Source organism: Megalobrama amblycephala, linkage group LG2 (assembly GCF_018812025.1).
Source record: "Megalobrama amblycephala isolate DHTTF-2021 linkage group LG2, ASM1881202v1, whole genome shotgun sequence".
Classification (NCBI taxonomy): Eukaryota; Metazoa; Chordata; class Actinopteri; order Cypriniformes; family Xenocyprididae; genus Megalobrama; species Megalobrama amblycephala.
The window spans coordinates 31,643,395-31,931,752 of NC_063045.1; the positions used below are offsets into that span (position 1 = coordinate 31,643,395).

A 288,358-nucleotide genomic window follows, 5' to 3' on the forward strand; every position below is an offset into this window, starting at 1 on the left:
AATATTTCCAGACTTTTTTGTTTTCATTTTGATGATTACAGCTTGCTGCTCATCAAAATCAAAAAATCAGTATCTCAAATTATTAGAATATTTAATTTCAAGTTCTATTAAATTACTATTCTCAGGGTATAAATTCTGGGTTTAGGTCAGTAATCCCAACAGCAGTCATGGGGAAGTCTGCTGACTTGACAGTTGTCCAGAAGACGATCATCAAGACCCTCTACAATGAGGGTAAGCCACAGAGGGTCATTGCTGAAAGAGCTGGCTGTTCGCAGAGTGCTGTGCCAAAGCATATTCATGGAAAGTTGACTGGAAGGAAAAAGTGTGTAGGAAAAGGTGTACAAGTGAAAGGAATGACCACAGGCTTGAGAAGATTGTCAGGCAAAGCCGATTTAAGAACTTAAGAGAGCTTCAAAAGGAGTGGACTGAAGCTGGAGTCAGTGCATCAAGAGCCACTGCACACAGACGTCTTCAGGAAATGGGCTACAACTTTCACATTCCACATACCAAGCCACTTCTGAACTAAAGACAACTTCAGAAGCATTTTACCTGGACTAAGGAGAAAAAGAACTGGACTGTTGCTCAGTGGTCCAAAGTCCTCTTTTCAGATGAAAGTAAATTTTGCATTTCATTTGGAAATCAAGGTCCCAGAGTCTGGAGGAAGAGTGGCACAGAAACCATGTTGCTTGAAGTCCAGTGTTAAGTTTCCACAGTCAGTGATGATTTGGGCTGCCATGTCATCTGCTGGTGTTGGTCCACTGCCCAGCCAGCAATGACATGTGGGGCCCAGATGAGGGCTTCATGGGCGGCAAATGTGGGCCCCATTATGGGCTTGCACCCGGGATCCACATTGGGGCAAGCCGTGGAAGCCCAGACGTACTAAAAGTGGGACCTGTAAGGGTACTGCATGGGTCTTAATTGGGCAATTCATGTCAGACCCATTTGGGCCCCACCTGCCCAAAGGGGTCCAAAATGGGCTTTGCAACATTGCTACACAGATGGGCTTTAAATGGGATCTGTAAGAGTCTTATGTGGGTCCTAACTGGGCAATTCATGCCAAACCCATTTGGGCCCCACCTGCCCAAAGGGGTTTAAAGTGGGTTTGCAACCGGGATCCACATGGGGGCCAGCCGTGGATGCCCAGGTGGGTTTTAAGTGGGATCTGTAAGGGTCTTATGTGGGCCTTAACCGGGCAATTCATGACAGACCCGTTTGGGCCCACCTGCCCAAAGGGGTTTAAAGTGGGCTTGCACCAGGATTCAACCGTGAATGCCCATATGGGCTTAAAGTGGGCTCTGTAAGGATCTTATGTTGGTCCTAACTGGGCAATTCATGCAAGGTAAGCCCAACCATTCATTTAAGGAAACAATCTAAGAAAAATTAAAAACGAAGAATGAATGTAAGTACAAGATAAATACAAGACACTTGATGCTTTGAACTGCAAGAAATATATTAAATTGAACAACAAAAATTATCTTTAAAAAACAATGTCACAACATACGGTAAACTAAAAAATATATTTAAAAAAAATCTCTGAAAAAAACCCTCCAAAAATACAATACAAAATACACTCATTATATAATACATTGAACAACAAACATAATCTTTAACAATTTAAATTAAAGCCTTATCCCAGGAACATCACGGTTGATGCTCATGATGCCAAACCACTCAGATGTTCCTGGGAGTCATAAGGCTGATATTAATTCAGCTCCATCAAATTGGCTGTGCTTGTTTTACTTTCATATACTTAAAATGTAGGTAATTATATTATTATTATACAATTATCATTTATTTAGCTCCTTTGTCAGAATATTTTAAGAGTTTTAATAATTCTTATATTTTTATAATAAGATATCTGCAGCTATATTTGCTCTTTGGGTTATGCAAGCAAACAAAATTCAACCTTAGTCAATATTTATCCTTCATTTTGTATTAGCTGCTAGTGCAGTTGTAACTGCAACACTACAACTAACGATAGAAGCCAGCAAGATGCACAGGGAGACCGGGGAGACCGACATTATGATGTTTACAATCCCAAAACATTTGAGACTGTTTGCTTACACATTTAGTTTGATTTGATTTGTTCCAATTTATTCTTAGAGCAAAAGGTGGGGACAGTGCAATATGTTGAAGTATGTGTTATGCAATATGTGCAATATGTTTCTATGTTTAAAGCATGAGGAAGGGTTCGGGACGGAACCAAACTCTGAATCTGATATTGACTCAGATGAATTTGAAGTGAAATAATGATGAATATATTTTATATCATATCACCGTTATTGAATAAAAGTATATTGTGATATATTGATACTGAATTATTGTCCAGCCCTATAGCTAAACCAAACCCGCTGTTTTTCCTTTTGGTTAGATTCTACATCAGATTAAACAGCACAAACCAAAAATACAGACTACTGTACAATCTGCAGTGTTATTTTTATGGCAACATAATATTTCAACTTACCTTAATTTTATGGAAATTCGGCGTTGGACGGAAGAAATATGCACTTCACCTCCAAGTCACAGCCAGCTTGCTTTCCGATTCCGAATGGGCTGTTAACGTTTTGAGCGTGAAACACGGCCTTTGCATACAGGCCCCAGAGATGTCCGAACTGCCTGACCAAATAACAATTTAATACAGTAAAATTCGTAAATTAAAGGATATGTGAGAGAATTAATAAACGACTTAACTGCTTCGCTGGCTTCATTATGAATGAGCCTAATTAGGTGTTGTTGTGCATAACAGGCAGTGGTGGAGAGTACTGAAAATCTGTAGTCAAGTACAATTAAGCGCATTGCTAAAATATTACTCAATTACGAGTAAAAGTACCGGTATTAGAGAAATACTCAAGTAAAAGTACAGCTTGTAAAAAAAATAAAAAAAAATAAATAAAAAATTAAAAAATTAAAAAGAAAATATTTAGAGTATTAGTTACTTTTAACCACTGATGTCACCATCACTTCTCCAGACTAGGGCTGGAAATTGTGTGTTTTTCTTTACCAGAAGTTAACATGCCAACAATCTATTAATCATTAATAATTGATAAGATGCAAAACAAGTGTTTTTCCCTCATTTTGTTCTCATTTAAGTTTTTATTTCCTTATTAAGCAAATGTCTCCGGCAGAGAAAAAACTAAATTACATGAGGAGCCACGACTATTGATTAAATATCCATGAATACATTTTTAACTGGTTAAATTCTTCATTCAGAATCAATGAAAGATCAATCATTAACGTCCTTTTTTTGTTTTGTTTTGTTTTCCGTCCTCATGACCCGGTTTTCATCGGCTTGTTTGCTATCAAATCACCTTACTGGCTACAAAAATGCAGATAAAAGGTTTGGATATGAATTAAAATTGTACTCAGTACTCAACTATGATTTTAAAAGTAACTTAGTAGATTACATGGATTAATGAATATTACAAGTAAAAGTACAGGCTTGAAAATCTACTCATAAAAGTACAAGTACCCCAAAAAACTACTTAATTACAGTAATCTGAGTATTTCTGATACCACCTCTGATACCAGAAACCACTCCCCAATCGGGTCTTGAATCTGGGTATCCAGCGTGGTAGATGGATGTGCAAACTGACCAAAAGCCAATTGGGTAGCAAAATGGGTCCTATGAGGCATCAGGGAGGGATTTACCCAACATTCTACAGGCAACTATATGTTATAAGCAACTTATGTTAAGTTAGCAAAATATTCATACAATATAAATATTGTAAATATTCAAATGCCAGCAGTAGCAATGCTGTCTCCTTTACACTTATACCCATAAATCTGTCCCAATCTGGGTCACTGCACCAATGAAAGTGTTTATGTGAATGCTCCATGCACTGTCAGCTTTATTCTTTTACTTAAATTGAAAGGGCCTCTGTCCTTACAGGCCTACTTCTTTAACTACCTCAGCCCCTCCCTTTACCGTCTTAAACCATAAACCATGTATATGTCAATGCATCCTGAAGATCTTCTATTTTATTTTATTTTTGATGCTTGTTTGTAGATGAGCATTACATAATATTGCTGGACCTGAACCAATCACCCAAACCCATGGCCACTTGGCCCATAAATATGCCATTCAAGACCCATATATGTGTTCCCAGATCAAACCCATGCCCACTTGGCCCATAAATATGTCATGCAAGACCCATATATGTGTTCCCAGTTCAAACCCATGCCCACTTGGCCCATAAAAATTCTATGCAGGACCCATATGTGCATTCCCAGTTCAAACCCATGCCCACTTGGCCCATAAATATGCCATGCAAGACCCATATATGTGTTCCCAGTTCAAACCCATGCCCACTTGGCCCATAAAAATTCTATGCAGGACCCATATGTGCATTCCCAGTTCAAACCCATGTCCACTTGGCCCATAAATATGCCATTCAAGACCCATATATGTGTTCCCAGATCAAACCCATGCCCACTTGGCCCATAAATATGTCATGCAAGACCCATATATGTGTTCCCAGTTCAAACCCATGCCCACTTGGCCCATAAAAATTCTATGCAGGACCCATATGTGCATTCCCAGTTCAAACCCATGCCCACTTGGCCCATAAATAGGTCATGCAAGACCCATATATGTGTTCCCAGTTCAAACCCATGCCCACTTGGCCCATAAAAATTCTATGCAGGACCCATATGTGCATTCCCAGTTCAAACCCATGTCCACTTGGCCCATAAATATGCCATTCAAGACCCATATATGTGTTCCCAGATCAAACCCATGCCCACTTGGCCCATAAATATGTCATGCAAGACCCATATGTGCATTCCCAGTTCAAACCCATGTCCACTTGGCCCATAAATATGCCATTCAAGACCCATATATGTGTTCCCAGATCAAACCCATGCCCACTTGGCCCATAAATATGTCATGCAAGACCCATATATGTGTTCCCAGTTCAAACCCATGCCCACTTGGCCCATAAAAATTCTATGCAGGACCCATATGTGCATTCCCAGTTCAAACCCATGTCCACTTGGCCCATAAATATGCCATGCAAGACCCATATATGTGTTCCCAGTGCAAACCCATGCCCACTTGACCCATAAAAATTCTATGCAGGACCCATATGTGCATTCCCAGTTCAAACCCATGTCCACTTGGCCCATAAATATGTCATGCAAGACCCATATATGTGTTCCCAGTTCAAACCCATGCCCACTTGGCCCATAAAAATTCTATGCAGGACCCATATGTGCATTCCCAGTTCAAACCCATGTCCACTTGGCCCATAAATATGCCATGCAAGACCCATATATGTGTTCCCAGATCAAACCCATGCCCACTTGGCCCATGCCTGTCCCTTATGGGGCCCATGTAATCAGCTCATATGGGCTTCCTATGTGGGACTCGTACTACAAAACCTACATGGGACCCGCTGATTTCACCCAGCCAAAGCCCATGCCCGCACAGTACCCATGGAACCCGTAGTTAACCCATCTGGGCCCCACGTGTCATTGCTGGCTGGGTGTGTTTCCTGAAGTCCACAGTCAACGCAGCCATCTACCAGGAAATTTTAGAGCACTACATGCTTCCTTCTGCTGACAGCTTTATGCTGATTTCATTTTCCAGCAGGATTTGGCAGCTGCCCACACTGCCAAAGGTACCAAAAGCTGGTTTAATGACTATGGTGTTACTGTGCTTGATTGGCCAGCAAACTCGCCTGACCTGAACCCCATAGAAAATCTATGGGGTATAGTCAAGAGCAAGATGAGAGGTGAAAAATTTTGGAAACAGCAGTGGGGGGATAATGTTTTATATTCTCATGGTACCAATTATTCGGCAGGTGTTATGATACTTTGTAACAGGTTTACAGGAAAAGTAATTATTCACGTAGGAGATAAAGATGGCCACTGGCTGATTGCAGCTATTGAAATATGTGACCAAAAAATTATTGTGCTTTCAATTTACAGATATAACAACAAGGCGAACAATAGAAGTATGTTAGAGAAACTAGGCTAGTGAATGAGTGGAAAGCTGTTCATATGACAGATAAAGTTGTTATGGGAGGTGATTTTAACATTGCTCCAAATTCTTGGTTGGATAGGCTACCTCCTAGAGGACAACAACCTGAAAACAATGAAGTACTACACAATTTTTGTATTGAAACTAATACTTTTGACTATTGGAGATTGAATAACCCTACGAATTTGGAATATACATGGATTAGTGCTTCAAACGGGAACCAACGGTCAAGGTTAGATTACTGGCTAATCTCACATTCAATAAGTAATAATGTTCAGAAATGTGATATCCCAGCCAACATGTCCATGTGGGCCCCACATGGGTTTTATCTGGGCTATACGGGCATCATCTGGGCATGGGTTCAGAGTGGGCACACTGATGGGCTGAATGTGGGCCCCATTTTGAATACATTTTGGGGCCCAGTTAGGTTGCCCACATTGTTAATTTGAGGGTCCCATATGGGCCACATTTGGGCTTTATTTACAATTGTAAAATTTTTTGTTTTTTACAGTTGTTTTTGTACAATTATGGGTAACAGCTTAACCCTAACAACTGGTTACATTTATTCAATTTTTAGTATTTCATGTTTTATAGCCTATATATATATATATATATATATATATTTTTTTTTTTTCTTATAATCTAAAATCTACCCAGCCAACATGCATGTGGGCCCCATGTGGCTTTTTGATGGGTTTAGAGCCCACTATGGACCCATCATGTGCCCCTATGGGCTAACACACTTGGGCCCTGCATGGGCAACCCAAGTGGGGCCCAAAGAATTTTGTCCATCGGCTCCACAAAGGCCCCATGTGTGTTAGCCCATAGGGGCTCATGATGGGTCCATAGTGGGCTCTAACTGGGGCTCATTTGTGTGTTCATTATATGGGCCCACATGGGTCACATATGGGTTCTAATAAATGGGGCCAATGTTTGCCACATACAGAACCCTTATGGGACCCAGAAGGGTGGTAACACTGGACCCACAAATGGCCCCTCTATGGGGTTTTTGTGGGACCACAGTGGGTGAGAACTGGGCCCCATTTATATTTCTTTTTTATTCCTGTAGGTGAAATTAATGTGCTTTAATGTGCTCATTTGCAAAAAAAACTTATGTTTTAGTAAACATGTACCTGACTTAATAATTTAAAGGTGCCCTCGAATCAAAAATTGAATTTTCCTTAGCATAGTTGAATAACAAGAGTTCAGTACATGGAAAAGACATGCACTGAGTTTCAAACCCCATTGTTTCCTCCTTCTTATATAAACCTCATTTGTTTAAAATACATCCGGAGAACAGGCGAATCTCAACATAACACCGACTGTTACGTAACAGTCGGGGACTCCGCCCCCAATATTTGCATATGCTCATGATCCAGGCCAGGCGGAACCGCCCAGCGGAATCATCGGAAGTTCTGCAAGCAGAGTGAAGAAACAAGCCAAGCGAGGATAACAGCGAAAATGGCAGATCATGGAAATAAATGTTATGTTCCAGGCTGTGAAGGGGATGTGAAAACTTTTCATAGTCTTCCTCCAGAAAAAAACTGTCAAAAGGCATGGCTGATGTTTATCTATAACCGGATACCGGAACAATTTAACTCAAAGTTGTTAGTTTGCTCTGCCCATTTCACCACGGACAGCTTTTCTAACCTGGGACAATATCAAGCAGGCTTCGCTCAGCGTTTGACACTGAAGAAAGGGGTAATTCCAACTATATTCCCGCAAGCAGTAAGTAGTGCTTTTATCCACATCTTGGCTGTAGAAACTATTTCTGATTAAATGTAAAGTTTCTTAGTGAGCTAACAACATTAACGACCATGTACCCAGTGTTGTCTAGATCTAATGCAAGATGCTAGTACAGTAACAAATAGCAAAGTTTACGTAACTACTATTAACGGTGAGGTTAAAATTTATTACTGTCTTTGTTATATAAATCTATAACATAACCGTAGATACATATGCCAATTCTCTTTTGTCGGATATAATTATAATTTGACCTATATTTAACCAACAACACATTACACCGAAGCTAACTATGTTAGTTTATTTGCTTACAGATAGCTACAGATACTCGATCCTTCTAGCTAACTTTCTACACCGTTCAAACTGAAACGATAGTCATTTGACAAGACATTTAGTCACTTTTTTTCAAATATTTTTATTTTTGAGAACTTGTATGACTTGTATGCGTACACCTGTGGAAAAAGATATTTATAGACGATGTAAGTTTTTGTTACTAATAGCTAAATCGTAATCACACTACGGCAGCTGAGTAGTAAACATGACACTGCTTTTTTGGAATGTCTTCTATGCTTTACTTTGGTTGGCTAAATAAATCAAATTTAAAATCATATCGGTGATGTCAATATATTAGAAACAAATTTTCGTTCGTTGTTTAGAGTTGTTATTGCAAAGTGAAGAAGCTATCATTGTAAGACCATACAGCGACACATTATTACAATTATTTTTTTTTTACAATGCTAAAAACAAAGTTGCAAATACTGACGTTATGAGTTATAGTGTAAAGTTAACGCTATATGCTAGTTCCATTGACGTAACAGTTACGTTTTGCAGGTGCATACTGAAAATAAAGACTAACTTACCACTCAGAAACGTCTATGGCCAATCGCAACAAAATTGGTTGTTCCTCTACATCTGCATCTTCGTCAGAAACAGGCTCAAACATATAAGGTTGAATACCAAAACTCTCCATCGTTCACGCCGTACAGTACAGATTTGTTCGCTATCAGTGTGAGCTACTGGAAGGAGCCGAACAGTGAAACAGCCAATCAGAGCGGAGCACCATATTACTATTCATGAGCCTTCCAAATAAGGCAAAAACAGACCTTTTCATTCTAGGGGCTATTTGTGGGGTTATAAATGGAGCTGTAAAACCATATCTGGACAATTTTCGGCCATAAAAAAGCCACATACCCTCTATGTAGATATCAGGGAACAATTTAAAATGTTTTTTCAAATCACTCAAGGGCACCTTTAAATTACATGAGAAAATATTTGTATTGTGAAGAAAATGACTTTCAACTCAGAATTTGTAAACGACCTTTTTATTGATCATAAGAAGAAAAATAAAAGTACAATAAAACAGGATAAGAGCATTGAAAATTCTTCAGTCCATCACTCCAGGGTTAGGACAGACCCATCAACTTCATATCTAAAGAACAATAATGAGAGAAAAATAGAAAAGGCAATTATTTTAAAATACTATCAAATCATTAACAGGAGCACTCTCTTAAAAAGCATGCATGATTATGATCAAGCCATGCCAGTGCTTTATATTTCTGTCCAAATGGTTAAAGTAACAAAGGTGTACCTTGAAACCGATAACGATGTTTATTTTGATATGTGATGATAATGGCGCTCGGAAGCACCTGCAGTCATGCGTCATTGCGTCATGCGATGATTGACGTCGTGCCTTCCCGCCTTCTCATTTAAAAAAAAAACAAAAAAGCCACTAGCAAGCCAGCATCCACTTCAAAACGTCCTACTCTCTCGAAAATCTCAAGGTAAGATATGCATATTTCATTTTATATTAACCGGTAATGTTGTTTTTATATAATTGTATAATTTTTTATAGTTTTTTTTTTTTTTGTAAGAGTCAAATTTTAACAAACTTAGCGAAGCTAAATGCAATTAAACTACAGAGACAGATCTTTTGCACCAAGTTACGTGCTAGGTGTGCAATATGGACAAAATAATAATAATAGGGTGACCAGACCCGGTTTTTGGTGTTCTGTCCCCGACTGGAGCTGCCCCCGAAAATGTCCCCGTTTTATAGCTCGTTCAAAACAACCCGCATTGCTAAAAAGCCCGACCAGCATAAAGCGGACTGCTGGTTTATCTGAGTAATTGTGTAGTGATCATGTTCACCAACAGAGGGGGACGTGCAGCTACCGGCAGCTACACTTGGTCGCGCGCGCGTCTTTAGTTCATGAAGAACACCTGGATCTGGACCAGATCAGAGCGCCATTATCATCACATATCAAAATAAACATCGTTATCGGTTTCAAGGTAGTAACATTCTAACTATTCATGTTAAATTAAAGCAATAATGTTTGTATGTTTTATAACAGGGCCTCAGCAGGGTGCGAGATGGTTTAGCACAATTTTAAACGTCCACAAAAGTTCCACAGTCATAACGCAGCAATTTCCACACACACGTGGTACAAGATATGAATACATAAAAAGATAATAATAATACACGTGCACATTACTTTGTATTCAAAAATAGTTAAAAGTTAACAGTTGTAATGTATAATAAAAACAGCTTTTGAAAGTTAAATTCAATAATGTTAAAAAAGTTGTTAAATGCCGCTTTATCATGTTATATTTATGTTGTGTTATTTTTTTGTAATGTAATGTAATGTGCTTTTGTAAAGTCATACTTCTGTTATATCAGGCACATCGTTTTGAACTTTAACTTGTTCATATTCCTAGTAGAAATCTCCCTTTGTTACTTTAACCATTTGGACAGAAATATAAAGTACTGGCATGGCTTGATCATAATCATGCATGCTTTTTAAGAGAGTGCTCTTGTTAATGATTTGATAGTATTTTAAAAGAATTGCCTTTTCTGTTTTTTCTTCTCTCATTATTGTTCTTTAGATATGAAGCTGATGGGTCTGCCCCAACCCAGGAGTGATGGACTGAAGAATTTCCAATGTCCTGTTTTATTGTACTTTTATTTTTCTTCTTATGATCAATAAAAAAGTTGTTTCACAAATTCTGAGTTGAAAGTCATTTTCTTCACAGTACAAATATTTTATCATGTAATTTTAATTAAAGTCAGGTACAGGTTTACTAAAACATACGTTTCTTCTGCAAATGAGCACATTAAAGCACATTAATTTCACCTACAGGAATAAAAAAGAAATAAAAATGGGGCCCAGTTCTCACCCACTGTGGTCCCACAAAAATCCCATAGAGGGGCCATTTGTGGGTCCAGTGTTATCACCCTTCTGGGTCCCATAAGGGTTCTGTATGTGGCCCACATTGGCCCCATTTATTTCAACCCATATGTGACCCATGTGGGTCCCTATAATGAACACACAAATGAGCCCCACTTAGAGCCCACTGTGGACCCATTATGAGCCCCTATGGGATAACACACATGGGGCCTGTGTGGAGCCGATGGACAAAATTGTATGGGCCCCACTTGGGTTGCCCATGCAGGGCCCAAGTGACAGCCCATCAAAAACCCACATGGGGACACCTGGACATGTTGGCTGGGATTACTGCATCTCCACTCACCGACCACTGTTTAATAAGCTTATCCTTGTTAGTAACCAAACAACCACGCTCTTCTGGTAAATATGGAAACTAAATAATAGACTTTTTATCAAATGATTTTTTTTGCAAACAAATAAAATCCCTCTGTCTAAAAGTAAAAGGAATGGATATGTCAAATAAAGGGAAGTGGGAATGGTTTAAATTTGAAACAAAGAGGTTGGCAATTGAAATGGGGAAAAGCATGTCAAAAACAAGTAAACTAAAACAGAAAGAAATACTGAAAAGGATTAACATACTCTGTGGTAACACTGTTTCGGAGGAAGAACTGAGTTGAACTCCCTCCAAAAACAGTTTGATGAAATTTATTTAGAAAAAGCAAGTGGAGCCTTTGTACGATCCAGGGCTAGATGGATCGAAGAAGGTGAGAAGAACACAACATATTTCTATGGCTTAGAAAAATCTAGACAATTTAAAAAAAGAATTTGCAAATTAAAAATAAATGATATAGTCATAGAAGACCCTTGCCAAATAAATGAGGAAGTTCAACTCTTTTACTCTGACTTGTATAGCTCAAATTTCCACAAAGAGGACTGTGAATCCTTTTTTACTCAGATTAAGAGTAATATTAAAAGGATTGGGGAGAATGACAAAATAAGGTTAGAAGAAGACAAAATAAATTTGCAAGAAATAGAAAATGCCCTGAAAAAAATGAAAAATGGGAAGTCACCTGGAATTGATGGCTTGACCTCTGAATTTTTAAAGTTTTTTTGGGAAGATATCAAAGAATTGTTATTGAATGTATTTATAGAATGTATAAATGAAGGATGTCTTACTCCAACAATGAAAACTGATATAATAACTCTACTCCCCAAAACAAAAAAAGATATAACAAATTTAGACAATTGGAGACCTATTACGTTGCTCTGCAACGATTATAAGTTATTAGCGTTAATATATGCAGAGAGATTGAAAATAGTAATTGATAAAATAGTAGATGAAACTCAGTCTGCGTTTATAAAAGGTAGAAGTATACATAATAATGTGATATTAATATTGGACATGCTGGACTATCGGTCTTTTTTGGAATTGGAAAGCCTGATTTTATTTATAGACTATTTCAAAGCTTTCGATTCTATAGAACACGATTTTTTATTTTCTACATTAGAAAATTATGGATTCGGAAAACATTTTTGTTCAGTGATCAAAATGTTCTATACTGATATCTACAGTTATGTCTCCTTAAACCCAGGACTAACACCTAGAATAAATATATCTTGCAGAATAAGACAAGGATGTCCAATTAGTCCCAAGTTGTTCATTTTATGTACACAGCTACTAGCATATCTGATATTAAATCATCCAAATTTTCAGGGTATAAATTTTTTTGATTACGAATTTCGACTCAGTCAGTTTGCAGACGACACTGTCTTCTTCCTTAGGGATAAATCTATGGTTAGCAATGCATTGCAAATAATTTCAATTTTTTCCAAAGCTTCAGGTCTTCGTTTAAATATGAAAAAGTGTGAACTACTTGCATTATATGACTGTATAGATACAGAATTAATGTCAATCCCTGTTAAAAAAGAAGTTAAATATCTTGGAGTTAAGATGGTTAAAGATGAAAAACAAAGAGAGGAAATTAATATGAAAGAAAAAATTGATCAAGTACAAGTATCCTTAAACCACTGGCTTAGTAGAGATCTTTCTATTTTTGGGCGTAACTTATTGTCCAAGGCTGAGGGTATATCCAAACTGGTTTATCCATGTCAATCTCTTTACATTGCTCCAAAGAACGTGAGGAAAATTAACTCTATTATATATAAATTTATCTGGAGAAATAAGACCTACTATGTTAAAAAATCTCAGTTGGTTAAGGAGTATAATAGGGGGGGTATCAAAACAGTGGATTTTGAGGCAATGTTAGGAACATTTAAAATAAAGTGGTTGAAAGAGTTTCTATTGAAGCCGGATTCAATATGGTTTCACATTCCAAAAAGTATTTTCAAGAGATTCGGTGGGTTAAACTTTCTTTTGAAATGTGATTTTGAAATTTCTAAAATACCTTTTAAATTATCTGAGTTTCATAAACAAGTTTTGCATCATTGGAAGATGGTATTTACCCATAACTTTACCCCTCACTGTGCCACCTTGTGGAATAATAGAGTAATTGTATCAAACAAAAAGTCTTTGTTCAACCAGCTTTGGTTTGACCAAGGCATTATCTTCATTCATGACATTCTAGATGTAAACGGTGAAATCTTACAGTTAAAAGATTTTAAAAACAAATTTAATAATATTCAATGTTCTCTTAAGAAAATCTGTAAATCTATCCCAGTGAATTTGATACAGCTGATAAAAAACACAATTTGTTTTTCTAATCTCCAAATTAAACTTCCAAACTCAACGATAGGAGAATTAAACATTACGGACAAAAAATGTGACAACAAATATTTAAATAAAGCTTTCAAAGGATATATATATCATGATTATGATAGGAAGATAAAACTTAAAATATTAGATAATCCAACGATTGCAGAAAAACATTGGAAATTTATAAAATGGCCAATTGCACCCAAAGTAAAAGAAATGCAATTTAAAATTCTTAATAACTACTATCCATCTGCGGAGACACTGAGGGGTAGATTTGGTTTTGAAGTTGACCCTTGCGACTTTTGTCATGAAAACCCAGAACGAACAGAGCATTTATTCTTCCTTTGCTCAGTTAGTAGGAAGTTTTGGGGAGATGTCCAAAGTTAAATAATAAAATTAGCAAACTTGAACAATTTACAATAGAAGATATTCTTATTTATAATTCTAAACTGAAGAGGGATTTTTCACTTTTGATTAACCTTATCATCATTATGGGTAAATACCACATTCACACAAGTAAATGGAAAAAACAATTGCCAAATATAAACTGAATTTCGTATGTTATTATCCTCCTTGAACCTTGTAAAAAATTCTAAACAAACTGTAGAAGCTATTTGTTATGCTGCTGAAATGTCTTTGATCCTGTAACACATATTTTATTTTGTGAACAATGCCTTATTTTATTTATTTATTTTTATTTATTTATTTATTTTTATTTATTTTTTTTCATTGTCAAATCTGCATTTTGTTGATGCCTTGCCCAGTTTTCTTATGCTGTTGTCTCCACGAGAGTTTGTAATAAACATTATTAAATTTAAAAAAAAAAAAAAAAAAGAGCAAGATCCGAGACACCAGACCCAACAATACAGATGACCTGAAGGCCGCTATCAAAGAAACCTGGGCTTCCATTACACCTGAGCAGTGCCACAGGCTGATTGCCTCCATGCCACGCCGCATTGATGCAGTAATTCATGCAAAAGGAGGCCCAACCAAGTATTGAATGCATAGAAATGAACATAATTTTCAGAAGCCTGACATTTTTGTTTAAAATATCCTTTTTTTTATTGATCTTATGAAGTATTCTAATTTATTGAGATAGTGAATTGGTGGGTGTTTTGTTAAATGTGAGCCAAAATCATCACAATTAAAAGAACCAAAGACTTAAAGTACTTCAGTCTGTGTGCATTGAATTTATTTAATACACGAGTTCCACAATTTGAGTTGAATTACTGAAATAAATGAACTTTTCCATGACGATTAATGGATGTTTGATCAGGTCATTTGATTTCCTTTAATTTGTCTAAACATCATCATTATGAATCTTCATGCAGCAGCTTTCACAGTAACATTGCATGTGTGTTTGTGTGTGTGTGTGTGTGTGTGTGTGTGAGTGTTCAGTATGTACAGTTAGTACTTCTTAAGATAATCTTAAGACCATCTAAGTGTACTCAACTATTTTGAGACAGCATGAAATATGAATTAAAATTTGCTTTCATTATACTATCTCTGTATTTAAAAAATATATTTAGTTACCACTTGTAGTACACTATGGGTTCAAATGTACTATAAGTAGTATCTAAAAAAAAATTTTTAAATACAGAGATAGTATATTAAAAGTGCATTTAAGTTCATATTTCATGGTCTCTCAAGATAGCACAGTTGAGTACACTTAGATGTTCTTAAAATTATCTTAAGAAGTACTAAAGAAGAATTTTTAGTATATTAAGTGCAAAATTAGTGCACGAAAATAGAGCACTTTAAGTACATTACAGAAATGTACTTTTTTTCACCTGGGCAGACAGTGTGTAAAGCATTACACACTAAAAATTACATCCGCTGAAGTTTCAAAGGCAAGGCAGGTGCTGAATTCAGAACCGCATACTAGTATCATCACTTTCCTCCTGACTGCTCTCCTCACTATCTTCTTTGCTCTTGAACATGATAGATGATGATGTTTTGGTTTTATTTTATTAACACTAATGACACAGACAACAGCATATTAGGCTGCCGTCACTTTAAGACCGAATGCATGGACCGAATATAGTGACACACATCCGATTTCTTTCTCAACCATTCACTTATGACATAACCGAGAGAATGCTTGCCGAGACGAGTATTTTGAAATAATTTTGTGTGTATGTGTCCGTTCATGCGCAAGTAAACGTGAAGGAAGAATTAATTATGTGTTCGAGCACTGTCTGAAAGCCTCTCTCTCTCTCTCTCTCTCTCTCTCTCTCTGTCTGGATGTGGTTTTTTGACTCTTCTTCCACATTTAAAATAGTTTGAATGTGTAAATTGGGAAGACAAAACATGTCCAAATGATAAATGCATGCTGAACCGTGGGGCCTGGTCTGTACGGATCACGGATCAATCCATTGAAACCCTAATAATTAATGAACATACTTATCATCATGATTGCTATCTTACCAGAGATGGAAAAAAAATCCTACTCCTGTAAGTAAATGTGTCCCTGTCCCTAAAAATGTTGGTACTCAAAAGCACTTACCTCCAAGTTTTCTGGTACACATCATTTATTTTCACAACGCATGCGCACCTGCGCACCGGTTATGTGCACACATTTTAGCCTATAATAGCCTATAAACATGAAGTCATTTTAGGGGTGAAGCTGCAATATCATGACAAAATCGTTATGGTTGATTATTGCTCTTGAAATTGTAATGATGATTATGATGACAACAGCAGTGCGGTCTTAAGAATGAGCACACATTATTCAGATCAGGGATGGGCAGTATTTATGATACATGTATTTCAAATACGTATTTCAAAAACAAAATAGTAGTTTGTAATTTGTATTTGATAGGGTTGATGAAAATGGCTTTGTATTTTGTATCAAAATACTTTAGTATTTTATATTTTTGTATTTTTAAAATACTGTAAAATACTTTGTAAGAAGTCTACATGATGACATCATAAAATTGCAGCCTCTGATTGGTGCCTACTCTATAGTTTGCAGAGACTTGTTGCGATCAGAACAGAAAATTGATATGGAAGATGGTGGTCAAAAAACGTGCAGGCTGCCAGCTTTCCATCAATTTTTAGCATGAATTGTTATAATTTTTATCAGTTCATGTTAAGTTTTGGTGTTCATTTTGGGAGCCTAGGCTAAATATTAGGTTAGGTTAGGGTTAGGTTACTTTATTAATACCTGCAGGTAATTTTGTTTTGCAGTATGATGACATGATGAGTAAAAGGGCATCCATATCACAAAAACAAAAACAAAACAAACAAAAAACAAGAACAAAATAACAATTACATGATACATCAAGACTTATAGTATATGCATAAACCTGTGCATTCATATACAAATACACATCCATATACCCACATACATATACCCAGGGATGGGCAAAAATACATCAAAATGTTTTTTTAAAATAAAATACCAAATACCTTCATTTTAAATGTATCAAAATAAAATACAAAATACAGCAGCCACAACATGTATCAAAATAAACTACTGTATTTTTGTATTTTGAAAATACTACAAAATACTTTTACAAGGGAGCATGAAATTTCTTTACAAACCTTCCATCAGTTGGCCCATTTGATCCCTTCACCATTACTCTGACTCAGTTGATTTAAATGTGCCCTAGATTCAAAAATTGAATTTACCTTGGCATAGTTGAATAACAAAAGTTCAGTACATGGAAATGACATACAGTGAGTCTCAAACTCCATTGTTTCCTCCTTCTTATTTAAATCTCATTTGTTTAAACGACCTCCGAGGAACAGGGGAATCTCAACATAACACCGACTGTTACGTAATAGTCGGGGTGTATGCCCCCAATATTTGCATATGCCAGCCCATGTTCAATGCATTACACAAGGGCAGCCAGTATTAACGTCTGGATCTGTGCACAGCTGAATCATCAGACTAGGTAAGCAAGTAAGGACAATAGCGAAAAATGGCAGATGGAGCAATAATAACTGACATGATCCATGATATCATGATATTTTTAGTGATGTTTGTAAATTGTCTTTGTAAATGTTTCGTTAGCATGTTGCTAATGTACTGTTAAATGTGGTTAAAGTTACCATTGTTTCTTACTGTATTCATGGAGACAAGACTGTCATTATTTTCATTTTTTAAACACTTGCAGTCTGTATAATGCATAAACACAACTTCATTCTTTATAAATCTCTCCAACAGTGTAGCATTATCCGTTAGCCACGGAGCACAGCCTCAAACTCATTCAGAATCAAATGTAAACATCCAAATAAATACTATACTTACGCGATTAGACATGTTGCATGACGAACACTTTGTAAAGATCCATTTTGAGGGTTATATTAGCTGTGTAAACTTTGTTTATGGTGTTTAAGGCAAGCGCAAGCTCTTGGGGCGTGGAGCACGTGATTTAAAGGGGCCGCGTACCCTGAATTGGCGCATTTATAATGATAGGCAGTTAAAAAAAAAAAAAAAAAAAAAAATTATGAAGTATTTTGAGCTGAAACTTCACAGACACATTCAGGGGACACCTAAGACTTATATTACATCTTTTGAAAACATGTTCTTCGGCACCTTTAAGTACACGATGTTTGATAGCAACAGCTTTTCTTTGCCCGAGTCATGCAATAAATCTAACAAATGCAACCAGTTAAAGGCACAAATATGTAGGATTTTTAGATTAAAATATTCAAAAACCACTAAAACAATGTTATATTTTTTGTTGACTTGTGTACTTACATTATCCCAAATGTTTCCAAGAAATTCTAAATCCAGAGAAATAAGCAATTTTAACCATGACACACACTGTGTCCGTGTGTCACATATCAATGACATCATTACCCTCGATTTCCCGTTTTATTTTGTTGAAAAACCATGGAAACATCAAAGACACTTTAGTACTGTATATTATGAGTTTTATTAGACAGGGGAGCAACTGTTTGGATACATTAATCGACAGAAAACTCATCATGTTATATCGCTTAACACATTAAGGGCCAGATTTACTAAATAGGAAAAATTTGCGTGAAAGAGAATGTGAAAGAGAATTCCACAAATGTGTTGATGGGAGTGGCAAGTTTTGCACATGATCTGCTGACATGCAAATCAAAGAACACAGACACGGTCAAATCATTTACATAATAACTAACGCAATCTACCAAGAGCAGTGCAAATTAGCGTTGGGTCGCAAATAAACAGAGCTGAATCCTGATGCTGATGTTCTCATCAGGTGGGGGTCGACACAGGTGCAACTTAACATGTAATCTGACAAACACATACACATATACACACACACATGATCTCATATATAATATAGTTTGCCAAGTTATGTTGGCCTATAGATATAGGCAAACGATATGTTCGGATAAGGTCTTACTCTGGCATTTCAAAGAAATTAATAATCCTTCTACCACGCGCGTTCTCTGCGGTGTCTCCTCCTAACAGCAGCAATTGCAACCATGTCACAAAATGGGTTCAGACATGCTTTTTAGGGCGTTAAATAATGGTGTAAATACCAGTAAATTGACGAGCACAAACATTAGTAAATCACATTGTGTGATTCATTTAAATACTTTCCTCCCATAAATTTTTCATCTGAAAGGGAAACTCCTAAAAATGCATGTGCAATAGTCAGCCGCAAACACAACTCAGTCCACGCGTTTTCAGCGCTAATTTTATACTGCGTGTCTTTAGTAAATCCCGACAGTTGTTTTTTAATACCAAAAGAGGGTTTGTGTTGGCACAAGCTGTTAGTAAATCTGGCCCTAAGTCTTTTTGTTTGAATCTCGTTTTCTTGATTTATCGTAAGTACCATGTTTTAACATGACTAATATCGATCTATTTTACTGCAGTGTGCATCAAGTGTCTTATAGTAGCCGCTGAGCAAACGCACAGAGTAGCAGTATACCAACTTTCAACACTCAAATGTATCTAATATGATAAGCAGCACTGCTTTTCCCTACGTGCACATGACCGTAAGAAGCGGAAGCGGCGACTGTGGCACAATAATAAAAGATCCGCTGCTGTCGAGCTGTGTGTCGCACTCGTCTCTCATTAGTAATCGCTCCAGTGGGCTCGTTACTGCTCTCACAGCATTCAGTCCTGATCTGCTTATTGTAACGTTAATAATCTCATCTATGAACAATATTTCTGCCTGAGTCCCATCCGATTCTGTTCCACTGACTGTAGACGTGAAGACAATACATCCCATGATTCTGTGAAATCAAGGTGTCAACGAGCTACGCCTTTGTTTTGAATTAGCGATCTTTAGAGTCGAAAATTTACATATTGTGGCCTTAACAGATAAAATATTCACATATCCCTGTGATCTCCCAGATGAAGGTTAGTTTTAAAGTAACCAACAGTATAATGTTTGCAAATTACTCCTAATATATGTATTCTAATTTAATGTATCCTAATTTAGTTACTTGGTGTTTGGTAATGAAGGGCCTACTTTGCATCAGCAACACTGACTCAATGACAACAACTCTTTTATAAGAAGACAACTGTTGGCACCTGTATTCATAGCAACTAGTTTTTAACCAATTAATCATTTGATTGTTAATCATAAACATAGGGGGCTACTGCTCGGTATAATTGTTTTCAAGAACATTATGTAAATTGGTATACTATTTAGCCTAGGCTACCAAAACGAACACCAAAAATGAACATGAACTGTTAAAAATTATAGCAATTCATGCTAAAAATTGATGGAAAGCTGGCAGCCTGCACGTTTCTTGACCACCTTCTTCCATATGGATCAATTTTTTGTTCTGATCGCAAGTCTCTGCAAACTAGGCACCAATCAGAGGCCGCAATTTTACGATGTCATCATATAGACTTCTTACAAAGTATTTTACAGTATTTTAAAAATACAAAAATACAAAACACTAAAGTATTTTGATACAAAATACAAAGCCATTTTCATCAACCCTAGCAAATACAAATTACAAAATACTATTTTGTATTTGAAATACGTATTTGAAATACATGTATCAAAAATACTGCCCATCCCTGCATATACCCAGGGGTTAAATTGGGCCGGGGCCATCCGGGGCTGAGCCCCGGCACATACAGGTGCTGGTCATATAATTAGAATATCGTGAAAAAGTTCATTTTTTTATTGTAAATTATTTTAAAAAAAGAAACTTTCATTTATACTAGATTCCCTACATGTAAAGTAAAACATTTCAAAAGTTTTTTTTTTTTTTTTTAATTTGTTGATTAGAGCGTACAGCTCATGAAAGTCCAAAATCCAGTATCTCAAAATATTAGAATATTTACATTTGAGTTTCATTAAATGACCATCCCTACAGTATAAATTACGGGTATCTTTTGTTCTTTGAAACCACACTAATGGGGAAGACTGCTGACTTGGCAATGGTCCAGGAGACAATCATTGACACCCTCCACAAAGAGAGTAAGTCACAAATGGTCATTACTGAATGTGGTGGCTGTTTACAGAGTGATGTATCAAAGCATATTAAATGCAAAGTTGACTGGAAGGAAGAAATTGGGTAGGCAAAGGTGCACAAGCAACAGGGATGACCACAAGCTTGAGAATACTGTCAAGTAAAGCCGATTCAAACACTTGGGAGAGCTTCACAATGAGTCAAATGAAGCCGGAGTAAGCGCATCAAGAGTCATCACACTCAGACATCTTCAGGAAAAGGATTACCAAGCCACTTCTGAAACAGAAACAGCGTCAGAAGCATCTTACCTGGGTTAAGGAGAAAAAGAACTGGACAGTGAACAGTGGTCGAAAGTCCTCTTTTCAGATAAAAGTAAATTTTGTATTTCATGTTGAAATCATGGTCCCAGAGTCTGAAGGAAGACTGGAGAGGCATAGAATCCAAGCTGCTTGAAGTCTAGTGGGAGGTTTCTGAAGTTAGTAATGATTTGGGGGGCCGTAACATCTGCTGGTGTTGGTCCATTGTTTTTTATCGAGTGCAAAGTCAATGCAGCCATCTTCCAGGAGATTTTGGAGCACTTTATGCTTCCATCTGCTGACAAGCTTTATGGAGATGCTGATTTCCTTTTCCAGCAGGACTTTAGCACCTGCCCACAGTGCAAAAACCACTTCCAAGTGGTTTGCTGACCATGATATTACTGTGTTTTATTGGCCAGCCAACATGCCTGATAGAGCTGCACGATTAATCATATCGCAATCGCAATCGCGATGTCAAGCTTGTGCGATTATATGACGCAAAATGCTGCGATTTTATGAAATAAAATAATAATAAGTTAATAAAAAAATAAAAAAATACATGTGTGGACACAACAACCCATTATCTGAGAGCTGTTTGCCCATTTTATACACCGCTAATAAAAAGAAGACCAGTCAGTTTCAGTTTAGGCAGTGGCATGTGTGGCGCGCACGGTCATGACTTTTCCGGTGTGCAGCGCAGAGAACGGGTAAAGATTAGTGATGCGCGGGTCGTCTCATAACCCGCGGGTCGGGTTGGGGCGGGTAAAGAAATTGTCACTTTATTTGCGGGGCGGGTTGGGGCGGGTCATTAAAAACAAAATAAATAAAAAAATCCATGTATGTTGCGTGCAGTTCCCTATAGCCTATATTAAATATTTGGGAATATCTATTTTCATATTTTATTAGGTTCTTTGATAAGGTTACAATACGAAGGCCGTAGCAACGTAACTTGCGTGATGTCCCCAAACCTTTGGCGTCACGAAAGCGGCGCGCCAAGCAGCTCCCGGCGCCAGCCACGACAACAAAAACGGAGAAATAAAAGTGAAGATGGAAGACGAGGTGTGGGAGAAATTGAGGTCGGGAATTTACATAATTAAAAGAAAAAATTCATGCTGCTAAATCTAATGTTTGGGACTGGTACAGCAGGAGACAACAGCAGTAGGCTAACGGCTACGTGAAGTGCAACTCGTGCGAAAAAATATACAAACACGAGAGCCACAAAACGAGCACTTCCAGCATGTCAAGACATATTTTCCGTGTTTTAAATTAAACAAAAGTTCAGTGGTTGTAGCATAGGCTGTAAACTGTTGGCCAATACAAATCTGAAATAATAAAAAAAAATATTTAGCCTGTTAGATGAATACAGACGCTGCTTTGTAAATGTTGAAAATTTTTATCATTATCTTGTTATTAATATGATCTGATTTATGGTTCATATTCATAATCGTATGTTGTTGCCTGTTTACAGGGCGATGTTTCCAAGCACTTTCAGGCTGAAATAAAGGCTGTTTTCATTTATATTACAATGCCTAGTATGTAGGGTGACCACCTGGCTATTGATCTGTTGCAGGACAGTAGATGTGATTTTGCGGGACAATGCGAGACACGTGAGACAGATAAATTTGTAAATTAAAATGTAAATAGTGATTTACACTCGTTGGCAAACTTACGTGCCGATTAATGTTTCTGCCGGTGGGTGCCCACACTATATTGTTGCGCTTATGGCAACATTAAATCCTGGAGAGAAGAAAATTCTAGATTCACGGCTGCACATGCAGGAGGACAAAGTTTGAGCACGCAGATGTAATATCTGAGCGAGAGCGCGCGCGCGTCCAGTTAAACCGCCTGTGAGCGGAGAGATTGCTCGCGCATTTGATGCGCTCTCGTGAGACAATAATGCGCTCTCGACATTTTTCATTATAATAACGCCATAGAACCCGCATTAAATGAACTATAAACGTGAGAAGAAAGTCGTGTCTGAACGTCGCAATTTTGTATTTGTTAAAACAAATGGAGAATATCTCGTTTTTCCGTAGGTGCTCGATCATTTCCGTGTGTGGCGCTCGATCGCCGCCGTTCGTTGGAAATATTTGCCATCAGAACGGATGATTACATGCTTTAAATCATCGATTTAGGCAGCTTTGAGCAGCTCTTGAGGTTCTTATCTAGTATGTGAGATGAAATCCTTGCTGGTGTAGTTGTGTTTACTGACTTTGATGAGGCCCACACTTATCCATTTGTGCTGTCCGCTCAGTTGATGTCCACTCTCTCTATGATTGCGCTGGTTGGTTATTTTCACAGCTAGAATATGACGGCTGCACAAATAGATTTTTAAATGCCAGTCATAGTATTTATTACATTTCTTGCTGCTGTATTGTAATTTCAGGGATAAAAAAAAACAACTGACGTAAATGAAATGCGGGACGAGGAACAAAGCTCCCAATTTCGGGACTGTCCCGCGAAATGCGGGAGGGGTGGTAACCCTACTAGTATGTCTGTTTAATGGTTGCGGGTGCGGGGCGGGGCGGGTTGTAAAAATAGATACAGTAGTGCGGGGCGGGCTGGGGCGGGCCAAATAATTTCATAAAAGCGGGACCCGCGGGTTGGAAAAAAAGCCGACCCGCGCATCACTAGTAAAGATGGATGCGGAGCAAACGGTCACTGAACTGGTGGCAAGAAAAACGCTACCTCTGTTATATGGCGATATTTTGGCTATAAGATTATAAACCCAGATTAGCAGTGGTTGAAGAGGAAAGAGAATTTAATTCGGTATCGCACGCAGCGCTGTTATCGGTGCGCACATGACGCACATACATACAAGGCTCGCGCGCACAGAGAGAGAGAGAGGCGCGTTATAGCTCGCGAACTCCACATTGATTTCTCTAGCTGCGTTCCATTCGACAGGGTCCCTACGCAGTGTTCACTGCTCCCTACTCCCTGAGCACGTTGAAGTGAACTTCGCTGACAATAATCTTTAATTTGGAATGCCCTGCAAACGTCATCAAAGAAAGTCAACGACAGAGTCGCAGAGATTGATAACATAAATAAATACATAAATAGATATTTTAATTTACTTTCGAATTTAAAATGGACTCTTAACAGATTTGAAGCTGTAACTGTCATGCCATATGAAAATAAGTTCTCATTTGGTTAACTGTATAAATGTATTCTTAATCCATGGTCTCCTGCGCTTTCTTTTCCACGCGCAGCCGCATAAACACTCCTGAGGTAACGTTAAATAAAATAAAATAAAATAAATGATAGAGCCTTAGCTGCTTTTCAACACTTTTACTTTGTCATGCCTATTCATACAATAAAATATACAAATGTAACACTCATCGCCATAACCATTCATACTTTCGTTCGTATAAAATGTATGAATACTCAAAACCAGAGAGCCGTTAAACTCTTTAAACGGCTCTGCTTCATCGTAGTTCTGAATGGTGACGTGGTGCGCAATGACAGTTGGGTAATTTTACCTCTCTACTTCCTGTGAAGTGATGTATCGATGTTCCCTTATTCCCTATGCCGTTCGCAGTGCCCTTCGAACTGAACATGTTCGCTCCCTTCGGAATGGAATCTCACTTAAGATGGCGAAATACCCTGTGAAGTCCACTTCGCAGTCCACTTACGATCGAATGGAACGCACCTACTTTCGCATCCTCAGTGCACTTTGGATGGTCACATACACGCATTATGTCAGTCAAAATACCCCTCTCAGCAAGTATTCATGTAAACACATTCAGTTATGTCTTAATTGAACGAGGTGAGAATTCGGATGTATATCTGTCCGATGTGTGCGTGCAGGTCTTACTCTTAAAGTGACAGCAACCTATAAATACCTGCTGTTGTCTGTCATGTAAATCAAACAACAAAACACAGCTTTAACAAAGATTAATCTATATTAAATTTATACAATGAACAGTGTCATTTTACATTTAATTATTACATATCTGTGCATGAAAATTAATACTACAGTTAGACCTTATACCAGTGGTTCTCAACTCCAGTCCTCGGGACCCACTGCTCTGCACATTTTGTATGTCTCTCTTATATGACACACTAAATTCAGTTCATGCAGACTCTCCTAATGAGCTGATGATCTAAATCAGGTGTGTTAAATAAGGGATACATACAAAATGTGCAGAGCAGTGGGTCCCGAGGACTGGAGTTGAGAAACACTGCCTTATACTTTATTTGTAACTTTATGTAGTATTTATCTATGCTTGTTGTAATTGGTGTAGTCTACAGTATTTGTTCTTTTTACAGTCTGTTCACTTGCCTTTAATAATGTATTATTTAGACTAGTAGTGTATGCTATGGTATCAGAATAGTTTAAGTGGGCTAAGTAATAAATGCAAAGTTAAGTTACCCCTATCCAATTTTTTTTTTTTTTTGTGCTGATCTGAAAAATGATCTGATCCGTGACGTCATAACCGCGATGTGATCCGAACCGTGAGTTTTGTGATCCGTTGAACCACTACAGATTAGTAAAGAAACAAATATCTTAAATGGGATTATAACAAGTTTGCAGTAATACAAAGATGTTATTTAATTTCATTTTAATTTGAAAACGCTGTGCATTTGTTTGTTGTTGTTGCTAGTTTGAGTTGAGAAATACACATTTCAGCATTATCAGTAATCTGTGTGTGTATTTTCATTGAGAACCAAGCAAGATGACTCATGATACTATTTGTTTATTATATCGCTATCGCAAATCGCAATCGCAATATTGACCTCAATAATCGCAATATGACATTTTCCCCAAATCGTGCAGCCCTAATGCCTGACCCCTGAATCTATGGGATATTTTCAAGAGAAAGATGAGAAACAGTCGATCCAACAATATACAGATGATCTGAAGGCTCAATAGTGCCTCAGCAGTGCCACAGGCTGATCACTTCCATGCCACACTTCACAAATTACATTGTGCTAGGAGCAAGTCATTTGCTGTAATATGTGCTGCCGACCAAGTACTGAGTGTACAAATGAACATACTTTAAAGAACTTGAACTTTTCTGTTTTGAAAATCCATTTTTTGATTGATCTTAGGAAATATTCTAATATTTTGAGATACTGGATTTTGGACTTTCATGAGCTGTATGCTCTAATCATCAAAATTAAAAAAAAAAAACTTTTGAAATGTTTTACTTTACATGTAGGGAATCTAGAATATATGAAAGTTTCATTTAAAAAAATAATTTACAATAAAAAAATGAACTTTTTCACGATATTCTAATTATATGACCAGCACCTGTAGGTTTACCAGGGCTCGGCATATGATTGCCCGGGACTGCAGGACAAGTGGATTTTTTGATGCGAAAGAGAATTTTACTTGCCTGACCAGATAAGTAGCTTGATAAAAATGACAATAACAGTGGATAATATATGTAACTCATGTGCTAGTGGATAATATATGTAATGTAACCTCTCGAGGAGATGAGCTCTGCTCACACAAAGAAACTCAGTTAGCTATCATGTTGAAATAGAGATTCAATATGTGGGGGTTTTATAGCTTGCTATTTACGACATATGATAAGCATCACACGACCGAAAGTGTTGAATTCCTGAATATCACCTTGATTGAAATTGACAATAATTTCATACAACATTAATATTAATCATTTACATTTTATGTGCAATATTGCCTGTTTTTGTTCTATTGTAGCAGCGAAAATAGTCCCAAACAAAGCAGAACCCGCGCATCTCGCAGCTGCGCTCAGCCGTTTCGAATGATTCAGCGTTTTGAACGAATCGGTTGAGTGAAGATTCAATGGCCCAATCATAAACAACTGCTTCGTTCTTGATTCAGTCTTTTGAATGAGTGAATCGTTTGAATAAATGACTCAGTGGCTCACTCATTAAGACGGTCACTTGCCGCCATCTACTGGATCAGATTTAAATATATCACTGCTGATAAAATTGATGAGAATGTTGCTTGTTTCAGAATAAATTATATTTACAACACACAAAAAATCCTATTTTTTTTCCAGACAAGCTACTCTGACAAGTAAATGACCATTTTAGTTGTCCAAGGGACAAGCACAAAACAAGGCTTAATGTTGAGCGCTGTATTTTGTATTTATATTATCTCCTTTAATGGTAGCATCACTCTTATATTTGATACTGACACAAAGGAGAAGGCACAGGCCTACAGAAAGATTTTATTGTCATCAGATGTAGCTGTAAAGAGATGGACCACCGAAACAGAGCGGGCTTTACAAGCCTGTTTCGAATGGACTGATTGGAGTGTTTTTGAAGCTGCTGCCACCGATCTGGACGAGCTCACAGAGACTGTTACATCATATATCAGTTTCTGTGAGGATTTGTGCATTCCTACAAAGACTCATTTAACTTACAACAACGACAAACCCTGGTTCACTGCAAAACTCAGCCAGCTCCGTAAGGCCAAAGAAGATGCTCGCAGAAATGGGGAGAGAATCTTGTACAAACAGGCCAAATACACACTGGAAAAGGAGATTAGAGTGGCAAAGAGGAATTATTCTGATAAACTTCGGAATCAGTTCTCTTCTAATGACACAGCTTCAGTGTGGAAAGGTCTGACAGACATCACCAACTACAAGACACCATCCCCCGGCTCTGTGGAGAATCAACAACTGGCAGACGATCTGAACGAGTTTTATTGCAGGTTTGAAAAATCACCATTCACACCTCCAACAACCCCCTCTCCCCCACACCTGCAATTCAGTTCAGTGAAGATGATGTGCGCCAGGTCCTCAGAAAGAACAAGAGAAGAAAGTCACCAGGCCCAGACAGCATTTCACCAGCCTGTCTGAAAACCTGTGCTGACCAGCTGGCCCCCATCTTCACACAGATCTTCAACAGATCACTGGAGCTGTGCGAAGTCCCCTCATGCTTCAAATGCTCCACCATCATCCCCATCCCAAAGAAACCCCAAATTACTGGACTAAATGACTACAGACCTGTGGCTCTAACATCTGCGGCCATGAAGTCATTTGAAAGACTGGTTCTGGCTTATCTGAAGGACATCACTGGACCTTACTGGACCCCCTGCAGTTTGCTTACCGAGCAAACAGGTCTGTGGATGATGCAGTCAATATGGGACTGCATTATGTTCTCCAGCATCTGGACAGACCAGGGACTTATGTGAGGATCCTGTTTGTGGACTTCAGCTCTGCTTTTAACACCATCATCCCATCACTCCTCCAGCCCAAATTAACTCAGCTCTCTGTGCCCACCTCTGTTTGTCAGTGGATCACCAGCTTCCTGACAGACAGGCAGCAGCTAGTGAGGCTGGGAAAATTCTCATCCAGCACCCTCACCATCAGCACCGGCGCCCCTCAGGGCTGTGTTCTCTCCCCACTGCTCTTCTCCCTGTACACCAACGACTGCACCTCTAAAGACCCCTCTGTCAAGCTCCTGAAGTTTGCGGATGACACCACACTGATCGGCCTCATCCAGGACGGTGACGAGTCTGCTTACATACTGGAGGTTGAACAGCTGGCTGTCTGGTGCAGTCTTAACAACCTGGAGCTCAACACGCTCAAGACAGTGGAGATGATCGCGGACTTCAGGAGAAACCCCCCTGCTCTCCCCCCACTCACCATCATGAACAGCACTGTGACTGCAGTGGAGTCATTCAGGTTCCTGGGCACCACCATCTCTCAGGACCTGAAGTGGGACAACCACATTGAGTCCATTGTGAAAAAGGCCCAGCAGAGGTTGTACTTCCTTCACCAGCTGAGGAAGTTCAACCTGCCACAGGAGCTGCTGAAACAGTTTTACTCTGCCATCATTGAATCCATCCTCTGCACTTCAATTACCATCTGGTTCAGCTCAGCTACCAAATCTGATGTCAGAAGACTACAGAGGGTAGTCCGGTCATTGGCTCAACCCTCCCCACTCTCCAAGAACTGTACTTATCCAGAGTGAGAAAAAGGGCAAAGAAGAACACTCTGGACCCCTCCCATCCAGCACACTCCCTCTTTGAACTGTTGCCATCTGGTTGACGCTACAGAGCCGTGAGCACCAGAACGACCAGACACAGGAACAGTTTCTTCCCTCAAGCAATTCATCTCATGAACACTTGACAAACACGGAACACACAACACTATTACACATTATTTACTTAAAACACTTATTTATATCTCAAATTTGCACACATAACTGTACATACAAATTGTCTATATTATATATTGCATTTGCTTTTTTTGCACTTTGTCTATCTTGTAAATTTGTATTGTTGTGGCAAAAAATCAACTCCGACTCTACTGCATAAGAGACAAACATGTCCAATTGTCTTTAAAGCTTTTATTTCTTGCAAGAAAGGTCAGACAGGTCATACAGAAACACAAGTAGCTGCAGAGTGTAAGACCAAGAACGAAGGCTTCCCCTCACTTTTATATCTCTAGCCTCCAAGGCTGAAGCCTCTGTCCTTTTACCATATTTGGAACATCTCTTAACGGCTGTAACTTTCCACACATTGTTAGCACAGACATGTTTTTAACATACATCTTGCATGTCCCCATACCATATCTTGCTCTTGCTATTTCTAACATCTATGTTAAACATTACCAATGAAGCCAACATCATACCATGTTCCATAAGCATCATATTTCACAAGAATACAGGTAAAAAGCATATGAAAAATTAAAATTTCCACAACAGTATATTATTATTTTATTCTTTTTATTAAGTGTCTTGTCTTGTCGCTGTTACTCTGTTGCACTGTGGAGCTTCTGTCACTAAAACAAATTCCTAGTATGTGTAAACAACATACCTGGCAATAAAGCTCTTTCTGATTCTGATTCTGATTCTGATGTAGCTTTGCACATTACCAGCATCTATAGAATGATCTTGATCAGCATTTTAGTGTTCATAGCAGAGGACTCTCTTAACTTGTTATATTTTAGTTTGTCAATTGTTACGATTTTGTAGTCTTCGCATACACATGCACCCCTGAAACCACACAGTATAAAATTAGCGCTGAAAACACGTGGACCAAGTTGTGTTTGCGGCTGACCTTATTGCATATGCATTTTTAGGATTTTCCCTTTCAGATGCAAAATTAATTGGGAGGAGAGTATTTAAATGAATCACACAATGCGATTTACTAATGTTTACGCTCTTCAATTTACTGGTATTTACACCAGCATTATTTAACACCCTAAAAAAGCATGTCTGAACCCATTTTGTGACATGGCTGCAATTGTTACTGTTAGGAGGAGACACCGCTGAGAACAGAGAGCGCGTGGTAGAAGGATTATTAATTTCTTTGAAATGCCAGAGTAAGACTTTATCCGAACATATCGTTTGCCTATATCTATATCTATAGTCCAACATAGCTTGGCAAACTGTATTATACAGTAGGCCTATATGTGTATGTGTTTGTCAGATTACATTTTAAGTTGCGCCTGTGTCGACCCGCACCTGATGAGAACATCAGCATCAGGATTCAGCTCTGTTTATTTGCCACCCAACTCTAATTTGCACTGCTCTTGGTATATTGTGTTAGTCATTATGTAAATGATTTGACCGTGTCTGTGTTCTTTGATTTGCATGTCAGCAGATCACGTGCAAAACTTGCCACTCCCATCAACACATTTGTGGAATTGCGCTCTCACGCTAATTTGCCCCTTTAGTAAACCTGGCCATTAATGTGTTAAGCGATATAACATGATGAGTTTTCTGTCGATTAATGTATCCAAACAGTTGCTCCCCTGTCTAATAAAACACATAATATACAGTAAGTGTCTTTGATGTTTCCATGTTTTTTTGACAAAATAAAATGGGAAATCGAGGGTAATGATGTCATTGATAGGTGACACACAGACACGGTGTGTGTCCTGGTTAAAATTTATTTCTCTGGATTTAGAATTTCTTGGAAACATTTTGGATAATGTAAGTACACAAGTCAACAAAAAAAATAACATTGTTTTAGTGTTTTTTGAATATTTTAATCTAAAAATCCTACATATGTGTGCCTTTAACTGGTTGCATATGTCAGATTTATTGTATGACTCGGGTAGAGAAAAGCTGTTGCTATCAAACATTGTTAACTTAATCAAGTCAGTGTAATGGTGGAGGAATAGATCAATTGGACCAACTGATGGAAGGTTTGTGAAGAAATTTCATGCTCCCTTGTAAAAGTATTTTGTAGTATTTTCAAAATACAAAAATACAGTATTTTATTTTGATACATGGTGTGACTGCTGTATTTTGTAGTTTATTTTGATACTTTTAAAATTAAGGTATTTGGTATTTTATTTTAAAATACATTTTTATATACTCCGTCTTCTCCTTTTTACAACTTTATTCTTCTCAGTTCAATGTTGGAGTTCGTATTTACACGCAAGGATTTCTTTATACATAGCCTACACACACAACAGTGCACGTTCGCTCTCTCTCTCTCTCTTGTTTCTCTAGGACTCCGGTGGATGACGTCACTCCTCTGCTCATCTTTGACGCATCGGCAGCAAAACCAGTCAGCATAATTTAACACAATAGAACTAGAATGTAATTTTGACATAGTCCCCCTTTCAAAATTAAAATTCACATCCAATTAAAAAAAAAAAATATATTATAACACATTCCTAGCGTGCAACACCCTCCCCCACTAAAAAAAAATTTTGTCAAACATTTCCTACTTAATTAGATTTAACAATGTCAACAATCTAATTTTCGATGAAGGGTGAGTTAACAAATAAGTTTTACTTTTCCACACTATACATTGTAGAGTAATTGGGCTCTATTATTTCTCCGCATTTTTTTCTTTAGCATCAACATCACATAGCATCAACACACGACTAAGAGTCCATAGTCCATTGGTATTAAAGGGTGCATAATCCATAGAAGTGTTGGTGGGCCCCCCAAATCTTCACACAGGGACAAGGAAAATACCATTTACACCCATTTCTTGTATGTCTACATATTTTTAGCTATGAGTTTAACCCCTTTTATATGGTAAGTGCATACGTAACCATTATTACACTACTGTTTTTTCCAATATACTCAAATAATAGCCCATTTCTGTACTTATTATTTTCTAATAATTGCACAGATAACTTATTTTGTAACTTCTGCCATGAACTATAATTTGTGAAATGTTAAACTAAATTAGTTTTGAATTATGAACTAAAACTTATGAATTTGTAACTCTGTGTTCCTTTTCTTTTAACCGTTAGCAATGATAGAAAGGATACATAAATGATGAGCCAGCAGAGGGGTCACAGCTGGTTCCTGTAGACCACTTCACTCCGACAGGACAGATCGTCACCTGGTGAAACGTTGGCTCACCTAAATGGTCATAGGTATAGACACGTCGGGGCTTTCTAACTCTCTTGGGCCTGTTGTTTATTGTCCCAGCCTCACTCTGCTCATCTTCAGATTCAATGATCGGCGCTTCCATTTCTCTTTCAATGTTCTGTCCCTTCTCAATGTTCTCCTCTTCAAGGGGTTCTTCTGGTACCACCGTCTCCTTGGTCACATGTTCAGGTGTTTCCATTCTTGGGTGGAACTCCTCTGCTCCGACATTGAGGGGTAGATTGGCCCGTTTAGCCTTTGTCCACAGGGGGTACTCTTCTTCGCTGGAACTATCTGGATCTGACAGGTAAGTACCACGACTGTGTTTATTATTTGTTCTCGCTGTCCGTTCTACTTTACTTTCATTGCTTTTTTTCTTCAGATTGGGTTCATGAACGGTGGGTTCTTCAACCAGGTAAGGACATGGCAGTAATAAGTTACGATGTAACACACGCCTTCTTCCTGCTCCTTGGAAGGGTTCTACCACATACACAGGGCTCTCATCGCCTTTTCGTTCTTTGACCACATGAATTACGTCCTCCCAGTAGCTACGCAGTTTACCCGGACCGCCTCTGGGTGTGAGGTTTCTCACCAGGACGTGGTCACCTGGCTCAAGAGTGGAACTCCATGCCCGTCGATTGTAATTTTTCTGCCCTCTCCTTGCACTTTTCTTTAGATTTTGCATGGCGATAGCATAAGCCTCTTGCATGACATCCCTCCACTTTTCTGCATAGTCTGTGGGTGACTGGCTCCGTTTATTTCCTTTCTTAGGGAACATCAGATCCACAGGTAGAGTTGGCTCACGACCAAAAAGAAGGAAGAATGGGGAAAATCCCGTAGCTTCATGCACAGTTGAGTTATATGCATGTACTACTTTATTCAAGTGTTCTTTCCATCTTGACTTCTGAGATTCCCCCAATGTACGCAACATACCCAACAGCGTTCTGTTAAAGCGTTCTGCAGGATTGGCTTGTGGGTGATATGGGGAGGTGCGTGAATGGTGGATCCCACAGTAGTCTTCGAGCTTGTGGAAGAGGGTATTTTCAAACTCCTTCCCTTGATCGTGGTGGATCTTGGATGGGAAGCCAAAGCGCATAATAAAGTCATCAAAGAGCTTCCTGGCCGCCGTTTTCCTGGACTTATTTTTCGTCGCATATGCTTGTGCATATTTTGTAAAGTGATCCACGACCACTAGTATGTACTCTTCCCCTCCCTGACACTTGTCCAAGTGTAAGTAGTCAATAGAGACCATTTCAAGTGGTGCAGAGGTCTCAATACTTTGGATTGGAGTGCGGGTTATCCTATTAGGTTTTTTCCTTTTCATGCAGTGACACACCTGAGTAACATAGTGTTCCATCTCTTGTCTCATTTTAGGCCAGAAAAAGCGTTCCCTGGCAAGAGCAACCATCCTTTCTGCACCTAAATGCCCCATTTCCTCATGTAAGTGCTTATGGACAAGAGGCTTTAAGGATTCAGGAACAACAAACTGATTTCTTGTTGCTGTCTCCCTTCTGAGGATGCCATCTTCATCGATCTGCAGACGAGGCCACTCCCTGAGAAGCCGTCTAACAGCTCCATCCTCTGCCACTTTGTCTCTATGTTTCAGGTACCCACACGTTTTTTTCAGGGTCAGGACTCTACTAATGGCTACATCTGCATTTTGAGCGATCCTGATGTCTTCTGGTACAAGAGGCTGAATAGTTTCTGAGATGTTATACTCCTCTGGTAGTGCGTCTACATTACAGGTGAGGGCAGAGATCCAATTAACTTCTCCCTTGTGATTTTTCTCCAGAGCCTTCCCAATACATGCAATAGCTTCCTGTTGGCATTCCTCAGTGCATTCTTGCATGATCTCATCAATGGGCTTTGACCTTCGTGACAAGAAATCCGCATCTCGGTTTGCTGTCCCAGGTCTGTATTTTAGGGTGAATCGATAATCCGCTAACTCTGACACCCAGCGGTGTCCGGTAGCATTAAGCTTCGCTGACTTAGTGACATATGTCAGAGGATTATTGTCACTATATACTGTAAAGTGAGGTGCGTGAAACAGATAATCTCGGAAGCGTTCCGTTACGGCCCACTTTAGCGCCAGGAATTCTAATTTCCCCGAGTGTAGCTTATAGTTGCGCTCTGCTGCTGTCAATGTCCGCGACCCATAAGCTATCACCCTTAGAACACCTTTCTGACGCTGGTACAGAACTGCGCCAAGGCCCTCTTCCGATGCATCTACATGCAAGATGAATGGTTCCTCCAGGTCGGGGTATGCCATCACCGGGGGATTTGTCAACTGATCCACGATTTGGTTCACTATCTCCTGATGGATCACTGTCCACTGGATTGGGTGGGACGGCGGCAGCTGAACAGACTTTCTGCCAGCTCCCTTTTTCTTCCGGCTCTGTTTCAGTTCAGACTTGGGCTCAAGAGTTCATAAAGGGGTCTAGCCACCCTAGAGAAGTCTGGTATATAACCTATGTAATAACTGAGGAAACCCATCAGCTTTCTCACTCCTCGTACAGTGGTTGGAGCCTCTTGTTTCAATTTTTGGACCGCTTCCACCTCTTTGGGATTCATTTTGTATCCCTCTGCAGAGACTACCCGGCCAACATAGCAGACTTCACCCTTGAAGAAATCACATTTCTTTGGCCTTAGTTTTATTCCACACTGTTGTTGCCGTTGGAGAACTTGATGCACATCCTGAACATGCTGTTCAAAGCTGGGGCTAAACACCAGGACATCATCCAAATAAGGCACACAGATTTCATCTCGGAGATCTCCCAGGCATCCCTCCATGTAGCGTTGAAAAGACGCTGGGGCATTAGTCAGCCCAAACGGGATCCTCAACCATTCGTATAACCCCCAGGGTGTAATGAATGCGGTGCAGGGTCTGCTCTTCTCGCTCATGAAGCCCTGGTGGTAAGCCTTCCCCTGGTCCAGCACCGTGAACCAAGAGTTACCTCCTAAGTTTTCCAGGATCTCCTGTATCCTCGGGATTGGATGACGGTCAGACAGCGTCTTCCCATTTAACAGTCTATAGTCTATACATAGACGAAGACCCCCATCTCTCTTCCTGACACATACAACAGGTGAGGAATACGAGGAACAGGACTTCTGGATCCACCCACGGTTGAGCAGATCCTGAATGTGTGTCTTAACTCCTTGGTAGAGATGCCTAGGGATTGCATTGTATGTTTTCTGTACAGGTACATTGTCTTTTAACTGTATGTCCATCTCCAACTCTTTAATGCATCCTGTATCCCACTCATCCTTTGCAAAGACATCACATTCCTCTCTGAGCATCTGCCGTACCTTTTCTTGTTGTTCATCTTGCAAATGGCTCAGATCCACAGGTGGATCCCAGGGCTCAGCTGGTGGATCAGGACCGGGCTGCTGCACTGGTAAGGTGACATTGTCATCCAATACCCCTGAGCTCTGCTCCTCAGTAGGCTTTGTCTGCAGCGGGTAGACAACATCCACGTTGTGCAACCAGCCAAGTATAGTGCGACTGCCTAGTGTGATATCATTTTCCTTTACATTTTCCACAGATATCTCAATTTTACCCTCATCATCTGCAGGTAGATAGACCAACTGTTCTCTGATCACTATCCCTGTTGGCCAGGGTGCTTCATAGCTTGGCTCTAACACTGCAGGTGATGCACTTAACACTCTCTTATTCGGCCAACTGCAATGCACGGCCATCACTTTATTCTTGGGTATGGTCACTGGCCGTCTGCCTACTCTCACTGTATGGGGTTGAACTTTAGGCTTCTGTTTCTTTAAAACGGACAAAACAGCCCTTGCAGTTTTACGACCCACCTCCATTGCTGAGCACAGCCTCTTCACCATGTCACCCGATCGTGTGCCGTCTCCAGATGGATCATTCATCAGCGCTAATTCTTCAACCACATTGAATCCGATTATAGGTCGATCAATGTTAGTGCTAGCAACCAGGGTCGGAACCAGTACAGGTTTGTCACTCATTCCAGCTACTGTATCCTTACACAATGTGAATTCAATCTCCATCCACCCTTCATATGGAATATCTGTTCCATTCGCAGCTGAAAGTTCCAACACACCTTCTTCAAGCAACTCCTTCACCGGTCGCACCTCAATGTCTGGCAGGTACTTTTTCTTCCAGTTCGTTCCCACTATTGATACCTGTGAACCTGTGTCCCACAGTATTGTAGTGTCGACTCCTCCCAGAGAGGCTCTAACTAGACACCTTTTCCCTACCAGCTTGGCCGTCTGTCGCTGCTTGCCAGTGAGTGGAGTATTTGTACTAAACAGATCCGCTTTTTCCATGTCTTCTGTGTGATGAAGTCGAATATCAATTTTGTTTGTACTGACGGAGGCATTTTTCTTTCGACAACCCGAAGCCCAATGTTCGGTGCTACCGCACTTATAACAGTGATCACACCTTCCCTCCGCCTTAGACAGCTGACACATCTGACAATGTTTACTATTTGGGGTCTTTGGCTGTGGTCTGTACTTCCTGTCTGGCTGTTCACTCATCCTCACTGGTTGAAGACTAGGTGTTTGCTGAAGACTTGCTATTTGAGTGGTGAGATTTTGAATGGCCTCGCATATGGCTTTATTGCCCTGATCAACCTTCTCCATCAGCGTGTCACGTTTGTTCTTACTGTCTGCTTTGTGCGCTTGGAGTTCTTTATCCACCTTCTCATTTTCCTCAGCAATCACAGCAACTCTGATCATTTATGCCTTTGATGTAGATGATAACTTATTCTTTCTTTCTGTCTCAGGCTGTAGCCATCGTCACCTTCTCCAGAAGACCTCATCCTTGACTCCTGGATCTTGTAAGTATTGCTTCACATCAGCTCGGATGGTGTCGTCATGGAGACCAGTTAATACTGTTTGAAGAAACTGATTTTGAATTAGTTCTGCACTGTACTTCAATCCAGATTTAACTCGTTCTGAAGCGAGAACAATTTGTTGTCTCAGGTCCATAGCACGCACCACAAACTGTATGGGGGTTCTTTTGGCTCCTGAACAGCACGCGTGAGGGAGTGGTACAACTCAGTAGCATCCTTTTCAATGTAATGAGTTCGTAGTATCTGTCTGAGCCCTTGTAATGTTAAATCAACCCTGCTTTCCAGATAACTCTTCAGTTTTGTTCCTGGGGCTATGGCTTGAATCACAGCTTCAACTACTTCTCCTTCATCATATCCTTTTTTCAACGCCCTCTGAATTTGTCTTTCCAAACTAGTGTACGCTAATTTATCCTTTTGATTTGGTTCTCCAATTTGTCCTATTATTTTGAGGTCCCTTCTGTACATTGGATGAACAAAGGCTACGCTCTGATTCGCAACAGATGCGGCTTCTATTGCGTTTGCAGCAGCAACATTCTCTTTTTTTCCATTTAAGTTACTGGGCGTCATACTAATTTCATCCACGGGGGGGGCACTGTTGCTCTACTTGTTGAAGTGGGGCATCATCATCGTCATTTTTCTCTTTTAGTTCGTCAATTTTATCATTTAGTTGCAATAACACTGATAAACCCTCATCCTCTCGTGACGTGATGTCTTCTCCTTCCACATACTGAAGAATTCGTCTTCTCAGCTTACGTGGTAAGTCTTTTTCACTCCTCTCCACTTTTAAGCTTAGTGCTGCGCAAATATCATTCAGCTCCGATGCGGACAGTGTTAGTAACTTTTCTTCTATCTCCGTCACGACATTTTCCCACTCAGATGACATCGATGATGTTATAGACATGGCAGAAAGTTTTTGTACCTTCACAGCTTGTGTGTAGCGCTGCAGTGTTGACCCAGTCGGTCTCCCTCGCTAGCCGCCAGCTCTCGCTGCGTCACCGCCCGTAACCGACGCCACACCCGGCCTCCTTGCGGTCCAAACTCCAAAACCGAGCAGAAACACCAAGTTTATGTTGCACCCCTGAAAAGACAAGACTCCGTCTTCTCCTTTTTACAACTTTATTCTTCTCAGTTCAATGTTGGAGTTCGTATTTACACGCAAGGATTTCTTTATACATAGCCTACACACACAACAGTGCACGTTCGCTCTCTCTCTCTCTCTCTCTCTCTCTCTCTTGTTTCTCTAGGACTCCGGTGGATGACGTCACTCCTCTGCTCACCTCTGACGCATCGGCAGCAAAACCAGTCAGCATAATTGAACACAATAGAACTAGAATGTAATTTTGACATAGTCCCCCTTTCAAAATTAAAATTCACATCCAAAAAAAAATATATATATATATTATAACACATTCCTAGCGTGCAACATACGCCCCTGAGAAATTTTATGACTAGGTCATGTCTTGTCTGCCCACAGAGGAGTCATCTATTAGAGCATGATTCGCTGAGATGGCTGCTACATAGACTTTGAGCTTTGATGGGGTGAAACCAGCATCCAATCACTCTTGTAAGAATTTCAAAATTACTGCCACTGAACAGTTAACAGGGTTCTCATGTGCTTTGAGCACAATATGGCTTTCATATGCTGGGATAATTCGCATTCTTTGTGAGGAGGTTGTAAATTTGTAAATGCAACACAGGTGCTTTCTGAGGGGAAACCGGCAGAGGCTATAAAATAATTGAACGGGGCAGTCGTCGTGTGAACTGTAGTGTAAAGCTGAATCTTACTGTCTCACACACCCGTAAGGCCATGCCTTTATGTGAGGAGACAGCAGATATTATAGTTTGCTCACTGTGCGTGAATGATCAGCTCTCAAAAGCAGGGAGCAAATGAATTAAATGGGCTTTCTTAGGAGCTGACCTGAGCAGTATGGCTGGGTAATGCTGCAGGAATGGATTCGACAGGCCTGTGTCTGGGCCATGGGCATCATGGCTTTACTGTGAGCTCAGACGACTCCTGCCGAGGTGACACAGTGTTGAAAGGAAGTTTGGCCAGGCGCTGGCTCGAGAAAGCGCTAGAGCGGGGTGAGAGGCAGAACTTATGTGTTTGGGTAGTAAGTGGTTCATCGCTTGTTACTGCTTCTGTGCCATGATGAAAAGCTCTGCAAAACCTTCAGTGATGTCATTGAAGAGTCCAGTAAGAGAGATGGGAGTGTCCAGGAACATAGCTTTCTCCATATCTTACATCTCAGTCAGGTTGAGCCACAGGTGGCGGTCGAGGACCTCCAAGCTACCCATGACCTGTGCTACATTTAGCCCTGACCTCTTCAAAGAGCTCAAAGTCAGGGCTATGTTCATCCCTGAGTTTGAGGATTTTGGGCTGAAACACTTGCAAGACTGCCATTGTATGTTGCGGCGTCCCCGCCTGGCCAGCTGCCATGTAAGCTTTGCCCGCCAGGTTCGACGTAAAGTGACAAAGCTTGCAGGGCTGGGCGGGGTGGGGCTGTGTTTAAAGCCGAGGGAAGCCACGTGGCAGAGGTGCTGGATTCACTGGATTCTAGATTAATTTAGTCACTGAAACATGGCAGGGGATATAGCATCTCACCCTGCATTCACACAGGGCGTTGGTGCTTGATGGAGGGCGTGTCTGAAGCTTGGTGCTGATGCGACCGTCTCACTTTAGTTTCTGGTGTTGCATAAATGCAATTGGCTCGCGTCTGCGCTAGGGTATTTCCATAAGGTGATCCGATTGGCTGACGCCTGTGTTGAACTTCTGCCACAAGCAACTCCGGTGATGTGATGCAACGGAACCCACAATTCAGATCGGCAACGCATGACGTCACCCATTCAAAGTAAATGAGAGCGTTAATGTCGACTCCCCGTGTGAATGCACGTCACAGTGAAACCGCTGGTCAGAGAGCTGCTGCAAGGTGTAATATATGGAGAAGCAGAAGGGTGGGGTCAGGATGCGGGATCAAATGTAGACCTGAAGGAGAAAGATTCTGAAGAAATGGGTTTCCCACTGCCTTATAAAGGCAGCATTTGCCCCACACTAAGCAGGCGTGAACCCCGTTGGCCAGTTATATGTAAACACCTTGGGCGGGTTAGCCTAACCTTAACCCTAACCCTTTTTTTTAATAAAAAATTGGCCCAGAGTCAATTATTCCTTACATAATACCCACATATCAAGTTCACAATAGGTCCAATGTGGTAGAATAAGAAGATTACTTATAACGTGAACATCTCGCCCACTCTGACATCACCATTTTCCATCATGTCTGGATCACATTCAGAGGTTCCTCAAAAGTGTAAACACAAGGTTTGGCTGGTTATCATAGCATCACAAGCTTGCAACTGCACCATGTGATGCAAAGCGCATCTTCCTTTTTTGACAGCCATTCAAAATATCAGTAAGGGTTGCAGTAGCTAACATGAAATAACAATTAAAATTTGTATTTATTTCTAATTAAATGAGGTTTATTGGTTTATAGCAACCCCAGTCTTCATATTAATGATTGTTAATGACTTTTTAACCCTTATGTGCTGTTGGTTCTGGGGTGACCCTGAACTGACCTTTGCTAAAAATAAAATAAAATAAAATAAAATAAATGTTCCCTTCATCTAAATGGAATCAGACTTGATGACTTTATCAACACTTGATCTCTACAAAAAATAATAATAATAATAATTTATACAAAATTGGAATCATATCTAGTTGTATGTTAGTGTGACAAAAAAGTTGCACTCAGGATGTTCGGGGTCTCCTCAGACTCCACACTGAAATGAATTAGGAAATGATAAATCAAAACTTTTTTGAAAAAAAAAAAAAAAGTGTATCAAATAACATCATCATTACATCAGCCACAATGCAGAACACAAATACACAGAAATGAAGTGGTAACACTATAACATCCACAATATGGAAGACTCTTGCTCACACACACACAGTGCTCTCACTCCCCTGTCTACTGATCACCTTACACCTCTCACCAATCATTGCCACAGTCAAGGACTCAATATAACCTCACTCTACCTACCAGTCTTCATCTGGTGTCAACAAGGATTCATATGTTTGTTTGACAATCTTACCTCTGGTTTACCTGTTGTCTCCTTCATGATCTCCTTTGTTGTCTGCTTTATGAAGGCCCTTATCAAGTTCATATTTTGTTCTTTGTGTCCAAATTGTGGTATGTGATCCTTGCCCTTACCTGTTGCAACATTGTTAATAAATACCTGCTTTTGGGCTCAACACATCTCTCACTCAGTCCGATATTTCCTGACACCACCATTGTTAAATATTGCCATGACAACAGTATTTGAGATATCAAGAATCCTTTCACATGTGTACATCTGTCGTGACTTGACATTATTCTGATAAAGATTAAAGCAAATCAGGTAGAAATAAGAGGGTGATTTTAAAGCATTTTGACAGTGACACAGTTCCTGCTGCCAGTTGGTGGAGCTATGACTTTGACTCACAAAAGTCACTTCCATGTGATCGGCCTCCTACAATGAACACACAGCTGAAGTTTCATCAAAATCAGTCAATGCATGAAGAAGTTATAACACTTCCTGTTTCCTTTTTATCACCAAAAATGTTTCCTCACCCCGGCCAAACCGTTTGAGATAAAAAATCTGCTCACAATTTAGCATCCTCAATGTCTTGACTTCATCCTGACTAAGCTTGGTGAATCCCCTAGGAAAAGTATATAAGTATAAAAGTATAAAATACCAGAGCATACGTTTTTCAAACAACCCATAATAGCCAACTTCCGGTTGGGCTGGCATATGAATTAGAGTGCAAAAGTTTTTTGGTCAGATGAGATCTTCAACTGTATGAAGTTTGGTTACTGTAGGTGAAAAGGGGTGCGCTACAGAGCCCCTCAAATATATCCATATAAAAGGGTGCACCACAGAGCCCCCCACAACCGCCTCTTAGGGCTTGGTCCCTATTGATATTTCCTATAGGCACTGAAAATTCACCAAAAACACAACAGAACATGAGGCTTTACAAAAAGATTTTACTCATCTGCTGGTCAAAGGCACGTTTGTAAAATGGCATCAAACAAAATCATCCACAGTTGTTCTGGAGAAATATTACAAACATATAAAGACATTTTAAAGGCAGTTCTAGATTTTCCATCAACTCTTTCGGTCCATGACAGCTTTGGTTTTGACAGCAAACACACAGTATTGTTTTCATGTGCTACACATCAGCTGTCACTCAGAGGTCATTCTCAGGTCAGTATGTTTGTTTCCTGTGTCGCTCTGAGCAAACAATCCTGCTGCATATCATCGGTAACTGCAGTATTTCAGAGCACATTGATTTAAGATTGTTTTATGTAACAACATCTATAGTAACTGGTTTATTTATATATGCAGCAGAGCTAATGATCGGATTTCATCTAACCACAGTAAACACTGACATGAACTAAGCTGTGAAAGAAACAAATGTGCAGACAAACACAATATCATAACAATGTTTGAAGATGATGATTAGGATGAAAAGAAAACACTATACAATAAGATCCAAAACCGTAACATCAAAATTATATATTCACAATGTGGATATGAATTTCAATGGTTCAATTTAAAAACATCCAAGTCAAAATATTTGATTGTAAATGTAAACAAGCGTTATGAATCTGGTCGACAGAAACATCTTTTCCTTGGTGAGATTTAATCATTTTAAAAGAGTTGTGCAGTGTCGGTCCCTCTGTAGGACAACAAATGCATTCATGAAACATGACATGTGTTTTCATTTCCTTCTATTTCCATCGTACAGACTGGGACGCCGTCATTTATTTACATCAATCAAACTCAAATATAATCAAGGGCACGATATTCAATTCAATCAATAATTTAAAAGTGAGATATTAGTTATTCTGCCCTGTAACTGGTTTATTTCAGACCTAACACAGAAATGCAGCTGATCTAAAAGGTTCTATTTCTTTTGGTATTTTGAGTCGGCTCAGCCTTGTGATGGGACATGACCGAAAAACACAGGACACCTACAGATGAATGTGGATTCCTGTGCTATTCTGTTGTCCGTATGACGTGACGGCATATGATGATGTTCACACTGTCCTGGAAGGCAATCGCATTTTGTACATGCCAGCCAGAGCCTTGGCAGCAGAGTATATCATCTGTCGGCGGGATGTCCCAGTGAAGGCCAGGTGCCAGTCTGTGCGGCTGATGTTGGGCACATTTCTCTCCAGAACTTCCCCAACCGTCACTAGCAGACCGGACCAGCGCAGGTTATAGTCTGGAGGAGTCAGTGACTGCGCCTGCAGTAGAACAGCACACGCACAAACACACTGAGCTCTAAGAGTGTTTACAAACCTACAAAATCCGGCTGCTTTGACGCTTGTCTGGTGTGGGAGTGGCATAGGTTAGTGGTCTCAACGCATGACAAAGGTTGACATGGAGCAGCTAAATCTCCAACCTCCAGGGAATCACCCGTTTTAAACAAACGCCAAACAGAGGAGAGTCTGCTGGCAAAATGAGAACATGACAGAGCTTGTAATAAAATCAGAATCAACATTAGCTTGGCTTTAGGAGATTGCGAGAACTGAAGGATTTGAAATGTTGTAAAAGCAATGTGGAGATGATGGCATTTTATTGAGCAGATTAATTGCCATATGAAGCTCTCTAACTGAGTTGATTGTTAGGCTTTATCTATTGTGACATCAATGTGTCGTCACGAGCCACAGGGTTTAATTTGGATTTGTCTAAGCAAGTTTTATTTACTCTTATAAAAGAAGTTCCCATTGACCCACATTATACGGCTGACAGACGGCAACGGTTGGAGTTAAAAATCATCATTTGTGTTCTACTGAAGAAACAAAGTCACCTACATCTTGGATGCCCTGGGGGTAAGCAGATAAACATCAAATTTTCATTTTTGGGTGAACTATCCCTTTAAAGGTGCTAAAGAGGATGTTTTGTTTTATACATTTTTGCAATATTACTTCAAACTGTCTTTACTAACTGATAAAAGACTATTTATTAGGTGCACTGAAAGGAATAATATTAATATACATCATCTGTGCACGAGGTAGGGCCTTAAAAACATCAGCCAATCGTTTACGCAATCATCGCGTAAACGATTAGCCCTCTGGCTTGTCAATCACTGCCATGACGTTCCTTGTGAGAGACGAGCGCAGCTGCGCGCTCCAGTAACTTTCCACACTCCACAGGCGCCGCATGCGATGTTTTTGTCAGGAGACAGGAGTAACAACTGCAGATTATGAGTTACCTGCGGTGAGTCCGACATAATGAATCCACTAACACGACACAGTGAATGCCGGTGGTAAACACTCGTGTTCCAATACTCCTGCACGAGTTTTGGGAGGCGTTCCCTCGAAAGGAAGGGGGGGGGGGTTGTTCTTACGCATGCGCTCATTTCAAAAACTCAGTAACAGTCTTTGGTTTCTCAGTCGACCAAAAGATCCTCTTTATCACCTTTAAGCCCTGAAGGCATTTTCAGAGTTGTTTTTTCTGAGGGACATACAAAAAAAGTAAAGACTCTTAACTCCAAAACTATAGTGAGGAGAGTCAAAAAGTTGGTATCGTTTGAAAGAAAACTTTTAAAAAATTTTAATAATAAAAAAAAAATTTAAATTTGCTAACTGCTAATAAAAAGGCAAAAAAAAAAAAAAGTGTATTCAAGGGAAATTTTACATATCTTGCTAATTTGACATGCAATATCTTATGAAGAAAATAAGGTAGGGGGATAATACTTTTTTTGGTGATGTTCCGCTATATGTGAGCTGCATCTGATTGGTGGTACACTCCGGATTAGCAGGATGACTTAGCACTCATTAAGAGTTGAACAAAATGGTTGGATGCATTAAAAGCTGAGTTTCTAAGCTTTAAATACCTATTTTGTGTTATTCCTTTCAGTGGATGCTTAGTAATTTTACTATAATTTTTTTTTTTGCGTGGGGTAGTGCACTTCGGGCTTAAGGGGTCTTAACAGTCTGGTTCAGTGTTAGCTGTAAACTAGTCCTGTAGTGCTCTGAAACCCTCCACCTCCCCAAGCTCCACCTGTCTAGATCTGCTATAAAATTTATGTATGCCTACCCATGCAGCAGCAGCATATCTTAGATGCTCATAGCAGCGGGTCTGTTTATCTATTGGCAGCAGCAAGTTTATACTTGCTCTGCAGCAGCAGCAGTGTGCGTAGAAGATCTAGTCTGTCAAGACCAAATACATGACCATGTATATAATTTATCAATTAGAGCAGGAATCGAGGTTTTGTCATGATAAAATTCCTACAATGCACCGTCGAAGAGCAACCAGACAACATTTTAAGTTTATCAGGGGCTCTTTGGTTTTTTTAACTGCTGCTTTTTATGTAAAGCCTTTCCTTTTATGAATTATGATACAGCTTGGTTCATTGGTTGGTTGGGTTGCATTGCTTTCTCATTACAAATGAACTGCTCCAGAGTTCATTTTCAATCAGGCTAAGACCACCTCATTCAGGTGAGGACCAATTGTTTTGATGCGGATCCAAGCATGATTGCCCTGTTCATATATGGCTAAACAAACCAAGGGGTTTGACTAAGACTAAGGGAGAAAATGTGCCAAGCTCCGAAACAAACTCAAAATAAGTCAGGTGTGAAAACACCCTCAGACATCAGTGACGTGCATCACTCTGAACTAGGGCTGCACGATTTGGGGAAAATGTCATATTGCAATTATTGAGGTCAATATTGCGATTGCGATTTGCGATAGCAATATAATAAACAAATAGTATCATGAGTCATCTTGCTTGGTTCTCAATGAAAATACACACACAGATTACTGATAATGCTGAAATGTGTATTTCTCAACTCAAACTAGCAACAACAACAAACAAATGCACAGCGTTTTCAAATTAAAATGAAATTAAATAACATCTTTGTATTACTGCAAACTTGTTATAATCCCATTTAAGATATTTGTTTCTTTACTAATCTGTAGTGGTTCAACGGATCACAAAACTCACGGTTCGGATCACATCACGGTTATGACGTCACGGATCAGATCATTTTTCAGATCAGCACAAAAAAAAAAAAAAAATTGGATAGGGGTAACTTAACTTTGCATTTATTACTTAGCCCACTTAAACTATTCTGATACCATAGCATAAACTACTAGTCTAAATAATACATTATTAAAGGCAAGTGAACAGACTGTAAAAAGAACAAATACTGTAGACTACACCAATTACAACAAGCATAGATAAATACTACATAAAGTTACAAATAAAGTATAAGGCAGTGTTTCTCAACTCCAGTCCTCGGGACCCACTGCTCTGCACATTTTGTATGTATCCCTTATTTAACACACCTGATTTAGATCATCAGCTCATTAGGAGAGTCTGCATGAACTGAATTTAGTGTGTCATATAAGAGAGACATACAAAATGTGCAGAGCAGTGGGTCCCGAGGACTGGAGTTGAGAACCACTGGTATAAGGTCTAACTGTAGTATTAATTTTCATGCACAGATATGTAATAATTAAATGTAAAATGACACTGTTCATTGTATAAATTTAATATAGATTAATCTTTGTTAAAGCTGTGTTTTGTTGTTTGATTTACATGACAGACAACAGCAGGTATTTATAGGTTGCTGTCACTTTAAGAGTAAGACCTGCACGCACACATCGGACAGATATACATCCGAATTCTCACCTCGTTCAATTAAGACATAACTGAATGTGTTTACATGAATACTTGCTGAGAGGGGTATTTTGACTGACATAATGCGTGTATGTGACCATCCAAAGTGCACTGAGGATGCGAAAGTAGGTGCGTTCCATTCGATCGTAAGTGGACTGCGAAGTGGACTTCACAGGGTATTTCGCCATCTTAAGTGAGATTCCATTCCGAAGGGAGCGAACATGTTCAGTTCGAAGGGCACTGCGAACGGCATAGGGAATAAGGGAACATCGATACATCACTTCACAGGAAGTAGAGAGGTAAAATTACCCAACTGTCATTGCGCACCACGTCACCATTCAGAACTACGATGAAGCAGAGCCGTTTAAAGAGTTTAACGGCTCTCTGGTTTTGAGTATTCATACATTTTATACGAACGAAAGTATGAATGGTTATGGCGATGAGTGTTACATTTGTATATTTTATTGTATGAATAGGCATGACAAAGTAAAAGTGTTGAAAAGCAGCTAAGGCTCTATCATTTATTTTATTTTATTTTATTTTATTTTATTTAACGTTACCTCAGGAGTGTTTATGCGGCTGCGCGTGGAAAAGAAAGCGCAGGAGACCATGGATTAAGAATACATTTATACAGTTAACCAAATGAGAACTTATTTTCATATGGCATGACAGTTACAGCTTCAAATCTGTTAAGAGTCCATTTTAAATTCGAAAGTAAATTAAAATATCTATTTATGTATTTATTTATGTTATCAATCTCTGCGACTCTGTCGTTGACTTTCTTTGATGACGTTTGCAGGGCATTCCAAATTAAAGATTATTGTCAGCGAAGTTCACTTCAACGTGCTCAGGGAGTAGGGAGCAGTGAACACTGCGTAGGGACCCTGTCGAATGGAACGCAGCTAGAGAAATCAATTTGGAGTTCGCGAGCTATAACGCGCCTCTCTCTCTCTCTGTGCGCGCGAGCCTTGTATGTATGTGCGTCATGTGCGCACCGATAACAGCGCTGCGTGCGATACCGAATTAAATTCTCTTTCCTCTTCAACCACTACTAATCTGGGTTTATAATCTTATAGCCAAAATATCGCCATATAACAGAGGTAGCGTTTTTTCTTGCCACCAGTTCAGTGACCGTTTGCTCCGCATCCATCTTTACCCGTTCTCTGCGCTGCACACCGGAAAAGTCATGACCATGCCACTGCCTAAACTGAAACTGACTGGTCTTCTTTTTATTAGCGGTGTATAAAATGGGCAAACAGCTCTCAGATAATGGGTTGTTGTGTCCACACATGTATTTTTTTATTTTTTTATTAACTTATTATTATTTTATTTCATAAAATCGCAGCATTTTGCGTCATATAATCGCACAAGCTTGACATCGCGATTGCGATATGATTAATCGTGCAGCTCTACTCTGAACAGCTTCAAAGTAAGTGAGGGAGTGGCAGCAGAAATTACATTGTTTTACCTGTTGTACGTACTCCAGGGCCACAGGTGTAGCCTGAGTGAACGTCTCAATGTGAATCCCATTGCCTGGATCATCCAAGATCAGACAGCCGATGTCAAACCACCTAATGGAGAGTGACATGATACATGTGATAGATGAAAAGGAAGCAAAACTGTAATGTGAGCGTCTTCAGAGCTAAACATGAAGCTTTTCCAGGTACATTTGGAAATCATTTGGAAAACTGTCAGTAAAACTGGTCCAATCAACACGCTTCATTAGCAAAACAAGGCATCACAATATGAGGCAGTTACTGACAAGGCGCTCACTGACTGAATTCACAAGGAATTTTGTTATCATTAAAAAAGTGCAGATACAATGCAAGTAAAGGTGTGTTCACACTTATAGGTTGGTTCTCAAGGCTATTTGGTCTGGACCCGGGGTGTCAAACTCAACTCCTGAAGGGCCCCAGTAGAGTTTAGCTTCAACCATAATTAAATGCACTTGATCCAGCTAATGAAGTACTAGAGTTTGACACCCCTGGTCTGGACCAATATCATCTTGTCAATCATCTTGTAATTAATGTCAATTCAGTTTTACTTTCTGAGTATAAATTATCATATGCAGTCAAAGACAGAGCAATACACTTTGTTCCAAATTATTATGCAAATACAATTTCAAATTCAGGCTGCAAGCAGCGATGAAAGGGCACTTGCCCCCGGGCTCACCACTCATCAGTGACAGCAATCTCAGACAGGTTTGGTAATTAGTTTGCCAGGTGAGCCAAATTAAAGTGAAACTACTTCACATCATTAAAGGTGCCCTAGAATCAAAAATTGATTTTACCTTGGCATAGTTGAATAACAAGAGTTCAGGGACCCATTTCAATAAGGAGGTTCAACCAACTCTGAGTTAAAACTTGAACTCTGAGTCGACTTACCCTGAAATGGTAAACTCTAAGTTTTCAGTTTCAGAACAGCTGAATTGAGTTAGTTCAATCGACTCTGAGTAGGTTGACTCTGAGTTAAGCGTGGGCACCACGACTATGAAAAGCCATCATCAATGGAGCTCCGATATTACAATTCACCATGGCAACAGCACATGACAAAAGGATGTCCGCATACTTCTGAGTCAATGCAAGTTTAAAGGTGGTAAAGAGGATGTTTTGTTTTATACATTTTTGCAATATTACTTGAAACTGTGTTTACTAAGTGATAAAAGACTATTTATTAGGTGCACTGAAAGGAATATTATTAGTATACATCATCTGTGCACGAGGTAGGGCCTTAAAAACATCAGCCGATTGGCCCTCTGGCTTGTCAATCACTGCCATTGTGAGAGACGTGTGCGGATTGGCCCTCTGGCTTGTCAATCACTGCCATGACGTTCCTTGTGAGAGACGCACGGCTGCGCGCTCTAGTAACTTTCCACACTACATGCGCCGCATGCAATGTTTTTGTCAGGAGACAGGAGTAACAACTGCAGATTATGAGGTGAGTCCGACATAATGAATCCACTAAGTGTGTGCGCGGCTTAACGATTGTAAGGCCGATTATGAATGTAAATTGATACTTATGACTGATCGCGCTCAAACGCGTCCAGTCAGAGCCAGTTGCGTTCAGTCTGCGATTACAGTCGGTGTTCAAATTCCATGTGAAAGTATATAAATCTGCTTCAGGAGCAGGAAACTATCGCTGTATGTTGAGCACAGTCAGAATGTTTTAGCTAGTCGTAAAATGTGTATCATTTCAAACGCTCATTTCAAAAACTCAGTCGACAAAAACATCCTCTGTACCACCTTTAATTCTTATCACTGTTATAATATTAAAGGTGAAAACTGGTAGAATAGTAAGTTATTGAACTAATATTCATTTTCATGGTATCCCACACGCAAAAAAATAATAAGAAAAAAATAATAATTTAACAGGATACAATAATAAGAGTGTAAATGATTTTATCATTATTAAATACTCGTTAGGCAATTTACTTCCACATTTAGAACATTTTCTTAATTTTCTTGAAAATAAATGCCTTTCTGATGTGAAAAGGGAGAATAGAGAACTCGGCAGAAGGCGGATTCGAACCCAGGCAAACGCGTCACAAGTTACTTCATCGTGCTCAACACACTACTGCCTACACCACTGTAGCCATTCAGTGAACGAGTTGATTTTAACCTTGCGTGACATTGGTGGGCGAAGCTACTGTAAATTCACACTTAGTAATAGACACTACAAATAATCTTGTTTTCCATTTGCATAAAGATTATTTTTATTACCACACTAGCAGATATTGATAATTTTACTTGAGTAAAATGCACTTAATTTAGATCCCCCCCAGGAGACAAGACTAAATATCTTATATCATTTTCTTATACAAAATCCATCTTGATTTAAGAATTTTTAGATATTTGTACTTGAAATATGACAAAAAATACTCCGTAAGGAAAGCATTTTTGCAGCATGAATGAATGAGTGAACTATTTAAACATCACTTGCACTTTAAAAAGGGGGAGGAGACCGAAGGAAACTCTGGGTTTACTGAAGAAAACCTGCTCCTGACCAGGTTAGGTTCACAGAGTAACATACCATGGTAACTGACTCTGAGTAAGAGTTGACTTGACTTAACCTGCTTTCTCGGGTTTGACTTACCTCTCATTCTGAAACAGAAAACCCAGAGTTTCCCTCATTTCAGGGTTAACATACTCAGAGTTCTCATTTAACCTCCTTTCTGAAACGGGCCCCAGTACAGGAAAAGAAATACATTGATTTTCAAACTCCATTGCTTCCTCCTTCTTATGTAAATCTCATTTGTTTAAAAGACCTCTGAAAAACAGGCGAATCTCAACATAACACCGACTGTTACGTAACAGTCGGGATCATTAATATGTATGCCTCCAATATTTGCATATGCCAGCCCATGTTCAAGGCATTACACAAGCCAATATTAACGTCTGGAGCAGCACAGCCGAATCATCAGACTGTCTTTCTAAATGTGTCGTTAGCATGTTGCTAATGTACTGTTAAATGTGGTTAAAGTTACCATCATTTATTACTGTATTCACAGAGACAAGAGCCGTAGCTATTTTCATTTTTTTTCAACACTTGCAGTCTGTATAATGCATAAACACAACTTCATTCTTTATAAATCTCTCCAAAAGTGTGTAATGTTCGCTTTAGCCAAGGAGCACTATCAAACTCATTCAGAATCAAATGTAAACATCCAAATAAATACTATACTCGCATGATCCGAAGCATGCATGCAGCATGCATGACGAACATCTTGTAAAGATCCATTTGAGGGTTATATTAGCTGTGTGAACTTTGTTTATGCACTGTTTTATAGTCGAGAGCTCGGGGGGGCAGGGAGCGCGATATTTAAAGGGGCCGCAGCCTGAATCGTTGCATAGTTAATGATGCCCCAAAATAGGCAGTTAAAAAAATTAATAAAAAAAAAAAATCTATGGGGTATCATAGATACAGACACATTCAGGGGACACCTTAGACTTATATTACATCTTGTGAAAGAACGTTCTAGGGCACCTTTAAGCAAGTCACAGGTTTAATGCAATATGGGGAAAAAGAAAGATCTTTCTGCAGATGAAAAGCGCGAAATAGTGCAGTATCTTGCAAAAGGTATGAAAACACTGGATATTTCACAAAAAATTAAGAGAGATCATCGTACTGTGAAAAGATTTGTGTGCGATTTAGAACACAGATGGGTTCGTTCAGATAAAGGCGCATTAAGGAAAGTTTCTGTGAGGCAAATTCATTGTATTAAGAGAGCAGCTGTGAAAAATCCACTCATGAGTAGCAACCAGGTATTTGAAGCTGCTGGTGCCTCTGGAGTCCCAAGAACTTCTCGATGCAGGATCCTCCAGAGGATTGCTGCGGTGCGTAAAGCTGTATTTCGGCCACCCTTAATCAAATATATGAAGACTAATTTTCAAACTGATTTATTCACTGATGAATGCCGTGCTACATTGGATGGTCCAGATGGATGGAGTTCTGGATGGTTGGTGGATGGCCACCATGTCCCAACAAGGCTGCAACATCATGTGGTGGAGTGATGTTTTGGGCTGGAATCATAGGAAGTGAGTTGGTAGGCCCCTTTAAGGTGCCTGAAGGTGTCAAAATGACATCAGCAAAATATGTGGAGTTCCTAACTGCCCATTTCCTGCCATGGTATAAAAAGAAGAACCGTGCCTTCCGGAGTGAAATCATTTTCATGCAAGACAATGCACAATCCAATGCTGCAAAAAAATACCAGTGAGGCCATGGCTGCTATGGGCATAAAGGGAGAAAAAAATCATGGTGTGTCCACCATTATCCCCTGACCTCAACCCTATTGAGAACTTGTGGAGCATCCCTAAAAGGAAGCTCTATGAGGGTGGACGGCAGTTTACCTCTAAACAGCAGCTCTGGGAGGCAATTCTGGCATCCTCAAAAGAAATACAAGCAGAAACTATACACTGACTTACAAGTTCAATGGATGAGAGAGTTGTTTTTAAATATGTTTTTAGTACCTTTATGGATATTGAGAGAGGAAGTGTTCATTGCTCCCTATGGAGGCCTCACGGAGCCATCGGATTTCAACTGAAATATCTTAATTTGTGTTCTGAAGATTAACGAAGGTCTTACGGGTGTGGAACGGCATGAGGGTAAGTAATAAATGACAGAATTTTCATTTTTTGGTGAACTAACCCTTTAAGGTGATATCAAAGAATGGCTCCTATGTTAATATGTAACTTCATCTGTAAAGATGTTTTTTGATTGAAATAGCTTCGATTTGAGAAAAATAACCTCCTCATGCAAAAAAATGACAAAAGATTTCTGTTTTCAATCTTTTAGAAACTATTAAGTGTTTTGAAATACTGTTTTGCATAATTTGGAACATTGCATTTTAAGTTATTTTGCAAAAAGATGCCATTGTCATAATTGGTAATTTTGTTTAAAAAAAAAATCCAGATTACAATATAATTGTTGAGGAATGGCAAATCCTATTGACTGCCAATTATATAGACTTTTTAGGAAAAATTAACAAAAACAGCAATGCATAATAGTTTGGAACACAGTGTATAATGAAAGCACTGTAAAGGGTTTTGCCACAAACTCAACTGTGTCATGCTGATATCGCGAAACACCTTTTCACCTCAACGAGAAATATTGTCACGTTTTAATATTGTGAGATCTCGTGGCACGAAATCACATCACATCCTGTTTTTGGTTCATGTTGCGTTCATATTGAAGTCAAACAATCGAACCGCACCAGAGTTTGTTTGGAAGCAAACAGAGACCCCCTGAAAAGAGTTCACTTTAATGGAACCAAACCTGCTAAGTGTGAACACACCCTAAGAGATTAATTTCCAGTGTAGACACCAATTATAATGTGGGGTTTTGCCAGAGTGCATATTGCATAACTTGCGGTAGACTAAAGATGGGGAATGTTCTTTGCTTGCTTTCTGTATATAATTTATTCGCATTTTGAATAATTGTTTTTCATGCTGCTAAGCAACCAATATGAAGTCTTGATTTTCCAATTCATAAAAAGAAATAAACTAATTCATAAACGATTCTAAGCTTGTTTTGTCAGTGTAGCCAGAATATTACATGCAATTTTGTTGATGTTGATAAAATGTTATTGGTAACAGCCTATACTATTATGGTTGAAGTATTTGGTTAAATGTAAGTACTTGACATAAAAGACAACACAGAGGGTTTTCATGATTTTGTCTTTACAGGATGAACTGTTCTTACTTGTCTGGAAAGAGTTCAGCTATGAAGTTCTCCACCGAGACTACGGGCTGCTTCTCATGAATGACAGCTGCACGACGCAGACTGTCAATGCGCTCCTGGGCTCCCTAGACACACACACAACCTTCAGGTGAATTCATATGCTTTGAAGTCATAAGTCACCTGATTTTTTGTTTCCTGTAAAATCAAAGATCTGTGAAATCATCTATTTTCATGATTTTAACTCGACACATTCAGAGGCTGGCGGAAACATGAAGCATATGCGTGTTCACCTTGACCCCCGCAGCGTATCCCACCGGCTGCGGGGCGATGTTGGACTGACCCGCCTCTCCAGTCACCATGGCCAAACCAAACACCTCCTGAAATGCGTCACGCACCGCTGCCACCTTCACTTCCTTATCTGATGTCACAACGATGTCCACATCTCCTCCAGACTCTGAAACACACATACAAACCATTCAACAACGACAATCACATGAATTGCTTTTCCACAATCAGTCCGAGCAGTTCTGAGTACACCAAGTAATGGTTCCAATAAGATTTCCATTAGAATGCAGTTCGGTATACAAGCGCGGTAATGGAACAGTTTAAGTGATATGACTGACAACTACAATTACATATGAAATATGAAACCTATAGTTTCATATTGTTTGATGTGATGTGTGAGGTGTTATGATTTTGGGAAATGAGGATAAAATAAAAACACTGATCTGAACTGAAATAGTCAATTATTCTGAAACAAAAAAGTACTTACACATTAAAGACATGAAGAACTCAGGCACCCTTGATATTAGTGACACCGGTGGCTGTTAAGTGAACTGCAGCAGCAACTTATTGCTAGTGCTCACACTAGTGCACACGTAACGTACAAGAGACTGAACGTGATTCAAGGCTCTGATATACTCATGGTGAAGTTCTTTTTCGTTCTTCGCTTAGAAGTAAAAATAAGTTGGAAATACCTTAGCAGCAATATACTGTTTACGAACATCCCGATGCCGTCCATGCTGCTGAGAGCAACGTTTAGCTAAATATGTAAATATGTGCTGCGCACTTTCCTTTCAATAACAAAATAAACACAACAAAAATGACAGCAGTGAGAAAACAGCAGTTAAGAAAGCACCCGATCAAATCTACATGGATATGTTTGCACCGGCTCTGCGATTCACCGGCATCATGTCGACAAGATGAGGTCATTAAAATTACAGTGTTATGATAGCCAGATCTATACAGTCTATAGTCTCAAATTTACTTTATAATCAAACTATGAGAGACTATAGTTTGAATTAATCCCTTTTCTTTGCATGACATTACAGTACAGAATGGTCTTTCAACATTATCCTGAACATTGTATAAGCGTTAATTTATGTGTCATAGAACGGAAAAGAGGCTCACATGAGCACGCAAAAAATGTCACATTCTTTTGATTTTCCCGGCGAAAACATCCCGAGTCCTTCACATAAAACTTATATTGGTTTTCATAGACAACCTATGAAAGTCAGGAAGGTCTCTTTTTTTAAAAGTTTCGTTACAAACTGTTCACATATTGGCAATACAAAAAGCAATTAATACATGAAAATTCTTACATATAGTCCATTTAAAGAACTGAAATTAAGTAAAACTAAACAAAATACAAAGTATTGTTCTGTACTGCTGGACACAGTACTCACTGATGTAAGGTGCCATCCCAGGGTCTAACGTGGTTATCATGGACTCCACAGAGTGTTTGGTTTTATCCAGGACAGTCTTTACCATCGGGTTTCCAGCTACACCCTGAGATTATGATAAAACTGCATCAGGACGTACAGAGATAAAACAGCATGTCATTATGGCCTCACTGTGTGTCTAGTACCTTGATGAAGCCCCATATTCCACCAGGTGTGTTGCCATCCGGAGTCACTCTGGGATCTTCAGCATCCTCAGGAAACGTGATGGGCGAGCTGACATCTAACCCTCCAGACACCGGCTGCTGCATCATGGGATTGGTAACAATCCCTACAGAAACACAATGACATCACCACTATATGATCTGATATTTATTATGATATTTATTCCCAGTCATGACTGAACTAAAGTGACTAGAGCAGAGTCCAAAATCACCCATGATCCCCTTATTTAGTGCACTATTTTGTAGTGGTGGTAGAAACCATAGTAGAAATTATCTAGTGCACTTATTGAATCCTAAAATGCACCGTAATAAGAAGTCCACAAACCATGTACACTCAACAACTCGAGAATACCTGATTTTCCTTTTATCACTCAAATGCAGCCTGACCGGTTGTCAATGAAATAGTTTTTTCCACAGCTTTGTGCCAAATCATTAGGTCTCATTCACTAATAATTGTGTGGATTATACATATGCACAGCAACTTCTCATGAAAAAAAATCCACCTAATTACAAACATAATGCATACGCACATGAATTTGTTCGTAACTTATTGTTAATAAATTTCAAGTATTCTAAATGACTGACTACATACATGAGATTAGTCAATTGCATAAAACTCCTAAAATCTCAATATAAGTGCTTTCCGCACAACTTTTCCTTTACATCCATTTATTATTCTTATCAAACATATAACTCTCTCTGAAAACACGCTCTCGCATTATAGCAAGCGCAGCAAGATCCTCGAGCAATGCCAAGCGTGTCGTCCTCAAAACACATTTATAAGGACACCCTTATATGTATGTGATTTTTGTGTACTTGTGGTTCCACAAAAGTTACTAATACTGATTTTTTTTAAATTTCACATACAAATTCATGCGTACGCACTGAGACACACTGAACATGTGATCACACGAGACTCTAATAGCAGGTGTAAATGGAGATAGGCAAGCAGGTTCAGATTGTTGAGTGATACCTGGCATGGGTGAGGCACTGGAGAAACTGGGCATCAGCGGCGTCTGAGGGGTGCGGCCAGCGTGGCCACGAGTGATGTCATATCCTGCACTCACAGAGAAGCCAGTGGTGGGCGGGCCCATGGGAGGGGCAGAGAGGACAGGGCCCAGAGGGGCAGCAGTGCTGAGTGGAGGGCCAGCAGACGGAGAGGTGAACGGAGCGCTAGGGCCACCATACGGACCGCTCAGACCCAGAGGAGACGATACTGAGCCAAGAGAGAGAGATGGAACAGATGACTGGATAGGCTGCAGCGTGGAGGTAAAAGCCACTGGAGGAATAGGGCTGGAAAAACCTCCTGGGGCAAATGCAGAGATGCTGGAGGGGCTTGGGATGGTCAGAGGGCCGGAAACACCTGAACACAAGAAGAGCGACGGTCAATTGCATACATGAACCATTGATAGATGACGAAAAGTAGTATCAGTACATGGGAATATAAGACACGGATGCTGATTAGAGTCAACTGACATAATATTGCGGAATGATACACCTTAGTCCGGGTAGACAGCATATTTTTTGCGAATTTCCAAGATACGTGTTCAGTCCATTTTTGGGTTGTACTATCTTCTGTCAAGCTAGTTTTGCGTAACCAAGAATTGTTTTGGAAAGCGTATTTTGGTATGTTTACATGAACTAATTTTCGTCAATCAGAATAAATCCAATCGGATTTCAGATTCTGACATTTCTATTTATATGAATCCTAAATGTTGCAATTTGTTTACATGCATTACATGTATTCTGAAAAAAAAAAAAAAAAAAAACAGAGGAGATTGAGGCGTTTACATGAAGGCTTTTCAGCCTGAACCATCAATCAGATTATTAATGTATTATTTGGTCGCATGTAAACGTAACTAATGTTGCATCAGCTCAATGATCCACAGCAAAGTTAACAACATTAATGACCCAGACTGTACCTGGACTTGTTTTCATTCACACAAAAAAATTAACCCAGATAAAGGCCCAGGACACACTACGGCATCAAACTACAGTTCTGGGATTTGTCTCAGGTATAAATACAGTGGGTACGGAAAGTATTCAGACCCCCTTAAATTTTTCACTCTTTGTTATATTGCAGCCATTTGCTAAAATCATTTAAGTTCATTTTTTCCCCTCATTAATGTACACACAGCACCCCATATTGACAGAAAAACACAGAATTGTTGACATTTTTGCAGATTTATTAAAAAAGAACAACTGAAATATCACATGGTCCTAAGTATTCAGACCCTTTGCTGTGACACTCATATATTTAACTCAGGTGCTGTCCATTTCTTCTGATCATCCTTGAGATGGTTCTACACCTTCATTTGAGTCCAGCTGTGTTTGATTATACTGATTGGACTTGATTAGGAAAGCCACACACCTGTCTATATAAGACCTTACAGCTCATAGTGCATGTCAGAGCGAATGAGAATTATGAGGTCAAAGGAACTGCCTGAAGAGCTCAGAGACAGAATTGTGGCAAGGCACAGATCTGGCCAAGGTTACTAAAAAATTTCTGCTGCACTTAAGGTTCCTAAGAGCACAGTGGCCTCCATAATACTTAAATGGAAGACGTTTAGGATGACCAGAACCCTTCCTAGAGCTGGCCGTCCGGCCAAACTGAGCTATCGGGGGAGAAGAGCCTTGATGAGAGAGGTAACGAAGAACCCAAAGATCACTGTGGCTGAGCTCCAGAGATGCAGTCGGGAGATGGGAGAAAGTTGTAGAAAGTCAACCATCACTGCAGTCCTCCACCAGTCGGGGCTTTATGGCAGAGTGGCCCGACGGAAGCCTCTCCTCAGTGCAAGACACATGAAAGCCCGCATGGAGTTTGCCAAGATGGTGAGAAATAAGATTCTGTGGTCTGATGAGACCAAGATAGAACTTTTTGGCCTTAATTCTTAGCGGTATGTGTGGAGAAAACCAGGCACTGCTCATCACCTGTCCAATACAGTCCCAACAGTGAAGCATGGTGGTGGCAGAATCATGCTGTGGGGGTGTTTTTCAGCTGCAGGGACAGGACGACTGGTTGCAATCGAGGGAAAGATGAATGCGGCCAAGTACAGGGATATCCTGGACGAAAACCTTCTACAGAGTGCTCAGGACCTCAGACTGGGCCGAAGGTTTACCTTCCAACAAGACAATGACCCTAAGCACACAGCTAAATTAACGAAGGAGTGGCTTCACAACAACTCCGTGACTGTTCTTGAATGGCCCAGCCAGAGCCCTGACTTAAACCCAATTGAGCATCTCTGGAGAGACCTAAAAATGGCTGTCCACCAATGTTTACCATCCAACCTGACAGAACTGGAGAGGATCTGCAAGGAGGAATGGCAGAGGATCCCCAAATCCAGGTGTGAAAAACTTGTTCCATCTTGTATGCATGAACCATGTATTGGATCAAAAGGGTGCTTCTACTAAATACTGAGCAAAGGGTCTGAATACTTAGGACCATGTGATATTTCAGTTTTTCTTTTTTAATAAATCTGCAAAAATGTCAACAATTCTGTGTTTTTCTGTCAATATGGGGTGCTGTGTGTACATTAATGAGGAAAAAAAATGAACTTAAATGATTTTAGCAAATGGCTGCAATATAAAAAGAGTGAAATTTAAGGGGGTCTGAATACTTTCCATACACACTGTATCCTGTTGTTTCAGGAAAAGTCTCCACAAATGAATCACTGCATTGGAAGATAATGACAACACAGTGATATCATCAGTCCGCGTATCTAAGTGACGTTACCACTGGTGAGTGGTGGGGGGCTGGCGACCGCTGTAGAGGGGGGTGGGGGCGTGGCAGGCGGTGTGCTCTCTATGCCACTCTCTTCCATCATCTTCACTCTGTCCTGTACAGAACAAATGACATGCTGTAAAATCTTTGCTATTTAGTTTTAGACTTAGAAATGTGGTTTTAGTAAATATGAAAAGCAGAAAATGATCATAATTAATATAATGGCATAAGATACATGCTGACAGGCTAAAACCATCATTTGATTAACAGGAATAATTTGGACTGACTGCACTGCAAAAAATGATTTTCTTAATATTTTTGTCTGGTTCACCATTAAAAATATTGAAACTTAAGTTAAGATACATTTACTTATGAAGCCTTGTTTTTCAAATAGAGGTGCGTTTATGCATTAAACAAGAAAAAAATCTGCCAGTTCTGGGTAAGAAAAAATAAAAGGGAAAACAAGATTATTTTTACGACCCCACTGGCAGACATTTTTTTCTTGTTTTGAGGAAACAAGAAAAAAAGACTTTATATCTTGTCATTTTGCTTTTTAAGCAAAACGTTTTTTTGCAGTGTGAGCAACAGCCACATGAGCAATGGAATATCACATCACATTTGTAACAGGTCAGTCAGAAGTAGTCGAACACTGCACTGCAACTCATTCCTGCCTCTATCAGTGTAACAGTTACACGAGTTTCCTGCAGTCCTGTGAGGACATCCGGATCTGTACTTTCATAATAAATGACTGGGCATGCGACCATCATACTTAAATTAATATTATGAACAATGCTGAAATGTTAACATCCATAATATTAATAATATTATTAATAAAATTATGTTTTTTAGAACGTTGTACGTTAGTATGCTTAATGTTCTTTTGTGAGTGAATCTTTGTAATATCACGTTTAATATTTGTAACGTTAATGGACCAAACGGTATGATGGCACTGATCCTCAGGAGTTATGTGATGGGAAGTGATGTGACGAAAAGCTGATCACTGATTGATTCATACAGCAACATCGATTATTACTGTGAACACACATATTCACTCACACACCCCCGGAGAGCAAATTGCACTACACAAATCACCTCACGTTTTATTTCGATTACACTCATGACGTCACTGATTTATCATTCATTATGAAATATCAAAGATCTGATAGAGATTCGCACTAATATCTTGTCTCTGTGAATTTTGCTTTAGGCTAACAGCTTTTTCAGCGCTATTTAATTGTGCTTTTACACAATATTCACTGATGAATGAATCATGAATCACAATTCTTACCTTAAACAATTAAACGGAGTGTAAATTTTGAAAAGGGAGCCGATGAAGTGCGAGAAAACAACACTGTGGAACACGGCCGCGCGCTGATGACGTCGCACAGTGCCACGTCTGAAGCTGAGACGTGCGATTAAACAAAACAGTTTAGGCTGGTCACTTTTCATCAAATAATTTTGAAGTTATTTAGAAGTTGTAGAAATACACAAGACAAATAATAACAAGAAAATCAAAACCAAAACGATTACCTCGGAACCGCTCGGAACTGATGTGTTATTGTTCAAGCGTTGCGAAGAGTGACTCGTTTTAGCGAATCGGCTCTCTTGAATCATTCGTTTCAAGATGTTGCCGACCATGCACATAAGCAAAGGCGTTTCATAAGAATATTTTCGATTCATTAACGATTCTGTTTGCTACAGTACGCTTAATTGTTTGTGTTTCACGCATGTTGTACTGCACATTGCAAATGAGATAAGGTTAGTGTGATTAAAAAACTGTTTTATACAGTACGGCAACAGCAACATAAAACCATTTATCAGAACCCGAATAACGTCAATCGATGAGGAGCTCGTTACACATTTCAATATGATTCAGAATTACTTGTTTGCAAATCGGACTTGAGAACATGACGGGGAGAAAATACATTAATGCTGCCTTCACATGCTATAGGAAATTTAATAATTCCCACTTCTTAAATCGTGATTACGAGCTTATCGCATTCAAGTTTTGATGACTTGAGAAAATGAGATCCAGGCAGTCCAACAAAGATTATGTCAGAGATCAAATTTGAATAAGGAATAACAAATGTATAAATTAAAAATTATAGAGACAAACAAATTAATTAATTAATAGTTAATAATAAAATCTAGAGTATTGTATAGATGACGATGAAGAATAGAAAGAAGGAACAAAATTAAGACACTTGCAGAATGAAATGAGAGATAGAAGAGAAGCAGAAGCAGCCAGAAGTAGAAGACACAGAAGAGATGCGAGAAGCAAAAAGAGCAAAGCAAAGAAAAGCAAAAGAAAAGCTAAACTATCAAAGACCCAGTCCATTTTATACCATAAGCATAGGAAAACTTATCCCACTCAAACTTATGTTTTGGTCTAATAAGAAAAGGTCAAATGGACTTACCCATTATGTCATAGACTGGTCAAATGTCAAAAATAGATGAAAATAAATACAAAAGGGGTTGTTTTGACACCCTTAAGGGAATTTTGCTGATCTTGCATTATCACATGTCTGAAGAAATGGAAACAGACATATTTTGATATAAAGGTACAAGATCAAATGAGCAACTAATTCTGAAAACACCATCGCTTCTGCAGTACTTGGCAGGTGTCCAATATCTAACTACAAATGTGTCAACACGACCTGTCACATTGGAACACTTGAAGAACAATTGAATATAACAAGCATACATACTCTTAAAGATAAAAGAAGAATAACCATAAAGGAGTACATTAAAGAGTAAATACTTGAAAATATGAGGATAAGAATATGGAGTAGAAGTACATGAATATATGAAATCAAAAGTAATATTGATAAGTCATAAGCCATAACTGATTAACATGAAATATGAATAAAATGCATGAATATGAATATTGACCATTTTGGATCCACCAAGTTTCGACATGAGAGGGCGTTCATGTGCAATTTTTTACCTAGAGGGAACTCGTATTTACAATAATTCCGAGAGCACATTAAGGAAGCATCAGTAACACTTGTTAATCTACTCTAAAGACATTGACATTAGTTTAGTAAAAATGAGGCTATTTAATCATTCTTCAGTGATTAATTGAGAATATGCTTACTAAGATACCTACAGAAATGATAAAATCAATAACAAAGAAATTACTAACTAAAGCTTGCCTAAATATATCAACTTGGCAATTCATCATTTTATTTTTAATTTGCATATATACATGATATTTCAGCTAAAAAATGTATTAGGCTGCATTCAAAGTAGAAAGAAAAGGTTAGCAGAGAGGATATATTCTGGTGCTCTTTTGGGAAGGGAAATATTACACATTGTGTAACTTTTGTGCATTTATTTAAAAAATCATGAGAAAAGCAAAACAAAGATACAGTTTTAAGATACATACAGCACACACTCATACACACTCAGTTGTTTTTGGAATCAGTATTATTAATCATTTTTTTGTGTGTGGCATATTTAGTGAACTAAATTGCAAAAAAATAAAAATAAAAATAAAATAATAATAAATTGTATGGAAAACAGTATACCGAGGTCCAGTCAGTAAAGGATGAGACTTCACTGCTTGTCCTGTTCTGAACAATATTGGTCAAGTTATAAAGGAATTTAGGAATATGTTAATTTTTATAAATGCAATTAAAAGAACTGGTACTATGTACAGGTTTTTTTTTTTTACAATTAAAGTTCAGGCTCAGAGTGCTTTAAGACTCATAACACATATGAATGTATGTCCTAAATACTCCAAAAATGTATTCATATGAAACTGTCCCCATCACATCAACTTTAAGATTTGTCTTTCTTCGCAAAAGTCCAGCTTTAGCTTTAGCTTTAAAACTATAAAGTACTACACACTATAAAGTATTTGTCCTTCATTTCAGTGATCACGTTTTATAGAACTAAAATCAAAAGGCGCAAGCCAAAAAATGATGTTAATGTTGAAACTTGTGACTGTAAACTATATGGGCAGCTGTCAATATAAATACAATGTCAGTGCTTTAACAGGGCATGACAACCTTTGGTAAACCTGAAATATTTTCGGACAAAAAAAAACAAAACAAAAACAAAAATCCAACAGAAACATTGAGCCAACAGTCTAGTCTCAATAAACAGTACTAAATATACTAAATATCATAATGAAAGAAACAGAAAACTGTAATTGAGAATAATCTCACATATATCTTTTCAGAAACATTGAGGATTGTCTTGTATTTGTGTGATATGTGGTTATTAATGAATTGAATGAGTCATTTATGCTCACATGAATCAAGCTGAATATTGGGAATGTTTGGGAACTCTCACTCTCTTGTTCTTCACAGGACAAGTGCAACTAAGACAACTTTGAAAAATAGTTTTGACAAGAACTATTCAAAATTTGTAAGCCAGAAGTAATTAAGAATTTTTATAATGATAAATGACAACAATAACATCAATAAAATTGTTAATGGAGTGCTGTGGATGATCCGTTAATGAAGTCTGTGAGCATTTATTTGCTGTCTGTGTCTTCATGGGGCGAGGGGCTGCTGTCTCTCGTGGGCAGTAGGTCATAATGACATGGGATGTGGCTGTTCTTTGGTAGGTCATATGGATCTTGACAAAACGGCCCATTACAGCTGTTGTTAGAGAGCGTGTGAACAGAACTGATAGTCGGCTCTGGAAAGGGAAGAATACAGGTTCAAACAGTTAAGGTTACAAATTCAGTAACAATAGAACTAAATAGTAAAAAGTATTTTAGTCTTTAGAACTTAGTTTGCCATTTGTGTAATATTAAAATCCTATAGTGAACAGCTTCGTGCTGTGGTTTGAGTCAAATAACCTAAAAAAGTAGCATAAAAGAAGATTCATTAAACAATTTCTTTCTTCTTTGAAAACGTTAATATCTTACAGCGTTTTTTAAAATCTTATTAATATCTTACAGCGATTTCTTGTATTGTTGTCATAGATTTTTTTTTTTTTATCAAAACTGTTTAATTCATTTTTACAGTTTTTGTTTTAGTGTCATTGTTTTTGTCTAACACTGAAAGAGTGACTTCACAAGCATTTTATCATATAACAGCCAAAAACATTGGTAGTACCAATATGCTATGTTTGAAGTAAGCTAGTACAGATGCTGGAGCAGAAGAAAGAAAGCAGAACAAAAGTGCGCTGTATTTAGAATTGTGGTTCAAGTGCTGATGGAAGAGTTGTGTCTTCAGCTGCTTCTTGTGCGGTCAGTGGAAGATGAGAGTTACGAGAGAGACTGTAGTCAGACTGGAGCTGACTGATGTATAGCATTCAGTGTTTTGAGTTTAATGTGGTGAGAAGGTTTCCTAAGAGATCTGTGTCAGATTCTTCCATGATGAGCTAACAGTGCTTCTGCTCAAATCTTTCAGTTGGAAAGTGTCATTAGAAAACGGGTTTCCTCATCTCCAGTGAGGTTAATGCAAAGCCTTTGACAAATGGACCAGGGTGCGGGTTGACAGCCGCAACAGCCCCGATTATAATGTATGTGCACGTTCTGCAGCCAACATTACATGAACACAACAGCTGCTCTCAAGTGGAACAAGTTTCACTCAACACAGCAGAAGCACAGGAGTCATGATTACTCCTGCTAGCCAGGGGAAGTGATGCCTTCAGGACATACATTACACCTGTGAACAATTACTTGAAATTACAGAGTGGATTCCCGTCGTGTAAAGTCTGTTCTTCCATGGAGCAGCATTGTTTCAAGAACAAATAAAAATGGTTGACTACAACTTTTAAATATTGAAACATAGTTGAGAAGATATTAGTAGTTAAGTTAATTTCTATTACAGTAATTATGTCAGCATTGGATAACAAACAATGAGCAGGTCTCTGGTGTTGCTAGATTTATTATTCTCTTACCAACTTCGTAGACGTTTTTGTTGGCAGGGCTGGAGGCGTGTATCTCAGCATACGGTGAATCTCTGTGAGCAGGTGACTTCATCTCCACATAACCGCACTCAGAGCTCTTGGTCAGCAGCAGAGGAGGGTCTTTGATGGTGGCGTACGGGTTCTCTGAACTATTGAGAGAGCAGGAACTGGCATGATAGGGCACACTTTTCACAAGATCTACAGAGAGAGAGAGAGAGAGAGAGAGAGAGAAAGATCCATTCATATCATCATACTGTTTAAGTATGATCAATATTCTGTCATCATTTACTCACCCTCATGTTGTTCCAAACCTGTATGACTTGTATAGACCAAAAAAAGCCTGAGACATTTTTTAAAATATCATCTTTTGTTTGCTATACACTGTAAAAAAAATCCCAGTAAAATTTACGGTAAAAAAACGGCAGCTGTGGTTGCCAGAACTTTACCGTAAAAAATACAGTAGCAACATAAAAAAAATTTCTGTTAAATTTACGGTAAAATAACGTATTTCATTAACTGATATAATGTTAATTTACCAACCTAATGAAGTGCTAATATCTGTTTTGTACCTTTATAATACACTGACAGTCACCAAACACAGTGGTGATAAGAGTCACATGATGAATCAAAGTTCATCACAAGCAGATTTTCCACAAGCTGAGAAGGACAACACTAACATATAGAAGGTGCACAGTGTCATTCACACACATAATAAACACCATCATGGTAACATGCATGAAATTTTAAAAATGCAATAAACATTAATTTAACAACATTAGATGTAACATAAAACCCTAATGTACATAACTGATTAGAAAAAAATGAGAAAAACTAAGAAGAAACAGAGTTATTTCAACGAAAATATATCAAATGTGAAGTGTCACGCTGGGAATTGTGGGAATGTCAATTTACGGTTTTTCACTGTAAATTGTACAATGAATTGTTATTTTTCACTTCCAAAAACTGAATTTAACGGTATTTTACCGTAAAATTACATTAAATGTACCGTTAGATCTATTACAGTTATTCACCGTATATATTATGGAAACTTTCTGTAAACCAATTGACAGTTTTTCACCGCAGCATTTTTACAGTCTTTTACTGTTAAAATCACTGTCATTTTTTACAGTGTAGAAGAAAGAAATGCATACAGGTTTGGAACAACATGCTGATGAGTAAATGATGGCAGAATTTTTATCCCTTGCTTGCTAAATGATCTCTTACCTCGAAGTGATTTTCCCATGTAACGCCTGTCAACTCCATAAGCTCCTAATGAGAGAATCAGGTTAAGACAGAAGAAGTCAAAATGATGCAGTCCTCTAGTTGACAAAGCTCACAGCAGCTACAAATGGAGCTAAAGAAGCTGATGTGGTGTGTTAGAAGACGGTGAAATGACACATTAAAGCTGCTAGTGTTTGCACAGTGGTGGTCAGGAAAACTCATGTTGGACGAGTCATTGCAAAGCAGTTTGAAAATTAAAAAGTCCTGTAAGTTAATATGCTGGGCTACCAAACATTATTATGTCAGATGTTTTGCTGTTATGTTAGTTGTGATGATTGTTGTAGGAGAACACACCAAGCTCATTGAAGGATCCGCCCTGCTTCCAGTCGGCCGGCAGAGTTCCTGTGTGATCAAGCAGGGAAAGCCGTTTCCTTGGCTCAGCGTTCTTCAGGTTCACAAACAATTGGTTGTTCTTCGGCTGTCAGGAAGAAGAAAATCAACAATTATAGCAAGTGTCTTTCTACAACGTTCCACATAATTCTTCAATCCTAAATATCTAAAGCTGGTCAGTTTGTGCTCTAAAACCATAGGTTAGCTCAGGTATTTGCAATGGGTTTTTTTAGAAAGGCGGTTTTGGATTTATGAGTAAAATAAGTGCCTGTGATCAGGGTTGGGCAAAAATACATTAAAATGTATTTTAAAATAAAACACCAAATACCTTAATTTTAAGGGTATCAAAATAAACTACAAAATACAGCAGCCACACCATATATCAAAATAAACTACTGTATTTTTGTATTTTAAAAATTCTAAAAAATACTTTTACAAGGGAGCATGACATTTCTTCGCAAACCTTCCATCAATTGGCCTATTTGATCTATCCCTTCACCATTACACTGACTCAGTTGATTAAGTTAACAATGTTTGATAGCAACAGCTTTTCTCTGCCCGAGTCAATCAATAAATCTAACATATGCAACCAGTTAAAGGCACAATATGTACAGTAGGATTTCTGGATTAAAATATCCAAAAACCACTAGAACAATGTTATATATTTTGTTGACTAGTGTACTTACATTATCCCAAATGTTTCCAAGAATGTTTAAATCCACAGAAATATGCAATTTTAACTAGCACACGGAGCGTGTCTGTGCGTTGCCTATCAATTACATAATAGCCGCGTTACCCTCAATTTCGTTTTATTTCGTAGAATCCATTATAGAACAATAACGACGCATTATATTCCTCATGTTATATAGCTTCTTGTTTAAATTTCATTTTCTTGATTTACCGCGAGTACCATGTTTTACCATGACTAATATCGATCTAGCTCAGTGGTTCTCAAACCTGTCCTGGAGACCCCCCACCACACTGCACATTTTGCATGTCACCCTCATCTAACACATCTGATTCAAGTCATCAGCTAATTAGTAGAGACTGCAAGAGTTGAATTGGGTGTGTTAGATGAGGGTGACATGCAAAATGTGCAGTGGTGGGGGGTCCCCAGGACAGGTTTGAGAACCACTGATCTAGCTTACTGCAGTGTCTCATAGCAGCCGCCAAGCGAACACACAGAGTATCATCCTAACAACTTTCAACACACAAATGTATCTAATATGATAAACAGCGCTGCATTACCCCACATACGCTAGACCAAAAAAAGCACAAATGGCGACTGTGGCATATTAAAAGTTCCACTGCTCTCGAGACGTGTGTCGCGCTCATCTCTCATTATCAATCTCTCTAGCGGTTTTGTTCAGCTCCAACATCACCCGCCCTGCTCTGCTTCATACTACAGTAACATTAATAATCTCATCCATGGACATGATTTCTGCCCGAGTCCCATCCCGATTCTTTTCCACTGTCTGTAGACGTGAAAACAACACATCCCATGATTCCACAAAATCAAGGATAAATGACTGAATAAGTGACCTCTTGCAACGAAAATTTACATATTGTGGATTTAACAGATGAAGCAACCAACCAACAGTTTATAATTGTATCCTAATTTAGTTACTTGATGTTTGGTAATGAAGGGACTACTTTGCATCAGCAACACTGACTCAATGACAAACAAGTCATTCATTAGAAGACAACTGATGGCTCCTGTATTCAAAGCAACTAGTTTATAACTAATTAATCAATTGATTGTTAATCATAAATATAGGGGGCTGATGCTTGGTATAATAGTTTTCAAGAACATTATGTAAATTGGTAAACTATTTAGCCTAGGCTACTAAAACAAACACCAAAACTTAACATCTGTTCTGAACTCAACAAGTCTGGGCAAACCACTGAGTAGAACCAATCAGAGGCTGCATTTTTATGATGTCATCATGTAGACTTCTTACAAAGTATTTTACAGTATTTTAAAACTACAAAAATACAAAACACTAAAGTATTTTGATACAAAATACAAAGCCATTTTCATCAACCCTATCAAATACAAATTACAAAATACTATTTTGTATTTGAAATACGTATTTGAAATACATGTATCATAAATACTGCCCATCCCTGCCTGTGATCAACATTCCTTAAACAGAGTTTTTATGTTTCCTATACATTTTGTACAAAAAAATAATTTTTCTCATAAATCAAAAACTGATTCTAACAACACAAAGGCAAGGGAATCTGTGGTGAATTAGCATTCTGGGATGGCCCAAAAATTGATATCATAACTGAAAAGCTCTATTTAGCAACATTATGTTTTAAACAAGCATAAGCAGTATAAGCAGCACAAAATATTAGTCTTTTATTTCAAGAGCTGTTCAACAATTACAGAGTCAGTTAGTAGAGTAAACCAATGAGACTCTTAATAAGACCTTTCCATAGGGGAGGTTATTGATGTGAGGCGGGCTGCTGCACTGGGTCAGCGTGTGGTAGCTGGGGTTGGAGAAATAGTTACTGTTGGGAAGGACATCAGTCTGCGGGAGCGACTCTAGAAACAGGAAATACATCACAAACAGACATAGTTACCACCCTGTCAATGAACTACTTGCACAGCTACTTCTGCATTCTACCTTCTATGGCTCAGGCGTTTCCGGTGTTCTCTGTGTTAACATGAATTATATTGAACCTGCTGAAACGTTCCTAAAAATATATTTTCCTTTCCAAATGTGCTTTCTGAATAATAAATAAATATATTGCCTTATAACCTGCAGCAGTCCAATGCTCATCTCATTAACAGTGTTTTTCACTTACTCTTCATATTTACCGTTTATTAATGAATTTGACAGAACAGGATTTGCTTCTGTGTGTTGGTGCTCTTTTAAAAATCTCAATGAATGTGGTCCCTTAAAGAAATTTAACAATGTTAACCATATTTATTTAATCTTAAAAAGTACCACGTTGACAGAGCTACTACATTGAACGATAATTATGCATTTTGGCATAAACATATAAATTGCATACAGTTAAATGATTGTCAATGAACAACGACACAAAATAGTGATTAAAACTTTTGATATAAATAAATAAAGGTAAGTTCTGATGATCTCGCACACACTGCAGCTTTGCGTCAGGTGACTAGTTTAGCACACTGACACCCTGTGTGGAAATCTTTTCATATGATTACTAGCCACTGCTTTCTCAGATCAGCTTGGGTTGGATTAATTCTTCATGGTCTTTTGAGTTTGGAAAATTCTGTACACAGTGATCATCAGAATATCTCTTTTCCTGTCCTAGAATATGTCCAGATTTTTAAACTCATTTTAAGTGGCATTTAGTCAGTTAGGTGACAACAGCACTTTAAAAATATATATAATTGAAAACTAGCCAGCTATATTTGAAAGAGGTGCGTCACAAAGCTCAGTGTAAGCAGGCCATTCTGCCATAGTTTAGTCACCATGATAAGAATTATATAATAAATCATAAGAATGATTACCAATAGAATTATGACAGTTATTCATAATATGATGTGACAACTGTAAGACTTATTCAGAAAAAGCATCATTACAGTCATTGTGACACTGACCTGCGATGGCGTAATCGGTGTTGGCCCTGATGGTGGGTGTGTATGTGACCGCAGGCATTGTGGAATCTTTGCCTTTCTGTTTCTTGCGGTAAATGATGAAGAGGAGGAGGAGGATGAGCACAAGAAGTACCAGGACGATGATTCCTGCAATAGCACTAATCTGATACGAGTCCACAGGCACAGCGGCACTCGTCAAACTGTTGAGATTCCCTACAATGATCACGCCAGCTGAGAAAGACAGGGAACATAAGTGTCACACATGAGAATCTCACGCGTTCAGATGAAACCTCATTGTGTGGGTGATCACATGTGATGGAACCAGATGTCTCCCAGAATCATTGTAGCTGTGAAACCGTCTACTCTGGAGGCATCTGTATCTATTACTAATGCTGGAATTATTTTGCTATTCTAAAAAGTATGACATTTCCTGATTTCTAGTTAATTTTCTAAAGTGCAGACACAGTGTAACAAGCAGCGTTTATGAGTGCTAATGTAATGTTACCCTGGTCACAGCGTGTGCCTTTCCAGCCAGGATTACAGTAGCAGGTGCCAGTCATGTGATCACAGGTGGAGTTATTGAGACAATCACACACCTGCCGGCAGCCGTATCCGTACGTTCCCGCAGGACATTCTGGAATCGAATGGAGCAATGCTGGATCAGATGTAGTCTCGTGCATGTGCTTGAAAATATCAAAGTAATAGCTCCACTGTTTCCTGCTTTGAAACACTCTTTACTCACTCTGTTCACAGTGGCGTCCCATGAAGCCAGTGCGGCACGTGCAATGACCGGAGATATGATCACAGTCTGCGCCATTCTCACACTGGCACAACAGCACACAATCCTTACCGTAGAAGCCCAAGGGACAGCCTGCAGGACACAAAAGCACGATGACAGGAAATGTCACGACTGATCGTTACTGAACTGAGCATGACATGTGAGCACTCAGCACTGCTAGAAGTGTAGGTTCAGTTTCATATCGGACTTGGAGAGAGAAAGTTGTACTCACGTTGTGTACAGTACAGCCCCGTCCAGCCAGCCGTACACTTACACTCGCCATCATAAGCGCTGCAGAACGCCCCGTTGTGGCAGTTACAAGTGTGGATGCAGTCGGGACCCCACTGACCCGGAGGACACGCTATGGGTAAACACACATAAACACATCACACCTCTGCAGCTAGGGATGGGTATCATTTACATTTTATCGGTACCGATACTCAGGGTTGTGCAAAAATACATTAAAATGTATTTTAAAATAAAATACAGAATACCTTAATTTTAAGTGTATCAAAATAAACCACAAAATACAGCTGCCACACCATGTATCAAAATAAACTACTGTATTTTTGCATTTTAAAAATACTAAAAAATACTTTTACAAGGGAGCATGAAATTTCTTTGCAAACCTTCCATCAATTGGCCTATTTGATCTATCCCTTCACCATTACACTGACTCAGTTGATTAAGTTAACAATGTTTGATAGCAACAGCTTTTCTCTGCCCGAGTCAATCAATAAATCTAACATATGCAACCAGTTAAAGGCACAATATGTACAGTAGGATTTTTGGATTAAAATATCCAAAAACCACTAGAACAATGTTATATATTTTGTTGACTTGTGTACTTACATTATCCCAAATGTTTCCAAGAATGTTTAAATCCAGAGAATATGCAATTTTACATGTCCGTGCGTCGCCTATTAATTACATAATACCCGCGTTACCCTCGATTTAGTTTTATTTTGTAAAATCCATGAAAACACCAACAACGCATTATATTTATCATGTTATATAGCTTTTAATAAGTACATTGTACTTATTTTTTATGTTAGTACATAGTAAGGACACTTAATATAAAGTATGGCTGTGAATTGTGTTTGTGAGTGATTTTTTTTATGTTGACAAATGAAACCATGAGATGAGAAGAGCAGTTATCAGTACTGCATTTGATGTCAAGAAAACATTGACATGAATGTAAATGAAATGAAGAGCAACGTTCTGCCATTATAAATATTTTCTTGCGCTCCACATTTTGGGGAAATAAGCATGATTCCACATTATCAGTCAAAAGTTTGGCTGCATTTATTCAAAATTACATGAAAACAGTAGTATTGTGAAATATTATTATAATTTAAAATAACTGTTTTCTATGTGAATATATGTTGAGATGTTTAAGATTTTTTTTTCCTGTGATCAAAGCTGAATTTTCAGCATCATTACTTCAGTCTTCAGTGTCACATGATCCTTCAGAAATCATTCTAATATGTTGATTTGCTGCTTATTATCAATGTTGAAAACAGTTGTGCTGCTTCATATTTTTGTGGAAACCGTGGTGCACTACCATTCAAAAGCTTGGGGTAAGATTTAATAAAATAATAATATATTTAATAATTATATATATATATATATATATATATATATATATATATATATATATATATATACACACAGTGGGTACGGAAAGTATTCAGACCCCCTTAAATTTTTCACTCTTCGTTATATTGCAGCCATTTGCTAAAATCATTTAAGTTCAAAGAGAGTTTTTCTCTCTTTAATAATGTACACACAGCACCCCATATTGACAGAAAAACACAGAATTGTTGACATTTTTGCAGATTTATTAAAAAAGTAAAACTGATATATCACATGGTCCTAAGTATTCAGACTCTTTGCTGTGACACTGATATATTTAACCCTCATGTGGTGTTCAAAACCCTATAACGCTCGTGGTGTTCCTGGTCAAAAATGACCGGCCCATAAAAAAAAGCTTATAAATCACTCATTATACCATATTTTCACCCAATCTTGGATTCAGTCTTTTTGTCAACATGTTCTCTTTCAATTAGGACTGGTTTTATATTTTGATTTGCATCTGAATAATCATAGGCCTCATTTATCTGAGAGTAGGCATTTCATTTTTTGAGTAATTTTTTTTTAATTTTTGAATAATTTTGGAAATATTAAATAAAATCTGAAGAAAATTGGTATTGTTGATCACACTAGTCAACTTAAAATTTTCACCAGGAATTTTGTTTTTAAAAATTTTATTTTGTATAAAATGGTACATTGTCACACTTGTGGTGTTCCCGGTCAAAAATGACCGGCCCATTAAAAAAAGCTTATAAATCACTCATTATACCATATTTTCACCCAATCTTGGATTCAATCTTTTTGTCAACATGTTCTCTTTCAATTAGGACTGGTTTTATATTTCTGTTTGCATCTGATTAATCATGGGCCTCATTTATCTGAGAGTAGGCATCTCATTTTTTGAGTAATTTTTTTTAAATTTTTGAATAATTTTGGAAATATTAAATAAAATCTGAAGAAAATTGGTATTGTTGATCACACTAGTCTACTCTAATGTTTCACCAGGAATTTTGTTTTGAAACTTTTGTTTTGTAAAAAATATGGCACATAGTCACACTTGTGGTGTTCCCGGTCAAAAATGACCGGCCTATAAAAAATAGCTTATAAATCACTCATTATACCATATTTTCACCCAATCTTGGATTCAATCTTTTTGTCAACTTGTTCTCTTTCAATTAGGACTGGTTTTATATTTCTGTTTGCATCTGATTAATCATGGGCCTCATTTATCTGAGAGTAGGCATCTAATTTTTTGAGTAAAAAACAAATAATTTGTGAGTAAATTTGGAAATATGAAAAAAAAATATGAAAAAAATGGCTACTGTTGATCACACTAGTCTACTCTAATGTTTCACCAGGAATTTTGTTTTGAAACATTTTTGTAAAAAATATGGCACATAGTCACACTTGTGGTGTTCCCGGTCAAAAATGACCGGCCTATAAAAATAGCTTATAAATCACTCATTATACCATATTTTCACCCAATCTTGGATTCAATCTTTTTGTCAACTTGTTCTCTTTCAATTAGGACTGGTTTTATATTTCTGTTTGCATCTGATTAATCGTGGGCCTCATTTATCTGAGAGTAGGCATGGTCAAAAATGGTCACAATGGCCGACCATTGAAAGTGAATGGGAGAGACTGAAAATAACAGAACAATTTAGTTTTCAGGAGCATGTTCATTATTTTCATGTACACATATGAGCATATGTGCTTGCAAACATCGAGCCCTTGGACCTGTGCATGTATCGATACATTTATACACACGCTACCCAGACACACACACGTTAAAACACACAAACTTTTTTGAGTATTACACACATTCTTTTCCACAGAGAGAAATTTGATCCTACCCTAACCTGCATCTAATATACATTTATCCATCTGACATTACCACACACACACACACACACACACACACACACACACACACACACACACACACACACACACACACAAACACAAACTGGCCATGACTGCAGTGACCCGGCTTCAAATGAATGACAAGCAAGGTGCTGTGAGGCATTTATATATGCCTGTGCTATCGCATGATGTATATTTGTAAATATTGTCTAGTTCTGTGTGAGAACCTCACAGTTCCAAAACAAAATGTCATAATATTTTGTCTGGAAGCTGTGATGAAACAAGAACATGAAAGAAAGATTTTTTGAAGCCGGGTCACTGCAGTCACGGCCAGTTTGTGTTTGTGTGTGCGTGTGTGTGCGTGTGTGCGTGTGTGTGTGTGTGTCAGATGGATAAATGTATATTAGATGCAGGTTAGGGTAGGATCAAATTTCTCTCTGTGGAAAAGAATGTGTGTAATACTCAAAAAAGTTTGTGTGTTTTAATGTGTTTTAACAAGAACATGAAAGAAAGATTCTTTTGAAGCCGGGTCACTGCAGTCACGGCCAGTTTGTGTTTGTGTGTGTGTGTGTGTGTGTGTGTGTGTGTGTGTGTGTGTGTGTGTGTGTGTGTGTGTGTGTGTGTGTGTGTGTGTGTGTGTGTGTGGTAATGTCAGATGGATAAATGTATATTAGATGCAGGTTAGGGTAGGATCAAATTTCTCTCTGTGGAAAAGAATGTGTGTAATACTCAAAAAAGTTTGTGTGTTTTAACGTGTGTGTGTCTGGGTAGCGTGTGTATAAATGTATCGATACATGCACAGGTCCAAGGGCTCGATGTTTGCAAGCACATATGCTCATATGTGTACATGAAAATAATGAACATGCTCCTGAAAACTAAATTGTTCTGTTATTTTCAGTCTCTCCCATTCACTTTCAATGGTCGGCCATTGTGACCATTTTTGACCATGCCTACTCTCAGATAAATGAGGCCCACGATTAATCAGATGCAAACAGAAATATAAAACCAGTCCTAATTGAAAGAGAACAAGCTGACAAAAAGATTGAATCCAAGATTGGGTGAAAATATGGTATAATGAGTGATTTATAAGCTATTTTTTATAGGCCGGTCATTTTTGACCGGGAACACCACAAGTGTGACTATGTGCCATATTTTTTACAAAACAAAAATTTCAAAACAAAATTCCTGGTGAAACATTAGAGTAGACTAGTGTGATCAACAGTAGCCATTTTTTTTATATATTTTTTTTTAATATTTCCAAATTTACTCACAAATTATTTGTTTTTTACTCAATAAATGAGATGCCTACTCTCAGATAAATGAGGCCCACGATTAATCAGATGCAAACAGAAATATAAAACCAGTCCTAATTGAAAGAGAACAAGTTGACAAAAAGATTGAATCCAAGATTGGGTGAAAATATGGTATAATGAGTGATTTATAAGCTATTTTTTATAGGCCGGTCATTTTTGACCGGGAACACCACAAGTGTGACTATGTGCCATATTTTTTACAAAACAAGTTTCAAAACAAAATTCCTGGTGAAAACATTAGAGTAGACTAGTGTGATCAACAATACCAATTTTCTTCAGATTTTATTTAAGATTTCCAAAATTATTCAAAAATTAAAAAAAAATTACTCAAAAAAAATGAGATGCCTACTCTCAGATAAATGAGGCCCATGATTAATCAGATGCAAACAGAAATATAAAACCAGTCCTAATTGAAAGAGAACAAGTTGACAAAAAGATTGAATCCAAGATTGGGTGAAAATATGGTATAATGAGTGATTTATAAGCTATTTTTTATAGGCCGGTCATTTTTGACCGGGAACACCACGAGTGTAACAAGGTAACAAAACCCCCACAAAAAAAGTAAGAAAATTTCCAAAAAAATGTTAGTAAATTTAGTTATACCCTTTGGGAACAAAGTCACTAAGTTTCAGTCCAAAACGATAACATTAACTAGTATTTTCAGGAAAAAGAAAATCTTCTCCGGGTCAAATTGACCCGAACACCACATGAGCGTTAACAAAGGGGCTGTCCATTTCTTCTGATCATCCTTGAGATGGTTCTACACCTTCATTTGAGTTCAGCTGTGTTTGATTATACTGATTGGACTTGATTAGGAAAGCCACACACCTGTCTATATAAGACCTTACAGCTCACAGTGCATGTCAGAGTGAATGTGCCACGGTGCACACAAGAACAAGATGTTAGGATCCAGTTGCAGCATTTATTGGTAAATCCAGAAACGTAAATCCAAAGGCAGGCAAGGGTCAAAATCCATATAACAGTCCACAAACAGAAAACCAGAGGTAACAAAAGTGCACATAACAATTACAACAAACCACAACCAAGGACAGAAACAACTGAGACTAAATAGACAGACACTAATGAACAAACACAAAACAGCTGAGTGCAATGAACGAGGATAATGAGTCCAGGAGTGAATTATGGGAAATGCAGTTCAGACAGTGACAAAAGTCCATGTTGGAGTGCCCTCTGGTGGCTAAACGGGGCACTCCAACTCATGATCATGACAGTACCCCCTCCTTACGGAGCAGCTACCAGATGCTCCATGAAAAAAAACAAAAAACAAAAACACAACTCTCAGGAGGGAGGTGGACTGGAGGAGGACCAGGGGGAGGGACGGCGGGCCAGGACCAGAGCCCCCAACCGAAGGCCAGGGGGGAGCCGGAGGAACAGACCACAGGGGCTCTAAGAAGGTCGGGGTCCTGGCTGAATGCCAGGGCGGCACTGGAGGAACTGACCAGGCGGGTTCCCTAGGGTCTGGAGTCCTGGCTGATTGCCAGGGCGGCGCTGGAGGAACTGACCAGGCGGGTTCCAGCGGTTCAGATGGCCGGGACAGTGGCAGCAGGGCAGGCGGCCTGGGCGGCGGCGGCGGCGGCAGGGCTGGCCAAGGGTGCTCCGTGGCCGAATCAGGGAGAGCGGGCAGCTCGGTGACGGCCTCCGTGGCCGAATCAGGGTGAGCAGGCTGCTCGGGCTGCTCTGGGACGAGAGCAGGCTGCTCGGGCTGCTCTGGGACGAGAGCAGGCTGCTCGGGCTGCTCTGGGACGAGAGCAGGCTGCTCGGGCTGCTCTGGGACGAGAGCAGGCTGCTCGGGCTGCTCTGGGACGAGAGCAGGCTGCTCGGGCTGCTCTGGGACGAGAGCAGGCTGCTCGGGCTGCTCTGGGACGAGAGCAGGCTGCTCGGGCTGCTCTGGGACGAGAGCAGGCTGCTCGGGCTGCTCTGGGACGAGAGCAGGCTGCTCGGGCTGCTCTGGGACGAGAGCAGGCTGCTCGGGCTGCTCTGGGACGAGAGCAGGCTGCTCGGGCTGCTCTGGGACGACAGCAGGCTGCTCGGGCTGCTCTGGGACGACAGCAGGCTGCTCGGGCTGCTCTGGGACGACAGCAGGCTGCTCGGGCTGCTCTGGGACGACAGCAGGCTGCTCGGGCTGCTCTGGGACGACAGCAGGCTGCTCGGGCTGCTCTGGGACGACAGCAGGCTGCTCGGGCTGCTCTGGGACGACAGCAGGCTGCTCGGGCTGCTCTGGGACGACAGCAGGCTGCTCGGGCTGCTCTGGGACGACAGCAGGCTGCTCGGGCTGCTCTGGGACGACAGCAGGCTGCTCGGGCTGCTCTGGGACGACAGCAGGCTGCTCGGGCTGCTCTGGGACGACAGCAGGCTGCTCGGGCTGCTCTGGGACGACAGCAGGCTGCTCGGGCTGCTCTGGGACGACAGAGGCTGCTCGGGCTGCTCTGGGACGACAGCAGGCTGCTCGGGCTGCTCTGGGACGACAGCAGGCTGCTCGGGCTGCTCTGGGACGACAGCAGGCTGCTCCAAAGTCCATAGAGCTCGAGTTCATCCTCAGCGCACGCAGGACAGCCAAAACATAAAAAGTGAGCACAGCCCTCTGGGCCAAGACAGGACTGACCAGGAGAACAGGCTGCTCTGGAGCGGGCTCACTGGCTGGAGCGGGCTCACTGGCTGGAGCGGGCTCTGGAGTGGACTCACTGGCTGGAGCGGGCTCTGGAGTGGACTCACTGGCTGGAGCGGCCGCTGGAGTGGACTCACTGGCTGGAGCGGACTCACTGGCTGGAGCGGGCTCTGGAGTGGACTCACTGGCTGGAGCGGGCTCTGGAGTGGACTCACTGGCTGGAGCGGGCGCTGGAGTGGACTCACTGGCTGGAGCGGACTCACTGGCTGGAGCGGGCTCTGGAGTGGACTCACTGGCTGGAGCGGGCGCTGGAGTGGACTCACTGGCTGGAGCGGACTCACTGGCTGGAGCGGGCTCTGGAGCAGACTCACTGGCTGGAGTGGACTCACTGGCTGGAGTGGACTCACTGGCTGGAGTGGACTCACTGGCTGGAGTGGACTCACTGGCTGGAGTGGACTCACTGGCTGGAGTGGACTCACTGGCTGGAGTGGACTCACTGGCTGGAGTGGACTCACTGGCTGGAGTGGACTCACTGGCTGGAGTGGACTCACTGGCTGGAGTGGACTCACTGGCTGGAGTGGACTCACTGGCTGGAGTGGACTCACTGGCTGGAGTGGACTCACTGGCTGGAGCGGGCTCTGGGGAGGCCTCCGGGTCTTGAGGGATGGAAGCCTTCCTCCTCCTCTTCCTCTTTTTAGATGTGGGAAGCGGAGACTCAGTGCCCACCTCCTCTGAGGCCTCTGGAGCGGACTCACGGGCTGAAGCTGGCTTTGGAGCAGACTTGCTGGCTGGTGCGGGCTCACGGGCTGGAGAGGATTCCCAGACTTGAACGGATTGATGGACTGGAGGGGGTGCTGGAGGTAATCGAACCGGTCCAATCTTACGCAGATGCAGGTACTTAGAGAAATTCCAGAAACTTAGATCTCCCACAAACTCCATCTCCCATTGCAGCAGGGGTTCATCAAGACATAGGTTAAAAATGTCCCTGAGGACCAAATCAGGGAGATTAAATTTCTCCGCCTGTGACCAAAATCGTTGGGTGAATTTGCACACCTCCATACCCCTCTGCCGAAGCTCAGCCAAATCTTGGGGACTGCTCCCACTTCCCCTGTGTGCTGGACGGTGGCCGGACTCTCCTGCTGCTGGATCCTTGCATTGGTGGTTTGTTCTGCCACGGTGCACACAAGAACAAGATGTTAGGATCCAGTTGCAGCATTTATTGGTAAATCCAGAAATGTAAATCCAAAGGCAGGCAAGGGTCAAAATCCATATAACAGTCCACAAACAGAAAACCAGAGGTAACAAAAGTGCACATAACAATTACAACAAACCACAACCAAGGACAGAAACAACTGAGACTAAATAGACAGACACTAATGAACAAACACAAAACAGCTGAGTGCAATGAACGAGGATAATGAGTCCAGGAGTGAATTATGGGAAATGCAGTTCAGACAGTGACAAAAGTCCATGTTGGAGTGCCCTCTGGTGGCTAAACGGGGCACTCCAACTCATGATCATGACAGAATGAGAATCATGAGGTCAAAGGAACTGCCTGAAGAACTCAGAGACAGAATTGTGTCAAGGCACAGATCTGGCCAAGGTTACTAAAAAAATTCTGCTGCACTTAAGGTTCCTAAGAGCACAGTGGCCTCCATAATCCTTAAATGGAAGACGTTTGGGATGACCAGAACCCTTCCTAGAGCTGGCCGTCCGGCCAAACTGAGCTATAGGGGGAGAAGAGCCTTGATGAGAGAGGTAAAGAAGAACCCAAAGATCACTGTGGCTGAGCTCCAGAGATGCAGTCGGGAGATGGGAGAATGTTGTAGAAAGTCAACCATCACTGCAGCCCTCCACCAGTCGGGGCTTTATGGCAGAGTGGCCCGACGGAAGCCTCTCCTCAGTGCAAGACACATGAAAGCCCACCAGAACTCCAAGATGGTGAGAAGGACTCCAAGATGGTGAGAAGGACTCCAAGATGGTGAGAAATAAGATTCTCTGGTCTGATGAGACCAAGATAGAACTTTTTGGCCTTAATTCTGAGCAGTATGTGTGGAGAAAACCAGGCACTGCTCATCACCTGTCCAATACAGTCCCAACAGTGAAGCATGGTGGTGGCAGCATCATGCTGTGGGGGTGTTTTTCAGCTGCAGGGACAGGACGACTGGTTGCAATCGAGGGAGAGATGAATGCGGCCAAGTACAGGGATATCCTGGACGAAAACCTTCTCCAGAGTGCTCAGGACCTCAGACTGGGCCGAAGGTTTACCTTCCAACAAGACAATGACCCTAAGCACACAGCTAAAATAATGAAGGAGTGGCTTCACAACAACTCTGTGACTGTTCTTGAATGGCCCAGCCAGAGCCCTGACTTAAACCCAATTGAGCATCTCTGGAGAGACCTAAAAATGGCTGTCCACCAACGTTTACCATCCAACCTGACAGAAGTGGAGAGGATCTGCAAGGAGGAATGGCAGAGGATCCCCAAATCCAGGTGTGAAAAACTTGTTGCATCTTTCCCAAAAAGACTCATAGCTGTATTAGATCAAAAGGTTGCATCTACTAAATACTGAGCAAAGGGTCTGAATACTTAGGACCATGTGATATTTCAGTTTTTCTTTTTTAATAAATCTGCAAAAATGTCAACAATTCTGTGTTTTTCTGTCAATATGGGGTGCTGTGTGTACATTAATGAGGAAAAAAATGAACTTAAATGATTTTAGCAAATGGCTGCAATATAACAAAGAGTGAACAATTTAAGGGGGTCTGAATACTTTCCGTACCCAATGTATATATATATTTAGCAAATGCACGTTAAATTAATCAAAAGTGACAGTAGACTTGCTCCTGTCTGCCTCTCTGCCTCGCTGCCTTGAGTGAACTGCTGCCTGCTGCCTGACCTACGCTCGGAGCTTCGTGGAGTTTATCCTAAATCCCTCTCTTTATTCCTATTCACATAATATAACTTTCTTGTTTTTCACTAGATTACTTAACCTATTGCATAGTATTACTAAACGGAATGATTTATTACTAGTAATTTACCAGCGTAATCACCTAGTATCAGCCATAGCCCGCTAGCCTGCTAGCTACCGTCTATTTTTTCCTCTAAACTAACCTTCCTTGTCGATCTAATGGCGGATTTATCCGATGTATGTTATTCTGATCTGTCCTCGTCAGATCGGGAAGCTGTGGAGACTTTGCTGCCCGGCATTCATAGATCCACCGTGAGGTACAGCGTCCCGCACATCACCCTTGCCCCAGGCACCGGCAAGCGACTGAGACATCCAGCTAGCGAGTCCCGTGTGCGATGCAGTTTTTCGGACGGCGTGGGGAGTCAGACTACTCTACAAAAACATGGTCAGTCATGTCCGACGATTATCATGTGTATTAAATGCAACATGAATAGCTTAGCTCTTTCTGTCAGCAGTGAGACTTACACATGTGATAAATGCAGGGATATTGTCAGGCTGACAGAGAGAATCTCAGAATTAGAGACACGTGAGAATGAAAGGGCCTTAGATACTGCTTTGGATGTGACTAGCCTAGTAAACACTGCACATTCGGTTCCGGTTGTAGAAGCCACGCAGCAGGCTAACTGGGTGACTGTGAGGCGGCATAGTGGCAAGAACAAACACCACTCTTCCGTTCCGATTAGAACATCAAACAGGTTCTCCCCACTCAGTGACGCACCCACTGAGAATCCTGTTGAAAGTGCCCTAGTTATTGGCGATTCTATTACACGGAACGTGAAAATAGAGACACCAGCCACCATAGTCACATGTTTGCCGGGGGCCAGAGCACCTGACATCAAAGCAAATTTAAAAGTGCTGGCTAATGCTAAACGTAAATATTCTAAAATCATTATCCACGTCGGCACAAATGATGTTCGACTTCGCCAGTCGGAGATCACTAAAATTAACATTAAAGAGGTGTCATTGAACATCAAATTCAATGTCAGCAGAAGTAATTTGTTCTGGCCCTTTTCCTGTTCATTGGAGTGATGAGATAGTTAGCAGGTTATCATCACTCAATGGCTGGCTGTCTAAGTGGTGTCCGCAGAATAATATAGGTTTCATAGACAATTGGAAAAGCTTTTGGGGCAGACCTGATCTGTTGAAAAGAGATGGTATTCATCCCTCCCGGGATGGTGCTGCTCTTCTATCTAGAAATTAGAGCTGAAACATGACAAACCAGGGCCCAGATCAGGACGCAGACAAACTGGCTAAACCGACCGTCTGCTAGCCGCCTCACGTCACAGAACTCAGATAATTCACAGCACATAGAAACTCTTTCACCTAGATATTATCACATAGAGACTGTGTCTGTACCTCGAACTAGTAAATACAAAAAACTTCCGAAACCTTTTAAGGGTAAAAATTTAATTGATGTTCAAAAAATGAAAATCACAGATAAATCAGATAAACAAATGATAAAGCTTGGGTTACTGAATATTAGATCTATTTCTTCAAAAGCACTTATTGTAAATGAAATTATCACAGACAATAAACTAGACTTGCTGTGTTTGACAGAAACCTGGCTAAAACCGGACGATTACATTACTTTAAATGAGTCTAGTCCTCAAGGTTATGACTATCGACACAATCCTCGACAGAAAGGCAAAGGGGGAGGTGTTGCTGTAATTTATAGTAATATATTCAGAATCATTCAAAAGAATTTCAAATATAATTCCTTTGAAGTGATGTTGCTTTATGTAACATTATGTAAGTTGACATTTGTGCTGGCTACTGTATACAGGCCACCAGGGCACCATACTGACTTTATCAAAGAATTTGCTGATTTTCTATCAGAGTTAGTACTGGCTGCGGATAAAGTCCTTGTTGTTGGTGATTTTAATATCCATGTAGATAATAATAAAGACGCATTTGGATTGGCATTTGCAGACATTTTAAACTCTATTGGAGTTAGACAACACGTGTCAGGACCCACTCATTGTCGTAATCATACCTTAGATCTAATACTGTCGCATGGAATTGATATTGATGCTGTTGAAATTCTACAGCAGAGCGATGATATATCAGATCATTATTTAGTCTCGTGTATAATACAGTTAGCCAAGGCTACAAAACCACCACCCAGCCATAAATATGGTAGAACCATCACTTCTACCACTAAAGATTGCTTTATAAATAATCTCCCCGAGCAGTTTCATCGCCTTAGTATACCTGACAACTTAGAAGAACTCGATGCTGCAACAGAAACTATTGGCTCTCTCTTTTCCAGCACATTAGATGCAGTCGCTCCTTTACGTCTAAAGAAGATTAAGGAAACTAATCCAACGCCGTGGTATGATGAGCACACTCGGGCTCTAAAACGAGCTGTGAGAAAAGCTGAACGTAGTTGGAAGAAAACAAAACTAGAAGTTTTTCGCCTTTCGTGGAAAGAAAAAATGATTGAGTACAGAACGGCTATAAGAAATGCTAGATCTGCTTATTTTTCAAATCTCTTAATAGAAAACAAACATAATCCTAGGTATTTATTTGACACAGTGGCTAAATTAACTAGAAACAGAGATTCAACTGCTGACGTTTCCAAAGAGCACAGCAGTAATGACTTTATGAACTTCTTTACTTGCAAGATTGACAATATTAGAGAGAAAATTATAAACATGCAACCGTCTACAGTTTCGCTTCAGACAGTGCACTGTAGTGTCCCTGAGGTAAAACTAGAATCATTCGCCGCTATAGGAGAGGAAGAATTATCTAAACTTATCAAATCATCAAAATCAACAACATGTATGTTAGACCCAATGCTGACTAAACTACTGAAAGAAATGCTTCCAGAGGTCATAGGTCCACTTCTTGATATAATTAATTCATCTTTAACACTAGGATACGTGCCAAAAACTTTTAAGCAGGCTATTATTAAACCTCTTATTAAAAAACCTCAGTTAGATCCGAGAGATTTAGTAAATTACAGGCCAATCTCGAATCTACCTTTTCTGTCAAAGATACTAGAAAAGGCAGTTTCAACACAACTGTGCTCCTTTTTAGAAAGAAATGGAATCTGTGAGGATTTCCAGTCAGGATTTAGACCATACCATAGTACTGAGACTGCTCTCGTTAGAGTTACAAACGATCTACTCTTATCATCCGATCGTGGCTGTATTTCTCTATTAGTGTTATTAGATCTCAGTGCTGCTTTTGACACTATCGATCACAACATTCTTTTAAAAAGACTTGAAAACTATATTGGCATTAGTGGAATTGCTTTGGCATGGTTCAAATCTTACTTATCTGACCGTTATCAGTCTGTAGTAGTTAATGAAGAGATGTCGTATCGATCACAAGTTCAATACGGAGTACCACAAGGCTTAGTACTAGGACCGTTGCTTTTCACTCTGTACATGCTGCCCTTAGGAGAGATAATTAGGAAGCATGGTGTTAGTTTTCACTGCTACGCTGACGATACTCAGCTCTATATTTCCTCGCGCCCTGACGAAACCTACAAATTCACAAAACTAACAGAATGCATAGCTGACATTAAAAACTGGATGACAAGAAATTTCTTATTATTAAACTCAGAAAAAACTGATATCCTAATCTTTGGACCAAAAACTTCCTCACGAAAAAACCTTGAATACTCTCTAACACTTGACGGGTGCTCCATTAAATCTTCGTCCTCAGTTAGGAACCTGGGTGTGCTCTTTGATACCAATCTTTGATTTGAAAGTCATGTTTCTAGTATCTGTAAAACCGCCTTCTTCCATCTAAAAAATATATCTAAATTACGACATATGCTCTCAATGACAAATGCGGAACAGTTGGTTCATGCATTCATGACCTCAAGACTAGATTACTGTAACGCTCTACTGGGTGGTTGTTCTGCTCGGCTTTTAAACAGACTACAGTTGGTCCAAAATGCGGCAGCTAGAGTTCTTACTAGAACCAGAAAGTATGACCATATTAGCCCAGTTCTGTCAACATTACATTGGCTCCCTATTAAACATCGTATAGATTTTAAAATCTTGCTACTTACTTATAAAGCTCTAAATGGTTTAGCTCCCCAGTATCTAAGCGAGCTCTTGGTGCATTATAGTCCTTCACGTCTATTGCGATCTCAGAATTCAGGCCAGTTGATAATACCCAGAATATCAAAATCAACTGAAGGCGGCAGATCCTTTTCCTATTTAGCACCTAAACTCTGGAACAATCTTCCTAGCATTGTTCGGGAAGCAGACACACTCTGTCAGTTTAAATCTAGACTAAAAACACATCTCTTTGCTCTTGCATACACATAACACATTATCAATACATTAACATTTTTCAAATCCGTTAAAGGATTGTTACGCTGCAATAATTAGGTCGGCCGGAACCGAGAACATTTCCTATAACACTAGATATACCTGTACATCAGAATAAGAATGGCATCTACGCTAATATCAGTCTCTCTGCTTATCCTGAGGTTTGCCGGGTGCTGGATCCAGGCCGTATCCAGATCAGATGGAGAACCTGTGTCTGGACCTGACTACAACGTAGCCCAGGAGACAATGGGCCTACAGATCCAGTTCTGGCTGCATCTATAATTCAGATTTTTAATCTCCGTATCCGCTTACATATATTTATATATAATCTATTTTTAATCTCTATAATAAAAATGTATAATTCAGATTTTGATCTCCATATCCATTTACATATATTATATATATATCTTCCAAGGGGTTTTTTCCCTCCTAGGACTTTTTTCCCAGTGTTAGCATGCTGGGTTTTTCTCCTAGGGGTTTTTTTCCACCCCTGGGAGTCAGCTGACATTGGCTTAATGTAGCACCATCTTGTATATGTTACATATGACCACGCTTGCTTGTACAGCTTATTTTTAACCACTTCTCTTTTTTCTGTGCTTCTAATATGTAAAGCTGCTTTGAAACAATTACCAATTGTAAAAAGCGCTATATAAATAAATTTGACTTGACTTGACTTGACATTTATATTGTTACAAAAGATTTCCATTTTAAATGAATGAAGTTCATTGAACTTTCTTATCAAAGAATCCTGAATTTTTTTTATCAGGGTTTCCACAAAAATAGTAAGCAGCTGTTTTCAGAGTAATTAATAATAGAGCACCATTAATAATTGATTATAAATGAGCAGTAAATCAGCATATTAGAATGACCTCTGAAGGATCATGTGATGCTGAAGACTTGGAGTAATGATGCTGAAAATTCATTCACAAGAACAAATTACATTTTAAAATACATTAAAATAGAAAACAGTCACTGTATTTTGATCAAATAAATGTATCCTTGGTGAACATTTAAAAAATCTTAAATGGTCTAAACCTTTGACCAGTACTGTATATATACAGTAACATCAGCAGATCATGTGTATTTCATTAATGCTCCTCTTTATGATCAGCAGGGGGCGCAAGAGACCACAGACCCTCAATGAGGTCAAAGAGCAGAAGACACAAAGAGTCCCGTTTAAAACCTTTTTTTGTTTCTGATGCTCCTGAGTGATAAATTGGGCAACTTGGTGTCTAGTGTCACTGAGCAGTCTTTATATGGATGATCCACCTACAGGAGATGAGAGTTAAATGTTCAGCTACATCAGCTAAGCAAATTAAAGAGCTACATCAGCTATGTATCAGATCAGTGTTGGAGATCCAACAGCTGCTACAAATCCCAAATGAAGTTGTTTGAAGAGGGAAAACAACCCAGACATCAGGCTTTCCTACCAAACCCACCTGACTCCGAGATTCAAGCCTGACATCTGCAGAACTGTGGTTAAGTGTGCCTAGAGCCTTGAGTGTAAGAAAGGCGCAATACAAATAAAATGTATTATTATTATTATTATTGACATGAGAGAAAGTGCCTAGACAACCACAATCTCCTCAGACAACACCTTTTATTAAAGGCCGACATTAGGTTTCTGATCATCAGGTGACTTAAAGAAATTCTTTTGTAGCCTCATCAGTTGAGCTAAAGTTGTTGAAAATTATGCAAATCAAATATCCCAGCACTCACATCACATACCAGCATCACTATGCTGAACTCTGAAGAACCACGTTTAGTCGGTCAGGATGTATTTTGGAAGATTTCCTGAGAACACAGCAAAAACTATAAAGGGCGAGACACACCAAGCGGACGGTCGGTTATCGGCCAACATCGGGCTGTCGTTGACCATCTGACAGCTCAGTTTTTGCAGTGTTCCAGGTTGTATATCAGCAGTCATAGTGCCGGATTCCCATTTTGAATGATGAACATAGATTATTGCCACCTGCTGGTATTGAGAGTTATTTTCTCTCAAGCAGACGTTGACCGTACGTGCTAGTTGGCCATTGCCTCTAAGTCTTTACATTGTGTTTAAGTGCAAATTTTTAGCTCAGATGCACACAACATGAGGCGACAACACAGTTGACTTTCGTTGCCACTAGTTCTTTGGCGTGTCACGGCCTTAAAGAAGTGACTCTAAATTCTACATTGAGCCTGACATAAACCTCTGATAGAGCAAGAGCTTTATAAGTTGTTCACATTTGAAAGAGCATTGAGTGAGATAGTACAGAATACTGACGCTGTGAGCAGTCACTGCCGATCCAGCCGGGGTAACACTGACACGAGCCGTCGAAGGGTTTACATGTGCCGTTATTAGTGCAGGTGCAGCTCCACGCACAGTTCTTGCCAAACCTGCCACTGGGACACACTGCAGACAGACAAACAGACAGACCAGGACATCAATACCATGACTTAGGGAGAGAACTAGACAAACAGATACTGGAAAATGGTAAACAAAAATAACTGAAAGAATAAATGCCGTGCAGAAGACACACTTCCCAAATTATTAGAGGACCAATACTGCATGTAACGTTACTTGACAGTTGTACTGTAGTAGTGAATGAGAGGGGCTTTTCTTGCCTTCGTTGCAGAGAGCCCCTTTAAAACCAGGCTGACAGTCACACTGGCCGGTCACATGGTGACAGGGGCCACTGCTGTGGACGCAATGTGGACATGCCTGGCTACAGCGGTGGCCAAAGAAACCCGGAGAACAGACTGGGAGGGTAACGGGGAAACATCAGGAGAACAGAGCAGATGAGAAAACAGACATGTTGTCAAGGGACAGACACATGAAACAGACACACGTGGTGTGTTTGAGTACTCACTGCGCTGACAGGTGGTTCCTCTGAATCCAGGCGCGCACTCGCACGCACCCTCGTCGGGTGAGCACGACGCTCCATTCTTACAGTTACAGGACAGGGAGCAGTTCGGCCCCCAGCGACCCTCAGCACACATGCTGTCACAGTGAATGCCTGTGAGAAACACACACACACATGCTGACTAGATGTTCCCACAACACACTGAGATATGTTCATAATCATATGGACAATCACACACGTCACACATGGACGTTAGAATCACAGATGACCATCTCTTTGATATACTGATTCAGAAAACTTCACTCCTTTTACAGCATTCAAGGATTATGTCCTATATGATTTTGTACTAAGAACTATTAGATGTTTACAAGTTCACCTGCCCATCCAGTCTTAATGAAAGATGCTAAACATTTTGGCTTGCTGTCATGGGGCCTGTACCATGAAGCTGGATTAGTTTGGAGTTTCAGATTAGTTTGCACCAATCCTGGGTTTTAGGTACCATGAAAGTGACTTGGCTTTTAGCAATGTTCACCATAGTAACTTACGCTCCACGGCTAACCTGCTCCGGGGCAGGTTGTGTTCTGGTTCAGAGATCTCAAACCGAATTTGGGCTAATCAGATGTAAGATAAGTGAACTGACACATCCAACGCAATAAAGTCACTCCCCCAGTTTCTTGTCCTCCAAATTAAAGGTCACTATATAGCAAAAAAAAAAAAAAATTAACAATGAAATTGTCTGGCTTTAATGATAATTACTTAGAATTATTTTATGATTTATATATGATTTATATAATAATTCAATGATATATTATTATTAATTCATAACACAAGCGATTTTAGTTTAACAGTTATTATTAATTATTTAGTTTCAATGAATATTAATATAAAGAACATATGTAATATAAATAAGCTGTAAATAAACTTTCAATATGACTACACGTGACCTTACATGTTTGAGTCTCTATCGCTATATATTATCAACTAAATAAACTAACTTCACAAGTTTCACTTGCACTGACAGAGCAAGATAATTTCTTTTATTTTCATCAGTGTAAATGAATTTAAATTCATTTTCTTCAATCTCTTAATCTTCAGCAAAAGAGTTTTGAATCACGCTGGCTCTCTTGCAAGAAGTGAATCATAGTTTCTCTCTGTTGCAAGGCATGTGATTGGCTGTTCACCAATGATGTCACACATTCATGTGCACGTGCTCCACAAACTCAGGATCAAAGCCTGAGTTGACAGAGAAAGTTGATGATAAGCATCATGGTACCAACAAAGCCAACTGGAGTGGTTTGGTTTTGTCAACTCGAAACTAATCCTACAACCCTGAATTTGTTCAACTACCATCATGGTACAGGCCCCTGGTCTCGAGCTCTGAGCAAATTAAGCTCCCAGACTATGGGACTGGATAGAAAGAGGTAGCTTGGAATAGAGGAAGAGATGAGATGGTGGAGGCATGCCAGAAAAGCTGTCGCTGGCATGGCTCAATGACTACTGCTTATTTTATTTATTTTATTTAACATTTAATGTCACTGCACCTCTCTTTGGTTTTCTTTGGTCACCAGTGTAGCTAGCATTGCGTGTTTGTGAAGTGTTTGTGAAGTGTCACATGACTTCAGTCTAAAGGCCCATTCACACCAAGGATGACAACTATAAAGTTTTAATAATCATTTCTAATTTATGAAAGTAGAGAAGTCCACATCACAACTATAATTCCACAGAGGAACAATATTGTTGGAATGACTTTCAATTGAATTTTTCCTAATGAATGATAAAAACATTAATAGCCAATCAGAATCCATCCTGCATTAAAGAACTCAAGAATTTAAAACAGCAGACAACATAACTGCAGGGCGTGCTTATAATAAACAGAACGTTATTGTGCATTGGGGTGGATGGTAATATAGTTATTGTTGTAGTTATCTTTCTTGGTGTGAACGGGCCTTAACCCACTGACCGTCAGGCTGTGTTTAACAAGCTCTGCTGTCAAAGACAAATTATTAAACACATCTCTTCCTGTGTGTCTGTAGCTCAGTCAGTATGGTGCACAGTGGGTGAAGTAGCTCTGTGGGAGAGTGTCATGCCAAAACATGGACAAAAGCTCTTTTGAGAGTGAGTGTGTGTTGCTAGGCGATGGGAGAATGCTGGAGATCATTCTAGTACAGCAACCCTGAGGAAACGCTGCTGATAGCATCAGTATGCTGCCGGTGTCGACCACAACCCAGAGGAATGTGTGGGAGAGAGTATATTCTTCATGTGCATTCATCTCTGCTTGTTCATCAGTCTTCAGCCTTTCAATCAAATTGACCAAAGCCTGTCATTTTCTTCTTAAGAAAAAATTAAGATGAACTTAAAAAATTAAGATGTGATTGTGAAGAATTGCATTTAGGAACATTCTTATGAACTTCTTAGAATTTATCTTAAGAACTTTCCTAACTTCTTTCTTAAGAAGATTGTTGTGAATCCGGCCCCTGGGACTTTGGGCCAGAGGTGGGAATTACTTTTTAAAGCAGTAACCATTTAAAAAGAAAATGTAAAAAAAAATACAAGCTATCCTGAAACTCTTATCTCAAATGGCAGCAGACATTCAGCTTTAGGTTTTGTTTACCTGTCCAGCCGGCCAGACACCGGCAGTGTCCGGTTGAGGGGTGACACCCATCCGCATGACTGCAGTCACAGCGCTCACGACAGTCCAATCCATATGTCCCGTCCTGCACACACCATCATTCCATAAAGGTACACTTCTTTCAACAAAAATATTTATTTTGCACATGAATTTGACAATGAACATTTAAATGAATTGTACTTGAGAATGCACTATAAAATTTGCAATTTATCATTATACATTATCATTATTGGTTTGTGTTGTTCATCAGACTGAAGAAGTGATGCATTTGTGAGTGAAAGCCAAAAGTATGTCAAATAATTAGAGGTAATATATAATACTCTTTCAGTATTATTATAATTAATGTAGCAGAATATAAGGTAACACAAAAGGATTAACAGGCTTTGAACATGTGTAAATGAACTCTACATCATTTGATACTGTATTTCTTTGTGAATGAAGCTCTAATTGCAATGTTTATGATGTTACAGATGAACTGACCTGACAGTGTTGATCACATCTGTCTCCTCTCCAGCCTGGAGTACACGTGCACCTCCCATCCAGAGCGTCGCAAGCACCTCCATTACTGCACACACACGTCAAGTTACAGCCCAGACCCCAGGTGCCACTGGGGCAGTTAACTGAGCAGTCCACCCCATGCCACCCTAAAACAACAGCAACAATGACGAAGATATTGAAAAGCACTAAAAACACTTTAATGAAAAATTAATGATTACTCTATTTACAGTCTGAGCTGAAACATGACAATGTTGGGAGTAAAGAGTTACCATGTAATCAGATTACCTGAAAGTAATGAGTAAAGTAATGTGCTAAATTTTTTAATTTACACCATCATACTTGAGATATTTTCAAACAGGTAATGAATACTTTTACAGTGTTTCTTTGAAGAATACATTTGAAAATGTGGTCACATATGCCACATATGGCAGTGACAGAGGTGTAAAGAGTACCTGAAAACCATACTTGAGTAAAAGCACAGACACCTTAAGATGAAAATGACAAATTACAGGTCACCAATTCCAATACCACTTGAGTAAAAGTGGTCAGCATTCTACTTAGGAAGAAAGTGTAGTGCCTCTCGCAGTTCAAAAAGCTTATGCTACGTCCTACGCCTTCCGTATTCAGCATACAAAAAAGTGTAACTGACCTTGTGTCAGTTATGCTTTTTTCGCAAGTTGAATGTGGAAGGCGGTCTGGCGTAAGCTAGATATTTTAATTCATAACTTGTTAAATATAGATATTTTTTCTTACACAAACACATCGCTTCGCTTCAGAAGGCCTTTATTAACCCCTGGAGCTGTGTGGAGTATGTTTATGATGGATGGATGCACTTTCTTCAGCTTCATACTCGTTGGTCCCATTCACTGCCATTGTAAAGCTTGGATGCATCAGGATATTTATTAATATAACTCTGATTGTGTTCATCAGAAAGAAGAAAGTCATATACACCTAGGATGGCTTGAGGGTGAGTAAAGCTTGGGGTAATTTTCATTTTAAAGTGAACTAATCCTTTAATGTTATAAAGCAATGAGAATACTTTTTGTGCGCAAAAATAAAACAAAAATTGAGTGGCGTGATTTTGGGCGTGTTTGCGCCCAAATGCTGGCTTAGTATTGGCCGATGCTAAATACAGTGGGTACGGAAAACAAATGCTGGCTTAGTATTGGCCGACGCTAAATACAGTGGGTATGGAAAGTATTCAGACCCCCTTAAATTTTTCAATCTTTGTTATATTGCAGCCATTTGCTAAAATCATTTGTTCATTTTTTTCCTCATTAATGTACACACAGCACCCCATATTGACAGAAAAACACAGAATTGTTGACATTTTTGCAGATTTATTAAAAAAGAAAAACTGAAATATCACATGGTCCTAAGTATTCAGACCCTTTGCTCAGTATTTAGTAGAAGCACCCTTTTGATCTAATGCCATTTTGCTGTGAAGATGCAGTGTTAAATAAAATACACCTGCATTCCTGAGATTGTGACTCTGTGTGAGGCGTCAACATACCTTTTCAGGGTAGATAAGCAACTTCACATCAAACACAACTGAACAAGCTTAATAAGGTCTTCATAATTAATAGAAAGTTGCAGGTGAGTTTGATCAGGTTTCAAGCTAAACTCTGCAGGACAGTGAATATCCAAGGCCAAAGTTGACGAGCTCTGTAGAGAATTACCTGCTTGACAGGAACAGGATCCATCGATGGGTGAGCAAATGGCTCTGTTCTTACAGGAGCACAGAGAGGTGCAGTTGATGCCGTATGTGCCCGTGGGGCAGGCTGTGGAGCAATCTGAGCCCTGTAATCATGATTACACATCAGTGTTTGACTCCAGCACACACATACACACACACAGAAGACACACAGAAGTTTATGATGATGTACCTTATATCCTGGCGCACAGACACATTCCCCGCTCACGCTGTGGCAGTCAGCTCCATTCTGACAGTGACAGACCTCCTGACACGCCTCCCCATAGAAACCAGGAGTGCACGTCTCGTTACAGTACAACCCAGACCAGCCCGACAGGCATGAACATTCACCCGACATGGGGTGGCAGCTGAGAGAGAGATGTCACATCAAGTAACACATCAACAACCATCTATTGGTGTCCCCCAAATTGTAGTTTTGGGTCTGTGGTCTTATCCTAGTGCAATGATTCCCAAACTGTTTTGTCAGCCTAACCCTTTTGAAATCAAATAATCACCTCCTGAGACCTTAAGTTAATATTTCAGTAATTTAACGGCACATTCACATGTTCACTTATGTTGGTTAATGGTCACATGACCCCTCTAGTAAGTGTTTTTATTTTAAAATCATTTATTTACAGTATAGGGCTTGACAATTTAGTAAAAAATATATAGTCTTTTATTGCAATTGCAGTTTGAACTGCGACATGATAAACATTTAATCTCATATAAAAACATCTCATATTGCTGAAACAAAGAGGTCACACTCTGCTGCCACTAAAGTTATAGTTGCTTTTTGAGGATGTTTACATTTGGGTTCAATCTTTACTAGAACCAGATTTTCACAAGATCTTTACAAGATCAAATTGAACAGAGTAAAAACAAACAAACAAAATAATAAAAAAATTAAGACTATTGTAAAGAATTATATATGTAAAATATCACAGCATTTACTGTGAACCAAGCTGCTCCAAAACATGAGGAATAACGGCCTTCTGAAGTGAAGCGATGCATTTGTGTAGGAAAAATATCCAAATTTAACACTTTATAAAGTAAAATAACTAGCTTCTGACCAAATGGCCATACGGATTATACTTACGTCTAAAGCGTAACTTGTGCAACGTATAACATAGGATGTTGCGTAGTACATGTCATGGTGTCATGTAAGTTTTGCTTTATAACTCCAATTGTATTCATCTGAAAGAAGAATTTCAAATACACCTATGATGGCTTGAGGGTAAGTAAATCATGGGGTAATTTTAATTTTAAAGTGAACTAATCCTTTAATGTAATTTTGGCCTATGCAGGGTACCGTACAAAGGTAATGACACCGAGGTCACAGAATATGAGGAGTAGGCCTACATTACAGTACAGCAAACTCCTCTCATGGGTTCTGGTAAAATTGAAGGCTCAAGGCTTTAACCAGACATCTGCGTGAATGTGAAGCAATACAGTACAGTATTCTGAGTACACTGTAGTCTGTCAGTAAAGTAAAAGTCCATCATAATTATCCTCATGATTATTTTGACTCGCAATCATGACCGGATTTGCCTCTAGAGAATCTGATATGTTCATATCAAAATGTAGTGTGTTTAGTTTAATGCATTGAAACAATGCACATGCTGAAGACCAATAAACTTATTACGTCATCTAATTACTTACATTTAGCTATTAAGCCAGTTAAAATGTAATGGAAGTGAAGTGACTGCACACTTATACTGTGGTTTATGTACATTGTCTAAATAATATTGTCTAATATTATATCATATTGTTCCATTGACAGCCACTGATTTCTTTATATTTGAAATGATGTTGATTTGTCATTCTTGTAAGCTGACCACCATTGGTAAAATCAATCAACAGAGGCTGGTATTAATGACTATGAAGTCTCAGATGTAATGAGACTATATTGTCCATTACCTGTGGACAGAGCAGCTGTAAAGAGCCGTTTTGTCAGTTAGCATACAGCAGCTGCCGTCACATGTGACACATGCGGTTTCTCAGCTGTGCATGTCTGTCTGATCTAAACAATGAGCAACTGTGTGTGTGTCTATCTCTCTTTAAACACACAACCACTTCAAAAAATAACAACACAAGGTGGCTATTTTATTGGCTACCCAGTGGCAACCCTGGTAAGTTTAGTTTAGTTTAGTTTGTTTTTTTGGGTTCAAGATGGTGGATTGGTTTATAGCGGTGTTCATCACCATGGTAACTTATGCTACTCGTCTAACCTGCTCCAGAGCAAGTTTTATTCTGGATAAGTGATCTAGATCACAAACCAAAACTAGACCAATCAGCTCTGAGCAAAGTGACATATCTAATGCAATAAAGCCACTCCCCCTGTATAGCTTGCTCCAAATTAAAGCAGATTTCAGTGAAAGAATTTTAGAGAAAAACAGCTTTTGCTGCTAATTATTTATTATATTTATTTTATATTTTTTATAATTTATTTTATATTGCATTAATGTAGTTAGATATTTTCTTTCAGATGTCTTCTCAAACATTCATGGCAGCAGCAGAGTTTATCCCTGCCTCATAAATGCATTTAAATTTATGATATTTTTCATAACAGTCTTTTAATCTTCAGTAGACATGCGGACTGTGCATTAATTTGCTGCAGAGGTAACACTTTACTCATGTTCCAGACTTAATCATAAACTCCCTGAGTTGACAGAGAAAGTTTATAGTTGAGTGTTGTGAACCTGCAGAACCCTATTTCAACCAGGTTGGATTTGTTTGGTTTTGTCAGCTCTAAACCTACTCTGAAAAGTTTGTTCAACTAGCTTCAGAGTTTATTTCTGGAGCAGTTAATACATGTTTTCTCACTCGCATCCTGCTAAAAGTTTTGCTTGAGAACAGCATGACTATGCTGGTCCACCAACTAGCAGCATAAACCAGCCTGGACCAACATGAAATTCATGCTGGTTTCTGCTGGATTTTTCAGTAGGAAAGCAAACTTCATGATTCCTGTCAGCGAACACCAAATTCAGACCTGTGCCATGTAATCAATGAGAAGGTAAAATACATTTGTAGTGTTTGTCTTACCTGTGTGTGTTATTGGCATGACAAGGGCACTTCCTGTCACACTTGAGGCCGTACAGACCGTCCGGACAGATGCGTTCCTCGCAGCTTTCACCCGTGTATCCCGGCTCGCACAGACAGGCTCCACTCACGTGATAGCAATGGGCGCCGTTCACACAGCCACACGTCTGGCTGCAACCAATGCCATATGTGCCAACCGGGCACTGATCCTGACACCTGCCAACACACACACACTTCATTCACAGTAGCTCAACATAGTGGTCCTGAAGACTGACACAGACTGGCACAGTGTATACGGTCACAGTATTTAGTGGTTAATTACAGTATTTAGTGGTTAATTTCCACCAAGCTGCAATCTATGCCTGATCGAGCTTTGTCTGAAAATGTAAGCGAAGACGTGGTCGAAATTCAGCAAGGTCATCATTGAGGCGTCTGTTGAGACTCTAGGCTATACAACATGGAGACATTGTGATTAGTTTGATGAGAATAATGGCTCCATTTGCAAACTGTTTCAAGCTAAAAATGAGGTGAATGCAGCCCTACTTCATCAGCTGCGTCAACCCTGTTGACTGCTCCCTACTTGACAATTTACCGCAGCTAAACTAAGCTAAACTCGATGCCTGTCCATCTTTTCACAAGGTATGTGAAGCTGTGAAGGGACTAAAAAATAACAAGGCTTCTGGCCCCGATGGCATTCCTGCAGAAATCCTTAAGCATGGAGGCCCTCGTCTGCTGCATTGCTTGCACCACTTTATTATTAGTGCTTGGACAATACCACAGCAGTGGAAGGATGCTAGCATCATTACGATATACAAACAAAAAGGTCACAAAGGTGACTGCAGCAATAGCAGAGGTATCTCACTTCTCTCCACTGCTGGTAAAGTACTTGTTCGTGTAATGCTTAGCCGCCTTCTTTCAAACGTAGCAGACGTCATTCTTCCAGAATCTCAATGTGACTTGAGGCGCAATCCTGGCACTTTAGACATGATCTTCGTTGCAAAATTATTGCAAGAAAAATGTAGAGAGCAGCATAAGGAGCTGTACCTGGCATTCATTGACCCAACAAAATCCATGAGTTTTGAGAATCCATTAGGCATCTCCATGAGTTACAGTATCCAGTTTTATTACCGTCTTGAGTCAAAAGTCACTACATCGTCAGTGTTTGAACTCCAGAGTGCGGATGATGCTGCCTTGCTCAGCCACACTACCACCGGTTTGCACATCAGAGTTTGGTCTACAGAGTCATCTACATGTTCATTCTAAGACCTATCAATAGCAATGCATCATCCTCGTTGGAATCGACGGACTTCCAAAGAGATTTAGTGGTCAACAAATGTGTTTCTAAGTGAACATTCGAGTTTCACTACTAAAATGTGATTAGAGAAGTTAATCTTTGCATAAGCAATATTAAAACTATGCAAAGAATGTAACAGCTGTTATGTGTTGTTTGTCTTTATCGTATGGTCTTGTGCTCATAATGAAGCTTCTATCAGAGCAGAATCTATTGAACTCAACATGTCATCTCTTATCTCATGTCACGCTTATCTCAACCATTAGCAGAGAGGATGGATTCACACAATTTGAAAACAGCCTGTACCAGTAGCAGAGCATGAGCATCCCACAAATAACCCTCTTCATACAGAGACTCGCACTCTCTTTGACTCTTAACCACTTAGTAAACAGACGCACACACATACTGGTGGGCTCCTCCCTGTGGCTGTTAAGCAATTATTCTGCAGCCAGTAGGGTGTGGTGAAATCAGGGTAAACCGGAGGTAACAGTGACGTCTGGTGAAGCCAAAGCTCTTATTAAGTCATAAAAATGCACTTGCGTTTCTATTTCTGCAGTTTAAATACATCCTGCATGCTCACTCAAACTGTAATTACAGCTGCACATTCTGCTGCTGCCACTGGACAAAACGCCAGGAGAAATGGCTGCACTGACTTATTATACATCTACATGATTAACTGCTGTTCTGACATTGACTGCAGTGACTGCATAAGGGAAATCAACACTCTCTCCTGTGTCACTCTCTCCAGCATGCATCGTGTGATGTTTGTCCACTGTGACTAATAGTCCAGTGAAAAATGCCATTCTAATGTAATCTTTCACCCCTCACATGAGCTTTCACCTCTGAAAATGCATAATCACAACACTGGATCAGTAAGATGAACCTCCGAATTTTCATACCACAGCAAACAAATTTTTTTAAGTAAGTAAAATGTTCCTAAGCATCTATTGCAGTAAACAAGGAAACAATCTGTAATAAAGTAAGAAGAAGTAAATTATAAGCAATAGGACTGATAAACACAATAGATCAAAAAAACACAAATAAAAAAACTGCATAGACTTCACAGTATGAATATGCTACAAATGTTATTCACTTTTTTATTTATTATTATTGACCGACAGCAGCAGGTTTATTAGGCTGTTGTTACTTTAAGACACTGCATAGATCCAACACACGGACATAAATGTGATTTCCTCTCAATCAACTGTGTTTACATGAATACTCGCCAAGACAGTCATTTTGACACATAAATGTGTGCATTTGACCATTTAAGCACAATATTGCTCTAACTTGTCAATAACTTCAAGCGGTCCTGCACTGCATGGATACATTTACTGTACATACCATGATATAAACAATATAGCATAATCTCTATTGATTGACACTTGTCACCAGGATATATGGCCCTACTCAGCACCTCCCCTGATGTGTTTTTGCACCCCACAATTTACCCCATAATAATAATAATAATAATAATGAAAACATCAAAAATTTGCAGTGCTGGGGAGGATCCAGGAACGGTTTGATAACCCCTGGTGTCTTCAACCGTGCTCCTGGGGATCCACTGTCCTGCAAAGCTCACTTCCAACCTGCTTCAGCACACCTGCATGTGTATTTTCATACACATCTTAGCTGCTTCAGGTGTGTTTGATTAGGGTTTGAGCTAAACTCTGCAGGACAGTGGGTCCCCAGGAGCAGGACTGAAGACCTCTGGTATATATGATGCATCATTTGAGTCCAATAAAGCATGAGTCAAGGAGCTTTGTGGTTAGGGCCCTATCATACACCTGTGCAATGCGGTACCAGGCATGACACAGGTGTTTTTTCTAGTTTCAGCCTGACACAGTTATCATTTTAACGTCTTGTGCCACATTGTTTAAATAGCAAATGCATTTGCACACATTTGTGCGTCCATGGGTGTGCTGGTCTGAAAACGAGGTGTGCAACGAGGTGTGTTCAGGCGCATTGTTGGCGCGTTGCTATTTTGAGGCAAATGAAATAGACTGCGCCATTGGCTTTTAAAGGGAATGGGAAATGAGACTGTGATTGGTTTATTGCATGTTACGCCCAAACAGTGTTGGGGTAGTTACTCAAAAAATGTAATTAGTTACTAGTTACTAGTTACTTCTGTAAATTGTAATGAGATTACTTTACTAGTTACTGCATTTGAAAAGTAACTTCATTACTTATTACTTTACTTTACTTTTTCTTAATTTACCATGTAGATACATGGACAAACATCATAGCCCTATCATCACTTAACCTTTCTGTATAGAGTTTATTGTATAAATATTGAACCATATGAAAGAACAATAACCCAGTCTTCACAAAGAAATATGCCTCACCGTAAAATCCAGAAACAACAGGATAAAGAAGGCTATGGTGGAGTCATTTTAAAATGGTGTCAACACACAAGTTTCAAAACACAGGCTTTGAATCGGTAATTCAAAAGTGAAAGTATAATGCTCACGGCCGCATGGGCATTCATAGCAGCACCGCGCCAGTGGACACGCACGGTTATGAATGCCCGTGAATGCATTTTAATGATGGGTTCATTAATGATGAGTTTATTATTATTCTTAATAAAAAACCCAACAACAAAACAATACAATCAATGACAAACTCGCTTAAATAGGCGCTCAGTCAAAGGTGAGGCGAAATGGGCAAAGTGAGGTGCGACTCTCGTTCAGCCCACTTTGAATTGAGCAGACGCGTTCAGTTCTGTAAAACTGAATGGTTACATGCAAAATAAAGAAATAAAATATTAAGTTTTGTTGCCAAATTTAAATTTTTTTTTAAATTTGATTATTATTTAGTCTATTTGTTTGATTTGTAATTATCTCCGCTGATCGCCCAGAGTCACGTCACGTCCCCTCTGATCGCCCAGAGTCACGTCACGTCCCCTCTGATCGCCCAGAGTCACGTCACGTCTCCGCTGATCGCCCAGAGTCACGTCACGTCCCCTCTGATCGCCCAGAGTCACGTCACGTCTCCGCTGATCGCCCAGAGTCACGTCACGTCTTCGCTGATCGCCCAGAGTCACGTCACGTCTCCGCTGATTGCCCAGAGTCACGTCACGTCTCCGCTGATCGCCCAGAGTCACGTCACATCTCCGCTGAACGCCCAGAGTCACGTCATGTCTCTACGCACTCAAGCCTGCCGGTCGCTATGCACTCAAGCCTGTCGGTCGCTATGCACTCAAGCCTGCCGGTCGCAACGCACTCAAGTCCGCCAGTCGCAACGCAACCAAGTCCGCCGGTTGCAACGCACTCAAGTCCGCCAGTGTCTACGGACAAGATGGCCGCTCCGCCAGTGTCTACGGACAAGATGGCTGCTCCGCCAGTGTCTTTGGACAAGATGGCCGCTCCGCCAGTGTCTACGGACAAGATGGCCTCTCCGCCTGTGTCTACAGACAAGATGGTCGCTTCGCCCATAGACATTATAATAAACACTAGACGCCCCATTGGCCGCTGGACCGTACGTCAACGGCGCCGCCATGTTGTGCGGGGCAACGTTCCCATAACGCTCATAACTGGAATTGAGAAAAATGCCTGCTTAGTGTGCTGCTTGGGGCTGTACAAATCACTGCACAATTGAAAACTGGTCTCGGGGAATAACTTTTCACAGGTAAGACTGAACATTTGTTTCTGGTTGTATTTGGTCATTATATAATTGATAGTAGTTGGCCACCGGAGTCAGTCAGACTAAAATAGCTAGCGATGTCACTAGTTAGCTGTGAAAGTTGAGACATGAGTTTACATGATTTCTAATATAGTTTTAGCTTATGTTATTTTATAAACTAAAGTTTAAATATGCATCTCTATTTTATTAAAACCGACTTTTATGACAAGTACTCGTTACGGCTAGGTGACTGATATTTTGTTAATCTTAATCTAACCCTTACTGTAATGTTAGTTAGTTGGCTAGCTTTTCACACATTTAAGGTTTCACAAAGACAACGAGTTGAGGAGACAGTGGGAACTAGATAGAAGGGAACTTTCCCGACTCATCTACATTATTTAAAAGTTTGCCATTAAATGGCAGTTTGTTTATATTTTTATTTCTTTTTCAGCCCATTGCAACCAGGGCTACACAAGCCTCAAGGAAAGCTGAGGATTGCCTGTTAGTGGACTGTTCTCACCATTTCCAAGAGACTGGTGGAAAATATATAGCCTTTTGTTGTTATTATTATTATACCAATACTATATTATTATTGTACTAGTCACTATTTAATTTACTATTTTTATTATTGTCTATATTATTCTGCAATTGATATTACATTGTATTTGCGATTTATTATTATTATACCAATACTATTATTATCAATCTATTATAGTTATTATGTTATATTATTGTCTATATTCTGTAAATGATACTACATATTCTATTGCTATTATTATAGTATTATTATACTATATGCTATTATCAATATATTATTATGATATTATATTATTGTACTTATATTTTATAAATGTTCTATTCATTACTATTTTATTTGCTGTATACTGTTTGATTATTGACAATATTATATACTTTATTATTGACTATATTATTATATTATATACTACATAAACTATTTCTTATAGTGTATAACAAACTATTTACTATTCACAATTTCTTTATTTGCATTGTACTGTAGTTGTACCATATCATATGTATTACCATAAAGGATCCATCAGTTATCTTTGTTGTTGTATGTTTTTGGAGTATCTATCTGTAGGCTATCATTTTAGTGCTATAAAAATACAGAAAGCTGCCTGTGTGATTTGTATTTGATGATTTGTTTAATTGTATCAATGGTGGTCAATTCTAAGCTCAAGAAAAGCTAAAATTGCGTTAAAGACAGAAAATCTCTTTTTTACAATAAGAAAACTTTATTTAATTTAATGTGAAAATTAAATTATATCTCAGTTTTCACAATTCTTATGCAAGAATAAAGCAATCAAATACATGACAAGCCTGAGCTTTGCCTATTTCTTAATTAAAATAAATATTTTATATGTCTAACTATAGAAATCTTAAGTAACTAGAACTTTTTGTACACCACGTACATTATAAACCACTGAAATTGGTTGATAAATGTAAACGTTATTTTTGTTTTTATCCAGAAAAACCGCAGCTCGTCCGTTTACTTGTGTTTGTTAACAGCGCAGTCTTGCCCCGCACAATATGGCGGACTCGTTGACGTATCGCAGCAACAGTCCAAAGCGGCCAATAGGGCGTCTAGTGTTTATTATATGTCTATGGCTCCGCCTGTGTCTACGGACAAGATGGCTGCTCCAGTCTTTGCCGAGCCCGCTCCAGTCTTCGCCGAGCCCACTCCAGACTCTGCATCCAAGCCCGAGTCAGCTCCAGACTCCGCACCTGAGCTCCTTGCCTTGCCGGCGGCACCCGAGCTCCTTGCTCACGAACTCGCCACTGCCTCCGTTGAATTCCCCAAGAACTTTTTTGGGGGGGGCCATATATCTGAGGGTGGGGAGCTTGTGGGTGGGGACCTTGCACGACCACGGCCATCAACGGCCTCTGAACTGCTATGGCTGCCTTATGGACTCTAACTCACTATGGCCATCAGTGGACTCTGACCCGCCGTGGTCATCTACGGACTCTGTCCCGCCATGGCCACCCACGGCACCTGACCTGCCGTGGCTGCACGACTCTCCTGACCCGCCTTGGTGTCCCAAGGCTCTCGAACTGCTATGGTCGCCCACAGCCTCTGACCCGCCATGGCTGCCAGACACTCCTGACCCACCGTGGCTGGCCGACACTCCTGACCTGCCGTGGCTGCCTGTGGCACCTTACCCACCATGGCTGCCTGAGTTCCTGGACCTGCATTTGGAGATCTACCAATAGATCTCCAGTGCACCCACCCCTCCTCCCTGTCTATGCCATTTACATCACGAGGACGCGCCTTCAGGAAGGGGGGCGTTATGTCACGATTCCTGTCAGTTCCTGGACTACACTTCCCATAATCCTCCCTGCCAGTCACATGCACACTCCACACCAATCATCATTTGTCACATACAGCTGTAGCTTATTATCTGGACTATTTAAGACTCACTCACACACCACCTCATTGCAAAGTCTTGTTTAACCCATGTTACAATTCTGAGCATTATTATTCTGTCTGCCTGTCTGTTCCCGTTCCTGCCTGCTACCTGTTATCGACCCCTTGCTGCCTGCCTTTGACCCTTGCCTGGTATTCTGTTCTGTGAGTTATATCTGCCTGTCCTGATCCACTGCCTGTATTCTGACCACGATTCTGCCTGTCCCTTGCTGTTCCTGTTTGTTCCTGTTTGACCCTGCCTGTACAACCACGCTCACTTTCAATAAAGTTCGCAAATGGATCCCTGCCTGAGTCCCGTTTCATTACAATCATCAACATACATAGCGAATGTGGCAAGGGGGGCGTGGTTCAGCGAAGTCTGCAGCGGAAGAGAGAGGCAGGAGACGCGCGGTGAGTGATTGGGTTAAGCGCAAATAACAAACACCTGTCTCTTGTTTCAGTAATAAAACGCCAGGAGAAGCAGGAGCGAGTGAGAGAGAGAAGGACTAATGGCTGCCACCCTCCTGGATTCCTGCATACGTGGCTGGAGTAAATTTATCTTTGTTTGTGACTGTTTTTGTGCCTGTCTGCACACCTTTTTGTTTGAGAAAATAAATAAAGCAGCCAGTAGTCAAAGCCGACGCTGTCGTCTTCCTTCCTACAACACAAACTCTGTTACAGCGAATTACACAGAAACACTCATTACAACTAACAGTAAACAAATATATAAAGACCTTATGCCTTTTCGGGCGGTGCTTAATGAACTGGTAAACTTTATATCCGTAAATAAACTCTGATGAACTGTAATAAAGTGCTCTGACCATTAAGTGCACAACCTCTGTTTTGTATTGTCCCTTTGAATTGACATTCGTTCACAAAGCAGTCCGGTGTGAAATGATTCACGCAGACATAAACGAATTTTGGTAGAGTTGAGGGAGCATTTTCTTCAAAAACAAAATTCATCCACCTCGTCTTCAGTGGCACAGATTTAGGGAGTAAATGGAGAGAACTATGTGGATTAATCCATCCAGCTACAGAACACCTAAAACATTTGGGAGACATTCTCGTCAGTGCAGCAATGGCGGACTGTGTAAACTTGCTGTGAACTTGCTCAGGGTGGTTCTATGTTAAAACGGCAGTGCCTGTCAACATACATGGGCGGGGCCTGTGGCTATTGTGACGTCACACTGTCAGGGATCTGGAAATGGCTTGTTCTGAGACACTGCTTATGATTTATGGTGTAATGACTGACATAAATCAGACACAAATGTTTGTTATATTTAACAAATATTCTTAAAACCACGTGCAAACCAGGGTGTCTGCCCGAACCCCATAAGGTAATAAAACTAGTTGCCATGGTTTTACGAGCTGAAACTATGCAGGCCTCTGGTTAGTTCAGTCATTGTGAGTCAGGCTACAAAGACATGCACCCCAGCCATTGTGTGTATTATTATAACTGTTTTGTGCAGTCTTTTGTATGGCATTTTGTGATAAGAACCAATGGTTAAAGTAAACTAACCTATACCAAGTTTGGTGCCTATGGGTTCGTATCGTGGAGATTCAAATACTTGTGTATATGAGATGTTGATACCTATGCAACATATTAGGATGACAAGAATCTTTAATAGTTTCTTCAAAACAACTCAACCAGTTTTATATGCAGATTCCCTGCTAGAAACACAAAGACTCGTAAAAGCCCCCTTAGAGAAATTTTGCCGCTCGGAAATCCTACCCATCTCATTGGTCAGGTCAAACCCTGCCAATCCGACTCTAAATCACGATTTCAACATCCAGCTAGGCACATGCTCAATTACCCCATCAAATTCGGCCAGAAATCTTAGAGTAATCCTTGATGACCAACTGACCTTCAAAGACCACATTGCAAAGACAGCTCGGTCATGCAGATTTGCACTACACAACATCAGGAAAATCAGGCCCTTTCTAACAGAACATGCAACACAACTTCTGGTCCAGGCCCTGGTCATTTCTAGGCTTGATTACTGCAATGCACTTCTGGCTGGACTGTCATCATGCACAATCAAGCCTCTACAAATGATTCAGAATGCTGCAGCACGTCTCGTCTTCAACAAGCCCAAAAGAGCCCACGTCACGCCTCTCTTCATCTCTCTGCACTGGCTACCACTTGCTGCTCGCATCAAATTCAAGGCATTGACGCTTGCTTATAGATCTACCACAGGCTCAGCACCCTCCTACTTCCACTCACTCTTATGAGTCTACACTCCTACCAGAAGCCTACGCTCATTAAAGGAGTGAAGGCTTGTGGTACCATCACAGAGAGGCATGAAATCACTTTCCACAACATTCTCATTCACTGTCCCTTGCTGGTGGAATGATCTTCCTGCCTTCATCCAGAATGCTGAATCCCTGGCAATATTCAAAAGACAGCTGAAAACTCATCTCTTTCATGAACATCTTATTCTTATCCTTTCACTTCCTCTAATCCCTCTCTATTGTAGCTTTTGATACTCTGAGCACTGCCTATAACTTGTATTGTGAGCACTTATTGTCTATTTGCCTCGTCATGATGACTCGCTTGTTGTATTCCTCACTTGTAAGTCGCTTTGGATAAAAGCGTCTGCCATATGACTAAATGTAAACCTTAGGGGTGTAACTTCTCCCAGAGCTCAAAAGCCAGCGCACAATGCTCCTCCCTCTCTCTCTTGCCTACTCTGATGACACTGCAGCTGCGGGGTGCTGCCTGTGGGCCTGCTTAGGCCTGTAGGCCTGCTTAGGCCTGTAGGCCTAAGCCTGCTCCCCGGCCATGTGCTCATCTAGAGGAGAGAAAGAACTCTTTCCCAACACCAGAGTCAAGTTAACAGCTTAAGTTGTTTCATATTGCTTCACCCAATGCAGAAGATATTGATGACAACTTCGGACCGAACCATCAAGGAATTCTCCTCAGCCTGCAGATCCGATGCTCCTCAACAGCTAAAGGCATTTTGCAAGTATCGTACAATACATATTTGATTCTGACTCACTGTCTGCAATAAATTGCCTCTTAAATGATTTAGATTTTGCTACAGCTCTAAGTGCACTAAATGCTAAGAAAGAATTTTTTTTTCTATGGCCATGAAAAATACCCTTCTCTTAGAATTAATTAATGATCAATACTGAATGTTCAGAGAATGAAACTGATTGATTCATTGTAATTTTAAGGTTGCTACATCAAGTTAATCTGATTGAAGGAGTGGTTGGATTTTTATCATTATAGGGTGGTTGTGTACACACACTGCCAAAACACATTTATAGCCAACACCATGCAAAAGCGAATTTTGGATAATAGGTCCCTTTTAATTCCCAGCATCACAACAAGACTGGCCGTTCTTCTGTTCTCCACCTCCTGTCCATCAACAATTCAACCTACAACTGCAGAATTGTCTGAGAACTTTTGCATGACTTTGTGCTGTATTCAAAGTGTAGAAACAGTCCAAATCATGGGTCTCAGATTACAGAAACTTGCTTCTCCATGTTCTTGATAATATGAGAGGTCAGTTCTACTGGTCTACAACCAGACGTGATGTTTTCCAGAGCACTGAGACTGTCTCCAAAACTGAAGCTCAGCTGATCGGCACATGTCCTCAACACTCTGGGACCTATGCCATCAGCTCCAGCAGTTTCACCTCTTTAGTTTCCTCATAACCTGAGTCTAGTTATTATTCTTCAATGACAGCCCTTTTTGCATCATCTGAATACATGTTTCAGTTTCTCTGTTCCTCACTCAAAGCTATCATGTGACTTCAGAAGGCTTGAATATAGCGCACAAGTCATACAGACCTAAGTCAGGGTAGCACCATATTTCATTTTTGACAGTAATGAAATCAGGGCTGTTAGGGATAGGATTATAGTGTGTTCAGTGGATTGTACTGTTGTTTAACAACATGCCAAATGTTCAGCAAAACTTTTAAAAGTTGTGAAAATTGCATGTGATGCAATAGTGTCTTTGTATAGGCTGTAAGTTTATCCCTCTCAGCCTTGTTTTCATCCTAGTGGAATTCCATAATTTAAGGTCTGTTGGCTACTTTTACGGTGCTTGTATGTTCACAACATCTTGTTCACAACATCTTAGCTCAACATCTTGTTGTGCTCAGCATTGTGTTGTTATCCTTTACGGCAGTAAAGCCTGATGTCTTGCGGTGCATGTACTGACCTCTCTCCTGTGTATCCTGCGCTACACACACACTGTCCAGTGGATGGAGCACAGCTTCCTCCATTATGACACTGACACTCCTGCGAGCAGTTCTTACCAAAGCGTCCCGCCGGACACGGCTGTCCACACACTGCTCCCTGAAAACAACATCGACACATTACTGTCAGCACAGTGAGCCTTTTGATGCCAAGACAAACAATGTGTAACAATCAGTGTAGACAGGAATTTTTAAAACAAATTCAGGTAAATCTAGACGGTCAAAGTCCAAACATGGTGAATTACGAATATTTATCTTTATATATTTATCTTTACTTTTTCTTTTTCAGTTAATATTCAAAATTGTGGGCTACATGGCAGGGCAGTAAAACCCAGACATACCATCCAGCCAGCCGGGCAGGAACATTCTCCAGTCACATGATGACACACGCCACCGTTCTGACAGGGGCAGCGCTCCTCGCACTGCCGCCCATGTTTCCCTGGAGGGCACAAGTCCTCACAGCTGCACACAGACACCAAACACATTTTATCCAACATTTTTCAGTTCATGTATTCCCTGGGAATCTAACTCATGACCTTGGTGTTGCAAGTACCACAATCAACTGTTTGAGCTACAGGAATACAAACAAAGGCTTTAGCCGTGACACAGTCACATATTGCTGTTTCTGAGCATGTGCAACATGCAGGTAAACTTACAACGCTCCCGTGTATCCTGGGCTGCACACACACTCTCCTGTGATGTGATGGCATGTGGCGTTGTTCTGGCACAGACATTTCTGTTGGCAGTTGCTGCCATAGGTGGAATGCTCACATAGGTCCTCACAGCGCCAGCCGCGGTAGCCAGGTGCACAGATGCATGCTCCGGTGATGGGGTTACACAGTGCCTTGTTCTTACACTGACAGCGACTTCTGCAGTGCGGACCCCAGTGATCATGATCACATGCTGCACAAAGACAAAAAGCTGCTTTTAACTTCTGACACAGTAAAAAAACTAAATAAAGCGATCAGCCATGAGAGACAGTATTTTACTGTGATTTTATCAATAATATGCAATACATGCAGTTACTAAAGGAAACATAAGCAGCATAGTTTTGATGTCTTAGTTAAGTTTAGCATTTAGTCTTTGGTTCTGTGTGAATGAAATACTGCATCAGAGCTGCTTTAGTGTCTGTGTGTGAGTTCAGCACATGACACAACGCTGTATTTACACTGTAAAGCAGCTATAAATGCGTAAAGCAAGGAGGACAAGTTGAGCAATGCAACATGACATCAGTGTTCAGTAATTGCGTTCATTTTAATAGATGGAATAAGCTGTTCGTCGGTCAAGTAATGCAACTCATTGGTGTACAAACATGCATTCATCAGATGCAACTCATCCTGTCAGAATCTGGAGTCATCTATTTTATAAATGTTAAAGCTAATGCAATGTATGACACCAATATACAGCACAACGTCATGTATTTCTAATAACACATCCTCTGGATATTTGAACAAGAATGTCTTCATTGAATTTTTATGTAGAAATTTAGAAGATGTAGAAATACAAGTGTACTGTAATTGAAATTAAACTAAATTACTAAATTAAATACATTTTTAACAAATAATTTACTCGCAATAAATTTATTTATACAATTTCAAGCCCCATGAGGTACATAAGCTAACAAACATTTTAGCCATCTATCCCGACTAATGTTTATTATCCAAGCTAACAGGAAACATTCTCAGAACATTCTGGCAATGTTCTCTCAAAGTTATGAACAAACGTTGTTCTGAGTAATCTGGTCTTTAATAATGTTCTCTAAATTTTAGCATACAAATGTTATTTATACATTGTTCATGTTTTTAAATGTGTATTTTTTAAATGCTAGCTACTACGTTCAGATAACATTCAAAAGTGACATTCCCATAATGTTAGCATAACCAAAAAAATCCAAGTGCAAACAGCCCGCCTTGTTGGCAGAGGCTATTTACACTTACTCCGCCCACCACTGTCTGAGCCAGACATTTTACGAAAGAAACCCATCTCATAAAAGGCACAAGTTTGAATCCGCCTTTTTCCAAATCATTCTTCTTCCTTTTTCCCATTGCATATCAGCTTGGAGAGGCATTTATTTTAAGTACAAATGAAGAAAATATTCGAAAAGTGGAGATAAAGTGCCTAATGGATATTTGGGAATAAAGTCTTTATCGGGTATGTAATAGGCCTATAATTGAAATTGGATGTGTTGTCCTCGCACATTGACTGTGACTTAGTCCAGGATAAGTCATAGTGTCAGTGCATTGCAACAATGCATTTTAGTGGCTATAAATAATATCACCTCATGTCAAGGATGGCAATAGATACTAAAACTATTAACATTGATTACACCTAAAATTATAGCACAATATTAATCCAATTTTAATGTTCCACTTGGAAGAATCTGTAATGTGTTTTAATATGTCGGTAGGAAAACGTCTCAGGTTACTGGTGTAACCCTTGTTCCCTGAGTAAGGGAACGAGACACTACGTCAAATGACGTGATGGGAACCCTCTGTATGATTGCGTCATGAAGCATCTCTGTATCCAACCAATGATGAGACGAGACGTTAGAGGCGGGTGACGTCACGGACCAGGAAACTATAAAGCATACCCAGAGCAAAGAATGCTAGCTTCTGGATTATGGCTGAAGCAAGACGCTCACAGGTATGCTGGGGGTACGGCAACGTGACATAGCGTCTCGTTCCCTTACTCAGGGAACAAGGGTTACACCAGTAACCCGAGACGTTCCCTTTCGTGGGAACTATCGACGCTATGTCGAATGACGTGATGGGAACGCTGTCCCAACTACGCCGTATCACCGAGTACCTGTCTGTGATCTTGTGGACAGAACTGAGGAACCCGGAGTAGAGCTTACGTCTAGGTTATAAAACCTGATGAATGTGTGCTGGGATGACCATCCAGCTGCATCACATATATGATTGTGATGATATATCACATATATCACATATATCAATGACACTCCTGACATTAACGCCTTAGAAGCCGCCATACCCCTAGTGGAATGAGCACGGACAGCAAGTGGACATGGCTGTCCAGATGCTTCATAGGCAAGTGAGATGGCCTCGACCACCCACTTGCTCATCTTCTGCTTAGATGCTGGGCCCCCCTTCTTAGGGGACCCGTAACATACAAACAACTGGTCTGTTTTCCACTGGAATTTTTCTGATACCTCTTCTAGTGGTTCGAAGGGAGCCTCAGCTAGCCCTTCTAACACTATAGCCAAGTCCCAGGCCAGAGTTCTTGTACGCACTGCAGGCCTCAGCCTCAGTGTGCCACGAAGGAAGCGTATGACAAGGAGGGTCTAGACCCACCGAGGAACCCCCTACAGAAACATGATAAGCCGAAATGGCTGCTATATAAACCTTCAATGTTGAAGGAGATAACCCTTCCGAGAACTTCTCTTGGAGGAACTGAAGCACAAAGCTGATAGATGACTGGACAGGGTCCACATTCCGTTGACTACACCATGTAGAAAACAACTTCCATTTATATAGCTTCCTTGTGGAGGGAGCTCTGGACTGAAGGATGGTCTCCACAACCTCAGTTGGGAGACCGGAGTCTATGAGCCTTGCCCCCTCAGAGGCCAGGCCCACAGTTTCCATAGCTCTGGGCGGGGATGGAGTATCGTGCCGCCCGCTTGATACAGGAGATCCTGCCTGAGAGGAAGCTCCATTGGAGAGCCGTCTATTAGAGACACTAGGTCCGCAAACCATATCCTGGTCGGCCAGTACGGGGCCACCAGTATCAGGCTGACCCCTTCCTGGCGTACCTTGTCAGAACTCGGCCACGTCTGCAGCATAGCATCCAGACCCAGAGGTGCTGGGTGCGTTAAGGAGTACCACAGTGGACACTGGGTTGACTCTCCCGAAGCAAATAGGTCGACTTCCGCTTGACCGAAGTTTTTCCAGATGAGCTCCACCACCTCGACAGGGCGTCTGCTCCCACATTTAGATGCCCCGGAATATAAGCTGCTTTCAATGAAAGGAGCTTTCCCTGCGCCCACAGGAGGATCCGACGGGCCAAGTTGCAAAGTCAGCGAGACCGCAGACCCCCCTGGTGGTTGATATATGAGACCACCGTCGTGTTGTCCATGCGGACCAACACGTGATGGCCCCTCAGGTCTGGGAGGAAGTGTTTCAATGCAAGAAATACCGCCATCATCTCCAGCCGATTTATGTGCCAGGAGAGCTGATGGTCCTCCCATAGACCCTGAGCCAAGCGACCACTCATGATCGCCCCCCAGCCCGTGAGGGAAACATCTGTCATAAGCATTACACGATGACGAGAAGTCCCCAACACCGGTCCCTGGGACAGGAACCAAGGCTTTTTCCACATGACCAGAGCATGAAGGCATCGCCACTTGACTTTGATCATGCGAAAAGGATTTCCCCTCGGAGAAAACCCCTTGGTCTTGAGCCACCACTGTAAGGGTCTCATGTGCAGAAGGCCAAAAGTTATCACGTTGGACACAGCTGCCAAAAGACCTGTCAGTTTCTGACACTGTTTTACAGTGGCCTAACTTCACCCCATTCACGGCCCAGAGAATGGAACTCACACGAGCAGGGGATAAATATGCCTGCATCGTGGTGGAGTCCCAAACTACCCCTAAGTAGTTGGTAATTTGACTCGAAACAAGCACACTTTTCTTTGCATCGAGCTCAGCCCAAGCTTCTTCATGTGCGACAGAAGAACATCTCGATGTTGAACTGCCAACTGTTCTGTTTGAGCTAGTATGAACTAGTCATCGATATAGTTCAGTACGCGGATGCCCTGGAGTCTCAACGGAGCCAGAGCTGCATCCAAACCTTTGAAACCTCAGATCCGCCTTCCCTACGGAAGGTTTCGCCTGTGCTGACCGCCCCGGTCCCCAAGCTCTCTGCGCGGGAGCACGGGTGGCCACACTGGTCACACTTCTGTTGCGCTCTGTGCGCTGAGGAGCTTGCTATCGGCCGAGGCTGCTCCCGCCCAGCAGCCTTGGGGGGATGGACGCAGCGGGGAAGAAACCTCTGGAAGGCCGCTGATTGTTTGCATGTCTCCTGGAACCTATCGACGACAGTAGATACTGCGTCGCCAAATAGGCCCACAGGAGACAACTGCGCATCCATAAGGATATTTTTGTCTTTATCCTTCATGTCAGACAAATTAAGCCACAAGTGCCTCTACGTGGCCTGGAGAGCTAAATCTGTCGCTTTACGCAGCTCTTGAATGCACTCGAATGTCACTTCCCCACTCTCGTCTATTTCCCCCAGCAGGTCAGCCTGATATGCTTGTAAAATCGACATCGTATGAAGACGGGCTGCAGCCTGACCCGCTGCCGAATAAGCTTTGCCCACCAGCCCTGATGTAGTTTTTAATGGCTTGGTGGGCAATGTCGGGGTCTTAAGGGACGATGCAGACTCGGGCGAGAGATAGCTCGCAAGCCTCTCTTCAACCCGAGCCATCGCCCCATAGCCGTTGTGTTTCAGCCCCATAATATTGCTGTAGAGAGATATTTGGGGGCTGAAAACAATATTGCACTGGTCTGTTCCACGACCTCGACACCTCGGTGTGGAGGTCGGGAAAGAACAGCAGACCCCGACGCTGGGGTAGTGACCGTGCGGGGAGGATGCGCTCATCGAGTTTACTTTTTGGTTTATACTCGCTCCTCTCTGCGGGCCAGCCTATTTTCAGCTTATCGACTGCCCAAGTCACTACCTCCAGCAGCTCCTCTTAAGCTGGAGATGAGGATGGCGGTTCCTCATCACCAGCCTCGACGCTCTCCATATCAACCTCCTCAGAGGAAGATACGTTGAGCGTCTGTGTCTCTCTCCGGGGGAAAGAAACCGCAGCGCGTGCTTCCACCACCGGAGGAGAGACACTGGGTCTGGCAGGTAAGGGAAGAGATAAGGCAGAGCCCGTCTCAACCCCCTCTACCAGATCCATTTGTGATCCCCACGAATGCAGCCTTCGCTGTGTCTCTGCAGCAGTGGGACCAGATCCGCCGCGGCACTATCCTCGAAGAGTGCCCGCCGCGATCTCAGAACTCTGAGAGTGAGCCGCTCGCAGTGAACACAGACAGCTCCCTCGAGAGCTGCCTGTGCGTGCTCAACTCCCATGCAGATTACACACATCTCGTGTGTGTCCCCACCCGAGATGAATCGAGTGCAGGGAGGCACACTTTGTAAACTGCTGTTTGTCCTTCTTAGTGTCTTTTTCCGCCATTAAAATAGTCTATCTGATATATATATATATATATATATATATATATATATGTGTGTGTGTAAACAGTGCTTGCTGATTCTTGTCCTCAGACGAAGATATCAGAACGTGAGATAGACAAACAACACCAAATAAGACACACAAGATACAGAGAGCGCTTGCTGAAGACAACAGAAGCTAGCGTTCTTTGTTCTGGGTATGTTTTATAGTTTCCTGGTCCGTGACGTCACCCGCCTCTGACGTCTCGTCTCATCATTGGTTGGATACAGAGGTGCTTCACGATGCAATCATACAGAGGGTTCCCATCACGTCATTTGACGTAGCGTCGATAGTTCCCACGAAAGGGAACTTACATCACCATCACTGTTAGAAATGTGTAATGTATTCCGTCTGAACAAAAGCACGAATAAAACAAATTCCTTCCAGGGATGAAAAATGAATGGCCAGCAGGGGGATATCTCCCCAACCTCCACCAACAAAACGCACCCTGAATGTGGCCAATCATAAAATACTTTAAATCAGATCTAACACACAGCTCAAAGACATCACTCTGTATGATGATTTGACTGACAGTTTCAGTTCCATCATTAAACACTGAGACACGACAACTACACTATCATCTGCAGTCCAGTGGCCCTCCCACTCCAGCAACAGCATTAGGAAAATATGAAGCAGGAAGTTCATAATCCAACAACTGTGTATTAGTGCTCACATAAATGACTGTGTTCAAAAAAAAAAAAAACACAACCTACTGCAATTGAACCAATGCATATACACAAGAACGTGATGATGTGATGAGCCCAGTTGTGTGAGCTTCCACTGTTTACACATGTTTGAAAGTCCTTGTGTCAAATCTGCTATAAATCTAGTTCAAAAACCAAATTCACTGTCTGACACCTGAAAACTATCACTGATGAGACTGATTTTGTTCCCTGATTTTAAGCATCACACAGCTGTCCATCTCTGGATATATGAATGAATAATCTGACTGAGTTGCATGATTGGCTTTGGCAAATGTGTCAAAAAGACAAGAAAGATAATATCTATAATATTATTATTTTAGAATATGAGATGCTAGTCATTTGAGAAGTTACACTCAGAATAAAACACTGGTGTCTCTTTTTCTAAGATCTTTTTCTTGATGAAAAGTCACATTAGGCTCATTTGAGATTGTTTTTATACACATTGTGTCATGCATATGATGGTGTATTATCAGGGATCCACAAAGTACAGGACTTGTGTACTTCTTACATCACAGCTCTGAGAGCAGAAAGCTACAGTATACTATAACTTTTAAGACTGTATTCATCCACAGGCCTGGAAAAATCACTGTTACTTCCAGGCTTTCCATTAACGTGGGTACCCTGTGCCATTTATAGAATATTCTGGGGGTAGTCTGAGACATTTGTACTTTTTTAATTTATTGTGATCCAAGCTTAGGTGTCCCAAATTACCTTAATTCACCCCGCTTAAGTTCAAATCAGACTTTCACATGAAAATATCAGTGTTTTATCTTCTACATGTCAGGCCTGTGCTTCATGATGTCTTCCACATGACCTCATTGAAACCTCCATTATGTTTCTTCAGGCAAAATTTTAAAGAGTGCTTTAGTGAAGCGTGACCCAATTCAACATGACGGTTGTCCACATTGACTCTATTCAACATCCTCTGTGCTTCATCCATTACAAACTCAATGTCCAAGAGACATTCCTTTTATTTGCTCAAATGAAAAAACTTCAGTGCATGAACTGAACATGTCACGGTATCACAAACAAAGCTACACTCACAAAGTGTTTAAACCATGTGTTTAGGTGATGAGCACTGCTTTAACTAACTTTGCAATCTATATCTGGAAGCATAAAACTGTGTGTGTGTGTGTGTTTGTGTGTGTGTGTGTGTGTGTGTGTGTGTGTGTGTGTGTGTGTGTGTGTGTGTGTGTGTGTGTGTGTGTGTGTGTGTGTTCAGTATTCTCTCACACAGAGTCACACTCACTTTACAACACAGATCACTAAAGACATTCACACCATTGCACAAACATAATGCAGCACAGAATGAGCTGTGAGACTGTCCACAGCACAACACCTCCGTCAATGTTAACATATCACTGTCAGCTTCATCAGAGACTGAAACTCAAACCACTACAGCAGCTGCTCTGAGCACCAGCCTGAACACATGAATTCTCTGTGAACAAAGAAACTGGGTCAAATATATTTATATTTTAGCTCTTTTCTCAATACATTGTTTCAGTTGATGTGTATGATCAGTGCGGTCAGTATTTCTGCAACCGCACAGATAAACATTTTTTAAAGTAGTAGGGCTGGGTACAGACACAAATTTCAGGATTCTATGTGATTTTAGTTCACAAGCTCATTGTCACAGAGACAAACTCCGTGATTTCCTCCTCTGGCCATCGGAGGGAGCCCTCACCGGAATACTAACACACATACACACACGCACACACACACACACACACACAAACACTACATTTCCCACAAACCCCTGCCTCGGACTAATTACCCTGCCAGCTGATGCCCATAACCCGGACTATAAAAGACTCTCATTTCATCTCATGATCCGCGAAGTCTTGTATTGCCACGGTGTACGTTTCTGAGCATTAATATCCTGGCTGATTGCCTGTTGCTGAACCTGTTGTCTCCCGTTTACGAACCATCGCCGCCTGTCTTGAACCTTGCCTAGTCTGCCGATTTGTGAGTGATAGCTGCCTGAATTGACCATTGCCTGTATTCTGACCCTGATTCTGCCTGTCTCTGCTGTCCCTGTCTGCCCCTGTTTGACCCAGCCTGTCTGACCACGAGATTGTATTTATAAAGCATGCAAATGGATCCCAACTCTTGTGAGGAATCATTACAGAAGACTTCGCCAGCACAAGATCCAGCTGCTTTTCTGTGCGCCACTATGTCTGCCCAAGCCAGCCAACTAGCTGCCCATCAGCACCAGCTCAACCGTCTTACCTCTATTACTGAAGACCTGGTGAAAGTGCTGCAAGGGCTACAAACACCTGCCATTATCCACGCGGCAGAGACACCATCACTAAGCAACCCGCGTCTCTTCCTGCCTGATAAATACGACGGCGACCCCTCCAAATGCAAAGGCTTCATCCTACAATGCTCCCTGTATCTCAGTCAACAACCGGCAATGTACCCCAATGATACCGGTAAGATCGCTTTCGTTTGTTCATTACTCACCGGGAGAGCTCTTGAATGGATTACTGCTGTTTGGAGGGATGATGGGGCGGCTTTTCCTTCTTACGATTACTTCATGCAGAGATTCAGGGAGGTGTTCGATCATCCCAGCGATGGCAAGGGAGCTGGGGATCGTTTGTTGGAGTTGAACCAGGGATGTAAGACCGTGGCCGAGTATGCTCTGGCCTTTCGCACATTGGAACTGGACTAATGACTCCCTGAAGGTATGTTTTCGCAGAGGTTTAACACAAGGGTTACAATCGGAGCTCGCTTGCCATGACGAGGGCAGGAGTCTAGACCAATTCATTGAACTTGCCATTCAGATTGATAATCTCATGCGTGCTCATAAAACCAGTCAGCGACGCTCCTTTCACTCCACTCCTCCTGTGGTCACAAAACCACCCGAAGCCATGCAAATTAATTCCTATCATCTGTCTGAGGAGGAGAGAAGTCGCAGACTGACCCAGCGTCTGTGTTTGTATCGTGGTAATCCTGGTCACATGAGGAATAACTGCCCGATCCGTTCCCGTCCCGAGAAACCACGGTCGGTGAGTGATTCCAATCCTTACTGCAACTCTGAAATGTGTGTGTCTGTACCCATTACGCTGCAAATCAATGATCTACTACTCACCACGTCTGCTCTGCTGGACTCAGGGGCCGTGGAGAACTTCATGTCCCTGAGTTATGCTCAACAACATAACGTTCCTCTAATACAATGTTCCTCTTCTCTCACAGTGGAAGCAATAGATGGCCGACCTCTGGGTTCAGGACGCGTCAACTCCATCACTCAACCTATCACCATGCAAACTGGTCTGTTTCACACTGAGAAAATACAGTTCCATATCTTACCCACTTCCACTTCATCCATCATCCTAGGTCTCCCCTGCCTGCGTACACACAATCCACAAATCTGCTGGAGAGAGGGCCAGATCACACACTGGAACGAACAGTGTCAAGAGAAATGCCTGTCATGCCAATCACCTCTACCCATCAGGTCCATCCAGTCTTCTGAGACTACTGAAACCACTGAGATCCCGTCAAACCTCAACCTGCCCAGCGAATACCAGGATCTGGCCATAGCTTTCAGCAAGGTGCGTGCATCTAAATTACCTCCTCACCGCTCTTATGACTGTGCAATCGATCTGCTTCCAGGAACAACTCCACCCAAGCGCCGAATATTTCCTCTGTCACAACCCGAGTCCGAATCCATGAAGAAGTACATAGAGGAGGAACTGGCTAAGGGGTTCATTCGTCCTTCCACCTCTCCAGCCTCGGCAGGATTCTTCTTTGTCAGCAAGAAGGATGGTGGACTTTGTCCTTGCATCGATTATCGAGGTTTGAATGAAATAACTGTGAAATACAGATACCCACTACCATTAGTACCAGCAGCATTCGAACAACTTCGCACCGCCAAATTCTTTTCTAAGTTAAACCTCCGCAGTGCCTACAATCTCATCCGCATTAAGGAGGGGGACGAGTGGAAGACCACTTTCTCCACAGCCAATGGCCACTATGAATATCTTGTTAAATATCTTGTTATGCCCTTCGGGCTTGTCAATAGTCCGTCCGTCTTTCAAGCCTTCATAAATGATGTATTCAGAGATATGCTTAACAAGTTTGTGATTGTCTACATAGATGATATCTTGATCTACTCAGACACTGCAGCATCAGAATGGTCCTCAAATGACTGATCCAGTATCAACTTTACGCCAAGGCAAAGAAATGTGAGTTTCATCAGACTTCTACATCGTTCCTGGGATATATCATCAGCCCAGAGGGTGTAGCGATGGACGAAAAGAAGGTTGCCACAATCATCAACTGGCCGCATCCCAACACCCTCAAGGAGTTACAACGCTTCCTGGGTTTTGCAAACTTTTACCGTCGTTTCATCCGCAACTTCAGCACGATAGCCGCTCCCCTTACAAGCATGGTCAAGAAAGGAAGCACTTACCTACAATGGTCACCTCTTGCCGTCCAAGTCTTCCAGGTCCTAAAAGAACATTTCACAACAGCCCCCATATTACACCATCCTGATCCTTCAATCCCATTCGTTGTGGAAGTCGACGCATCCAGCACAGGTCTAGGGGCAATACTCTCAAAAAGGCAAGGTAATCCTCCGAAATTATATCCTTGTGCTTTTCATTCCAGAAAACTTTTGGCTGCAAAGAGGAACTATGTTGTCGGGGACTGAACTCTGTGATTCCCTCCTCTGGCCATTGGAGGGAGCCCTCACCGGACACACACACACACACACACACACACACACACACACACACACACACACACACACACACACACACACACACACACACACACACACACACACACACACACACACACACACACACACACACACCCACACACCCACACACCCACACACCCACACACCCACACACCCACACACCCACACACCCACACCCACACACCATTTCCCACAAACCCCTGCCTCGGACTAATTACCCCACCAGCTGATACCCGGACTCTCATTTCCTCTCATGCTCCGCGAAGTCTTGTATTGCCACGGTGTACATTTCTGAGCATTAATATCCTGTCTGATTGCCTGTTGCTGAACCTGTTGTCTCCCGTTTACGAACCATCGCCTCCTGTCTTGACCCTTGCCTAGTCTCCTATCCCAACTCTTATGAGGAATCATTACATTCATGATTTGATTGAACTCTGATCTCGATTCCATTCAGTGTTGATTTTTTTTTTTTTTTTTTTTTTTTTTTTAAATCAGTATCACCTACAGTACATTTTGTTTTTTCTTATGAAATATAATCTCTCTGAACTAATGCTATAAACTATAAGGAACTGACAGCTGGTACATTACTATAATATTAAAGTTCAAAATTAAAAAATGATTTGTATACAAACATTTAATGGCAGTTTTTAAAATAATAACTTTTTTCTTGACTGGTCCACTACTGACTGCTGTGACAGTGATACAGAACAATACATTGTCAACTAATTAGATTCAAAGTAAAAGTCAAATTCGAGTAAAAGTCAATGCTATATCTGACCCTGAGAGTAGGGCTAAGTCGATTAGATTCTATTAGATTTTGATTTCAATTCAATTCGATTCAATATTGATTAATTAGGGTATATATCAGGTACAGTATGTCAATTTTTCTAAAAGAAAAAAAAAACATTTAAATTGCACAGGTCGTTTTCATAATAATAACTTTATACTTTACTTTAACTTTATTTTTACCTTTTTAATGATATAATTATGTTTCTTCAATTTGTTTTCTGAATATTAACATTTAAGCTGTGGCTTTGTACATGACATTTTGAAGAACAGGTTAAGTAAAAATATGAGGAATTTGTAATATGTGCATATATTTAGCAAAATGATCCTTTCTAGAGTTACAAGCTGTTTATTGCATCTGTGTTAGGCCTTTCTTCAGTTGAAACACTGATTGAGCAATTACATGAGACATGATACAGATTCCTGCTGATGCTCATTCATGTTATTTTGGTGCTGTAACCAGTAGTAAAGCATAAGAGATGATCAGTTCATGTGTGCTTCGCTTGATCTGAGGTGCTACAGCGATCTGTCACATCACATTAAATAGTACCGTAATGGTTTCATATCAAAAGTAACAAAGCACAAAGCTTTTCGGGAATATTAAATGACAGGCACGCTACAAATGTTTAGTGTTTTGTTCACGCATCAACTGAAAACAGCATAAGACTAAACCATTTAAGAGTCTATATCAGTTCATCAAAATGAGAAACGATTCAAACCATTCAAAAAGTGCATTAGGTAATATATGAATTTTGACATTTGTATGTATCTAAATGTACATTAACAAATAAGGTTTCAAATCATTGTATAACATCTGTTAAAATCATTTGTAGAAGTGCATGATCATATGAACTGAAAGTTTAATGACATTTGTGAGCATTTCAATTTACATTAAATAATGAACTGTTAATCACTGTATAATGATCTAACTAATAACTAATGATCTGTTAAGCATTATATAATGTTGTTAATGATTTATTAATGAAAGCCGTTTTTTTAATCTGGATGAAGGATTTGAGGCAAATAACATCTATTTGAGTATGATGGGTTATTGTGCTGCCTCGGCCTACATCTGACATCACATGAGCTTAGCCCTGAGGTCATTTCCTGTGTTTCTGGCCAATCATTCCCTTCTCTTTGTTTTTCTCTTTGCTCTTAAAGAAAGGCCTTTTTTCCTTCAGCCTCAATTCAGTGCAGGGTGTTTTGTTGGCGTCTTGTGGCCCGGAAAGGCCAGATACAATGAGTCTTCAGAGGGAATTAAAGTCATATCACAGCTGACTGCAACCATGCTGCTAAATCCTTGTTCATGTGTCACTGTATTAAAGACTAGCAGTGGTTAACTAATCCAGCTGAGCATATTTAGGTCCTGAGGGACGCAGAGACCCAGACACAAAAATAAGAGTTGAAACTCAGGACTCCTGATGGTCTGTCTGCACATGACAACATACCCAAGGTCATTCTCCAGAAAAGTTGGGTGTGTCTCAATCAGCTCCATAGTTCAGTAGTCAGGGCACTGATCAGGGAGTCGATCATTTAAAGGGCTGTCTCAATCACAAAATCCTTCCAGTGAACTGAAATATTCACTCTCTCAAAAGTTCCACAATGTACCATGAAAACCAGGGAGCATCGATGCTCATTATGTTCCCTTAAAAATCAAAGTATTTATAATAATGTATTTTAATTAACATTAGAAAAATAAATGTCAGAAAAAAATAAGTTCTGCTGTTGTTCATAAATACCAGTAGTGATGTTATACAACAAGGATGTTGTCATGTCACCATCAGTGTCCCAATGTTTACTGAGTCTGGATTCTTTAATGTCCTTACCAGTGCCCCAATTCATGTACATGATATACTGATTTACGACCTAGGGTACTGATCGAGACACACCTGTTGCCACTCATTTTTTCATGACTTACTTCCGATGGAATTTAGGACTCCAGCATAGACATTTAATTACTGTTTTAACAATAAAAACAAAATGTAGCAGTGACAGTAAATTATGAATTTGCAACAGGAGTGCTCATCAGTCATGCAGAATCACACTGGGATTTATCATTATTTCACACATATGAGGACACAAGTACTTGTTTTTGTTTGTTGGTGATCACAAAGAACTCTACTAAGGCTTTTAGTCCAAAAGTGTGCACATTTAGAAAAAAATGCTGATATATTCTCATATGTGTAACGAAGTCCACTGGAGGTGAGCTTGACGAACCCAAGTGCAGTTTTATTAAAATAAAACATGAACTAAACTTAAACATGAACAAACTCACCAACAGAGGTTACACAGAACAAAGCTAGACAAGAGACAATGGGAACATGAGGGCTATATATATATATATATATATATATATATATATATATATATATATATATATATATATATATATATACACATGGACTAATGACCTAACAAGACACGCCTGTGAACAATAAAGACAATAATCCAATAAGAATGTGAAACATGACCCAAAACAACCAATCAGAATATGACAAAGACAAGAGGCTTGTTCCACTTGAAGCAGCGCTGCACACACTGAACTGTGTATGATGTCAAAGTACCGCGAGAGCGATTTTAAAAGTATATGGAGCCATCTGCTCTCTAGTCACTCCTGCGGTACTTTGATGTCATACACCGACCGGTCTGTGCAGCGCTGCTTCAAGTTGAACAAGCCTAAGGAAAGCAAATGGCAAGATGAGCTTCAGAGGAAGCTCATGAACAGAAAACTGGAATTAAGATGTAAAGCATTTTACATAAAGTATGGTTCCAACACAAATACATTTAATTATATTTGCATATATAGTAAAACTTACAATATTGATGTATTCCCTAGTGAAAAAATACATAAAATGTATCTGAAATTATTTTGTGCTAGGTATACCACAAATACATTTACATATTTATGTGCTAAATCAAAATACACTGCAATTGTACTTTTATTATACTAAACTGGTATACTTAAAGTCTGCTAAATTGGAACAACTAATTTTGTACTGTGATGGAATATTTTAATTAATCATAACTAACAATTCTTTTTCCTTGCAGGAATAACATTTATATGCTTTTGAAACCTAAATGTCCCCAAAACTTGGACCAAAGTCAGTGTGTGTCTGAATCATATCTGAATAACAAAAGGGGAAATTAAACTTAGGGACAACTAGACAACTATCTAAATATAATAGCCCCATGATATTGAGTAACCAAAGAACTAATAAACACGTGATTTGGGCAGATCTTGCTTTACCTAGTAACAGAAGTGTTTGACATATGAAAAACCAATCATATTGTAGAATGCTTTTCCATGCCCCTATCCTATATAAACTGTTGTATTCTTTTTGCTGGTGGGATTCACTGTGATCGATATGAGATCCTCTGGTCGTGATTAAAGCATATTCTAAGGCATAGTCTGGAGTCTGCCTGTTTTTTTGCTGTGCAGCAAGTTAGAGAACACTAAACACCTTATTCCCAAGTGATAGTGTTCAAAAGGGGACGAGACGTCGTTCAACTCAGAGTGAGGTGGGGTTCTGATTGCGGTAAGGTAACTATAATTCTTAGGCATCATATGCAGTCAGAGTGGTTACACTTAGGCGTCAACCTTTGTGGGCAGAATGGCATTCACCTGAGGATAATGTTGTGGGTGTCTGGGACACCAGGTTTAACTTAAAGGTGATACAGGGGATGTTTTCATCGACTGAGTTTTTGAAATGAGCGCATGCGGAAGAACAATCCCCCTCCTTCACAGCTCATTTCAAGTGAACGCCTCCCAAAACTCATGCACAAGTGTTTGTTTACCACCGGCATTCGCTGTGTTATTAAGCCGGGCACACATTTTACGACTAGCTAAAACATTCTGACTATGCTCAACAAACAGCGATAGTTTCCTGCTCCTGAAGCAGATTTATATACTTTCACATGGAATTTGAACACCGACTGTAATCGCAGACTAAACGCAACTGGCTCTGACTGGACACGTTTGAGCGCGATCAGTCATAAGTATCAATTTACATTCATAATCGGCCTTACAATCGTTAAGCCGCGCACACACTTAGTGGATTCATTATGTCGGACTCACCGCAGGTGACTCATAATCTGTAGTTGTTACTCCTGTCTCCCGACAAAAACATTGCATGCGGCGCCTGTAGAGTGTGGAAAGTTACTAGAGTGCGCAGCCACACGTCTCTCACAAGGAATGTCACAAAACATCCTCTTTACCACCTTTAAGTCAGGTGTGTAGGGGAAAATCTACCACAATTTGGCTAGCCAGCCAGGAGTCCTTGGAATCTCCCTTTTTCGGTGAAACGGGTAATGTAATGTAATTACCTTGATAAACTTTACATCATTAAAAAGATCTAAGACTCAAGCTTCAATTTTTGGCCTCTGTTTTACTCTCAAAATCTTATAGTGACCATAATTTTTTACCCAAAACATGCTGTTATCATCATTATGAGCGCTGGATACTCTGATGTACTTTGTTTTCAATTCACACTTGCAGCCTGAGGGTGCTCTATGAACATTTTATCCACAAATGGCACTTGTGAAGAACAGGCATACCATGTCACATTCCAGGAACAAACAGAGGCTTCCAGAGATCGCTATAACATGCAGATAGACACTTTTGAAAATAAATAAATACACAATTGTGACGATATATGGTTCATCTGTGTTCTTCATGCCATATCGGGTATTTTCATAATAATCATATTTATAATGCAATGCTAATCGAGATAGCTTTTCTAATTGTGCAGAATATCATAAAAGAATATATTTTCTGTCAGATTTTGTTTTTTTAAAACATGGTTTTAATCTCATAAATTGTCATGCTTTTTTGGTGTGCTAAGCTAACATGCTAGCTAGCCCATAGAGATGCACCTTTTCTGAGTGAATGTAAAGCAAATAAATAATTTTGAATTGTAAAACTCACTATATTTTTTTCTTTTTTCAAGAAGGGAATTTGATACAGTGTCAAAGAAGGTAACGTGAGAAGTTTGATGAAAGAAATTAAGGATTAAATCTGTGTGAATGGAAAGTTGTTAGTAATTATAATAGAAACAAAAGAAAAGTATAATTGGTGTGAATGTGTGCAGGAGAGACTGAAATGGATGCTTAGAAGATGAATAATAAACATCAGTTAGCATTTTAGAGTCTTCTCAAAATAAAATCACATGGTCTTGAAAACATTTAATAAAACTCAGAGTTTTAGACTTATCTTCAGATTTGAAATATAATGTGGTTAGGCATGTGGCTTTAGCTGCAGTGCATTTCTAGATTGCAACAAGGCCAACATCAATTTTATTTTCATAAAGATAATTCATAAAAAAATAAATTTCTAATAACTTTAAAAAATTTTGAAGGTATTTGTAGCTATTTTTTTATTATGACAATAATTAATTATGAGTTTATAATAAACTGCAAAGTGTCTGCTTTCAAATGAGACCATACCTATGCTTTTAGCGCAAAGGGTTCATGAACTGTATCTCTTTTAGTTTGGGTATGCCATTTCTTGGAATTTTTTCGAAAGCAGGGGCTAACAGGTTAAGTTAGGACAGACTCCATACCTGTCCATCAGGAGTAATGGTTGGAATAAAATAGCAGACTGACTGACCTGCATCAATAAGCTCTTGTTTTACCTGACAGATTTCATTCTTCAGACATATATGATATGCTGCTGACATATTTTATGCTCGCTTACATTTTAAGAGAGAGAACATTATGTGAAAAGATTACTTAGCCACTCTTCAACACGAACCCGTCCTAAACAGCGCGCTGTGTGCATCGGTCCCATTACTCCGTGATGTGCATGTCGAATAAAATCAGTCATAATCAATAAATGTCTCTTCTTATGTTTTTTTTGTATCAGTATTTATTTATTGATCCTTATTAATTTAGTTTCAAATACAGTTTCTGAATGTTATATACTATGTTAAAAACATATTCATGATTAAGTAGGCTATTGTATTTAATGGAAACTTATTTTTTACTGTTAGCTATGTGAGGCAAAATAAGTCAGAATGAAGGATAAACTAAAATTCATGACATTTCAACAACTTCTCCTCACGTATTTGAAGGACCACTGAGGGTAAACGTCATATTATGCGACTACGCATTACTTTACGGAGACCTTACGAGCTACTAGCTACATTCTGCCTTAAGAACAAATGGTGCAACCGAATAAAGTACAGAGTTAGTTACAAACTAGCTAGTAGTTACTAAGCCGCTAGTGTGGACTTTACATTACAACTTAAAGGTGCCCTAGAACCAGTTTTTACAAGATGTAATATAAGTCTAAGGTGTCCCCTGAATGTGTCTGTGAAGGTTCAGCTCAAAATACCCAATAGATTTTTTTTTATAAATTTTTTTAACTGCCTATTTTGGGGCATCATTAACTATGCACCGATTCAGTGCGCGGACCCTTTAAATCGCGAGCTCCCTGCCCCCACGAGCTCTGGACTATAATACAGTGCATTTACAAAGTTCACACAGCTAATATAACCCTCAAATGGATCTTTACAAGATGTTCGTCATGCATACTGCATGCATGCGTCGGATCATGTGAGTATAGTATTTATTTGGATGTTTACATTTGATTCTGAATGAGTTTGATAGTGCTCTGTGGCTAACAGGCTAACATTAAGCACTGTTGGAGAGAAGTTTTGTTTATGAATTATACAGACTGCAAGTGTTTAAAAAATGAAAATAGTGACAGCTCTTTTGTCTCCGTGAATACAGTAAGAAACGATGGTAACTTTAACCACATTTAACAGTACATTAGCAACATGCTAACGAAACATTTAGAAAGACAATTCACAAATATCACTAAAAATATCATGTAATCATGGATCATGTCAGTTATTATCACTCCATCTGCCATTTTTCGCTATTGTTCTTGCTTGCTTAGCTAGTCTGATGATTCAGCTGTGCACAGATCCAGACGTTAATACTGGCTGCCCTTGTCTAATGCCTTGAACATGGGCTGGCATATGCAAATATTGGGGGCATGCATATTAATGATCCTGACTGTTATGTAACAGTCGGTGTTATGTTGAGATTCGCCTGCTTTTCGGAGGTCTTTTAAACAAATGAGATTTACATAAGAAGGAGGAAGCAATGGAGTTTGAAACTCAATGTATGTCTTTTCCATGTACTGAACTCTTGTTATTCAACTATGCCAAGGTAAATTCAATTAGGGCACCTTTAAGAAAGAATTTACGATCAGCCGGTGCAACCCTACCAAGAAGAGGAAGAGGCTGATGGGCCTTCATCTCCCCTCCTGAAAGAGGAAGTTGACGCTTCTAGAGGGGTCAGCATGGAGAGGACTGATTCAGTGCAAGAGAAGGTGAAACTTTCAATTAAGACTTTTCCTATGGACAATTCTGCCATGCATTATACAATTTTGTGGTGAGGATGGTGAGATGGTGTTTGCTTGAGACACCAAATTAAATGAATAATTCCAATCAAAAGAGCTGTATCTAAAATTTATTAAATTTATCAAGTGCCCAATAAAAAAAAAAATATGCCCAATAAAATAATGGCCATGGATAAATTTGGCTTAATATCCTGGCCTGGGTTATTTTTGTGGCAGGAATAAAACAGTGCCACACCTGTGCAGCGCATAACTTGGGAAGGCAGAGAGAAAGCAAGCTTGCCCTGTCCACCCCACACTTAACTTTTTCCTTTTGCAGCATGATGTCATGATGGATTTCATCAAACTGATTCTGTTCCAAATGAATAAAATATTGTCTTGTTTCTGTTAACATGAGCAGAGTGGGTTGAGTGTTTTCCAGGTAGAAAGGCATATGCTACTGAGTGAGATGTGCTTTAGAAATTATATGAAGATAATATGTTTCAGTTTGTAAAACAAAGAGAAAACAGAGCTGAATTGGCTAATTTTTAAGAATACAATTGAAATTTATAGTGCCTATCGTCCACAAGGTGTATAAATAGTGAGAATGCAAATTAAACTATACAACCCAAAATTGTGCATGACAGAAAATAGGAAGTCATGGGTTCAAGCCTTGCTCATTGTATTGATAGCAATGAAAGTATGAAAGCTCAAAGGAAAAAAAAAAAAAGAGCCAGGACAGCCTTCAACCCACATGAAATTTGGACGACCAGCCAGATAAGCAGATGAGTTAATACATGTTGTCACTAACAAAGATACTTAAGGTTTGCATTCACAGGTGACAGCAACCTGGAAATGGTTCATTCTCCACCAGTAAGGACCAGTGGAGGTGCGATTGTGATCTTAGGGAAAGATCTCGCAATGATCAGCAAAATAGCTGAAGAGTGTGACACCTGGGTCCAAGCGTTTGAACTTAAACTACACCAACCAGTCACAGCAACCCCACAAAGCATAAAGTGAGGGATCAAAGGTGCGTGCTGGTAACGCCCTCCCTCGCCAACAAGAGAAAGCCCATTGCATCTGCTTGCAAAGAGTCACCCTGGTGAAGATGGAATGTCCATGGGGCGAATGAGATGATCATCACACCTGGAAGAAGATCAACTAATGGTTTAAGTTTAGCAGAAGAATCCATTTGTTAGGTGATGTTTTTGATGATTTTATTTGATTCAATCAAACTATAGGGCTGAGTATTGATATAGATCTCATGATTTGATACTGGTTCATTTGAAAATATTTCAGGTAAATGTAAATCAAAAAGATGAAACTTTCTTAATGCAGTAGACTATAGGGACTAGATACATTATTGTAAAAATAATAAATAACTTGAGGTTTTAAAATCTTAATGCAAACATTACAACCATAGATGCTACAATTTAAAATTTTTAATAGTTGCAACAGTTTTTCTCTAAGTAAGTGAGAATGTGTAATAAGTCACTTCGCCGGACTAGGTCAGAATATAGACCCTTTTTACATTTAAATTGAATATATTTTTGTGTTCCTATTTGCAGAAGGAGAAAAATGTCAATTTAATAAACATTTGAGCATAGCCACTGTATTAAAACACCCTCACAGCAGTGTTAATTAGCTTTTTTATAATTTGATGCAAAGGTAAAATAATAAGTATACCGTTAATGTGCATACATTAAAAAAAAAAATGGAAATAGTTAACCCAGAGATTTTTACAGAGATTTTGAAACAATGCAAAATTAGAGTTAACCCAGAGATTTTTACAGAGATTTTGAAACAATGCAAAATTAGACAAGATATTTGTGTTAATGGTAAAAATGATAATACTTAAAGACCCCCTGTGGTGAAAATGTCTCAGGTTATGTATGTAACCATAGTTCCCTGAGAACAGGGAACGAGACACTGTGTTTGAAAGCATATGGGGAACGTCATCACATGAACCGGCGTCTGAAAGCAATTATCAAATTTTACCAATCCTATTGGCCGGCAATCCTAACAAATCCTAATTGGCCAGTTAGGGAGCTAAATACTATGCAGAACAACACTCAAACGAGGGGAGTACTGGGCTCAACCTAACAGATAAACCATACTGTAGGCACAAAGTCATGGAGGCCCAGGAAAGGCCTGCAACATGACGTAATTCTACATTGTGTAGAATATATCACAGCAGCCTTGCAAATGCCAAACATGTGGAAACTACATGCTTAATCTGCTTAAAAGATACCCAAATGTGGGGGGAATAGCTTAAAGGCTGGCCTGTGAAGGCCACACACCTAAAGCAGCTCACTTGCTGATAAAGCAAGAGCCCACAAACATGGGAACTTGTTCTGATTGAAACCGAGTTAAACTAGCAGATAAGACTGTAGAGTGCCCACATAACAGTCTAACTCAACACATTCCAACAAGCAGTGTACTCAGTAAAAACACTTTTTACTCTTTCAGCAAGAGGAGTACAAACTTACACCATCATGTTCTTGAAGGAGGCCCAAAAAAGGGCCTGCGACTCCAGAAAGACATGGGCATCAGCTAAGCTGAGCTTAATTCTATTCAACACATTCCAACAGGCAATGTACTCAGTAAAACACTTTTTACTCTCTAAGCAAGAGGAGTACAAACTACACCACTCTGCACTGAAAGAGGCCCAAACAGGGCCTGCAACTCCAGAAAGACACATGGCATCAGCTAGTGGCAGTGTCTAAGCTGTAAGGGAGCCATACATGAGAACCAAACTATCCAGTGAGGTTAACTATTTAGCTCAACCTGAGCTGAATTCTTTTCAACACATTCCACCAGGCAATGTACTCAGTAAAAACACTTTTTACTCTTTAAGCAAGAGGAGTACAAATCAACGGCATCATGTTCTCGAAGGAGGCCCAAACAGGGCCTGCGACTCCAGAAAGACACGTGGCGTCAGCTAGTGGCAGTGTATAAGCTCTAAGGGAGCCATATATGAGAACAAAACTATCCAGTGAGGTTAACTATTTAGCTCAACCTGAGCTTAATTCTATTCAACACATTCCAACAGGCAATGTACTCTGAATAGTGAGGTTCAGTAAAAAAACTCAACCTGAGCTATGCATTCCAACAGGCCATATACTCAGTAAAAAACACTTTTTACCCTTATTAGCAAGTGGAGTACAAACTTATTCACCATGCTCTGAAGGAGGCCAGAACAAAGCCTACTACAGAAAACAGGTGCTAACCTGTGGCAGCAATAGAGTTATTGGGCTCACATTGTGTAGGCCAAAATAGAACTAGAACATTAACAACCCTGAGAAACAGGGGAATGCTTCACTTTTCATTCATACTACCCTGAAATTGTGAATTCCAAGGGTGGGCGCTTTTCACCAAAGACAGAGACACCTGTACTGAACCCTAGGGAACAGGAGCTTAAAGAAAGCTAACACTGTTTCACTCAAGCTTTGAATCTTCAGGGGAAAAGACTAAACAAAGTATAGAATGAAAAGCTCTAGAAAAGTAAGGCCATAGCAACACTAGCATTTTCTTATTCACATAGTGATAAGGGGCCTACCACCTGAGACAACGGCACAAGGGAGACTTAACAATAGTCTGCTACCTTAGCTGCTATTTATCTTGCACCTACACCAAAGGGGTAATGGGCCCTGGCCTGACAACTCTGATAAGAGGAGGCCAGAACTAGGAAAAACTACACTCTCCTGACAGGGGTAGTAAAAAGGGTGAAATGCTTCAGTATATCACCTAAACCCTAGTTCTAGCCTAGGCCAGCAATAGCTGTGGGCCTATAGGGCCACACATAAGCATAGATCTGCCTGGGGCTTAAACTCAGTCTCTAAAACTCTCAATAGAGAGGAGGCAACTCTGAAATAAACTCTATAAAACAAGAGCTCAGAGGAGCGATGCTCAACCCAAGCCAAACAATGTCAGGCGGCCCAGAAGGCCGACGCTTAACACAGATCTATCTGAAGTAAAGAGAGCCAATCTCTAATACAAACTCTAGCTATGACCAGAGGAGAAAAGCTACTCTACCATATGGTGGCTATAAAGGTGGCCATATAGCCAACACAAAGATAACCAACCTAATGGGAACTTCAGGGCCCTAATTTTCCCCTTCTATTTATTTATTTATTTATTTATTTTATTATTATTATTATTTTTTTACACACCCAGGAAAAAACTATATAGGAAAACTAAGGTCAATATATTTAAATATATAAATATAGACCTAGCCTACTCCTTGTGGCTCGAAGAACGGACACTTACCATCATAGAAGGATGGAATCTATGGTTCTTTCAAGCCTGATTTTTATCATTTTTATTAATTTTTATCATGGGCCCAGCCCTCGGCCTGATTGTAAGAAGCGCCTGGGTAAAAAATATAATTACTCAGGAGGTGGAAGAAGAAAGGAGAGAGGGTAGATGTAACTACCCTCATGGAGAGGAAATCAATCACTGAAGCTGCTGGCGTCCTAATTGATTACCTCCCTGAAATCTTTCTTCTTCCTAGAGTCCTGCCTTCTCTTGGACCTGCTCCGATGAGGCATCGTGTGTAAGGCAGCACCAGTCTGACCCGCTGCCGCGTATGCCCTGTCATTCAAGCGAGATGTCATCTTAAGGAGCTTCGAAGGCAGGACCGGAGCTTTCAATGTCTTTGCCCGCCCTGTGACGAGATAGTTAGCAAACATCTCATCAGCTCATTCCCTCAACATCAGCAAAATTAGCTCACTGATGTGGGTGAATATGAGCCGAGTACGGGTTCTTCCATGCCTTCTCTCATGGCAGCTGCAGCCTGCCAGAAGCGCGCTCCATAACCTTGAGCAGCTCCGCATACACGGGGCAGGGAGGCTTTGAAGTTTCAGAAGGCTCGCCTTCTTCCTCTTCAACAGTTCCTGCTCTCTTGGGCTTAAAGCCAGAAGAGCACTCGCTGCTGGATCAGATGATGTCAAAAGAAAGAACATCATTATCATTCAGCAGCTCACCCTCATCAGCCGCTGGGGGTTGCGAGAGATTTACACCTCTCTCAAACTCCTCAACAAGCTCCATCTGTGAGCCCCATGATTTCAGTCGCCACACCGCCTCAGCACGGGTGGGACCAGAACCACCGGGCACAGATGCCGGCCCCTCTCCCCCAAGAAGAGGGCCAAACGAGAGCGGAGCGTCTTAATAGGCAGACGCTCACAGTTTACACAGACAGCACCCTCAAGCACTGTCTGTGCATGCTCCTCTCCCAGACAGAAAACGCACAAAAACCTGGGACATGGATCCACACACTTCCTGAAACGTTTGTTAGACATAAATAAATTCCTTACCAGATTCGAAGAATCGCAATCAAACAAAACAGTCCCTGAAGATGATAAGATACTGACTGCTTCTTTAGGCGCTCCTTTTATACTTCCGGGTCGCGTCTATTATGACGTCATAGGCTGTCGCCGGCCAATAGGATTGGTGAGATTTGATAATTGCTTTCAGACACCGGTTCATGTGATGAAAATTCCCCATATGCGTTCAAACCCAGTGTAGAGTACCCTTTCTAAAGAGAATCAAGTTTTTAATGTTGTTTATATGTCTATATGTTGTTTTTAATATGCTTTCCGACAAGCCATGTGTAAATTCATGTCAACACATTAACCGAGTGGGTCTCTGAGCTGGTGTGAGTAGAGGCGGGGCTAATTTGCATATGGTTCCGTGTATACTAAACGAAGCAAGGTTGTACAGTCAAACTTTTTAAGGCATGAAGGAAAAACTGTTTAAATATGTCATTTTGGTGATCAAAGATGAGTATTAGAGTCCCCGTGAACTGGAAGTTGCAAATTACTTTTCTCCAGTGTTGTGACATAATTCCAAATGAAACGGAATATTGAATAGAGGGCAGGGTTTTACTTTAGCGCTCCTCCTCTCCATCTCTGGCTCACAGCAGACTAACGGTTGGAGGGGAGTGGCTTAAGCATTTTCAACCCAAGCCATCAAACTGACGTCATCAGGGAAGGAATGCCATTCCAGACCGGAAATAACTTTTCAGATTTTGATTAAAGATTACCACGACAAACTATTTTTTTCTGTGTTTTAACGGATTAATTGTTCAGTACAAGACTAGTAATATGCACTAACAAAGTAAATAGGGTCAATTTTGATTTCATGATGACTTTCAAGGGATAAAATTATTGACTACAGGGGGACTTTAATGATAATTAATGATATTAGAAATTCTAAAAGTTTTTCTGGTTAGATTTTATTACACAAGTCCTTAAATAGAGCTTACTAAGTAAAACCATCGCCTGCTTGCATTAAAAGCTAACAAATATGGTTAAGAAAATGGTTAAGAGCACAGAAAACACACAAAGCTGAATCTTCATTTTTCAAAATAAATTCATGGAAATGTCCCAAATGACATCTGATGTTGTAAATGTAATTTGTTGTTAGTGTATGAGTCCCATTCTTCTTGTCACTTATTTAATATGTAATACTAATTCATAGTAGGTCTGAGGGAAGGATTTGACATTCTGTACACAAATTGATAACTTTGCGGCAATATCTAAAGTTTTAACTAAAGTTAAAATGCAATGTACTATGGAATGTTTAGCTTTTTTACTAACATAAAATTAGATTGTTAAAAAAGATAGAATGTTCAGAAGATGGTATGTATAAGTGGTAAAACTGGGAACAAATGGTTGTATTTTCATTCCAGGTCGGGATACTGATGGGAGGAATATGAAAAACTAAAATTTTGAGGGATATTAAAGTACAATTTAGCAGTGACTTATAATGGGATGATTCAGTAAAAAGCATGTAAATAAAGTAAGCATGAAAAAATAGTTTTGATCATGTAAGAGACGATCAGAGGGGGGATACTGTGATGGATTTTTTTAAATTAATCATAACTAACATTTCTTTCTCCTTGCAGGAATACCATTTATATGCTTTTGAAACCTAAATGTCACCAAAACTTGGACCAAAGTCAGTGTGTGTCAGAAACATATCTGAATATAACAAAAGGGGAAATTAAACTTAGGGACACCTAGACAAATAGCCCCATGATACTGAGTAACCATTGAACTAATAAACACATGATTTGGGCAGATCTTGCTTAACCTAGTAACAGAAGGGTTTGACATATGAAGAGCCAATCATATTGTAGAATTCTTTGCCATGCCCCTGACCTATATAAACTGTTTTATTTATTTATTTTTTTTTTTTTTGCTGGTGGGATTCTCTGTGATTGATATGAGGTCCTCTGGTCATGATTAAAGCATAATTAAGGCATAGTCTGGAGTTTTTGTTTTGTTTTGTTTGTTTTTTTGCTGTGCAGCAAGTTAGGGAACACTAAAGACCTTATTCACAAGTAGTGTTCAAAAGGGGATGAGACGTCATTCAACTCAGAGTGAGACTCTTAGCCAACTAAAACTCTCCATAAATTCATTGAAACTCTCAACAGTGCAAAATTAATCTCTAAATTTATATTGTGTACATTAAATTGATGTGTTCAGCACTAGCTAGAATGCTTAATGTGGCAAAAACAGGTTGTGAAAATGAACCTTTTTATAGATGTGAATATGATAATGTAATCCACACTTTCCACGATTAGATAATCGCTGCCACAGACACGTCAGGCTCCACCTCCCGTCAATACCCACGCACCCAATCACCGGAATTCTAATCATCGCCACCTGCACATCATCAGCCACTTAATCACCAGCACTATTTAACCGCGCCGAGCACTCACTCCACCACAACCACCGTCACCAGCACCTGCCGACCGCTTCCCCAGTCACTTCTTCATTGCACTTTCCAACCCAGCACGCCAGTCCCATGGCCAGGCCGGCGCCCTACTCAGGATCGGCGGAGGATTGCAGCGGATTCCTCCTGCAATGTGAGCTGGTCCTGGAGATGCAATCGCAACTTTACCCCACTGACACCTCTAAAGTCGCATTTATCATCTCGCAGCTACAAGGTAAAGCTCTCCATTGGGCAGACGCACTCTGGATTCAAAAGAACCCCGTGGTGAAATCCTATTCAGCCTTCGTCTCTCACTTCCGCAAAGTCTTTGGAAAACCCCTTTCGGATTCATCTGTCGGTGAGAAACTCTATAAATTAAAGCAAGGATCTAACGCTGTGAGTGACTATGCTTTGCAGTTCCGTACCCTGGCTTCCAGTAGCGGATGGAATGAACAAGCCCTCATCACTTCCTTCTGCCAGGGGTTAGAACCAAAGTTGCGATTGCATCTCGCTGCATACGAGGACAACATCGGCCTCGAACGCTTCATCCAACTCGCCATCCGTGTGTGCACTCGTATGCAGTCGTGTCTTGAAGAGCACCAGGGCCAGCCACCTTTTCAACCTCTCCTCCGTCGGTCCGAACCCGTCAGCTCCCCAGAACCAGCCAGCGAACCTATGCAAGTTGAAAACTCCCGACTCACCCCTGCAGAACGACAATGCCGGCTGACCCTGAACTTATGCCTCTACTGCGCCTCTCCCGGGCATGTACTCTCCGCATGCCCAACACGCCCTCCAAGACCTCTGGTGAGTGCCATCCTTCCCTCTTTAATCCAGATGAAACCACTCACCACCGTTGTAACCCTTACTGCTGCCAATATGTCTGTTCCAGTTGTTGCGCTCCTCGATTCAGGGTCAGCCGGGAACTTCATCTCCGGGTCCCTCTGCCGTCAACTCAAGTTCAAAACCTCGCCTTCGCCTAGTATCTATCAAGCCCACTCCATTACCGGAAAACCCCTAGGCCGCAAAAAGATCACCCGATGTGCTGGTCCTCTGCAACTCCGCATAGGCCTCCTTCATGTCGAGGATATCCATCTGCTGGTTCTGGAGGAATCCACCGCTGACGTGGTTCTAGGGCGCCCGTGGCTCGAACTCCACAGCCCAACCATCTCCTGGCGCACGGGCGAGATCCTGAAGTGGGGCGAACACTGTTTCTCGACCTGCCTCTCCGGGTTTCCTGTTCCTCCATCTCCACGTTCCAAAGAAATCTCCATCTGTGCCACTTCCATTGAAAGCCCCATCGAGAAACGATCCATGGACATCCCAGCCTGTTACGCCCCCTTCAGCGATGTCTTTTGCCCACAACGAGCCTCCAAGTTACCTCCACACCGGCCATGGGACTGCGCCATAGATCTGCTACCGGGTGAACCAGTGCCACGGGGAAGGATCTACCCCCTATCTGTGCCGGAGGAGAAGGCCATGGAGGACTACATCGACGAGGCCCTCAAGCAAGGATACATCCGTCCGTCTACTTCCCCTGCTGCTTCCAGCTTCTTCTTCGTGGCCAAAAAGGACGGAGGCTTGCGGCCCTGTATTGATTACCGCTCACTCAACAAGATCACCATAAAGTTCCGTTACCCACTTCCCCTCGTCCCAGCGGCCCTGGAACATCTCCGTGGTGCCACTGTGTTCACTAAGCTGGACCTCCGCAGCGCGTACAACCTCATCCGGATACGCGAGGGGGACAAGTGGAAGACCGCCTTTGTCACACCCACTGGCCATTATGAATACCTGGTCATGCCCTATGGACTAGTCAACGCCCCCTCCGTATTCCAGGATTTCATTCATGAGGTGCTCCGGGAGTTTCTCCATAAGTTTGTGCTGGTGTACATCGATGATATCCTCATCTACTCCCGGAGCCTGGCCGAACATCGCCACCACGTTGCGGAGGTCCTCAAACGCTTACGGTAGTTCCAGCTGTTCCTCAAGGCGGAAAAATGCTCCTTCCACCAGTCGTCCGTCCACTTCCTTGGATACTACATTGACCACAGTGGCATCCGGATGGACGAGGGGAAGGTGGACGCCATCCGGTCCTGGCCCACTCCGACTACCATAAAAGAACTCCAACGCTTCTTAGGCTTCTCCAATTTCTACCGCCGTTTCATCAAGGGCTACAGTTCCATCGTCTACCCACTCACCAACCTTCTACGCCATCAGCCCAAGTCTCTGTCCTGGTCCGAAGAAGCCACACAAGCCTTTGAAGCCCTTAAGGAAGCCTTCACCACCGCTCCCCTCCTCGTCCACCCTGATCCCAACCGGCCATTCTTTGTAGAGGTAGACGCATCTACCACAGGAGTGGGAGCGGTACTTTCACAGCAGCAGGGGCAACCAAGTAGACTCCATCCATGCGCCTTCTTCTCCCGCAAGCTCAACCCGGCGGAGGTCAACTATGACATCGGTGACCGCGAACTCCTGGCCGTCAAGCTCGCGTTGGAGGAATGGAGGCATTGGCTGGAGGGAGCCAAACACCCCTTCCAAGTTCTAACCGACCATAAAAACCTGGAGTATCTTAAAGCTGCTAAAAGATTAAACCCCCGACAAGCCCGCTGGGCCATGTTCTTTTCAAGATTCGATTTCACCATCTCCTATCGTCCCGGCTCCAAGAACCTCAAGGCTGACGCCTTATCCCGTCTCCATGCTCCTGATGAGAAGTCTGAAGCTCCTGAAACCGTCCTCCCAGAAACCATCTTTGTGAGTCCCATCCAATAGTCTGAAGAGACTCTGCCCTCCTCCAATGCCTCCTCCAACACTCCGCCGGGTTGCCCTCAAGGTCTCCAGTACATCACCAGAGCACGACGCACTCAACTCATCCACGCAGCTCACTCATCACTTGGCACTGGTCACCCGGGGGTCAATGGAACCCTCTCGCTGCTTAAAGCACGCTTCTGGTGGCCCAACTTGGCCAGGGATGTCAGAAGGTACGTGCAGGGCTGCAGGGAGTGCGCCATCTCGAAGAGCTCTCGTAATCTGCCGGCCGGCAAGCTCCATCCTCTGCCCGTTCCTGAGCGACCATGGTCACACCTGGGAGTTGACTTTGTGACGGATCTCCCACCTTCTGATGGTCATACCTGCATACTCGTGGTAGTGGATAGATTCTCCAAGGCCTGCCGGCTGATCCCTCTCCAAGGTCTACCTACCGCTCTCACTACTGCTGAATTAATGTTCAACCACATCTTCCGCTACTATGGAATCCCCGAGGACATTGTATCTGACAGGGGCCCCCAGTTCATCTCCCGAGTCTGGAAGGCCTTTTTGTCGCTCCTGGGTGTGACCGTCAGCCTATCGTCGGGATACCACCCTCAGACGAACGGGCAGACGGAACGGAAAATCCAAGAGATCGGCCGCTTCCTGCGTACCTTCTGTCACGGCCACCAGGACTCCTGTAACCAGTACCTGGGTTGGGCCGAGTACGCCCAGAACTCTCTCCGTCAACCTTCCACCGGATTAACACCTTTTCAATGCGTACTCGGCTACCAACCCCCATTGTTCCCCTGGGACGGGGAACCCTCCAACGTTCCTGCCGTCGCCTACTGGTTCCGGGAGAGCGAGAGGGTGTGGGACTCAGCCCACCATCAGCTGCAGAGGGCCCTGCGCAGACGCAGGATGACAGCCGACCTTCGTCGCTCCAACGCTCCCAACTACCAACCTGGGCAGAAGGTCTGGCTGTCGACAAGGGACATCAGACTGCGTCTGCCATGCAAGAAGCTGAGTCCCCGCTTCATTGGCCCGTTCACTATCCTTCAGCAGATCAACCCCGTCACGTATCGTCTTCAGCTTCCTCCTGAATATAAGAATCATCCCACTTTCCACGTGTCTCTACTCAAACCTCACCACCCTTCTCTCTCTCCTTCCACAGAGCCTGACGTGACAGCCACAGAGCCCCCCCTTCCACTTCTTCTGGAGGATGGGACTGCTTACGAGGTTCGGGAAATTCTGGACTCCCGGCGCCTTGGTGGTCTCCTGGAATACCTCGTCGACTGGGAGGGCTACGGGCCAGAGGAGCAGTCGTGGGTCCCACAGAACGACATCCTTGATCCCAACCTGCTACAAGCCTTCCACTCCAGCCACCCGGACAGACCTGCCCCACGCCCTCGAGGTCGGCCACCACGACGTCAGGGTCCTCGGCCCTCAGGAGCGGGCCATGGGAGGGGGGGTACTGTCACAGACACGTCAGGCTCCACCTCCCGTCAATACCCACGCACCCAATCACCGGAATTCTAATCATCGCCACCTGCACATCATCAGCCACTTAATCACCAGCACTATTTAACCCACACTCACACACACACCAGTTGTCCGGTCTCGTTTGTAGTACAGACTCATGTATGCGAACCTCAAGGACTCAACCTGCTACTTACCTGCTACTTACCTGCTACCAGCGATCCCTATCGCTCCGTTGTCTCCAGTTCCCCTCCTGTGTTCCTCCTTCCGTGTGTGTGAGTGTTCCTCGTCAGCCATTCTCCATCTCCTCGACTTCTACCTCCATCTGCAATCACAAGGACAGTATCCAACCTCTATCATCTCATTTGAATTCTCCATCTTCCATTTACTCACCTGCTCATTGCTGTTTCTCAAATAAACCACCATACTTGCTTTTACCTCTGCCTCCGTGCCGTCTGTATCATAACAATCGCAGCAACTGTATTCATAATGGTGTTAATACTTATTTCATATGCAAATATTTTACCCACTCATAGCAAACACTGAAGTCTTAAAGGAGATAAGGCACTTAGAATGAAGTGTTCAAATCATTGGGTTAAAAACAGGTTAGATAATGGCCATTTATTTCGAAATTATGTCTACTTTTGATAAAAATAATCTTAACAACATTACTAATTGTGCAATGTGTAAAATTTGGGAGGATCTATTGACAGAAATGCAATATAATATACAATACATAACTTTGTTTTCAGTAGTACAAAAAGACCTTACATAATGAACCGTTATGTTTTTATTACCTTAGAATGAAACATTTCTATCTCATCTACCGCGGGTCCCCCCTCCATGTCAAGTCGCCATTATGCACCGGCATGTTTCTACAGCAGCCCTAAATGGACAAACACTCTACGGAGCGTGTTTCGTCACTATGTTGTTATTCTTCTAAATTGTTCATGTATTTAGAGGCAGCTTGCATCGTCACTATGCTGAATATGCATGAAGTAGTAGTAGTAGTAGTAGTCATCTAGTAGTCTATTAGAAGCAGAGACCATTCTTTGTTAGAAGTAAGAAGAAAGCTCATTGCTTCACACAAGCTACTCTCTGCTCTCTCAGACGACGACATGTCAGCCAGACGGCCACCATAGCTTCTCCGAAAGGGAGGGGTGCAAGGGGTGTGCGGCGTTAGTTGCAGTTCGCAACCTCACTGCTAGATGCTGCTAAAATGTACACACTGCACCTTTAAGTGGACCTCAGGGAACATTATTAAAAATAAAAACATGCAATGTATGACTCCTCATCAAAAATCTGTGATGAATGAATGTTTCAAACACAAGTGTCAACAAAATCAGAGACAGATAATCTTACTGAGACACTACGGGCCAGATTTACTAACAGCTTGCGCCAGTGCAAATTCTTTTTTGCTGTTAAAAAACTACTGTCAGGATTTACTAAAGACACAGTGAAAAATGTGCGCTCAAAAGCTGTGGACACAGTTATTTTTGTGGCAGACCTTATTCCATATGCATTTGTAGGAGTTTCCCTTTCAGAAGCAAAATTTATGGGAGGAGAGTATTTAAATGAATCATGCAAGGCAATTTACTAAGGTTTGCGCAAGTCAATTTACTGGTATTTGAGCCATTATTTACTGCCAAAAAAAAGCATGTCTTAAACCAGTCGCTAATTTGTGTTGCTCTTGGTAGATTGTGTTGGTCATTATGGAAATGATCCGTCTGCGTCTGTGTTCTTTAATTAGCATGTCGACAGTAGACTTTCCACTCCCATCTGCGCTTTTTTTGGAATTGCACTTTCACAATAATTTGCCCTGTTTAATAAATTTGGTCCTACATCTCAAAAATTCATAATCCATTAAAAAAAAAAAAAAATCATAGAGCTGATTTATTTAAAAACTAATTTCCAACCACTTAATCATTAATAGGCTGAGATTTGTTCATTTGTTCAAAGTGGAAAAAGTGTATAAAGATAATGTGTCGAGAGTGATTTTGTACACCAAGCAGCAAAAGCTCAAATAGCATTCTGAATGTTGTCTGTCATAGATTTGTTCTTGAAGACACTTTAAAATCCAGTTTATAGTAATGGACAAGAGACTGGAAGAGAGAATGTGTGAGAGAGAGAGAGACAGAGAGACAGACAGGCACAGCTGCAGAACTCACCGCTGGAGCAGTCGGCCCCTCCCCAGCCTGGCTCACACTGACAGGTGTTGGGGGCCACACAACGGCCATGCACACATTTCTCAGCACAGTGGGCTACAGCAAAAACAAGATAGAGTCAGATCGGGTTTCAGTCCTTCTATGAGCAAAGCAGCAAACAAACATGAGTAGTAACCACATAAAACCCCATCAGATACACAGACACAGACTGTGATCCTAGTCCACTGGGAAATTTCACTGGCCCCAAATCCTGCTCTTCAGGATTTGATATCAGAGACAACATGTGATTTCTGTCACTGTAAACACAAAAGACTCTTTCAGGACCAATAAAAGTCTGTCTGTCTGTCTGTCTGTCTGTCTATCTATCTATCTATCTATCTATCTATCTATCTATCTATCTATCTATCTATCTATCTATCTATCTATCTATCTATCTATCTATCTATCTAATCTTCTGATCAGCTGTGGTTTCAGAGTCTACAGTATTAAAAGTGCTTTAGACCTTCTACAGGTTAAAAGAGTAATACTCACGAACACATATATCTCTGCTTTCATAGAAGCCTGGGCAGCACTGAGACTTGCGGCGATGCATCGTCTTCTCTCCCCTGCGGTAGGCCGTCCTGTAGCTCACCCTAAAACAGAGAGGAAAAACTACAGAATGTCTCATATTAAGAATGCATTTATCTATAGGTCATTCAATATTTATATATTACCAAATTTGGTAACACTTTAAATAAGGTTCATTTGTTAACATTAGATAATGTATTAACTAACATGAACTAACCATCGGCAATACATTTGTTACTGTATTTGTCAATCTTTGTTGACGTTAGTTGATAAAAATACAGCTGTTCATAGTTTGTTCATTTTACTTCACAGTGCATTAACCAATGTTAACAAATTTAACTCTTCATTTTTATAATGTATTAGTAAATGTTAAAATTAACATTAACAAAGATTAATAAATGCTGTAGAAGTGCAGTTCATTATTAATGTTAACGAATGTAGTTAACTAATGTTATCTAATGAACCTTATTGTAAAGTGTTGAATCCTGAATTTGATACAAAATTTTTAAAAGGGTTCTACAAAACATTTATAAACTATGAAATCTAAGTGTTGTAAACCCCACACACCTGTGCTGAGTGCATTTGAACCAGTTGAGGATGTCTGCGCAGCTGGTGTAGTAAATCTGATCAAACGGGTGAGCGTACGACTCCTGCACGGTTACTGAGTAACTGAAGAAGACACACACACACACATACACATACAAATAAAGACCGTGTCTCTGATATAAGTGTGTGTGGTCCCATTACTCCAACACTAATGGGATATGAGAACAGCAGTTATGTGCAGTTATTTGTGTATGAAAATGAAGTTGCTGAAACTACGGAGTGTCACATGTTCAATGTGTGTGGGCTACTACTACTGCTACAAAATACATGTAGAAAACAAATCAGTAAAGCAAACTGTTTACTTTAAGCCAGCTCTTATCTAGTTCTCTAGACACTGTCTGTGGGTATTTGTGTGGCGTCTTTAAGATATTCATAACAGCACCAAAAATTCCTCCTTTGCTCCTCCAGTAAAACAGTTAATAGTGACAAAAGCTCCTTTGTTTCTTTTGGAACATTTCCTGTCGGCTGTGTCAAGTACAAAGAGCTTTACTTGTGTATAAATGAGGAATATAATTATAAATAGCAATAGCTATCTGTTCAATTAAAGTGTTCTTATTTGAATCTATTGTGAGTTGTACAGTATAATGAATGAACATACTTATAACGTATTTTACTCTCTGCAGCAGTATAAGTACAGTAAAACACCCAGGACTATGTGAATGTGCTGAGAAATCTTGCACACAAATTTTAGACACGTTTGGCCATACGGTCACACATTCTCTGGTTTAGGAAACTCTTCCACATTGCACAGCTGTTCCCACACATTACTGAGTGAAAGTAAATCTAGCTGGGAAAGAAAACTCCATCTTTGTTCTTTTCAATCTGCTTTAATGGATTTCCGAGCCATTCCTTAATTTGGCCACGGACATCTTCTGCCTGTTAACACTGAGTGTGTGTGTGTGTGTTTATATTTGTCTGTATTTGTATTGACTCCTCTGAGCTGAAGGAACTTGCCTATTAAAAAGAAGATCATCTAAAATAAGCAGTTATTTGTGCTTGTTACAAAATGCAGAAGAGAACACTGTAAGTGCAACAGTCCGACAGTCTTTATCAGTATTTATCGGTAGGAAGTGATCCCATTAAACCCACTCAAATTTATGTTTTACATGTTTTCTTAAACATATGTTAACAGAAAAAAGTGAGCATTGACCTCCAGATTCATCTCTTTTACTTTTACGGTAATGCAATAATTTAATTATTGTATTACTGTATTCAACTGCAAACAGGACTTAGCAACACTTAGTCATAATTAACTTAAGAACTAAACATTTGATCGCCTCCAAATAAAAAGTGCTAGACTAACTGGAACTAGTCACTGCACTTGCATAGTTTCCCTATTGTTGATTTGATTGCTTCTGTTGTCCTCTTCATTTGTAAGCTGCTTTGGATAAAAGTGTCTACTAAAAGATTAAATGTAAATGTAAAAGTAAAATGAATGTAACAAATGTGCATCTGCTGTAAAACAAATAATTTCTTTCATACATTCTGCCTGAAAACTGTGTTGGCTTATTAGGGTCACTTCCTCTATATTGGTCATGTCAGACTGAAGTTCAAACTCTGCTATGGAAAAAAAAGATCAATTTGATTTTTTTCTTTTTTTTTACAGAAAGCAAATAGCATGAGAACAATGACTGCAAGTAATGGGCTTCACTGGCAACAATTTTTTATATTTAGCAATATAACAAGCAGAGACTGTTTTACAAGATAACTACTACTTCTCTTACTACTAATGTCCACTACTAACTATCACTATCAAATGTCCATAACAAACAGGTAAGTTATTTTTCTGACAAAATAAGCTCAAAAAGTCTTGTTGTGCTCAGTTTGCACTTATATCAGCAAAACACCAGAATCTGATCCAACACAGTCTGACAACAGAGACAGAACTTCTGTAAGTTACTACAAAAGAGACAGAAGGTGTGTGTGTGTGTGTGTGTGTGTGTGTGTGTGTGTGTGTGTGTGTGTGTGTGTGTGTGTGTGTGTGTGTGTGTGTGTGTGTGTGTCTGTCTCACCTCTCCCAGTGACTGCAGACATTAGGGTCATCCAGGTTGAGTGATAATGTCAGAGCAATCAAACAGCATGACACAGCCAATAGAAGAGGACTACAGGATGACATCATTACTGGAAACACCTTCATACAAACACAAAACACACTAAATATAATTTTAATTCTCTCATCACATACACACATCACAAGAGATTCATTTTTAATTGTAATCATAATATTAATGACCTGTATCACTGAAACATTTCAAGAAAAGTAAAAACATTTGTCAAAATGCTACAGCACATTTCTGTAAGCGGAAGCTCAAGCATGTTTGCTTGACACATGCAAGAATCAAAGAGGTTCAATCTCATGTTACGCAGCACGTTTGAACTTCCGCAATAGGTTTGTTCTCGCGCATCAAGCAGGTTTGTTTGATCTTCTGTTTATGTTCGCTGATCAATGTTTATACGTGATTAAAAGCCTAAGTATCTGTTCATCATATAAAGCAATTAAGTCTCTTCAGAAAATCTGGACTAAACCACTCAATTCATATAGATTAGTTTTATGATCTCTTTATGAACTTTTTGAAGCATCAAAATGGTAGTCACGTAGCTGTCTATGGAGGGACAGAAAGTTCTCAGATTTTATCAAAAAGATCTTCATTTGTGTTCCGAACGAATGAGGGTGAGTAATTAATGACAGAATTTTAATTTTTTTTTTCAGTGAAATAACCCTTTAACCTCTGTGGGTCCACCATGTGGGAAATCGAATCCTGTCCAGATAGGACTGCTTGTGATTTTTTCTTTTCCTCATTATACTGACCTTTTTCAAATACTGTAACAAAAGCTGCATTTCTTGTCGTGCTGCTTAGTGCTCTATTACTATGAATTTAGAGATTTTTGCCAGGTCTTGTGTAAATCAAGCCTAGCGTTAGTTCTGGCAGGTCACATCAGTCAAGCTTGCATCAGCTGACTCTCAGCTGATCCATGTCTACCTAAAGGAATACACCTATCATAGCATCCATATAAAGTCCATCAGTATTATCAGCAGCTTAGGGCATTGCTCAGGAGCTAATTACCCTCCTCCATTCCCAGCTCCTCCTCTCATCCAGTCAGGACTTGGCCTTCTGATTCCCCTTCGAATTAGGCTAATTTATCAAATTATGTTGTACATTAAATTATTGAATATTAATGACATCTGCAATACATTAATGCAATACATTTATTGCTGCTCTCCCTGCTCTTATCCATGCTAGGCTGCATGGATGGGCAGGGAGTTCTTACCCAGAACAGAATACCGCCAATCCAAACTGTATGCTAATTGTCAATTATCTCTAATGATAGTGGTCCTGACAGAATTGGTAGTTTAAGTACTGCTGGCATCCTATCCAATGGAAAAGAAAATGAAATCATTAAGGAGCCACCATAGAAATGGCATCATATCCTCATCTTAATTTATCTTTATACAGTATTATATACATGCCTTTAATTAATTATGCACATATAGTATATGCATCGTAACACCGCAAGCAGCGAACTCTGTAGGACAGGGACCCTGAAATCCATCCATTTTCATGTAAAATTATACTTAAATTATGCCCTTAAGAAATCCTGCCTGGAAACACTTTATATGTTCATAACATTCACATGAAAAGATTTTCTGCGTAAGTCACATTAAACAATGCAAAACTTTTGAATGAAAACCCAACATGTTTCGTTGACTGCCAGTGATTTCAACACTCTCCTACTTAAATGTCTTGTGCTGAACCCTTCACAATATCCGTCTGAATGCTTTAAAGACACCAAAGTCATGCTGACTACATCATCAAATTGTGACTGATGGAGTGTTTGTCAACAGCAGTCGTATCACAGTATATGCTCACATACTTAATGCAAAAATATTGGATGAAATAAGTATAGGAAAAACTGCTTATAGCTACACACCATAGATGTTTACACTGAACTAGGAGATTTAGTTAATGGATTCAACAGTAATAAATGTCATTGTACTACAGAAAAAGCAATGATTGCACAGTTTGAGAAGAAATTTGTTGGTCAACAAGCGAGTTTAAGAACAAGTACTCTAGTAATAGTCAATTATTCATGCACAACCCAGTTCTTGCCTGTGGATGTACAGTATAGTTGCCAAATGCCATCCAGATGGGCATATTCCGCATTTTACAACAAATTCATGGTCCGTGAGAGATCTGGGAGAGGGAGCGCTCTGTTAGCACCCTGCAGAGACACAAAGTGGTGGCCAGTCATGTGCACAGAGACACTTCATCATGTCCTGTGGCAGGCCTGACAGAAAGCTGGTCCTCAAAAACTGGTCTGAGGATTGAGATGTGGTTGTTGATACTGTGGATGTAGTGTGAACCAAAAAAACAAAAAAAATGAATAAAAGACCTTTTTTTAAAAAGTCATACAGACTAGGTCACTCTGTCTCTAGACTCAAATATCTACACATTTCCATCTCTCATCTGCAGACTGATCAGACTCTCTAATGCACACTGACAAGAGTAGAAATGGAAAATAGGTGTGATGTGGACCTCATGTATTTGTTTGTTTGAGATGAGGGGGGTGTTTCATTTAGATGAGGGTGTGACGAGCAGGGCGGGCGAGAGCCGTGAGGGAACGGCGTGAGGCCGGTGACGCAAGTGATAATGAGCATCACCTGCGAGGCGCACCGGCCTTGAGTCTCTCACGGAGGAGCTCAGGGAGCATAAAAGGAGGAGCGACGACAGTGAAGGACGAGAGAGGACCAGGCCTGGACTTTATTTTATGTTTTACTTTCGTTTTGTTCTTTGTTTATTTTATTAAAGATTATTGTTTGAACGTTCGCCGGTTCCCGCCTCCTTCTTCCCGTACATACGAACTGTGTTACAGAGGGGTTGTGCTTGTTTTAGTGCTACTCAAACCATTCCTGAACCATTTTTCCTTTGTAGCAGGGCGCATTATCCTGCTGAAAGAGGCCACAGCCACCAGGGAATACCATTTCCATGAAAGGGTGTACATGGTCTGCAACAATGCTTAGGTAGGTGGTACATGTCAAAATAACATCCACATGGATGGCAGGACCCAAGGTTTCCCAACAGAACATTGCCAAAAGCATCACACTGCCTCAGCCGGCTTGCCTTCTTCCCATAGTGCATCCTGGTGCCATGTGTTCCCCAGGTAAGCGACACACACACACACTTGGCCATCCAACTGATGTAAAAGAAAACGTGATTCATCAGACCAGGCCACCTTATTCCATTGCTCTGTGGTCCAGTTCTGATGCTCTCATGCCCACTGTTGGCGCTTTTGGAGGTGGACAGGGGTCAGCATGGGCACCCTGACTGGTCTACGGATATGCAGCCCCATACGCAACAAACTGTGATGCACTGTGTATTCTGACACCTTTCTATCAGAACCAGCATTAACTTCTTGAGCAATTTGAGCTACAGTAGCTCGTCTGTTGGATCGGACCACATGGGCCAGCCTTCGCTCCCCACGTGCATCAATGAGCCCTGACCACCTTTGACCCTGTCGCCAGTTCACCACTGTTCCTTCCTTGGACCACTTTTGACAACTACAGGGGGGAACACCCCACAAGAGCTGTGGTTTTAGAGATGCTCTGACCCAGTCGTCTAGCCATCACAATTTGGCCCTTGTCAAACTTGCTCAAATCTTTATGCTTGCTCAAATCTTTGTGCAGGAATCATTTTTCCTGCTTCTAGTACATCAACTTTGAAGACAAAGGGTATGTCTCAATCAGCTCCCTAGTTCAGTAGTCAGGGCACTGATCAGGGAGTTGGCCATTTTAAGGGCTGTCTCAATTGCAGAATCCTTCCAGGGCACTGAACCGTTTGCTACCAAAAAAGTCCCACAATGCACTGTGAAAAACAGGGAGCATCGATGCTCACTATGCTCCCTTAACGGAAGTTCTGGAGCTTGAAACTTAAATCACGTGAGCCAACTCACTACACATAACGATGCATGATAGATGTTTTTAAAGATACAGACAATTATTTTATTATATTTCAGCATAAACACACATCGTTCGACAGGTAATGAACATAATCTAGCTAACATTTATAATTTACAAGCAAAAAATTTATCATAATGTACTGTAAATAACATTACAAGTAATGTCAGAAAGATATCAGCTCTGCTGTTGTTCATAAATACCAGTATTGATGTTGTACAATGAGGACGTTGTCACGTCACCAGAAATAGAGTCATAAGTGTCCCTGTCACAATTCAAGCCTCTGTGGCTCCCTCCGATCGCCGCCAGAGGTCCCCATCACCCGAGTACTGATTTCCCCACCAGACTCCATTTCCCATGATTCCCATGAGCCAATCCTGTGGACTATTTAACCAGCACACACTCACTGCGAAGTTTTGTTTTGCTACTGCTAACAACTCTGAACGCTTATTTCCTGTGTATGGTTTTCCTGTGTATGACCCTGGACTGTTTACCCTGTTGTCGATACATTGCCGCCTGTCCTGACCTTTGTGTTCTGTTTGCCAGAATTTTGTATTTACCGTTTGCCGCCCGCCCTGACCTATTGCCTGTTTTACGACTACATCTATGCTCAGCCCTGTCTGTATCTGACGCCGGTGATCGACCCCTGCCTGTGTACACAACGAGTTTTCTTTCAATAAAGCTGCAAATGGATCCTAACTCTGTTGAGTCATTGTTACAGAAAACTTTGCCGGAAACCTATCCAGCAGCTCTTTACCATCTGTCGTCGGAAGTTTCAGCACAAGCAAACATTCTAGCAGCTTATCAACAACAAATGAACCGTCTGACATCGCTTATGGAGGAATTAGTCAAGACGCTGCAAAGTTTCCGACTTCCCACACACAGAAAGAGCCAGACGCCGGCAGCGCCCGCGCCCAGCACTTCCACCATGACAACAACAACAACAAGCCCACGCCTAGCATTTCCTGAGAAGTTCGACGGGTCCTCAGGGCTTTCTACTTCAATGCTCTCTGTTTGTAACACAACAACCTGCTCTATATCCCACCAATCAGAGTCGCATCTCTTTTGTTTGTTCACTGCTAACGGGGAGGGCTTTGGAAAGGGCGACTGCCGTCTGGAACGATGGTCGGCCGGCCTTCGCGCCAGTCTACTCCTTTCTGCAAAGATTTCGCAAAATTTTTGAACAACCTGAGGGAGGTAAGGAGGCTGGCGAGCAGTTATTAGTTCTCCATCAGGGAAGAAGCACTGCTGCAGATTATGCTCTAACGTTCCGCATGCTCGCAGCACAAACCGGATGGTCAGACGCACCACTAAAACTACTGTTTCGGAAAGGATTAACCTAAGAACTCCAATCTGAGCTCGCCTGCCGTGACGAGGGGATGAATTTAGATCAGTTTATTAACCTTGCCATCCGCATTGATAACTTAGTCCGTTCAAGATGCCCTAGGATTTCTTCCCCGCTCGCTGCTGTCCCCTCAACCTCATCTGACTCTGAGCCCATGCAGATTGGCTACACACGCCTCCCACCCGAGGAAAGGGAGCGCCGTATGCACCTCAAGCTCTGTCTCTACTGCGGCCAACCCGCCCATCTACAAGCATCATGCCCCATTCGTCCTGCCCAAAGTAACCCCTCTGTGGTGAGTACACATAACCACACTTCAAACAATGTTGAGCTGCCAGTAGTACTTACTGTAAATGATAAATCTTTTACCACCATGGCCATGATTGATTCTGGGTCTACCACCAATCTGATTGATGCTGATTTTGCCAAATCTCATAACTTTCCCATAATTCCGTGTGACTCTGGGTTGGCAGTGGCAGAGCTAGATGGGTGCCCTCTGGGGACGGGCCATGTTCACCACACCACAGGAGACATCTCTCTCCAGATTGGAGCTTTACATAAGGAAGTGATTCAATTGTTCCTGATAAATTCACCACAAAACCCTCTCATCCTCGGCCTCCCCTGGCTACAGAAGCACAGATAACACACTGGTCAGATCACTGTTTGCTCCACTGCATGCAGCCCGTCTCTCCCAACCCTGACACCACTGGACCCACAGACGAACGCCCACCAATCTTCCCTGAGCTTCCCTCTGTGTATCACGATTTAACTGAGGTGTTCAACAAGAGCAAAGCAGCTCAATTACCCCCTCATAGCGATAACGACTGTGCCATAGAACTTCTGCCTGGAACTACACCCCCTAGGGGCCGAATTTTCCCTCTTTCCCAACCTGAGTCTGAGGCCATGAAAGCATATATCGAAGAAGAACTGTCCAAGGGATTCATTCGGCCGTCCACTTCTCCAGCATCAGCGGGCTTCTTCTTTGTGAGTAAGAAAGATGGCGGTCTACGCCCCTGTACTGACTATCGTGGACTCAACGAAATCACTGTCAAGTTCCGTTACCCGCTGCCACTAATACCTGCAGCTCTTGAACAACTCCGTTCTGTCAAATACTTTACCAAGCTCGACCTACGCAGCGCTTACAATCTGATCCGCATCCGTGAGGGGGACGAATGGAAGACCGCCTTCTCCACGACCTCTGGCCACTATGAATACTTGGTAATGCCGTTCAAGCCTGTCAATAGTCCTTCCGTATTCCAGGCCTTCATTAATGATGTTTTCCGAGACATGCTGAACCAGTGGGTCATTGTTTACATTGACAACATACTCATATACTCTAACTCTCTCAAGGACCATGAAAGACATGTTCGCTCTGTGCTGCAACGTTTGATCAAACATCAGCTCTATGCCAAAGCGGAGAAGTGCGAATTTCATAAGATTTCTGTCTCGTTCCTGGGTTACATCATCAGCTCAGAGGGGGTCGCCATAACGGATTCCAAGGTACAGGCAGTTCTGAATTGGCCCCAGCCAATCACGGTTAGGGAGCTCCAACGATTTCTTGGTTTTGCCAATTTTTACAGACGTTTCATTAGAGGCTTCAGTACCATTGCCGCTCCTCTGACCACCATGCTTAGGAAAGGAAGGGGGGAAGTCATCTACCATGGCCTACGGCAGCTATCAACTCCTTCAAACTGCTTAAGGAATGTTTCACAACAGCACCCATACTTCACCACCCTGATCCTGAGCGGGAATTCACTGTTGAGATTGATGCTTCTAGCACGGGCATTGGAGCTGTTGTTTCGCAGAGACACAGTAGTCCCCCCAAACTGTACCCCTATGCATTTTATTCCCGAAAACTCAAACCAGCTGAACAGAACTATGATGTGGGCAATCGTGAACTCCTTGCCATGAAGGCGGCCTTCAAAGAATGGCTACATTGGCTAGAAGGGGCTAAACTTCTTTTCCTGGTGCTTACTGATCACCCCAATCTGGAATATCTGCGCTCAGCGAAATGACTCAACCCAAGACAGGCTAGGTGGTCATTATTCTTCACACGTTTCAAGTTCACCGTCACCTATCGACCCGGTTCCAAGAACGTTAAGGCGGATGCACTGTCCAGACAGTTTGAAACCTCCACTGACCCCCTTTCGAACGAACCCATTATTTCCCCAACACTCATTATAGCCCCAGTCCAATGGGATATCATGACCAAGATCACTGAGGCCCAGGTTTCCGATCCATCACCCCCACACTGTCCCCAGAATCTGACTTACGTTCTGGCCAGCCTTCGTGACAAGGTACTCAAGTTAGTACACAACACACCCAGCTCAGGACACCCTGGTATCAACACTACAGTACAGCTTCTCAATAACAAATTTTGGTGGCCATCTTTGCATTCTGATACCATTACTTTCATCCAGAACTGTGATAACTGCCAAATGTCCAAAACCACCCGACAGGTACCTGCCGGTCTCCTCCAGCCACTACCCATTCCCCAGCGGCCATGGTCCCACATAGCCGTTGACTTTGTTACTGATCTCCATAGCTCCCAGGGTTACACCACCATACTCTCCGTGATCAACCGGTTCTCCAAGGCCTGCCGTTTCATCCCTTTGCCAAGATTACCATCAGCCCTGGAAACTGCGGAACATTTATGCAATTGGGTGTTCCGCTTCTATGGCCTTCCTGAGGACATTGTGTCCAACCGGGGACCCCAGTTCACTTCTCGCATCTGGTCAGCATTCTTTCAGAAGCTCAATGTTAACATCAGCCTAACCTCCGGCTACCATCCTCAGTCCAATGGCCAGGCGGAACGCCTTAACCAAGAACTCACTCGGTTCCTCAGGTCATACTGCCACCGCAACCAAGCAGATTGGAGTTGATTCCTACTCTGGGCTGAGTACACTCAAAATTCCATTCGAAAACCTGCCACTGGACTGACGCTGTTCCAATGTTTATTCGGCTATCAACCTCCTCTCTTCCCCTGGTCAGGCGAACCCACTGAACTCCCAGCAGTAGATAACTGGCTACAACGCAGCGAGGATGTGTGGAATGAAGTGCATGTCCACCTGCAAAGGGCAGTCAGATGGTTAAAGGAACAAGCGGACCACTCACGCTGCCCTCACCCAGCTACCGCCCAGGGCAGTGGGTCTGGCTTTCCACACGGGATCTTCATCTTCGGTTGCCATGCAGGAAACTCAGCCCCAGGTATGTGGGTCCTTTCAAAATAATAAGGCAAATTACACCTGTCTCCTTTTGTTTATCCCTGCCATCCAGTTACTGTATCTCACCCACTTTTCATGTCTCCCTGCTTAAGCCTGCTGGTGGCCCGAGAGGAGAGGAGAACCTAGAGGGGGCTGGTGACCAGAGACCTCCACCCATCATTGTGGAAGGCGAGGAGGCCTATTGTGTGCACAAACTGCTAGACCCCAGACGCCAGGGCAGAACCTTACAATACCTTGTGGACTGGGAGGGGTTCGGCCCGGAGGAACGGTCATGGGTCAATTCGGATGATATCCTAGACTCTTCACTCACTACTGACTTTCATCGGACTCATCCGGACAAACCGGCCCCTCGACCTCGTGGAAGGCCCCGGTGTCGATTTCCTCCTCGCGTCAGGAGCCGCTCACAGGGTGGGGGCTCTGTCACAAATCAAGCCTCTGTGGCTCCCTCCGATCGCCGCCAGAGGTCCCCATCACCGGAGTACTGATTTCCCCACCGGACTCCATTTCCCATGATCCCGTACCTGACGCTGATTACACGCACAACTGTAGCCAATCCCGTGGACTATTTAACCAGCAGGCACTCACACACTCACTGCGAAGTTTTGTTTTGCTACTGCTAAAAACTCTGAGCGTTTATTTCCTGTGTATGGTTTTCCTGTGTATGACCCTGGACTGTTTACCCTGTTCTTGATACATTGCCGCCTGTCCTGACCTTTGTGTTCTGTTAGCCTGGATTGTGTATTTACTGTTTGCCGCCCGCCCTGACCTATTGCCTGTTTAACGACTACGTCTCAGCTCAGCCCTGTCTGTATCTGACGCCGGTGATTGACCCCTGCCTGTGTATACAACGAGTTTTCTTTCCATAAAGCTGCAAATGGATCCTAACTCTGTTGAGTCATCGTTACAGTTCCATGTGTAGTGAACTGTACTGTCCTTACCAGTGCCCAAATTTGTGTACACAATATATTGATTCAAGAGCTCGGGAGCTAGGGAGCTGATTGAGACACACCCAAAATGTTCACTTGCTGCCTAGTATATCCCACCCACTAATAGGTGCTGTGATGAGGAGATAATCAGTGTTATTCACTTCACCTGTCAATTCTTTTCTCAGAATTGTGAGATATAAACTTGCAATTGTGAATAATAAAGTCCAGTTCTGAAGAAAAAAACTGACTGACTATACCACAATTCTGACTTTATAACTCGCAACCGTGAGAAAAAAAGTCAGAATTGTGAGATAAAAAGTTGCAATTACCTTTTTTGTTTTTTATTCAGTGGCGGAAACAAGCTTCCATAGTTTTCTATGTGAATATATTGTAAAATGTAATTTATTCCTGTGATCAAAGCTGAATTTCAGCATCATTACTCCAGTCTTCAGTTTCACATGATACTTCAGAAATCATTGATGATTGATGATTATTATCAATGATGAAAACGTCTCGGGTTACGAGTGTAACCCTTGTTCCCTGAGTAAGGGAACGAGACGCTACGTCCAATGACGCAATGGGAACCCTCTGCATTTTGTGTTCGTGAAGCACCTCTGTATCCAACCAATGAGAAGACGTGACGTCAGAGGCGGGTGACGTCACGGACCAGGAAACTATAAAGCATACCCGGAACAAAGAACGCTAGCTTCTGAATATTGTCTGAAGCACGAGCGCTCCAGGCATGAAGGAGGTACGGCAACGCGACGTAGCGTCTCGTTCCCTTACTCAGGGAACAAGGGTTACACTCGTAACCCGAGACGTTCCCTTTCGTGGGAACATCGACGCTACGTCCAATGACGCAATGGGAACGCTGTCCCAACTACGCCGTGTCACCAAGTGCCTGGCTGTTATCTTGTAAAACTGTAGCACCTGGAGTGACATTCAAGTTAAGATTGTAAAATCTGATGAAGGTGTGCTGGGATGACCATCCAGCCGCACCACAAATATTGTCTAAGGAAACTCCTGACAAAAAAGCCTTGGAAGCAGCCATACCTCTAGTAGAATGAGCTCGAATAGTCAAGGGACATGGGTGTCCCATTGCTTCGTATGCAAGTGAGATGGCCTCGACCACCCACTTGCTCATCCTCTGCTTAGATGCTGGGCCCCCTCTCTTAGGGGACCCATAACATACGAATAACTGATCTGTTTTTCTCCACAGGGCAGCTCTGTGGACGTAAGCATCCAATGCCCTCACAGGGCAAAGCAGATTCTTCTTTTCCTGATCCATGTTCGTAAAGGGAGGCGGGCAGAACGCCTCGAGTATAATGGGACCTGGGACCCTCGACGACACCTTTGGGACATAACCCGGTCTGGTGTGTAAGAAAGCCTTAATCATACCAGGCGCAAATTCTAAACATGATGGAGCGACTGACAGCGCTTGTAAATCCCCAATCCTTTTTAGGGATGAAATTGCCAACAGAAGGATAGTTTTTAGTGTCAGGAATTTGTCTGATACTTCTTCTATTGGCTCGAAGGGAGCCTCAGCTAGCCCCTGGAGCACAATAGTCAGATCCCAGGTCGGAGTTTTTGTGCGCGCCGCAGGCCTCAACCTGAGCGTGCCACGAAGGAAGCGCATGACTAGGGGGTCTCGACCCACCGAGGAACCCCCTACAGGACTGTGATAAGCCGAAATGGCTGCGATGTACACCTTTAGTGTTGAAGGGGTTAAACCTTCGGAAAACTTCTCTTGAAGGAACTGCAGCACATAGCTGATTGGAGACTGGACAGGATCCAAATTATGTTGGCCACACCATGCGGCAAACAGTTTCCATTTATATGAATACAGCTTCCTTGTGGAGGGAGCTCTGGAGTGAAGAATGGTCTCCACAACCTCGGCTGGGAGACCAGATTCTATGAGCCTTGCCCCCTCAGAGGCCAGGCCCACAGTTTCCATGTTTCTGGGTGGGGATGGAGAATCGTACCGCCCTCTTGCGACAGGAGGTCCTGTCTGAGAGGAAGCTCCAGAGGCGAGCCGTGAAGAAGAGACATTATGTCCGAGAACCATATTCTGGTCGGCCAGAAAGGGGCCACCAGTATTAGGTCGACCCTCTCCTGGCGAACCTTCTCCAGAACTCCGGGGAGCAGTGAGATCGGGGGAAATGCATACAGGCGCAGCCTCGGCCACGTCTGTAGCATAGCATCCAGCCCTAGAGGTGCTGGGTGCTGCAGGGAATACCACAGAGGGCACTGAGATGACTCCTCTGTGGCAAATAGATCGACTTGAGCTCGACCGAATGTTTTCCATATTAGTTCCACCACCTCGGTGTGGAGTTTCCATTCCCCCGGACTCGCTCTCTGCCTCGACAGAGCGTCCGCCCCCACATTCAACCACCCGGGAATATAAGCAGCTCTCAGAGAGAGGAGCTTTCCGTGGGACCAGAGGAGGATGCGGCTGGCCAACTTTGATAATATGCGAGACCGCATGCCCCCCTGATGGTTGATGTAAGAGACCACCGTAGTGTTGTCCGTGCGGACCAACACATGGTGATCCCTCAGGTCTGGGAGGAAGTGTCTCAGAGCTAGAAACACCGCCATCATCTCCAGCCGATTTATGTGCCAGGAGAGCTGATGGTCCTCCCAAAGACCCTGAGCTGAGCGACCACTCATGATCGCCCCCCAGCCCGTTAGAGAAGCATCTGTCGTAAGCATTACACGACGACGAGAAGTCCCCAGCACGGGTCCCTGGGACAGGAACCAAGGCTTTTTCCACATGACCAGAGCACGAAGGCATCGCCGCGTGACTTTGATCATGCGAAAAGGATTTCCCCTCGGAGAAAACCCCTTGGTCCTGAGCCACCACTGTAAGGGTCTCATGTGCAGGAGGCCAAAAGTAATGACGTTGGACGCAGCTGCCATCAGACCCAACAGTCTCTGAAACTGTTTTACAGTGAGTGACTGGCCTAGCTTCACCCCATTCACGGCCCCGAGAATGGAATTCACACGAGCAGGGGACAGTTGCGCCTGCATCGTGGTGGAATCCCAGATTACTCCTAAATAGTTTGCAACCTGACTCGGGACCAGCACACTCTTTTTGGCGTTGAGCCTCAGCCCAAGCCTTTTCATGTGCGACAGAACAACATCTCGATGTTGAACTGCCAACTGTTCTGTTTGAGCTAGTATCAACCAGTCGTCGATATAGTTCAGCACGCGGATGCCCTGGAGTCTCAGCGGAGCCAGAGCTGCATCCACGCACTTCGTGAACGTGCGGGGTGATAGCGATAGGCCGAAAGGAAGAACCCTGTATTGGTAAGCTTCGCCCCCGAAAGCAAACCTGAGGAACTTCCTGTGAGAAGGATGGATGGATACATGAAAGTATGCGTCTTTCAGATCTATCGCCACAAACCAGTCCTCGGACCTGATCTGGGGAATGATCTGTTTGAGTGTAAGCATTTTGAACTTCAACTTCTTTACAGCACGATTTAACACACGTAAATCTATGATCGGACGCAACCTTCCATCCTTCTTTGGAACAATGAAGTAGCGGCTGTAAAAGCCCGACATTTTGCTGGGAGGAGGAACCCTTTCTATAGCTCCTTTTTGCAAAAGCGTCGTAACCTCTTGTTCCATCACCAGAGACTGCTCTGGGGTTACCACTGTGGGAAGCACCCCATTGAACCTGGGCGGTGTAGAACCGAACTGAATTTTGTAACCCTGTTCTATTATGAGCAGTACCCACTTCGAAATGTTTGGGAGACGTTTCCATTCTTCCACATATTCTACTAAGGGAACCAGTCTCTCGAGACTGGTCTCTGGTGTTTTTTGAGCACTTGGCTCGTCCATCTGACGCGGTGCACCGGCAGACAGACGAATCAAGCGCCAACCGACCCTCCTCGGAGGATCGGTGGAGACCGCTGCGCCCTGACGCACACTGGGTGGCAGGGTTGGCAAGACGGTCCCCTGAGGGCACCGAGGAGGACCCGATATCCGAATCCTCTCGGAGAGGGCTGCCCTCGAGAGATCCTGCACTAATAATGTCAGGACCTCTTTTTTGAAGCCTTCCGGGAGATAATGACGGTCCTCAGATCCGTCCTACCTCCGGAAGGCTTCGCCTGTGTCGCCCGGCCCGGTCCCCATGATTTTTGTGGGGGAGCACGGGAGGCGACACTGGCCTTCTGTTGCGCTCTGTGCGCTGAGGAGCTGGCTGTCGGCCGAGGCTGCTCCCGCCCAGCAGCCTCGGGGGGTGAGAGCGGCGGGGAAGAATTTTCTGGAAGGCCGCTGACTGCTTGCGTGTCTCCTGAAACCTGTCGACGACAGTTGTAACTGCGTCGCCGAACAGGCCAGCAGGAGACAGCGGCGCATCCATCAAGACATTCTTATCTTTATCCTTGATGTCTGATAAATTGAGCCATAAGTGCCTCTCCGTGGCCACCAGGGCTGCCATAGAACGGCCTATTGATTTGGCCGTCTCCTTGGTGGCCCGGAGAGCTAGATCTGTCGCCTTACGGATCTCTTGGATTGCATCGAATGTCGCTTCCCCACTCTCATCTATCTCCCCCAGCAGATCAGCTTGGTATGCCTGCAAGATTGACATTGTATGCAGGCACGCCGCCGCCTGACCCGCTGCCGAATAAGCCTTGCCCACCAAATTAGATGTTATTTTTAAGGGCTTGGTGGGCAATGTCGGGGTCCTGAGGGACGATGCAGACTCGGGCGAGAGATAGCTCGCAAGCGTCTCCTCTACCCGAGGCATGGCCCCATAGCCGTGGTGCTTCAGCCCCGTGATGTTGCTATATAAAGACGTTTGGGGGCTGAAAACACGATATTGGACAGGTCTTCTCCACGACCTCGACACCTCAGTGTGGAGGTCGGGGAAGAACGGCAGACCCCGACGCTGGGGTAGTGACCGTGCGGGAAGGAATCTTTCATCCAACTTGCTTTTGGGTCTATTTTCATGTTTTTCCGCGGGCCAGTCAATATTTAGCTTTTCAACTGCCCTGGTCACTACTTCCAGCAGCTCCTCATAAGGTGGGGATGAGGATGGCGGTTCCTCATCCCCTTCGACACCCTCCACATCAACCTCCTCGGAGGAAGATATATTGAGTGTCTGTGTCTCCCTCCGGGGGGAAGAAACCGCAGCGCGTGCTTCCACCGCCAGAGGAGAGACACTGGGTCCGGCAGGTAAGGGGAGCGATAAGGCTGGGCCCGTCTCTCCCCCCTCTGCCAGATCCATTTGTGAACCCCACGAGTGCAGACCGCGCCGAGCCTCAGCAGCGGCGGGACCGGACCCGCGGGGAACACTCGCCACGGCGCCCTCCTCGAAGAGCGCCCGGCGTGAACGCAGCACTCTGAGAGTGAGCCTTTCGCAGTGCACACAGACAGCTCCCTCGAGAGCTGCCTGTGCGTGCTCAACTCCCAGGCATCTGACACACATCTCGTGTGTATCCCCGTCCGTGATGAAGCGAGGACAGGGATGAACACACTTCGTAAACTGCTGCTTTCTTTCCGCCATAATATATATATATGTCTTTTTATGTTGTGCTTTGGAAGCTCTTGTCCTCAGACAAAGAGATCACTGTGTAATATAAATTGGACAGACAACAATAAATAAGACAGACAAGATACAGATAGCGCTTGCTGAAGACAACAGAAGCTAGCGTTCTTTGTTCCGGGTATGCTTTATAGTTTCCTGGTCCGTGACGTCACCCGCCTCTGACGTCACGTCTTCTCATTGGTTGGATACAGAGGTGCTTCACGAACACAAAATGCAGAGGGTTCCCATTGCGTCATTGGACGTAGCGTCGATGTTCCCACGAAAGGGAACAGTGCTGCTTCATATTTTTGTGCAAACTGAAAGAAAATAATACTCAAATTCAGCAAGGATGCATTAAATTGATCAAAAGTGACAGTAAAGACATTATAATGTCACAAATGATTTCCATTTTTAAAAATGCTGTTCGTTAAACTTTTCATTGCAATTTTGTTCACTGAACTGAAATAAAAACCTATCAGGGTTTCCACAATATAAACCACAAATATTAAGCAGCAAAAACTGTTTTCATATTGATAATAAGAACCATTCATAATAATTAAGCACTAATAATAACTGATCAATAATAATTGCAGAAAATCAGCAAATTAGAATGATTTCTGAAGGATCATGTGAAACTGAAGGCTGGAGTAATGATGCTGAAAATTCAGCTTTGATCACAGGAATAATTTACATTTTAAAATATATTCAAACATAAAATAGTTATTTAAAGTGTAATAATATTTCACAATATTTATGTTTTACTGTATTTTTGATCAAGTTAATGCAGCCTTGGTGAGCAGAAGAGACTTCCTTCAAAAACATTTAAAAAAAAAAAAATCCAAACTTTAGAATGTATGCCAGGAACTTAATGATGGCCAATAATGGAGTTTGCTTAAGACAGATGACTATCAGTGAGGAGTCCAGATTAACTGAAGTCCTGGAAGAACAGCACAGAAAAAAGACACTGTCTGTTAGAGACTCTGTCACTGAGATTGAAACAGCAGGGGAAACACTAGAGAAAGTGTGGAAAATCCTTCAGACCACCACTGACACTGCACTGTACTTCACTATATTAAAGGGCAGCCAGAATCTGGGTCTGAAAGGACATTTCTCATTCTGTAGAGGGCTCTCAACTGTTTTTAAGTTTAGACCCCTAGCTGATGAATCAGATCCAGCTCAGGGTCCATCTCTAGAGTTTCACAGGAATAACAGGCAGCAGTTCATTCCAGCTACAAGCTACACATCAATCTCTCTAAGATGACCATAAGGGTGATGCATGGGGAGCAAAGACCCGCAGTAGTCATAGAAGGTTCATGTTGTCAATGTATTTTGTGAGCATTCAAATGTTTGTGCTGATTTAGTGTCACTATTGTATATTAAGAATCTGGCTGCACAGCAGGACTTTGTGTGTTTTATCTGTAATGGGGGTGTATGCTGACCTATAAGTAGTGCTCTCTGAGAGCAGTGCTCATTGATGGTGTGTTTGCAGGAGGCTAATGGGAGTACCAGCGCTGGCAAACATCAGTTTCACTGAGCTAATGCAACACAGCTGCACTCACAAAGCTCTCAACAACTGTGGCAGTGCATAAACAGAAGTGTTGCTGTGGTCCGAGACGGCTGTACACTGCAGGCGCCTGTGGGGGGGATTCCTACAGCCTTGAACACTGTCTAACCCAAACTCTGTCCAGTCATGCCATTAAGCCATAGAATCTATGAAGTCATTCCACCTTGCTCTGAGGCTCACTCTCTGATCCAGTTAGCATAAAACAATTATTTGCATACACATACTGAGTCCTGTTTTTTTTTTTAATCAGGACTGCTTGTGTCAAAAGCAAGAGTCCTACCAGTGACCCACCACCACATACCACTTAGATTTTGAAGTCACATATGCAGGCTTTTATTTTCCCTTTTTTTTTTTTGGTAGTATAAATAGCATGAGTGGTAGTATGTTCACACTAAAAATTCCAAAAATAAAAAGTGCACTTCAAACACCTGGATGAGGCACTTAATTAACTGAACTTAATTAAGTGAACAACGTGTGGAATGTTGGACACTTCATGCACTCAGCGGTCACAGCTTTCATTCACAATTAATCATTCACAAACTCTGTTATAATCGCATTCAGTGTATCTGAATGTACAATTAACCCAATATGAAATGTACTTTGATTATAATTGGCAGCTCCAGACACACCTTAGTGTATAAATGTTAGTGTATTATAGTCCATAATTAAATTCTCAGTCTGTGCTTTATAATTTAATAATTGTTATTTAAAAAAATGCTTTTTCAAGAGTTTCAAGAGTTAAATAAAAAGTCACTTGTAAAGTAATTACCTAATTATCCCTGCATAAACAAACATGAAAAATAAATGACATTACACAAAGTCTTGTCCAGACTTCCATGAAGACTTTTGCCCCCAAATTCAGTAGCGTAGATTGCAAATGTATTCATATGGTATTACAATATAAAGGAGGTTTTCTCCAGTGATGTGGATTAAGGTCTCCAAGGACTCAAATATATTTGTATTATGGGAGAGTTTGTAGAATCGAAATCAAAAATCAAAAAGCACATTTGTGTTCATTTTTGAAACAGAGTACACAACCAATTCACAAAACTAATACTTTACCATGCTTAGGCAGTCAGTTTGGCATGCATTTGTGGATTACATGGTAAATACAAAAAAATGTGTATTTGTGTATATGTGAAAGACAAAGGGCTCACTAAGTAAATTCAAAACTTTTGATGAAAACTGTTGATGAGCATAACCAGCCTGCTGATAATGTGACCCCACAATCCCATCAAGAAAAATAGCAAAAACCCTGCAACAGTCTAGTCGGAGTGCATGGTCAGTGAGCTAATTGAGAGGTCAAAGAGGTATTGAGAGAGCAGCACTACTCAGGGGATCATGAAGGACTACATGCAAAGTGTGTAGTCTCTAAACTGTCTCTAGCACAGTAGATGGAAACAGATGTTAAGAGCAGCGCAGTGACAACAGAAATCACACTGCGTCTGTTTCAGTCTTCTGCAGCTGCGCATTCAAGAATTAATTCTGTATATTTCAATGTACACAGGTGTTGCTGCTGTGAAGTGAGTTTGATCCTTTAAGCAAATGTTCCGTCGATCATGTGATCAGCTTTGCCCATTAAGCCCTGCAGACATGTGGGGTGAAGCGGGTGAAGTGGGGGCATACGGGGCAGGAAATGAGTGTTGTGTCTACCAGATTCATACATGTCTAGTGCCACTTAAAGAGCCCTCAAACACTCGAGGGAGAAATATAACATTACACTTTTCATCTGTGCGGGGGAAGAGGATATAACTGACATACATTCTGAAATCTGGTGGAATGGAGTGTGATATATCTGAATAGTTTATTTGAAATTTTAATGTGGACACGTCTATGTATGAAGCTTTGTATCTGGTTTATGGATGAAGACTAAGAATATGTAAGGCAATACCATAACATTTCTAGAAAGGATAACCGGCTCTCTTTAGAAGAAGTACTTGAAGAGTTATGCCGCGCCGATAGCCTCGTGGGCAGCGTTCCGACATATAGCGCTGTTGTTCTTCGGGCGACCCAAGTTTGTGTCCTGGCTCGTGGGCCTTTCCCGATCCCGTCCACCCGCTCTCTCTCCCACCTCCCTTCCTGTCCACTCTATACTATCCTATCACAATAAAGGCAAAAATCTAAGAAAAAAAAAAAAAAAAGAAAAAGAAAGAAAGAAAATTGAAAGAGGTGTGCTGACTAGCAGTAAATTGCAATTTTCCTCTCTACCTGCACTTCACAACAACACAACCTTGCTGACAACCTCGACAGCCAGTGGCACAGTTCCTCAACAAACCATCCATACCAGCGTAATGAATACAATCCTCAACTGGATGGAACCGGAATAAATACTTTGAATGTTGCGATCCCATCGGACTTATGATAGCTACCTGAATCGTAACAAAGCACTGTTCACCAGAGGAGAACTGGCCCCGACTAAGCCTGGTTTCTTCCAAGGTTTTTTTCTCCATTTTAACACCTGTTTGCCACCTGAAGTCACCTGTTGGAGTTTGAGTTCCTTGCCGCCTTTGGCTTGCTTAGTTGGGGACACTTGACATTTGATATTCAACAGTGCTTTGATCTGCCTGCATTGACACAATTTTCTTTAAGAGCTGCTGTGCAGCCAAAATTATATACCAGTTATCACTGTAAAGCTGCTTTGACACAATCTGCATTGTAAAAAGCGCTATATAAATAAAGGTGACTTGACTTGACTTGACCTTGTTTCCTAGGACAACTGCCATTTTACATTTTACTTGACGTGAGAAAGTAACATAGGAAGCTATGTGAAATTCATTCAGAGTAGTTAGACTGAAACAGATTTCCAGAAATGTGATTTGAAAAGGATTTCAAACCACATTTTAATGTAACATAAAATGGATTTGTAAAAATTACATTTCATGTGATTTTTTGCTGTTCACACTTGTTAAATACAATAGTATTCTAATCGTATATGCACAAAAATCAGATTTGGACCAACAGTGTGAACAAGGCTTTTCTGTGCGAGTAAATTCTTCAAACACTGCAACGGTTGTGATATGACATCATGCTCAAGTGTTTTTTAAAACAACATAAATTAAACATATAACAAATAATAATGAATGTAAAATATATAACCTACTCCACTTTCCTTAAAGTTTGTGTTCTTTTTAAATACTTTTTAAGACATTACACGGTGAAGTTTCAGTCTACTGTAGATCTCACTTTGAAAGGAAGGAAAAGTGAATATGACTGCTTCTTTACTGTCTGTATATGTGGGCAACAGTGAAGGCAGCGCATTCCTTTAGAACCATGATTAAACTGACTGGAGTTACATGTGCATTCAATGGTTTTAACGTACACCTTCTAGCCAATCAGAATCGAGTTTTCAGACAGATCATGGTAAGAGTGATTTTAACATGTCATGGTAATGTTTAGGTTTTGGATGAAAACATCTCAATGGACAAAGTGAATCATGTCACTTAAAAGATTTTTCATGTACAAGATTAGTGAAGTGTAAGAATTGCACAAAAGCTCAAATGCATCAGAAAGCAGACTGAGGTCATCATAGCATTGGGGTTTTGGAATAGAGGGCTCATCTTTGTATGTCACTGATGTTACAGCCTTTTTTTTTTTTTCAAAATGGCCAATAAACACACACGTGTGCTTGTCAATCAACACGTCTCAGTTCAACTCCAAACGATTGTCCCTTTCAGCAGGAAACAAACACATTTATGTTCATTCTTTTTCTTAGTAACAACAAGACTTCAATGGCAAATGACAAAAACAACAGAAAATAAAACTGAGTCTAGAGTTTGACTCAAAATTAACTGCATGTCTCAGTGCCTCAGTGTGACGTGACGTGTTCAAGCATTACTGTGCATCTCCACGAGACTCTCAGACGATTCTCATCAACTGAGAATCGTCTACTGTTTCACAGCATGTGTAAGGAGAAAGCAATCCATGTACAGCTGTGCAGCCGATGGATGTGAAATTTTCTCAGCTACTTATTTTTGTCTCTCAGAAACATTGGTCTATGAAAAACCCTGTAATTATGATGGGAATAATGCTGTTTTTATTGCAAGCAGATGGAGCATGGAGCTTGCTTTAACAAACAGACAAGTAATATGATAATCATACAGTCAGAATCACAGCACAGTAACATACATAATATTTTGCAGCAATTTTGGAGGGGCTAGCAATAGCAAGCTTTGAAAGCATAAGATCCCACCCTCCCTTCAGAGCATCTCCAAAGCCACGTCTCCTCCAAAACACATGAACGTACACAACAGAGTCTGCAAAGCGTTACGAGATGAGAGACACCGTTAAATTACCTCATGTCTCAAAGCAGATAACATCACAATAATAATGAACGTAAACAACTTACAGAGCTCTGGCTTGTACCACCTGACTGCTGCAGATTAATTTCTCCATTGATAGTGAAAAGCATAGAATGCAGCATAAGCTCGTTGTTTTGGTTCAGGAGGAACTGTAATAGGCCGCCACTAGTTTTTTTTGCTGCTCGCTGACTGCGTGTCTACAACTCTGCATAGCCTTACGAAACGTGTTGATGATGGTGTGTGATGTCTGCAGGAGCAGGGTGAGCAGAGGTATGGAAATACATAGGTTTACGGGCAGGTAGGACATCGTATTATTATTGTATTTGGACTGAAAGAATTGATTGGACGAACCTTTTTTTGGTCCTGAGACTTCCACAGAAGATATATGTACATTTTAAAATATTTAGACCACTTCTATTATTGATTGCTATCAGGATGTGTAAAAAGTTTAAACCATAACAAAAAGTGTTGTATGAAAAACACTGCCTATACACTACCTTTAAAAGACCCTGTCAACATAGCAAGAAGCAGCTATTAAAGGGTTAGTTCACTAAAAAATGAAAATTCTGTCATTAATTACTCACCCTCATGTTGTTCTACACTCGTAAGACCTTCGTTCATCTTCGGAACACAAATTAAGATATTTTTGATAAAATCCGATGACTCAGTGAGGCCTCCATTGACAACAAGATAATTAACACTTTCAAATGCCCAGACAGGAACTAAAGACATATTTAAAACAGTTCATGTGACTACAGTGGATCAACCTTAATGTTATGAAGTGACGAGAATACTTTTTGTGCACCAAAAAAACAAAATAATGACTTTATTCAACAATATGTAGTGATGGACGATTTCAAAACACTGCTTCATGACGCTTCAAAGCTTTATGAATCTTTTGTTTCGAAACAATGGTTCGGAGCATGTATCACACTGCTAAAGTCACAAGATTTCAGTAAACAAGGCTTTGTTACGTCATAAGTGTTTCGAAACATTTCAAAATTTTAATGGGTCACGTGACTTTGGCAGTTTGATACACGCTCCGAACCACTGATTCGAAACAAATGATTCGTAAAGCTTCGAAGCTTCATAAAGCAGTGTTTTGAAATCGCCCATCACTAGATATTGTTAAATAAAGTTGTATTTTTTTTTTTTTTTTGGCGCACAAAAAAGTATTCTCTTTGCTTCATAACATTAAGGTTGAACCACTCTCGTCACATGAACTGTTTTAAATATGTATTTAATACTTTTCTGGGTATTTAAATGTGTTAATTATCTTGCTGTCAATGGAGGCCTCACTGAGCCATCGGATTTTATCAAAAATATCTTAATTTATGTTCCGAAGATGAACGAAGGACTTACGGTGTGGAACAACATGAGTAGTTAATGACAGAATTTTCATTTTTGGGTGAACCCTTTAATTGAATCAGCAATCCCTCCACATGCACGGTCTCTCACAATTAATAGCTGAACCAATGGTATTCTGAGAAATATAATGCATACAGCTACTCATCTTGAGTTTAAGAAGAATCTACTTCATAGAGCACTTCTGTCAGACGTGGGGCTGTACGCTGGTGTCATTTGTGATACTTCACCTTAACTGTGTGTTTAAATGAGAAGATGTGAAGAGCAGCTCATCCAGAGGCTCATCATGAGTCACATGAGCATGAACAGAAGGACAAAACACTGACACAGACACACTCAGCAGGGGCCACACACTTTCACTCACTCTATCTCTCTCAGAGTACACAAGACTTTTAGCAGCATCACTGACTGATGTGATACAGTGTATGTAAGTCTGAGATAAACACATCAAACAAACGAGACATATTAAAACACACAAATAACTGTGTTAATATTATCTTATTATAAATATTTAAGACGTATGTGATCATCACTTCAAAGATCATTAAAGGCACTTGAAAATATGTCAAGATTACCATAAAATTCCTATTCATCTAAGATTAAATCCGATCTATTTTATCTTAAAGTATTTAATTACATTTAGTGCCGTTTTAGTCAGAATAGTAATATTTAATCTAATTGTAATGCATTTTATATAAAGTGATTCACAAAAATGAAACTCACCACCTTTAAACAAAAGTTTTACGACCCGTCCAAACACATGGGATCCGCTGAAATGAGCGTCTCTTTTGTTCAAATATTTTCACAGAAGCGCTCAAAGTATCGAGTGATGAACACTGACTCTCCTTCAACTCCACACAAGACGCGACGCGACAGAAACGCAACTTTATCATGACGTCACATGGGAACAGCCAATAGGAACAGCTGCTCTGCGTTGAATGAAAGTCACAAAAGCATCTTGAGCCCAAACGCCAATAGTAGCTACGAATTTCTCTCTTCCTATTCCTAATCAAACAAACCTGATTAAGCCTGAAATGGATGACTCGGACATCCTACATGTGTAGAAGGCTACTGTTGGTGCTGTAATGTGTAAATGTTTAATCTGTTGGTGAAGAGGAATGGAAAACACTGATCTTGAGTATCACTTAGACCAGTAACTGGAGAGTAATAATTTTAGCTACTACTGATCAAAGATCAACATTTGCTAATATTAACTGCACTGCTATCGAGTGCTCACTACTTAAGGGACCAATTGCATAAACTTAGCCACCATGTTGAGACTATTTAAGAACTAGACAAACTAGCAGTTAACCAAGGGGTAATCAGTCTTACTTTTCCTAGTCAAATTATACCAATCTACCTTTTTAGGTAACTGAGTTAAACAAGTTATGAGCAGTCTTGAAGAAAACAAAATTATTTGATTAACTTTAAAGACTAGTCTAAGCAGTTTATGCAACATGCACAAGGACTGTTAATCTGTGAACAGAATGCTTGGTGAGATGAAGTGGCGCCATCTCGAGTTCATGCAGACAATTCTTTCAACAGTAGGCTATTGTGAGGATTCAGTACCGCGTGAGGACCCTAGACCTGATTCAAACCTGACACAAACAGACCCACGGAAATAATTCAGTTTTTAATTTATATTATCCTTTCACCTTATTTGAACGAAATAGTAGGACCTGTTCATGATGGTGCTTGATGCAACTTGTAGGTCTATGTGCTATAATTATTTTCATTAATCAAACATAAACACACTAGTTTTGCCATTTACTGCGCTCCGTGATTCTTCTAGTTACGTATAGCAGCGAATGAAACGATATGCATAAACAGAAATACTTCCGCGTTGAACTACGTCTTTCTTTTTAAGAAAACGGAATTTTAAACAGAGCGGGTCCGTTCGTATGATAAAATTAGGTAAAAATGTCAAGAATGTTATCAGCGGTTATGTTGGTTAGGAAAATGTGTCAATTAAATGTAAATAACAGTATATAGTTCCTGAAAACAATAATACAAATACAGAAGAAAAAGAAAAACCCTGCAGCCAGCTGTTAGCCTACTGCAGGATCATGCTATTCCTATTCCCAACGCTTCTAATGGGAAAGGTTTTGATACGGGTAAAACAAGATTGAAGGCGCAAAATAAATAAATAAATAAATAATTATTATTATTATTTTATTTGGGGGGAGGGGGAGGGTATTTATTAACAAAGCACAGCACAAGAAAGGGTGATGCAGGAACACTCCAAACAGAAGGGCCGACAGGAAACAGTGACAGGACAGCTGAGGGTGACTGCTAGAGCCAGCTGTGGAAGACAGTTCGAAGAGCTGCTGAGGACGTGACAGGGCCAAGTAGATGGTGGTGAAGACTGAGCAAGGCACACTAAATGAAGCAGAGATCTGATACTTGCTCCACACAGACTCTTAACCGGTCTAGCTGCCAGGAAGAAGGAACCAGCAGGCAGGAAATCTCAGGGAGCAGGGCAAGGAACCACAACGACACAAGACAACATGAAAAACAACAAGAGAGGACAGCAAAATAAAGCAGGCAAAAATTACTAGAGAAACAAAATAAAGAACTACACTATAACTGGAAAAAAGAAATATTACAAGACTGCTACCTTGCAGAGAATCTACTAGTGCAGAGAAGAAGAAATCAAATAAAATCGAAATTTCGAAAATCGAAAGACAAAACCAAAATAAAGACTAGAGAGACCTAGAGCAAAAAGACTTGAACTAGCACTCACTTCAAAGCGTCATCAGCTGCACTTCAGGGACCTATCCATATGTTAATAAAGTTTGGTTATTTTAAAAAAATATAATAAATATTAATAAAGCAAGATGCCCCATTGAAATATATGAGGTATAAAGTTTATTTAAACTGTAAAAGTAAAGCATATATAATTGTGTAATAATATAATTGTGACAGATATGAAGGGGGAGGAGAATTTATACGTGCATCACGTTTCTCGATGAGAAAGACTTCCGCAAAGGATGCACCTGTGTATCGTCGCTCATGACTCCTCGGGAAGCCTCCTCACTCCTCGATCCTTGCCTCCTCGCGGTGCAATTAGAGAATTGAGATATCCTTCAAGATGGCTGAGCTCGATCGTTTTCCGGGTCATAGGATGAAGGACGGAGGAGTAGGGAGACGAGGAGGCATATTGAGAAGCACCCCGAGTGTGTCCGAGAGCGAGCGAACCTGCGCGCGAGAGACCGAGTTCGTCCGAGAGCGAGCCAACCTGCGCGAGAGAGACCGAATATGCGCGCGAGAGAGATCGAGTTTGTCTGAGCATTAGTAAATTAGTAAACACTGATCAGATTATATGCAGTCATTAAAACTATTCTAATGTAGGAGTGGAATTTGGAGACCAATACAGTTTCAAAATTGGGATAAAATTTTAACAGAAAGAACACAACAATTTAGTGTAATTCTACCATTTCAATACCATTTTATATTTGCAGCAATGGTTACAGCTATAATTCTACAATATAAAAAATAAAACATTACATAAACAATACATAATTAACATCTTTAGTGGCATATATAAAATGTAGGCTATACAGACATATCAAACTATTATTCAGTAGATGGAAAATAAAGAAGAAATAAATTATGGTACATAATTTTCTATTTATTAAAGCACAGGCAAAAAAAAAAAAAAAAAAAGGCATTGACAAATTGGCTGAAAAACTGACCCAAACTGAATTCCATCATAAATAGCCTATAACAGGAAGTTAAGCAAAAGGAAAATAGCACTTGCTTTAACACGAATCCTTTAAAAAAAAATGTTCATTTGTTCAATTAAATTCTCATTATTCATTTACCCTGATGCACAACTGATGCATCATTTACCCTGATGCACAACTTCAGCAGAACACAGATATGTTTAGAAAGAAATTTGAAATCTGTAGATGCATACCATGAAAATAAAAGACTGCAATCATTTGGAAAGAAATCAAATAATGTCTTATAACAAAACAAACAAAATTTGCACTCAATTCATTAAGCTGTGTAACAAATATGTTACCATGTTCATGTGAAAAGAAAGTGATGCTTTGATTGCAATATGAACTTCAACGAACTTCACATGGGAGTTTCAAACCGAATTTCAAACAGCATCAGAGCCCTGTTCAGATGCACTAGTTTAAAGGTGAGGATGTTTTAATTATTGATTTGTTTCTTGCATAAATCACAATGGTGGAACCCATTTTCTTGCATTATATATGCATACAGAGCTTGAATTTCCTGCAGATTCAAAAAATGCATTTGTGTTCTGAAAAAGAAAGTCATGTGCACCTGAATGGCATCAGAGTAAGTAAACAATGAGAATCTTCATTTTTGAAACTATACTGCTTTATAGTTTAATCATTATGATAACAATGTTAAAAAACAATGTTAAAGAGAAAAGTGTAAATCGCTCAGTCCAATGAGAATAACTAGTTTGTCTATAAACCTTAAGAAGAGTCCACTTTTTTCCCTTTATGTTAGAAAATGTAACACATGACAAAATATTTATCATTAACACTGCACATGGCTGTTGTGTTCTTTCTATTACACTTTTATCCCAGTTTTTAAACTGTAATATTGGTCCCCAAATTCCACTCCTACAGTAGAATTGTTTTAAATGACTGCATATAATCTGATCACTGTTTACTGGCTCGTTTCCACTGAGCGGTACGGTTCGGTTCGGTACGGTACGGTACACAATTTTTGACGTTTCCATTGTCAAAAGTTGTGAATGGTACCCTAATTCCGAACCGTACCGTACCACTTTTTTGGGACCCTTTCGTTGAGGTACCAAGCACAACAGTACCGTTTCACGAGTTCACATTTACATATAATTAAGTACAGTAAGGGTTATGCATATTTGGCGTGCTGTCCGGGGGGAGGGCTCCGAGCTTGGAAATTTTGGCCCGAACCCAGAGTACTCCCCCCCCCCTTCGTTGAGATAGAAGTAGATAGAACTGAAGTGAGGAGAAGGGGTGGAGGAGGGATGCTGATGAACTGTCAGACGAACAGAGGTAAGTCTGCTGTATTTATACCTCTTGTCCTGATTGCATTGATTAACTGAATGCTCTCCACCTGAGCTAGTTAGGTTAATTATCTGCACCTGTTCCTCCCGAACCTTGTTTAATAAAACATCATTTCACGAGTTCACATTTACATATAATTAAGTACAGTAAGGGTTATGCATATTTGGCGTGCTGTCCGGGGGGAGGGCTCCGAGCTTGGAAATTTTGGCCCGAACCCAGAGTACTCCCCCAGATGCAAAAGAGCAAAGGACAGCCGCTAGACCAAATAGCCCCCCCAAAGCCTTAAGATTGGTGAGCTGGCGTTTCGAGAAGCCTGGTTGTTGAACCAAGAGGGCCCATGTTGTCTCTGATGATGGGGCAGCTTGCAGCGCCGGGCCTTGATGGACGTTGTTAACTGATGGACGGAGGGAGGAGTGGTGAGGTTCAACAACCGGCCTAAATGGCCTATAGAGCCTCCAACGGGAGCGGCTTGTGGAATCGGGTGAACAGGCCCTGTTGGCCGCCTGCGGATGAAATAGTTTAGAATGCACGGCAATACTCAACTGGGAGGGTTAACGTTGCATCCGCTGGGAGATCAATACTCGCTGGATGGAGAAAGAAAAGCATATTTTCACCTGGGAGGGTTAACGTTACATCCGCTGGGAGATCAATACTCGTTGGATGGAGAAAGAAAAGCATATTTTCACCTGGGAGGGTTAACGTTACATCCGCTGGGAGATCAATACTCGCTCGATGGATAAAGAAAAGCATATTTTCACCTGGGAGGGTTAGCGTTACATCCGCTGGGAGATCAATACTCGCTGGATGGAGAAAGAAAAGCATATTTTCACCTGGGAGGGTTAACGTTGCATCCGCTGGGAGATCAATACTCGCTGGATGGAGAAAGAAAAAGCATATTTTCACCTGGGAGGGTTAACGTTGCATCCGCTGGGAGATCAATACTCGCTGGATGGAGAAAGAAAAGCATATTTTCACCTGGGAGGGTTAACGTTGCATCCGCTGGGAGATCAATACTCGCTGGATGGAGAAAGGTGTTTTTTTTTTTTTTTTTTTTTTTTTTTAACCAATGAGGGTTTGATGGGCTTTTTTGATGTGGAACTGGTTGGTTCTGATGTAACTTTGGAAGGCGTCCGATGACCATCTTCCAAGAGCTTGGATCTGCTGCTGAGAGAGGCCTTTTTGGGCTGCCGAGGTTGCTGCCCCAATGCGGAAAGAGTGGCTGGAGTAGTTTTTTGCTGGGATGCCTGACTGTTGAAGAACGGATTTGAGGTGCTTTTGGAACCAAAAGCGGGAGACAGGTTTGTTGGAGTCGTCTATGAAAAGGGGTTCGTAGGGGGATTTAGCCTGAGAGCTTCTTAGTTGGAGGTACGCGAAAATGGACTGGAATGGTTGGATTGGTGAGGAAATGTTGAAAATATAGATGAAGTGTCCTTTTTTAGCTTGATCTGTCTTGCTTTGTTTAATTAAATATGAGATTGTATCGTTATCGAGAACAGACAAGTCTGCAATGGTGGGGTGGATTTTTGGATCGAATTTGGAAGTGATTGTGAGTTCCGAGCATCTTAGAAAACCAAAGAAGGCCAGAATAAACATAGCGTCAAGTGTGCGGGCGGTATTGAGAGGCTGGTAGCCTGAGCGGAGGGTATTGATGCATTTTGTGAGAATGTCTAGTGTTATGGGTTGTCTGGGGTCGGGACGGGTGGGCTGGGAACGTTGAATCCCTTTGATTAGGAGAGAGGTTTGTGAATTATTAATCTCAGTGGAGGGAATGCCAAACATCAATTTGTGAAAAAATTGGATGCCGCTCAAGTAGCCTTTGATAGACCCGACTTGGAACCCTTTGACAATGTTGAGATATGAGATGAAAGAGGTGATTGAGAGGAGAGAGAAATCGGGAAACGGCGTGTTATATGACAAATGGAATGCTTTAAAACATCTCCAAGCTGTCACATAGGATTGCAGTGTCCTCGGGGAGACTGCTTGGAGGATTGTGTCGAGCGACGCGTCAAGGAGGGGTTTTAACGGGTGTGTTACGGGAATATGAGTTCTGAAAAGTGAGGTACTGGAGTTGGAAATTGGTCTGCCTCTGGAGCCAGCATCCTGAATTTCTGAAACAGAAAGCGAGACAGAGAGTCAGCAATTTTGTTTTCTGACCCGGGCACATGTTTAGCGATTATGATAAATTGGTCACATGCTGAGATCCAGATTAGACGTCTTAAAAAAGGCATCAAAGCGAGTGAATTGGAACGGCCTTTATTAATGCACTGGACTGTTGCTTCGTTGTCACAATGCACTAAAATACTGTTAGCTGTCCATTCTTTCCCCCACAGGAAGGCTGCTACTACGAGAGGATAGAGCTCAAATAGCGCTGAGGACTGTGGTATGTCCTGAAATTGAGGGGCCATGGTGACGCAAACCAGCGTCCTTGGTAAAAACCTCCAAAGCCTATTGAGGGGGCTGCATCTGTGAACAGCTGGATATCCACAGGGGAAGAGACGAGATTATTATAGAAAAAAGATAGGCCATTCCACTGTTTAAGAAATGTTATCCATAACCTGATTTCATCGCGGCACGCCTGTGTTAAGGAAATTAAGTCCTCTAGCGCGTGAGCCGAGGAGGCGAGTGAGAGGAGATGCGCGATGAACGGGCGGCCTTGTGGGATGATGCGCATGGCGAAGTTTAAGTGGCCGAGCAGGGACAGGAGTTCGCGTTTTGAACAATTTGAACTGTCTAGAAGGGTAGAAGAGACGAGGATTATCCTATCGATTTTTTCCTTGGGCAGGGAAGCTTGGTATTTGACTGAATCCAAATTAATTCCAAGGAATTCGATGGATGTGGCGGGACCCATTGTTTTTTCCTGGGCGATGGGAATTCCGAGCTCAGAAAAAACGTTTTGAACCGTAAGGATATGGGCCGCTGGAATGGCGTTGGGGGGCGAAATGATTAAAAAATCGTCTAGCAGGTGAATGAGGTGAGGAATTGCGTAATTGTTCGACAGAATCCAGCAGACCGCTTCTGATAACATGTCGAAAATTTTGGGGCTGCTTTTGCATCCAAACGTTAAGCGAACAGCGAAATAGAATTTCTCGTGCCAGCGCACCCCGAATAAGTGCCATGAATCAGGATGAATGGGCATCACTTTAAAAGCAGACGTGATGTCGATTTTTGCGAGCCAAGCACCCCGACCTACGATTTTTATCATTTCGATTGCATGATCTATATCATGGTATTTGAGAGAGAACTCGTCGAGTGGAATCAAGCTATTTATGCTTGGGAACAGGGAATTATGTGGAGCTGAGAGATCGATTATGAGGCGTTTCTTACCTGAAAATTTTCTCGTAGCCACTCCAATAGGGCTGATGCGAAAAATGTTGAATGGAGGGTTGTCAAAAGGGCCGATCATGAAACCTGACTCGACTTCTTTTCTAATCAGGTTGTTTACGGTGTCAGGCTCAGCGAGAGCAGATTGGAGATTATTACAGATGATGTTTTGGGAAAGCGTGCTTTCCACGCCAGGATTAAAACCATGTTTGAGACCAGATAGCAGATAATCAGTGAATTCGGCGTCCGGGTGGTTCGCAAGTTCAAAAGATAGGTGAGAAATATTCACAGGAGTCGATAAGTAATTTTTTGTTTTTTTTATTATCCGCTTTAGACACGGGACATACAGGAAATGACCTCCCCCATAGGACAACGCGAGCTCAGCCATGAGCGATAGGTAGTCATTCAGTTTGCGTCGCCTATGGGGGAATGCTGAACAAATAATTTCTGTGAAACGGCTGAAAGCAATAGCAAATTCAGAGAAAGAAAGTAAACGTGATGTATGAATGTTTTGGTTTTTTAACGTGACAGAAAAATCCCCGCAGTCTATCTGGCGGTTAGAGTCACCTACTGGAAGCTGAGAAAGAAGGTTAGCCAGATCTATGTCCGCACCTGCCAAGATCTGTGCTAGGATGTTGTGGGCCACTGGAGGTGGTTCCGCGGCGACTGCGTTTGATGGGACGGGCATCGGAGTTGCTGTGAACAAGAATATTGTGATTTAGAATGTAGAAGAAGATTGTAGGGGAGAGAAGCCGGGGCTGCGACTGTTGGCGGAGGCAGCCTCACGCTTGAGTCGGCCTGTGGGGCTTGAGGAGGAAATTGGAGAGAAGAAAAAGAGGGAAATTGAGGGAAAGACTGAGATGTGTAGGCCTGCGATGCAAGCGGAGGCAGCCTCACGCTTGCTTGTGCTGCTGGAGCTGCAGGCCACTGAAAAAGGGGGGGGGTTTGCGGCAATCGCAGGAAGGTGATGAGATGCTTGAGCCGTTAACGGAGGCAATCTCACGCTGGCATCAACTACGGGAGCTAAAGGCCACTGCAAAGGAAAGGGGTTAGAAACAGTAGGAGGACAAAACTGCGAGGCTGAAAGAGGGCCGGCGGGCCCGGCTGCGTGTACGTTGGCGGGAAGAGCCGCGGTGAAATGCTGCTCCGAAGAGGGAGGTGCACAATGCCTTGATGCTGCGGAATCTGGGACGCGGCCCAGGCTCGCTGAAGGCCCGGCACCATGGCCCGACACACGCAGAGCGCCGGACCTTGTGCGGGAGGGAGATGGTGGAGTTGGATGAGGCGATTTCTGGGCATCACGGGATTTAGTTTGCCTGTTGGATGCCTTGGAGGCTGGAGTGGACTTAGGTGAGAGGTTGGCTGATTGCAAGGTGACATACAGCTTGTATAAATCTGCCTTGTTCATTCTGCGTGACGGTTGCACATCAGAATTAATCAGCGCTTGCCTCAAACTCAAAACTGTCCACTTCCCAATAGGTGGAATCGTTGGCACGGCCGAATGATAGGAGGACGCCGGAGAGAGAACTGGGATTCTCTCCGGTGGAGGCGAGGGTAGACGTCGGCGTCTAGGTGAGCGGGAGGCTGATTGTGCTGACCGGTGGCCATGCGAAGAAGCCTGGGGTTCAGGTGTGATGTTGGGTAGAGGAGGAGTGGTCCTGGGGCCGGCAGTTGGCGGCGCGGGATCCGGAGAGAAGTCGGACTCGTCGACGGATGGGAAAAGCTGGAGCTGAGACATTGTAGCAAGACGGTCAAACCAAAATGCTGATGAACTGTCAGACGAACAGAGGTAAGTCTGCTGTATTTATACCTCTTGTCCTGATTGCATTGATTAACTGAATGCTCTCCACCTGAGCTAGTTAGGTTAATTATCTGCACCTGTTCCTCCCGAACCTTGTTTAATAAAACATCATACCAAAAGGGTGGAGCTACACTCTGCAGAACGTTGATTGGTTGACAGAGAATCGTCACTTGCGCGTGCTACAAGGGGAATGACAACACAAGAGGCGCCACACAAATGTTGTTCAGGCAACGCGTGCATTAATTATCTTCACTTCATGTAGGCTATATAACAAAACAAAATATAAAACACAACCCTGCCTCTTTTCGTTTTTATTTAAAAAATATGAAACCTATTAATGTGTGGTTCAGGCAATATGTGCATATGTACTCTGATTATCTTCACTGTATGTAACGTTAGCCTATAATAAAATGAAATAAGACAAAACAACCTTCTCTTTTGTTAAACGTCAGTTTTAATTATCAATAATAACCATTATAAATAAAATATGAGAAGCTATACAATAAGAAATAAAGACAAGCAAACAATTCAGTCAAACGTACAGCGCACTACAACGGTAAAGTTAAATAAATATATAAAGTTATAAAACTTCACTTTCCCCTCAGCCAAAACGATTTGCCCGTTAACAAATTATAAATTAGTGAGACCAAAGATTGCCCGTTATACACAAGATGAATGATACCTTGTTTTTAACCACTACAGAGACATCAGAGCCAGTGGCGAATGTCAGAACGACTAGCAGAGGTACAGCTGCTCTCGGCTGGGTACATGAGCACCGAGCGCCCGGTGATCGCCTGGATCTCACAACTCCGACAACGTCAGATCAAATTTTCAAATAGGCGCTATCTTTATAAATTACCCAGCTAACACAGTTACGTTGTGACGACGTAACTGGACCGGACCATATTCGTTGTAGCGACGTACCAAATAACGTTCTAGGGACGTAACTTTGTGATTCCCATATTCGTCGTGGCGACGTTATAGTGGTACGTCTCTGTAACGTGAGGAGTACGTCTCAACGACCAAACTGGCACGTTGTAAAAACGTAACTGGATCGGCTCATATTAGTCGCAGCGACGTTCCAAATAACGTTCTAGGGACGTAACTTTGTGATTCCCATATTCGTCGTGGCGACGTTATGGCGGTACGTCGCTGGAACGTGACAGTAACGTCTCAACGACCAAACTGGCACGTTGTAAAAACGTAACTGGATCGGCTCATATTAGTTGCAACGACGTCCCGAATAACGTTCCAGCGACGTAACTTTGTGATTCCCATATTCGTCGTGGCGACGTTATAGCGGTACGTTGCTGGAACGTGACAGGTACGTCCTAAATACCAAAATACCACCTCGACCTTTATCTTAAAATCTGCTTCTCACCTTTACTCCGGGGAATGGAGATGTGCACCGTCCATGACCTTGAAATCAATGCAGAACTGATAAACACTTCATTCTCTGCTATAAAACCTTATAAATTCTAATTGTTATAGGGAATTGTATTGCTTTGGTTAATACATTTGCAGATCAAAATATGTAGTGGAAACCAATAGAAACCCTCATTATTAAATTCTGAGAGAAAATGGCTAGAAACACACTGCATCCATGAAATCATCAGCATTGTTACTTTGTACAATTACTAAGCCAATACATTTGAATATTACCATGTAACCATGTTTTAACCATGTAAAGTGTTAACATGAATTCATAAATTGAACACATTCATAGATCAAACAATACAATCAATAAATAAATGTAATCAGTGATTAATATGTTTTATTCTTTTAATTGACAGTGTTTTATCATTAGATGGGTATAGTTAAATAATGATTTTATCAATTATTCTTCTGCCCTTGGTTGAGTGTATGGCTACTCAGCCTATGCAGCGAGCTAAACATGCAGTAAGAGAAGGTGTGGCTCCATGAATGACAGGACACAGTTTTCTTCTTAGAGCCTTTACTGAAGACCTCTCTTTTCTGATTTGTAAAACTGTAAACATACAAGGAAAATTTATTATTTAACAAACCAAGACACATTGCTGCGGATTTAAATGCTGGAAGTGATGAGAATTCAAGATATAAGAATCGCAAGATTACATTTTAAATACTTCAGTTTGTGTCAGTTTGCCACCATGAGGTTGCAGAATATACTGCAGTCAATTGCAATTTTAGTACACAAAGTTAACAGGCAGTTCAAAATACTGTTCGACACATTTATAATTCCAAAATTTATTTACTGCTACTGTAAAAGAAAGTTATGCATTTGTTTCTTTTTAGCTAAATTTAGTAGAACGTGAACTCAGCAAGCCTTGGTTAAAGCTACACAGGAAAACAAAAGCTAACGTTACTTTGTTTTACTTTGACAACCCGTATGAACAACCTGACCACCTAGGTTGTGTGAAAAGCAATGCTGACATTGACTTATAAGAAACTGTGCAACCACATGCCAAACAGAAGCTAGCAACATTAGATCGACTTAGATAACAAACATCTTTTTGCTTGTAAGAGTCAAAATAACCTCTTAAGTAACAGAACATTTAGAAAAACAAAATTGGCCATTTATTACTTACAGATTATGGCATGTCAAAGCTTCCCAAAGATATAAGGGATCTGAGAGGAGCATAGCGTGTCAACACCTCCAGACATTTTCTCACACTGCGTGTAACAAACTTTTGTCTGCTGGCTCAACACATCACCAACAGAGCGTCGTCATACCGCATGCAAAATATAATCAAAGAAGAACCCCCAAAAACCACTAAAGGAGATACTGACCCCTAGTGGAAAAATAAAGAAATGCACTGGCAAACTAATACCATACTATTGAACATAGAGGGACAGAATACTCCCCGCCTGACATCTGTAGAATGTCATCCATAACTAGCATGTAAATACAGCTAAAATGCCTGATTCTAAGTACTGTCCTTAGACACCAATAACACAACCTCACTTATAGGTCTTATGTAGCATCTGAGCTCACCCTTGCGGAAAATCTTCACCTCAATTTTCCTGACAAGTCCATCCTCGCTTGGGAAGATTTTGGTGATGAGACCAAGTGGCCAGTTGTTCCTATGTTCAAGTACCTCCTTTAGCAGAACAACATCTCCTGTTTGTAGATTTGGTTTTACCGTTTTCCATTTGCGGCGGTTCTGAAGTCCTGAGATGTATTCCCTCTGCCATCGACTCCAGAAAACATTGGCGAGGTATTGCACGCGCCTCCATTGCGCTCTGAAAAGATCCCTGCCTTCAAACTGACCTGGCGGGACTGGTGGTGTCGCAACCTTTTGTGTAAGTAGCATGGCAGGGGTAAGAATGGATGGGTTTTCTGGATCTGTAGAAACTGCTGTGAGCGGACGAGCATTCACTATTGCAGTGACTTCAGCCATTAATGTCACTAATATCTCATGAGTAAGTTTTGCATTTCTTTGTTCTAGGAGCATTGCATCGAGGATTTTGCGTGTGACCCCAATCATGCGCTCCCAGGAGCCACCCATATGAGATGCATGTGGGGGGTTAAAATGCCATTTACAGCCTGAATCTTTGAGAAAGCTGTGAAGTTTGCTGTTGTGACAGCCCTGTTTGTCTATTTGCAGTTCTTTGCAGGCGCTCACAAAATTGGTCCCACAATCAGATCTAAGAAGTTTGACTGCACCCCTGATGGCGAAGAAACGACGCAGGGCATTGATGAATGACGACGTGTCCATCGATTCTACAGTTTCAATATGAATGGCGCGTGTGCTCATACATGTGAATATGACTGCCCATCGCTTAGCATCCGCTTGGCCACCACGTGTTCTTCTGACTGTGACAGGCCAGGGGCCGAACACATCAAGGCCTACATGAGTGAAAGGAGGGTCCGTGGACAGTCTGTCCTCTGGTAGCTCAGCCATGATCTGTTCCTGTTGTCTGCCCCTTAGTTTGCGGCATGTGACACAGTTGAATATCACTCTGCTTATTGCTCTTTTACCTCCCACAATCCAAAAACCTGCAGTCCTCACTGCCCCTTCAGTAAAATGTCTGCCCTGGTGGCATACTTTCCCGTGGAAGTGTTTTATAATGAGCTGGGCAAGGTGGTGCTTTCCAGGGATGAGTATGGGATTTGTTTCGTCCGATGTCAACTGTCCACGTTTTAGTATCCCACCCACTCTGAGGATTCCATTAGTGTCGACAATAGGGCTCAGTTTGCTAAGTGGGCTTGAGTTTTTTAGGGACACACCTTTTTCAACTTGTCTTATGTCCTCTGCATAAACTTCTCTTTGAACAGTGTGAATGATAGTGCTCTTGGCTTGGTTGAGTTGTTTTTCAGTGAAATGTTCATTACAGCTGTGCCAGCCATGACAGGAGCTCTCTGTGTTCGGCTTAAATGACTGGGCAATGTGTTGGAGTTTGGATATAGCTTTAAGAAGTACATTCCAACTCGAAAACCTTTCAAATCGGACACTATCGAGTCTATCCTTTGAGAGAGTGGTGGCACAAGTAGTGACCTCAGGTCGCAGTTCATTGTCAGTCTCTGGGTCTACAAGATCAAACAACTCTGCCTGTGCTTGACTCTTTCCTAAATTGAAAAGGAAAGCGGGTCCACTGATCCATGTGGAGTTAGAGAGCTGCTCAGCGGGTAGTGCTCGTGTGGCATGATCAGCAGGATTTAAATGAGTGGGCACGTAACGCCACTGGTGAGCTTGTGTGAAGCGCCTAATACGTTCCACTCTGTTGTGCACATAAACATGAAAACGTCTCTTTTTGTTAAAGATGTAACCGAGCACTACTTTGGAGTCTGTGTAGAAGCTCACCTGTTCGACTGCGATGTCTAGCTCCTCCAGGACTGACTCGGCCACCTCAACAGCCAGGACTGCTGCGCAAAGTTCAAGTCTGGGTATAGTGATGTCTGGTTTCGGGGAAAGCCGTGCTTTGCCGAGAAGGAAGCCCACTTCACTGTGCCCATCCCTATCTGCGAGTTTGAGGTAAGCAACAGCGCCCACTGCCTTAGTGGAGGCATCACAAAAAACATGGATCTCCTTAGTTAGAGCTGCAGATAGTGGTATTGAGGTGTACATTCTGGGAATTTCAAGTTGTTGTAGATATTTGAGGGAGTCTTTCCATTGTTGCCCTGTTGTAATTTGTCTTTGGGCAATTCGGTGTCCCATTCACAAATGTCAGTGGAAATGTCTCTCAGTATGGCTCTGCCTTCTACAATAACTGGGACAGCAAATCCAAGTGGGTCGAACACACTATTAATGACTGAAAGCACTCCCCGTTTAGTGAAGGGTTTTTGATTGACTGTTACCTGAAACTTGAACAGGTCTGTGGACAGGTCCCAGCCCAAGCCTAAGCTGCGCTGCATTGGTGGGATAATCTGCCCGAGGTCAAGGCCCTGCATGTCTATTGCAAGGTCCTCACTTGGAAAAGCACTTGCGATGATAGGACAGTTAGATGAGATTTTGTGCAGGCGTATGTTACACTGAGCCAGCATCTTCTGAGCTCTACAGAGAACGTCAATGGCCTCATCTGTGGAAAAGAATGATTTCAGTCCATCATCTACATAAAAGTGACACTCAATGAACTCTCTTGCATCACTGCCGTATTCCCTTTCTCCCTCCATTGCTGACCGTTTCAGTCCATAGATAGCCACAGATGGGGAGGGGCAGTTCCCAAATACGTGTACTCTCATCCTGAATTCCTGCACTTCTCCATCCAGATCATGGTTTTTGAACCACAAGAAGCGAAGGTAGTTGCGGTGGTCCTCGCGAACTAGAAAGTTGTGAAACATTTGTTCCACGTCTGCCATGACTGCGTATGGGTCAGACCTGAAACGCATCAGAACTCCCACAAGAGTGTTATTGAGATCTGGCCCTTTTAGTAGCACGTCATTGAGAGAAACATTGCTGCATTGAGCACTCGAATCGAAGACTACCCTAATTTTCCCTGGCTTTTGATGGTGGTAAACTCCAAAACTAGGGAGATACCAGCATTCTTGGTCTGGAGTAAGAGCAGGAGCTGGTTCTGCATGGCCCTTACTGAAGATTTTGTCCAAAAACTCAACATAATGCTCCCTCATTTCAGGTTTCCTTTTTAGCGTTTTGCGGAGTGACATTAAACGACTGAGGGCCTGGTCCCTGTTATTGGGCAAACGCTGTCTGGGGGTGCGGAATGGGAGTGGAGCTACCCAATTATTCGCATCATCTTTTGCAAAGTCTTTGTGCATAATGTCCAGGAACAAAGCATCTTCTGCCGAAAGTGCCACTTTGTCATCATCTGCTGTTTGCTGGAAAATGTGTCTGCCCAATTCAACTTGTGTCTTATCAAGTGTATGACAGCTTTCTGTGTATTTGTCTTTAATATAGATTTTGTTCTCACAGGGGCTGAGGAAGGTAGGGCGGCCGTTGTTAAGAACATTTGTCTTAAAAGAGTTCACTGTGGGTTTGTGGGCACCTGAGAGGCAGACATCACCTATAACTACCCATCCCAGATCAAGGCGTTGAGCATAAGGCGCATTGTTTGGACCATTCACCTGACTGCGGACCTTGTGAGCTTGGATGATGTCCCTGCCCAAGAGGAGAAGGATTTCTGCTGATGGGTCCAGAGGAGGAATCTGCGAAGCGATAGCCTGCAGATGAGGGTGAGCCAACACAGCCTCAGAGGTGGGAATCTCGTCCCTGTTATCTGGAATCTGATCACACTCTGTTAGTATGGGCAACAGCATGGACACTTTTCCATTTACATCCTCAATAACAAAGTCACTAGCTCTGCGCCCTCCAGTCTCTGATAAACCAGCGCATGTTTTCATGGTGTATGGGAGTATGGTACCTTTTACATTAAACATGTCAAAGAAGGCAGACCTGGCTAAGGATGAGTTGCTTTGATCATCTAACATGGCATACATCCTCCTTTTTTCTTCAGGGGATGTGCGGGGATACACGTTGACTAAGCAAATCTTAGAGCAGGATTTTCCTTTGAGACCTCGGCCACACACTTCTGTGCAACTGGTTGTAGTTACAGGGCTTGGGGAATCAGACTCCCCGCCGTGGTTCTGAGGCAGAGGGTTAGAATCTTTAGGTGTCCACGGAGGTGGACCAGCATGCATGGCAGACACGTGCACATTACTATTACATTCTGAGCATTGGATAAGGGCTTTACAGTCTTTAGCTCTGTGACTTGTGGAGGAACAACACTTATAACAAATAGCGTGTTCTTTGAGAATACCTTTTCTTTCATCCAGTGTTTTTGACCTGAATCCTCTGCATTTAGTGATTGAATGGGGCTTGTGGTGAATAGGACATTGCTTGTCCGGATTGAGAATGAATGATTGAGCTGTGCCGTTTGTTTGACTAATATCTGTTTTGTTCACCGTAACAGGAACTCTGTATCTGGTTGGTTTTACCAGTGTCTTGTCAACTTTTGGAGCTACTACGTTTGAACTCTGTAACATAAAGCTAGGGTCTGTTTTCATTTCAGCATAGTCATTTACAAACTGAACAAAATATGAGAAAGGTGGGTAAACTGCACCATTGTCTCTTTTGTATTTTGTCCCTTGTTTCACCCATGACTCCTGGAGTCCGTAAGGGAGCTTTTCAACTATCGGGTTTATCCCCCTTGGGGTGTCAAGAAAGCTAAGACCTGGCAGATAACTTTCACTTTGTGCATACTCTAACTCTAGCAGAAGATCTGCAAGCTCCTGCAGCAGGTGAGCGTCTTTATTGGATATCTTTGGAAAAGTCTGTAAGCGTTGGAAGAGTGATGCTTCAACTACCTCTGGAGAGCCATAACTTTTGTCGAGACGCTGCCACAAACGTTGTAGACCTGCTTGTGGGTTGTTCACATGGACCGCCCTGATCCTCAGAGCGTGTTGAAGTAACTCCCCACTGAGCCACTTGGTTAGAAGGTCAAGCTCTTCACTGGGCTTCAGGTTGAGGCCTTCTATGGCGTTGCAGAAGGTGGACTTCCAGGACAAGTAGGATTCAGGACGGTTGTCGAAAACCTTGAATCCCGCTGTCAGCAGATCGCGGCGTAATAGGTAGGCTGCTAGATCCGACAGTTCAGTCTTTGGAGTAACTGAAGGTCTAGGCTGGGGGGAAAAATCCATTTTTATGTGTGTAGGAGGGGGCTTCAGCTGTTCCCTGTCTACAAAATCAGTGAGATGTTCACCTGGAGAGGAAGCGACTGGTGTTTGGCTCTGTTGTAGATGGTGAGAGTCATTATGGCTGACCAGTTGTCTTGTGTCAGGCTTTTCTTCTTCTTTCACTTGCAAACTGCAGTTGGCGAAGTGAGCATTCACATAGTCTCGAGCACGTCTAATGGAAGGAGGCGTCTTAGGGGAGATGCTTTGCTCAGTGAGGTCGATGGCGTGGTGCTCCTCGTCAGCTGCCGCTTCCAGAACATGAGCTGCAGCAAGCGCTGCTTCAGCCTCACCCTCCTTCATCAGAGCGTTTAGCGTTGCCTCGGTGCACGCCTTCTCAACCTCCATGTCGATCTGGCGTTTGGCGTACTGTGCTCTGGCGCGGGCAGCTTCTGCGTCTGCTCGGGCTCGTGCTGCAGCTTGGCTGGTGGACGAATGGCGCGAAGAACGTGAGTAGCACTCCGACCGGGCTACCATCTGGGACACAGGTGGCGTAGCTTCAGGCTGAGACATCTTGGGTGCTTGATAGGTAGATAATCGTTTTACTCTTCTGCCCTTGGTTGAGTGTATGGCTACTCAGCCTATGCAGCGAGCTAAACATGCAGTAAGAGAAGGTGTGGCTCCATGAATGACAGGACACAGTTTTCTTCTTAGAGCCTTTACTGAAGACCTCTCTTTTCTGATTTGTAAAACTGTAAACATACAAGGAAAATTTATTATTTAACAAACCAAGACACATTGCTGCGGATTTAAATGCTGGAAGTGATGAGAATTCAAGATATAAGAATTGCAAGATTACATTTTAAATACTTCAGTTTGTGTCAGTTTGCCACCATGAGGTTGCAGAATATACTGCAGTCAATTGCAATTTTAGTACACAAAGTTAACAGGCAGTTCAAAATACTGTTCGACACATTTATAATTCCAAAATTTATTTACTGCTACTGTAAAAGAAAGTTATGCATTTGTTTCTTTTTAGCTAAATTTAGTAGAACGTGAACTCAGCAAGCCTTGGTTAAAGCTACACAGGAAAACAAAAGCTAACGTTACTTTGTTTTACTTTGACAACCCGTATGAACAACCTGACCACCTAGGTTGTGTGAAAAGCAATGCTGACATTGACTTATAAGAAACTGTGCAACCACATGCCAAACAGAAGCTAGCAACATTAGATCGACTTAGATAACAAACATCTTTTTGCTTGTAAGAGTCAAAATAACCTCTTAAGTAACAGAACATTTAGAAAAACAAAATTGGCCATTTATTACTTACAGATTATGGCATGTCAAAGCTTCCCAAAGATATAAGGGGTCTGAGAGGAGCGTAGCGTGTCAACACCTCCAGACATTTTCTCACACTGCATGTAACAAACTTTTGTCTGCTGGCTCAACACATCACCAACAGAGCGTCGTCATACCGCATGCAAAATATAATCAAAGAAGAACCCCCAAAAACCACTAAAGGAGATACTGACCCCTAGTGGAAAAATAAAGAAATGCACTGGCAAACTAATACCATACTATTGAACATAGAGGGACAGAATAATTATATTTATAGATACTCTTATGATTACTACTATCCATAATTTGGCACAAAAATGACAAAGATATGAAAAAGATTCAGCAGATATTTTATTACTTTATTTGCAAAAAATATATATTAAACCATTTCCTAAGTGTCCTGTATGAGGCAGCTGCTACAAGTCAAGTCAAGTCAAGTCAAATTTATTTATATAGCGCTTTTACAATTGGTAATTGTTTCAAAGCAGCTTTACATATTAGAAGCACAGAAAAAAAGGGAAGTGGTTAAAAATAAGCTGTACAAACAAGCGTGGTAATATGTAACATATACAAGATGGTGCTACATTAAGCCAATGTCGGCTGACTCCCAGGGGTGGAAAAAACCCCCTAGGAGAAAACCCAGCGTGGGAAAAAAGTCCTAGGAGGGAAAAAACCCCTTGGAAGATATATATAATATATGTAAATGGATATGGAGATCAAAATCTGAATTATACATTTTTATTATAGAGATTAAAAATAGATTATATATATATATATATATTTGTAAGCGGATACGGGGATTTAAAAATCTATGCAGCCAGAACTGGATCTGTAGGCCCATTGTCTCCTGGGCTGCGTTGTAGTCAGGTCCAGACACAGGTTCTCCATCTGATCTGGATACGGCCTGGATCCAGCACCCGGAAAACCTCGGGATAAGCAGAGAGACAGATATTAGCGTAGATGCCATTCTTATTCTGATGTACAGGTATATCTAGTGTTATAGGAAATGTTCTCGGTTCCGGCCGACCTAATTATTGCAGCGTAACAATCCTTTAACGGATTTGAAAAATGTTAATGTATTGATAATGTGTTATGTGTATGCAAGAGCAAAGAGATGTGTTTTTAGTCTAGATTTAAACTGACAGAGTGTGTCTGCTTCCCGAACAATGCTAGGAAGATTGTTCCAGAGTTTAGGTGCTAAATAGGAAAAGGATCTGCCGCCTTCAGTTGATTTTGATATTCTGGGTATTATCAACTGGCCTGAATTCTGAGATCGCAATAAACGTGAAGGACTATAATGCATTAAGAGCTCACTTAGGTACTGGGGAGCTAAACCATTTAGTGCTTTATAAGTAAGTAGCAAGATTTTAAAATCTATACGATGTTTAATAGGGAGCCAATGTAATGTTGACAGAACTGGGCTAATATGGTCATACTTTCTGGTTCTAGTAAGAACTCTAGCTGCCGCATTTTGGACCAACTGTAGTCTGTTTAAAATCCGAGCAGAACAACCACCCAGTAGAGCGTTACAATAATCTAGTCTTGAGGTCATGAATGCATGAATCAACTGTTCCGCATTTGTCATTGAGAGCATATGTCGTAATTTAGATATATTTTTTAGATGGAAGAAGGCGGTTTTACAGATACTAGAAACATGACTTTCAAATGAAAGATTGGTATCGAAGAGCACACCCAAGTTCCTAACTGAGGACGAAGATTTAATGGAGCACCCGTCAAGTGTTAGAGAGTATTCAAGGTTTTTTCGTGAGGAAGTTTTTGGTCCAAAGATTAGGATATCAGTTTTTTCTGAATTTAATAATAAGAAATTTCTTGTCATCCAGTTTTTAATGTCAGCTATGCATTCTGTTAGTTTTGTGAATTTGTAGGTTTCGTCAGGGCGCGAGGAAATATAGAGCTGAGTATCGTCAGCGTAGCAGTGAAAACTAACACCATGCTTCCTAATTATCTCTCCTAAGGGCAGCATGTACAGAGTGAAAAGCAACGGTCCTAGTACTGAGCCTTGTGGTACACCATACTGAACCTGTGATCGATACGACATCTCTTCATTAATTATTACAGACTGATAACGGTCAGATAAGTACGATTTGAACCATGCCAAAGCAATTCCACTAATGCCAATATAGTTTTCAAGTCTTTTTAAAAGAATGTTGTGATCGATAGTGTCAAAAGCAGCACTGAGATCTAATAACACTAATAGAGAAATACAGCCACGATCGGATGATAAGAGTAGATCGTTTGTAACTCTAACGAGAGCAGTCTCAGTACTATGGTACGGTCTAAATCCTGACTGGAAATCCTCACAGATTCCATTTCTTTCTAAAAAGGAGCACAGTTGTGATGAAACTGCCTTTTCTAGTATCTTTGACAGAAAAGGTAGATTCGAGATTGGCCTGTAATTTACTAAATCTCTCGGATCTAGTTGAGGTTTTTTAATAAGAGGTTTAATAATAGCCTGCTTAAAGGTTTTTGGCACGTATCCTAGTGTTAACGATGAATTAATTATATCAAGAAGTGGACCTACGACCTCTGGAAGCATTTCTTTCAGTAGTTTAGTTGGCATTGGGTCTAACATACATGTCGTTGATTTTGATGATTTGATAAGTTTAGATAATTCTTCCTCTCCTATAGCGGCGAATGATTCTAGTTTTACCTCAGGGACACTACAGTGCACTGTCTGAAGCGAAACTGTAGACGGTTGCATGTTTTTAATTTTCTCTCTAATATTATCAATCTTGCAAGTAAAGAAGTTCATAAAGTCATTACTGCTGTGCTCTATGGAAACGTCAGCAGTTGAATCTCTGTTTCTAGTTAATTTAGCCACTGTGTCAAATAAATACCTAGGATTATGTTTGTTTTCTATTAAGAGATTTGAAAAATAAGTAGATCTAGCATTTCTTATAGCCGTTCTGTACTCAATCATTTTTTCTTTCCACGAAAGGCGAAAAACTTCTAGTTTTGTTTTCTTCCAACTACGTTCAGCTTTTCTAACAGCTCGTTTTAGAGCCCGAGTGTGCTCATCATACCACGGCGTTGGATTAGTTTCCTTAATCTTCTTTAGACGTAAAGGAGCGACTGCATCTAATGTGCTGGAAAAGAGAGAGCCAATAGTTTCTGTTGCAGCATCGAGTTCTTCTAAGTTGTCAGGTATACTAAGGCGATGAAACTGCTCGGGGAGATTATTTATAAAGCAATCTTTAGTGGTAGACGTGATGGTTCTACAATATTTATGGCTGGGTGGTGGTTTTGTAGCCTTGGCTAATTGTATTATACACGAGACTAAATAATGATCTGATATATCATCGCTCTGCGGTAGGATTTCAACAGCATCAATATCAATTCCATGCGACAGTATTAGATCTAAGGTATGATTACGACAATGAGTGGGTCCTGACACGTGTTGTCTAACTCCAATAGAGTTTAAAATGTCTGCAAATGCCAATCCAAATGCGTCTTTATTATTATCTACATGGATATTAAAATCACCAACAACAAGGACTTTATCCGCAGCCAGTACTAACTCTGATAGAAAATCAGCAAATTCTTTGATAAAGTCAGTATGGTGCCCTGGTGGCCTGTATACAGTAGCCAGCACAAATGTCAACTTACATAATGTTACATAAAGCACCATCACTTCAAAGGAATTATATTTGAAATTCTTTTGAATGATTCTGAATATATTACTATAAATTACAGCAACACCTCCCCCTTTGCCTTTCTGTCGAGGATTGTGTCGATAATCATAACCTTGAGGACTAGATTCATTTAAAGTAATGTAATCGTCTGGTTTTAGCCAGGTTTCTGTCAAACACAGCAAGTCTAGTTTATTGTCTGTGATAATTTCATTTACAATAAGTGCTTTTGAAGAAATAGATCTAATATTCAGTAACCCAAGCTTTATCATTTGTTTATCTGATTTATCTGTGATTTTAATTTTTTGAACATCAATTAAATTTTTACCCTTAAAAGGTTTCGGAAGTTTTTTGTATTTACAAGTTCGAGGTACAGACACAGTCTCTATGTGATAATATCTAGGTGAAAGAGTTTCTATGTGCTGTGAATTATCTGAGTTCTGTGACGTGAGGCGGCTAGCAGACGGTCGGTTTAGCCAGTTTGTCTGCGTCCTGATCTGGGCCCTGGTTTGTCATGGTTTAGCTCTAAGACTATTTGCCAAATTTCTAGATAGAAGAGCAGCACCATCCCGGGAGGGATGAATACCATCTCTTTTCAACAGATCAGGTCTGCCCCAAAAGCTTTTCCAATTGTCTATGAAACCTATATTATTCTGCGGACACCACTTAGACAGCCAGCCATTGAGTGATGATAACCTGCTAACTATCTCATCACTCCGACGAACAGGAAGAGGGCCAGAACAAATTACTTCTGCTGACATTGAATTTGCGAGTTCACACACCTCTTTAATGTTAATTTTAGTGATCTCCGACTGGCGAAGTCGAACATCATTTGTGCCGACGTGGATAATGATTTTAGAATATTTACGTTTAGCATTAGCCAGCACTTTTAAATTTGCTTTGATGTCAGGTGCTCTGGCCCCCGGCAAACATGTGACTATGGTGGCTGGTGTCTCTATTTTCACGTTCCGTGTAATAGAATCGCCAATAACTAGGGCACTTTCAACAGGATTCTCAGTGGGTGCGTCACTGAGTGGGGAGAACCTGTTTGATGTTCTAATCGGAACGGAAGAGTGGTGTTTGTTCTTGCCACTATGCCGCCTCACAGTCACCCAGTTAGCCTGCTGCGTGGCTTCTACAACCGGAACCGAATGTGCAGTGTTTACTAGGCTAGTCGCATCCAAAGCAGTATCTAAGGCCCTTTCATTCTCACTATCCTCAATTAAAGTTTGGATGCGTGTCTCTAATTCTGAGATTCTCTCTGTCAGCCTGACAATATCCCTGCATTTATCACATGTGTAAGTCTCACTGCTGACAGAAAGAGCTAAGCTGTACATGTTACATTTAATACACATGATAATCGTCGGACATGACTGACCGTGTGTTTGATGAACGCCGTCCGAAAAACTGCAACGCACACGGGACTCGCTGGCTGGATGTCTCGGTCGCTTGCCAGTGCCTGGGGCAAGGGTGATGTGCGGGACGCTGTACCTCGCGGTGGATCGATGAATGCCGGGCAGCAACGTCTCCACAGCTTCCCGATCTGGCGAGGACAGATCAGAATAACATACATCGGATAAATCCGCCATTAAATCGACAAGGAAGGTTGGTTTAGAGGAAAAAAGAAGGTAGACGGTAGCTAGCAGGCTAGCGGGCTATGGCTAACACTAGGTGATTACGCTGGTAGATTACTAGTAATAAATCGTTCCGTTTAGTAATACTATGCAATAGGTAATCTAGTGAAAAATAAGAAAGTTATATTATGTGAATAGGAATAAAGAGAAGGATTTAGGATAAACTCCACGAAGCTCCAAACGTAGGTCAGACAGCAGGCAGCAGCGTTGAGCAGCGTTGAACAAATATACTGAGGTAATGTGCTTTAATACTGCTTTACTGCCAAACAATATTACAATTACCAAACATATATAGTCCTTGAGCTTCTCAAAAACTAAAAAAAATCCAGAAGATGACATTCATAAAGAGTAAGATATGTATAAAGAACAATATAGAGATTTTTAGCATTTCTTCAAATAATAGTTTGGCCCACCCAAAAATACATGTACAGTTTTTGTTCAAGAAAATGAACATGCGGACTTTCTCAGGAAGAATTTGAGATCTTTCATTACCGTGTCCTCAGCTGTGTATAACACTCTTGCCATCAGTGTTGTAGAGGTAGATGATGGAGAGCTGTGAGAGAAGAGGAAGAGGGTCTTTCTCAGGTTCTTCTGAGGCAAGGATAGGAGGATGGTCTCTATATATTCACTTTGGATTTTTACAAACTGGAAGTAAAAAAAATATATATTATAGTAGTTATTGTAGTCAGGTTTATTGTTTGTTAGAAAGGTATGAGGAAAGCATGTTTAACTTACATGTTCCTCCTCTTCTTCATCCTGAGCTGCACTGTCACCTCGGTCACCACTGCCATCATCATCCTCCTCTGGCAGCTGAAAGGTTGAATTACATTGTTAGAAGTTGCATTTTTACTTTTGAAAGCAGTCTCTTCTACTTACCAAGGCAGCATTTGATGAAAAAATACAGTAAAATAATAATATTCTAAAATAGTTTTACTATTAACTGTTTTCTATTTTAATCTATTTTTAAAAGTAAGTTATTCCTGTGATCAAAGTTGAATTTTCAGCATCATTACTCCAGTCTTCAGTGTCACATGATCCTTCAGAAATCATTCTAATATGATGATTTGATGCTCAAGAACACAAACATATGAAGCAGCACATTTCAAAAGAAATGTCCAGCATCAATAGAGGGTATGCACGTGACGTCACCGTCGACTGTTACGACTGCGGTCACGCCCACTGAGTGGCAAAAGACTGAGTGGCAGCATTGGTTTTCAGCGTGAATGTCGTGAAAAACACAAAAAACACATCCAAAACAGGAAAGAGCTTTGCGACTGACTGTACAAATAGCTTTGACACAAAACCTGAGGTATATTTTTAAAGACTGCCGAAAGCTACAGAAAAAAGAAGCAAATGGATCACTGCAATTCACAGAAACAGCTGGACTCCAGCAGAGAAACATGGATTTGCAGTTATCATTTTGTGTGGAATTGTTGGATTTTTAGGTAAAAACATACCGTATATATTTTATTGTTATATATTATGTTGACAACTCATCAATTAAATATTTTCCATCTTATATTCTGCATAATTGGGTGTTTTTAAATAAACACTGACAAAAACTATTCTGTAAAACTATACTAGTTTTAGGGCTGGACAATATGACGATATAACATTGATATAAGTGATTACTCGGATTTAAACCTACCTATATTGTAGCTATATAAAATATTCACAGGCAGATTTGCTTTATGTATTTCCCCGGCGTTGAAATCAGGCACATATAAATGTTAGGAAACACGACTCCTGGCTGCATGTCAATATCCATGGATTAGGTTTATTTGACAAGTTGCAAGGAACACTTTCGAGTCCAACCTTTAGTGTAATCGTTTGTTTTACTCGAGTTTTTGCAGTTTCCCCAATTAAATCCAGTCATGCGGCAGGTTTTTTAGCCACTCAGTCCAGCTGAGGGAGCGCGTTTTCGGCGGGAAAGTGACGTCGATGCATAACCTCTATTCAGCATATTAGAATGATCAAAGATCAAGTGGCACTGAAGACTAGAAAAATGATGCCGAAAATTTTCCATCAAAGGAATAAATTAAATTTTGCAACATCTTCCAAATCTCAATATCTTTGATTGGCAGTGTACATTATTACATTTAGATAATAAACAGTGCACAAATTCTCAAAGAACTTACATTTTAACGATTACTTCAAGCTGGGGACACACTGAACGACTAGAAGAAACATTCTAAGACTGAAATCAACACACTTAAAAACTGTTTCCTTCGACTGAAGTGGATTTAAATACTTACAGATTATAAACAGACTGACCGCAACTGGCTCTGACTCGACGTGTTTGGGCAAGATCAGTTTATTAGTTTATTTATAATCGGCCTTACAGTCGTTAAGTGTGTCCCTGCCTTTAGTCGTTGTTGCAGCCTCCTCAAAAATACATCTTTCTGTACACGAAAGCAAGAAAAAAATATTTTAAGAAAAAATACAGTAAGGGCATATTTCATGTAGCCTAAATGAATTGTGATTATGAAGTTTTTTTTAAATTTTTGATAGTATTTTGAAATCATTAAAATATCATGTATATATTGTGAGTTACAACATTATTTGTTTTTATCATGACATGAATTCATGTCGTTCCAAACCTGTTAAGACTTTCGTTCATCTTCAAAACACAAATAAAGATAAATGAAATCTGAAAGCTTTCTGTCCCTCCATTGACAGTCTACACAACTGCCACTTTGATGTTTAAAACAAAAGTTCATACAGATCGTAAATCTAATCTAATGAATATTGAGAGGTTTAGTCCAAATTTTCTGAATAAACTCGATCACTTTATATAATGAACAAATTTAATACACAAGTGCATATACAAACAAGTACAGTTGAGCTTCCATTTATGTTCGCTAATTAATGTTTATATGTGAATAAAAGTGTAAACTCAAACTGTATATTGCATTAAGCGAACAAGTCTCTTTGAAGTTCATGTTCAAATTTGGACTAAACTGCTCCATTCATATGGATCACTTTTACAATCTCTTTATGAACTTTTTGAAGTGTCAAAGTGTTAGTTGCATGGTCTGTAAATTGAGGGAGATAACTCTCAGATCTCATTAAAATATCTTCACTTATGTTTCGAAGATGAACAACACATTCTTGCATGTTCGGAATGACATAAGGGTGAGTAAATTTTTTTTTTTCATTTTTGTGTGAACTAACCCTTTAGGCAGGTGTACACTTTGTAAGTTTGAGCACTCAGTAGTTTGTGAGCCCTTGCATACAAGTTAGTTAACCCGATAATCATGTAAAAGCAGTTGGTACATTGCACGACTGCACTACACAGCTTTTCTTCGTTTTAAAAACAGACTTAACATTTATCTATTATTGGTTCTAATTAGGAGACGATGAGCACATTAAGCTTTGTGCCATGCTGTTTATATTTATCAAGCAGTAAAAATGCCCCTTTCAACGCCGAAAACAAGAAGCTTGCGGATGAGATGATGAGAGGAAGGAGATTTTGGATTGTATTTTATAGTCGAATTGATTCAAACAGTTTTAATCAAACAGATTTTAAAAAAGCTTTAATCATGCCCTTTCAATCCGAATGAAATGTCAATTGGACCCGGCCAATTCATTTCAACTAATGTGGTTACATGTGACTTTTTATTCCATCTGTGCTACTAGTCTGATTAAAGTCTGATTATTAGAGCCCATGTAAACACAGCAAATGTTGCTGCTATAGCTTCAGATTTAAAAAAGTTATAGGGTTGCCAAGCAGCCTATGTGATGTGATTGTGTATCATTTGGGACTATACAATAGCTGCATTTACATGGACCCTAATAATTAATTTGTAATCGGACTAGTTGCACAGTCGAATTAAAGGGATAGTTCACCAAAAAAATGAAAATTCTATCATAATTTACTCAGCCTCAGCTTGTTCCAAAGCTATATAAAATATTTTAAAGAAAGTTTGTTACCAGGCTGCTTTGGGCCAACATTGACTTCCATAGTAGAAAAAAAAAAAAAAACTATGGAAGTCAATGGTGGTTTTTAACAGAAGAAATGTATACAGCTTTGGAACAAGCTGAGGGTGAGTAAATGATGACAGAATTTTAATTTTTGGGTGAACTATCCCTTTAAGTCACATGCAACCATGTCATTCAGAATAAATTTGCCAAATCAGATTTTAAAATTTCATTCTGATTGTAAGGGGTGATTTAAACCTTTTCTAATCTGTTCGATAGGACATGTAAACACTTGATCAGATTAAAAACTGAAATTTGAAAGTGTAAAGCATGTGTAACCATTTTTGTTGAATGAATGCAGTGTAATAAATGACGGTTGTCATAAAATTTCAAAATGCTTCTGTTTAGTTTTGAGCATTTTTACTGCTTGATAAATATAAGCAGCACGGCACATAGCTTCATGTTCTCTGCGTCTCCTAATCAGGACCTGGAATGATAAATATAAAGTCTGCTTTTTGAAACAGAAAAGAAACAATGACAGGATGATGGTTAATATGCACCAACAGCGGGAAAGTCTGTTAATTTTGGACAGACAGTGCATTTTAAAATATCAAATCCGATTTCTAAATAAATGTACACATCACCTATATTCAGATTCATCAATCACAATGATTTCATTCTGAATTAAATAAAAAGTGTAAATGTATCAAATAGTAAAATTGCTGACCCCTCAAATTCAGAATTATTAACATCTCCTTGTCTCTGTGAGTAATTGAATTGTGAAATTCAACCCTGTGAATTACCTGTTTGTCCTCCTGAGCCTTTTAAAGGGTTAGTTCACCCAAAAATGAAAATTCTGTCGTTTATTACTTACCCTCATGCCGTTTCACACCCGTAAGACCTTTGTTAATCTTCAGAACACAAATTAAGATATTTTAGTTGAAATCCGATGGCTCAGTGAGGCCTCCATAGGGAGCAATGGACACTTCCTCTCTCAAGATCCATAAAGGTACTAAAAACATATTTAAATCAGTTTATGTGAGTACAGTGGTTCAATATTAATATTATAAAGCGACAAGAATATTTCTGGAGCGCCAAAAAAACCCAACAAATAACGACTTATTTAGTGATGGCCAATTTCAAAACACTGCTTCATGAAGCATCGGGGCATAAATGAATCAGCGTGTCGAATCATGATTCGGATCGCGTGTCAAACTGCCAACGGCTGACATCACGTGACTTTGGCGCTCCGTACAGCAGATTCGACACACTGATACATCTGTGCTCCGATGCTTCCTTTAAGCAGTGTTTTGAAATCAACCAATCACTAAATAAGTCGTTATTTAGTTTTTTTGGCGCTCCAAAAATATTCGTGTCACTTTATAATATTAATATTGAACCACTGTACTCACATGAACTGATTTAAATATGTTTTTAGTACCTTTATGGATCTTGAGAGAAGAAGTGTCCATTGCTCCCTATGGAGGCCTCACTGAGCCATCGGATTTCAACTAAAATATCTTAATTTGTGTTCTGAAGATTAACGAAGGTCTTACGGGTGTGGAACGACATGAGGGTAAGTAATAAATGACAGAATTTTCATTTTTGGGAGAACTAACCCTTTAACGAGAAGGCTGCTTTTATGGCTGGATGCTGATTGACACACCTTTTGACCATGTTCTCACATCCAGGACAACGAAATGATCAAGCAGACCTGAAACAAATGACCATGATTGAAATCACTTTAAATCCATTTAGTCTTACCTAAGTGATATTGGAAAAATGAGGCATAGTTGTTCACCCAGTATACGCTGCTTCTCCTGGAACATGGTCTGCATGATGAATGATCTCTTGATCCTGGACCCGTTCAGTCCACCTGGAGATTATCTGAATGATATGTGGTTGTACATAAAGGGCAATTAATGACTGAACGTTACATACATACCGATAGCAGCACCATTAGCCCAGGACCTTATAAATATCTACTGGTACTGAACAAGTCAGAAACTAATTTAATACCCACCCCTGCTTATAATCATTGTTGTCTTGTTGTTGCTGCACAGGCTGTCTCTCCTCCAGCTGCTGAAAATAAAAAGTATGTTAGATTTATTAGAATGAACAGACCCACACATAACGTTCACGTTAAACCAGTAAGTGCGGCGACAAACGAGAATATTTTGTTATAAACAACTCTAAATCATTGATTTGGCTGGTTCATTGTCATTACAAAGAATTTAAGTAAACAAATCGTGAAGTGATTAACCGTGTCTGATTACCCGTTTTATACAGATTTTATTGAATTTTCAATATGGTTCATATGAGCTTCAAGGAGGCCAGGCAGGGTCTAAAATTAAAAAACACTTTACTACAGTTGCCGTTTAACGAATATAATTGATTATTCTGCCGTTTATAGCATTAAATAGTGAACGTTACACTTAAAATAACTAAAAAAAATATATAAAACTGCGTCTCAGATAATTTTAACGTTAACGCTACCGTTACCTCAGACCGCCTCACGGGGACAGCGCTCGTGCGCACATTAACCAAACATAATTTATTTATGAAATACATTTAGAAAACCAAAAACACTGCACTAACATTACTCATCACAAGTGATATTTAGTGTCACATGGGCAAAAACGATGAATAAAAGCAGATTTGTAGGGCTTACCTTTTACTCCGTGTCCGTCTGCTGGAAGTCGACCGTTACAGAACAAAATGATGCGCATGCGCAGTACTCAAGATTCTCCGAAAGACCGTTAGACTTGCTCATTTAAAATTTCGAATTTGTCTCGCGCGTGCCCCATCCAATAAATCTCCTTCATTCACAAACACAACATATAATATATAAACATGTCCATAACTTTTGGCGCTCTAACGGTTAAACAGAACGGCATGCATCTTGCGGAAGAACATTGTAGCCGGAGCTACTTCTCTCTGTTTATGTCTATGACGAATCACGCAGGTATTTGTGCTACTCCGCAGCGGTTCCTACCAGACTGGTCTAAAATAGTCCGAATATAAACACTTATCTAGGTGTACCCAGAGCCGTTAAATATGAGAGTTGCGACACTCTTTGATCTCGCCGCCACGCGGTTCGTGTAGCTCTCAATAGTTCCAAAAACATGCGCGCCGTCAACCAGTTTAAATGGTTTTAAGCGGGACAGACAGCTGTAGCTATATTTGCAGCAATTATCCGTAAACATGGACGCATAATATACATTGATTATTACGCTGACACTTACATTACATACATATGATATCTTTTTTTTTCTCCGGGAGTGGCGGAAACAGCATTAATCAGTATTTGTGTTTAATTTTGGAGGGAAGAGGGGCTGCTCCCATAACGTAAAATACATAAACAGCAACTACTGTATTTGCAGCAATTTTTCGGTAAATATTAACGCATAAAACTGATTACTACGTTGACTACACTTACAGTAGTGTATTGTATCTGGAGAGTGAAAGAGAGACGGCATTATATAACAGTGTGGTCTGTTAAAATGTAGGCTACTGGAGAGATGGTTACGGAGTGAATTAACAATGTTCCTAAATACGATCCATAACGTTAGCATTTCTGTTAACTGGATTCATTTCAGTATGGCTAATGTACCCCTTCATCATGTCCTTCCCTAAACATAGGCTAAACCATTAATCAGAACACACACAAATACATACAAACATATGTAGTATGTTATATTATATATATATATCCATGCAAATAAAGCCCCTTTGAATTGAATTAATTTTTAATTGATATATATGATATATTTATTTATTTATTTATTTATTTTCATGCAAATAAAGCCTTTTGAATTGAATTAATTTTTTGTGAGCGTTTAAAGGGGCTGCTCCCATAAGGTATACATTTACAGCATGTACTGTATATATTTTTCTCATGCTTCTATGGTCATAAATATTACTAACATCCTAATGTTGCGTTATGTTAAGACACATTTACATAAACATGCACAACAAGTTAATATCAATGAATGAAGCTGCTCAGTTTAAGTCAAGAAAGAAGTTTGGTCAACATTGAAAAATATACAAGGCAACCAATTGCATTCAACAAAACATTTAATTATATATTATATCCAGAGAGAGGGTAGGTAACTTTTCCTTGAATGTTCTGTCTTCAAAGAAACTCATTTGACTTCCTACAGGGAGAGAAAGATGGCAGAAAGCAGGCCAGAAAAGGAATAGAAGTTTTCACAATAGCCATTACATTCTTCCAGCGCAGCCGTATGATGATCTGGAGACCTGGTGGTGAATCAAGAATCAGTCGAATGCTTATAAATACATTGATAACAAAAGCATTCAAACTCCACACTATAAGTAATGCTATAGTTACTTTTTGGGTGAGAGCATTCCACTGCCAGAAGCAGACTGTGGGCCTGTTTCCACCTGGTGTTAAGATGTGTTCTGGCTAATCTGAAGTGGATGACACTAAATACAGGTGTAAATGGAGTCTAAAACGGTTTGAGTTTGTCCACTTTCAACCACTTCCAGAGGTATTTGAAAATGCATTTGACTGGACTGCTTTCATAGTGTAAACGTGGTCGAATGTGTTCGAACCGCCACTAAAGACTGTCTACTCTCCGCCTACTGACCTAATGTGTAAACATTATGGGAAGCACGCTAGCTAGATTGGATTTAAACTTTGTTGGCTAAAGACCCAAGTTTGGTTTGAAGATGAAAAATGTACCAAGCACAATGTTCTCTCACCATTCCTGATTTCTAACACACACTCACTGCGTTCAGCTGGTCTTGCGGCTGTCAGAGTAGAAACAAACACTGATGCTCTCTGTATGTTTTCCTGTCATCTCTGGGTGTGTTCATATGTAAACTGCTCAAGCTTATTTTGTCTATTAGATTGAAAGATCTATAAAAACCCATACATTTACCCACCCCCTTGAAGAAATCGTGGTTGAAAGAGGACAAAAGAGATGGATTAAAACACCAAGTGTAAACGTGTATGCGTCTCCCTCGTCCACTTGTGATCCGATTGACACATCTTAACTCCAGGTGAAAACAGGGCCTGTGTCAGGCCCCAGAGGAGACGGGTCTGGAGTCGAATCAAACCTGCTGCTCCTGGACAGAACTGGGAGTTGTGAAGAAAGAGGAAACAGTATTAAGGTTAATACATTGAAGGACAGATTAAATACACGTCTTCAAAACATTTTCATGAGGTTGACTTTACAGAAGTGAGAGAACACATCTACAGTTCGGTCCATAACTATTTAGACATTTGTCATGATTTCTGTTATTTTGGCTCTGTAATCCAGTACAGATAAAATTAAATGAGAAAAAAAAATACATATCTATATACAAACCACTATTGTTATTCAAATTTTTATTCTTCCACACAATAACATTATGGAAGAAGCTGTGTGATTATTTTGCTCATCCAAGAAATTATGCAAATAAGGGAAAAGATTATTATTTTTTTATTATTATGCTGTCATAGAGGTGTAAATGTAATGATGATTTAGCATTGAGGTCATAGTTTGTGGGGGTGTTTTTGCACTTGTTGCTTTCTATTCAGATGTGTTTAATATTCTGGTCACCTCATGTATGTAAATAAGAAACCCATCTGAACACAATAAAGTGAAACATCACCTTTAACTATGACCTCAGTACTGAATTTACACATTTCTGGCTGATTATAAACTTCATTAAAGTAGAATTCATGGTAGAGCTTTTGTATTACATTACATTAGATTGTAAAGGTGTTCCTAATATAGTGGCCACTAAGTGTATGCAACCTCCTTACTGTGTTATTCTCTGGTACTTTAATGAACTGGCAGCTAACATGTCGTGTTGCTAACATTAACAACAAATCTAATAACTGAAGATAAACGTTGTTTGACAACGAACTTGTAAAAGGTAAATGTAGCCCAACTGACGTCAGGTTATGGTAGCTAAAGTTAGTGAAGTGTTGGTCACTTAAGCTAGCTGCAATTAGAGTCTGACTAACGTTATTAACTTACAATAAACATTAACTAAAGCTGGTTACATAAAATACAACTATTGACTAGATTCATGAGAGGTCAGGTAATGCGTTCAAATGTCAAAAATGCAGTAATTTCATCAACTTACCAGCGAGCGATCTTCAGAATCACTGAAAATGAATGGGTTTCAGCGCTGGAACTATCAGTGTTTGGAACTATCAGTGTTTGGAACTATCGGCCGCTCCACGACACGCGTTACTTCCGCATTCCAAAGTTCCTATGGAGGTCTATGGGAGTGTCGGAACCGGTCGGAACTCTGTTTTTCAACGGCTCTGGGTGTACCATAATGATTCAGGGTACAACAAAAACACGGTTTGGAAAATGTATTCATGTTGTACATTCCCATTGTATAATTTTTGTAAATTTTTAACACAAAAAGTTACATATCTGGAAAGTTATCAGGAGACCAATGGACCACGTCGCTACAACGTTCTCCGTGGGATTAACCAGCGACGTCTTTTGAGGATGTGCCTGCGACGTTTCTGGAACCATAGCCAAGATTCTTAAAAAAATAAATAAATGGAACTTTACCACGACGTCCTCACAACGTTGTCATTCAGTAAACCTCTTGTTCACAAACATATGAATAATCACAATTTATTAAGTAAATGTTAGGTAGTTTTGCTGGCAAATATTTTATGAATATGTAGTAGGCTATTAGGTATATCTCAAATATAAATAAAACTATGTCGATTCGTTTAAAAAGCTTGAATCAATTAAATTTACTCATAATATCCAAATGCCATATTAACAAACATAATGTTGGCTTAATGCAATATCTGGAAAGTTATCAGGAGACCTATGGACCACGTCGCTACAACGTTCTCCGTGGTATTAACCAGCGACGTCTTTTGAGGACGTGCCCGCGACGTTTCTGGAACGTTAGCCAAGATTCTAAAAAATGGAACATTACCACGACGTCCTCACAATGTTGTCATAAAGTAATGTCACGCTGACCAAATGACGACTAACTGACGACGTCGTCACAACGTACTGTGTTTGCTGGATCATCCGCATCTCGAGATTTCGGGGCACAATTTCGGCCCTGTCCCAAATGGCACCCTAAACACTCGTGGTTTTCCTACGAGTCCGCACTTTCGTGACGTAGCGCCGCTTTGACTGTCGGGAAGCACCCTTCTGAGACCTAAAATTGACAAATGGGAACCTCTACGGCAGTGGTTCCCAACCTTTTTTTCAAGAGACCCCTATTTTAACACTGAAAAATCTTAACGACCCCATGACCCCCCCCCATTCAAATACACCAGTATAGACATCAGCTTAATGTGACTGTCAGTTGTTTAAGTTTTTAATAACACCAGAATGCAAACAATTAACTGCAACTTGCAACTACTGAGTTTTTCCAACAACAGATTCCATTTATTTTCCTAAACCCGTTGAGCAAATAACAGCACATTTTAATCTGTTAGCGTAAATATCAAATCTATCCATTTCACTTATTACCTTAAACGTGTAACAACATGCAAGGGTTCACAATGACCGACTTTTGTTTTCAGCCTGTGCTTTTTAACTGATGAACAAACAGAAGCAAATTAAAATTTACTAACATGAATATCACTTATTCAGAGAATTAATGTATTTTTTGTTTTGCATTCTAAAAACTAAAAACATTCACCAATTAAAACACAACAATAACCACTGCATAATAAATATTTACATATTGTAAGTTATGTTTTTTCATGCCTTTTCTCTTGTTCCTGGTTGAATTAAAGCCCTTATTTAATTGTTTTAATGTGACTATTTAATGTGAAGTCTGGGCCTGCATATCCAGGGCTAGAGATTGTATATTAGGCATGATTTTCGTGACAGCCATACGAAAGTCATGGTGCACATCCAGCTTGTTGCGTGCCTTCGTTTTGATGGTTACCAGAGAACTAAAAGCAGTCTCGGACAGGTATGTTGTGGCGAATGGCAGGATGAGTCTGGTTGTAGCATGGTGCGCAAGCTTGGGTGCGACGTTAGGTCCTTTCACCAGCCAGAACCGTTTGTACCCGTGTTCATTGAAGAATCTCCTCAGAAGAGAATTAGACTTGATATCCAAGAGCTCGTCCTCCGCTTGTAAATACTCCACGTCCTCCTCCTGCGCAGTGAATGGATCCATTACCCATGCGCATTTAGCGACATGTTCATCAACATCCGAAAACCGTGACGTCATCTCTTTCTGTAGCCGTTCCATGTGAAGTATGAACTCCTTGCTCAAGGATTCAGGCAAATTTCCCCGGTCTGTTTAAGAAGTGATGGAAAATGGTGTAGGTCTCGTTTCATCAGCTTATTCCTCCTAAAGTCCACTTTATGCACAAATGCGTCAATAATTTCCTTGCATTCCAGCACATTTGCATCCGCGCTCTGCATGCGCTTGTTTGTTTCATTATAGAGGCTGAAAATATCCGCCAAGTATGACGTTCTGATGAGAAATGCATCTGTCATTTCGTCAAACAGCTTCTGATTGTTCATTTTCAGGAACTCTTTTATTTTTTCTTTTAGTTCAATAAAACGAACCAACACTTGGCCTCTTGATAGCCAGCGCACTTCGGTATGAAGGAGGAGTGTCTGATGCACCTCATCTTCACACAGCTCCGCAAAGATTCGCTTGTTTACCGGGCGGGCTTTTATAAAGTTAACGATCTTTACAACTGTCTTCATTGTTTCATTAAGTTCATCAGAGAGGTGTTTGCTGGCCAAGGCTTGACGGTGTATCATACAGTGAAACACAAGACAGTAGGGTGCTTTTTCTTTCAAACGTGCATTGAAGCCCTTGTTTTTTCCCATCATTGAAGCAGCTCCATCAGTGCAGCATGCGACTAAATTATTATAGGGAATCTGATTCTTTGTGAAGTACGTGTCAATCGCGTGGAAAATATCTTCTCCTCGTGTTGTTGTAGACAAATTAGTCGACAAAAGTATGTCCTGCTTTAGTTCGGAGTCATCAACGTACTGCACATATGCAATGAGGACTGCTTCATCCGCCACAGTAGACGTTTCGTCAAGTTGGATGGAAAATGGGTGCATCTTTAACTTTTCAATCAGTGTGTTCTCAACATCATTTGCCATTCTGTCGATTCTGTGCTTTATTGTATTATTAGACAGAGGTACAGTTTTTAGTTTTGAAGCTGCCTGTGCCCCGCACATTATTTCTGCCATTTTTACACATGCGGGTTTGAGCAGAGTTTCCCCGATGGTGTGTGGCTTTTTTGATTGGGCAATTAAGAGAGCGCACTCGAAGGATGCAACCGTTGCCTGTCTATTTTCATTTCCAGCTCTTGTAAAAACATCTATTATGTTCTGGGGTCTATTTGACATAACAAGTTCTTTTTTCCTCAGGAAAAATTCTGTAGGTTTACCCACCGTCTGTGGGTGTTTGGTGCTCTGATGTCTCATTAGTTTGCAGGGCTTCATGCTTTCATTCGCTAGTCTCTCACCACAGATTACACACTCAATTCTCACCTTGTCCATCGCTTCAATGAAACCAAATTCAAGATAACTGTCTAAATAAGGCCTTGTTTTCTTTTTAGCGCATTCATTTTTATCTTCTCCTCGCCGCTTTGCCATATTTTCTCTTTGCCTCGTTTTTTTTTCGAAGTTACGTCTGTATCTTCCCACTCTCGCGATATGTTGCAAAATTCTCGGCGTTAAGGATTTTTTTTTTGTCATGTTTAATTTTTTTACATTTTTTTTTTTCAGAATTATTTTAATCAGAATTAATTTATCGTGCTCTTTAAAAAAAAAAAAAGATTGGCGACTGGCGACCCCTCGAAAATTATTAGCGACCCCTAGTGGGGGTCGCGACCCCAGGGTTGGGAACCACTGCTCTACGGTCTCGTAGACTATACGGACACGCGCACGCGACAGCCATTGTAAGTCAACAAGACCGAAAGTGCATGAAGTGTGCCATTTGGGACAGAGCCTTCGGTAAGTCAGCGACGATTCAGGAAGTAAATCCTTTACAGTGAGGAACAACAGATTGGTAAGAGTTTTTGTATAGCTGATTTTTTCTGATGGTATGTCAGATAATGATAATAGGAGTAACAACAGCAATGATAATCTAGCGTAAACTCTTAAAATCCCATAAAGATAAATAACGAACAGTGTTCATTAACATAACCCGATGCTAAGGCTAATCATTGGCTGTAGCTCAAATCTTAGTGAGCTACCTAGTCAAAGATAAGGTGACATTATAGGTGCCCGTACCAACACGATGTCAAGGTAGTTAAGCGCACTCACTTAAGTGAAAAGAAAGGTTTGTAAACCTTTAATAAGCACTGATTACAGAAACATTAAAATCAATGAAACGGTTCTTTAACACACAATGGCCTCTGTTGTGGGCTATTTGAAAGTACAACAAACAAACAAAAAACAGCCATGTTCCACAACATATCTGTAAATGTATAATAATAAATCCTTAACAGTTTTTCCCATAACAGAAACAATTCAAAACAAAATCCAAGAAACAGCAAATATGTAAAAAGTGTAAAAAGATACAGAAGTGAGTAACACTTTACAATAAGTTCACTAACAATGAGAAATATTTTTTTACCACATTTATTAGAATATATTAATATTAGTTCATTAACTATTACTATTACAACACAAGAGACAACTTTTGATCTTAAAAATGTATTGGTAAATGTTGAGATTACCATTAATAAATGCAGTAAAAATATTGGTCCTTGTTAGTTTATGTTATTCTAATGTGGTTAACTAATGTTAATAAATTAAGTCTTATATTAAGTTTTACCCAGAAAATCTAAGGCTTTGTTTTGGCCTTTCAGAAATTGTAGCCTAATTAACCCTGTAATGACCCACATAAAATTACGTGAAAACACGTATCACACATATGACAACTTGCTCCAAACTAATTATGAAAAATACTCCATTACTGAAATAACAACACAATTACCTAGTTTACAAATATAAGCTAGTTGTTATAGTAGGCTAGCCTCTGTGCCAACTTGCCCTGTGGCTCGTTTCAATAAGGAGGTTCAACCAGCCCTGAATTCAAACTTGAACTCTGAGTTGACTTAGCATGAGATAGTAAACTCTGAGTTTTTGGTTTCAGAACAGCATAAATTAATTAGTTCAATCAACTCTGAGTAGGTTGACTGAGTTAAGTACGTGCACCACGACTATGAAAAGCTGTGATAAATGGAGCTCCGATATTACGATCCCACTGGCAGATAATTTTACTTAAATTTACTCCCTCTGGAATCAAGCATAAATATCTTATATCATTTTGCTTATATAGAAAATACGTCTTGATTTAAGAACTTTTAGATATTTGTACTTGACATAAGACAAAAATACTCAGTAAGAAAAGCATTTTTGCCATGTGAATGAATGAATGAATGAATATTTAAACATCGCTTGCACTTTAAAAGGGAGGAGGAGGAGACTGAAAGAAACTTTGGGCTTACCGAAGAAAACCTGCTCCCGGGTTAGGTTCACAGAGTAAGTTACCAGGGTAACTGACTCTGAGTATAAGTTATCTCTCTTTCAGGAAAGGGCTTGACTTACCCTGCTTTCTCGGGTTTGAGATACCTCCTGTTCTAAAACAGAAAACCCATAGTTTCCGTCATTGTAGGGTCCTTTCTGAAACGGGCCTCTGGTCTCCACTACATGAGTCTTTTAGGACTCCTCTTTAAATGTTGTTTACATGTTAGAAGTGCGTAACACACTGTATGATGATACATGGATGTTCACAGTGATCAGGGTAATGATATTCATGCATGTCATTTACAGTCATGTTGATCTTCCAGAAGCTCTTCAGTGTTGGCAATCTCATCAGACACCTCTGCACCAGAAAACAGCTGCCCATCCTCACACTCTTTACAAAGGTACATGTGCTGTCTGTCTCAGAGATATATGTCACTCTCTCACATGTAGGGATGGGCATGATTGCTCACAATTGAGAGAATGTGTTTGTCGTCTCAAATGGCCAACTGGTGCATAAAAATAACTTTAATAACTTGAAAAGGTGAATTAAAATCAGAGTTTAGCTTCAACCCTGATCAAACACACTTGGAAAAATCAAAGTCTTCAGGATTACTAGAACATTACTGGCAAATCAGACTCTAGATTTAAGCTGTGAATGCAGAAAGGCTTACGAAAGATAACAGACTTTTATGCAGAAAAGCTTAAAGGGTTAGTTCACCCAAAAATGAAAGTTCTGTCATCATTTACTCACCTTCAAGTTGTTCCAAATCTGTATGTGTTTCTTTGTTCTGCTGAACACAGGAAGATATTTTGAAGGACAAATAAATAAAAATACTATGGAAGTCAGTGGTGCCCCACAAATCTTTGGTTGTTCAGTTGTCTTTCTGAAAAGAAAAAAAAGTTTCTGTAGACAAATCTTTAAGTTGCGAGTTGAAAATGACATTATCTAGGACCTTGTGTGTGCAAATAGCTGTGTTTCCATCCATATATTTTTATGCACATTTTGGGATATTGCTTAAAAATCCTGCTGGATGGAAATGGTAAAAAGCACATAAATTCTAAAAATCTGCATAAAAAAACATATGCGCTCGTTTGAGTCTGATCAATTTTTTATCCAATAGAAAACATGTGCATAAACTAGGAAGGAAACACATTTACTGAATAAATTTCTCAATGTGCATCAAAAAAATCATGACTTTGAACGATGGGACTGCATAAATGGAGTAACCAGTGGACGATCTTTTTGTACAGCATCTGAAATGCTGTTTTGGTTGTTCTGAAATGCCTGAGTTCAGTATAATTACATCCCAGAACTGTCTTACATGACTATGTTTCCAAACAGCAGGCATCTGTCTCTGAAAGATAACATGACAGCGTTTATTGTGTTTCGTCTGCGCACTCTGATGAATAATAAAATTAGTATGTGTATTAGTATTAGTGGCTTCTCTTACTTTTCTTAGTGAGATTTTGCACCAGTTTATCAGGAAGTGACGATTTTGTTTTCTTCAACTCACTGGATTGAAACGCCTCTTAATAGTGAATAGCGCACAAGTTAAATTCACACATTTGGATGGAAACATAGCTTTTGTAAAGACTGCAAGTCTATCCCTCACAGCCTCGTTTACATCCGTGTTCAATTCAGTATGGCGTCTAACCTGACTAAGGTCTGTTGTCTTCTTATGTTGGCTGCTGCTTCTTCTTCCAAGACCAAACAAAAACAAACTGATCTTCTTTCAAGACCAAACAAAAACAAACCAAGACTAAAACAAACAAACAAAAACCTTCTAGCTATGACCACCAAACTTGGGTTTGACTTTCCGACTGTTCTGACTCGGGTTGCTATTTCTTTTCTAACCAATCAAACTTACGGTTTTCATAAACCAGATGATCAAGCTAGTTACTTGTTAAAACAAGTTAGCAATGTGCTTGAACATGTTAACATTTTATTCTTAATAAAATTTTAATTAAAACCTTCGAACTCCAAGCTTTCAAAGTTATTTCAAACTTTTAGACAAGGCTTTGTCAAGCCAACATCAAACTTTGTCATCAAACTTTACTCATCTAGTTTAGCAATGGAAGACCAAAGCACATTTTATAAGATCTGGGACTCCTTCCTTCACTTTTTAGAACAGAATCACTAACAATGTGTTTGATCATGTCCCACTATTTCATTGCTCAATTGCATTAATATTTGCTTTACCTGTGCTGAATTGTCACACCTAATTTTTCATTTTAACAATGGCCTTCTGTCTTCACTAAAACACAAAAGGAGAAATTTTGTGCATTATGTGCATACCAAAAGCTGCACATTGCAGAAATAGTAGACGTAGTATGATATTGTCAGCACAGCCTGTGAAGTTCAAGACCGTAGTACTTCCTTTCAATGTACTATAGGCAACATTGATTCATTAACATATGCATGACTTGATCATGCGAGCTACACAGAGTTCAGATGACTCTGGCTCTTTTCCAGGACCCGTGCCCTTTGTGTGATGAAGCAAAAGAAGAACTTGAGCCGTATAAACATAGGGTAAGACAATCACTCTGTTTACACTGCGCTCATACTCATTTAATCACATCTGTTTAATGCGCGTGTGCCATTCACTGTTTCAGTTTGAGCTGCTGGAGGTTGATATCACCCTTCCGGAGAATAGAGTCTGGTTTGACAGATACAGATATGACATCCCCGTCTTTCATTTAAATGGACAGTTTTTGATGATGCATCGTGTGAACTCAACGCTCCTTGAAAGGCGCCTAGATAAAACCACTGCAACTGAACAATAATATCTGGAGATGTTATGCAATGTTTTCTCTTAATTTCAAATAAAGTTTTTCGACATTAGTTGTACCTCTCTGATTGTAAAATGGCCTACTTTCTGGACCTTCGGGTGCTTTGCAATTGGAAGGCTGCATATCTCGGCTGTCACATCATCAAGCTTGATTTTGTCCATGAGGAATTGGTTGGATGGTTGCTATTGGTGGATCTTAGGTTGTCCCGCCCTCATCATCAGAGAAGAGAAGAGATTTCGCTGCAAGAGGGAGGGGAAGTTATTTTAATTAAAGATTACAGAGCACATGCATTTAAAAAAATGCAGTGTATGGATAAATAATTTATAATAAATACAGCAATATTCCACAAAAAAATAAGTATTGTCAAATTTGATTTCATGGTGACTTTAAGTTGAAAGGTTTAGATAAAGGGGTTTAAGTGATTAATAATATCTAACCTGAAGGGGGGAATTTTTTTAAATTTAATGTTATCTCCGTCAAATCTGCAACAACATCATGAACTTTTCATAACTTTGGTTATTAACTTTTATGCATCTTTATGCGAACTCATGGGGAGAGTTCTCTGCATTAAAGACCCACGACTGGCAGATCAATGTGTGACTACATTTCTCTCCGATACAGTAGGAAATTAAATTAAATTGAATGTGGAGGATTTTAAGTATGACAAGATGGTTGACAAGGCAGTTTAAACAATGACAGGATACACGTAACTAAGTGATAGATCGGTCTGTTAAAGATGCAATTATGACAAAGTAGTATGTCCCAAAGCTTGCCTACAATTCTACTACACTTTTTCTCAAAAAAGTACATAATTTTAGGGCAGGGGTGCCCAATCCTGTTCCTGGAGATTTACCTGTGTTGGATCAGGATTGGATCTGAACTCTGCAGGTAGGTAGATCTCCAGGAACAGGATTGGGCACCCCTGTTTAGGGCATAGTATAAGTAGGTGAATTAGGATGTAGCATAAGATTATAAGAATAAAGTTGTAATATTTTGAGAATAAGGTCAAAATTAAGCAAATAAATGTTTGCTATGCATTTGAAGTGATGTAGTGTAGAAGCAGGTCATCTGCACCAGTGAACTTAAATTAGTTTAATAGGAGCTGTGGTGAACATAATTATATAGGCCCTATTATACATATTATACATATTGTTAACATCCGGTCAGTTATACTAGGCTACTGTTCTGAGAGCAAACACCAACAAAAGAGCCAACTGGCTGGACAGCATGACCCAGTAGCAAAAGCGGACTGTACTTGCATTTTTCTATTCTCTGATAATGCAGCATGGATCAGCCTGTTACAAAACTGATCTGCTGATCAAACTGCATTTAGCCTTTATGTTGTCAAAAATAACACTATGCTCTGTCCATATGAATTTGGTTAAACTTTTACTATTTTTTTATATCATTATTATTATTGGTTATTATTATATTCATTGTTATACATTTGCTTTATTTTTCCCTTCATTTCATGTATTTATTTACCTTACTGACATTCTGTATTTTTTATCATGATATGGTGATGTAAAATATTTGAAAAAAAGATTTTGGTCAAGCTCAGGTAAATAAATTCAACAATTAATTAAACAATATAAATTAAATAGTATAGATCAAAAATGTCCACCCTGTTAGGGACAAAAAAAACAACAGTTTGAAATACTTATTATTTTACGGGCATTGTTTAGATTTTTTTTTAGACAACTCATGTCCCTTAGCATATCAGTTAATTATCAGAATATATATATATATATATATATATATATATATATATTTTTTTTTTTTTTTTTTTAAAGCACTTATTGGAGGTTATAAAGAATAAAAGATTCTGCACAAAATTTGACTTTTGGGGGTTGAATAATTTTGTAAGTTTAGAGCCAGTTTGATTTTTTTATCAACTTTACATTGTCAGAATCACTTAAATGCATGTTAATATTATACTTTAAATAATAGTTTACTGATGCCTTTGATTAATTGTTTGTATAACATTTTGTTCTCAGCAGCAAAATGTCTTGTATTTTGAATAATTTTGATTGCAACTGTGTGTGTGTGTATGTGTGTATATATATATATATAAATATATATATTTTTTTATATATATTTTGCCAATATGCACATTTTATTTTTGAACAGATTAGTTGCTTGTTCTATTCTGTAAAACGCCAATTTTTTCTAATTTACACTAGATGTACCAAAAGTAGTTCACAGTTTTGTCCATAAAATAATTTTATGCATCCAAAATTTACATAGAGCTTTGTGTCCCAGAATAACCAGGGTATTTCTAATTTCCTAAAAGCACTATCTACTGTCAGAATGAACATGCATCTTCCTTTTGCCCATCTGTCATTTTTTTTTACACATTAGTTGGAACAGACAAATCACATGTTGTCATGAACAGGCCTTTACCTTTGAACTAGGACTTAAACCAGCGGAGTGCAGCAGTTCTCATGATACCCAAGGTGACAGGAGGATTTACAAATTCTTTTTTATAATAGTCACATAACATGGCTGTTAAAGTGTAAAGCACATGGAAAAATATAATGGTTTGGTAAATAACTTTGTGTTGGGGCACCTGCAGGTCTCAATGCACACCCTGGCTATAGGAATGAAGTAGTCTCTTCCAGTTAAAGTGGCCAACTGTATTATTGGTATGGCATTGCCTCTTTTGCTCCAGAAAGTGTTAATAAATAAATAAAAAAGGATGTTGTAATTACCATAATTATGAGATTTCAAATAGTAAAAAGCATTCACATCCTTGTAGAGCTTGTAATTACAGCTTGTAAGCAGAACATTTTCTGAGAGCTCCTTGTACCACGTGACTGCTGTTTAAATGCCTAAATGAATCTGCTGCGGTCAAGTGGTAGTTTTGCTGAAGAAATGCATAATTCCCTGTCTGAAGACATTAACAGCTCAGAATAAAACATTGTCATCAAGACTGCCAAGATTTACTTTTATTAATTTCACAGATGATTGTAATTACTGTATTGAAGAGGAACACCCAGAAAATATATTCAATCAACACTTTATTTAATCATTTAAAAAATATAAAGGCTGCAGCAAAACAAAAAGCATGCAAGTGACAATTCTTAAAAGGTTAAATCAAAATGTGTGTAAGGCTAGTGTTTGTTAGATAGTACAGACAAAAGCAGTACAAAATACAACTTCAGCATCTCCGCTCTAACAACCTGATCCGTTAAAAAAAAAAAAAAAAAAAAAATACAGTACTGAATCTTGAGGTTTAATAGCTTGCACACTGTAATAACTGATCATATAAGCAGGCAGTGTTTTCAGGGTCTGCTGGCATGACCAATGGCTCAAACAACAATCCTCTATGGAGGAGACGTGCTGCATCCGAGTGCCAATATACAGTAAAAGAAATGTGTTTAAGACCCAAAACTGCAGCAGTTTGAGACTTGGGTGGTACATCCTATCCAATAAACACCCTAGACCTCATATACAGAGAATATTCACTGATCCAACAATGGAGGGAAAAAAAGTCACTTCTCATAAAAAAAAATAATGTGCTTACAAAACAATGAAGTCTGACAGTTGGAATTGTTCAGTTGACAGGTTAGTCGAGCAATCACGTGCTGCTGAAGAGACGTTTTAGGCCCTGTGATTGTGTAGTGAATTACTTTTGAACAGCTGCTTTAAATACAATGATAAACTTTAACATTATTCAAACTACCATGCAAATGTGTCTACTGTCTGTAATAACTTCACTAAAACTATTAGCCATTATAAAAACATCTATAAGAAAGACCTAAAATGCCATCTTATAAAATATAAACATGATAAAAAAAAGGGTTAGTCACAGAATCTGTTGTAGACAAGTTCAGAAAAACATCCTCAATTACAATTCACACATGAAAAAAAACATTTGGTTCATTAAATTTAAGCTGATAAACATTCACAAAAACTGAAAGAGAGATTTTACAAGCATAAACCCAAAAAAAAAAAAAAAAAAAAAAAAAAAAAACACTTCACTCAGAAAACAGACCACACAGGAAGCTTTATGGTGGTTAAGCTGGCAGCTCTGATTGGCTGAAATGTTCTTCACATGATCAAACAACCTCTCTTGGCAGTACGTGGATCTCCCTGTGAAAATATACAGTGGAACACTGAGTCAGAACCTTATAAACAGCACACACACAAACAAACATTCAATGACGAGGTTTGATACATGCAATAGATGAAGCTGATGTGTGCTTGATATCAGACCTGCTGAAAGAAATGCTCCTCAACTTCAGTTTCCTTTTCTTCCTCCTCCTCTTCTTCCTCCACTGCAGTCTTGAATACTGTGCTCCTCACAGCTACTTCCTGTAAGGACAGGGACACTTCAAAACAGAACCAATCCTGCCCTCTACTGGCCACTGATGAGCAAATGACTAATGCATGATGAAAAGAAATGTCATGATGGATATAAAATAAGAGGTACGTTCATATGTAGACTGTATATTTATTTTAAAACATCTGGCTGTGTCACACAATCAGATCCACATGGTTCTGAGTTGGTCTCACCTCTCCGTCTGGGCTCAGCAAAACCACTTTAATGTTCTCCCCACTCCCCCATGAGCTCTGGTTCTTCCAGATCAGGTCAGCAGGAGGGCTGGAGCTCACGCCTGCATTAGATGCCCAGATCTGACAAAATCAAAAGCATTCACTAAAAACAAAACTACAAAAGGCCGAACAGCAGTTTCAACAGAGATTCCATGAAGGTATATGCTGATATTCCCCACTAATATCCTGTCAGGTGACATCGTTTTATTCATAATCAACTGCACAAATATATGAAGTGATATGTACCGTCACTTTCTGTCCAGCCTTCAGGATGTATTTAGCAGTGAATTTATACACAGCAGAAACATCACCAATAGTTCTAGTCAGCTGAAATCCTGCCATGGGTTGATCCTGAAGAAAGAAAGAAAGAAAGAAAGAAAGAAAGAAAGAAAGAAAGAAAGAAAGAAAGAAAGAAAGAAGAAAGAAAGAAAGAAAGAAAGAAGAAAAAGAAGAAAGAAAGAAGAAAGAAAGAAAGAAGAAAGAAAGAAAGAAAGAAAGAAAGAAAGAAAGAAAGAAAGAAAAAGAAAGAAAGAAAGAAAGAAAGAAAGAAAGAAAGAAAGAAAGAAAGAAAGAAAGAAAGAAAGAAAGAAAAAAGAAAGAAAGAAAGAAAGAAAGAAAGAAAGAAAGAAAGAAAGAAAGAAAGAAAGAAAGAAAGAAAGAAAGAAAGAAAGAAAGAAAGAAGAAAGAAAGAAAGAAAGAAAGAAAGAAAGAAAGAAAGAAAGAAAGAAAGAAAGAAAGAAAGAAGAAAAAGAAAGAAAGAAAGAAAGAAAGAAAGAAAGAAAGAAAGAAAGAAAGAAAGAAAGAAAGAAAGAAAGAAAGAAAGAAAGAAAGAAAGATATATATATATATATATATATATATATATATATATATATATATATATATATATATATATATATATATATATATATATATATATATATATATATTTTTTTATTATATATAAAATTATTATATATATATATATATATATATATAAAATGCATGCAAAAGCTCCTTAAAAAAAAAAAAAAAGAAAAAAAAAAAGAAACCAACAAAATCTTGTGAATCGACACTGCTCTACATATTTGCGATTCCAAAATGCTGTTTCAAAGCAGTTTTACAGAAAATCATGTTATTTATCTCTTAATATGATCAAGCCATATACTCATATTTAGCAGATATAAATATAAAATGCATGTTCTAATAATAGCACTGTTAACTGATCCATTTTTAACAATGCTGTTTAAAGAGCACACATAGTACAATACAATTTTCAGTGATAAACCTACGCTTACAATAACTGTTCTGTTAATAATCCTCTGTCAAGCCGACTGTGTGGACGGGGATCAGTGCTGGGCATGTTACTTTAAAAAAGTAATTGGTTATAGTTACTAGTTACTTCTCACAAATAGTAACGAAGTTAGTAACTGAGTTACAGCATTAGAAAAGTAACTAATTACCAGGAAAAGTAACCATTGCATTACTTTAAAAAAAATTAAAATGTCAAATAACTTGAATGCCCCCAATATTAAATATAAGTCTAAGAATAAATTATTCTTGATCCGACTCGTGACTCATGATCCGCTCTTGCTTATGAAATTTGTCTGTACTGTACAATACGTGTTGGTAGCCATTAAAGAAAATGTAGTTTCATATTTATGTTTAAATAGTCCTATGTTAGGTTTTAAATTCATTTACTTGATTATGAAAAGTGAACAGCATGAGTAAGATGCATCATAAGATGCGCAATATATTGGGAGTCATGGAGTGGGTCAGAGATGATTTTGACCACTTCATTAAGTTTTGTTTCGTAGAAAGCCTTTCTTTAAAGTGAATTTCGTTTTGTAAAAATTATATCTTAATTTTAATCAATGTTTCATCAACCAATTGCCTGGATTTAATAAATAAGAAGCAAATACAGCAGACAATGTAATCATGGCAGGCGCGGACGCGATCACTGGCGTGTGAACTGGAGCACGACTTATAGGCTAAATGAACCGAAACTCAGTGGCTGCTTGCCTCACATACATGAGAAATATATCTATAGAAAGCTTGAAATATCTAAAAACGAAAAGAAATAGCTACTCTGATTACGTAGCCTAATCCGAATGAAATGTGCATTTTCTCTCCAAGTGCGTCCAGTATGCGGAGATGATGAGAGTCAGCAATGTCAACTTCATCTTCACAGCCGACACTGATTCAGAAAACATTACTTTATTAATAAACAATTAAAATGTCTCCTTGCTGTTTTGCTTTTGTGCTTGCAAAACACATCGCGGAGGACTTTTTCTGACAAAAACTTGAATTTCATAGTCCAAGTAACACGGAGAACGAGTAAACGTTCATTTACATATACTACTGACATTGTAACAATACAAATCAGGTTGAAAATCAGCGAAGTTACACTTTTAAGGGATTGAAGTACACTGGGAGTTATGGGAAGTGTTCCTAGTTCCGGTTGACCCATTTATATCGTAAGAGTAATGGATATGCATATCCTCATCTGCATATGATTTCCATATGCTTATTTCCATCCATGTGATAACCTGCTACTGTGTTTAAAGGTACAAGACACTAGGACAATAAGAGATACTCACTGTAACTGCTGTTTTTGTTACATTACATTGCTAAAAATCATTCTGTATCCCTTGTCTGTCCGCAAAAAAATAAATAAATAAATCCACAAAAAAATTTTTCCATAAAATAAGATACATTTGCCAAAACTGTAGCTATAAAATACTTCTCAGAGAAATTACAAAAAAAAAAAAAAAAAAAAAAAAAAAAAATTATTATGATATTGATATTGCGATTAAACAGTATAAGGAGTAAATGGAAGAGACAGGGGACGGGTTCAGGAAAGGTCCATGAGCATGATTCTGCTTTGGGTGACCTGAGTTCATGTTGAAGTGCTGCCCATGAAGCTATTGTCTTTGACCAGAGAAATTATTCTGAGAATAATTATTCGGTAACACTTTACAATAAGGTTTCATTAGTTAACTACATTAGTTAACATGAACTAGTTAATGAACTGCACTTCTACAGCATTTATTAAAAGGTGCTAAAGAGGATGTTTTACTTTATACATTTTTGCAATATTACTTGAAACTGTCTTTACTAACTGATAAAAGACTATTTATTAGGTGCACTGAAAGGAATAATATTAATATACATCATCTGTGCACGAGGTAGGGCCTTAAAAACATTAGCCAATCGTTTACGTGATCATCGCGTAAACGATTGGCCGTCTGGCTTGTCAATCACTGCCGTGACGTTCCTTGTGAGAGACGTGCGCGGATTGGCCCTCTGGCTTGTCAATCACTGCCATGACGTTCCTTGTGAGAGACGAGCGCGGCTGCACGCTCCAGTAACTTTCCACACTCCACACGTGCCGCATGCAATGTTTTTGTCAGGAGACAGGAGTAACAACTGCAGATTATTGATTGAGTTACCTGCGGTGAGTCCGACATAATGAATCCACTAACACGACACAGCGAATGCCGGTGGTAAACACTCGTGTTCCAATACTCGTACACGAGTTTTATGAGGCGTTCCCTCGAAATTCTTACACATGCGCTCATTTCAAAAACTCAGAAACAGTCTTTGGTTTCTCAGTCGACGAAAAGATCCTCTTTAGCACCTTTAATCTTTGTTCATTTCAACATTTACTAATACATTATTTCAAAAGATTTTATAAAAAAATATTTATCTCTGCCCACGCAAACTTTGGCCTAAATCAAAATCCCTTTAAGACAAGTCATTTCACTTTGCGGCCATCTTTGAAATTCCTCTTGGGCAGCTATTTCAGTCATGCAAGTGCAGCTCTTTGAATGGGGTAAACATCAATTCTTCAAAGCTGTTCACCAAACTTATGATTAAATTTCATATTTAAAATCTGACAAAAACTGAATCATAAAGGTTGTTTCTTATGCTCAAATAGCATTAAAAAGCTTATTTTTAAGGCTGGAGCAGCCAATGCACATGTGCAGTCATAAGCACGTGTCTCAGAACACTGACTGTTTCTATAGCAACCGGAGCTTCTAACAGCAGCTGCAGTGATGCGATGAGTATCCATGGGTTTCAAAGACGTCACTTCCGCTATGCCCGCCGCCATATTTGTGACCGGTCAGAGCTGTGCGCTCTGTTTAAGTCTATGGTGACAGCAGCTACAACTACCAGAGGAAGGCCAATGAAACACTCTCAGGATGTTCACAACAAATTTACAATATGTCTGGGATATGTGGTGCTGTTAGCCGTTTCAGCAGTCGTCAGAACTACAAATTTATTTGATCCCAAAGGAGTTAGATCGGCGGAATTATTGGCTTCATTCAGAAAGGACTATACCACTGGCAGCCAAACAGCAATGCACAACATTAATAACTGCTGGGACTGTCATTTACATAACATTATAATTGTATACAATATTGTATTAAAATATTGTGAATTCTAGTTGCTGTGTTTCGGCGTGTTATTACAGGATGAACAAATTCACGACGCGAGCTGACTACATTACTTAGTTCAAGTACATGCGTGCATGATTTTGTGCAAATATAAGTTGTAATATTATTTTTATTTTGTATTAATATCTGGATTATTTTATATAGTATGTGTTCCGTTGAGTTAACTTACTTTGTTTACGGGTTTTTATTCTCTTCAGCTTCAGCGTGCGCAGCTCAAACAGCAGTGATTAAGTCATTAAAATGTTTACAGTAATATTAAAACTTTCATATTTAAAAAAAAAAAAAAATGCATTATTTTTAATAACTAGCTCTTATATTGTTCTCGTATTATATTCAGCAACACGTGGTTTGATTAATAAGGATCACGAACAATAACAGATTTTTTTCTCAAATCATCTCATTTTGATAGTATTATTTGAGCTGCACGCGCTGAATGAACATCCGTAAAATGAAGCGCTTTAAGTTAATTAACTCAACGGAACATCCTATATAGGGTAATTCATATATATTTATACAAGCTAGACATAAAATTACAACTTATATTTGCACAAAATCATGCACGCATGTACTTGAACTAAGTAATGTAGTCAGCTCGCGTCGTGAATTTGTTCATCCTGTAATAACACGCCGAAACACAGCAACTAGAATTCACAATATTTTAATACAATATTGTATACAATTATAATGTTATGTAAATGACAGTCCCAGCAGTTATTAATGTTGTGCATTGCTGTTTGGCTGCCAGTGGTATGGTCCTTTCTGAATGAAGCCAATAATTCCGCCGATCAAACTCCTTTGGGATCAAATAAATTTGCAGTTCTGACGACTGCTGAAACGGCTAACAGCACCACATATCCCAGACATATTGTAAATTTGTTGTGAACCTTCTGAGAGCTTTTCGTTGGCCTTCCTCTGGTAGTTGTAGCTGCTGTCACCATAGACTTAAACAGAGCGCGCAGCTGTGACCGGACACATATGGCGGCGATAGAATACAGTGACGTCACATGAAACCCATGGATTGGATTGATTGGTCTTTATTTAGAAGGCGGGACTTATTCCACCATATTGCGTGTTGCACTTTCTCCCATTCATAGTTAATCAAGTGCAGCATCTTTCTAAAGTCTTTGCTATAACTACCTAATGCATTAAACCATTTTAACATGCAATCCAACTAGGGCAGCAACTAACGATTATTTCAATAATCGATTAATCTGTCGATTATTTTTTACGATTAATCGATGATCCATTAATTTCCAACCTTTTATTCAAAAACAGAACTGACAGTGCAAATTCACAGTGCAAAAAATCCTCAGAACATGCAAAAACAGGTTGCTCTTTTAACATCCCTGAGCTGTTAAAGTAATAAAAAACAAATGAACTAACACAAAAAACATACACATGTATGCTTTACATCTGCCAAATATAGTTTTTTTTAAATAAAGTGCACAAAAAGATGTATATTTTTGTTTAAATGGACCTGAGCTGTCAGAATAATAATTTTTTTTTTAAAATAAAGAAAAATACAAATCAGAAAACTTAACAGGATTTGTTTGAATGGTAGAACTTCTTTTCTATACTACACTCACTCACTCCCAAATATATTTGTCAGCAATAACCGATATGGGACAAAGCACAGAATAAATACATGACAACAGATCAGTGTTAATTTTGACATAAAATTTTTATTTAGTTTTAGTCAGTCTTTTGAATAAAATGCCATTCAGTTTTAATCATGTTTTAGTCATTTGAATCGTTTTAGTAGTTGACTAAATATCACAAGATTTTAGTTGACTAAATCTAACGGGCTTAGTTAAATTGTAATGCATTAAGAATTTCTCTAAAATTTCCAAACCCATTATATACTCCTGGCGAAAACATCTACTGTATTAACCAATTAATATGAATAATATTAAAATTTAAACATGCAATACAGACACAGATTTAACTGCTGTGACATAAAAAAAAAAAAAAAAAAAAAAAAAAAAAAATTATCTTATAATTAAATAAAACCACTCCTCCTAAAGAAGAACACAATGTCTTCTTTTCAATGAACTGCATACAACATTCCTTATGGATTAAATATAATTAATATATAATAAATCCTTATTAAAGCTAAAGAGCAGTGAGTGATTTTCTCTAACCCTTTCGAGCGTGAGTTTAAAATATATTACAACTGTCCCCCCAGAGTGAGTTTTTTTAAAGCGACCGTTATTTTAGAACGTTTGCCTTTAATGTTTCCATAGCGACGCGTCTTGAGTGTCACGAGCGCTGAACGCAGCCACAATAACACTGTACGACAGATGGATCGCTATTATTTTGTTTTTCCTTGTTTATTTAAAATATTCACAAACTTACTTACTCTCCGATGGTCTTTCCTCTACCTCTGCTCTGCTATTTATTTATTTATTTATGCTCCGCTCTGCTTCGCGCTCAACCGCGCTTTTTTATACTCCAACATCTCCGCATCTTATTGAGGCGTAATAGTTGCGCGGCACAACGAATCGATAATGAAATTCGTTGCCAACTCTTTTAATAATCGAATTTTATCGATTTGTTGTTGCAGCCCTAAATCCAACCAAATTAAAATACCATTAATGAGTTTGTGTGTGAGATTGCAGTTAGAAAAACTCACCTGCTCAGAGCTGTTATGCAAGCGGATGAACTTGCCATCCACATCTAGCTCATCAATGCAGATATTTCCAGTTGCAGATGCAGAGTGAGCGATACTGACACTGCTGCTTGCCTCGGATTCCTCCACATCCACGCGCTTTCTCTTCCCACGTGTGGTACGAACACTGCGACTGGAGGACGCCCTTGACATCGTCACACGAGAGGAGGGGCTGGGAGACAGTTTCAACCTGACAGAGGAGACCGGATGTTGGCATGAATTCACGATGAGCCATTAAGCTAAATCTAAATCAACGATTCATGTAAAGAAACAAACTACCAGGTGAACAAGAACTTCTGCCTAGATAAGAACCAAGGATGGTCAATTCATTGGGTCTCATTCACTAAGCATGCATACGCACAAATTGTGTGAAATGAGTGTAGGAACGATTTTAAGAACAAATCACAATTCACCAAAAACGTATGGCCTTATCTTGTCAAGAAGTCATATAAATATGAAATTTCATCCTAACAGTATGTTACATTAATTGTATTATATAACCCATATATTAAAATTAGGCCTATATAATAAAATTATTAAATAATACAATTTAATCTTAAATACATATCATATACAGTGATTATAGTTCAGCTGTGAAGGTTCTCTGAATAACGCAGATACGAGTATGTACAGCTGGCTCATGAGAGGTCTGTAATCTGGGTCTGTATGAAAGGTGTTTAACTGGAGTTACATTATAAAGCTTGGATTCATCAGGATATTTATTAATGGCAGTGAACGGGACCAACAAGTTACAGTTGTGACAAGTACACATTATGAAATAAATGTTTCTCCAAAACACGTTGGCTACAATTATTTGGCACCCCTAGATTTTTTTTTTATGGAGTAGAATATCTCTGAAGTATATTCCCATTCTTATTTAAAAAAAAAATTTAAAGCCATGACTTCCTGTTCCACAGGAGTATAAACATGAGGAAACACAAAGGCCAAATTACCTTAATCATTCATCACAATAAGTAAAACCAAAGAACATAGTTCTGATGTGCAGCAAAAGATTGTTGAGCTTCACAAAATACAAAGTGGCTGTAACAAAATAGCTAAAGCATTGAAAATCCCCATGTCCACTATCAGGGCAATAATTAAGAAGTTCCAATCAACTAAAGATGTTACAAATCTGCCTGGAAGAGGACATGTCTAAATTGTCCTAATGCACAGTAAGGAGGAGAGTTTGAGTGGCCCAAGACTTTCCAAGTATCAAAGCTGAAGAACTGGAGAGATTACTTGAATCAAAGCCTAAAAAAAAAAAAACAAAAAAAAAAAAAAAAAAAAAAAAACAAACAGCACCTACATCCCCACAGGTTGCTCGGGAGGGTTTCAAGAAAAATCCTCTGCTCTCATCCAGAAACAATCTCCAGCATATTCAGTTGTCAGACACAACAGGAACTTCAAACGGGGCCGGCTTCTATGGTCAAATGAAATAAGAAAAAGAAATATAAAAAAAAAAAAAAAAAAAAAAAGAGAAAAAGCTTTTTGGTAGCAAACCCACCACATGGATAAAAAGTACCCCATGCCCACAGTCAAATATACTGCTGGATCTTTAATGTTGTGGGCCTATTTTTCTGCTGGAGGTCCTGGACATCTTGTTCAGATACATGGTATCATGGATTCTATCAAATACCAACAGATAATAATAATAATAAAAAAAATAAAATAAAAAAAAAGAGTAAATCCGCTTCTGCTAGAAATCCAATAATGGGCTGTGGTTGGATCTTCCATCAGGACAATGATCCAAAACAAACATCAAAACAAACACAAAAATGGGTCACTGAGCACAAAATGAAGCTTCTGCCATGGCCATCCCAGTCCCCTGACCTGAACCCTAAAGAAAATGAGTGGAGTGAATGAAAGAGAAGCAGCACCAACATGAAGCTGGGAATCTGAAGGATCTATAGAGATTCTGCACGAAGGAATGGTCTCCGATCTCATCAAGTGTTCTCCAAACTCATCAGACATTATAGGTGAAGACTCAGAGCTGTTATCTTGGCAAAAGGAGGTTGCAAAAAGTATTGAATAAAAGGGTGCCAATAATTGTGGCCAACGTGTTTGAGAAAAACATTTTTGATAATGTGATTTTCCCTCCACTTTCAATTCTTTTCCTTCAATGAAAGGTTAGATTTTTTCTAATGTAAGAATTAAAAGGATAAACAATGCAGATTTTTAGTCATCTTTGATCATATTTACCAAGGGTGCCAATAATTCTGACCTGTATGAAGCCCAAGATAGTGCATCCATCCATCATAAACGTACTACTCCACACAGCTCCGGGGGGGTTAATAAAGGCCTTCTGAAGCAAAGCGATGCGTTTGTGTAAGAAAAATATCCATATTTAACATGTTATAAAGTAAAATATCTAGCTTCTGCCAGACCACCTTCTGTATTCAACTTAAAGTGTAACGCCTCTCGAAGTTCAAAACGCTTACGCTACCTCCTATGCCTTCCATACGGAAGGTGTTCTGGCAGAAGCTAGATATTTTACTTTATAACTTGTTAAATATGGATATTTTTCTTACACAAACACATCGCCGTGTGGAGCATGTTTATGACAGATGGATGCACTTTCTTCAAGACTAGGTCTACTGTAAAATGCTACATCATTTGATATGTATATTTAAATGTTTTAAACATTGTATGATATCATAGACAAATAAGTGTAAACTATGAATGAAATGAGCCAAGCGTGTTTGTAAATCAAATAGCCACATTTCTCTTGCGTCTCTCAGAAATCAGCTGTCAAGAGCAGGCTACCCATCTACCACCTCAACCAATCGCTAGCTCAAACTTCTATGTCAGAGGTGGCTTTGTTATGTGTGCGCGGCTGCGCACTTTTGGATGTATGCCCGAAATCTGTGGGAATGAGTAGAATTACGAGCAATCCCACGCCGAAATTCAGACCCGGTCACACCAACACTATTTAGCCGGAGTGAATGAGAGGCAGTGGGTGTGACAACTTGCTGTCAGAGAGGAGAGCAAGAAAGCGCAGCTGGTATCGGTTTATCAATACTGCAGAAAGGAGGAGTATTGGAATCGTTTCAGATATTTCAATATCGATACATCGAAATTTTTGACAACACCACTTTAGGCAGACTCGCACTGTTCCACAAACCAGTCTGGTTTAAACGTTTTATGCTGAGAGATAAACAGATGCATGTGTGTAAGGAAATGTACAGTCAAACCAAAGTTTATTCAGACACATTGAACATTTTCATTAATACAGTTTATTCAATATAGTTTAAAAAAAATGGTATTAAAATATGACAAGATCTCAGAGATAAACTGTGTCAAAAAATTTCTTAATTATGTCAGATTACATTTAAGCAAAACATGGTCATGTCAAAGAATTTTTGGGTATAAAATCTTCACTTTCATAAATGAACTATAGTGTCCTGCACCCACTAATAAAATATTTCAGAAATATCAAAAATGTCTGAATAATTTTTGGTTTGACTGTATATTGTGTAATGTAAAATGGGCGTGTAAAGCTCTGGAAAAGTGGGAGTGTAGAGGGGGAGAAGAGGGGAAAGAACAACCAATGAAGCACAGACATAGAACACTCATTATACAGAATAATGAATATTAATATATAAGCATGGAGAAAATGACAAACTCCCAAGCACAAGGGAGAAATGCGAAAGAATATTTAATAGGGCTAATAATACTTTGATTACGTTTACGAGCACTGCGGTCTCAAAATCAGTCTTTTGTCTATTAGAATAATGGTGTCGTCGCGTTTAGATAGGCTACACCACTGTATCAGTGTCCAGTTTGCACATATAATTCATTTGAAGACGACTAGATGAAATATGTGTTCATAACTACACCGTGCTGGTTAATGTTTGGTGCAGGAGAATGTGTCAAATAAAAACTTTAAACACGGATACTTTACTCTGTATGAGCTATGTGCCATGTGGCTAGTGTTAAACAACGTGAAGCTCCGGGCTGAAACCGATCATATGCGCGCTCCACGTGTGTATCATAATCGTATTTTTCATGTGTTTGTATTCAAACTCCAGCTCTGACTGCATCGCGAGCAAAATACAAACGCCACGTGCTTACTGTGCTGAGGGAAACATAGCCTACATATGGCTCGCGTGTTTGAACGCAGCTAGAGCAGGCAGAGGTGAATTAGCCACACTTTTGTGACATTTGAATTCTCCGCTGTAATGCAATCTCACGCAAACATATTTTCCATTTGTGCTGGTTGATCACAGCAAAACAATCCACATGGACACAAACCTCTGCTCTGGTCGCATCTCAGGAAAACACATTGTGTTGTAGCACTGAGGAAACGAACACCAATGATACGTCTCTGAATGACAAGAGACCGAGGCAAGAAAAGTGACACTTCCTCATGCATAATACTGCAATTATAATCATATGCATACTACAGTGCAGTGATTGGATTAAATGAGCTTTATGTCATGAATATATGTCGAGAATCGCTCGAAACTGTCTATGTCAGCATATTCGACCATGCCCATACTTGGGCCGAAAATACACGATTCCGTCAGATTTTGTGACATTGTTCCGACTCAGCTTTTCAAACTGGAAAACAGAAATCGGTCTGAAAAATGCAAAAATAACTTTTTCACTTATGAATAACATTAATGAGTACCTTTAGTGTTTTCAATGATGTTCAGCCTATACATATCTGTTTACATCTCAGAAAAAGTGTTTTGGGGTTTCATGACCCTTTAACAATCCTCTCTGTTGCCCTTCAAAATGTTTGATCAAAAGCCAAAACCTCTTCTTGCATGAACAGTGTTGGCGTACGTCACCTTTCCTCCTCTCCTTCCAGCAGCTTCCTGTAAGCGTTAATCTCCATGTCTAGTGCCAGTTTGACATCCAGCAGTTGCTCATACTCGTCCAGCTGCTGCTGCATCTTGGCTCTGATCTCAGCAATCTCTCGCTCCTTCTCTGCCAGTAACCTACGGCTCAAATCTTTCTCACGGCTCAGAGCCGCTTCCAGTTCACTGATCTGATCCTGCCAAGCACGTGCCTGTTAAAAGGAAAAACAAGCAAGGTAATCAAATCTAACTGCACATCGAATAGGAATTTATTACTTAAAGGGATAGTCCACCCAAAATGAAAAATCTGTTATCCATCACTCAACCTTATGACTTACTTTCTTTTGTGGAACGCATGATATTTTGAAGAATGCTAGAAACCATGGATGAAACGGTATTATCAATATCATGGTATCACGATAGCAAAATTGAGAGAGAGAGAGAGAGAGAGAGAGAGAGAGAGAGAGAGAGAGAGAGAGAGAGAGAGAGAGAGAGAGAGAGAGAGAGAGAGAGAGAGAGAGAGAGAGAGAGAGAGAGAGAGAGAGAGAGAGAGAGAGAGAGAGAGAGAGAGAGAGAGAGAGAGAGAGAGAGAGAGAGAGAGAGAGAGAGAGAGAGAGAAGGATAATTAATCTTTGAAAGATCGTGTTCTCGATTTCATCACCCACATGATCTAATTCTAAATGACACAACAGTATCATTTGTTACAAATATTCCAGTTATCACAGAAGCGTACAAAAGTGTATTATTCAGATATGCTGATGTCTACTTTACCGATCAAAATAGAATAAATCACCTTTTGAAAGTGCATCTAATAATGACTATTGATTACATTGTTATGCCACTAGGTACAACAAATTACTGTTAAAAATGTATCTATCACTGAATTTCTTTTAAAAACAAATGAAGTCTATGAATCCAACTTAAAATATTGTTTCACCTGTCTGGATCTTACATGTGCGTTCAAGCATCTTATGCGTGTTGAATTTGGTGTAACGGTTTACAATAACGTTAATTTGTTAACAATGTATTATATTTGTTACTATATTTAATCTTTGTAAATGTTAGTTAAAGCTGCAGTCCGTAACTTTTTTGGGTTAAAAATTATCCAAAAATCAATTTGAGCAAGTACATAACCAGCCAGTGTTCAAAACCATCTCATTATCTTAGCTCGATTCACAATGGTAAGCTTGTAATAATGTTTTATAATAAGAGCGACATGGTGGATTTCCGCGGGAAATTTGAGCATGCAGCAGTTCCTCTGTGCGTCATTACATCACGTCCGTAAACAAAGGAAGGAGTCCAGGCTAATCGGTTTTATCACGTGAGGACGCTGCTGGTAGCGGATAACGCTACAGGTAACGCCAATATACACAGTCATAAGCCCTATTCGGACGGGATTAGTTTTACATGGGGAGGTGGAGTAATGCAATTTTACCTCAGGACGTCTGTAATATTAATTGGCCAATTCTCACGGGACAAGACATCTCAGCAAAACTAGCAGAAGTGGGAGGGGTAACTCGATTTACGCACCGCCGTCACCTCCCTGTCGTCATGTGGGTATATGTTGCTTTCTGATGCCATGTGCGCAAACCTGGTGCAAATATATAGTTTATATATTTAGATTATATATGTAACAGTTAGGTCTGGTCAAATGACTTAAAGGGCACCTATTATGCAAAATTCACTTTTACATGGTGTTTGACCATAAATGTGTGTTGGCAGTGTGTGAGCAAAACCACCCTAGAATGAGAAAAATCCACCCAGTGGTTTTTTTTACAATCTCAATAATTCATAAGCACTGTCTCAGAACACCCTGTTCTAAGATTGCTCTCACTGTGACGTAGAATTGCGCTAAGCCCCACCCACGTGGTTTGATTGACAATCTGGTTTTGTCATAGACCCATCCTCCATTGTTTCAACGACAGCCGGTAATGTCTCCTAAGAAACATAAGTGTTCTGTTGTGGGATGTAATAATGAACATAGTAGTTTTCATTTACTTCCGACATCAGAGCCACTGAAAACGCAGTGGATGGATTTTATTTACGAAGGAAAGGCGCCACTCAAAATTCCAAAATACGTTTATGTTTGCGCGAATCATTTTTTGACTTACTGTTTTGAGAACGAGGGTCAATTCAAAGCAGGTCTTGCTTCAAAGTTAATCCTCAAGTGTGGATCGTTGCCTACTGTTCGCGATCCAACGTCACTTCCAGAAGAAGTAAGTGTATTTAATGTTTTTTGAGCAAATAGTCATTTCAGTCGATGTCAGCCAATTCAATAACAAATGCGTCTAAAGCTGTTGTCGTCGTCGTAGAATGTCTGTGTATATAATTTAAACCTTGTTTGTATAGTGTGTATCCACACGTATATATATATTTTTTAAAGATATTGTATTCAAAACTGTATGTTTACTTAGCAAACGTTATCACAGTATTTGTGTTTGTAGTTTCAAAAAAATTGCGCGAACGTTATCACAGTGTGTGTGTGTTGCACATCCATAATTGCAAAGGGGACGCGATTAAAACTCTATAAGTACATAAATGTATCAAATAACCATTCAAAGACGTCCTGCTCCATTCTCAATTGTGTTTCTTCTGCCGGAGTCTCTTCATCATCTGGGTCTGATTCCGGTTCAAACATGTACGGCTGAATGCCATACAAATTAGCGGGTCTCTCACTCTCAGCCATTCTGCTTCTACCCTCTGTTTATTGCCATAGGTATGCAAGTTACGCCCTCATCCAAAGGCAGGGCGGGGATATGCAGCTCATTTATATTTAAGGTGGTACACACCAAAACAGCTCTTTTTAAAACAGGCCCCAAAAATGACATTTTCAAATGGTTATAATAAATTAACTGTGGGGTATTTTGTGCTGAAACTTCACAAATACATTCTGGGGACACCCAAGACCAATATTACATCTTGTAAAAAGGGGCATAATAGGTGCCCTTTAACTAAATTCTGATTGGATTATGATGGTAACAGGCACTTAGCTAAAGATAAAATTAGTTTTGTGCCTCTGACAAGTGCTTCGATCTTTTTGCTCTGAATGGTATGTAGAAAATACTTGAGGTTTGCCACAGACTTGTCCCACCACCTACAACACAAATGTTTCTTCAAGTGCTTCCATGCTTGAAAAAATGCGCAGAAAACTACTTTTAAACAGGAAATGATGGAATTTTACCGTAGATATTTACAGCGTGTCTATTCGAGCTAGATTAGTATTACCTGAGGTAATTTTTCCGGACCTTTTTACAGAAGGTAAAAGTTGCCGTAATGATTAACGAGATGGCACATACGGACAGGACTAAAATCACCGAGAAGCTCTGGTAATGATTACTTTACCCCCACCTCCCCATGTAAAACTAATCCCGTCCGAATAGGGCTATAGTAATGCTGATGCTGATGTTGTTAACATTAACGATTTGAGAACAAAGTATAACAGTAATAATAATTTGCACGGTTTAGCATGATCCGAGCTAAACGATCATTAGATCTAATCATCATTGGCAGCGCAATTTATTGTAGGCCTAATGCCTTTTTCCCCAGTTGGTCAGAACAAAAGTGGCAGACATGTTACTTGTTCAGATGATATTTTCCAGTGAAAATTCTTATATTGGTCATACTTTCAAGGACGTAGAATCTGTGATTCTGAAATACAGTATCCACACCGGTGTGGTGACTGACAGCAAGCATTAGATTCATCTGCGCTGACGAGCTGTGCCGATGCACAACGCACGTACAGATAACTGTTCCACATATGACTGCAATTGCAGGTTTCAAACAAGAGATGGCGACAAAGAGGAAAAATCACGGACTGCAGCTTTAATAAAAACAGCTGTTCATAGTTTGTTCATTTTACTTCACAGTGCATTAACAAATGTTAACAAATACAACTCTTGAGAATGTTAGAAAAAAATAAGATGTTACCTTTGTCAAGGTCCAGCTGGTGCAATTATTTTATTTGATAAAAGTTTTAGGTCATTTAACTCATCTCATACCTCTAAGCAACAGTTATGATTAGAGTATAAAGAAAAGAGGACAAGGTTAATTTGTACATCATTGTAATGTTCAATCATTGTTTAACATTTATGGCACTTTTTTCCCAAGTCTTGGACTTTATATCGAGGTATTAACGTATCGTGAGATTTTGATAGTTACATCCCTACTGGAAACCAAACAGTTTGTTCACATTGACCGTGTATTTTTTGAAAATCAAAACTGGTAACCAACATTCATTTCCATATGCGTTTGTCCACAGAAATGTGTTATTTCACTACTGTAAAGTGACATGACTGGCAGATGGTTATGACACACAGACGTGATAAAGTTGTTTATTATTGTCATTATCGATTATAATCAATTTGATCAATTAGTTGTTACAGCCCCAACTATAATATATCCAAAGACTCATTTAAATCATGTTCAGTTTCACTTCTACAGCACAGCGTGCATGCAAACTCTGTAACAAGATCTTAAGTAAAGCTAGAGTAACAGTGCGAATGTCTCGTTAGTCAAAAATGTCACTTCCTGAAGAATGTCAGACAGGATTAAATGAAAGAGTTTAGAGCTAATCAAGAATGAACAAGCACTATAACAAGTGAACAAGGTATAATGAGCACCAACAAGGAGGAACTTGACTTTCATCTCTAATAGTGTGGGAAAGTGCCTCAATATATAAAAGATGAAAATTGTCAGCTGGTGTACTCTTGTAAGACGTATACCTCTTTCTGCAGGTTTGCGAGTTGAGCGGCCAGACTCTCAACTCTCAGAGTGGACTCCCGCAGCTCCTCGCGGGCCATACTGGCTGAAGAGCTGTTCATCTCTGATGACAGACGGACGTTCTCCAGCTGAAAACACACTCAGAAGTTTTAGAGAAATGCAAAGAGGAACTAAATAAGCTTTCAGAGGAAGTCAAAATCTTCAGGAAACACTTCTTCACACATGCAGCAGAAGTGTCACAAGACATCTGTTTGGATGTGCTATTGTAAAATGTGTGCAATCACCTTGGCCACATATGTCTGCTCCATCTCCTCCTTGTAGAGTTTGATCTGGTCGTCATGTTGTTGCCTCATGTCAGCAAGCGCCTGAGCCAGTTTAAACTCGTACTCCATCTGACGGCCCGAGTCTACCTCCACTAGGCGCGTCTCATGTCTGCGCCGTGTGTCCTTGATTTCCTGTCAACAATCACACAAATATCAGCTACAGTTTAAAGCACTTCACTGCATGATATTCTGTTTAGGGATGTTAGATGAAAATAACTGATTACGCTCTTTTCCCGGTGATAGTTTTAAAAATGAAACTGCATGTCTGCAGGTCTTCTTACTTCAACTTACGGAATGAACGTGGCGCCAGTTTCGTTTTTTTTGTAAGTACAATAGGGAAGGCGTAGGACATACAGCATAAGCATTTTGAAGAAAGCGGAAACCGGAAGTACATTCAAGGAGATATTTTGTGTTTATAAATAATATACAGTGTTTTTTTTTTTTTTTCCCCTTTCAAAAAAATGACAGATCGTTTCACTAGATAAGACCCTTATTCCTAGTCTGGTATCGTTTAAAGCCCTTTGAAGCTGCACTGAAACTGTAATTTTGACCTTCAACCGTCTGGAGGCCATTGAAGTCCATTATAAAAAGGAGAATAATCCTAGAATGTTTATCAAAAACCTTAATTTCTTTTCGACTGATGAAAGACAGACAAACATCTTGGATGACATGGGGGTGAGTAAATTATCAGGAAAAGTATATTTAAAAGTGGACTAATCCTTTAGGATTAGCCCATTTAAATGTGGGGTAAGCGATATTTGGAGAAAAAAAAAAAAAAAAAAAAAACACTGTTTGGAAGTAAGTCTGACTAACACACCAGCAAACAATAGCATTGGGGGCGTATGACGGAGCAGAGAGAACAAGCAAGAGGGAGATTTGAAGAAAGAATGAAGAATGAGAGATGAGACGATACAAAAGAGAAAAGCTCAGAAGAGTATCTGTGGAATGAAGGGTTATGACTGGGCAATATCTTCAGGACCCACGTTAATATTAGAAAAGCACTCGATAGAGCTGAGCGGGAAGACCTGAAAACAGGAGGCTGCTTTGATTCCGCTTCACATGTGAGTAAGACTGGGTTTGAGTGTCATTGATTGTCTGGAGCTGCTGTGCTATTGGCTACTAACAACAAACTCTTGTTTGCATTTACTATTGTGTACTGTACGTTCATTTTTTTTTTGAGCTTCCTTGTCGTTTGTTCATCTGCGCTTTATTTTTCATAAAGCATTATTTTGTAGTGCGTCAGCTGTGATACACATGCAGTGCGAGAGTGGATGGCTGTGTAACAGAGGCCAGCTAGTAAGAGATATGCAGGTAAACCTATCTCAATTATTGCACTTAAACTGTCAAATACACACAAGCTTTACAGTCGATTATGTCTTAAGTGAACAAACAGTTGGGAGAAAACTGGATGGTATCTGTTTACTAGATCCGAGCGTGAGGTCTTAAAGTGACAGCCTAATAAACCTGCTGCCGCTTATCTTGAGCAAACAACAAAAGACAAAAGAGAAAAATCACTAACTGCTCTTCACTGAATAACTTTTAGCTTTAAAGGGTTAGTTCACCCAAAAATTTAATTTCTGTCATTAAGTAATCATTAGGGATGGGTATTTTTGACAATTTTTCATTTCGATCATCGATAGGTTCTTAAAAACGAGTAATCGAGTACTCTAGGGATGGGGGCGTGCGCAGGGGGCGGGGCATGGCCATCATGGAGATAATGAAAATTTCTGAAGACTTATGAAAATAAATGTTAAAAATAAAAATACGACATGAAAACTTGTCTATGAAAACATGAACATGTGATTAGAACACTGTTAGATTATGATGATGATGCAGCAATGTTATTAGTTAAAGGGTTAGTTCACCCAAAAATGAAAATTATGTCATTAATGACTCACCCTTATGTCGTTCCAAACCCGCAAGACCTCCGTTCATCTTCAGAACAGTTTAAGATATTTTAGATTTAGTCCGAGAGCTTTCTGTCCCTCCATTGAAAAATGTATGTACGGTATACTGTCCATGTCCAGAAAGGTAATAAAAACATCAAAGTAGTCCATGTGACATCAGTGGGTTAGTTAGAATTTTTTGAAGTATCGAATACATTTTGGTCCAAAAATAACAAAAACTACGACTTTATTCAGCATTGTATTCTCTTCCGGAATCCTTTCCACTGAACTGATTCCACTGAACTGATTCCACTGAACTGATTCCACTGAACTGATTCCATGGAAAGGATTCCGGAAGAGAAGACAATGCTGAAAAGTCATAGTTTTTGTTATTTTTGGACCAAAATGTATTCGATGCTTCAACAAATTCTAACTGACCCTCTGATGTCACATGGACTACTTTGATGATGTTTTTATTACCTTTCTGGACATGGACAGTATACCGTACATACATTTTCAATGGAGGGACAGAAAGCTCTCGGACTAAATCTAAAATATCTTAAATTGTGTTCTGATGATGAACGGAGGTCTTACGGGTTTGGAATGACATGAGGGTGAGTCATTAATGACATAATTTTCATTTTTGGGTGAACTAACCCTTTAAGAAGCATCTAAAAGGAATAGCTGCCTGAGGTGAAAAGTGACACTATGCCAATAAACTGAAGCCCATTCTATGACACATCCTATGATATTAATCAGATAACTTGGATGCATAACAGACGTAACATTACAACTGGTATCTGCACAAAAGGATGCAAATGCCAGTGAACTTTAAGTTGCGCGCTATACAGAGAATGAGAGAGAGCGCTCCCGCCGTGATGCGTTTTCATGACAGCACGCCAAACACACTGAATTTACTATAGATTTTTATAAAGTTCACATTATATTGCTATGTTTATGGCAGATGTGCTGTATTTATTAAATCACCTGCACGTTTTCAAAGCCATACGAATTAGCCTATGCCACTGAACAAATATGACGGAAAAAAGCACTGCTGCATTATTATAACATCAGTACTTTATTTTTATTTTTTTAAAGAAACATCTAAAAGCAATATTACATCTCAAATAACTCATATCAGGCATTGCATTTGAGCATGAAACTAGACACTGATATGCAGCGCATTCAGCATGTTAATAAATGTTGATATCCCAACGCAATCATGCTGCATAAAGGCCCTTTCACACAGGACGCGGCATGCGCTGCGCTCGCCGCTGGGTACAGCGCAGCCCTTCAGATACAAAGCGATTTGCGCTGCGCTGGCCAGAGCACAGTAGGCGGAGTTTTCCAAACATGTAGCGGGAGTTTTATACATAGTCATTTGATTGTTGTTCCACCTTTCGGTCAGCAGTAAAGTATATGTCCCGGGCCGTGCTAAGAAGTGAGCAATAGCAATAGCCCTGCTTGTAAGAAGAAGAAAGAGAGCAGCTCTTGACAGTGTCCGTCATGTCTCCATGACACAGCTTTTCTTCCGATGTCACTATACGACCAGCAAACTTGTATTGTATAGCTCTGGAAATAGCTGTTCATCCATTTTGCTTTCCGATTGTTTGGATGCCCCGTTGCTATTGGTCGCGCGGGTAATCGTCACAGAGCGCAGCGGCAAAAGTTGAACTATTTTGAACGGTCGACGCAGTCCTCGCGCAGCGCAAACCATTAAAACAAATGGGTTTCATAGCACAGCGCATACCGCGTCCTGTGTGAAAGGGCCTTAAGTCCTGAAAAGTGAAGCCAAAGAGTCTTGATCGCCCCCAGGTGGTTGGTCCCAGTATGGGTCATAAACCCTTCCCTCTCCATGTAATTTAATGGGACATGAGACTAAAGACGTGTTTCCACCACAGGAATTCCCCAAGAACTAGGGACTTCGAAGTGGTACTGTGTTTTGACCACAGGAACCATGATCTAAATGAAGTTTGGGTAAAAATTTCCCCCTCAGAAAGTTCCCGTTTTATTATGTTCCCTTATGAGGAATTATTACTATAGTTTTTTGGATTAAGAAAAGAAAAAAGGGGGGGGGGAGTGATTTATGACCTTTGTCCACCCCGTTTCTCATCCTCCGACTCAAACAGTCAGTTTTGGGTTTTTTTTTCCCCTTTATGAGTTCAGTGTAACTACCCACTGTTATAATTGGCTAATGTCAGTGCCTATGCATTAACTATTAACTCCCCCTAGTCAGAACTGTTTACAATAGTAGCGGGTGCTGACGATTGCTGCAAGGCGATGGCTCTTGCAATGATACAGCCCTATATGTTTGAGCCAGAATCAGATGAAAATCAACTAAGAATGGATCAGCCAGTGTTCACATGGAAAGTGTGAAAATATTTCGAATTATATATGTCGTATCGCATGTCATTTGTAACCCAAGACACTTGAAAACAGGTTATTGTTGCCTAACTATCCGTTAACTTGCTAACAGTTGAACATCATTTAACTAATTTCAAGGAAATGATAGGGTGTACCACGGGCAAAATGAATCCACAGGTCATATTTGAAGATGCAGCATTGATATGGCAAAATAAACACGCATAAATAAACACTGATATGACTGGGACGTTCGCAAAAAATGAACAATACATTTTCTCCTGACGTCTGGATCCTTCGGCAGCGTATTCAAACATGTTTTCCCACAGCCAGGTACAGGCACATCTGCGTAGCATCGCAATCTTATTGTAAACAGCTACTTCAGACCCACTCGCTGCACGTCGACTGAACACCTGTGTGCGTGACAATGCAATGATGCAAAATTAGGCAAAGTTGTCTTGCGCTGGAGGCAGTTACATGCAAACTACTGGTGCTAGATGACGTCACCTTGCCCCACAGGATCCACAACGAGCCGTATTTGGAGCTTGATTAAATAAATGCTTCGTTGATAATGGGGAGCACTTCTTAAACTTATGAAAATTGTAGGAAGTTTTAATGGTACAAAGACCTCTTATATGCCAAAAAATCAAGGCAAATTTGGTTTCTCATGTCATCACCCCTTTAAAACCGCATTAAGCCGCAAAACGGATACTTTTCCCAAAGCTTTGTGTGTGCACGCTCCTGGACGGAGTGGAAAACAGACAAAGTATACTTTGGGCTTCGGATGCTGTTCCTAATCGTTTCTACTGGTATATCACCCACCCCTATTCCAATCCCTCTCTTAGAGAAGATTAACTAGTAGAAATTTTTCAACTGGCAGAGATTTTGGACAATCATCTCTATTACGGTTACGCTCACATGACGTTGCTGTGCGGTCACGAAAGCTTAACGTTTGCATGCGTTATTAAGCACTGCGGTTTAAAAACAGCTGATTTTAAACTACTGAATCGCAATTAGCACCAAAAGACAATTTCATTTCAGTATATAAGTGCTTTTTGCCACCTAATTGGCGAAACTGCCAAACAACGCACAAATATAATGGGACTGTGCAGTCAGTCTTAACGTGACAGCATTCAAAAATCCCTTTTGTAACTTTAAAAAGAATAAATGTATATTTAATTTACACAGTAAAGACTATGCAGTGTTTGTTTAAAGATTTGATTATATATTTTATGTAGTAGGCCATTTCTAGTGTTTGAAGTTCAGGTAGGTCTATGTCATTTGTCTGTCTATTGTTTGTTTTCTTTGCCCTTTATCAATCACTGTTTATTTGTCTGCAGTAAGCTTGAGAGTTTTTTTTAGGCTAGTATTAGTTTTTTAAATGATACTGAAAATAGTGATAAGAATTATGAAATTTCAGTGGTATCAAATTGATATTATAAAAACCTTAAAGCAAAAATAAGTATAGTGATATATATCATTATTGTGAAATAAAATGTATCATATTGTGATAAAATTTCGGTCAAATCGCCCACCCCTAATATATTGCATCTTACTTGCTAATAAATAAAGAGTTGTCAATCATGATACATTCTCATCATTCTCTTTCATAATATACATTGTTGTTGTTAAAGCTGCTCCAAGTGATCCTGGGTGGAGTAACTTCCTGTTGACATTCGAAGTGTTGTCAAATAAAACAGATGCTAGCTAGACCCTCCCCCTCCGTGCTTCCTGAAACAGTCATGAACGCGCATGTAAAGTCATTCTTGTCGGTTATTGGCTGGAGCATGTTTATTATGTTTCGTGGTCCAGGCTGCACCAGTTAGTTTTTGTTGCCGTTTTTGGAGCTTGTGGCGACTACAGAGACCACGTTTTTCTTTTTTTTTTTCTTTTTTTTTACAGTGTGTTCAGGGGACAGGCAGCTAGCGGATAGTGAGGAGATGTTTGCTGTATGTGACAAAAAATGTTTTGGCCTAAAAACGCGTGACATCACTTAAAGCACCTTTAAGAATAGCTAAATACACTGGCAAGGAAACAAGACCACTTTTTCAACCCTTTCTCATTTCTCAGGTGCCCGATAAATGCCACATAACCAAGACTTTTAGGCATCACAGACACCAAAAGTGCCCTACATCTTCAGGGTTTTTCCTACATTGAACATTTTTTGGCGGCTGCCAAAACGAATCTTTGGCTGCATTTACACTGCAAGTCTTAATGCACAGATCCAATCTTTTGACCATATCCGATTTTTTGGCCAGCGTGTTTACATTCACTTTAGACGGGACTGGTATCCGATATCTGCATTTACATTACTAGTCATGATTACCTGTCAGAATGGATAGATGAAGCTAACAGCTGTCAGTGTATTGCAGCGCGAATTCTGACTACACGGATATAGACTGGAAAATAAAGGTAATTTGCGTTTGATATTTTATCTATACAGTTATCAGTTTTAGAATTCCATTCCATTGTGTGTCTCTAACGTTATCTAGAAAAATAGATAACGTTAGACATATAGGGGCGGTTTCCCGGACAGAGATTAAGCCTAGTCCTAGAATAAAATGGCCCTTTAAACCAGATTAACAAAAATCTGCTTTCTCTGGTTTAAAATAGTCCTAGACTTAGTCTAGTCCAGAGTTTAATAAGCCGATTTCCTGGGAGGAAGACTAGAGCTACTCCAGGACTAAATTGAGGCTTAAATTAAACCTACCAGGAGGCAGGTTTAACTTCAGATTAACGTTGTGTTTCAAAGAAGACACATGTATTACTTGGATTACATATATAATAAAAAGTTTTTTTTTTTTTTTTTTGATGCTGTTCACTTTATTTAAATTTATTTTGATTTAACACCATTGTTTTTGGTTCAAATGTGATTGCTTCATATTAAATTGACCTGAAATGGTTACTAGAACTCACTTGATGTTTTCATTTTGAAATAACATGTTTCAGTCAAGTAACCCAATCAAACAAGACTTTCACTTCCCATCATGCTTTGCACCAATCTGAATTGGGAGAGTAAATGTTGAAAGTGTTATTTTATGCATTTTTTTTTAGAAAGATGAGAATATGGAGAGACTTCTTACTGTTTAATGTTGTATTATGTAAAAGTTTGTTACGTTAGCATTTTTTGGAGATTACCATTATGGTGAAGTGTTGAGCTTGTGCTTGGGTTGAGGACCTGCTAACAAGATTTGCCTTTTTTATATAATGAAGCAACCACTATGATAGTGCTTTGGATCAAATCAGTATCATTTCTAGACTGCCAAGACTAGACTGTAAAGGAATTGTAGTCTTTTTCTGCTGCCTTTGTTTTCCTTGGATTTGCTTCTCAGTTCCATGCAATTTAAAGCTTTTCTTGGTTCATTCCATGTTTTACAGGCTACCTCTCTCATGCTAATTCAGAAGAGCACAGTTGGTTTTAAATTAATCTAGTTTATTTTAAGTCAGGACTCCACTGTCCAGGTTTTAATAATCTGTACTTGATCTGTGTTTCAGAAAGCCATTTTTTAAGCCACGATTAAAGGATTAGTTCACTTTTAAATAAACTTTTGCTGATAATTTACTCACCCCCATGTCATCCAAGATGTCCATGTCCTTCTTTCTTCAGTCGAAAAGAAATTAAGGTTTTTTATGAAAACATTCCAGGATTTTTCTCCTTATAATGGGCTTGAATGGGCACCAGATGGTTCAAGGTCCAAATGAGTTTCAATGCAGCTTCAAAGGGCTTTAAACGATACCAGACGATGAATAAGGGTCTTATCTAGCGAAACGATCGGTCATTTAAAAAAAAAAAAAAAAATTTAAGTTTTATAAGCACAAATGCTCGCCTTGCTCTGTTCTCGGATGCGCATTCGTGACGTCACGTAATACGCAATTACGTTGAAAAGGTCACGCTTGACATAGGCGGAAGTACCAAGTCAGTGTTTACAACTTTATAACTTGAACGTGCAAATACTAAGTCAAACGCAGTTTACAAAAAAAGGCAAAACAACAATGTCGGACGAGGAGAAGATGACTTTTTCACCCTGCCCTACCTTTTTGAACCGGAATACACAGAGGAAGAAATTAGGCAGATGGAAGAGACTGCTGCGGCGACACACACCTCTCCAGCATCGGGCAGACTTGGTGGTGCACATGTGGCAAATGCCAACCATTGCCAACAGAGGAAGAATCTCAATGCTGCAACAACTGGACCATTTCAATCCCGCCATTAGAATCAGTCGGTGAGTCCCTGTTTCCATCTCGCTGCATTACCGGACAAAATGGATTTCCACCGTTACTAAGCAACAGCGTCGCACACCGGACGCGAAGCTCAGCACGGCGCCACGTCTTTAAAATTCGAACGCATTGTTTTCTATGAGTGTACACACCGGCGGCGACATTCGGCGCCTGTCCGCGGTGCCCAGCTACGACTCAAAATCCTGCCCCGCCACAGAGCGCCATGTACATCGTTTTACATTAAATGTATATTATATTTCTCTCAAATCGTTGTTAATGTACATACTGACTTCACCCTGTGCTGCAAGATACATTAGTTTTACACTTTAACAGCTTGAATAAAGTCTAAAAATGTATAATAAACGTAGCCTTTTCTTTCATTTTGCTCTGTTGTGCCATTTTCCATGTACACCAACCTCAGTGCGAAATATTAAAGCATATGTAACGTTTCCCTGTTGATGTAAAACACTCCCATTGTGCAGCTCTTCTATCAGGAGTCGAGTCAAAATTGAGCTTGCGCGTATATAATGTGCGCGTCCGGTGTGCGACCCCCTTTAGAGGTGTTTTTGTTCTGATGGAGAAGGGTATGACAGTCTGATGGCACTGACAACACAGGACGGAAGAACCATTAGTTGTTTTACCTTTTTTGTAAACAGCGTTTGACTTACCGTGTGTCTCAATCAGCTCCCTAGTTCAATAGTCATGGCACTGATCAGGGTATCAGCCACATTCACTTTCATGATATACTGATTCACGACCTAGGAACTAGGGAGCTGATTGAGACGCAGGGTTAGTATTTGCACGTTCAAGTTGTAAACCCCGACTCTGTACTTCCGCCTATGTCAAGCGTGACCTTTTTAACGTAATTGCGTATTACGTGACGTCACGAATGCGCATCCCAGAACAGAGCAAGGCGAGCATTTGTGCTTATAAAACGTAAACTTTTTTAAAATGTTTTTTAAAATGACCGATCGTTTCGCTAGATAAGACCCTTATTCATCGTCTGGTATCGTTTAAAGCCCTTTGAAGCTGCATTGAAACTGTCATTTGGACCTTGAACCGTCTGGTGCCCATTCAAGCCCATTATAAGGAGAAAAATCCTGGAATGTTTTCATCAAAAACCTTAATTTCTTTTCAACTGAAGAAAGAAGGACATGGACATCTTGGATGACATGGGGGTGAGTAAGGCCATCCTTAAAAATATTCTTGTTTGCCGTAACCCAACCGACCCTGTCAATTTAGGACAGACTCAAATTTTTTTTTTTTTTTTTGCTTTAAGTCCGACTGACTTGCCGGTTGTAAATTTGCGTTAAGACCGACCTTTTTTTTTTTTTTTTTTTTTAACTCTTCAAACAACTAATACAAAAGCAAAAAAATAATATTAGTTATATTTTAGTAAGTATTGTAAATGTATAAATAGCCTAGGCCTACATACAAACGAAGGCTACGTTCTTTCTTTTAAATAAAAACCCGTGACGTCATTAACGGATGTCACACTATGGCCAATGCGTTCGCTTTGTCTCAACCCGTTGAGAGACGAGACGTGCTGACAGATAAAATTACATGATTGTGATAGCCTACGTATATTTGTCTGATTTCTTCAAGCCGTCGTATTTACCATGTTTACTATGGTAATAGCGCGCATAGTCTTGGTGAAACATAAGTTATTTAAAACACTTGCTGCTGTCTGAAAGGGAGTTTTGAGCTAAAATGATTTTAAAAGTCTTTAATGCTGGTGTTAGCTGGTAACCTACATGTAATCATCGGCGCCTCCGTCTCCACACACAGATAAACTCCGCTTTTGTTCGTAACCACTCCCTCCTCAAGTCCGAGCTGGCCCGCTTTGGACCAAGGTATTCGGCGGGCCGAAAAACCCGGGCCGTTGGCCCCGAGGAAGCCCCGATGAGGCACGATCAAGCCCCGGAAGTGACAGTGGAAACGCGACTGGCCCTGGCACGCACTAGCACGCCCGCTTTAGGCCCGACAGTGGAAACACGGCTGCACCCGAAGGCACGGATTGAAAGCAGTTGAAAGACCCAGTCAGTGATGTCACGATATGCTAATTTGTTTAAATTCATACCTACGTAATCACCATCACCAAAATTGTACTTTTTTTTTTTTTTTTTTTTTTTTTTTTTTTTTAAACATTGAAACTTGGGGAAAAAAAAAAAAAAAAAAAAAAAAAAAAAAAAAAGTACAATTTCATGTAGGTTTTTTTTTTTTTTTTTTTTTAAACTGTTACTGCAAACCAAAATATTTTTAAGGATGGCCTAAATTACCAGCAAAAGTTTATTTAAAAGTGAACTAATCCTTTAACTATTCTATATTAAGGCCTATCCTGGCTTAATTTAAACCCTGTCCGGGAAACCGCCCCATAAAGTTCCCACCTCAATAATAAAGCTGCGAATTTTTAGTGCGAATTCATACAAACGTCTGCTTCATAATACAACATTAAAGCTACCTTTTAGTGAGCAAATGTGTCACCCTCACGTGATGGCTTGGAATTCCAATGGGAATCGGATATGCGCGTTTAGAGTAGGTCGCATGTCCAGAGATCGGATATGTATCAGATTTAAAACCCCATTTGGAAGTGGCTCCGATCGGATGAGAAAAAAAAAAAAAAAAAAAAAAAAAAAAAAACACACACACTGATCTCATGTGGATTGTGTTTACACGCATGCAACTAATTCCGATCTGTGTCAGATGTGAGCAAAAGATCAGATTTTTTGTGCCAGTGTAAAATGCAGCTCTAGTCCTGCCAAAGCCTTATTTGATCAGGTATTGTGATTTATGATTGATGCTGATGACAGCTGCGCTTGTGATAGGGCGCATGTTAGCTGGCTGAGAAAATGAGCAGAGAGCTCCATGAGCAGAGAGCTGAATAGTGCTTTTAAAAAAAATAAAAAATAAAAAAAAAACCTATACAGGATCTTGTGTGATGTCCTAACAGCTGGGATTCGCACACAATGTATCCACGTCCGCTAATGTCCAATTCGCGACCTAATGACTGATCTGTCCAACAGTGAACTCATGAGACAATAATAATAAATAATAATAAAATAAAATAATTTACTCTAAATGGAGTAAGCACACTTACATTCTCATTTCAGGTGTTTTGAGTAGTAAGATGTAGCCTTAATAATCCATAGTATTTTCAGGTTATTTATATGACTATGTGTAGTAAATTACCTATAATACCAGTTAGTTTAGACTGGAGTGAGGTGAAACCAGGGGCCTGTACCATGAAGCTGGATTAGATTAGTTTGCGCCAATCCTGGGTTTTAGGTACCATGAAAGTAACTTGACTTTTAGTGGTGTTCATTGCCATGGTAACTTATGCTCCATGGCTAACCTGCTCTGGGGCAGGTTATGTTCTGGGTTAGAAATCTCAAACTGAAATTGGACCAATCAGATGTGAGCCAAGTGACACTGACACACCCAACACAATAAAGTCACTCCCTCAATTTCTCTTCTTCCAAATTAAAAAGGTACCTATATAGTAAAAAAAATATTTAGGGGCCAAGCACCGAAGGTACTTGGGCACCTATTGTATTTCTTATTCTTCTTCTTCAATTCTGAAGTCTATGGCAGCCCATAGAACCACTTGTGGGAAAGTTGTGAAATTTGGCACACAGTTAGAAGACAGTCTGACCTTTGTCCATTGCAAATTTGGAGTCTCTAACTCAATCCCTCTAGAGCCACCAGCTGTCCAAAGTTGCACTTATGTTTATGCTAATAACTTTTGAACCGTAAGGGCTAGAAACAAAATTCTCTGAATTCCTCTGATTCCTTGGGTCAAGCCGATTCAAATGCACCATATGACATCATTTTCCATCATGAAAATTTTTCCGCCATTTTGAATTTTCTGAAAAACGTACTTTTTCTAACTCCTCCTAGGCCGTTACTCCGATTTTCATGAAAATTGAACCAGATCATCTTCAGACCATGCCAACTAAAAGTTATGGAATTCAAGTTGATTCCTCAAACCGTTTTCGTAAAACACGCAAACAAATTGTACGTAGTGCTTGCAAAAATAGACATGAGGCTGTATCTCCGCAACGCTTTATCGTATTCAGACCAAACTTGGTACATGTCATCACAAGCATGACCTGAGGCATCATGCAGTGTTTCAGCACAGCACCACCTACTGGAGTGGAGATATGAAAAATGGCTATTTTTGCTTATAACTTCTGATGGGTTTGACCAAAAATCATAAATTTGGTCTTGTTAGATTCGGGGCATCATGTCGAGTCGAATGATGTCCAATTTTCCCATATTGGACATTTTGAATTTTGTGCTAAAATGCTGTATTTTACGAAGGCATTAGCTTGGTACGAAACTTGGTATGGGTCATCAGGACAATGCCCTGAAGGAGCCTGTGAAGTTTCGGCGCAGCACCACCTTGTGATCAAAAGTTATAACAATTTACAAAAATGCTAATACCTTTTGACTATTTTAACCGATTGTAATGAAATTGGTCTCAGTTGATTCCTTGGGTCATGCCGAGAACACAGATATCAAATTTGCCATCGTCAGCTGAACTTCCTGTCCGCCATATAGTTTTTCTTTAAAAACCTACTTTTTCGAACTCCTCCTAGACCATTGCTCCGATTTTCACCAAAATCGAACCGTATCATCTTCAGACCATGCCGACAAAATGTTATGGATTTCAAGTTAAGTCAAACCATTTTTGTATACCAGAGCAAATAATTTGTGGTATGATGCAAAAATGACTCTTGAAGCTGTATCTCTGCAATGCTTTGACATAATGACACCAAGTGTCATTGACACCTCACTCTAACCATACCACATTAATTTGGTCACGGCGCCACCTATTGGTCGAAAGTGATGAACCAGTAAATCCTCATTTTTGATCATTTTTCAGTTCTTTTGCCTAAAATGATCTTAATAGGTCTTTACTTGCTCAATGTTGCAGTTAGTCTGATGCTCCCAGCCATGTTGGCTGGCTTCTTGTGCCGTTTTTTGTGCTTGGCCCCGTAATTGCTGCTTGCAGCTATATTTAACAATGAAATTGTCTGGTTTTAATGATAATTACTTTTAATTGTTTAATTTTAATTAATGATAATTTTAATGATTTATATATATATATATATATATATATATATATATATATATATATATATATATATATATATATATATATATATATATATATATATATATATATATATATATATATATATATATATATATATATATATATATATATATGATTTGTACAATTATATTTTTATTAATCCATTACACACACACACACTCAAGTTTAGTTTAACAGTAAGCATTTATTTTCAATGAATATTAATATATAGATCGTATGTAATATAAATAAGGTGTAAATATACTCTTTAAATATGACTACATGTGATTAGAGATCGACCGATATGGGTTTTTCTATGACCGATGCCGATATTTAGAGGTCAGGGTCAGACGATGGCCGATTTGTGCTGCCAATTTTTAGGGCCGATATCTTGAAGTTTTCCCCCTTCATTTGCATGCTAAAATGCCACACTAATAATAAGTGGATGCACAACAACATTATTTATTTAACATTGACGCATTGCTTTCTTTGAGAAACATTTGCCATCAATTTATGGACACAAAAGGCATGGGAATTTATCATCCTGAAACAGGACAGCATAATTTGTAATATTTTTACTAGCATGACAGTTTACATCCACTGATCTGATGTTCACTACTGTAATGAAAATGAGCATAACTTGCTCATACTTTTAAAAAGCAGGGACGATTTCAGACTCCAATAAATAACCATTTACATGCTTAGGACGTTTGCGTTGTGAGAATATATAGGGAGACTTCAGACATTACTACAGACATTCCTTCACTGATAAACCAGTGTCCAGTCTTGGGATTGTCTCTTTCACAATCACACAGATCAGAATGAAGCTTTTAATTTTGACCCTTCAGTGTGTTGTATTTGAGTTCATCACAGTGTACTCCTTTTTCCAAATCATAAAGAATGCACATGCTCACTACTGAGAACTTATACTATTTTTTTTAATCTTTCAGACATTGGTTTGTTTTAGACATTTATAATGCTGAATGGGACTGACCTCCTCAAACATGTTCTTCCTGAAGTCCAGCTCCTCCACGAGGCTCTGGCAGCGGTTCTCCAGATCCACGCGCAGCAGAGTCTCATCTGACAGCTGCTTCTTAGCAGAGCTCAACCCTTCCTCCAGCTGAATGACAAACACACTATATCACAGACTGGCTCACAAACATTACTTTGTCATTGTCAGTGGAAACATGTATGCTGGAAAAGTCATGAAACAACAGACCTTTTGAAGTGACCCCAAGATTGTCATAATTATTTGACTATTTTGCAGAGTGTGTTTTGGTGCAGATATGGGTGATATTTGCCATCTTGTACTATGTCAGTCTCCTACGTTTTGACGTAGGGAACGCTAGGGCTGGGTATTTACACAATTTTCACAATTCTATTTGATTTCTATTCACATGTTTGCGATTCGATTCGGATTCGATTCAGATTATTTGGGTTCTAAAAAAAAAAAAAAAAAAAAAAAAAAAAAAAAAACCTCAACTATTGTTGTAAACTACACATGGGAATCAGTTGGTACTACATTACTATAATACTGAAGGTTAGAATTTATATACAAACACTTAAATTACACAATGTTTTTATAATAAAGTTTAGAGTTACATAATCATTTCTACTCCAATTAGTTTTTTTTTTTTAAATAAACATTTAAATCGTGGCTGTCATAACCGATTTATTCAAACATGCATTAAATATTAAACATTAAAAATAATGAATATGTAACAGTGCATATATTTATCAGAATACTGCTCTCTAGAGTTCTTTTTTTTTTTCTAGCCGACTAATGACTTTATGGTCACTGGATATGGTTTTTCTGAGGTAAATGTGAGATTATGTGATATTGTTTACAAGCCATTTTATTGACGTCTTTCCGCGTTTGAAACACTGAGCGAATTCATGTGACATGATACGGATTCGATGTGACATGATACGGATTTTGGCAAATCCGTATCATGTCATCCGTCATCATGTCATCCGTATCATTTTACTGCATCTTTTAACATACCTTCAGATGATGTTTATTTCGCGCTGTAACTGGTATTAAAGCGGAGGAGAGGATGTTCACATGCGCTCCGTGCTGCCGCTTCGCTTTAACTGAGGCGCTACAGCGATCTTGCCACATTAAAAAGCACCAAAACGGTATTTATTTTTTGAAACTCATATGATGGATGTCATTTGAAATCAGACTTTGCTTCATATCAAAAGTAACAAAGCACAAAGATTATTGTGATTTATTGCTAAGAGGTGCGCTACATGTTCTGTTCATTCATCAACTGAAAATTTAAGAATCGATATCGGTTCGTAAAAATGAGAATCAAATAAAATGGAGAAAAATCAAAATTTTTTTACCCAGCCCTAATGAAAGTAGTGCAGCACTTCCATGTTCAACATCAGAATGCAGACTCATTATTGGGCAGCTCCTGCATCATCACACACATACGTTGTACTGCTCACGAGTACAGCGCCGGCCAATTCTGAGCCGGCTTTCAGACGTAAATGCAAAAGCGCTGCACTGCATTCACTACATCAGTGTAGGAGACTGACAGGGAAGAGAAAAAAAAAAAAAGTTGAATTTTTTTTTTGTTATTTTTGTTTTTGCACACCAAAAGTATTCTTGGTCGCTTCGTAACAAGGTTGAACTACTTGTCACATGGACTGTTTTAACGATGTCTTTAATACCTTTTTGGACCTCAAAAGGTGCAATGACATTGCTGCATATGTGCAGTTCAGAAACCAAAAAAAAAAATATCAAAAATATCTTAAATTTGTGTTCCGAAGATGAACAAAGGTCTTACGGATTTGGGACGACATGAGGGTCAGTATTTAATGACGGAAATTTCATTGTTGGGTGAAAAAACCCTTTAAAGGGACAATATTTGCCCCCTTAACCCCCTGGGGTCTGTGGTCGTGCAGGCAATACCACCTCGCTTTTTTCTTAGTGTGAAAGACTCAATACTCCATCGATTTTGGTCATGCACATAAGTGTTATACATCATTCGAAACTGTTAAGTGTCTACTTGTGTGTACACTCACAATTATGACAAAACTTTGTGCTTTTGTAAAATAAAGGGCGGGCTTTGTCATATTTTGTGTGCTCCATTCATTCATTACATTTTTAAATAATGTAATTAAATAATTTACTTAAATAAATTACTTATTTACTGAATTAAATAAATTACTTTAATTTAATTCAGTAAATAAACAAATCACAACAAACTGGCCAATCACTGAAAAAGCCATAAAATATCTAATTCATAGTATGAACTTATTTGTTAAACAAAATCCATAATCCACTAAGTACACACTATTTCATTATAGAGAAAACAAATAAAAATATATAAATCATAAGCTATGACAAAGAAAATAAACTGAAAGTATAATTAAACAGCAAAAGTAATTCTTGGAAAAAAAAAAAAAAAAAAAAAAAAGTAGTAAAGTGTAATTTTATAAAATCTACAAAAAAACAAAAAACAACAATACTCATTGGTTCAGCAGGGTCATATGAAAGCAGGCGAAGAAGAAAATGTGTTAACTGCAAAAAATAAATAATAAATTAATAAAAATCAGGAATTAAGGTGAAGGATTAGGCGTGAAACCATCAGGAACCCTTTAGTCTCCAGAGCCACCATTTTCCAGAACTGCAACCTACCTGGAGTCTCCAAAAGTATAAAGGTATCAAGATCTCAGAGACTTGGCTATGGTAAAGAATCCTGAAATATGACCCACTTAATCACAAGCTGAAGTGTTGTGAAATACATGTAGACTGTTTTTTAATAGGCTTACTAGACAGATAGGTTGAATAGATAGACTCTTGAAGGACCAGCACATCATCTTGTACCACTGTTTGAAAAATTGATCTTCCAGAATCTGGCAGCAAGTTTTGGGAGTTGGTTTTAAGTCCATTTCCTACCCTGAAAGGTCCAACTTGCTCATTGTTGGTAGCAGCTCACAGCATGACTCCCTGTTGTCTTACTTGAACTGGTGCTGGTCCCTTAGTTAAGAGTCACTCTCAACCTATCTGTCTATAAAGCCTTCAGACAGATTGACTGTTTATGGACAACCTTCATGCATTTCACAACACTTCAGCTTGTGATTCTTAAGTGGGGTCAACAAGATATGATTGATACGACAGAACAAAAGCTTTTAATAATCCTTCAGTGCGCAAAACCATGATATGAAATGCTTCAAAACAGAGCGACACAAACCGCTTATGCGCATACCGGGTGCAGAATAGGGCTGTCAAAATGGCTGATAAGCTAAATTCGAAATTCTTTCTGAAATATTTGCAAATTTCGAATTATATTCGAATTCTAAAGGCAAAAAAAAAAAAAAAAAAAAAAAAAAAAGGCAAAAAAAGGCAAAAAATGCTTTGTCTATGCCCACAAGAGAGCGCAAGCGAGCGCAATAAGCAAAATACACCAAATCATGCATTGCATCTTTTATTGAAATGAAATGACATTCACTTTTTTTTTTTTTCCTCAAACAACTGTTTTTAAATAAAAGATGTCATTAATGTGCATGCAAGGTAACAAAAAGTGCATAAAAACTGTAAGTACATCACAACACTAACCTGAGAAAACACGCTTCAACAGACAGCGTAATGTTTGTACTACATGAATACAAAATAGCGACCTGCCATTCAGAAACAATCCGCTCACTACACATATTGCTCGTCAAAACACCTGACGGTGTTTTTTTTTTTTTTCTTTTCTTGGACAATGTTTCCAGCTGATGAAACACGCGCTCAGCTCTGGGGGTGCGTTTCCCGAAAGCATGGTTAGTCAACTATGGCCGTAAGTCCCACTGAACTCTCTTGGTAACGGCGGAACTTGCGACCATAGTTCGCTTTGGGAAACGCACCCCTGACCGATGTGGCAGGTATGGTCAAATATGTCTTTGCCAGCTGCGCAATATGTGGAAACAAACATACCGCACGGTTTTTGCCACCAACTGAAATGGTTTTCGTCATCGGGTAGCGTAGCTTCTCCATCTGCTCCAAAGGCCTGATGCCTTCTTCAGCACTGCTTAGGGTCTGACTGCATATGCCATCGAACTGGTTGGCCATAGCAGACAGCGCAGTCTTTTTTTCTTGCGTCAACATCAGCGCGCTCACTTTTTGACTCCTCCATTATATTTATCACATTAATGCACCCTGCACCGCGCTGTACTGGATAACATAAACAAGCCGCGTCAGTTACGTCATCATGGCTTGCGCTCCTCTTGACACTGCAAAAATTCGAATGCACGGGTTTTACATTCGAATGTGCCTTTTTTTTTTTTTTTTTTTTTTTTTTTTAAATTCGACGAATATTCGAAAGTCGATTTTTTTTTTTGACAGCCCTAGTGCAGAATGTGCTTAAAGCTACATTGAGTCACAGTGCACAGCACTGCACAAGTACACACTGAAAAGTTCACAGGACAAAGAAGAAATTGAGTGCACAAATCCTAGAGTTCATCTATCAAAGTTTGATCATTTGTTTCTTCAGAGTTATAAATTGTAGTTATTTTGCGTTTCATGTCAATTCATAGTCCTATTGTGATCTGAGTACAACAAAGTTTAGAAATGGCAATAAACAAAATTAAGTAATTTTATGCAAATCCACAGCCCTTTATCTACAGATCAAGAATTATAAATGGGAATGTATCATATTGGAGAGTTTTACCATGACTGCTGACAGTTGTATCAGACATGCTGTTTGAATGCTGAGCGGAAAATGATTGACAGCCGCAAAAGAGGGAAGACGAGTTCCCATGAACTTTCCATGAATGTAACGATATAAATATTCTTCTGTCCCTCACATTAAGCTATGGAATAGCTTCAGATGAATTTGAACATATTGCACGAAAACATAATTGGTTCTTGTCCATTTCTTTTGGTCTATGTAGGAGTATGACTCCCCCTTGTGCTGTATAAATGAGCACAATAACCACAATCAGACGGTCATTTAATTATCATGACAAGCCTTGCTAACCTGTAAACGCCCCCATCACCCTCAAAACAAAGCATCAACTTCATTATTCCCCTGCTTTTGGAAGACACGCTGTGAGTTTACCTTGAATTTACCTCAGAGGAATGCGATTGATATGAAGCAGAGGCAAGTTATTTATTCCCACTTACATTAGTTTATGTAACGTGCTATTGTTACATAAACTGTAACATGTTAGAATGTTTAGATGGTGTTTACTGTGAAATACCATGTTCTTGAATATCTGCTCAAATGTAGATGCTTATATTGCTAAAAAAAAAATTGTTTCATACAGTAAATGGTCTCTGTAAGCGCTGTGAGTTATTCAAAGTCAGTTGAAGCCATTCCATAACTCAATGTGAGGGACAGAAGAACATTTAAATTGTTAAATTAAAGTTCACGGAAATTACTCTTCCTTCCACTGTGGCTGTCAATCATTCTCCGTTCAGCGTTCAAACAGCGTGCCTGTTGCAAATGGCATCAAATGCACAATAACTGAAGAAACAAATGATCAATAAACTGTTGGACAGATAAACACTACGATTTGTGTGCTCAACATTTCTTCGCTTTGTGACATGAACTTTTCAATGTGCAGCTCTGCGCACTGTGACTATGTTGCTTTAAAGGGTTAGTTCACCCAAAAATGAAAATTCTGTCATTTATTACTTACCCTCATGCCGTTCCACACCCGTAAGACCTTCGTTAATCTTCGGAACACAAATTAAGATATTTTAGTTGAAATCCGATGGCTCAGTGAGGCCTCTATAGGGAGCAATGACACTTCCTCTCTTAAGATCCATAAAGGTACTAAAAACATATTTAAATCGGTTCATGTGAGTACAGTGGTTAAATATTATAATAAAGCGACAAGAATATTTTTGGAGCGCCCAAAAAAAAAAAAAAAAAAAAAAAAAAAAAAAAAAAAAAAATGTAATAACTTATTTAGTGATGGACGATTTCAAAACACTGCTTCATGAAGCATCGGAGCACAAATGAATCAGTGTGTCGAATCATGATTCAGATCGCGTGTCAAACGGGTGAAATCACGTGACTTTGGTGCTCCGAACAGCAGATTTGATACACTGATTCATTTATGCTCCAATGCTTCCTGAAGCATTGTTTTTAAATCGGCCATCACTAAATAAGTCCTTATTTTGGGTTTTTTTGGCGCTCCAAAAATATTCTCGTCGCTTTATAATATTAATATTTAACCACCGTACTCACATGAACCGATTTAAATACGTTTTTAGTACATTAATGGATCTTGACAGAGGAAGTGTCATTGCTCCCTATGGAGGCCTCACGGAGCCATCGGATTTCAATTAAAATATCTTAATTTGTGTTCTGAAGATTAACAAAGGTGTGGAACGGCATGAGGGTAAGTAATAAGTGACAATTTTAATTTTTGGGTGAACTAACCCTTTAAGCACATCATTCTGCACCTGGGATGCACATATGCATTTCATATAATCATGGTTTTGCACGATAAAAGTTTATTAAAAGCATATCTTGTTCTGTCGTATCTATCATATGTTGTTGCCCCATTAAAAAGCTGCACAAAACATTTAAAATAAGCATCTTAATTTTATATTAATTGTGTACACCGTGCATGTATAATTATGCAAGTTGATATTCTGATATTTATATTTATTAGGGGTGTAACGGTACACGTATTCGTACTGAACCGTTTCGGTACAGGGCTTTCAGTTCGGTGCATGCGTACTAACCACCAATAATCGCAATAAGCTCTGCATTTTGTTAATTTCTATAAGGGAAAAAAAAAAAAAAAAAAAAAAAAAAAAAAAAAAAAAAGTCATCCTTCAAATTCTGTCCACGAAATTCAAACAAAGTGCCATTTTTGATTTTTTTTTTTTTTTTTCGGTTTCGAAGAAAGCTGAAAATTATCTCTTATAGTTGTTTATATCTTCTTGGTTATATTTTAAGTGATATAACAGATTCTATATAGTACAATCACAAGAGCCAATGGCATTTAAATGCATGCATGCATGGGTTAGATTAACGAACTCATGGTGCATATGCATATACAATTACAATAACTACGATTAGAGTTGTCTGCATAAAATGCCTTGTGAACATTTACACGTTTGCCCTGTCATAAATTTCCATAAATACCATTTTCTCAATTCTGCACATATATTTTCACTTACCTACATCAATTGCTCCAATATGATCATATTTTATGATTTCTTTGCATCAATTTTTTAAACAAAAACAGGGGCTGTGAAAAGATTGCGATCAATTTATATTTTTAACTGTAGCACAGTTTAATATAGGTACTTTTTTTTTTTTTTTTTTTTTTTTTTTTTACCCATAGTAAAATATGTTTTCTGTTGTTTAGAGGAGACAATGATTTATGCAACAGATGCTCTTTACTCGTCTCACTTGAACTATAATGCTATATACTATATATACACTATTGAATTATAATTTTAATAGAAACGCACAGGGGAAATAAACACTGAAAATTACGCATTTAAATTACATTGGCTACTAATAATAAAGTTGACAATAGCAAACATTAGATCTTCATGAAGGTCGAGTGTTGTTCCACGCAGAAAGAGAAGGCAGTTTGAGCCATTTAGTCCCCCAGCTGTGTTTTGTATGGATAAAGAGATCCCTGTGGATCACCGCTGAGCCTGAATCGCATAATCAACAGGAAAAAGACTGAAAGTCTAAGATCGTGTATCTCGTTGAATTAATGAGGTAACGTTACACAATAACATAAGGATGTTTTCTTTCGTCTCTGATAGACCACCATCTTCTCTTTAAAAAAAAAAAAAAAAAAAAATCTATTATATCTAGCCAAGTTTCATATTCAAGTTTCTTGCACCAAATGCAAGCGTCGCCAAGACCGGAAGGGCATGAGCGGAAGTATCCATGTGCACAGTCGCATCGCCTCAGTTCACCGGCGCCATCTTGTGCACCTAGTCCATTGAGGGACTCAAACAAAACTATTAAAAAAAGGTTCAAACATTCACTGATGCTCCAGAAGGAAACAATGCATTGAGAGCCAGGGGTGAAAACTTTTTGAATTTAAAGATCAAGGTAAATTGTACTTAATTTGTCTTCCGGGAAACATGCAAGTATGTTCTGTTGCTTACAAAGGGCAGTACTAAATGAAAATTATATTTAAACTAAGAAAAATTTGGACATCATCCGGTTCAAAAGTTTTAACTCTTAACCCTTTAAGACCTGAAGGCTTTTTTAGAGTTTTTTTTTCTTCTTCTTCTGAGCGACATACACAAAAGTAAAGACTCATAACTCAAACTATAGCAAGGCAAGTCAAAAGGTACATATCGTGTGATAGAACACTACGTTTTTAGAAAATATAAATTACATTTGGACATTTCCATGCTGAGAAACTGCTGATAAAAGTTAAAATATATTTTAATTATTTTTCAATTTTTTTATTTGACATGGAATAACTCAGGAAGGAAATAAAAGAAAAAATCTTTTGGTGATGCTCTCCTACATGTGAGCTGCATCTGGTTAAAATTGTGTGGTGATAGCATAAAGTATAGTTGAATAAATTATTAATTTTTTCGCAGCTAGATGGCGCCCACGGGCGGTACACTCCGGTTTAGAGGCACTTCTCAGCACTCATTAAGATTTAAAAAAAAAAAAAAAAAAAAAAAGCTGAGTTTCTAAGCTTTAAAATGATACCTATTTTGTATTATTCCACGTTGGAAAACGAACATGGATGGTTCCAGGAACATTGGATACACACTGCATCCCAGAAAGATGAGACATGTTTTTAGCCAAGTATGTTACATTATGAGTAATATCTTGTGATTTTGGGTTCATTTTAATCACGAGAATGTGCTTTAAATAATGATGTGCCATTTTCTATGATCTGTGCATTTTTCATGAAGTTATGAGCATGTGAAATCTACATATTTGTATTCAGTTAGCGGCTGTGCCGTTTTTGTTGTAAATGCATATTACTCAGACTCAGAGGGTGAAAATGCAACAGGAGCATGTTGGAGGCTTGATCTGAACAAAGTCTCTGATTTTGTCTGCAAAAAGAATTATGCTGCTACTTATATGGGTTCAGTTTTTATTAGCTCTTAAAGGATTAGTCCACTTTTAAATACACTTTTCCTGATAAATTTACTCACCCCCATGTCATCCAAGATGTTCATGTCTTTCTTTCGTCAGTCGAAAAGAAATGAAGGTTTCTGAGGAAAACTTCCAGGATTTTTCTCCTTACAGTGGATTTCAATGGCTACCAACAGATTGAAGGTCAAAATTACAGTTTCAGTGCAGCTTCAAGGGCTTTAAACGATACCAGATGAGTAATAAGGGTCTTATCTAGCGAATCGATCTGTCATTTTCGGAAAAAATACAACCGTTTATGCTTTATAAACAAAATATCGCATTGAACATACTTTCCGCTTCCGCATTCTTCATAACGCTTACGCTGAATGTTCTACGCCTTCCCTATTCTACTTATGGAACGAACGCGGAGCCAGTTTCGTTTTTTCCCGTAACTTGAATAGGGAAGGCATATGACATTCAGCGTAAGCGTTATGAAGAATGCGGAAGCGGAAAGTACGTTCAAGGCGATATTTGGTTTATAAAGCATAAACGGTTGTATTTTTTTCGAAAATGACCGATCGATTCGCTAGATAAAACCCTTATTACTCATCTGGTATCGTTTAAAGCCCTTGAAGCTGCACTGAAACTGTAATTTTGACCTTCAACCTGTTGGTAGCCATTGAAATCCACTGTAAGGAGAATAATCCTGGAATGTTTTCCTCAAAAACCTTCATTTCTTTTCGACTGACGAAAGAAAGACATGAACATCTTGGATGACATGAGGGTGAGTAAATTTATCAGGAAAAGTGTATTTAAAAGTGGACTAATCCTTTAAACAGAGACAAGCAAACAGGAGCGCTGTTACTCCCGTAGGTCTTAAAGGGTTAATGCATCATGTTTCCTTCTGGAGCATCTGTGAATGTTTGAACCTTTTTTAATAATTGTTTGAGTCCCACAGTTGTCCTTAGTGTGAATTGATGGATCTCAGAATCATACAGTCACTGCTGGAAAGGGTTCAAATATGAAAGGAAAGGGTTAAAAAAAAAAAAAAAAAAAAAAAAAAAAAAAAAAAAAAAAAAAAAACATAGATCACGCACCCCTGTTCAACACTGAACTGACGAGACATCCCTGTCTGAATCTGTGAACAATAAATCATTTACTCAGAATACCTCTGAAATAAGAACGCAAGTGTGCTTACCCCATTTATCAAGAGTGGTTAGTAAGATTTATATATAATTTAAATGCTACTTTTTAATGCCATTTTAATATATATATTATATATTAATTACACTAAATATCAGGTCTAGCAACAAAGCATCTCTTCTCTTACAAAGCTATGAAATCAGATTTTTTGCAAAGAGGGCAAGAAAGGATCACAGTGAGAGTGGCAGGTACTTTGTCAGTATTGGGCTCTCTATTTTGTTAATTATTCACATTCACAGATTCTGCAAGTGGTTCACATACTTTTTCTTGCATGTGCGCCAATTTTTTACATTCATATATAAATATAAAAAATACATTCATGAATTCATACGGTCTACAGTTTTTATAAGAATAGTAGTAATGTTTTTATTAACATGTTTAGATTTTATTAAATTACTCTGTACCAAAGATTTAAGAATTACTTTTTGCTGCTGAATTACACTCACTTTATGATTTTCTCTTCTTTTGTCATAGTTTTGGATTATATATATATATATATATATATTTTATTAATGTGTTTTTTTCCCCCAATAATAAAGTAGTGTGTATTTAGTTGATTCAACACAGAATTTATTACACAAACCGGCAGAAACAAATCGGCGCCCATTGTCAAATATTTGTTGAACCTGAACCAGGTTTAAACAACAAAACTTTATAGTTAACTGCACAATGTGTATTTAATATAAAAGACATCGTCAGATTATATTTGAAGAAAGGATTAGCCTATTATCGCTTTCCACAAACATCAGTGTGTATTTAACTAAATGTATTTTGGCTAGTAGCCTATTTAATGTCTATTAAAATGTCTGAAACTTAAACTTTGTGGTTGAAAACACTGAATAGTTGTGATTAGGGCTGGGAGTTTAACGTGTTAGATTAATTCATTACGAACAAAAAAACCACAACGCGTTAATTAACGCACTTGCCCCGCCCCTAGACCTACATGGGTCACTGACATTTTATACAGTTGACTGATGATAAATATAAATGCAGGGCAACAACTCACTGGCATGATATAGCCTATAGAATGTCCATACAATTTAAGATATGAAAGGATATCGATTTGAACCTTTTGAAGTTCACTGCTAAATTCAAACATGCTTTTGCGCTTTGGCTGTGGTGGCAGCACCCATCGCGCGTTATAGATCAACTGACGTGATTTAAACGACAAATCACATTATGTTTCTGTAGGTTGGTGCCGACAAACGAACAGTCCATAACAGAGCACGCACACGCAATAACTGAGCCAGAGTAGAGCCTTGAGGACACTATATTTGAGAGTTTAACGCAGACTGTCAGGACGACCTGTCAGGATGAACCTTTATGCAAAATAGAAATGCTCACATGGATTTGTAAGATTTACAGATAAGGATATAGCTGGAGAAAGAACGTTTTGCGCTGAGGATGCACGTGCATGTCAAAGCACCCGATAGGGCAAGCCATTAAGCTAATGCATTAGCTTGAAGCTTAAAATAAAGAATTCTCATGTTTTGGGCAGCTTGGATCAGGTACCTTTCCTGCAGCAGCTCACTCTGCTTCCTCCATTTTTAGATGCATTTTTGTCCATAGAAGTGTGTTATTCAGTGCTGTAATTTGACATTGACTTGCGGAAGTTTTCCGTGCACGGTGGGCAGACCCAACTAATCGATAATGAGAATCGTTGTCCATTCTCATTATCAATTCTCATAGATTTTATCAAATAGTTGTTGCAGCCCTAGATTATTTGAGAGCATGTACCTATAGACACTATGCTCCATGGCGGTAGATGACGTCACATGCTAATTAGCATATTTATGAGGTCATTGCATTTAGACGAGGTTTGGCACTTCAGCATCTGTTTTGCACCTACTCTCTGACCTGTCACATACTGTAATACAACTGAATGCCCAATAAAGCTGTTCCCTTTATTTATATATATTTTTTGTTATAAAATAGTATAAAAGTATAAAATAGTGACTAAACACAGCCCATTAATACTACGTTAACCAGGAGTCACTCTCACTATACTCCTTAAATCATTATTTATAAATCGCAACATCTGGAGAAAAAAAAAAAAAAAAAAAAAAAAAAAAAAAAAAAAAAATCACCATTCATCTACACTAAAGAGTAGCTTCCTTGTGTTCATGTGGAGAACGCAGTTCATGATTGCTCAGAAAGGAGGAACAGCTATGTGCATATTTACAGACAAACTATGTTTATGTTTATAAGCCCAAACAGTCAGTAACAGGTGCTTGGAAACGCTGTTTTGTAATAATTAAGGAGTCGGCTGCGTACAGTCAACTGAACGTTCTGCTGCTTTTCTGCTCACTGCACAGAACAGACGCAGAGAAAGGCGATCCTGCACCGGGAAAGTCAGACCTCGCACTCGTGGGTCAGTACTGGCAACATCTTCCAGCTTAAAGCTAGGGTTTATCCAAAAAAGTTGCTAGATTTGTCTTGTACCTTTCATGGGGAAAAAAAGGCACTAAAGGGATCTAAAAATGCTAAATATAGTGCTAAAGTCACACCCCTTGTGTGTAAGACGCTGAAGCTGATGGCAGGGGGCAGTGCCTATCTGTGGCGGGCCGCCACAAATAAATCAATGTGTGGGAAACACTGGTACTTCATTAGCAGTATTACGTGTGTGCGCCTCATGTACCTCCTGGACATGGACTTGCAGGTCTGTTAAAGTGTTCTCCAGAGCCTTCCTCTCGGACACAGCAGTGTTCAACGCCGCTTCTTTAGAGTTCAGCAGGGCTTCAACTTCTTTCAGTCGGATCTGAGTGCCAGTGAGGTCAGCGTCTTTCTTAGCATATCTGTGAGAAACAACATGATCAGAGGCTGGACAACCGTTTCTCATATGTCAGGTGACTGCTCTGCTGAGAACTACTGCATGCACTGTCAGGGCTCCAGACAAAAAAAAAAAAAAAATCATTAAGGAGCCATTGGCTCTTATAGGGGGGGGGGGGGGGAGGAACAGGCCCCAAATAAATATATAAATATATATTTATATTATTATTATTATTATTTTTTTTTTAAGAGCCACACAACAATGAACTTAATTTTAAATCACTTACTTACAGTCATCCTGTTTATACATGTCCCCTTTACAGTTTCAGCTTATTCATATTGTGACTTTTCTGGGAAATGAATATCACTTTTCACTTAAAAGTTTTTGTTAATATTTTGAATGCGATTAGATTTTTATATTTTCTGCTTTCATTTTTTGTTTTTAGTTTTATTTTTTGTCGTTTTTAAACATGTTTAGTTTGAATAGATTTTTATTTTAGTATTAACATTTCTTTCAAGCAATGAAAAAATGTTAATGGTTTTAATTAACTATAATAACCCTGATGCTAGTAAAATCTTTATATTGAATAATATGTGTCAAATGTGTCAATAAATGTTCTTAGTCCTTCCTTCCTTAAGCTACAACAGTTCACTTTGAATCAAATGAAAATAAATATAAATATGGAAATATATTAAATTTGGTTTGTGTAACCAAATAACAAACAGGGGCAACTGATATACATACTGCTTGACTGATTACTTTGAAATACAGTGGGACTCTTATTTTGAAATGTCACACCACAGTATAATATAAATAATATAAAGTAAACTTTGTGATAATTGGTCAGCATTAGTTCATAAGCAATCGGTTGACGAATGTGCGCTAATCACTGAATGCGAGCTTCTCTGAAGAACGCACAACAGCGCCTTGTTTTGACTTTAAAACATGCGCTCACATTTATTTAATGGAATTAATAAATCGATCACATTAGGGAGTATCGCGATTTGTTTTGACTTTTAATGACCTTAACCCTCTGGGGTCTGAGGATTTTTGGGGCCCTGAGAAGCTGACATGCCCTGACATTTGTGCTTTTTTCAATGGTTCATAAATATATTAAAAGGTGCTCTAAGTGATCCTGGGTGAAGTAATTTCCTTTCGACGTTCGAAGTGTTGTCAAACAAAAGAGGCTAGCTAGACCCTCTAGTCTACAACTCTAGGTTGTAGACTAGAGTTTTTGCTTCAAAATTTTGTAAAAATTATCCTGCCTACTTGTTCATATAAAAATTTGATTGACAAATATTGATTTACACTTTGTAAGACACTTTTTGTCAAGAAACACAGTATGTGTGGAGGCGTGAATCATCATGAATGCTGTGATTCACACCTGAGAAGACAAAATATTTGCATAATGACCTTTAATGACCTGCATATTAATGAGCCCTTTCAGTCAGGTAGGCTGTGAAAAAACCCTCATGCTGATAACAGGATTAATGTCCACTCTTGACAAAAAAAAAAAAAAAAAAAAAAAAAAAAAAACACAACATGATTTGTGTGATCTCATATAAAGTCATAAGTCTCATTTTTTTGTGATTAGTATTCACCAAGTTACAGTTCATTTTCTGAGAACTATCAGACTGGACTTTGTTCAGAGGGAGACGACAGATCACGCATCATGTTAGTTTTCTTTATTTTGCAAAAAGCACAACATTTTGTTTTTACCTTTACTACATTTTGAGTGTACACAAAAAGATGATATTCCACAGATTAAAATGGTGTATAACTCTTAACTGTATGTGCGACATTGGAGTATTTTGAGTCTCTTTCACACTGGTAAGAAAAAAACCGAGGTGGTATTGCCAGCGATACCTCAGACTCGAGGGAGTTAAATTTATCTGATGAGCATGAGTGGAGTGGAATAATGAAAGTGATCAGCATGATTGATATTCAAAACGGTAAGCACATGCGTCTGTCTGTCTGTCTGTCTGTCTGTCTGTCTGTCTGTCTGTCTGTCTGTCTGTCTGTCTGTCTGTCTGTCTGTCTGTCTGTCTGTCTGTCTGTCTGTCTGTCTGTCTGTCTGTCTGTCTGTCTGTCTGTCTGTCTGTCTGTCTGTCTGTCTGTCTGTCTGTCTGTCTGTCTGTCTGTCTGTCTGTCTGTCTGTCTGTCTGTCTGTCTGTCTGTCTGTCTGTCTGTCTGTCTGTCTGTCTGTCTGTCTGTCTGTCTGTCTGTCTGTCTGTCTGTCTGTCTGTCTGTCTGTCTGTCTGTCTGTCTGTCTGTCTGTCTGTCTGTCTGTCTGTCTGTCTGTCTGTCTGTCTGTCTGTCTGTCTGTCTGTCGAGCAGGTTTCCCCTTTTGAATGACGAATATATATGAAAGTTGTCTCCTTTACACAGGAGCAGAACGGTGTGTTCAAATGCAGCTGTTTTGCACCGATGCAGGCGACGCAAGGTGACAACAACAGTCAGCTTTCATCAGCTCTAGTTCTTTGGCATCTGTTCATATTTCGCCACCCTAACTCAGTGAAACATTCTCACGCAGCATCTCATTTAATTACGTCAACACAGCAAATGATGCGATAGGCTACTGCTCACAGAACACGCAAATTTTACAGTCATAACGAGTGAATTTGTATGGTCGCCAATGCAAAAATATCACTCGCAAAATATTTTTAGTCACAAATACGACCGTTTTAGGCACAGTCTGGAGCCCTGCCTATGCAGAAACATCAATACAGGTATAGTTACTTTGATTGCAATAGCTCACAATAGTGTAGATGCATTTTTATTAAAATCATGTTTTAAACATTTAAAATTATGATAAAATGTCAAAATGTCAAATCCTGTGTGTCAAACGACCTCCTCCTCTGCTCCCGCAGATGTCGCTGACTCACTGTCTACAAAGCTAACAGTTGCCCGTCACACACAAATGGCCAGTGTCTCAGAAGTAAGCAGGAGCGAGCATAGCAGAAAATATAAGAGGGCATCCAGCTTTCAGAGCCAATGTGTGGGTACCCTTTAGTTTTAGGAGTAATTAGATAAATGTAGTGTTTGTAAGCTAAATAAAAATTTAAGTTCTCAAAATATAGTAGACACTTTAGAGACAACTTTAGAGTTGACTACAGTACATTATTGTTTATAGCAGAGCCTACTGTAGGTGAGCTGCTTTTCCTCCTACCTCGCGCGTTAAAGGCAGTTTTACACGGGATGCAGCAAGCGGTGAAATCACCGCGCGACTGTGGAAGCATTTTGTGCAGACGAGGCAGTGCTCGCGTCAGTCTCAGAGTGGACAATGCCATAACATAACTCAAGCCACAGCAGGGAATAGTCAGACTCACGGAACCATTTTCACAGTTAGTGTTTTATAACAACCTCAAAATGAACTCTTATAACAGTCTTCCACACACATCCCACTGTCAACAGTGTTACTTATTAAACCAAAACAACTTAAATGAGCAACAGAAAAGTAAATATAAAAAGATACTCATGGCGCACAAGCGATGCACAGTTCAGTAGAGACCAGTCATTTTTTTTATTACATCCTGACTATTTCAGCTAGCTTTATACATTTTGTATACTTAATACAAAATATTTTTATATAAATTTGTGGCATCTACATGATTAGTTAAGTGTTCAGTTACACATTATGCACTTAATTAAGGGTGTTCACTGTTCAGTGATACTGTGTAATACAAATACCTTTGCTAATAAACTGGAACGGAAGTTTTTTGTGCGCGCATATGCGCAATTCCACGCAAAGGTCATCCTTACCATGAACCAAAAAAAAAAAAAAAAAAAAAAAAAAAAAAAAAAAAAAAAAACACACATTACCAAAAGAACAAAACCCTTTACGTTGTCCATTTAGGTCTGTAATATACTGTATTATTGTGCTCTAACAGAAATTAAGAAAATTGCCTTATCTATCCAAAACATAAGGCAAGCAACAATGTTTAAATTAAATTTAACCAACACCTTTAACCTTTCAAAAAAAGGGATCAAAGACCCCATTTTTTTTTAACTTTATTTTAACAGTAAGAATTGTGCAGAAAGATGGAGACTTGCCTGAGAAATAAATACACTCATTGTCATAACAGCACTGCCTGTTGAATTTATAAGAGCGTTAATAAAGAGGTCAGGACGCTCCAGTGTTCTGTCACGTCCATAACATTTTAAAGATTAAATTTGTCATAATTATAAATAAAAATAATTTTATATACAAAGCTAAATTATGTTTACGCTTATTAGGACTTTGAATTGAAAGTTGACGTTTTTTCGGATTAAAACTAACAGTCTATTTAACAATTCAAACAATAGATGTCCCTTTTTAAAGGGCATATTGCAGGTTAGAGCTTCAGTGATTCAATGTGTAGAAAAATAATGTATGAAATAGATTTTCTTGGAAAGAAAAAAAAAAAAAAAAAAAAAAAAAAAAAAAAAAAAAAAAAAAAAAACTCACACACGTATAAATACACTACATAGGCTTCCGCATCTGAAAAATGCCAAATCGGAAGTGACGTAACTGAAGGGAGCGCGATCAATATAAACAATAGGAAAACAATGGATCGCAATGACAGTTCGGGCGCTGAGGAAATTGTATGGCTGTGGTTTGTTATACAAGTATGAATAAACATTTACAATTAGCCTGCTATGTGGTCAAGAGAGCAGCAACAGGCCAGAATTAGACAGAATAACGATTAAAAGAGACAAATTGAGCAGTTGTGTGAGGGGAACCAGTGGAGAACAGAGCAGAAGCCGGTGTTAGCTTATAGATATACACGTTAGCTAACGATATGTAACACTGTTCTCAGATCACAATATTGTACAGATTATCATCATGAATCAGGCAACAGCAAAGCTATTGGTCATCTAGGAGTAATGTTATTGATTACTAATAACAGAAACTAATAAACTTGCTTAAAATCCGTCCACACTAACATTAGGTTATATTGCGGTTTCTCATCACGACCGATTTAACGTTAGTTAGCAAATGTTAAAAAAAAAAAAAAAAAAAAAAAAAAAAAAAAAAAGACTTACGGTGCACCATTCACGTTTTCATCTCTCTGTCGGATCCGTGATCATGTGTATTCCCGCCGGTGGACGACGAACAGAAGTAGTGTTACTGTATGCGTTTCTTGTAATGTTATCCTTTATTCATTAATTGTGTTATGAGTTTATTCCGTGCCGATCACTGATAGTGTGGGGATGCATGACGTTATTATGTAGTTGTGTGAACTTGAATGTACGTTTACAGTCAAGTTTATACATGGCATGAATGAAATTGGAGTACATTACCAGCACATAATTCAAAACCGTTTTGTGTGAGTGTGAGACTGATGAATACAAATTATGTACACAAATGCATACAGTGTTGAAACTGATTCAAGTAAAAACGGTGAAGCAGCATCGCGTGTGTAAGTTTATTCATTTAATATAATAATTTACAGTAGTATTACAATGTTGAACTCCGTCATATCGCCAGGATGATAATCCTCTGGTTTATAATGAACGCGTTTATCAAAGCAGATGCAGAAGTAAAGTCCCGTCTCTTCACCTGCACAACACACACCGGCACGGAAGAGAGCAGTGTCCTTTTTCTTATTAAACCTCTGGACTCGATGTCCTGACAGGCTCGTGTTTGTGCAACCTCCACAAACACAATTTACCATGACGATGATAAATAGAATACAAAAACTACCAAAAACACACTGATTAACGACCGCTGTCACTGAATACCAGTTACTCTGCACTGAGTCAACAGAGCGACTCCCTGTCGTGACGTAAAATGCGACGCTGAGAAAAAAAGAAAAGAGAAAAAAAAAAAAAAAAAAAAGCGGTTTTTACAGTGGTTTTTAAATTCATGCCCTTGTGTCCTGCAAAACATTTTTAAACCCTGCAGTACCTTTTTATATGGTATTTTTGTACAAGTTTATATATTCATCTCGGAAAAAATGTTTAACCTACAATATGCACTTTAATACGGCTCGTGGCCGATTACTGCAGTGCCTCAGTGTAAGCGGCAGATCAAGCGCACATGAACTGATCTCTTCCTCTTCACTAGTTACAGAACGAAATATGAACATCAGAAGGTGGGCCTATTTGATACAGTACAACTTACAGAAAAGTACTCGCACTCATAGGACACTTCCGTCGGGATGTTGCGTTTTTACCTATTGGTTAAAACATGAATAGCCTATTGATCAGAATCCCACGATCAAGCTGACAAAAAAAAAAAAAAAAAAAAAAAAAAAAAAAAAAAGGACTGCAATAATTTTGACTTGAAATAATATTAGATCATTTTGACTCAAGACTTTGCACGATTTTCAGCTAGTTTGTGCAGTTTAAAGCAATCATTTAGACAAAACATAAAACTGACATGATTGCGATTGACAGTGTCAATTGGTTCACCTGACTATGGGAGAAATCTGCGATTTTAAACTGCTATATAATAAACTTTAATATTTGTTAATGTATTTCAGCAAGTAGTTCTGTTAGAAGGAAAATCATGGTCTCTAAATTGATTCTTGAACAACACGCTTGTCAACATGAGAAATAATCCATAACCATGTTCACTTGCAATAGACCTAAAGGGTATAAAGTTGTATACTGGTATCACAGATATCAACATGTGGTGGTTTAGAATTCCACTTGAGGTCTCTATGAAAGTTTTAAAGGTGCCCTAGAATGTGTTTTCACAAGATGTAATACAAGTCTAAGGTGTCCCCTGAATGTGTCTGAAGTTTCAGCTCCTATTTTGGGGCATCATTATAAATGCGCCGATTCAGGCTGCTGCCCCTTTAATTCCTTGCGCTTTCCATGTACTGAACTCTTGTTATTGAACTATTCCAAGGTAAATTCAATTTTCGATTCTATAGCACCTTTAAAGCAGTCTTCTGTGCTGGTTGCAGAGCGGTCACAAAAAAAATTAAAAATGAATATTTTATGTTCTGTGGAGAGTAGGGCTGTCGCCCTGTTGACGAGCCAACCGCAGAACACTGCAAAAACCGCAGCAACCGTGATATTTGCAGGTTTTCTATTTTTTGAAAGGCTATGTCCTTCTCGTTTTACACTTCATACACGTGTACTAAATATTAAATAAGGTAACAATGATAGCATAATGTGTACCATGGTCATTTGTAAAGAGGCTCTGTAGATGTGCACTAAACAAGCCTAAACAGACAGTGAATGTGAGAGAGATCGACTAAGGAACGTGCGATTACCTGCGTCTGTCCTTCAGGCCGAGACATATATTTGTGAAAAAAAGTTGTCGTGTCCAATGATAGCGAAATCTCTGCCTTAGCATCGAAGCATTGCTGGTCAGCTGAGCCTTATAAAGTGGCGCTCAACGTTAAAATGATTTCAACAGCTTGTTTCATTTCATCTCTCTTTTGAATGAATCTGCGTTTTTGAACGTGCAGTTGAATGAACGGTTTAAAGACTCAAAGACAGTCCCTGCACTGTAACTGCACTGACTGACAGCCCGTCTAGAACGCGCAGAGATGAGTAACGTTAGTTCTGCTTATCCACCTGTTTCCGCGGGGCGCTACTGTAAAAAAGAACATGGGTACAACTTCCGGTGAGGCAGCGGAAGTAGCATACCAATGGTATTTTGTGTATTAATTAGCGAAGAGGCTAAGTGTTTTTCGGATCATTGTTTACTTTGTAAAGTTGCAAATCTTTATGAGAGATATCGTTACGGCGCTCAGGGACAACATTTCAGTTTAGTACATTTATTAGTTAATAATATCACAATACAATAAACAGTTTTTGTGCCCTTAATGGCCCTTTACTTTACTGACCTTCCACATAAGTGCTGCTGCATGACTACAAGAGCATCCTGGCCCTGCAATACACGAACAACCTGCTGTCTGTTCTTCATCTGTCACTGATGCACCAAAGCCATATGATGTTATATTTTACTCCTAACCTGTCGTGCGTGCCAGAGCCAGTCACGTTTCACTGTCATATAGGCTATGCGATGGTTATGTTAACCATTGCGATAATAAATACACTCGTTTATGGAAAATACTAGAGACTGCTTGAGGAAACGTAGACAATTCTTATATGATTTATAATGGTGTATTTATTTGGTTTAATGTTTTCTGTCTCTTCTGTGCCTTTGTTGATTCCTCACAAATGCATATCTTTCACAGATTCACACACTCCGGTTAACTTGTATAACTCATAACTCCTGTTGTCTTCTCATGAGCTCCCTCTGTTGCTCTGGCTTAAAGGATCAGGATAGATAGACAGGAGAGATCACGCAAACGTCCTCGGATTGCAATCATCGCATAATTTAGAGGAAAATTAATAGAAATGCACAGAAAAGTGACGTAAACATAGGGTATGTTATCAATATATTTCTAAATGTGTAAGCCTTTGGATTTAAAAGCCTTAGTGGAGTTGTTTTTTTTGCGTTCTTGTGATCGTAAATAAATGAAGCAGGTGCAACTGAATAGGTATGCGTTTTCTTTTTATGTCAATATAAATATCAGTTAGATTTAGCATGATTGATCTGCACTCCTGACATAAATTATTGTTACTGTAACATTTTTTATTGTAAAACATTGTTCAAATATTGATGCTGGAATCTTAAATCTTTAAGTAAAAGTCAAACATTCGCAAGTTTGGATCGCTAAATCTTGAATGACTGTCAACTGTTGATTGAATGAGTGTCACGTCCAGCTTGTTTACTTCGAACCGGAAGACACTCCCACTTTTGACGCAAGGCCTCATGGGGCGTAGGAAACTTGTGGATACTCGTGAAATATCAGCAGAAAGTCTTGTTTAGTCAGATTCGAGGATCGAAACTAACTATTATACATACAACAATAGCTCTACCATCTTATGGCTCGTTTCCACTGAGCGGTACGGTTCGGTACGGTACACAATTTTTGACGTTTCCATTGTCAAAAGTTGTGAATGGTACCCTAATTCCGAACCGTACCGTACCACTTTTTTGGGACCCTTTCGTTGGGGTACCAAGCACAACAGTACCGTACCAAAAGGGTGGAGCTACACTCTGCAGAACGTTGATTGGTTGACAGAGAATCGTCACTTGCGCGTGCTACAAGGGGAATGACAACACAAGAGGCGCCACACAAATGTTGTTCAGGCAACGCGTGCATTAATTATCTTCACTTCATGTAGGCTATATAACAAAACAAAATATAAAACACAACCCTGCCTCTTTTCGTTTTTATTTAAAAAATATGAAACCTATTAATGTGTGGTTCAGGCAATATGTGCATATGTACTCTGATTATCTTCACTGTATGTAACGTTAGCCTATAATAAAATGAAATAAGACAAAACAACCTTCTCTTTTGTTAAACGTCAGTTTTAATTATCAATAATAACCATTATAAATAAAATATGAGAAGCTATACAATAAGAAATAAAGACAAGCAAACAATTCAGTCAAACGTACAGCGCACTACAACGGTAAAGTTAAATAAATATATAAAGTTATAAAACTTCACTTTCCCCTCAGCCAAAACGATTTGCCCGTTAACAAATTATAAATTAATGAGACCAAAGATTGCCCGTTATACACAAGATGAATGATACCTTGTTTTTAACCACTACAGAGACATCAGAGCCAGCGGCGAATGTCAGAACGACTAGCCGAGGTACAGCTGCTCTCGGCTGGGTACATGAGCACCGAGCGCCCGGTGATCGCCTGGATCTCACAACTCCGACAACGTCAGATCAAATTTTCAAATAGGCGCTATCTTTATAAATTAACCACAGATTTGAGATTTAAACAACTATATTCTTGCCTGAAAAACTTTTAAAACTACATTTCATGACACAGTAAAATAGTTTTTAAATTACGCGGGTTTTCTCCTCCGCTTGCTGGTAGGTGCTGCTGCATGGACGTCTGAACTTTGCGATCTTGGTATTCTGAAACGCCTAATGTTGACGTGCAGCAAGCAAAGCTCGTCTTCTTGTGACAGACAGCCTCAAGCCGATAAGCAAGAACAAGATTTGATGTAGTATGTCCTCCATTGTTGTTACTATATCGTTTTCTTCTTTGCGCGAGAATGACGTCGATCACTATTTTCCGGCTACACCACGCCTATCAAGTAAGGGTACTATTTGCGGTGGAAACGCAAGCCTGATCAAGGTGTACCGCTCCGAACCGTACCGCTCAGTGGAAACGAGGCATTATTGTCAGGTTTATGTTCTGTTTTGTAGACCCTTATTTTGACATTCTCTTTACTTCAATGCTCTATTTAGTTTCGTTATTGAATATGACCCCTCTCTCTCTCTATCTCTATCTCTATATATCTATATATATATATATATATATATATATATATATATATATATATATATATATATATATATATATATATATATATATATATATATATATATATATATATATATATATATATATGGCGGTAATACCGCATATCGCGCTATTGAGCCACTCAAAAATACCGCAAGGGAAATTCCTTAACCGCGACAGCCCTAGTGGAGAGCCAACCCTTCTTCATTCGGTGGGCAGTATTACTTTTGGTTCGCGCAGTGCGATTTACAGAATTCCTAAAAAATGTTAACCTAAAACTTTGTGACTTTTGTCATGTCCGTAACGCATGCATATTTCCCTCATCTAAAATATAAAATGATTGTATAGACTGACATTTTTCTAATGTCTGGACTCCTTTAGTTAGGGACAATGAATATATAAACGGACAGTTCAATATGTTTGTATTAAATCCATTCTCTGAGAATGTATATTTCAAGTTTTGACTGCGAATGTCACCACACATTCATATTTATATTTATATATTTATATACTCCTGGCAGGTTCAGAGAAATGTCCACTCAGAAAATGAGCAAGGTGAGGGAGTATTTTGACAGCCTACACAAAATTTTGTTTTTTATTCTGTCATGTCAAACTAGTATAACAATTAAGCTTATTTATAGGCTTGTTATACTACCAGTTATGAGGGACAATACAGTATTTTTTAATCAAAATCTTGACATTTTCTCTTTAAAAATAAACGTATATACAAATATATACAAATAAACTTGACGCGGCTTATAAAGTCTAATAACAAGCGCAAACTGTGTTAAACAGAAATTGACGTGCAAGCAAAAAGGTTTCTGTCCTACAGTGTTTTTTCTACTTTACCACAGTAAAGAATGCGAATAGCCTATGATAGGCCTAAATGCGAATGAAAGAAATTCATCTCTGCCAATCAGGTGAATAGATAGCGATTCGCAAAACAGAATACAAAGCTTAAATGTATGGACTCATGTACCTCTGTCATTCGGCATGAACCAAAATGTTCCCAAGGCTGCGATGTCACATTTAATTGCTAACCTATTATGTCTTTTGTAAACAAAGCTTTGTGCTTCACTCGTGTCATATTCAAGTAAATACTGCCAACAGCCCTATCAGTGGGTACCGAATATACCCGGATTCTCGGTACTACAGAAATGCGGGTATCGTCACATTTTCAAAAAAAAAAAACTTGGTACCAAAGTACCGGTACTTTTGACAACACTAGATCTAGGCATCACCATGTACTTTCAATTTCATAGTTTCACTTTATTTCACTGGTCTGGACAACATGCTGTCCTAACTAGAGGTCGACCAATTCATTGGTTTTGCCAAGTAATCGGACCGATAGTTGATTGGTGGAACAATCAACTCGGCAAAAACCCATGCCGATAGTTGTTCCAGGTTGTGTCTTTTGCTGGAGCTATATGGGGAGGCTGAAGTGACTGAGAAGGGTCTGGCTGTCATCATATAGTACGAGAGCAACCTCTAGAGGCGGAATCACTCATGCCTCCTTTTATTTTGAGATGTTTATTTTTTGAGATTTTTAAAGTCACTGCGATCATCGTTTTCATGATCGATCTTCGTTGTCAGAGAACTCAAGTATCCGTGCACATCCCAATTAAAAAAGGGGGGCAGGATTATGAAGGTGAGTAAATGACTGAATATTCATTCACTGAAATAAATTTCAATGCTCCAAAAAGCATGCAAGCGCCAGGTGCGTTTCCATGAGTGTGATTCTTTGGGACTTCCTCTGGGCCAACAGCCAGAGGTTATGTCCTACTGATTACCTTGGTCTAAAGTGGGCCAACTAGAGCTTGAGGAGTGGTCATGAACAAAGGCACAGTTTATCAGTCAGGACAGGGTCAGTATCAATGCCATTAAAGAAATTTAAACAATATCCTCAGCTTAAACTGACTTTCAAACACAAGCAAGTGATTTAAATGACAACTGACCAAAAACACCATTTATCCAGTGAGAGAACGTCCTGAAATCTAATGAACAATATGCATTTACAGGTCTTCAAACTCTTCTTTCTGTGCCATGCACTCCTGCAGCACTGAGCAGTTGCAGAACTCCTTCTCTGGAGGTGAGCTGAGAAACTGTGGAATGCTGCTGGAATGTGAGGAATTCACATTCACACACAGCCAAGAGCGGCTGGAGGACGTGAGCTGTCAATTTCGGTTTATAATACTCTGGACTCTTCTTAATAGTTGCTACATTTATCTTATCTGCTTCAGTACAGAGAAGAGATTTGAAACAAAGAGCCCCTTCACACTGAGACTGGTAAAGCAGATGGTGAGCATTCACATCTTCCAGCTGCTCCACACCAATGAGACGCTTCAGTCTTAAGCACTGTAAGAAACACCACTAACACATGAACTGCTGCTCCTGTCAATCAAACCACATGCACATCACATCACTGATGGACAAACAAGGTAAACTAAATGCTACGTTTAGCCCAAACACGAGCAGGACTTCAGCTCTGAATGATGATGCTTAAGTGTGAGGGCAGTGAAATTAAGTTGATTATAGAAACTGTACAATACTACATGAGTGCACAAGTGCATTACAAATACTCCACAAGATGAGCATGACGTAAGCCTGTAACTGATTCCACAAACACTAAAGAGCCTCACAACATACATGACAATCACAAAACTGCTGTTAGTGTGAGACCAATTCAACACACTGACTCAAACTACAAGAAACTAGAAAGAAACTGAGGGAAAGAGTGAGCCAACAGGCCTCTATGACACAGTGATTTAAAAAAATAAATAAAATAAAATATCTGATCATTTACTCATTGAATTATTTACTTAGTTTTATTATCACAAAAAATGAGAATCATCTCATTTTGTTGATAAATGGGAAAAAAAAGAAAAAAGTCACGTCGCATTATCTAAAAATGGCACATGGCAGAGATGACGAGAGCTGAATTTACCTCAACATATGCTGATAAAAACCATCTTCATTTATTGGCTAAATATTTCTCTTGTAACCCATACATTAATGAAATTGAAAAAATGAGAAGAATCAATATTTCTTGTTTAACAATTTTTAAAAGGTTAGTTCACCCAAAAATGAAATCGTATTTAATTACTCACCCTCATGTCGTTCCATACCCGTAAGAAATTTGTTCATCTTCTGAACACAAATTAAAGGGTTAAAACGCTTGCTTCTATGTCATCTTCCCATGTGTGCGTCATGGTGCTTGAACAAAGTTGTTATTTTAAATTTTTTAACACACAAAAATTATTCTCGTTGCTTCATAAAATTATCGTAGAATCACTGTAGTCACATTGACCGTTTTCAACGACGTCTTTACCTTTCTGGATCTTGAGAGGTTCAATGACGTTGCTGGCAATGGAGGCCTCTCTGAGCCATCGGATTTGATCAAAAATATCTTAATTTGTGTTCTGAAGATGAACAAAGATCTTGGGGTGTGGAACGACATGAGGGTGAGTAATTAATGACAGAATTCTCAATTTAGGATGAACCAACCATTTAAGATATTTGATTAAATTCAAGTTTTTTTTGTTTTTTTTTAATCTCACGTGTGCAAGGAGTGCTAACGATAAGATAACATCGTCTGTGTGGACCATCATCGACCCATGATATCATCATCGTCTATCGGCAACTAATTAGATTAACCAAATTACAGCACAAATGAAACAATTACTTCACTCATTGGGAAAAACAGACACAAATGTAACGTTAGTGATGCACTGAAATTTCGGCTAAGTTTTTGGCTGAAACAGCAATTGTCGGTTTCAGGCCAAAATTGTTTTGAAGGGTCAAAATAACTGAGCACAAGATGTTAATTAGCGCTTCTCCAATGGCCCATTTTGACTGTTCAGGGTCTGTTTAATGCACACAACTTGGATAAACCACAACAGACAAACGCATCAGCTGTGTGTAAGAAATAAAGCTGCCTTCACGCTCACCGCATTCAAATTTCGAAATAAGAGGGTGTTCATTTGCGATTTTTATCTAGGAAACTCGTATTTACGATGATTCCGGGAACACGTGAAGGCAGCTTAAGATGCGTCCCATTCACACAGTTCAATCAGAAGTTTGAATGAAGTGCCTCACGTGTACTGTAGCTGCTCTTGCTCGCTCTTAATCTTGCCCAACTCGATCTGCAACCTCGCGCGCTCCCGCGCCGTGTCATCCAGCGCCTTGCGCGCGTCCGCCAGCTCGGTTTCATAGAGTGATTTGATCCCGGTAAGCTCGCGACTCCGTACCTCCTCTCGCTCGCTGATCTGCAGCTGCAGTACGCTGTTCTCGGACTCCAGACTGCGGACCGTGTCGATGTAAGCAGCCAGTCGGTCATTAAGCTGCTGCAGATCCTCTTTCTCCTGCAGTCTGGATATCCGCGCGGGGCTCAGTGGAGTGCTGCTGCTGCCGCGGGACAAGGACTGCTGTCCGGCCGGAGTGCATGCCGCGCTCGCCATTCTTCAGCTCAATTTTGAGTAAAACAAAATTCAGTGTTAATTATGAATGTCTGGTCATGTCTGGTCACTCAACTCAGTAAGCAAAAGAGCATTTAACTTGAATTCTAACAATCCGATCAACTGAATCAACGCTAATGATTATGAGCACAACAAAAAATATTTACCTTCTGACTGAAAAGTATTGAAACGCTCCGAGCAAACAGGGTGTAACTCTAGAGCTGCTTTAAACACTGCAGTGCCTTACATCAACATCACTGTAAAATATAAAATAATGAATATAACGTTATGTGAGCGCGTCTTACTATGAACACAATCGCGTGAAAGAATGAACTGAACTAATATGGCCGCTCATCAGAACTACGCTGACACGTGACCACACACACTCAATCAGCAACCGCAACGTCATCAGAGGTTCAACGGTGCAGTTGAGACAAAATTCAAACTGCACAAAAACCCGCTGAAAGTAACATCAGTACGCACGTGCTCATCCCTCCAGTAAACTGTAAACAAAGTAACATATAGCCTAATCAATAAACATTTAATGTATTCTGACTTTTATAGAAATGACTTTTCTTTTGTGATAGATGCTTGAACACTAATCAAACTATTCATGATCAGACAATAACACATTGACACTTCGCTGTTTGTTTCAGGGTTAAACGATTGTTTTCTAGGAATTAACGTTTAATCAAGTGAAAACGTTTTTTCCCCTCTCTCTCTTTCTCTCTCTGAACGTCTCAGATTCATTATCGGTTTGTAAAGCTTATGAAACCGCTAAGTAAAGACTCAAGATTCACATTTATGGAATAAATAATTGATCTATATTGCAGCCTGATATGTGCTAGATACTTCTTCATTAGCAACAACGTTATAGTTCAAATATATATTGTCCCAGTTTGGATGAGATTTAGGTGATATTTTGACCACTCAAATAGGAAATTAACCCAGTTTCCATTTCAGAAATCTGGTCACCTTAATCTAAGGATAAGAATTTTTGACTATTGCAGTCAAGCATTTGTAGAGAATTGTATTTAAAATCTTGTAGAAGGCAAACTACTGAAAATTGAAAGTGGCACAACAGAGGAATTAATGTGCTCAGCTGAAATCATTACATCATGTGGGGAAACTAGTAAAATGTGTGTTTACAGTCTCCAACTTTTCTGACCATGGTACCCGTTTAGGTAATAAGCCATTTTGATGTGTGGATGTGTCTATTTGTTTGCAGATTTTCCACAGGCAAGAATGTCACAGATGAAGCACTTTTATAATAACCCAACAAAAGACATCTGTATATTATACCATGTGCAAAGTGAACCTGATCACAACAGCTACCAAAATGCACTGGTCACAATAATAAGGGTTTGCTTTTTAATTTTAATTTTCTGCAGCTTAAAAAAAATCTGTTCAAGAATATTCTTACCTTCTTACAAAGTATCAATTCAGCTGAACCATCATTGCACTCAGTAAGTAAAACGATTCGAAAAGAGAGACATTTCAATCGATCACAGAAATTTGAGCCAATGACAACTGACATGCTGACAAAGCCAAGCTTGAATTTTGTATCATACATCAAGCATGTACTGCATAACTGGTCAGTGCACCTTTAATATATATACCAAATATTTAGAGCATTTCCAATGTCCAAAATACAAGTTCCTTGTATTTAATGAAATTAGTACATTTATAATATGTTCTTGCTGCAATCCATTCTCCAAAAACACAGTAATGTATTAAAAGCTTGCAAAATATTCAGACAGAAAAAGATTACAATTTATTAACATCATTCCAAACCAGCCAAGACCTGTAGAAAATCTGTACAACTTTTGGCTGCTTCTGATAGTCTTTTAAAGAGCTCAAGTTTAACAACCTGTAGAGAACTTAAAAGTGCTATTTGTGAACATTAGGACAAAATCAAAACATCAGACATCGACGGTCACTCTGACTAATTTATGACTAATCAAATGTCTTCTTTCATCCTGAGAGTTAAAGTCGAAGTCCTTCCAAGCCGTTTCGGTGTTAAAACTAGAACGGAACGAGAAGCACAACATGCATGTTCTAAGCGTTGAGCATCAGAAAACCTCGAGGTCGTTTGTGTTGTACACTACAGGGTTGTCCTCTGTGCCCAGTGCAGACTCCGATGGGCCCTCCTCCAGGGACCCCAAAGCCTCTTCAGTGTCACTAGGAAACGTTTCTCGTGACACGTCATCATGTTCCTGTAGATTAAGCGTACTGATGGCTTGCTTCATCTTCTTCGCTACAATTTGCTTCCGTCGCTTCTTAGCAGCTTTTTTGCTGTTGTATTCTTTCTGGTTCTCCTCATAAAAGATCTCCTGTGTGAAGGGAACATGCAAAAGAACATTTTATGAGATTTGCATGTAAAGAAAAGTAAACATGTACATAAATTGTTAAGCCGGAGTTGTCGAAATGCCTGACTAAACAGAATGGGGGAAATAGTCTGGAAATCAAAGATTGTTCCATACTCAGTTCTCTTTTTTCCATACTTTTCTAGACCTGGAAATTACTCAAATCAAATTCTATACTTTTACAAACTTTGTAGGAACCCTGGCTGTAGCGTCTCTGTTCAAGCGCGGAGCGGACATCACTGATCATCTCTTCCTCTTTACTACTAGTGCACTGAAATAAACTGTTTAAAAACTTTTTAAATACTGTAATTTCTGCATTTCACTCCCTCTTCTACATCAATAAACAGTGAAACTAAATTATCAAGTTCCCATAAATATAAGCTTTCTTTTTAAATTACAGTTTTTAACGGTTTATGTGTTGTCTGATATACAGGCTAAACAGTGAAAAGAATGGAACACACTAGAATATTCATACATTACACATTAATTCACTGGAATACGCAAAAATTGTCAGAAAAATAAAACGGCAAATACATCATCGCAATTACCGAGTCCATCTAATCTGGCATGTTATTAGAAATATTAACCCCTTAAGCCCTGAAGGCATTTTCAGAGTTGTTTTTTCTGACTTTTTGTTTAGCCCTTGACACCCCCTAATGGGCATTTTAAAAATTGTTCCTCCATGAGGAATATCTTGTGATTGATGCAAGGGGATTATGTTGATTTTGGACTCATTTCAATCGGGAGCATCCACTGTAAGTTAATGATGTGCCATTTTCTATGATCTATGCATGTTTCATGAAGTTATAATTGAAAATGCCACGTGAAAGCTACATCTGTGTGGGTGGCGTCAGATGTTCGATAACAGTATAATCGCTGCTTACGCATTTCAAACTTCGTTTTACCCCTAAACGAAGAACGAAAAAGAACTTTGCTGTGAGCATATCGGGGCTTTAATGATGAGCATAGATAAAAGAGAAAATTTAATTCAGCGCTTTTATTTCCAACATGCACTCATTCATGGCTTCACAAAGTAACGTCTTTATTGGGTCAGAACTTGACGGATTACTGATTACATGACTCTGTGAGTTTAAACTACATATCAAGCATTTGTGTAACATCTCTTTAGTGCATTAATGGCTATTATATTAAATAAAGTTTATTAATTAAGAGAGGCAAGTTATTTTACTTTGAACACCATTGTTGACTCCTCCACTCAGACAAAAATGCTTTAATGGCGGTCTTGCGTGCAATTCTCAAAAATCTGATATTACAAAACTGATACCAGATTATGGAAAAATGCTTAAATATCGGGAAAACCGATTATCGTGCAATCTCTAATTTTTATAGGGGGGAAAAAAAATTTAATTCTTCTACTCTTTTTAAATGTACCATTGTTCCTCTATAGTATAATACTTAACTGACCGACAGCTTTAGTGAATAAAAGGAGAGCTCTTTACTTGCTTGTGTAGTTCAGTCGCAATTTGAAGAAAATTGTTATGAGACTTTGTGACTCTTCCTACTTTATACTGCAGTACAAAAAAAGTGCCAAACTTTGACAAATCTATTGTGTGATGATTTTATAATAGGGATTTCATAATGTCTAAATATAAATTCAAAAACAAAATGTGTGGGGGAAAAAAATCTATATACAGTGCTTCCCACACATAGACTTTACTTGGGCGGGCCACCCAGGTATAATAACGGCCGCCCAAGTATATTTGGAGACACATTTTTGCTTTTATTATTTTTATCCTCTTATACTTTTATATCCGCCCAAAATAATGAAACCATTCGCGATCGATTAACTAGTCGTTTCGTACCTGATCGTTATGTGTGCATCAGAACTGTTTACTCCTGCTGACATTCCCACAGGCGCTGTATTTTGCAAAGTCACAAGGGGGCGCTGTTGCGCGCTCTACAAGCTCGCGCAACAGTGCTTCAGTCTGCTTCAAAGTGATTCTCAATCAATGAAAAGTGCAGTTTTATGCCAAGCGATTGCTAATGAACTCAAGTTAATGAATGTCTACTTCATGGCCTTTATATAAAATGCTTTATATGGTTGTAAGAAAAGACTAAGAACATTATTTGACACATATATTATTCATTATATAAATTTTTACTAGTAAAATCTGTGTCCCATTCACTGAGAGAGACACTATATGACAGCAAGGAGAACATAGGAAAAGTATAACCATTTAAATGCTGTAATTTTGCATAATTTACAATGCATAATATTAGTATGTAATTAAATGTAATAGTATGCCATGTAATTAAAATTAATTTCAATAAATAAAAATACACTTTAGAATAATAGACCATTTAGAGTAATAGACCATTTCTGTGCCGTGGGTAATAGGAGAATTTTTACCCGGCTACCACCGCAAGTATATTTCAAACCTGTGGGAAGCACTGATATATATATATTAGGGAGTGGAAATGGCTAATAAAGCAAATAAGTGCTTCTCTTCCACCATCTACTGGCTATAGTGGTAATTCCATGCGTTTATTATATTTAAATAAAAATTTGTTTGCGCTATGGAGCCCCTAAAGGGACCTTTGGAAAAATAAAAATATACAGATTTTCACATGCACACAAGAAACTTTTGCATGCTCACAAAAAAACTATTACACACTCTAGGGGTGTCGCAATATACCGGTATTGACGATAACCGTGATATTCAAAGCATGAAATATCAATATCGTGTTAAAGGTGGTACAGGGGATGTTTTCGTCGACTGAGTTTTTGAAATGAGCGCATGCGGAAGAACAACCCCCCTCCTTCAGTGTTTGTTTACCACTGGCATTCGATGTGTTATTAAGCCGGGCACACATTTAACGACTAGCTAAAACATTCTAAGACTGTGCTCAACATACAGCGATTGTTTCCTGCTCCTGAAGCAGATTTATATACTTTCACAAGGAATTTGAACACCGACTGTAATCGCAGACTGAACGCAACTGGCTCTGACTGGACGCGTTTGAGCACGATCAGTCATAAGTATCAATTTACATTCATAATCGGCCTCCTGTCTCCTGACAAAAACATTGCATGCGGAGTGTGGAAAGTTACTAGAGCGCGCAGCCGCGTGTCTCTCACAAGGAACGTCATGGCAGTGATTGACAAGTCAGAGGGCCAATCCGCGCACGTCTCTCACAATGGCAGTGATTGACAAGCCAGAGGGTCATTCGTTTACGCGATGATTATCCTATAACCTATTACCTTTGTGCGTCACTGTCATTTTACTATGAAGTAAACATCCATACTCTTGTGCATGAATTAATAAAGTTTGGCTTAAAGTTAAAGCAGTATAGGCTCTGTGGGGTACTCCAATCTAAACATTTTGGGAACCACTGGCCTATAACAGTTATGTTTGTGGCTTTACAACAATATCGTATAAAGGGGTATAAATAAACATGACTGCACTTATTATTAACAGCATACCACTGTGAAGGCATTTCAATCTTCTTTTTACCCTTAAAGGTTTTGCAGTAAAATATCCAAAAACCACTAGGCCAGTGTTATATATTTTGTTCACTTGAGTACTTACAATATCCCAAATGTTTCCAACTATTTGTAAATCGTGAGAAAATTGCAATTTTAACCAAGTCTCCGGGACATGTGAGGAGTCGCCTGTCAATTGTGTCATACCCGCGTTACCCTTGGTTTCCGGTTTTATTTTGTAAAAACCATGGAAACACCAAAGACGCTTTAATATATTACATGTTTAATAGACAAGGGAACAACTGTTTGGTTACGTTTATAGACAAAACTAATTATTGTTATATAGCTCAACACATTTAGTCTTATTGTTTAAATCTAATTTTCTTGATTTTTTGCTTTACCATGCCTCAGAGAAAACAAGTAGTCAAGTAGCTAACATAGCATAATCAGATGCAGCTTTATTTATTTTTTAACTGTAATACAGAATTTTCTCCATCATACAATACGTTTTAAAATTAATTGCATGCCATTTATCAACACAAGCCATCCAGTATTTAATATGATATTCTAAAATCGATCTATCTTACTGCAGTGTGTCTCAAACAAGTGTCTCGCAGCAGCCGCCGAGCAAACGCACAGAGTAACGTTATAACATTTTCAACACACTCAAATGTATCTAATATGATAAACAGAGCTATGTTACCTCATATTCATGGCCGGAAAAGCGGAAGCGGCGCTGTCAACTGTGGCATAATAAAAGTTCCACTGCTCGAGAGGCGTGTGTTGCGCAATCGCTCCAGCGGCCTCGTTTAGCTCCCACACCACTCGGTCCTGCTCTGCTTCATACTACAATAAGGTTAATAATCGCATCCATGAACATGATTTCTTCCTGAGTCCTATCCCTATTCTTTTGCACCGGCTGTGAAGTGAAGACCACATGTCCCAAGATTCCGCGCTCAAACTTGCCGTCATCAAGCTACGCCTTTGTTTTGAATAGACCTCTAGCGGAACAGAAATCTTGCATTGTGCACCTTTAAGCAAAGAAAGAAATATATCTTTATGCTTGTATACACTGTGATTATATCACAAAATTAATCTTTGCCAACTAATTTTCTCTACACTGCCTTTCAATTTCTTCTCCTTCTTTGTCACCTTTGATGTTTACTGTGCATTTATGTATGAGGCTCGCAACATCATTAAAACAGTATTTGAACTCCATAACCTTAGACCTACTGCTTATTTCAAATTCTCGAACGAGCATATCATTCTGGGTTTAGAATTCAGACTGAGCAAGTGGAATCTTCAGAATGACACTCTCTGCTCTGAAGGAAATATTACCACTCTGCTCACATGCTCTGACTGCCACTAAACCTAAAGCCAACAAGCTCTGCAATAATTTTCATTCTCAGACTGCTGGCATGCCACAGCTGATGGCTCTGCAGCTGGATGCTGTGTTTTGAGTTGTAAAAATAAAAAATAAAAATTGATAAACTCAGCTGCTTTATATTTGTCCACCCAAACACTTCATGATGACTAACCTTCACCTGCCCATCAGAGATACTGGGTGTGTTCTTCAGTAAGTTCAGATACACTCCACCAGGTGTCCGTCTCCTACTTCCATCCTGCAAAAAAAAAACAAAAAAAACATTAGTAATATTCATCTAATATAATTTTGATTATATTCAACATGTTTGAAAATAGATGTGTATAAACAATCACGGCTGAGGTTCTCAGACATCTATAAAATTATAACACATTGACACAGTTTGAATGAAGTTTAAATGAAAATGCATGATTCTTGAAAGGCCCAAATAAAAAGCAAATCCAGGTCCCAATACTTCTTAAAATTATTTTGCATTATTTTGCACAACACATTTAACATGACAATAAGAGGACCAGCATTTTTCAATTTTACCAGCACAGGAAAGGATGGGAATCATAAGAAATGTACTGATCTGGTTCTGATCCTCTTGAAATTACTGGCTGAAATTTTATTTTTTTTAATGATGTGCTGTGATCAATGATTGTTTTGATATGCAAGGACTCATGCACAGTCAGCCCTTCTGTTGCTTGTATTTTTTATTTTTGCAAAGGTCCCTTTAGAGGGACCCTGAAGTTTCGGTCACATGTGCCCTTTGTCAATGCCAAACTTACAATTGTGTATTATTAGGGGCCAAGCACCGAAGGTGCTAAGGCACCTCTTGTATCCGTTAGTTTACTTTATTATTATTATTATTATTATTATTATTATTATTATTATTATTCTTCCTCCCCTCCGGGAGTCTATGGCAGCCCTATCAACGGAACATGAGAAAATGATGAAATTTGGCACACATGTAGAGATGCTCATAAAAAGTCATTGAACCAAATGTGGAGTCTCTCTGACCAACTCTATAGCGCCACCACCAGTTCAAATATTCACTTTTCTAAAGGTTCTAACATTTGAACCATTTGCTCTAGATAAATCTAATTTAGTACATCTGATTCCACTCCTCATGCTGATTCCAATCAACATCTTACATTAAGACTCCGCCCATTACAGTAGCCACCATTTTGAAAAGTACAGTATTCTTTTTCACTACAATTCCTTCAAATGTTCTCCAATTTTGTCCAAACTTTGGTCACATGATCTTTGGACCAAGCCGCACAGAATCAACTTATCACATTTTTTTTATTAATCTTTTTTTCAAAAGTTATGATGTCACAAACTTAATGAGATCGACCCAAAATTGTTTCAGAGGCTGCATCTCGGCCAAACTTTGAGCAATCGAAACCAAAATTGGTAGGCTTCATCGGAACCAGGATCTGAGGGTTCATAACCAATATGGGAACAGCACCACCTACAGTTTATGAGATCTGGAAAATGGCTATTTTGGTCAATATCTTTTGAACAGTTTGTCAGAAAATCATGATCTTAGTGTCTGTGGATTCCTTGGGTCATGCCGAATCCGAGGATATCAACTGTCAACATCAGATGAAGCACGTGTCTGCTATTTTTAATTTTGTCATAAATTGCAATAACTTTTAAACAATTTGACACATCTTCACAAAAATTGGTACATATCATCATCAGAATATCCTGAAGGTACCTGAGAAGCTTGAACTCAGCGCCACGTAGTGTTCCAGATATATAATGAATTTTGCAAAAACGCTTATAACTTTTGAAAACATTATCCAAAATTTGTATGCTTTATGTCATTTTATTTCCTGGCTAATGCCAATTCTGAGGATGTGTCATTTGTCATTTTCCTTAAATGTACCCATCTTCCATATTAAAGTAAATGAAAAACAGTTTTTTCTCTACTCCTCCTACAAATATTGTCCAATTTTGTCCAAATTCAGCTCAGAGGATCTTTGGACTGAGCCGCATAGACATGACTCAACGGAATTTTGATATTTGCTATCGTTCCAGAGATATTTGTCTCTGAATGTGACCTTTCCTCTTTTTGTTGTCTTATGCTAGTTAGCTTAGCATTCTAATTGCTTAGCATGCTAACCAGCTGCCAATCTCTCTAATGTGGCTCTTCAGCTATCAGGTTAACCATAAGCTGCATTAGCAGTAAGTTAGTTTAGCATGCTAATTTGGTTAACATGCCAAGTAATTTTTTTTGTGTGCTCATTTTCACATTTAAACTTCTCTTCAGCAACCTGATGAACATGTATCCTCAAGTAGCTCAATGTGTAAAGCCAGATGCCTAATAATCACCTTACCCAAAGATTTTGGGTTCGAGTCCTGTGACAACATTACAAACAATTTATAAAATTGTTTGTAATGTTGTCATTTTAATTCCTTTTTTATCACAATAAGTATTGTACTAATCTTTCTACTTCTACTTAGAAATAAATCTATTTTTGTCAATTCTGTGTTCATTTTCATCTCAGCTTCTGGTCTTTTTTTTCCCTCTTCCTTCTCCGCACTGCACTACAACCCAAACATGTTTCTCATTATTTCTTATTTCATTTTACTCATTATTTATGACTTAATTTCAATGGCCTTCGGTGTTTGGCCCCGCATTGCTGCTTGCAGCTATATTTATAATTAGTATTATTATAATTATTGTTGTTACATTTAATTTATTGCCACACTTTAGTGTTCTGATAATATAATTCACATATTAAACATTTTGTTGTCAGGCTTTTATTTGTGCTTAAAGGATTAGTTCACTTTAAAATGAAAACTACCCCATGATTTACTCACCCTCAAGCAATTCTAGGTGTATATGACTTTCTTCTTTCAGACGAATACAATCGTAGTTATATTAATAATCACCCTGATGCCCCTAAGCTTAGGGTTAGTTACGCTAGGATGTCAGTTACGCTTTTTTCTTAAGTTCAGCGTTTCTCAAACTTTTTCTGCCATTCCCCACTTTGGAGGTAAGGAAAGGTTCCGAGCCCCACCTGTCCCCAATCGCCCCAACAAAATGGTAATAAACTAGGTTTTTAGTTTATCTGTTAAAATTTATTAATTTATTTTATTAACATCACATTTTAAAAACATAACTTCAAATAGCAGCATTAGAAACTTTCAAATAGAGAAAATAAAAGTGCAATTATATTATCACTTTGCATGAAAAGACTTTGTTCAAAAGTAAATAAAATTATAAATTATATTGAATTAGTAATGAATCCTTTCATGCGAGAGTTTAAATTAAAATATTCTAGCCAAGTTTTTTTTTAAGGTGACCTTTTTAGAACGTTTCCTCTTACTGTTTCCATGGCGACGCGTCATGCTTGTCCTGTCACACACTGCAGCCACAATAACACTGTATGACGGATGTATCACTTTTATTTTGTTTCTCCTTTTTTATTCAAAATATTCACAAGCTTGCTTACCATGTCATCAACTATCTGATATTCCGATTCTCAAATATGTGTAAGTGGGTGTGTTTTGTTGTTTAAAAACCTTTATAAATGATCTTGATCTATAACGCGAGATGGGCGCCAACATCTTAGTTTGCGCAGTGTTCGGAGAGTCCTGTCAGTTGGATTTACAGCATGTGAATTTTTGCCTGGCAAGTCCAGAATGATATATCTTCTACACGATATATCAGTCTGGTCAGTCCGCCCTCCGTCGCGGCCCGAGTCAACTCAAAACCGTACCGTGCAATCAGATTTGTTTATTTCAGTGACGCAAACAGTTTCACTTTAGTGCTGCGAAAGTCCCTTCAATATCAACAAAGATGGCACACGCGAGACCCGAGAGTTTGTTCTATTCAGGCGTGAATTCAGACCAAAAACACATTAAGTCATTAAAACCCCAGCAGCTGACAGCACTAGAAGATTTTATTTTAAAAGAAGACGTTTTCACGTTGCTTCCCACTGGCTTTGGGAAAAGCTTAATATATCAGTTAGCTCCGCTCGTTGCAAAGAAGATGTCGTTGTGTCAAACTCCTGTTGTGGTCGTGGTGTCTCCTCTACTTGCACTCATGGAGCAGCAGGTAACAGAGGCCTCCAAGCTCGGAGTTACCGCTATGCTGTTATGCTATCCGCCCTTCTCTGATTGGTTTACTCTGCTTCCTGTTTGCTTGGATTTGCTCCACCCTAGAAATCTAATTGATTCAATGGTGACCAGACTCATCCGCTGGTACAGCAGTGAGGCTGGATTTTCCAGGCAACGTGAATTCATCAGTTTCTCCCAAAATACATGTAAGTAAGTAGCTGGTGATCTGGGAGAAAAAGAGAGTAAACTTTATAGTTACTTACACTACATGTATCTGATATGAATAAAACATGTCGACAAATTATATTTGGATTGATTGTTATTGCTGCTTCCATAGACAGTGTGTAATTTACAAGCTCTAAATGTATTGTTTTACTAGTACTTATGGATTTTACTAGCACTTATGTCTGAAACCTAAAATAAACATTATGTTGTTGAAAACACTGCATAGTTGTGATACATGAGAAGTGCTGAGCGCGCGTCCGTCTCTGGCTCAGTGCCAGCAAAGCACGAAAGCGGAGTCTGAATCTTGCAGTTACGTAACTATAAACGTTCTAAATCCTGTATGTGGGACCATACTCTCAGGGTCACACAAATAAAAATCCCATATGTGGGACCATACCACTCAAAGGTTAATAGAGATGGACACAAAAGTGACCCAATTTCCTCCCCACTCGTCATGTCTCTATTCCCCACCAGTGGGGCGCACCCCACACTTTGAGAAATGCTGCTTAAGTTGAATACGGAAGGCAGTCTGGCGGAAGCTATTAATTTTACATTATAATGTGTTAAATATGCATATTTTTCTTACGCAGACCCATCGCTTTGCTTCAGAAGGCCTTTTTTAACCTCCTAGAGCCAGGGGAGTGGAGTATCTTTATGATGGATGGATGCACTTTGTTGAGTTTCAAACTCATTATTTCCATGCACTGCCATTATAAAGCTCAGGAGCATCAGGGTGATTATTAATATAACTCTGATTGTATTTGTATTTGTCTGAAAGAAGAAAGTCATATACACCTAGGATGGCTTGAGGGTGAGTAAATCATGGGGTACTTTTAATTTTAAAGTTAACTACTCCTTTAATTGATAAAACAACGGAGCTGCACACTCGGGTTTATGGCGGCTATAAATTTGACCTGCCACAATCATGGAACCCCTCCTAGCTCTGGTCCTCTGTGGCTTTAGCCCCACCTAGCCCTATTGTTAATGCGGCCCTGTTTATAAAGTAATATTTCATACAGGGGAATATCTTGAATTTTAGGGTCACTCTAACTGTATTCTATAGGCTCCATCACGCAGTTGTTGCCCTGCTTCATGTTCGTCACCAATCAACTTTTTGAAATGTAAGGAACTACACAGATCTGGGGCGGGGTGGGGTGGGAGCATTCATTTTCATTTTTTCCCATAACCAATTAATTAAATTAACTCTTTAAAACAACAGTCCTAGTTTTAATACATCATGCAGCTTTAGAAAACTGTCCAATAATGCGGTTTATCAGTCTAATAATAATGGATTATCATATCATCCGTGGAATGCGCCACTTCTGGTATTTTGCCAGTTCATCGACACCAGTAAATTGCAATTGAGAAATTTTTAAAATTGAGTCCTCAAATTTAATCGAGGAATCGCGACAGCCCTAATGAAAGCTATGACGAAAAAAGTTTGCTGACAAGTAGAGCTGCACAATTCTAGATAAATTAAAAATGACTATCTTTATGTTGTTTAAAATAGAGATCACGATACTCCCACGCTTCTGAATAGACTACATAAACGACATAATTTACTAGCAGTTCTGACAAAATACTGTTGCAGTCCATTTTAAAAATATTTTATTAAATTCAATTAATTCATTTAAAAAAAGTCGGTTTGAATAAATGATTTATTGGCTAACTCAAAGACTTCACTTGTTTCATTACTGGATGAAACAACATTTTTGATCAAATGTCTTGAATGAATGATTCAATAATTTTTTTGCAGTCACTTGTCACCACCTACTGGTGTAACAATGTAATTGATATTATCTTTATTTGATTTACTCTATTTTGATGCTACCATAGTTTTTATATGCAATATTAATTATTTTAACACAGAAATAATGATACTGTGTGGTTGCAAAGACTGTTTTGAAGCTGTCATATACCTATACATAACTGCTCTCTCTGGATTAGCGGCAGCACCAATGCAGATTTGAATGTCCACTGTGATCGCAGCTACTTGTCAAAGGTTTAGGGGACATAGCAGAATCATTGTCATTTAGGAATAAGACCGTGTGGGTGTTTGGAATGAGATTAATCTCAATTGATCAGGCAGCTCTATGGACAACCTTTTTTTAATCTTGAAAAAATTAATCTTGAATTATTGGAAATATTATTTCACTGTTTTTATGTGAGGGAAACTTGAGTTTCAATTGAGTATCAGTATAATTTAAAAATAAACAAACAAATAAATAAATAAATAAAA

General features: G+C 39.8%; 5 protein-coding genes and 3 long non-coding RNA genes across 30 annotated transcripts in view; 3 read left to right on the top strand and 5 right to left on the bottom strand.

The window, feature by feature from the left end:
* Positions 1-7,223: 7,223 nt before the first annotated feature.
* Positions 7,224-10,721, top strand: LOC125255326. Its single transcript, XR_007181883.1, has 2 exons — positions 7,224-10,009; positions 10,612-10,721. It is a non-coding gene; the product is annotated as an uncharacterized LOC125255326 (long non-coding RNA).
* A 31,659-nt stretch (positions 10,722-42,380) lies between these two features.
* prrc1 (proline-rich coiled-coil 1) lies at positions 42,381-61,502 on the bottom strand. 4 transcript variants are annotated; one of them, XM_048170488.1, is made up of 10 exons: positions 61,380-61,502; positions 59,862-59,964; positions 57,311-57,491; positions 57,102-57,277; positions 56,093-56,235; positions 55,911-56,013; positions 54,516-54,679; positions 54,247-54,350; positions 48,518-48,620; positions 42,381-43,666 (listed from the first exon to the last, which is right to left on the bottom strand). In XM_048170488.1, the coding sequence occupies exons 1-10, from the start codon at positions 61,491-61,493 to the stop codon at positions 43,457-43,459; spliced, it is 1,401 nt and encodes a 466-aa protein (XP_048026445.1). In that variant the 5' UTR covers positions 61,494-61,502; the 3' UTR covers positions 42,381-43,456. The 4 variants fall into 4 exon arrangements, with proteins under 4 accessions (XP_048026445.1, XP_048026465.1, XP_048026435.1 ...); XM_048170508.1 differs by adding an exon at positions 61,138-61,251 and having other exon boundaries at positions 57,102-57,491; positions 61,380-61,492; XM_048170478.1 differs by having other exon boundaries at positions 57,102-57,491; positions 61,380-61,500.
* Positions 61,503-63,163: 1,661 nt separating this feature from the next.
* On the bottom strand, positions 63,164-170,883 carry megf10 (multiple EGF-like-domains 10). Of its 3 annotated transcripts, none has more exons than XM_048170519.1 (25): positions 170,836-170,883; positions 145,650-145,768; positions 143,599-143,700; positions 142,996-143,096; positions 142,468-142,560; positions 109,248-109,494; positions 108,933-109,053; positions 108,555-108,691; positions 97,056-97,268; positions 94,207-94,381; positions 94,000-94,120; positions 92,303-92,466; positions 91,805-91,907; positions 89,200-89,346; positions 88,955-89,089; positions 88,614-88,742; positions 71,925-72,053; positions 71,657-71,785; positions 71,420-71,548; positions 70,918-71,145; positions 69,767-69,882; positions 67,296-67,419; positions 66,945-66,989; positions 65,712-65,918; positions 63,164-64,499 (listed from the first exon to the last, which is right to left on the bottom strand). In XM_048170519.1, exons 1-25 carry the CDS (start codon positions 170,851-170,853, stop codon positions 64,333-64,335), a joined length of 3,399 nt encoding a protein of 1,132 aa, XP_048026476.1. In that variant the 5' UTR covers positions 170,854-170,883; the 3' UTR covers positions 63,164-64,332. The 3 variants fall into 3 exon arrangements, with proteins under 3 accessions (XP_048026476.1, XP_048026492.1, XP_048026482.1); XM_048170535.1 differs by lacking the exon at positions 170,836-170,883 and adding an exon at positions 168,566-168,802; XM_048170525.1 differs by lacking the exon at positions 170,836-170,883 and adding an exon at positions 168,563-168,802.
* A 21,631-nt stretch (positions 170,884-192,514) lies between these two features.
* LOC125255423 lies at positions 192,515-203,722 on the bottom strand. 9 transcript variants are annotated; one of them, XR_007181900.1, is made up of 11 exons: positions 202,686-202,821; positions 200,938-201,687; positions 199,258-200,846; positions 198,610-198,668; positions 198,388-198,473; positions 198,253-198,300; positions 194,921-195,067; positions 194,804-194,842; positions 193,401-193,475; positions 193,158-193,310; positions 192,540-192,574 (listed from the first exon to the last, which is right to left on the bottom strand). It is a non-coding gene; the product is annotated as an uncharacterized LOC125255423 (long non-coding RNA). The 9 variants fall into 9 exon arrangements; XR_007181897.1 differs by lacking the exons at positions 194,804-194,842; positions 194,921-195,067 and adding an exon at positions 203,592-203,722 and having other exon boundaries at positions 202,686-203,099; XR_007181898.1 differs by lacking the exons at positions 194,804-194,842; positions 194,921-195,067 and adding an exon at positions 203,511-203,648 and having other exon boundaries at positions 202,686-203,099.
* lg2h5orf63 (linkage group 2 C5orf63 homolog) lies at positions 202,769-210,887 on the top strand. 7 transcript variants are annotated; one of them, XM_048170608.1, is made up of 5 exons: positions 203,632-203,762; positions 206,423-206,524; positions 208,352-208,446; positions 210,519-210,575; positions 210,659-210,887. In XM_048170608.1, exons 2-5 carry the CDS (start codon positions 206,494-206,496, stop codon positions 210,827-210,829), a joined length of 354 nt encoding a protein of 117 aa, XP_048026565.1. In that variant the 5' UTR covers positions 203,632-203,762; positions 206,423-206,493; the 3' UTR covers positions 210,830-210,887. The 7 variants fall into 7 exon arrangements, with proteins under 7 accessions (XP_048026556.1, XP_048026597.1, XP_048026547.1 ...); XM_048170626.1 differs by lacking the exon at positions 203,632-203,762 and adding an exon at positions 207,991-208,060 and having other exon boundaries at positions 206,429-206,579; XM_048170635.1 differs by lacking the exon at positions 203,632-203,762 and adding an exon at positions 207,991-208,060 and having other exon boundaries at positions 206,447-206,524.
* Positions 210,888-213,838: 2,951 nt separating this feature from the next.
* lmnb1 (lamin B1) lies at positions 213,839-274,995 on the bottom strand. Of its 2 annotated transcripts, XM_048170547.1 has the most exons (12): positions 274,811-274,993; positions 274,285-274,653; positions 259,773-259,929; positions 246,901-247,026; positions 232,305-232,475; positions 232,023-232,148; positions 227,293-227,513; positions 222,464-222,689; positions 215,639-215,743; positions 215,354-215,473; positions 215,054-215,152; positions 213,839-214,930 (listed from the first exon to the last, which is right to left on the bottom strand). In XM_048170547.1, the coding sequence occupies exons 2-12, from the start codon at positions 274,644-274,646 to the stop codon at positions 214,889-214,891; spliced, it is 1,755 nt and encodes a 584-aa protein (XP_048026504.1). In that variant the 5' UTR covers positions 274,647-274,653; positions 274,811-274,993; the 3' UTR covers positions 213,839-214,888. The 2 variants fall into 2 exon arrangements, with proteins under 2 accessions (XP_048026504.1, XP_048026513.1); XM_048170556.1 differs by lacking the exon at positions 215,639-215,743 and having other exon boundaries at positions 274,811-274,995.
* On the top strand, positions 232,942-251,302 carry LOC125255440. The gene is made up of 2 exons (XR_007181904.1): positions 232,942-233,654; positions 246,857-251,302. It is a non-coding gene; the product is annotated as an uncharacterized LOC125255440 (long non-coding RNA).
* A 1,005-nt stretch (positions 274,996-276,000) lies between the features above and the next one.
* Positions 276,001-288,358, bottom strand: part of phax (phosphorylated adaptor for RNA export) — a 17,430-nt gene continuing 5,072 nt past the window's right edge. For 2 of the 3 annotated variants that reach the window (XM_048170573.1, XM_048170566.1), the window contains exons 4-5: positions 281,993-282,076; positions 276,001-276,976 (exon numbers count right to left, since the gene is read on the bottom strand). In XM_048170573.1, coding sequence (XP_048026530.1) covers positions 276,716-276,976; positions 281,993-282,076 — 345 coding nt within the window. In that variant the 3' untranslated portion in view covers positions 276,001-276,715. Of the gene's footprint in view, positions 276,977-281,992; positions 282,077-285,719; positions 286,121-288,358 lie in introns of those variants that run through there. The other variant, XM_048170576.1, reaches the window with a different exon arrangement.

What these genes read in the sequence shown, in the direction of transcription:
- megf10 (XM_048170519.1), bottom strand. An exon ending in GTCTGCAGTCACTGGGAGAG is followed by an intron (nt 143,701 to 145,649) that starts GTGAGACAGACA and finishes TGTCTTCTTCAG; the next exon opens with TTACTCAGTAACCGTGCAGG. An exon ending in CCTGCCCGGCTGGCTGGATG is followed by an intron (nt 108,692 to 108,932) that starts GTATGTCTGGGT and finishes TGTTGTTTTCAG; the next exon opens with GGAGCAGTGTGTGGACAGCC.
- lg2h5orf63 (XM_048170599.1), top strand. Translation starts at nt 202,827, where the DNA reads ATGGGAGTGTCGGAACCGGTCGGAACTCTGTTTTTCAACGGCTCTGGG. An exon ending in GTGTACCATAATGATTCAGG is followed by an intron (nt 202,894 to 208,351) that starts GTACAACAAAAA and finishes TGTCATTTACAG; the next exon opens with TCATGTTGATCTTCCAGAAG. An exon ending in TCCTCACACTCTTTACAAAG is followed by an intron (nt 208,447 to 210,518) that starts GTACATGTGCTG and finishes GCTCTTTTCCAG; the next exon opens with GACCCGTGCCCTTTGTGTGA.
- lmnb1 (XM_048170547.1), bottom strand. Translation starts at nt 274,646, where the DNA reads ATGGCGAGCGCGGCATGCACTCCGGCCGGACAGCAGTCCTTGTCCCGC. An exon ending in AGCAGACATATGTGGCCAAG is followed by an intron (nt 232,149 to 232,304) that starts GTGATTGCACAC and finishes GTGTGTTTTCAG; the next exon opens with CTGGAGAACGTCCGTCTGTC. An exon ending in AGGAGCATTTCTTTCAGCAG is followed by an intron (nt 214,931 to 215,053) that starts GTCTGATATCAA and finishes ATATTTTCACAG; the next exon opens with GGAGATCCACGTACTGCCAA.
- prrc1 (XM_048170478.1), bottom strand. Translation starts at nt 61,493, where the DNA reads ATGTGCATGGTCGGCAACATCTTGAAACGAATGATTCAAGAGAGCCGA. An exon ending in TGGGATGGCACCTTACATCA is followed by an intron (nt 54,680 to 55,910) that starts GTGAGTACTGTG and finishes TGTGTGTTTCAG; the next exon opens with AGTCTGGAGGAGATGTGGAC. An exon ending in GATACGCTGCGGGGGTCAAG is followed by an intron (nt 54,351 to 54,515) that starts GTGAACACGCAT and finishes GTGTGTGTCTAG; the next exon opens with GGAGCCCAGGAGCGCATTGA.